Source organism: Martes martes (genome assembly GCF_963455335.1).
Source record: "Martes martes genome assembly, chromosome: 3".
Lineage (NCBI taxonomy): Eukaryota > Metazoa > Chordata > Mammalia > Carnivora > Mustelidae > Martes > Martes martes.
This window is the reverse complement of record NC_137890.1, coordinates 126,217,112-126,454,417: the sequence shown is the minus strand read 5'-3', so window position 1 is coordinate 126,454,417 and position 237,306 is coordinate 126,217,112. Positions and strand designations below refer to the sequence as shown.

Below are 237,306 nucleotides of genomic sequence, written 5' to 3'. Positions count from 1 at the left end.
AAGATTATAACTAGACTTCTCTGTTTATCTTCTCCCTAGCTCTGCAGCCGGTCTGCAGTTAGGATAAATTCAGCACAGCATTTCCTCCCCCTCTCTCCTCCCATTTTAGGTGAGAGGAGGAGGTGGCATGGGGGATAGAGAGAGATCTGGTGTGCTCGCCAGCTGGTGCTGTGCTGGGCTAAACAGAGGGAGCTGACTCTGCGCCCCCACAGTGTGGGGCCCCCTCTCTTTTATCCTTGTCCCCAGTGCCTTGGAAATCGGGGTGGTCTCAGGGGTGGGGGGACTAGGTATCCCCCCACATGGTATGATCCAAGGGTCCCCATAGGCGATGCACCCCATGCAGCGCCCCACAAACCCGGCTCAAGACATGCAGCCCCTCGTGAGGGCTGCATTTTGGGGGGACAGCCTTACTTTCAGAAGGGCCCGGTTGAAACACAGTTGTGTTGCCTGAGAACAGTACGTGTGAACAGGGCTGGTCATCAGATCGCCCAGGGCTGGGCCATGGGGCAGTTCTAAGGATGGGAGCCCGAGAGACAGATACTAGTGAGGGGGTGTATGGAGGGTGTGCAGGGGTGCGTGCTCCGCGTGTAGGGGTTGCAAAAGGCTCCTGGGTGACAAGGAGGGTTAGAATGAGTGGGGAGTGAGGGACTGGCCACTGGGAGAATCAGCAACAGGCCTCCTGACCCCACGCCTCTGTAGCACAGGGAAGAAGCTGGAAAGCGTTTGATCCAGCTCTCCTGTTAACACCTCTCACGAGAGCCTGGACCTCAGCAGCAGATGCCTCCTGGGCTGCGTGTTGGCCGTGGACATGAAGCCGGCGCTCCAGGAGCAGTTAGGAAGAACCATAGCGATTGTTTCCATTACCAGTGGTTTGCTGTAGCATTTGGTTCAAGGCCTTGTAGCTATGGAGACGAGATGCTCTGTCTCGACTTGTGTTTTGTCCTGTGCATTTTAGGAACCATACAAGGGACTGTCACCCCTGGCCTGGGGGGACAGTCCCTGGGCTTGCTTTGGAGACAGTCACTTTGAGCTGCAGGGTCTGTGCTGTGAGAACCTTAATTTGGCTTCTTGCCCCGATGGTAAAATTCTAGTTACGGGGACAGTTACTGCTCAAAAGTTTCTGCCCTGGGTCTTGCTGTGGTTTGAGCCATACTGCTTACCACAGTGAAGGTCAGGTTGGGCTTGGTTTTGCTTCCCACGTGTACTTCTGCTTCGTGGCTAAGGGGAGAAACGAAATCCGCCACCTACCACTTGACAAATGAGGGCTGGTCCCTTAGTCCTTTCGGCTCCTTCTTGGGAAGTGTGAGATTTGGTTATTCTTTGAGTCCTGAGTGGATAGAAAGGTCCCTTTCAGGAGGCCTTATTTTGGTATTTTCGTTTTGGTTTTTTGCTGTCCTCTTTTGATGAAGAATTACACACAAACGAGTATCACATTATAGGTACAGACGCATCTGCAGATATGTTCAGAGTGACCTGGTGATGGGAAGCAGATGATTTTTTTTTTCTTTATGTTCTGTGATTTCTAGGTTTCTGCATCGAGAATATCTACTCTTCAGTTAGAGGAAGAAGACAACAATTATTTGTTCGTAAAGAGAACAAATTTCTATTTTCAAATAACATGTACTATAGGATTTTTTTTCTAACATTATACGTAAAAATCTGTGCATATCTACCTGTCCACCCCTCCACCCACCCCTCCACCCATCCTTCCATCTGTATGTTTGTACAGAAACTATGTAGAATGATACTGACCAGGGCGCCTGGGTGGCTCAGTAGGTTAAAGCCTCTGCCTTCGGCTCAGGTCATGATTCCTGGGATAGAGCCCCACAGCGGGCTCTCTGCTCTGCGGGAAGCCTGCTTCCCTTCCTCTCTCTCTGCCTGTCTCTCTGTCTACTTGTGATCTCTGTCAAATAAATAAATAAAATCTTTAAAAAAAAAGTGATACTGACCGACTGTTTGTGATACTTATTTCTGATTGGTGAGATTTTCAAAAGTCTTCGTTTGTTTTCCTCTTTGTACTTACCTCCATTGCTTGAAACTGGTAATAATGAGGTGTTTTTTAAAAACAGTGCAGCCTCTCTTCTTTACTCCCGGGGTGAGCCCCAGCCACAGAACTCAAGTGAGCACTCCCAGCTGGTAAGGCCAAGTGAGATCTTGACCTTCTGCCCTGGCTCCCCTGGTCCCGTGGAGCCCGCTGGTGGCAGCCCTAGTCAGGGCAGGTGCACAGCTCGGCAGGGAGCAAAGAGGAAGCTTGCAGGTGACACCCGGGCTCTGTCTAAGCTCACAGGCAGTGGCATTCTGAGCCTTTAATGTATGTTTTATGACTGGCTCGCTGGGTCTGTATCTGCCTAGGGCTCCATGGTTCACGGCTCTAGGGGGGCAACAAGCGCCTGGGGGCTTCCCCCACCCCTGGGATTCTTACTCACGCGCCATGTCCCTCCTTCCCCTAACACCCCCGAACTGGGGTAGGGGCTCCTGTGGAAACATCTCCAAGGGCCCCCTTGGAGGTTGAAGGTTGTTACATTCAAAGATGTCTGTTGAACAGTTTTAACTCTAGTAGAAGAGGACTAGGAGGTCCTCCTTGCCTGTGAATTTGCAGAGCATTTGCTGAATGTTGCAGAGCTGGGATGCAGAAGCACTTTGTCACTTGGGGGGAAAATGAGGATGACACGGCCACCTAGGAAAACAGGTCATTCGTCAGCTGGTAGAGGTCAAGATCTATGGACACAGCGACCTAGCAATCCGGCTCCTATGCACGTGCTAGGCTTTCAGAGACGTAGAAGAACAAGCATATATATCTTCATCCTAATAGCCCCGAACTGGAAACCACACACCGTCCCTCAGCATTTATAGCACACATGCCCTAAATAAACTGAGCTGTGCGGCACACTGGGACGCCAGAGTCTGTACAGATGGGCCAACGCCCGCCTGGTGCAAGGACATGGGTGTAAGTAACACAGTCAAGTGAGGCAAATCCTAAAAGAATATGTACAGCATTATTTCATTCGTGCACAGTTCAAACTAAATCATACTTTTTAGGGCTGTGTAGGAAAGTGGTAAACATATGAAAAAAATCAAGAAAAAAACTATTAATAAATTCAGGATAGGGTTGCCCCGGGGTTGGGGGGAAGGAGAGGAGTCAGAACTGGCCTGGGTTCCAGAGTGGAAGGGGTCCTTGAGGTGCCGTTCAGTGTTCTCCCTCTTAGGGGGAGGTGGCAAGGACGTTTGCTTTATAATTATTGATTAAACCGTTCACTTACATTTCATAAGCTTCTCTGAGCATGTGCTGTTTCACAACAAAAGTGTTAAAAAGACAAAAAGCAAAAAGTAGCAGAGGGCTCTTCCAGCCTCCACATCTAGAAATGGCCTCTTCTGTTACCCATAAGCTTCCTTTATTTCAGCAACCCGAAGTAGCCTCTTTGCCCAAGTCTCTGACCAGGGTCAGAAATCAATAGGCCCTCATTTACCAAGGTCTACTATGAGCTTAGTCTGGAACCAGATCCTGGCAAGGGTCAGGGTGAGACCTGTGCTGCCCCTGAGAGGACAAATCATTGGAAATAAAGGTGGAAAACACAAGAGCAAGCTATAGACTCGTAGTACCGGGGAAGTCCTTAGGAGAAGGTGCTCTGTGAAGGGACGTGGAGAGCCAGGGAGGGTGTCCGGATGAAGGAAAGGATGTTGTGAAGGTGTGGGAAATCACGGCGTATCAAGGAGGCTGACGAGGGCCTGCCTGCTTGCCTCGATACCCAGGTCCCCAGGGGTGGCCAGTGGAAGCCAAGTATTGTGGGATTGGCAGGGTGGCTCAGGAGGGTTTGGAAGACCAGGAAGATGAGGTTTTCCCCCACCCCACCTTGTTGCTAATCTGTCAGTCAATCAGTAGATCATCACTCTGCCACCCCAGACACATTAAAGTCTAAAGAGTCAACAGAAGAGAATTGAACTAAGGAAGACCTGCAGAAAGCCTTGGAGAAACGTAGATGAGTGAGTGTGAGAGAATTAGCAAAGACTGTGATGCTCATGGCCAAGCTCCCTTGGAAAACAATCCTCAGCTGCCCCAGGAAAGCCACTGATCCTAAGTCCATGAAGGCTCACTGTGGAAAATAGCATGACGCTCCTCCAAAAATTTGAACACAGGATTGTCATGTGCTCCCGCAAGTCCACTTCTGGGCAGATACCTACAAAACCGAAACTAGGGACCCAAGCAGGTATCTGTACACCTGTGTTCACAGGAGCATTATTCACAATAGTCCAAGGTGAAAACAAGCCAAGTGTCTGTCAGCAGATGCATGGATAAATAAAATGTGGTATGTACATAAAAGCAATATTATCCAGCCTTAAAAAGGACCGGAGCATTGGTACAGGCTTCAGCGTGCATAACCCTTGAGGACATTCTACTAAACGAGATAAGGCTGTCGTGAAATGACAACGCTTGCAAGAGTCCACTTACTGAAGTACCTCACATTGGCAAATTCCTAGAGACAGAAATTGGAATGGTGGTTGCCTGGGACTGGGGGAGGCAGGGTGATAAGGAGCCATTGTTCGGTGGGTGGGCGGTTTTTGTTTGGCATGACAAAAAAGTTGTGGAAATAGTGGTGAAGGTTGCACAACCTTGTGAGTGTACTTAATGCCACAGAATTATATATTTAAGATGGTGAAAATGTTACATTTTATGTGTATTTTACCATCAGCCAGAAAAAAGTTCACAGGGGCTATTATGGATGGAATGTGTCCCCCCCAAATTCCTATGTTGAAATCCTAGCCCCACTGTAATGGCATTATGAGGTAGGACCTGTGGAAGATAATTAGGTCATGAGAACAGAGCCTTTCTGAATGGCATTAGTGCTCTATTCGGATGAGACCAGAGAACTTACTTCTTCTCTCTTCCACGTGAGGATCCAAGAAGACCATCATCTGTACACCTGGAAGCAGGTGCTGACCAGATGCCGGGTCCGTTGTCACCTCGATCCTGGACCCTCAGCCTCCAGAAGGGTGAGGAAGTAACGTTTGTTGTGTCAGCCACCCAGTCGATGGCACTTTGTTTCAGGGGTCTAAACCGGCTAAGACCGGCTCACAAAATTATTCCTGCATGTTGAACTAGAGGAGAGAGCCAGGGCTGTGGAGTCTTTTACTCAACAACAGGGAAGGTGGAAAACAACATGAAAGTTCCTCACTGAAGACCGCAGGAGAGGAAAGTGCTGTCCCTGGCCTATCTCTAGAGCTGCTCCCACTCTCCGGCATGCAACCTTGGAAACGCCCCCGGGAACCCTTAGGAACCCAGGCAGACCTTGCTGCTTCCTGAAAAGGAGCCCCGTGCCCTCCTTCCCACCGTCATGCCTAAGCAAAAGCTGAACCCCGAATTCTGTCCAAGGAGCTGTCCCCTGGAAAATTACTTTCCATAACGCTTCTTGGGATGTGGGAGCCCACCCTGGATGCGATTTGAACAAGAAAAGGAGTTTAAAAAGCGAAGGATGCTGCAGTATGTTTACATGCACACAATGGAAAATTTGCTCTTACTCAGCTTGAACAGAAAACCTCCTATCCCCATGGCAACCAGATTTCACCGTGACCATGCATCTCTGCCAGGTTACCTCCCTCCTCATTCGTCTGCCTGAGCTCTTCAACCACTCGGGGAAACACGTGGACCCCAGATGATCCCACGCCCTGCAGTCCTCCCACGGCCCCCCGGACTGCTGGCTGGGGGCTCTGTTCTCATCTGTGAGGGGCCTTCCCAGAGACCCATCTAACCTGGGGCAGCGGGGGACACTGGGGCAATGTGAGCCCGTGGCTGACTCCAGGGTTCAGAGCCCTGGGGGGAGTGGATGGAATTCAGAACCCGTCTGTGCTGCTGACCAGAAAATCCGCCCCTGGTTAATCACAAGAACCTCAGGTCCTGCTCTCAGTAGAAACTCAGGTGACAACTAGATCCTTAACGCTTTATTCCCTCGAACACAGAGTTTCCATCATCTTCGCTTGTGATCTTTCAGAACAAGGACTTCCTTCGGTGCATTTGCTGAGTGCCAATTCAGAGAGCAGTTTTGGGACGGCTGACCTGCGATGAACCCACGGTCCCCTCCCTCGGGGACCGGCTGGAGGTCTCTCTCTCCTGCAGTCACCCTCCCCTGCTGCACATACAAGGGAAGCCTTACAGAAGGACAGGAGGGTTGGTTAGAAGAGAAAGCCCACAGTTCTGATATCTCAGGGCCCCCCCGCCCCTGGCTGACCACATTCTCTTCTCTCCTGCAATACGATTTATAATCAGCAGGTTCTGCTTTTAGATTCCAGACCTGAGGACTTTCCCCCCCACAACCCTGTAGAAAGCCATGCCCGCTCCAAGAGCCGATTCAGTGTGTTTGTCCTTTGGATCGTATTGGATTGGGGGCCAGGCTTTTGGCACAAGGAAAACACACACGAAAGCAAGCAACTAGCTTTGTTGTTAGCGGACCACATGGGTTTTCTGCCCTTCACCACTTTTCCTTGCCTTTGAGCTGCTCTACAGTGTGGGGGTGGGAGGACGGGCTTCCTGACTGAGTTTCCCTGCATCTTGGGCTAAAGTTGGCCTGGGCCAGGTCTCTGCCGAGCCACCCCCAGGCTTCTCAAAGCCCCACTATCCAGCAGTGCAGGGGCCTTTGACATTCATTCCTTGTGAGAAATCCTCAGCTCCCCCTCAGAATGACCTTCTACCGAACACTTTGTCTTCCACTATCATAAAGTTGGAAAAAGAAGAAAGAACAGTGGTTCGTGGGGGTGTAGGCAAGAAAAAAAAAAAAAAAACTTTGGCATAATCCAAATTCAGCTCAGTAGACTTGGAGCGGGATGGACATTGTGGGATGAAAACCTCTGACTTCCCTCTGCAGAGAGACAGCTATGTAATCTGAGAAGCGAGCTGTGATATAGGGAGATCACATAGGGGCAGGGATGGGGGCAGGAGGAAGCAGTGTCCCGGGAGCCCAGACCCTAGCCCAAGTGTTGTTAGGTAAGGTCTGGCTTGTCTTCACTTTTTTTTTTTAAGTAAGATGAAGCTTCTTCCCCTTAGCAGCTCTGTGTTATCTTGCTCTGCCCAGCTAGAGCTATAAGGATTCAAATCTGTCTTCAGATGTTTCCTCTTAATCACTATAATTAATATTAATGGTGATTAATTTTTAATGAGGACATATCAAGGAGCATGCTGGCAAAATGTCCACGGGTAATTTGAATTTTGTGAGGGCCAATCGCCCTCTTTGCTTGGCCACCTGTTTCACAGATAATGCCTTGGCTCCTGGAATTCTCTGATAATTAATTAGTTTCTTCTCCCAGATCTGGGACAAAAGCAGGGTTTTTCCAGAGAGGAAATAGCAAGGAACTTAGGCTCCCCAACTGATGTTTCCTCCCGCCTCTGAGAGGGCTGTGAAGGGACCAGCTGGGGATTTCCTCTGCTCCTTCAGTGACGTCACCAGGAACAGGAACCGTTCTCTGGCAAGTACTCACTGAGGCTCACGCTAGGGCGTGTGCACCTGCTCCAGTGGCTTTGGGAATCCCAGGCAGGAGGGTGTCCTGACTCCTCCCGTTCTGACAAAGGGAATAGATGCCCTCCACACAGACCAGTGGATTCTAATAAACTTTTCATCACTGATCATGCAGAAATGATTCATGATGTGGAAACTCCCCTCCCCAGTGCAGCTGGTCCAGCACAGAGGCTCTGATGTGGGGGGAAGACACTTCCAGGAGGGGGACGCCTAGGTGCCTGTCACTCACCATTAGCTCCAGGGTTATACTTCATATACTTAGTACTCCTTAATTTCTCTTAAATCATTCATGCCCAAGTCAACGTTTTAAAAGCTGATGTTAAGGGGGGAAATGTTCTTAGAGGAGTTAGTAAGTTTGCAGAAAACCCAAGGCTTCCTATGCACAAGTTGCTTGTTTGCTAAATATCCTAAAATTTTATTTTTTTAATGCGAAATTTTCGGAAATGTTATTATCCTCACCTGATCGCAATTGTCATGAAGGTGGAACCGGGTATATAGGATTTCCCAAACTTACTTGACTACTGTAGAGCGCTGGGCTCTTGAAATCTCTGTTCAGCTTCCTGATATTATCTGCCTGCCTGTGATTAATGCAAAACCAAGTTCATTGGAACTCAAGGTGCTAGCAGAGCAGCTCGGCGGTAGCAGGCTCGCAGAGCTGGGGAGTCAGAGGAGGGTTTGGGGTTTGGAGGGTTTGGAGGCTGGATTCAGTGGTTATCATGTGTCTTTCAAGGTGGGAGACATATGGTAGTACAAGGCTGGTGAACACAGCAAGGATCTGGTAGGGGGTCTTGATGGGTAAGCTGCTGTCTGATAAGCTGGCTGTTTGCCCAGGTGAGCAGGCCTTTGTCTCAGGTTAACTGATCTGCAGAAACTTCTGGACCAAGCAGTCTCTGCTTCCTTGGGCAGAGGTCCCCTGGAACAAACAGCTGAGCCGTGTTGACACAAGTGGTCGCAACTCTCAGACCTTCTGGCTGGGTTCGGCTGAGGCAGGTTGTGTTGAAGTTCTCAGAACAATCTCCATTTCTTACATTTTGTGCAAAGGCTAGTCTCATCAGGTGATTCAACACAGTTCATGTTAGAGCCCATCTCCTTTTTCTGCCTTGACATCTAATTCAGGTTAAGCTATGCAATGTAGAATAATATGTGAGTAGTCAAAGGAAGGACACAGTCAGGCTGAGGTCATAAACGAGGAGGGTGGGACTCTGAAGGGAGGCAGAGGTAGCCAGCTACTGACTGTATTTTCTTATTTTTTGTAATCTCGACGCTATGGCATTTGGGGGTTTGAATCAGGAAGACTGCCCCTCTCAGGGGTAGCTAATTCCTAGAGGCAAAGGACTCCCCTGCAGGTGCACCTGTGCTGTACAAACCAACCAGCTCGAGGAGCCCACGTCCCCAGCCTCTTTTATCAGACTCTCACACATCAAGCCTGAATCCCCCGCTAATGTCACCCCAGGGCCGGGTCCCAGACAACTAGGGACGCCCCCAGAGCCTGCTGAAATTTTGCCAGTTATCCAATACCAAACTGACCCAGGGAACCTTCCCTGTCTCCACATTCCTTCCCAAGAGAACCTCTTCCGGGCCTCACTCTGCCCTCTCCCCCTCTGCAGAAACTTCTGAAGCGAGCAGTCTCAGCTTCCTCGGCAGAGGCAGGGTCATAGGGAGCCATTGTTTAATTCGAGGTTTTTGTTTGGCACGACGGGTGGTTGTGCCTCCTGTTTCTGGAGTCTGGGAGTTTAACCTTCCTACTTCGGACAATCGTGTCCATGTCCGTGAGTCTCACCATAACCTGCTTAAAACGAGTCCCGGGGACGTTTAACACGCTGACAAAAAATGGAGCTGAGTTCCTTTAGCACAACGGGGACACATGAGAATCACCTGGGGAGCCGCCTTCCAGGGCCTGCCCCCAGAGCTTTTGGTCTAATCGGCTCCCCGAGGGGCCTCCCGGGAGCATCCGGGGCAGCCAGGGTGAGAAAGACCGAGCCAGTGGTTCCCAGTAGATTCTCAGTGGTTCCCAGTGGTTCCCAAAGTGTTTTCCCCCCACGGAAACAGCAGCATCACCTGGGAGCTTGTTAGAAATGCAAACGTTGGGGCCTCACCTCAGGCCTCCCAATTCAGAAAGTGCAGGCGGGGCCTTGAGCAAGTTCTCCAGGTGATCCTGAAAGAGGCTCAGGTTTGCACTGGGTGAGGCAAGGTGGCGAGAGAGGCAGGCCTGGAGCCCTGCGGCCGGGGCTCCTCTCGATGCTGGCTCTCGGCACCCGTCTGTCGCGCCCGCTCCGAGAATCTTGCTGCAGCCTGCAGATTTTGGTAAGCTGTACCTCTGTTTTCATTTGTCCTGAGGTATTTTTTGATTTTTTTTTTAATTTCTTTGTCGATCTCTTGGTTGTGCAGTAGCGTGCGATTTAATCCCTGCATATTTGTGAATTTTCTAGTTTTCTTGTAGTTGATTTCTAGTTTTATGTCATCCTGGTGGGAGAAGAGGCTTGATATGATTTCAGTCTTTTTAAGTTTATTAGGAGTTGTTTTGTGGCCTGACATACACTCCTTCCTGGAGAAGGTTCCCCGTGCTTGAGAAGAAGGTATAGGCTGCTGGTTTTGGGGGGGATGTTCTATGCATCTGTGAAGTCCTTCTGGTTCTGTATTGTGTAAGGCTGAGGTTTCCATCCTGAGTTTTGGTCTGGATGGTGTACCCATTGGTGAAAGTGGGGTATTAAAGTCCCTGAGGATTACTGTGTCGCTGTCTCTCCCTTTAGCTTTGTTAATATTTGCTTTATACGGTTAGGTGTTCCTATGCTGTGTGCATAAATATTTACGGATGTTATATCCTCCTGTTGGATTAACCCCTTTATCATTATGCGGTGCCCTTCTTTGTCTCATATCACAGTCTGCTTGAGTCTGTTTTGTTTGATGTAAATATAGCTGCTCCAGCCTTCTCTGTCTCTCCATCTGCACAGAGTATCTTTTTTTCCATCCCTTCATTTCCAGTCTGTGTGTGTCCTTACATCTTAGGGGAGTCTCTTGTAGGCCACACAGAGGTGGCTCTGGGTTTTTTTTTGTTTTTTTTTTTAATCCGTTCAGCCACTCTGTGGCTTTTGATGGGAACTGTAGTCCTTTTACATTTAAAGTAATTGTTGATAGGTATATACTTACTGCCATTTTGTTAATTGGCTTCTGTTTTTTAAATTCCTCTCTGTTCCTTTAAATCCTCTCTCCCTTTATAATTTGAGGACTTTCTTGGTAGTCTGCTTACACTTCTTAATCTTTCTCTTTTGTATGTCTACTAAAGGTTTTTGCTTTGTGGTTACCCTGAGCTTCCATAGAACAACTTATATTTATAATAGCCTGTTTAAAGATGGTAACGACTTAATTTGGATGCACTCCAAAGCTCTACATTTTTACTCTCCCTTCCTCCACATTTTGATGTTGCCATGTTCCTAGGATCTGGGGACGGAGACTGGATGTACTTGAACTTAACCTTTGTATGCTTGAATCATCTCCTTTCTCACATAGTTTGGATACAACTTTTAAAAAGAAACAATAAATTATTGCTCAATATTATGAATTTTCTTTAGCAAAAATAAAAACTGTCTTAGGAAAATGTCCACTCATAGGAAGAGGCATCCAAATGATCAGCCCAGGCCTTGATTTTTTTTTTTTTTTCACTGACAAGCCTTGGCTTGTGCCCAAGTTGCACTCACAGACAATATCAAAGGAAACTTATGGTCTAAGATTGACCCAATGAAAACCAAGAGATTTTTATGTTTTTGGAACATCCCAGGTTTATAACATTTTACCTCTAGAAGGTCCTTTTTGCCAGTTTCCTTCAGTGAATCATTTTAATCTTTAAACATCACCTCCTCTGCTTTTTTGTGTTACCATAGTGACATGGGCAGCTAAGTAGTCGTTTCAGAACTAGAAAAACCACTCCTCGTGGCTTTGCCTGCTGATGTTACCTGCCCCAGTCATAAGTGTGACCGTATGCGAGTAACAGTAAAACCACAACACTTCCAAGTGTTAGGGAGGGCACCACAAACTAGGTCAGCAACACGGTGCGTATTTTGCTTGTGATGTTTTGTGCAATTGGGTGGGATAAACAAAAAGGAAAACGTTGTCATCGTGAAACATAACTGAAAGAGTATTAATATATCTCTTTAGCAGAGAAACGACGCAACTCAATCAGGGCTTTCCTTCCGCTATTTGGCGATGAATGAATCATAATTTTTAGCTTAACTTTTCCTTGATTTTTGGTTCCCCTATGTGAAATATCAACTGATGTGAGATGCTGGACTAGTGAAATAATTTTACTTAAAAAATATTTTAAGCATTTGCCGAGAGGCCCTGCTGCCTTTTAAAAGGTAGGAGAATGTGTTGAGAAACAAATGTTTGGAACTGTGATAAAAGTATTAATATAACCTTTATTAGTAACATTGCTAGTTGGTCTGAAGTGGGATTTGGTGTATGTGTTATGACCTAATTCCTTGACTGGACAGAACCAAGCGAAAAGAACAACTTTAATTTTTCCCTTCACTACTATTCAGTAAATGTGGAAGACTGTCAGTCTGTTTTTTTTTTTTTTTTAAAGATTTTATTTATTTATTTGACAGACACAGATCGCAAGTAGGCAGAGAGGCAGGCAGAGAGAGAGAGAGGAGGAAGCAGGCTCCCCGCTGAGCGGAGAGCCTGATGCGGGGCTTGATCCCAGGACCCTGAGATCATGACCTGAGCTGAAGGCAGAGGCTTTAACCCACTGAGCCACCCAGGCGCCCCAACTGTCAGTCTGTTTTAGATGAATGGTGACTCTGAGTTGTCAGGTTGAGACCATCTCTTTTTCCAGAAGGACCACCAACTAGGCGCAGAATTGGCCAAAATAAATGCAAAGGACTTCTAACAGCAATGCCTAGACTCGAGTGATGCAGGGAAGTCAGGGGCAAGTGGACCGATGGCAGAGGACATGACGGGGCTCCTTCGTGTTCTGTCGTCCCATTCCAGAAAAAAACTTGCCCACAGGGACAGGCAGCTGAAACCTTATGCTCTGGATGCCTCCAAATAAGCTCCTACTGAGTATGTGTGAAGTCATTTTCATATTTTCTTTTCTTATTGGTCAAATGAATGTTTACAGTCAACTTGAGAGTATTGATGGAACTGTAAGAGTATGCCTTTCCCCAAAGAAAGGCAGATACATCCATGCTGTCTTGTTTTAGCTTTCTCCCGACATCTAGCGCTGAGGCTCATAGGAAGTAAGACACTCAGTGAGAAAGGACAAAATCCAAGTTTGACTAGGCCACGATGACCCATTAAGTTCCTTGAGAACTGGAAATGATCCTGTTCCCAGGCCTAGCACAGTGCCAGGCCCACGGGGAGCAGGCAGGAAATGGGAGTGGAATGGGGAGTCCTCCAGCAGGGGAATGCCTGACTGGGCTGCATTTGGACAGAGAATGCAAGTAAAAACTCCATCTCTAAAACTTAGAGAGGCTGACAGATCCCTGGCAACGTTCTCTTCTTCTTAGCCTTCTCCTACATTCCACCATGCTGCGAGCCAGACAAGGGTCAAAACGGCCCAGATGTTCGGTGGGAGTGTGAGGTGTGATGATGAGGTATATGTGAAGACCACTATTGCTTCAGCTCAGACAAGGACGTGCCGTTCACTTAACACTAATGGACAAACGTGATTACCACACAGTTGTTACAGGCCAATCTGGTTATAAAGACCCTCAGAGAGTTCTATAAGAAGTGACTCTCCCGATGAGTAAAACATATAATCGGGAGAAGAATTTTGGGTATCCTGCTTTTCCAATGTGCATTTAAAAACCAAACCAAACCAAACCCAAAAAACCCTTTTTGCTTTTTAAATGGAATTACTAATAATAGCTAATCAGCTCTGGGGCTATAAACACTAAAATATTTTGTTGAAAATGAATAGTGTTGGAACCCTGAACTTAATTTATTCAGAGGCACTCCATTTGAGCTCATCAAGTAACCAGAAAGATTGTGATAAACATCCGTTTACCACTTACAAACATTTTCAATATCAGTTCAGTGAAGAACAACTTCCTTTGGCCAGCTGGTGTGACAAACTGGCATTAAAAACCAACAGAAAATATAGAGAAGGGAGATTGCTTTCTCAATAATTTCTTTAATACTATGTATGGAAAATTGAGAAGAAATGGACCTGACATCTGGGGCAGAGTACATACGGTGCTTGCCAAACCAGCGGATGATCATGGGGAAGCTTATGGGTCCCTCCTTCACTCCTGCAGTGGAGATCAACAGAAATTTTTGCCTCATTGTAAAAGGTCATGATTTCAGAAATCTCCCATTAGTCACAGAAGGCTACGTGTAAAAGCTTCTGGTAGTTATTAAGAGCCTCCTGAGCCAACAGGGGATTGTTTCTTCATTTCAAGGAGTGTCACCCCCACGGTCCAAGAATGCTCACAGATGATGTAGCTGTAATTTGAATCTGCTTGTCCTGAGGGGATGAACTACACATCCGGGTCTTTAAAAACATACCAACTGTGCTTGTTCACCGAGCTGGTAAACAAGGATCTGGTCTGAAGACTTGGAGGTTTATCTAAACATCTGCTGAGTGTTTACTATGATCAGGAATTGCTTCTGCTCCAGGTAGATCTCTAATTTTAGCAAGTGCCTCCCCGATTCCCCTGCGCACACACAGAAGCTGTTCCCTTCAGGTCCGTGTCTCCTATGCTGCCTTTGGTCTGACATTGAAATGGGACTCATTCATCAGGTGGCTTGGAGCCTCCACAGTTGTATTCTGAATGTCTATACAGTCCTGCCAGGGGAAGGCTGCAGTGTTACCTTGGGACCACAGAGCTTACATCTACACCTATGGAAAACAGAAATGATTTAAGTGGCATAGTGTGTGTGTGTGTGTGTGTGTGTGTGTGTGATTCTGTGGCCTTTTAAAACATGTTTGGAACCTCTTGAAGGAAGGCACAGTGTTAAATATTTCTACTACCTGGATTTTCCTGGGTAATTTTATGGAATATTTCAAGTTTCAGTAAATCAGAACAATAATAAATGAGTTTTCCCTTAGAAAAGAAAAAGTGCCTACTTGAGAATCAGCCATAGATATATATAAATATATATAGATATATTCCTTTTAGGAAAAGAACAGGGTGATTATATTCTAATAAAGCATCTTTCTCCGTAATTGGATTTCTCCTTTAAAAGGACTTTGTACAAAATGAACATTAGCCATGACACAATGTAGCCTTACCTGATCTGGGACAGACTTATGTGATCAGATTTCTCTGACAAATGTATTTCATGAGTCAAGAGCATTGATTTTCGTGTATAGTGCCTTTTAGTGGCCTCCATTTTAAAGAAGTTTCTGTGTTATACAAAACAAATCTCTGTACCCTCTTGATCCACGCTTCCCATGTTTAGCGCCATGACATTTTTCGTGGGAGACCGTGGTTGAGAAGGCCACGGTGAGGGACTAACTCTTGAACAACCGTACTTTTATGAACACATACATTAGTAGTTCTACTATCAACCTCCTACTAAAGCCTAGGGGCAAAAATAGGAAAAAATCCTCATTTCTGTCAGTTACCATTATCTTTGAGATAGTCTTCATGGTATCAAGGACTGAAGTGGTGAAAACACAAAAATGTGCATTGCGTTATTATTATTATACTTTTTAAAGCAGGATACAACTTGAGTTCTAGAAGGATGCTCATTTGACGGACCCTGGAGGGCCCTTATGCAAAGGCACATGGGTAGTTAGTGACAGTATCAGGCCCACCGCAGGCGTCCTGGCATCTGGAAGTACGTGCACCAACTCCTCTCCAGCAGTCTGAGCAGCCCCACCACAGGTGAACGCCAGCATTTCTGACAAATCAAACGTTGAAGAAATCACTCTTTTTAGTTTTTCTTCTGAAGGCTCAAGAAGGAACAACTGCCAACCCCTGCACCCCTCACCCAAAAATAGTCTAGCTTTCTGCCAAAGTATGCCAGAAGAAAAATCCAACAAACGGATATTTTATTTCTAAGCAGCTTTAAATTACTTTAGGAACTCAACACAAAACTTTACTCAGTATTAAATAAACAGCCAAATGCATTTTCCCAAATATTTTCGATCATGAGGGAAAAAAGTAAGCTATCAATATTTTTGATTTCTAAAAGCCAAATTTAATGAATTAATAAATGCATGCCAGACAAAAACACAAAATTGCAACGGGAACCCAATAATAACGTAACAGAAAATGTTCCGCATTGTACTTTTTTATTGGTGGATAATTTACTAAAGTAACAAATCTGAAAACACAGTTTGCTTTTGCTGGAAAGAAAAGACTATGTTAGCGAAGAACTAAGAGAAACCAGAAATGAAGCGTCTGAGAAAAGTTGGCGTATGTTCTAGTCTATGGCAACGCAGCAGCCGGGGGGACCGGTTCATCCATTCGTGTGCGTGTTTACAGAAGCGTCAGAAACCAATGACATAGAACCCAAAAGCGAAGTCACGACAGATCGACTCTGCGAAAACATGCTGAATTACAACCACAGACTACCCGGGACGGAGAGGCGGTGCAGGCTTGTTGTCTCCTTTGTGTGGGGTTCCCTTGCCAGAGAGGGGGCTAATCATGCAATAGCTTGAGTTTCTCTTAACATGATAAACACCCAGGGGCACTAGAACTGGAGTGCGTGTTCACTGTTTTACAAGGACGGCGGAGCGGTGCTACGGAAACAATGGAAAGTTCCTTCATTTTAACCTGGCTATCTGCCCAAACTTCTAACCAAGAAATGATGCAGCTATATGAGCCAATTAAATTACTGTAAAACATTCCTTCATCTGTAAAACATTTTTTTCCCCTGCGGACTAACGTTTAAAATAAAATGTCTTCATTTTTGATAAGCAACTCCACCACCAGTCTCTGGTATCGGATATCGTTCAGGGCGGCCATGGCGTCCAGCTCTGGAGATCTCATCAGGGTCGGGCCGAACACAATGCCAAGGTTCTCCGCGTTCATAAGGTTCTCCTTCTCGTGGAGGGTCACTCTGGAAAACAGAAGCACAGGAGTGCAGCTTCGCGTAAGCACCGGCATTCTGCACGGTGCTCGAGCGCTACAAAACCAGGCTCACGGTCAAGGCTCCCGCCCACTTACCAGCTCTTCGGCTACGCTCCTTCTATGTCCCCCTCTTCACCTCAAAGTAAATCATATCAATAAATTAAACTTCTGGTATCACCGAAGCTCCTGGCCGAGCTCACTGCTGGAGTGTGCAGGGTGTTTGCCTGTAGTGGAGGAGGGGCTGGGTCGTCTCCATTATTCTATCAGCCCTCCTTCCACTTGGCTGCCCGGTTCCCGGGATTTTTACAGAGTATCTGGGGAGGGGGGTGGCGGAGGCACAGACTGTGCTGCGGTCAGGGAGACTGAGGGAGGCTGAGTGTCCGTGTTCGCTCTCCTGCTATCTAGCAAAGGCCTGGACTAGGGCTGGAGAGCCATTCCTTTGCGTTAGTGCTAAGGACTTAATTGCATCCATATATGAAGCAAACTTGAATTTGCAAGTGAATTTGTGAGCATATTAAACACAAGTTTTAGCTCCTACTGCTTTTAAGGAGGGAAACCGTGTAAATGTTAAATGCGCCACCAGTTAAATATTCATTTCTGGGTAGCTCTTGCTGAGAGGCATACAAAATAGATGTCAAGTTCTGTCTTTTTTGTTTCTAATTGGCTTTATATTTTGAAATCCTAAAACCACTAAAACTCGATCCCATAATTTAAAACCATTTGCTTCAACTGGTAGAGAGTGAGAGCGACCGAGCAGGGAAACGAAGTTACACCACCATCAATCTACTTAAGACATTAAACCAGAAGTAGCAGGAATATTTTATTTTCTATTCCTCCCTCTACCTCTTATTTTACTCCATTTTTTATAACAGTTTTCAGTGTGGGAGACATTATGGCAATAATCTAAAATCCTGTCACCCAGGGTGAAGTGCCCATTTTGGAGCAAGAAGTAAGAAAAGCGAGCCTTCTGCAGAGTTTCTTTGCTCTTTCTTATGCTAATGCTCCTGCCCGGACAGCTACCACCTTTCCTCTCTCTGCCAGAACCCGGTTCCGGTGGCAGGACGCCAGGCGCTCTCACATATCTGCACCCACAGACCCGAACGGCCAACGCGGCCACATCCAGCCTGTGCCCGGCACAGGGAAGCCTTCCTTCTCCGCTTGCACGTGTCCGTAGTTACTCCTTCAGTGATCTGTCCTTTGTTACACCTTTGGTCTCATCTCATTCTTAACACTGGGCCGCAGCACAAGCAGCAACCTCCAGCCTGTGACTTGCCTCTTGAGATGCGCCATGAGGTACCGCAGGGTCTCGCAGTGGGCGGGGGGCAGCAGCCTCAGGGCCTCGTGCAGCGCCTCTAATTGCTCGTCCGGATCCATAATTTCTAAAACAGCAAGTCGAACACCAAGGAGAAGAACTTCAATACCTTGTATAAATGCTTCACCAAATTCTGTTCTTGCAGTGATCACCTAGGGCCGGTCCAAAATGCTTTCTTGCAGATCCTTGCCACCCCCCGCCCCGCCCCCAGCTATGGAAAGTATTTTAAGGTCCAAGTCTCCAGTTTCTGCGAGGCTTGGTTTTCGCGCGGCGATACCATTTACTCAGACTTTGGGGGACAGCCCCCACTTGCTTCACTTGAGCGCCTGAGAGTCTGGTCACTGGGGACCTTGGACACTGGGTAGATAGGCTGTCACCCCCAAAGAGTTCAGACACATGTATGCACAGAGTAAAAACTGAGACATTCAAATGAGATCATCTCACAACATTACAGACATACTGAAGGGAGGTTAATTCCTTCCAGGTCTTCTGAACATCCCAGTTCTGCCATGGTAACCCCTGCCAGAGGCTTCGTTGATATTCATGCTATTTTCTTTGTAAACCAAGAGAGGTATCATCCAGTATTTACTTCCTTGGTTGTTTTTTTTGTTTGTTTTTAATTTTTTAAAAAAGATTTTATTTATTATTTATTTGACAGAGATCACAAGTAGGCAGAGAGGCAGGCAGAGAGAGAGGAGGAAGCAGGCTCCCTGCTGAGCAGAGAGCCTGATGCGGGGCTCGATCCCAGAACCCTGAGATCATGACCTGAGCCGAAGGCAGAGGCTTAACCCACTGAGCCACCCAGGTGCCCCTACTTCCTTGGTTTTAATTTACTTTTTGTTATATAAAAAAGTCAAACCTATCCTCAGAGCACAAAAATATTCTACTACGTAGGACAACCCGGAGAATGTAAAGAGCCAGTGAAGGCAATTCTAAACGTTGGGAGTGACAGCAGGACCCCTGAAATAAATGCGGCTCTTCCGAAGGTAGAAACTTCAAAGGGAACCATCTTCATTTGGACATTTTCATGCTGTGTTGGCCAAAACCCCAGCACGTTCCTTTGAGGTCACAAATCCATAATCAGAAGCAGCAGACGTCTGTGGAATGCTGTGTTCTGAGAGCACCCTAGCACATTCCTGCTTCTCCTCAGATGTCAGGAAGATAGGGGGCCTTTGAATGTCGGGGTGCAGGGCAGGTGCAAGGGGGCCTCAAAGTGCTGAGTCTTAATCAGGAGAGCAGCCTTGAAATACTAGAAGGCCATAGCTGACCACAATGTATCATTCAAGACACAAGACTAAGAATCCTGGTTTTCTAACGTCTAAGACAAACCGACTCCATGGCCATGCATCAGAGTCAGGGTAAAGCTGACATAAAAATGAATGTGGGCGTTCCTAGCATTGGCAGTGCAGATCTGATAAATGTCAGAAATAGGAAGAGTGAAGCTTTTTAATTCAAGGAAACTTTAGGGGGGGCCCGGGTGGCTAAGTTGGTTAAGCGTCTGCCTTCAGCTCAGGTATTGGGATCGAGCCCAGCATCGGGCTCCCTGCTCGGCAGGAAGCCTGCTTCTCCCTCTCCTTCCTGCTCCTGCTCTCTCTCACTATTTCTGTATCTCTCAAATAAATATTAAAAGAAAAAAGAAACTTTAGCCATTAGGATTTCTGCCCAAATCTTACTCAGGGTTCCTGGTTCATTTCTCAGTAATAAAGGATGTATTATTTGCCATGATAACTGATACATGGTCTTTGAAACTTCGGGTCTTTAAAGAATGTCAGTTCAAAACAGCAATACCATTTCGGATACTGAAATTTAATCATTTAATTTCTAGAATTAAGAAAACTCCATTTACTATAGAAAACTATTACTTAATCTTATAATTTTTACCATGGGACTAATTAATTTGAAACTATATTGTTTTGGAAATTGAAAAAAAAGAGTAACAGTTTCCTTTTAATTTTCATGTTTAATCTTTGCAGAGAGAATCTTGAGATGGTGTGAAATTAGGGAGGGTGTTGGTGGGCTAGCAAGTAAAATTCCCTGCTCACAGAGACCTTCTTCTCTCTCGGAGGGTGACTGACAATCCACAGTGAACATGGACCTTCCAGTCTGTACTATATTAGAATGAGGCCAGTGCTTTGGAAAAGAACGGCAGGGTAAGAAACTCTGCAAGTGTGAGGGGCTATGATTTTAAATGGGGTGGTTGTCATAGACCTCAGTGAGAAACCAGGTCTTGAGCGAAGACTCTGAGGGCGTGGGGGGATGACCCACACGGAGATCTAGGGGAAGGGCTTCCAGGCAAAGGAGCAGCCGTGTAAGGATGCTGAAGGGCGAGTAGGCCTGTGATGTCTGAGGACATGTGAGAAGCCAGAGGTGGCTGTGCTGGAGTGAGCAAGAGGGGGATGGAAGGAGGTCAAAAAGGAAACAGGACACTGTTGTGTCAGGTGCTGTAGGCTATTCCAGGGACTGTAGGCTATTCTAGAGAGAAATGGGAAGGTGCTGAACAAGGACATGGTGTGACAGATGTTGCTCACAGTATCTCTCCTCTGTCTCCCATGTGGGAGACAGACTATGGAAAGGTCAAAGTAGAAACAGAACTATTCTAGTAACTATTACAAAAATCCAGGTGAGGAGGATGCCTGGACAGTGCAGTTGGTTAAGCATCTGACTCTTGGTTTCAGTTCAGGTCATGATCTCAGGGTCGTGGGATTGAGCCCCACAACAGGTTCTGTGCTCAGCGGGAAGTCTGCTTAAGATTCTCTCCCTCTCCCCCTGCCCCTCCTTCGAGGCTAGTATATGCTCTCTTGCTCTCTCTCAAATACAGAAATCTTAAAAAAAAAAAAAAAAAAAAGACCAGCTGAGGAATGACTCTAGCTTAGACCAGATGGAGGCAGTGATGGTGATGAGAAGTTGCTGGATTCTGGGTATATTTTAAAGGTAGAGTCCATGGGATTTCCTGATAAGGGATGTATGAGAAGGAGAAGAATCAAGAATGAGCTAAGTTTTGGCCATAGGTGACTGGGAGGATGGAGCCTCCATAAAGGTTACGGGAAGAGGTTTTGTGGGAAAGACCAGGGTTCTACTCAAGATGTCTATCAGACCTCCAAATGATCTCGCTGATGCTGGTGAATCTGGAGCTCACGGTGAGGCCAGACTGGAAAGAGCAACTTGGGGGCATATGATAAACCACATTTGAATATTCTGACATCAAATTGACAGAGACTCTTCCCTGGAATTAATTTTCTCCATTTTTTTCCTACTTAAAGGACTAGTAACCATATTCTTTTTAGAGAACAGAAATCTTTTGTCCTGAGAAGACCATGGCATAATTTAAGCAAAGACAAAATGGAATGTATTTAGAGATGAACAACCACCATCAGTTGTTTCGAGTATGTGAAAGGCTTGTATGCGGAAGAGGGGGATGTTAGGACCACTGCCAACGGGAGGGAGTTGAAGGCAGGTGGCTCTCTGCTGTGCACAATAGGGCCTTCTGACCGTGAAGTCTGTCCACTGGCAGCTGTCTGCTGAGAGAAGCGGCGATCTTGCAATTACTGGGTATTTAAAAAAGAATGTGTCGTAGAAGGAAGTCTTGTTAACATGACCCTTTAGAAGATCTAAGAACTCTAAGAGTCTGTGGTTCTCAATATAAAATTATGCTTATGCATTCAGCAAGTATTTACTGAGCACCTATTATGTAAGTAAGGGACTCTTGCAGGGGCTGTGGGAAAATAAACATGAGCAAGAGAACTCCCGCTTGTAAAGGGGCCAATCTAACAAGGAAGGCAAGACATGAAAGCAACCTTTCAGCGTGAAGGAAGGAGGCCATAACAGAGGTCCAGGCGAAGTATGACAGGGAGACGGAGGAGAAAGATGGCTTGGGGGCTGAGCGGAACAGAGGAGAGAAAGAGATGGCATCTGAGGAAGGTCTGGAAGGATGTGGAAATGTGAATATGGTGGGGGTAGGAAATAAGCACCTGAACCTGTATCAACATCAAGTTAAAAATTCTTTTTAAGGTATGTGCTGCCAACTCGAAGAGAGAAATAGAAATTCAAATAGAAGAAGAAAAAAGACTTAGCCAAGGTTAAGGGGTGACTCAGTGGCAGAGTTGAGGGAAAAACTTGCAAGTTCTCATCCCAGGCTTCAGGACATTCTAAGTTGTTTGGGACGAAGAACCCTGGGTTTTATTTCTGAGTTTATCTGACTCACTCAGGATTACACACTGAATCACATTTTCTAAGATCATCTGGGAGCACAGCTCTTAGAGTCCTTGGCCAGAGAAAGATTTCCACATTCAGTCCCAGCAGCACCGTTGTCGTCGTGGTCAGAAGTGCCCGAGTGCGGGCTTACAGAGTATGCCTTCGAGAGGCACCTGTCTTCCAGGCCTTTGCACCTGGTGTGGGGCGGGGAGGGGGGAGGGAGGGCAGCAATTTCTTCCCTGGAGGGGAAGGGGAGGCAGTGAGGAAAAAGGGCTTGGTAGTCTGAGACTTCCAGGTGGTTCCAGGGCACTTGCCAAGGGATTACGAAGACCTTCAAGCCCTTTGATGAGATGCCCTGGCCTCCACCACCTGTGTGTCCCTCTTCATTTCCTGTAGCCACTCCCCTCTAGCTCCCAAGCTGTGCATGTCCGCGGGAGGCTGCCTCAGCAGAGCTCAGATGGCTTTGGCAGGAGAAAGCTTTAATGTGAACTCCGAGTTTCTGTTGGCAAGAAATGCTAATAAATGCCGGAGAAACCCGAGCCTTCAAGAAGAGCCCCCCCCCCCCCCCGTTTCCTAGGGGCTGAATGAGAAAAAGGTTCAAGAGCCCCTGCAACAGGAAGGGTCGGCCAGCCCTGACCATCTTTCGGAGGACTTCCTGCCCTTCTGTCTTCCTCCCATGGGTAAGTCTTTTGCTGCTCCAGGGAGCCAGGCAGTGGGCTGAGTGGACAGAGAGGGGCTGGGACATTAGACACATGTGAGTCAGAATGCCAGGGCCTTTCCTCTACCAATAGGACCTCAGACAATTTACTTACACCCTATAATATCTCCTTCCTAAAATGCTATCCTGGCGGAGCGCCCTGCTGCCTCGGTCGGAAGGGCATGCAACTTTTGATCTCAGGGTCATGAGTTCGAGCCCCACATTGGGTGTAGAGATTACTAAACTAAACTAAAACTAAACTAAAATGAAAAAAAAAAAAGAAAAAAACAACTAAAATGAAATTGTGTCTGTCAAGTGCCTAACAGGATTCCTGGCACCTAGTACATGCTGTACAAATCTTAGCTTCTCTTGTCTCCCTTCTGTGCCTGTAAAGATAAGAGAAAGGCTGCATCTATGTGTCCAAAGATGAAACCGATGCCACCGCTAGAAGAGATGCAGACAAGGACACTATATTCCATAGACAATCAGATCAACAGCAAACACATACAATAAACACTGATATCGTATTTAAGTATTGAGCTAGGGTTTTGGTGTCAGGGAAATCACATCTCAACATAGCTGAACTTATGAGAAGGACTCTACCTTGATTTAGGACGTTTCTATTCCATGATAGGCTCTGAAGAGCTCTCTGAGGTACAACGGGGGGTTCACTGATGGGAGACGGGAGGCCTGTTCCAGATACAAACCCCGAACCCTGACAGATAGTTTGGAAGGTTAACCAAGGCAGCTGAGGTGGGCATGGGGGGATGAAGGTGAAACAGTGTGGGAGTGTGGGGGCCAAAGGCCTTGAACCTCATTAAGGAAGGCTTGGATTTTTCTTCTGCATCAATGAGGTGGTTGTGTCGAGTTCAGAACTTGGGTCAGAAGAACTGCTTTGTCCCCTGCTAATGGGGTGCCCTTGGCTTTGGCGCAGAAGCTAACTTTCAGTTTTACCTCAAAGTGACACTGGGGACAGAAACACTGTCCACTTGGGCCCTCAGTGTTGTCCTGGGGATCAGGGCAGACTGTGGACCGAGCAGCCCTTCGTGATGGACGTGTCAAGCGCTGCCCATGTTCATGGCCATGAGGCTTCTCTCTCTGGGGTGGAAACGTCTGGGCCACAAAACAGGAACCCAGAAGCTCCCGCAGACAATTTTCATGATCAGCACCAAATCCATCCCAAAATAAGAGGAGTTAAATTCCCATGGAAGAGACCTAGAGGCTTTCGGGCTCCTAACATGGACATTTGTACAAATCAGTGTAATTCTCCTGGCTGTTCTCTACAGGAAAGCTGGGCTGACCCACAAGAAATCAGGGCTCCAGGGAACTAACCACAGAAATTCTCAACAAAAGCACTGAAGGGGAAACTAAAAATGAGAACAAAGCAAGTCTGTACTTCACGAAATTTCCAAGTCAAAAAGCAAATCAGTGTTACTAAGAAAGTGATGTTATTATTTAAAGATCAAGACAACATATGGTTTTTAAGAGAGAAAAGAAAATGACAGAAATAGCTTATCTTTTCTAAAAAATGGCAATGCCAACACTTAAAATCTGTTAAAAATTCCCTTCTTTAAAAAAATGTACTGTGAATTACAGGTATGAGTTTTGCACCATAAATACAATTTGGCATATGAGCCTTTGCTTTTTCTCATTTGCATCTCAACTAGAACTTAAAAAAAAAAAACCACTTCTTGATCTAAAACCGTGTTCCTTAAAGTATGATCTACGGACCGGTGCCAGTTCACAAATTGTCTGTTAATGGTCTGTCACAGGATAAGGACAGAAATTGAAAGTAAGAATTTAGAAACTTTTATGGGATCTGATCGAGCAACTTTTATGCCTGGCTGAATCTAGTAAAATAGTTTGGTCCTGTTTTTCAATTTTATTTTTCTAGTTATTCATTTTTACTTTGTGGAGGTGTTGGTCCTTACCTAAGGAACACTGGGTTAAGCCTTACTTTGGAAAATGAGGGTTAGTCCATTACAAAGAAGCTTCTGATGGCAGAAGTCATAAATAACCAATGTTAGAGAGGAGATCAAAATTCTTGTGAGTATATTAGCCATGGAGAAAGGCAAGGGGGAAATACTTAGTACGCATTCAAGAAACTCAGGAAAAACCAGAGAAATGATTACCAGGAGGAGGCAGTCTGTGGGGTCATTCGGAATGCGTGACTTCATACTTACTGGCGGACTCGATAAACTTCGGGTAGGCGTCGTACGTGATGAGTGGGATTGGGAGATCCCTGAAGTAAAGTTTCAGCGCGCCAGTGATGATGTTGATGTCTTCATACATGTTCACAGAAATATCTGCCTTCTCCCCATCTTGGAAGGAGGTTAAAAAAACAAGAGTAAGTGTCTGAATGCAGAGCACTGTTTTCATAACGTGTTTTTGTGTACAGTCTTTAGAGATTGGCAATGCATCAGTTTTTAGTATCAAATTCTGTGTGCTGATGTATATAAATGATCAATTTTCTGTGGAAAGTGAAATCATTTTTTTTAAATTTTCTATTCTGAAGTTACTTATTTTTCCAGGTTTAATGAGGGGGGAGTATAAGAGGACAGAGGTCAACAGCAATATTTGTAAATTCCAGGAGTACCTGAGAATTCCTAGGGGAATGAGTGGGATTGCTTTCTCTTTCTTTTTTAAATAAACCTAGAGAATGTGAAAAATAACAAGAAAGTCACTCCTAACTTACAAAAGGCCACCTCTGATTCACCCTAGGCTCTGACACATGACCATGACGTTGGGATGCTGTCTAAGCCCTGGAGGTAGGCAGATAGTGAGAAGCATGAGAGTAAAATGAAACAAAACTTTAGAGTGTTGAAATAACAAGAAAAGAAGTTATACAATAGAGGAGTATTTCAGAGGAGCTGGGCCTTAAGACTCTCGAGGGAAGCTGGCCTTCCTTTACTCCCCTGCATTTAGTCACTGGTTAAAATACCTGAATTTTCATCTACAAAAGATTCAATTAGTACCTACTCTGAGCTGACCTTATCCTAGGTTTCTTTTATTCCGTTTGGCTTACAAATGATTTCTTCCCATTAAAAAGCAGCCTGTTCCCTACCCTGATATTAGAATGGCTAAAATCCAGAACCCTGACAATGAATGCTGGGAGGACAAGGAACCACAGAACTGTACATTGCCGCTGGTGGGAACACAAAAGGGTACAGCCACTTGGGGGTAGGCGGTTTCCTACAAAGCTAAACATACTCTCACCATATAATCCAGCAATCACACTCCTGGGTATTTACCCAGAAGAGCTGAAAACTACTTATGCCTCACAAAAATGTGCTCACAAATATTTATAGCCACTCTCATTCATAATTGCCAAAAAACTGGAAGCAATTGAGATGTCCTTCAATAGGCGAATAAACTGATATATCTAGACAAAGAATGTTATTGAGCAACAGCAAGAAAAGAGCTATCAAGCCATGAAAAGCAATGGGAGAACTTTAAATGCATACTGCTAAGTAAAGGAAATCAGTCGAAAAAGGCTACATACTCTATGATTCCGGCTATATACATTCTGGGAAAGGCTTAACTAGGGAGTCAGTAGAAAGAACTGTGGTTGTCAGGGGTGCAGGGGGAGAAGGGGAAGGAAGAACAGGTAAAGCACAGATGATTTTCATGGTAGTGAAAGTTCTATGTGCCACTGTAATGTGGATATATGACATTATGCATTTGCCAAACCCACAGAACTCTGTAACATAAAGAGTGAATTTCGATGTGAGCCACTCACTTTAGTTATTAAGAACGTACCCATGTTGGTTCATCAATTGTAACAAATGTACTATACTAATGCAAGATGTTAACAATGGGAAACTGGGTTGGGGGGAGCATGAGAGGAGAGGTTTTATGGGAAATCTCTGTACTTTCTGTGAAATTTTGTAAGCTAAAGCTACTGTCAACCTAGAACTGTAAACCTAAAACCACCACTACTTTTTCTTTAAAGAATCCTCTTTTAAATACAAAATGCCATGGTGTATCATACATTCACATTCAAGTGTGAATTAGATCACTGGTATGTGTCTTTCACACTTGAGTTCAAATCACGGGCTGTGGTGGTACAAATTGGGATAGATCACTTTCTGGGAGGAGAAAGCAATGTAGAATGCTTCCCTGGGGAACCCCGGGCAAGTGGGCAGGTGCTAGAGGCCCAAAGATCTGGAAAAGGGGATGGGAGAGCACAAATGGAAGGTAGAAGAATTGCAAAGGCAAGTATCCCTCTATCAACATTTTTACTCAGGAAAAAAGAAAGAAAACTGGTATTCTCTCCTGCCACATGGTTCCTGTTTCCGCCATCTATTAGTTATTTTACTATGAGAATCCACATGTCAAATATCCTGTCTCATTATGGGTTACACATCCAATTTTTGGTTTGGAAAATAAAATTACCAGCCTTATAGTTCAGTTATATGACAAGTTAAATCAAATCGAATTTAGACATTGATCTGAGAACCCTTCTACCATTCAGCTAATTCCTTCTATAGTAAGATACTGCATTCACTGCATCTTCATCCACTCTCCTTTCACTTCTTACTCTCTAAGCCATAGCACTTTTCAGGGCCTTGACAAGGACAGCCTCAGGGCTTTTGCACAGACTCTTCTCTTGCCAAGGTCTTTACATATTATACGATCAACCTCTGTTCTTCTCTGGAAAAGCCTCTTCTGATCTCCGGCATCCCCCAACCCCAACAAACTAGGTTATATTCCAAAGTTATTAATATTTTTCTTTATGGCATAAATTCAAATAAAATCAGTAACGATTCTGTGGTAGGGGCATCTAAGTCATTAGAATGGGTCTCCACTCTGTCAAATATGGTGATGGGATACATGGACGACAGGCAGTTTGGTGGGCCAACTCCAGCCTGGGAAATCTGAGATCTGTAATGACTTAGATTCTCCCAACCACCCTGCCCTATCTTCTCCATGATTTCTGGTAAATTTAACTGTTCTGTGTATATTTTTATGAACAGGGACCAGCCTTGGGTGCTCAGATACTGGTAATAGAGTTACATTTTATACAGTTTCTTCCTCACCTTGAAATGTAACACTTTAACATACTAATAAAAAGTAAAATTATAAGCTTTTAATTTGGAATAATAATCAATGACTTAGACAAGTAATATAAAAAATAACAAACTGTGCCTTCTTGGCAGAGAGCATTGTTGTCCTAAGTTAATGAACATGCTGAAGAACATACCTCTGTCAAAAGCCATCTTGACATCTTCAATTAAGTCACTAAATCCTGATACTCGATACAGTCCTTCAGAATTAAGACCTGTAAAAATAAAGCAAGGGAGCTAATTAGTTTCTTTGGAATTATGCCTTTTCTCCAAATTTTAATTTCTTCCCATACTTCAGGCTGGGGAAGTAATGTGCATGAAAGAATGATTAAATACACTTGTTCAGAAACCTCTTCACATTTTCTTCTAAAATAAAACCACTGCACTCACAGTTTTTAAACTCTGACCTACTGTTACCTGAGTATTTGTAATTTGGCTCACCACTTAGTCTAATTAGATCAAATATGTTGAGTCTTAAGGGAAATAATTCATCACCCCAATTATACCATAATTCTTTACATAACCGAAGACTAAGATAACCATATTAATAGGTCCATACCAGTGTTTCCCAAATGGGAAATAAGAATTGGGATGCAGCGCTGTTTTTGGCTTAGGTTAGTTTTAATAGAGCATTTACACCTTTGCTTCTTGGACCTAGAAAAATGTAAAAAGTGAAAAACAAATTGCTATCTACATGTCAACTTTTATAGACTAGAAGTATCATCATCCATAAAAATATTTAAGTGTATCTCCTGTAACTAGTTCAATGTACCTTAAAATCAAGCTAGTTCATTAGATGCTACATTAACTCATTTCAGGCTTTCAGATCATTGGACATCTGAAATCATTCCCCCCTAAACTTACAGAAGAAGACAACTGGATTATGCAATGAGGCACCCAGAAGGGCACGAGAACTTGCATTCATGGTGCATTACCACAACTGAACCACACCGGAAACGCCTCACCTCTAGATTCAATTTCCCTGATGCACATGTCCACCACCATTGGTCGCTTGGTGATATGGGCTTTCACGAGTGTTGTAAGGTCACAACTGTACACCTTCTTGACATGTTTCAAGTCTGGCTTACAGTCATTTGGGACCATCTTGGAACACTGCTTATGAACATTCAAACCACAATCTAAAAGAAAAATACAGAAAGGAAAAATTCATCAATGTTTTGAGCAGAGTTTTGAGCATTCTGGAGTGTTTATTTTAGCAAAAGACAGTCCATCCAGCTTCAGTGAGGCTTAAAAGGGGACTAGCTTCCAGCAGTTTCTGCAGAGTGTAAAAACATTCTTCCCATCTTTTCTTCTGGAAAATTTTGGCTTTAAGTCAGCAGATGAGAATTCTAGCTCACGCTTCATTTCTTACTTGCTGTGTGATCTCAGGAGAAATTCAACCCAGATCAAACAAAATTAATAAGTGTTTAAATGTCTACAAAATGTAATATTATACCAAAAAGGCAACTTAAAATTATCCATTTCTTCAAAGTGACATAAAAATTATATTTGATGTGGGATATAGGATTATACTTTAATATATTTGATATGAAGAGGAATTAGATCTCCAAAAGTTAAAGTATCCCAGGGTCTTCTTAAAACCATGCCACTCATATTCATATCTCTTCATAAGCCTTGATATATAGATATATAAAACAATAAATATAGTGGCTAAAAATAGCCATAGTATTATTTACTATTAGCACTGGCTTATTGATGCCAAGCACTAGTCCAAGTGCTTTACATTATTTCCATTAAGCTCACAAAACTTAATAAAATAGGTACTATTTTTCTTCTCATTTTACAAATCTGACAAAACCAAGCACATGTTAGTGATTTACCCAAAGTCATGCCCTGAGTTTGCAATGGAGCTGAGATTTAAGCCTACAGATGTTTCTAGGGTCCACGATTTTAACACCTATACCTATCACGTCTCTCCTGAAGCTTGTCCTTTGCTTTGTAATTTTACTGAGTTGTAACTTCTAAGATGCCAGAACTCAAACACCTTCTAGTTAATGTCAGGAGATATTTCATTTTCAACAAGAAGAGAGAAATGGAATTTTAGAAGGGACAGAGAAGAATTCAAATATTTTGCTCTATTAGAGTGAAGAGTGATAAACCATCACTGAATAATTTAACTAAAATAAATGTCATCTTTATGTTTCTAAAAACCTAACCCATTTGGTGTTTTTCATAAGGACTTGATGTTGACCCCTTATAAATCTGATTCAGTGATATCCAGGTCTTAATGAAACAATCTGAAAATCCTACAAGGCCACGGCCACTGCCTGTGGTCACTGGGCAAGCTTTAGTTTTGCTTGCTCTTTCAGCAAATGTTGGTGATTATCATTCTAATAATGACTTGGTAAAGCTGCAGTCTGGTTCTATAGGGCGGTAACAATAAACAGAGATGAGGAACATTTGCCAAAATTTATAAATGGAATCATTCTTTCGTTAAATATGTAGACACTGCCAACTTGCAATGTGTACGTAAGGCCCGTGTGACTCAAAGGGAGGAATTCCACTGTAACGAGCACCTCCCGTGTGCAAAGACAAGCTAGGTGCAGAGGGACACTGGGTCTTTGCATATGTGTGTAAGAGAACAGCACTGGAGAAGGCACGGCCAATGCCAACAATGCCCAATGTTATCATCACTAAAGAATAGCAGCTGCTTCTTTGAAGACAGAAATGGGCCTCCAGAGCACCGAGCTGGATCTGTATTACCGGAGGACATGGCTCGACAACATTCTGTAATACTCAGACAATGTCCAAGTGATTACATCACCCAGACCCCCAGTTCCTCTTTATATCTCTCTTAGTTACTGGTAAGATTTCTGATTCAACCCTAAGGCAAATCGATGGCAAATGTCCACTTAAAAGACCTTGTTTCCCCTGAATATTTTAATGTTTTCTATAACTTCTCTGAGTTAGAATTAGCTCTCTCATCCATTAGCTGTGCAATTTTGAGTGCCTTTCCTGTGCCTCAGTTATGTAAAATAGGAATCATAATAGTATTTATTATTATTATCTATCCATTATAGGTTCCTGTGAGACTTTAATATTAATATAGGCAATTTCTTAGGCATAGTAGGTTAGAGGTGTTTACCAGGACTATGTTGCTGTCATTATTGAGAAGAATCTTTTGAGAGGCCTTTTCTACGCGGCAGCCCAGGGTCCGTTACGTGGCATTGCCCCAATCAGCCTGCGGTCGGAAGCTAAGTGGAATTCTGGGCCAGCTCTGTTCGTCCCATGTGAATGCGACAGGACGTGGATGCCTGGGGTTATAGCTGCTTCTTCCTCTTTACTGTTCTAATACATTTCATTTACACAAAAGCGTCTCCAAATAAGTACTTAATTTTTCTTGGCTTTTACCAAATCTGAGGAGTTTTCAGCCACTCATTTTTCAAATATTTTTTTCAGCCTCTCTCCTCTTCTGGGACTCCAACAATGCAAATGTTAAATCTTTTACTATTCTGCTACAGGTCTCTGAGGCTGAGGTCACTTTTCAAAGTATATTTTCTTTCTCTTGTTTGAGAAGTTTTATTGATCTATATTCAGGTTCACCAGTTCCTTCCTCTGTCCCCTCCATTCTGCTATTGAGCCCATCTATCTGGTGAGTTTGTTGTTAATGCCATTTTCAGTTATAAAATTTCCATTTATTATTTATTTATTAAAAATTTTTAAAGAATTTATTTATTTATTTGACAGACAGAGATCATAAGTAGGCAGAGAGGCAGGCAGAGAGAGAGGAAGGGAAGCAGGTTCCCTGCTGAGCAGAGAGCCCGAGCCTGAGAGAGCCCGAGATCATGACCTGAGCCGATCATGACCTGAGCTGAAGGCAGAGGCTTTAACCCGCTGAGCCACCCAGGCACCCCTCCATTTATTTTTTGTCTTCATTTTCTATTTCATTTGTCTCCAGAGTGTTTATAATTGCTTGCTGGAGCATTATCGTGGTGACCGTTTTCCTGGTCTGATCATTCTAGCGCCTAGGTCGTTTTGGTATTGGCATCTGTTGATTCTTTTCTCATCTGAGTTGAGATTTTCCTGCTTCCCATTATGAAGTGTAATTTTGAACTGAAGCCTGGATATTTTTGAGTGTTACAAGAAGACTCTGGTTCCTACTGAACATTTCTCTTTTAGCAGACAGTTAACCTGTTGAGATTCAGAATGCGTGTCCTGGCTTGCTTTTGTAGGCCAAGGTTCAAATACCTACCGAGTTTGCAAAGCTTTTGTAACATTACTGCAGTGCTATTTTGCCCACCCTACTTGTACGGTACCCAAATAGCAGGACTATCCCACATTCTGGGGAGGGAGACAGCCACATCCTAGTTACTGCAGGGTGGGGATGGAAGCCAGGGTTTGCCCAGAAGCCTGGTTGAGAAGGAATGCCGTGCCGTGTGGAACCACAGGGTACATGTGGAAGACAGGTTAATGTCCTGTCTCAGCTGCCTCATCACTGCAGGTCAAAGTGAAGACAGGGCTCCACCCACAGACTTGGGCTGAGAGAGTGCTGCTCCTACTACGTGGCGGGATGGAAGTCCAGGTATCACCCACAGGCTCAGCCAGGAGGGGTACTGCTTCCTTCCTGCCAGGCAATGTTGAAATACAGGGCTCCACTCATTCCCAGGGGCGAGGTGCACCCTGGGGACTGCAGGGCAAGGCGAAACCAGGTTCTGCCCATACTGCGGGCGGCTGCTGCTCTGTGCCTCGTTCCCGATGCTCGCCTGGAGGACGGCAGGAAGGGCGGAAAGGGTTCGGCTGGCTACCCTTTCCCAGGGCTTTGGCTAGGAAGAGAAGGCTTTTCTTTGGATTATCTTTGGTCTGTGCTTATTGGCACTGCTGGGTTGTGGGCTTCTCCTGTGCCCAGGCTGGGGATACACGGGAAGGAGGAAAAAAGCCAATCCCAACCACCAGGCAACTTGCTGCGGGGTTCCTGGGGTCGGCCTGCCCGCTTTTCTCCACTTTCAGTCTTCTCATAGCTGATGTATAGGTTTTGTACAGGGTCTTTTGTTATTAATATTGTGAGGAATAAAATGAAACCTATTTATTCATCTCATCCAGAACCGGAAGAACTCCTCCATAGTATTTAAATGTATAAAAGTCAGCAAAGCTTCATGATTTCATACTAATGTTGATGTGTCTCATATTTGAAGTGTGTACAAAGAAGCAACAGATGCAGTTGGAAAGGGCTTTTGGTAACAGCCTATCCCAGTGCCTTTACCTTATAGAGGCAATAAAGCTCCAAGAGGCCAAATGACTTGTTCGGATTACTCAGCCAGAAAGTGGCAGAACTGAGATGTGGCCTTGGCCTCTGGATTCCCAGCCCATGCTCGTCCCACCAAGCGACGCCTGCCGCCCTTCACTAGCCGCGTATCACACAGAGTTACGGTTTCCAGCCCCGAAGAAGAATTTAGTAGTTTCAACCTCTTACTCAGTAATGTTTATTGTACCCATTGTTTGTTGAATATACTTGAGTTTAAAAGACATTGTTATATTTTACTGTTATATATATATATGTATGTATATATATATACATACATACATATATATATATATATATAAATGATTTGGCAAGGACTTTTTTTTTAATCAGTGTACTTTTATTTTTTTAAGTTTTTATTTTAATTCCAGTTAAGACAGTGTAATATGAGTTCCAGGTGTACAATATAGTGATTCAGCATTTCCATACATGACCCTGGGCTCATCACAAGTGTCCTCCCTAATCCCCATCACCTACTTCACCCATCTCTCCACCCACTTCCCCTCTGGTGACCATCAGTTTATTCTTTATTGTTAATAATCTGTTTTCTTGGTTTGTCTCTCTCTCTTTTTCCCCTTTGCTTGTTTATTTCCTAAATTACACATATGAGTGAAATCATTGGCAAGGACTTTTTTTTTTTATAAAGATTTTATTCCGTTGATACACAGAGCACAAGCAGTGAGAGAAGGAGGCAGAGACAGAGGGAGAGGGAGAAGCAGGCTCCCCACTGAGCAGGGAGCCCAACACACGGACCTCGGTCCCAGGACCCTGGGGATCATGACCCGAGCCAAAGGCAGACGTTCAATCAACTGAGCCACCCAGGCGCCCCTGGCAAGGACTTTTAAAAAGCAGTGATAGAAGCTACCCATTATAATCTTGTTTTGTCCTATTCTTTCCCTAGGTATAAATTCCATATGGAAAACCACTACAAAGCAAACCAGTAAAATTTTGACACATTATCAAAACATGTGAATAGCACTAGTGGTCTGATGTTAATGCTAACTTTTTTCCATTCAATAACTGGAGTCATCTACCACTTTAAACATTAGACTCCTAGATTATTTGCGACTCAGTGACAAGTGGGTAGAGTGATGACTGAGCTCAGATTTAGGAATTAAGGAAGAGGAAAATGTTTTCTAAACTGATCTCTTTCTTCCATTTGAATAAGAATAAACTATGTGTGGTGCCCAGGTGGCTCAGTGGGTTTGGCTTAGATCATGATCCCGGGGTCCTGGGATTGAGCCCCGCATCATCATCGGGGAGAGCCTGCTCCCCGCCCCTCTTTCTGCCTTTCTGCCTACTTGTGATCTCGGTCTGTAAAAATATTAAAAAAAAAACTATGGGACAACATATTCTACTCGAGTTTAGAAATAAATTTCAAAAGCCAAATTTTTGGCAGGATTAGCTATGAAGTCCTTCAGACGAACAAAGGATAGGGCAAAGTCATGAAAATAAGGCATCTTTATACCCTTTAGTTCACGGTGCAATATACCAGCTCTGAGTTCGCTCTGAAAATCGCTCCTGCAGGGACTAGCCATACATCATATTTCAGTTTGCCATTAAGACTTTATTTAGTTTTCATCCTTATTTATTAAAGTCATATAACTCCTCTATCGTTCCATTTCTCCCAAGGAAGCTCTACACTGTAAACAACAACAAAAGTCCGTAAAAGATCATTTCATTTGTTGCATCTCTTGGTTAGTAGGTTATTTTTATGCTACAATGAAACATTTCCCCCTCCTAATCCTTCAAGTTAATAAGCATGGACTAAACCATATGAAAGAAAAAATGAAAAAATTCAAGTCACATTTTATTCTGTCCTTTATTAATGTTTCTATTACTTAGACACTAACTTTAAGCGATTCTCAGATTTCAGAATTCCTGGCATTTGACTTCTCTAAAAAATGGATGTTTCATATCTAGAAAGCACAAAAATCTATCCTTTTTTTTTTTAAAGATTTTATTTTTATTTATTTTGACAGATAGAGATCACAAGCAGGCTCTCCATGGAACAGAGAGCCCGATGTGGGGCTCGATCCCAGGACCCTGGGATCATGACCTGAGCTGAAGGCAGAGGCTTTAACCCACTGAGCCACCCAGGCGCCCCACAAAAATCTATCTTTAGAAAAAAAATAGCTGATATTATTCACATTATATTGCTAGGATTAAAAGGTAATGTTAATGCGTGTTTTGAAAGGAAAGATAATTGTTCATTCTTTGAGTGTTCATATTTTATTCATTTTTTAAAAAGATTTTTTGTAAAGTACTCTCTATATGCCGTGTGAGGCTTGGACTCACAACTCCGAGATCAAGAGTCGCATGCTCTACCAACCAAGCCAGCCAGGTGCCCCGTGTGTGTTCATATTTTAAATAATTGAGAATCAAATTTTTATTCTAAGATGTGTCTCTTAGATATCTCCCTCCCTGAATCTCCATCCAGGGAAAATGGGAATAGCCCAATTCTCTTATGTATCAGAAGTCATTACTTTCATAAGCAAAATTATAAAGAATAATTTATTCTTTGGATATTTGTGAAAATACTGCTACACGAAACTTCTAAACAAGTCTAATCAACTTCTCAGTGGTAATTTATAAGGACAAATATAGGGGCACCTGGGTGGCTCAGTAGGTTAAGCGTGTGGCTCTTGGTTTTGGTTCAGATCATGATCTCAGGGTAGTGAGAGCGAGCCCTCTGTGGAGCTCTGTGCTTAGCACCCAGTCTGCTTCCTCTCCTTCCGTCTCCACCCGCCCCCATGCACGCACGCACGCTCTCTCTCTCCCAAATAAATGGATACGATTTTTAAAAAAAATAAAAGGACAAACATAACTTTTTAGGTCCAGTCAATCAAAGCAGTAATTAAAATAAATTACTTCCACTTCTTTTCTTCAACCTAAAAGCTAAGTCCTTGTATACTTTAAGCAATGAATACATTTTATTACTAGGAAAGAACTCCCATTCCCTGTTGCGTGTGCGCACGTGTGTGTGTATGTGTGTGTGTGATGACAGCAATGTGAATGACACACTGGAAAAACAGAGTCACTTGAATAAATAACCAAGACTAAGTTGATGTGTGATTTACAATTATTATCTGGCTTAATTCTCAGATTATTGTGGCAAGGCTGAAGTGAAAACAACTCAGGAACGCTGGTGGAATCATGGTCTTTTTGATGGGAGGGGTGTTTGGCAAGCTCAGTGATTATATAAGAACAGATTATTTTAACTTATAAGTAAGTCCCTTTCATAGAGAAAGGAAACATGGTTTGGGGAAACTCTTTTTTGTCTGAACGAGGATCCTTTGAACTCTGCTGTTACAAACTACCTGTTATGCTCATAAATATTTCAGTCTCCGCTCCCAAGCTGCCGTTCCATGCTCCCTTGCCCCGTCCTTGTAGTCTTTCAAGCAAGCTAGAGGGAGGGAGACGTTGGTAGACAAAGAGGATGTTTGGTGCCTGCTCTGGGATCTCAGGGGCAGGTGTAGGAAAGGCCGTGTCTGCACTGCCTGGCCCTCCGCTGCCCTCTTCAGCCACAGCCTGCCTCTTAGCCAGCCTAGAGCGTGTGGGTCGGAAGGGACAGCTTGCCTCTCACGAGCTGGATTCAGTCCGATTCTGGCGGTAACTCTACCAGCCTGGTGCCTGGAACACCACCCGACAATTCACATGATGTTTAACAAAAAAACCAGAGGGGGTGGGGCGATACAAAACTGATGCTTTTGGCCAATGCTCGCTGAAAAATTCCTGACACGCTCTCTTCTGCCTTGGTGGATTTCAAAAAAAGACACCAGAACAAAGCAAGCTGTCTTAGGATCAAAAGCAGATAAATATATCTCTTTTCGGATAGGCAGTTAGCCTGCCCTCTTCCTTCGGAAGTAATGTCTTAAATGTTCAGTGGCTGGTGTATTAGTTTCCCATTGCTGCTGTAACAAATTACCATGAACTCAGTGGCTTACATCGTTAGAGTTCATGTCCTAGTTTTGGGGGTCGGATGCCCCAAGGCCACAAGTTTCCCTAGGTGGATAGCAAGGTGTTAGCAGGCCTGTGCTCCTTCGGGAGGCTCGGGGCAGACAGTGTTTCTAGGCTTCCTTTTCCAGCTTCTAGAGGCTGCCCACATTCCTTAGCTCCTGGCCCACTTCCTCCCTCTGCAAAGCCAACGGCCTAGCATCTTCTCCCTTTTCTGATGTCTGCTTCTGTCCCTTTTTTTCAGACTCTGCCTCTTTCTTGTAGGGACCCCGTGACTGTGATTATCCTGGGCCCAGCCCAACCATGGAAGGTCATCTCCCCATTTCAAGACCTTAGCTTGAATCAGTCCCTTTTGCCATTAAAGGTAACATACTCACAGGTTCCAGGGATTAGAGAGTGGACTTCTTTAGGGAGACATTGTTTAACCTATCATAATTCTCTCTCTTTATATTCTTAATTCTTTGCATTCTGTTTTAAAGTGGATGGCTCAAAGGTCAGGATCAGCCACTTCAGATCTAAGAATTCGTTGTCATAGAAAACAGAACGAATTCAAATGCCAACCTTCACATTTAAAAAAAGGAGTTGACTTGTTCTTATACATTAATATGGTTCAAATCACAGAGAACAGAATGCTTTTACAGACAAGGCATAAAAATGAAAATTCTCCTCAAGGCTTTTCTTTCAATTCCTACACAATCGTGGAGACTATTAAAGCGGGGAGCTGTAGGAGGGGCCAATCACTTTCTCTTTCCTTTTCCTTCCTATTATTACTATCCTAAAAGTTCCAAAGCATTTCTTTCAAACATGATTTGGGATTGTAGCATATTGTCAAGGGTTATGCATACAAGAACCTATTCTCTGCTAACATAGCAAACTCAGAATTCTTATGGAGATGGGCTTCATATTTCAAAACTTAAGTGATACACATCATTACTCCAGTAAAAGAGAAGCTTTTAAATCATTGATAGTCACAAAGCATTCAAGAAACTGTTGCAAGTTCTTGGCTGGTCCGGCTGTGTCAAAGTTTCTAAATTTATATCTAATCCCTAATGCTGATTGAGACCAACTTTCCTTAAGCAGGTGATTTGTGCTCAGGAACAAGCACTCCCACACTGTAGATGGTCTTAACATCACTTGAGGTTACAATGTGTTCCCCTCCAGTTCAAAGGCTTACCCACAGCCTGCCTAATCTCATCCTGACTGGTAACCACCAGTTGGAAGGCTGACAAGATTATCCTCATTTATTCTCTGGGCAGAGACTTGCAATTGGGGTTGTCATCCCTCTAGGATGATGGACGAGTCAGACTGGATCTGAGCCGAGACTCTCTTTGAGATACCTCTGTGCGGTTCAAAGTCAACATGAGGGGAATTTTTATCTCTGTGTGTGACAGGGAGGTCCTTGAATGGATTTGGCTAATGATGTATGCCTGGAACCTCACCATGCCTTAGTGACGCTAAGGGAATAATAACTGAAAGAAGGACTTGGAACATTAATGTGCATTGCATATTGTACCTTGCTATTAAAAAAATGCAGTTTAGAAGTAAGAAAAATCAGACCCTAGAGATTTCTGCACATAATGGGCAATAAAAATATTCCACTAAAAATCATGGTTGTTGGTGGTTCAGACAGTTGAGTGTCTGACTCTTGATTTCAGCTCAGGTCATGGCCTAAGGGTCCTAAGATCGGGCCCTGCATCAGGCTCTGCACTTGCTGAGTTAAGAGTCTACTTGAGATTCTTTCTCCCTCTACCTGCCCTCCCCTCCCCCAAATCAGTAAAATCTTAAGAAAAAAAATCATGCTGCAGGAGACTTATGGGGAAGGTGGCAGAGTAGGAGGCTCCTAGTACACTTAATACGACGAGCACGTTGGAAGGTGCAGAACTGCTGAATCACTGTATTGTACACCTGAAACTAATATAGCACGTGCATGCTACTTCTACTGGAATTAAAATTTTTACAAGATCATGCCACTAAATAAAGATGGGTTTTTAGTGATAAACTTGACAGAATTATTACAGTTACCATTTTGAAATACTTTTAGTATACAGTTTTAAGTGCTAAGCTTCATGCTAAAAGACATGTAAGAATGTATTTTTTACTTTTACAATTTAAATAGCAGAAAGAAATGTCTATGACCAAACACTATAATTTAAACATTTATTTCTAAGCCTATGTCAGAATTTAGAGTAGTTTGAATAAATGGTCAATTCTTGGTATAGTTGTTTTATACAAAGGAATTTCACATGATGTGAATAACTTATTTTCATAAAGCATTTCAATGAATCCCAAAGTTGCTTATTTCTTTATGTGTAAACCTTCAAAGTTTCTTCAAAATGTATATCTAAAACTACTGTGGTCATATTTTATAGAAAGGATTTGACATATTCAAGATTTCAAAATGTCATAAACAAAATATTACTGACTAAGTGGTTTTTCAGAATTTGGTAACCATCTTTGAAGATAAATTCACAGATTTTTAAACTTCAGTTTGATTTTGCAAAAAAATGTAGTAAGGACAATCCAGCTTAACAAGTTATCTTTAAAATTCAGTTTCCAAGGCAACAATCATAGGTCCCTGTACACTGCTTAAAAAAATCATTTTTATAAATTTAGTTACTGTAACATCAAAGGCAAGAGTTAAATATAACTGCCTTACTTTTATCTCCTTTTATCAGACTTTCTGAACAGGCCAACTTTTCTCTTTTTAATGGACTAATACTGGATCCCTAGTCTGCTGCCCCCAAGTACAGAAGGTTAAGGGCGAATAAACTGAGTTTCCAAAGTGGCTGTCTGCAAATCTAGACTACTGCCTGTGTGTTAAGAGCAAACCGGGATCCAGCCCACTGTATGTGCATAAAAGCAAATCTCCTTATAACTTATTCCTTCTAACTTCATAACTCAATAAAGCAAAAAGGGAAGGGCTCTTACCTGCACATTTCACTCCCTGAGCAATGAGACCCCACATGAAGTTGGCACAGTATTCACACCAGTGTGGCCCTCTGAACGTATGGACCTGAAAAAGAGCAGTGAGTGACAGAGTGGCCAGAGGGGAAAACACACGGACGAAGAGATGGTTTTCTGTCAAAGTGTGGAAATACAAACCACAGTACCGAAGAGGTGTGGTGTGGCTGCCTTTTGGAAATCTTTAGCTGAGTGGAACCGACATGCGGTTAAAATTTCTTTCAGGGTACGATTTCCTCTTTGTTTTAGAAATGGTAATACATCAAACCATTATTCTGTGATTTACTTTGCAAAACAATTTCTACAGTGGTTCTCCAGCTGGTTTCCTCCAGTCGTAAGCCTCATCTCTGAGTTACACAAAGGAGAAGGAGCGATGCAGGGTATGTCTGGGTCCTGTCAGGATTCTGTCAGATGATCTACCTTCTGTGACCACAGATGGTGAAGGTGATACTTAGTGATTGGTCACAACTGAAGCAGCAAAAATGGCCAATTTCTGTTCAAAACCATTTGATACTTACGTTAGTTAAGGGAATGAATATATTTTAGAAACTGCAGAAGGGAGAGTTAATCAGAAACCCTACCTGAGTGTAGTAATTATGCATGAATCATTTCAGCCTCAAAAACATTTAACTGCATTTGATTCCTTTATCCCTAAGAAAGGAATCCCCAAAGAAAGGATTCAAATACTAAGATAGCTAGACTTTTCTGTATAGGAGAGAGAAGCCATTCTAGCTTAACTCAGATGAAAAAGTATTGGTAGAAAAGAGAGGCAAGGAATTCAAACCCCAGTATTAAAAAAAAAAAAAAAAAAGAAAAAAAATCTGGAATATTCTCATAACACTTTGAGATTTCTGAGGGAAAAATAAAATTCTGAGCAGATATTGGCTGAAAACCCACCCAGGAAAAAAAGAAAAAGGGAGAGGGAACCAGGAAGTCACTGATCTGTGTATCAAAGTACGTTTACCTGAGAAAATTTCTTATATGTATGATGTTCTCCTGCAGAAAACAGTCATATAAAGACAGTGAAAATCATAAAATGTGACGGTTTGTACTCCAATATAAGTATCTGCCAGAACAGATAATACAAATAATGAAATTCACCGCTAAGATGGTCATTTTTGCTGCTGTTCTTTTTATGTATCAAATAGGTAGATGATTTTTAAGATAATATAATTTATTCTTTCAAACTTAAGATGCTATTGAACACAAGACTTACATTGAACACAAGGCATATATTCCATTTAGAAAAACCAAGCCAGGTAAATTATGACAAACCACTGATTATAAGAGAAATCCCAATTCCAGAGACGTTAAAATGAAAAAAAAAAAAGTGTATTATTCAGATCAATGAGAAAAGGTATGTCAGAATACTAACACTGGCTAGGTAAGGCTGTCATGGATAACCTGGTGTTGGTTCCTTCCAAGTAGGTATGTGCTTACAACTCTGGTCACTGCCAAGTGAGCTTGAGTACAAAATGTGTTGATTTTGGAAAAGAAGGCCATAATCTCTTCTGTGTCTTTGATGGAAAAGCATCAGGAATGCAGACACAGATGCTTCCGGATTGTTACTGATGCTCAGTGCCTGTAACGGAAAGCATTTCCTAGAGTTTCTAAAGCAGAGCCCAAGATCAACATTCAGATAGTCTGTGATGTCTTTTTTGTTGGTCTGTGTTCCCCGGAGTGAATAAAACTGGATAAAGTAGGAAGCCTTGCTTTGCTTTGAGCAGAATGAGTGAAACAGCACTGACTTGTATTTCAAAAAGTTACATAATCATGAAATAGCTATAGAAGGATGGCATTAGTTTCAGGGAGAGTTTCTGGGATACCCACTGGCTTAGATGTTGCGAGATGTTGGACACTCCAGTATCATTTGACTTGGTGAAGTCAACAGAAATGGACTAGAAGCACAGAGGAAGTAAGTCCGTCTTGTACCTGCCAGTTATCTCATGATAAAGGATCTTAAAGTCACATTTGGGAGAGGAAAAACAGAGTAGATGATATGAAATACCTTAAAACTGGGCTCATGGCAAACAGCACTGAGTACTGGGAGGTTATGACAGAACCAAGTCCCCTCCCCACCTTCAAAACAGCAGTAGAGAGTGCGGCATCTGGGAATTCTTGGGACGTCTCTTCATATGACAAGTAGGACAAAATATGACAAAGGAAGGGTTTGAATGGTCCGCGCAGGCTGGCGCTCTGACTGAAGGATCCCATGTGAGATCAGAAAGCAATCTCTAGAAAATTGTAATTTATGTTTCCCTCTTGGATGGTGTTTTATAAAGGCATCCTGAGCCGTGTGGGGTTGCTGCTGTTGTTTTCCGTTTGTTAACACCCCTCGGAAGGGAGCTTATACAGCTCTCCAGGAAACGGTTCTAGAAAGGAGACTGAAGCACCAGAAGCTTACTAAACGTCTACTTGTATAATGGGGTTTAACTGGATTCCCTTTTGAATCTTTATCTCTATAATGCATACTTCTTAAATTTTGTTTTGTGACCCCTATGGCTTTATGACAGTGGACTCTGTCTGTAAAAATGGAACATCGTAGCCTTTTTGTCTGTTTTATTCCCCTAGATGTCATCAAAACAGAGACTTCATTCAGTAGTCATTTTTATTCATTCATGAACATTTTGAAAGTAATGACACACAAAGATAAAAAGGATCCTGGCTCAAGGAATTCACCGTAGGTTCTCCCATTAAATACAGTGTGAAAATGCTCAAGAGAAAATCCCCACAGAGTGCATGGGAAGCTGGGGGGGGGGGGATGGGCATTGTGCGGGCTTAAGATGCACCCCAAGAGGTGGGTCAGCTGGGTGACCTGTAGGGCACACTGGGGTATGTGTGTTGGAGGGGGTGCATTAGGAAAATTCCTTGACTGTTCCAAGGAAATCAAAGGTATATGGCTTGAGCCAAACAATGGGAGGTTTAGAGAATCATAAGGACGTTCAGCATGGGCACAGGTGGGGATGACCACATGGCAAGAATCAAGAGAGACAGGGTGTCTCTTTTCCATGCCTACAGATTAACTTTGCCCAATGAGCAAAGCAGGGTCACTGAGGATTTTCCAGGTGAGTGACACAGGCAGGCAAGGCTGGCAGAAGACAAATTAGGTAGGAGGCCATGTCTGGCAGGAGTCCAGGTAACAGATGGTGTGGGCTGAACTCAGGCAGCGGTGGTGGAGGAAGGGGTAAAGGAGTTACGTAGGAGGCAGAATGAACAGGCCTTGGTAACCAACAGAATCAGAGGCATAGGAGAGGGGAAGAGGGTATAAACAGGGGGAACAGAAGGGGAACAGGTTTGGAAGGGAGGAGGGTAGGGAATGGCAGACTGAAGAAAACTACTGGGAAAGAGGAGAAACTCCTGCAGTAAAGTTCCTGAAGGTGGCAAGTGCAGATAGGATCCAGGACAGAGGGATTAGCTTTGAATAAGAGAATTATTTCCCCTATTCCCTGAGTTGGGAAAAAGGAAGGAGGGGAGCGGATGGCTGTGCAGGAGTCATGGGGCCTGGAGTCTGGAAGGCTAACGGAGTTCACTGTCCAGAGTCTTTGCATTAGATGGAAGTTCAGTTGGCTGAAATGGGGGACAGGGACTGGAACTGGCCAGAAATTCAGAGAAGGGCTGCTGGACTTGAAAGCAAGTTTCTTTCCTGGATGACACTAAAGTCATACAATAAATGTCAAGCACATTTAAAAAAAAGTAATGAATACTTTGTTAAAGTGCCTTATCTAAATGTTTTATTTTATATGCAGTTTTATATAATCAGTGATGTTTATATCACATATTTTGCCAATTCAGAAAAAGGTATCTTTAAAACTCAATTGCACACATCATACAACTTTGAGCAGGACAGCTGGAGGGCTGCTCCTTCCAGCACGATGGAAACGGAGTGCTGTTCCTGCACACGAGGCCCTAGGGCCCGCACACCTGCATCTCATTCTGTTTAACAGGGATGGTTGTTTTCTGGTTACCTGTCTTAAAAATGACTAAATCAGAATGTAATGGGCATTCAAAATATAATAATTAAAAGGTCAAAAGTTGTGCCTTGGGGATTTTTTTCTGCATAGGAGGACGCTAAGAAAGAACTTGGGTGGAATGTGGGAGAAAGGAGGCGTGGAGTGGTTCTCAAGGGGTCCAGGGACTCTGCCCGAAGCCTTGCGTTGTAACAGAGGGCAACTTTTGTCTGGAACGCACTGGAACACAGGAGATGCCTTCTTAGGAATCAGCTGCTGGTCAGTGCCCGGGGTTCAGAATTACTGACCTCTTTACAACAGAAACAGCTAGTGGACAATCATTAGGGACCTTTTCCATAGGATTTTGATTCTAAATGGCTCTAGGTTTTTTATGTTTTCAAAAGTTTGTGTTTTAGTTTTCCTGTTTCTCCTTCTGCTCCAGGGCTGTCATGTCAGCTCTTTCTCCTTCTTCCTTACCCCCTTGTCCCTTTTCCCGTTCATTGATTCTTAGATGCAGATGAGGTCATCTCAGAGAACTTTGCTAACACTGGATGTAAATCAAGAACCGAGGTCATCTATATTCCTGTTGAAGGCCTTTTACAAGAAAAACACAAACTTCTGGCTTCTTGTCTGTGTTTCTTGTAGTCGAGGCTGACCGACAGTGGGGACCATGGTCTTAAGATGAATAAGGTGTTAAGTGGTGTCTTATTTTATTCTATGACCTCTGCTGATCTTTAATTAGTGTTTCTTACAATGTTTCTGCTGTTTACTCTGTGACCTTAATGACGTACGTTGGCTTTATAAGGTGGGAAACTGACCAGCACTATTTTCTTCCTTAGAGTTAACAAATCACTTGATCAATTTACCAAAAAAAAAAAAAGATCCCTTTGGGGAGGGTGTTTTGGTGAGATAATCCAAGAGCACATTCAGCTTCAGTGTATAACATTATCAGGGAGGACAAGGATGGTCCTGAGTAAAGCAACCTTATAAATTGGCCACAGGTTTTTTTCTAGGCCACCTCCAAACCTCTGGTACATCTTGACAAATGAAAGTGACAGAGTACACAGCATGAATTATACCTTCCTGAACAAAGGGCACTGCAACTAGTTTGAAGGTCCTTTTCTGTAACCAGAAAGAAGACAACTTTATTACCATGACATTTGAGATTGCTTTTCACCTGTGAACAACTCCCTTAACGTTAACATCACTGACATCACTGAGAACCGGGGACGAAAGACTGAGTTAATTACTGGATCCCAAACGTCTATCCCAGAGAAGATGCTGGTTAGAACCAGGCTGAGAACACACAGGGAGGGAAGTGAGTGGGCCACTGAGGGGCCCCCATGGCACAGCCTGAGGGTCATCTGTTTCCTGGGCACTGGCCCGGGGAAACTGAAGCTCTTCTCCACTGTGACCCTGCCCCAAACCCCGGCTTCTGGAAGAAAACCAGAACACCTTTTCACTGGGTTTCTGACATTCCCATCTTCAGTTTGAATGTCAGTAATAAAAGGAGAAGAAAAGAAATCTATGCAACAGGAAGAGGAAAAATTTCAGCCTATCTTCATTATCCCTCCCAAGCCGTAACACTCCCTCTGGAAATAAGCATGAATGCCAATAGCCAAGGCGCTGGCCTGCAAAGCCTGCTGCAAACGGAAACTATGTCGGAGGCAAGAAAAACATTTGGGGAGAGGCGCCTGGATGGCTCGGTCGGTTAAGCATTTGGCTCTTGATCTCAGCTCAGGTTTTGATCTCAGGGTTGTGAGTTCAAGCCCCATGCTGGGCTCCACACCCGGCAAGGGGCCTACTTAAACACACACACACACACACACACACACACACACACACACACACTCTTGGGGAAATGAAATTTTGCTTTGGGGTAAGAGGACTGACATTTGGGAGGCTCTGGTGAGTCATCTCTGCAGCCTGGTACTGGGTGATGAAGGGAGAGAACAGATGATCAGAATCAAAACGGAAAGCAATGTAGGTAGATAGGCAGCTGGGCAAGAAAGGCTTTTTCTCCTTTTTCCCCCATTTTTATCTTGTGGGCAACCAGAACGTACTCTTTTATGTAATCAATTTTAGTCTCACCAAGATGGCTTAACTTTGATCCAAAATATTTGAAATTTAGAATTTTGGTCTTCAGATTTTGCCACCTCAGTTAAAGTATTTTGATTTATACTATTAAGTCATGAGCAGAGAATGCATAATGTTGGCTATGATCATTAGCAAGAAATATACAAAATTGTGTGGGGGTCCCCTGCAAAAAGCAGTAGGAAACAGGTACTCAAAATAGTGTCTTTAGTATCAAGGCAATACCTTCTTGTCTTATTATTAGTTAAATCTAGTCAAAATGACTAGTGGCTTCGAAATTCTTGAAGAAAGATCTCTAACAAACAGTGAGGTTTGAGCATGGTTAAGCCCCCAGCACTGATCTCATGCTAGCCACGCCCACTCTCTCCTTGTCCTGACGGAATGGCTGTGTAAGGTAGCGCCCACAGCAGGGAAGGTGGAAGGAGTGTACCAAAAGCTTCTGGAAACGGTGCCTGGAACTGGAGGGGCATACGCATTGGCCCCGTGCAGTGCCCCCAGCAGGCAGAATGGGGCACTGCATGGAGGCATGGGACCACGGGTGAGGGGGCCCAGGTGCGAATGGCTTCTGCAGCTTGCTGCTACAGAGGATGACTGTGCAAGGGAAAGCACACAGGGGCTCTCTGAGGCAGACACTCAACCTCACAATAGTTAACACAGTCAGAAGTACCATTCTGGAGAGGATGACAAATGACAGAAAATGAATGACCTAAGGTTTCAAGAATTAGAAAACTGTTCAAAATTGAGGGAGATGCCACAAAAATCTACAAGCATACAGTGGTCAGAACATTAGTAAATGATGTCCCCCTGAATATGAAAAATAACAGTAGGAAAACGCTGGTATAGTAACTGTCAGACTATAATACTAGTCTTAATTAGGGCAATTATTAGGGCAATATAATAAGGCAGTTCTTCCACACAAAAAGGATTACAAAAGTGGTTTTTTACTGATTGGTCCCTAAAATGACACCTTAAGTAAACATGTCCAGACAAATAAGGGCTTCTTACCAGTTCCACTCATACAGTCTATTTCCCTCAATTTTATGCAGGCCTTCTTCAGAGAGTTTACGTTTCTTTGTGGCTTGCTTCATGATTCTCCTCTCCCTACCCCACCTCCCAAATGAACACTGTCTCAGGGAGGGAGAAATATCTCTAAAACTTCAGCTGAGTTAACTGCGGTGGAGACCAAGTGAGCTAACTTAGAATCACACACAACTGTCTTCATGCTCGAATACACACAGAGTTTCTTTTCATTTTTTAAAAGATTTTATTTATATTATTTGACAGATCACAAGAAGGCAGAGAGCCAGGCAGCAGGGGGGTGGGAGGAGGAGCAGGCTCCCCTCTGAGCAGAGAGCCTTATGTGGGGCTCCATCCCAAGACCCTGAGATCATGACCTGAGCTGAAGGCAGAGGCCCAACCCACTGAGCTACCCAGGCGCCCCACACAGTTTCTTGTGTCTATGTTCTGTTCTCAGCTGCCAGAGTGGCTCCTGACACACAGCCATCAATCTGAAACCTAGGAATCAGGCAGTAGTTTCAAAGTTTGTCCAAGTTTTCCAGGGATTCCATTTATTTACTTACTTTTATTAAGTTACAAGGTATAGACTGTGTAATAAATAACATAAAAATAGGAAAAAATAAATACAACCAATAATTTAAAAATACTGTTTCAAAATATGATTGTTTAAAGTATTAGAAAACCCATGATTTTAATGTTTAGACTTTTTTACGCTTCAGAAGCAAATTTCCCCCCACCCCCACCCCAGCCACAGGAGCTTTAATGAGAACTTCACCTCTAAACTGAATCATGGTTAAAGTTTAACACTGTCAAATGCATAACCTAAAACACTTCATTTTGAAAGTGTAGTTTTATTACTTGGATTAATAAGTTTGCATTTAAGTATCAGCAGTAAAAAATCAACATAGTCAATACTTCAAAATGTCAGTCTCCTAAAGTTGTATTATGAAGCTATGATAGGAAAGTGAATGACTCATCCTTGGTTGTGCAATAAAAACCACGGTACAATCCATAATCTCTACACACACATTACAGACAAGGAAACTGAATACTACAAGACAAAGAGCCCCCAGACCAACCCACATTATCTTATGATCCACAATTCCCTGAAGCCAATATTGCACTAGTATATAGTTCCACATAAACAGGTTTCAATTTCTTTGGTTTAGTTGTAATAATGTCATCCGAAGTTTACTGTTAACATACATTAAGAATGGAAGTATTTCTGTAATATGCCAGGAAAAAGGTTAGACTTCAATGCATGAGAAATTATTTTTTTTTTTAAAGATTTTATTTATTTATTTGACAGACAGAGATCACAAGTAGGCAGAGAGGCAGGCAGAGAGAGAGAGGAGGAAGCAGGCTCCCCGCTGAGCAGAGAGCCCAATGCGGGGCTCAATCCCAGGACCCTGAGATCATGACCTGAGCCGAAGGCAGAGGCTTTAACCCACTGAGCCACCCAGGCGCCCCTGCGTGAGAAATTATTAAACTATGTAGTTAAAACCCTTTTTAAAGCTCTAGTGGAAGAGATTCAGGTTTTCTCTACTTTCCTCTACTTCACTGATTGCTGCTCTTACCTTTAATATGTCCTTCCATGACCTGGTTTAATTATGTCTTTTTCAAGTTTTAGGTGGAAGCTTAACTCATTGATTTAAGACTTTCTTTCCTAAAATAAGCATTTAATGGTAAAGATTTCACCATGGCTGTATTACACAAATTTTGATATGTCGTATTTTAAAAATTCTGTTCCAAGTATTTTCTAATGTCTCTTGTGACTTCTTTAACCATGAGTTATTTAGCAGTAAGTTGTTTAATTTCTAAACATGTGGAAAATTTTTCAAGTATGTGTTATTTTGAACAGTATACGCCTTCTGTTGCTCAGTAGAACACTTCTATAAATATCGATTAGGCCAAATTGGCTGACACTATAGTTCCAATCTTCCATCTCATTATTAGTGTTCTAGTTGTCTGCTCGGTCATTGAGAAACAACTGTGGAAGTCTCCGTCTACAATTGTAGATCTGTCTCTTTCACTTTTTAGTTGTTGCTTTATGTATTTTGAACCTCTGTTATTAGGTGAATATAAATTTTAAATTATGTTTTCTTGACGAATTTTACCTTCACTTCTCTCATTAATATTCCTTGTTCTGAAAATCACTCTATTTTTCTCTGAATTATTGTCTCCATGGTAGCTTTTTCTTTTGACTTCTCTGGGTCTTTATATTTAAAGTGGGTTTCTGGGGCGCCTGGGTGGCTCAGTGGGTTAAAGCCTCTGCCTTCGGCTCAGGTCATGGTCCCAGGGTCCTGGGATCGAGCCCCACATCGGGCTCTCTGCTCAGCAGGGAGCCTGCTTCCTCCTCTCTATCTGCCTGCCTCTCTGCCTACTTGTGATCTCTGTCAAATAAATAAATAAAATCTTAAAAAAATAAAGTGGGTTTCTATGGATAGCATGTAGTTGGATCTTGCTTTTTTTAATCCAATTTGACAACTTTTGCCTTTTAGTGGAGTGTTTGGGCCACTTCCCTTTAAAGTAACTATCGATATGATTAGGTTTAAAATCTGCCATGTTGGCTTTGTTTTCTGTATAACTTTGTTTGCTCTTTTGTTCCTTTTTCTCTCTTCTTCCATACTTTTGAATAAATTGCATATTTTTTATGAATCCCTTTTGTCTCTATTAGCTTATAACTATTTTATACCACTTCATGTATAGTGTAAGACTCTTACAACACTATGCTTCCTTCACCCTGTACATTATGCTATTGTTGTCATATACTTGTATAAACTATGTAATATCACTTTTTGCTTTAGTCAGTTATCTTTAATATCACTAAAATGAAAGAAAAAAACCATCTTTTACACTTATCCATACATTTGCCATTTCTGGCATTCTTTATTCTTTTGTACAGATCTAAATTTCCATCTGGTATTATTTACCTTTTGTCTGAAGAACCTCCTTTAACATTCTTGTAGTATAGGTCTCCTGGGGATGCATTTACCCCGGTTTTCTTTGTTTAAAAAAAATATTTTATGTCTTCATTTTTGAAAGGCTTTTTTTTAGTTGTCGTTGAGTACTTTGAAGATGTCACTCTGTTGTCTTGCATAGTTTCTGATGAGAACTCTGTTGTCAGTATTTTTCATCTCTATGTAAAATGTATTCTCTTCCACTTCTCCCCCTCTGCCTTTTGAAAAACTTTCTAAAATATGTAAGTGTATCAGTGACAAAGAAAAATAATTTATTTCTTCCTTTGACATATTTTCCTTACGCTGGAATAAGCTTTATAGAGTTTTTTTAAAAGATTTTATTTATTTATTTGACAGAGAGAGTGTGTGCACAAGCAGGGGGAGCTGTAGGCAGAGGGAGAGGGAGAAGCAGGCTCCCTGCTGAGCAGAGAGCCCGATGCGGGGCTCCATCCCAGGACCTTGGGATCATGACCTGAGCTGAAGGCAGCCACTTTGACTTGACTGAGTCACCCAGGTGCCCTGAAACTTTACAGATATTAATGAAGAAAAAAGTAGTGTAAAAAATCAATTCTCTTTTAAAAAATGTACTTTGTAATTTATGAGCATGAGTGTGCACATTTAAATCCTATAAAGTCATAAAATTATAAACACTTTCTGAAGCTGAAGCTGAATACATGTTTAATTTCTAGATCTTAAATATGCCCTCTACACATTCTGATATCACAAGGGAGAGGGACAACTTCCTTCCAGGCTGAGGTAAAGTACCACTTAAGGAATATAATTTTTCTTTCCCATAACCTGGTTTTCTCCTCTCTGGCTGCTCTTACGATCTTTCTCTTCAGTACTGGTTTTTAGCAATTTGATTATGATATACCAAGGTGTTGTTTTCTTCATATTTTCCCCCCTATTTGTAGTTCACTGTACTTCTTAGATCTATGGATTTTCATCAAAATTAAAAATTTTTTGATCATTAGATCTTCAAATAATTGTACTGTCCCTGGCCCCTCACCATTGCTCCTTCTGACTCCAATTATACTTTTAAATTACACTGCTTGATAGTGTCCCCCATTGGTCACTGATGCTATGTTAATTTTTATTTATTTCTTTTAATCTTTCTGTCCTTCATTTTGGATGTTTTCTATAGTTATGTCTTCTGGCTCACAAATCTTTTCTTCTTTGATGCCTAATATGCCATTAATATTATTCAATGTATTTTTCATTCCTTTTTAAGATTTTAAAGATTTTATTTTTAATCTCTACACCCACCATGGGGCTCACAACCCTGAGATCAAGAGTCGCATGCTCCACTGACTGAGCTAGCCAGGTGCCCCCATTTCAGATATATTTTCAATCTCTAGAGATTTGACTTGGATTCTTTTTTTTTTTTTTTAAGATTTTATTTATTTATTTGACACAGAGAGAGAGAGATCACAAGTAGGCAGAGCAGTAGGCAGAGAGAGAAGGGAAAGCAAGCTCCCTGCTGAGCAGAGAGCCTGATGTGGGGCTCGATCCCAGGACCCTGAGACCATGACCTGAGCCCAAGGCAGAGGCTTAACCCACTGAGCCACCCAGGTGCCCTCGACTTGGATTCTTTCAGATGGCTTCAATTTTTTTCCTCACTGCAGCCTTCAGTCTATTGCTAATTTAGTCATGCTACTGTGACGATCCCCTGTGAGGACTTTTAAACAATGCCTCATATATTATCACATTTTTCTACACCTACTGGAGGGCAAAACTATTCTCAACCTTAAGTGAATTTCAGTAATTTTTCAGCCTAATGCTTTCCGGGGCCGGGGTGGTGGTGGTGGTGTGTGTATGTGTGTGTGTATGTGTGTGTTTATGTGTCTTTTAAGAGGTCCCTTTCATGCATATGTAGATAGGTACTTGCTCTAAGAGCCAAGAAGACCCCGATGCAGATCGCCAGAACTCTACCCACCCCGCCCCCCGGAACACTGCTCTACAAATTTTAGGTGCTTTGCCTCCTCAAACTCCAATCTCCGTATCTTTAACTCACCTAGACCACTGGGTTCTCTTTAGATTCTCCCTCCATGTGTTGTGGCCACGAAACTGCCTCCAAGCAGTAAATGAAAACAATCTGAAGACTCCTCTTATTGCATTCCTTTTTTCAGGTATCATAGTACTATACTACCTGTTCAATATCTGAGTATGGTTTTATATGTTTTTTCCTGGTCTGTTGGTTGTTTTAAGATGGGAAGGTAAGTCTAGTTGTTCCGCCATGGCTGGAAGTAGAAGTTCAGATTATATTCTTATTTCTAAACTGATCTTTCATGTGAGCTTGAACCTGGGATTTCTGGGCTTCAGTTTCTACACGTGCAAAATTAACTTCATCAGTGATTCTCAGTGTCCCTTCTAGAGGCTCAGCTTCTTCAGGATTCTTACATCATCATGTTATATCAACATGTCTCTCCCAGCAAAGTGTCACATTGACACTGTTGTGTTCAGTAGGTTGTATACTAGGATCTTAGATTTAGTGACATCATTTTGTCATTTAATGTTGTGGACATTTATTTTTTTAGCTACACAGAATAAATGTCTTCTCTTTGGGCACCAGTTCTCAATCCATATGAATTGTATGGAACTGACCCCATCCCCAGCTCCAAGAGAGAGTATATGACCTTGATCCAAGCCAATCAGTACATTCCATTCTCCTGCCTCGGGGCTGAGTTACTGGTTCAGAGATGGGCACATAAGATAATTGGGCAAATGCCTGCGGGGCCCAGACTTTTTTGTTCAGTCTCATTTTGAGCTGATTAGAATCAGAGAAGATTTAGAGATGGAGCCTCTGCAGGCCATCTTGTCAACAGAGAAAGGCTACAAATGAAGAAAGAGCTAGAAGACAGGGTTCTGGTGCCATTTTAAGCACCTTAGGCAAAGGATACCAACCACCAGCAGACTTTTCCTATGTGAGCCCATAAGCTCCCTTTTTGCCTTAGCAAGCAAGAGTTGGGCTTTCTAACACTTGCAATGGAAAGTCTTCAACTGTTCCATCAAATGGTAAGTATCAATCATGGGTTCCAAATAGTCTTTTAAAAAGACACTGAAGCAATGTCATTCAACTGTGGAGTAATGCACTATACTAGCAACGGTCAAAACAGAATCGCCTGCTTCCTAGAGACAGCCCTTCTCATTATGAACAAGTGCACTGTGCACACTCATCAGGCAGAGCCAGGAGCAGTGAGCTGGCTGTGGCACATATAAGGCTAGAGCTCCAAACAAAGGGAGTTCTAGAAAAAAGAGTGAACATAACATTTTAGGCCTGATTTGAGCAAATCCACTCACATAACTAGCCAAAACACTGTCATTTCTAACACAACAGACTGAAGGCTATCCCCTAATATGACAAGCATCCTCAGATATCCATGGCCCACAAATGAATATATTTTCAATTTTTATGTCTGCATAATACTTAAAAAATGCACCCAGCTCTATTTTTGTTCCCCAAAGAATATACAAATATTTTTTAAACGGGCAGTTGATGATGTTCCTTAGAAATGTAACATCACTGGGCTATTTCCCCTTTCCTTTCTAGCTTTCCTATTTTGTAACCAGAAGAATGTTAAGATAATTTAAGAAGAGGGGTTAAGAAACCTGAAAAGACAAAAACACTATTGGTATGGTGTTTATTAGAAAAATAATTTGTAGTGGTTTCTCAGATACCAGCAGTACTTGATAAAATATTTAAGAAAGAAAAATCAGTTTTTTGTGTTTTCTCTTTACTTAAAAAATCTTTCCTAGACCTATATTCCACTTATGCATGTATCTCTTCTCTCTGTCCCTGGGGCTCTTTGATGAAGGCAATTATATTTTTGTGTTATGTATTATTACATAAGAATAACAAAAGCTGCCTAATGATGACAGTAAGTATATGGCGATATAGGGAACTTGGCAGCATAGACAGTAACCAGGTAAGGTGTCATGACATGTACATATTCTTCAGTCGTATGCTTTCACTACCTTATTAAAGCCATGGTAAACTTCCCTCCTAAGGAAGACTTTCCTCTGAGGAATGCTGACATAGTAGATCACAAAGAAGATGAAGTAGGAGAGTACAACTTGTGAATTAAACAATGTTTAAAAATTAGAAATCTAAATTATTATATAGGTATCCTATTAGATTACAAAATAAGCAAAATAAAATTAAGACTCAATCTTTAGTTAAATCTGGAAGGTGAGAAGGGAGAGATGATACAAGTGACTACAAAAACTTGCCTTTAACATACCACTGTGTCCCAAACGTGCAAAAAACTCATCCTTGAAGGGTAGATGATTATGTGGACACACAGAGTATTAAGAGAAAAGAACTGTGGTACAGGGGACTTCTTATTGTGTGTTCTTCCTATGGGTTTAGATCCTTATCTTGTTATTGCAATGAGAGTCACACGCCAGGCTGCTTCTCTCCTTTGAGATAAAATTTGGAGATGCCAATTATTTTTAAATTGAAGAGTAACTGACATGCAATGTTGTATTAGTTTGAGGTATAAATACAGTGATTCGCTATTTGTGTATATTACAGCAGGGTCACCACATTGTCTAGTTGCCATCTGCCCCTATACACTACTGTGGCAAGGCTATTGGCAAGATTTCCTGTGTTGCACAGTTCATCCCCATGTCTTATGTATTTTTAACTGGAAGACTGTATCTCTTAACTGCCTTTGCTTATTTTGTTCATCCCTGCCACTGCTCTACCCTACAGCAATCATCGGCTTGTTCTCTGTATCTGTGCATTTATTTCAGTTCCATTTGTTCATTTGTTTTAATATGATTTTTATTTACTTTTGATGTCTGATCTCATTGTTGACTGGCCTGAGACCTAGAGGTTTCTGCCTCAGACAGGACAGCCTCTGTCTCTTGGCAATCTGTTCTTGGAGTTTTTCTTTGGCCTCCTTCATTCTCTTGGCCAAAAGCTGAGAATGTTCTGCAGCCTCTTCCTTATCTTTCTTAGTACACTGTTTCCTCGGAGCAATACGCCAACGTTTGTGTGACAGAACACACGGAGTAACAAGACATGGGATTGTGGGTGCTCTGGCTCTAGGTTTCTTAGCTTCTTTGTTTATGGGCTTTCTCACAACATACTGGCAGGCATCACCTTCTTTAGAGAGACTGGAAAAGTGGATTCGGCTGGCTCTTCTGCACCTCAGCGACACGGCACAGTAGAATCGGTGAGTTCAGGAATAGCCTTCTCCATTTTTTTTTTTTTTTTTAAAACAATGACTGAGTTGAGAACACTGAGATTGGCATTCATAATGCAACAGCGAACAGATTAGCCCTTTCTCCAGTCCTCCTCGGTTTGTAGCAGGAATGGCCCTTCCTCAGCAGCAGGTGGGCATGGCCATGGGTCAAGACACCCTCCTTCATGGGGAAGGCTTGTTTGTCATCGCCACCTCTGATTAGGATGGTGCGATCCTTCTACTGTTCACCCAGAGCACCCGCGGCAATTTCTGTGGCCCTATGCTTCTCATAAAAGGTACAGAGTTTGCGTTCATCATCCACTTCCATGCGTTTCTGGCAGCCAGTAACTAGGAAAGAAATGTTCAGCTTCACCCTAAAGCAGCCTGCTGCCTCTGAGGTGCCAGGGAAAAGAGCTGCTTTGATTTTAAATTCCACATATAATGAAATCCTATAGTATGTGTTTCTCTGTAGGTTCACCCATGTTGTTGCCAATGGCAAGATTTCATTTTTTATGCTAATATTCTATTTTACACACACACACATATCCTATCCCACACCTTCTTTAGCCATTTATCTTTTGATTGATATATATTAGGTTGCTTCCAATATCTTTGCTATGATAAATAATGCTGCAAGAATATAGGGGTGAATAGGTCTTTCTGAATTAGTGTTTTCATTTTCTTTGGATAAGTACCTAGAAGTGGAAATATTTGTATTGCATGGTGGTTCTGTTTTTAATCTTCTGAGAAAACTCCACAGTGTTTTTCAAAGTAGTCGCACCAATTTATATTCCCACCAATAGTGCATGGGGGTTCCTTCTTCTCCATGTCCTTCCCAAATCTTGTTTTTTTGTCTTATTGATTCTAGCCATTCTGACAGGTGAGGTGATACCAAATTTTCTAAAACATATCAGCAGAATGGTTATAAATGCTAGAAATAATCAATACAGTGTTAGATGTAGTTGTTTGTCAGAGGGTCTCACATTAAGATATTGGTTGGGAATAAGAATCAGAATTGATTCTGGTAAGAGAGCCCAGATGTTTAAAAGTGACAACCCTAGGGACGCCTGGGGGGGCTCAGTCAGCTGGGTGTCTGACTCTTGATTTCAGCTCAGGTCATGATTTCAGGCTCATGAGAGGGAAAGAGCCCCATGTTGGAGCTCCGTGCTGACAGCAGAGCCTGCTTGGAATTCTCTCTTTCTTTCTCCCCCTTTGCCCCTCCCCCTACTCCTGTGCATTCTCGATGTCTCTCTCTCTCTCTCTCTTAAAAAAAAAATAAAAAAAAAGTGACAACCATGTATTTTAATTTCAAGGCTGGCCTGAGGCTCTCTTGATTTGCTTTTTAATTAAATAAAATAAATAGTACACTTAATAAGTTCTGTTGATTGTCTCCTAGTGAGAAAGACAAACTTCTGAATCCCTCTAAATTTTAAAACAGCATAAGCAAAAATAGACAATTGGGACTACCTTTAATGATAAATCTTTTGCATAGCAAAGGAAACAATCAGCAGAATGGAAAGGTAACCTACCGCTGGATCATAAGGCAGTTTTATTTTTAATTTTTTGAGGAACTTCCATACTGTTTTTCATAATGGCTACATCAGCTTACATTCACAGCAACAACGTACAGGGGTTCCTCTTTCTCCACATCGTCACCAACACTGGCCATCTTTTGTCTTGTTTCTAACAGCCATTCTAACAGGTATGAGGTAATATCTCATTGTGGCTTTGATTTCCATTTCCCTGCTGATTCGTGATGTTGAGCGTCTTTCCACAGACCTATTAGCCGTTTGTTTATCTTTTGAGAAATGACTATTCTCAGGTCTTGTGCCTGTTTTTAAATCAGGCTGCTTCTGCTATTGGGCTGTATGAGTTCCTTACATATTTTGGGATACTAACCCCTTATCAGATATATGGTTTTTAAATATTTTCTTCCATTTCATAGGTTGCATTTTCATTCCATCAATTATTTTCTTTGTTGTGCAGAAGCTTTTACTTTGAAGCAATTCCACTTATTTTTGGTTTGGTTGCCTGTGTTTTTAGGGTCCTATCTGAAAAATCACTGCCCACACCAATGTTTTTCCCTTTGTTTTCTACTGTACTTTTATAGTCTCAAGTCTTATATTTAAGTCTTTAACCCATTTTGAGTTGATTGTTGTATATGATGTGAAATAAGGGATGAATTTCTTCTTCTTCTTCTTTTTTTTTTTTTTTTTGCATATAGCCAGTTTTCCCAGCATCATTTAATGAAGAAACCAGCCTGTCCTTATTTAGTGTACTTGGTGTCCTTGTTGAAGATCAGCTGACACATGGATTTATTTCTGGGCTTTCTGTTTGTTTCATTAGTCTATAGGTCTATTTTTATGCCAGTGCTATCCTGTTTTGATTACTGTAGCTTTGTTATACATTTTGAAATCAGAAAGTACTGATGCCTCCAGCTTTGTTCTTCTTGCTCAAGATTGCTTTTGGTCTTTTGTGGTTCCACGTGAATCTTAGGATTGCTTTTTCTAGTTCTGTAAAGAATGCCATTGGGATTATGCCCGGAATTGCACTGGCTCTGAAGATCACTTTGGGTAGTATGTACATTTTAGCAATATTCTTCCAATTCATAAAACATGGGTTTCTCTTGGGTTAAGTATAACATTTAAAATTCTCTAGCCCCATAAAATGGCTGCAAAGAAGTAAAAGCAACTATGTGCAAAGCTTGTGAAGTGTTTCTTTTTGGATTATGAATGGCAAGCAGTAACCTTCTCTGCACTTGAGGCATCATAACTGGTTCCTCAGCCAACGCTCCAAACCCTAAGAAGGACAGATAGGGCTGAGGCTGAGAATGTCATGATGCTGAGGGGCAGTGCAGAGGCCTGAATGGAAATGTAAGGTGAGTCTTTGTGGTCCTTCTCACCACCATTAGGGACAGAGATAAAGAGCAGAGTAGCATGTGTTCATTATTTTTGACTTCTGTAGTATCTGATAAGTACTATACTGAACAGTAACAGCAACAGTGCCTACAGGGATCTTACAGATGATCTTGTCCAATCTCCCACTTTCCCTCCATGACTGCCCTAAGGAGAGAAAAACCGCTGATCTGCGCCGAGCTTTGTTATTTTTATCTTCTCTTGCAAGTGACCCACATTAAGAATTGGGAATTTTGTCTGTGTGTCTATATACAGAGATACATATAAATATATTTGTATAACCTAGAAATATATATATGTAATATATATATTTCTCTCTATATAGATATATATAGAATGTATAATACAATATTATATATAATTTAATCTTCCATTTGAAGGAAAATATTTATTCCTTTAAAATAGCTGTCAGACACTCCATGTTCTACCCACAGGAAGAGCAATGATGTCTAATAATGAGACATTCCAGGTTGCCTTTTCCATTAGTCATACTGTATTTAACTTCTTTTATAATGTTATTAATTCAAAACAGTAGTGAAATTTCTGAGCACTTAAAACATGAACACAGATTCTCCAGTAAAATATAAGACAACAAGAAGGTATTGTTTGACTGCATTTAAAAAACTCACGTAAATTCGATTAAAAATTGTAATATTATGTGTCTTAAAATCATTGGTAGAACCTATTTTTATGTTGAAATTTCCTGTTGCAGGAGAGGTGATTTCCAAATACAAATACAACAATCACTACCACCACCACAAAGAAAGTTCCCTCCTGTCACATTGTATGCTCATTTAGTCATTCAGCAGATGTTTCTTGAACATTTGCGTTTTACTAAATATAGGGACAGGGGAAGGAAGAGTGGAGATGAGTAAAGAAGTGGGGGATGGTGGTGATGTGATGGTTGGTGGGCAAAGTACACAGGTACCCCAGTCGATGAACAGGATAGTTCACTGTTAATATAACAAGTTTTAAAAAAGTATTCCTTCATATACAGGTTATTTTAATTCTTTTTTAAAAAATAATTTCTTTTCAGCCTTTTGGCTAAGATCAAGTATAAACATAAACACTAATATCTTGTCCTCATATGGGCCTTAATAAAGTTTTAAAAGTGGAAAATGATGATTATCTTAACAAATCTAATGCTTCTCAATATACTAAAGAGAACTTTAATTTTTAAGCAGTCTCTATACCCCCTATAGGGCTCGAACTCACAACCCCGAGATCAAGAGTTGCACGCTCCAGCAACCGAGCCGGCCAGCTGTCCCGAGAGAATTATAGAGCTGTAAGGTCACTTATGGATCATGTCGTTTAACTCCACATTTCATCCTAACTCTGTTTTTATTTGCTGGTTCATTTTGTGTTTATTCTCAAATGGGAATCAAATAAGGACCACAGGTGTTGGATCTGTCTCTGTCCTTTGGAGGAAAGGAAAGACCACTCTCAGCAGGAGACCTGGCCATTTCTACCCTCCCGTTTATCGGACAGCAGCACGCCTGCTCTGCCAGGATTGGCAGGTCCACCATTATCACTTTAAACCCAGTAGGTCCCGACTCAGTAATTTTAGTAAATATTACAAAGTTCATGTTATAGTCTTATTTAATTACAGTATCAATTCACATTTCAGGATTCACTGCTTGCATATTATCTTGGCAACATTAAGGCTGTTAATAAAATGTCACATTTTTCATTTATATGCAGAATGCAAGTATCTAGACTCGAGCATGAACCAGTGGCCATTTCAAGACTACCTTAACAAAAAAGACTAAAGGCAGATTTTAAAGTATTCTCTCACTGTAATTCTTAACGTTCTTTTCTTTAAATGACTTAATTTGTGTAAGTAGCCAGGTTTCTATGGTTGTTTTCACTATATGGAATCTTGATTTTATTTTATAGAGCTATTAAATTATACTGAATGAAACACCAAATAGTTAAATCTGGAAGGAGTAAGAGACATGCAGAGGATTTCACTGTACTCTGTGGTGCATGAAAATGCAACAGCTCTTGCATAACCTCTAACTCTGCCTGGGAGCTAAGAAAGAAGCAAGCGCTTCCTTTCACCCCACAATCATGCCTGGGCTCTCAATAGCATCACGACCTCTGTACCTGGGCATGAAATAGCCTTGGTATGGATTCAGGAAAAATACCATCTGGGGTAATTTGTTATAAGGAAAATAGCCGTCACCAAGTACCTTATACCTACCAGGGGCTCAGTTCTGATGTAGAACCAGTGGCTTAAAGATCAAGCAGTCTGCCCAAGGTCATGTAAGTGCTAAGCAAGCTCCTGAGGGCCAGGGCTGGGTCTCAGTTATGATTCCATCCAGAGAACCTCAAGTGTAGGATATAAGGATATAGTCATTGCTGCTGGAGTGCCTGTGTCTTAATGTCAGAGGTGTTTTGGTTCAGTTTTTAAGTTTGCTTAAGAAATTAACCCTGTACTCTCTCTCTCTCTCTCTCTGTTGTGTTAGGACAGGAGCAGTTCTTAAAATGAGAGGTTGATCCAGAAAAGAGTTAAAATTATTTTCGCTCTAAGTTATGTTGACAAATTATAATCAGTTTTAAAGGATGTGGTACATTTGTTTTTTAAACGATCTCCCTAAGAAAGACAATTGTTGAGACAGATTTTTTTTAAATCAAATTCTTATAAATAACATTAGAAAAAATTTAAAAGGCCATGTTACATAACAGTAAATGGGAAGCCTTCCTGCTTTCATTTTTTTCTATTAAAAAAAAATAAAAAAATCAAAACACCTGTCTGCAGTTAGGCCTGGTTGATTTTTCTTCTTTTTGGATCTCAGCTTGGTGAGTACTTGCACCAAAGGTATAAGGCATTCTTGGCTTTACCTTCTGAAATGAGATCTGGCAGCTGTTCAATGCCACAGAGCAATGTTACATAACAAGGCAGTTCAAGAAGCAAAAAAGAAAACCACATTGAAATGAGGCTTTTGGGCCTGTGGATAGCAAAATCCACTTTTACCAACAGAGAAAATAATCAAGGGCAAGGCCATATGAATGATTATCATCATATAATGCTCAGAGTTCTTCCCACCATAAATCTCTGAACTGTACATACTTACATATCACAAGCGTGACCTTCTAAGTGAACATTTGTGTGGGAGAGAAGTGCTCCTGCCACAGAGTCTGAATTCTTTGGCGGGGGGCATGTTCTCTGAAGTCGACTATGACTACCCCTCCCACCTTTCTCTTTTTTATAATGCCACCCCACAGAAACATTTTTTAAATAACAAAGAATAATTTCAATGGAAGGAGTCAAATTCTGAGACTTCTGACCTTATTAGCAACTATAAAATATATGTAATAGAACTTCACTGTCTAATATGAGCTCTTCCCTGAGCATAAATACTTTTTAAAAAGTACAGCCCACTTGATTTTAATTTTTTTTAAGCTCCAGTGAAGGAAGCAGACTTCTTTTTAATGTGCCTTCTCCGTTTTTTTGTTTTTAACACAAGCATCTTTATAACAGTTTGGGTACCAAGCAAAGGGTCACAATTGGTCCCAGAGTCAGCACTTTTCTGGCTGTTCAAAATTTGCTCATTAAAGCCATGTGTTAAATTAAAATAGAAAAATTATTGGAAGATACAACACCACCACCCAAAAAAGGGGGGGGGGAGAGAATGTGCTTGTTTATGCAAATCCCTGAACAGACTTACTATTTGCTTTTGATCAATGAACTTGACTTAACACTAAAATGGCATCCCTTTTTTTTTTTTTTTAAAGATTTTATTTATTTGACAGAGAGAGACACAGTGAGAGAGGGAACACAGGCAGCTGGAGTGGGAGTGGGAGAAGTAGGCTTCCTGCCGAGCAGGAGCCCGATGTGGCGCTTGATCCCAAGACCCAGGGATCACGACCCGAGCCGAAGGCAGATGCTCAACGACTGAGCCACCCAGGTGCCCCTAAAATGGCATCCTTAATAGGTCAGTCTGTTCCTGCTGAACACAGCAGAGGGGACATCCTTAGAGATACATTTTTAAATCCCAGCCATTTCTAAACAGTATGCATAGTTTCTTGCTTGGAAACTTCAGTGGCTATTTTTCGACTGAGCATGCATGTAACTTTATACTTGGGGTCCTTCTCTTGATAAAAATCCTGTATGACCAAAAAAAAAAAAAAAAAATCCTGTATGACCAATTTGTCATGCAAGAGGAGACTGAGGCCTAGTAACTTGCATGTACTGTTCAGGTTCAAAAATGGAAGAGGTGGTTGAGACTGGATCCACATACTGAATGGTCTCAATTTCATTTAAAATCAAAGATACCAGCTGAAAGGTAAGGTCCTGAACAATATATTTAAAGAGGGAGAAAAAAATGGTATTTGCTTTACCTTGAAATATTAGCAATCTTCATACGGTCCAAACAGTTTAGAATTTATCCTTTATCCACAAATGATGTGGAGATCATAAAAATCTATTCCTCACTAAAAAAAGTAGAGCGTATTAGGGGTGTGGTGATTAGCATTTGAGTAAAATACATGCTAGTGTTAACAATCAGGACGAATTGCAAATGGGAAGCGAGAAGTACATCCTGAATGAGTATATCTGCTGAATAAATGCTGAATAAACAGAAGATCAGAGTTCCAGCCTATCCTCCTTTGAAACCATATGCCCTCCAACATTACTAAACTAAAGACAGAAAACTTGATCATGAAGTTGGGTAACTCCTGGGAAGGGACAGCGGATGTACCGGTTCGTCCACCCGCCGAGTGTAACTGGGTGTTCGTCTGCACAGCCTCCCACTGCATGCTTCCCCAGTCAGGCTGCAGAGGACCCAACTCCAAGGCCTTATATCCTGCTAGGCATGCAGGCAATTTGAACCAACACACACATCATCTTGACGAAAGATGATTAAAGTAGAGTTGGTAAAACACAGTGACACACTAATTAAACACACACACACACACACACACACACACACACACACACACACAGAAAGCAATACTCAAAAAAGTGAAGAGAGGCTGCTTAAATCTGCAGGAACAGTCCCGGGGTAGCCACCCTCCTTTCATCATGGTCAATTCATTAACAGAGGAGAAAAGACAGAAACGGGGGAAATGCAGACCATCTGCTCAATCCAGATGCAACCACGCACCCCTCTTACATCCAAAGCTTTTCACCAGAAAGGAACAGAGATAAGATCTAATCCTCTCATGAAATATCCGACAAAGGTAGTAGACATATTTGCATCACAAATAAAATAATGCCAAAATCATTATTAAATGAGACCTTTCAAATGTCAGTTCAGACTTTTACCATCGAGTGTACATTGATTAAGCAGAATACTAAATCAGCATTAGAGAAAATGGAGTTGGGTTCTATTAGCTTTAGTCAGCTATCCCTTAAATAAAACCATGCTTAAAACATCTTCATTCCTTAAATAGCAAGAACATTTTAGTCCAGTCATCGTAGTTTTAAAAAAGACAGCAAAAGAAATTCCTTTAACGCTGTATACTACAAGCAATGGGCATTTTCTCTCTTGTAAGAAAAGGTTAAAAACAAATATTCTTACCTTGAAATTGTGAACCTTTTCATATTTTGGAATTTGCTCGTTTTCTTTCAGAGTTGCTCTTCTAACAAGTGATGTCAACTGCGAATAAGCAAAGAGTTTCAGAGGTTGCCAGATTGTCACAGACGACTTTTGAGAACCCAGTTTCATTCCCAAGGCTGCTATCAATAAATCTTGCTGACGGCCCTCTGGTTTTGATTTGTGAACTGCAGCTCTGTTAGTTTTCCTACCCGACCAAGACTCTTTGGATGGCATTTTGGAATTCAGAAAAGAAATAAAACCTATATTGATCTGTCTGCCGGTGAACTCTGTTCAGCTAACAAATGAGCATTCTGCCAGCCAGCACAGAACCCTAATCTACAGAGAGCTGCAGAGAAACATCGCGGAGAGGTGGAGGAGAATGATGAAGCACTTCTTAGAAAGAGGTCGACTAACCAGAAAAATTCTTCTTTCTTCCTTTTTTTTTTTTTTTAAAGGGCTCTATATTTAAGCTTCTGAAAACTTAAGAGTCTGAACAGACATAAAGAATCGATGCTAATATACAAAACATTCAGCATCTCTCCATCCCTTTTTAAAAGCCATGCAATTTTGACATATGATACATTTCTAAAAGCTTCCTTCTCTATTCAATATGTTACTGTCCATCCTGGATGAAAGATGCCTACATACTGCCTGCAGTCAGCTTCTAGCAGCAGGCACCCTGTGGAGCCCCTAGCAGGGAGGGTGGGGAAGGAAGGGATTTGACAGGGAAGGCTTGATTACACTGGTCACCGTAAGAAAGGAGATAACCAATGAGGATCAAGCAACAGTATTTAAGTATTGTATTCCTCAACTCTGTCTCTTTTCCTCCCTCCTCTCATGTAAGATTTTCTTGCTGGCTCAAGGAAAAAATAAAAAAATCAGTGGGAAGACAATGAGGCATGAATGAGTCATGCATTATTACAAAATGGAATATTTCTTTTACCTAATAAAAGCAAAGGAAGATTAACGGGCAGCACCAGGTTTCAAAAGAATTTCCCATCACTGCCTGGTACATTATGAAAGGCTAATCTCTATCCTCCTTTGTGCATTATGGACTGAGGTTAACTAACAAAAACCCAATTTTATTTAAGATGAGCAAAAGCTGGTAAGTATTTTGATGAAAAAAAAAAAAGGCGTTTAACTGGTAGCACACTATTTTCATGCAGAACGAGCAGTGTGCATATAACACAGCTAACACCCTGCGGTGGTCAGTTTTGTCTCCCTATAAGGAGGATTTTTGTTGCGAATCTACAAGTAAATGGATCCAGTCTTTATTTTAATTATTAGTCTCAACATTCTTAATTCAAAGAGCTTGAGGCCAGCTGAGAATAATTTCTCACGCACACAGGTCATAGATGTAGCGTAACTGTGCTTGTAGAACCCATGGATATTTGTTTGCTGATATAAAAAGGGGGGAAGGGTGCAGGGTAAGAGACAAATCAGCTCCGTTTAAGAGCAATACCCATACTTTTTGCTAAACTACTATAAGAAGCTGAAGTTTTCCCATATTGGTTCCCTAAACATCTCCCCTTTGCTTCCTCATGTTATGGTAATCAAGTTTAACCCATTATGGTTCTAGTTGTTACATTGTATTTAAAGAATCAAAAATTATTTTTAAATGAATTCAGTCCATTTGCTGAGCACAATTTATCTCAGATTTCATTATCTATAGGGGTATGTGTCCAATGTGCCCAGTCTATAGGGGGTATGTGCAGATTCTAATTTAATTAGGACACGAAGTTGTTCTTAAACCATGCTAGATATTAGAAATACTGATGACTGATTTTCTAAACATCCCCCAATTTTTTTATTTACTTGAGTATATAGTCCCTTTTAAAAAAATGTCTTACTCTTTAAAAAAAAAATTCTGAGGGCATCTGGTTGGTTCAGCTGGAAGAACATGGGACTCTTGTTCTCAGGATTGTGAATTTGAGCCCCATGCTGGGTGGAGAGATTACTTTAATCTCTTAAATCTTAATTACTTAAAAAAAATAAACTTAAGAAAAAAAACACAAAAATACTTTTTCAAAAATTTTCTAATAAAAGGCAGAAGTTAATATTTACATCTATAGGTATTTCATTCCCACAAATTTATACCATTTTGTCATTACATAAGACCAAAACAAAAGTTCCTGTTCTAAGAGAAAATACAAGGGAAAGAACTTTCCTTGCCTAACCTAAGTTACTTTTTGGTTTAGACCTAGTTTGTCATGTGATGACTAAAAATACAAACGCCAAACAGCCCTTTAGTCATGTGCAACTGAAGGTGAAGTTTATCCAATTCTCAGTAGACACTAGAAAAACAGACTCCAAAGGCAAATTTAACAGTAATTTTTTTTCTCTCTACAATGTTTAACGCTCAGTGTTTACATTACTAGGTCAAAGAAAACAATCACCCATGTAACTCAAAGCAGCTTCTCCCCCCGCCCCGCCCAGTATTTCTGATCAAGGTCCTTTATTATAAACCATCCCCAGTTCTTCAGCTGTAGTAACTAAAATTCAACCAATGCATAGAAAGACTGATGGTAGAGAAAATTCACGGCTGGGCAAAAGTGCACATTTTGTCTTTGAGAGGCAAGTCTGCTGTAGACTCTGCACAGTCACTTTTCTTCCCAAATAATTTTGGTACCTAATCGAGACATACTAGATTAACTATAATTCGGGCAGCTACCCTGGGCAACAGGAGACAGAAAACAATGGCGAAGGAAGAAGTTCTTAGCTACTCTCAAAGAGCTAGGGGTTTTTTGGTCGCATGATGCCTTTAATGACTTGCAATAATGCAACTTCTGCATTAATTTTGCTGCAGCAGCTCTCAAGTCCTAAGAACTGCTAATTCTAAAGTTCAGAACTAACACCAATGTTCTGATGTTCTAGACAGATATGTACCGCTCATCCTTGTATTTATCTGGCCATATTTAGATAGCTATAGAATCTACTAATGATGGCTATCATTTATTATTACGTATCCATGTTCCAGGCACCTAGCTAAGCACTTTACATACAGAATCCCATTAAATCTGCAGAAAGATGCCCGTAAGGTGTATGTTATCCTCACTTCATAGCTGAAAGAAAAGAGGCCTACAGAAGTTAACTTCCTGCACTCCACAGCTAGTTGGTGGTAGGTAAGAGCTGGCTTTTTAAACATCATGCTTAAACATTGACATTGGAAAATGAGAAGGAATTTTGAAGTCTGAGGGTAGTTGTTTTCCTCTCTGATTCTCTTCAAGGTGGTTTCTCTAGTTATTTTTCCCTTTCAATTTCAACGAGCAGCAATAGATGGTAAAACAGAGGAAGCAATGAATAACAATGGACGGTGAGAGAAGCAGTAGTAGCTAACAACCCTAGACCTCAAGTCCAGCACCAGTATGTGCAACAGGCAGTGCAGCCTGCAAGGCTCCGTTCAGCACACCCTCCCCCAGTGGGACCTTTGAGGATCTGCACCAATTAGGTGTGGCTTTACCCATTCGGGAACCTCTGCTCCCTTCCCTTGTTCATTAATTATGAGATGTACCACATTCCACCTGATATCACAGTTCCTGTGTAGCTGTTCATATAGACTGAGTTTTACACATCTTAGTATAAACCCTGAATTTAGCACAGGAGTTTACACAAATAAAGGTCCATGAAATACCTGGGTAAGAAAACAAGACCAAATGAAGGCACCTGTTTATATTGGGGGTGATATATTATAATAATTTATTATATATTACATATATTACATATATAATAAATTATTATAATAAAAAAAGATGGGATTTGAAATCAGAGACACTTGGGTTTGAATCCTGACCTTGGGAGATTTGCTTGGTGCTGTGCTTACCTCATTTACACGCATAAACAGGGCAGTTTAAAAGAGATGATATATCAAAGGGAAGAGACTGCCTAGTAGTAAGCACCCACTAAATGGTGGTATTACCAGCAGTATTTAGTGTTTCATTTTGACTAACTCTTTGGCCATCCTTGATACTGATGGCACTTTTGTACATTCACCTAAATGAGGGTGACGAGCCTGGGAAAAGAAATGGAGAACAGGCAGAGTCTACAACCCTCTCAGTTTCTACCTCTGTCTGTACCATCCGTAATATAGAGAAGGGGACTACAAAAATGGTGTGTGTATAGCAGGAGACAGTTGTGTGAAGAATAAGAAACAGAAGGGGGAAACAGGGGACCTTGGAAGGGAACAATTTGCTGTTTTTCAAATAAAGAAATTTCTACCACTGATCTCTCTACCCTGTTTGTCTAGTAATAAAATGAATTTATGCAAAACTAGTTTCTCATTTTCACCAAGTGTAGTACGACAGGACCAGGTTGTGGGCCGGACAAAAGTGCTGATCTTAACCCTGTCTTCTACTAGCTGTGGCACGTCCTGATCAAGTTACTCATTTCTTTCAGTCTTTGTTTCCTTATGTGTATAATTGATTAAAAGTACTTACATTATAGAATTAGATGAGATAATATATGGGAAACATTTTGTATTATTCCTGGCACAGACAATAATAAATAGAAGTTTCCCTCCTTCCCTTGTATCTAAGGACTTCTATTTCCAAAATCAGGGTTAATATAGTGGGGCTGTGGGACACATAGAAGGCCCAAAGCCACTGGCCTAAGCAGTATAAGCTTCAGGTCAAGCTGTAATCAGGTGCTTTAAGGACACAACACAGGCATCACTGTTCGGCAATCCTTACCTTATCCTGTCCTGGCAATCTGAACCCTCAGGCTCAAACTCTGAATAACCCTTGTTCCGTCCACCTTCTCACCTCAAAACCTGCTTACAGGGAAGGGTCTTATCAATTTATTCATGCTAAGGTACAAATGACTGATTATACTTCCTTTTCCACAAATATCTGGTTTTTAATGTAAGACCGAAGACTTATGCCAAAGGAATAAATCTAACTATGAATGTCAGAACTCGTTAACAGTAAGAGTATTCTCTAGGAAACTGAAAGGACCTCACACAGAGAGCCACCTCCTTTGAATATCATGATGATACCACAGACTCATGAACACAATGTTCCAGTTAACTAAGTAAAGTCAACATTTCATCAGAAAAGCACCATAAAGGAATGTTCCAGCTGGCATAGCCCAGAGCTTGGAGAGATGAAGAGTAACTGGATTAACTATTGGGTAAACCTGGTTCAGGTTTAGCAAAATCCTGCAATTTCTATAAAATATTAATATTCAGATATTAAGAACACAGCTTTGATTTTTGGGGTTCAGGATGGTAACACAGGAAGGCCCGGAACTCCCCTCATCTGTGGACAAAGCACATCTACACCTATTTATAGAGGAAGCCCTCCTGAAGGACGGAGGGTTGACTTCACAGCTTCTGCACAACAAAAGCCAGACAGCATAGAGAACCTCCGACAGACAATAACAAAGGAAACTGCTACCCCTGAAACTGCAAACTGCAGTGGGAAGGAATAGTACTGAGGGGCTGTGAGCAGGCCATGGTTAAAAAAACAAGAGGGGAAATGGGTGGGGGAATGGCATAACTGGGTGACAGGTATTAAGGCGGGCAATGATGTCATGAACACCAGGTGTCACATACAGCTTATGACATCACTAAATTCTACTCCTGAAACTCATAAAAAAATTAAAAAATTAAAAAACAACTACAATATGAAAGATCCAGCCCTAGAACTCTGCCAAATGGCAGGGAGCTGCTAGAATTCTCTGAGTTGATGAGGCTGGTGAGGACCATGGTTTACGTTCCCTTCCACCTGACAGCATGGACAGGAGCACAGCTGGCCTGCCATCTCAGCAAGCCTGGAGCTGCCCACACCAACCCAAGCTGTGCCACCTAGGTGGCTCTGGCATAGGATACACCAGGCCACCCCAGTTGGTGTTTGCTCCAGCTCCAGCTGTCTTACTGAGATGACACAAGCATAAAGCACCCTGGAGCACACCAGGCCCACACCACTTCAGCTCCAGATGACTGCCGGAGCAACCCCAGTGCAGAGTGCTCTGGGACCTCCTGGATCCCACCTCCTTTAGCTCCAGCTGCCCACCAGGGCACCTCCTGTGCCGAGCACCCAGGACACCCCCAACTGCATCCATTTCAGCTGTCCTGCCAGAGCCCCCTCTGCGCATAGAGCCCCAGGACCCTCCTCTCTCCCCATCTATATGCACTTCAGCTCTGCCAGGGTGCCCTTTGCACAGAGAGCCCCAGGTCTCCCTGGCTTATAACCATTTCAGCCACAGCTGTCCTACCAGGGAGACCTTAGCATTGACAACTATGGGACGACTCACCCCGTGTCCTCTTCAGTTCTAGCCATCCCATAAGAACAGCCCGAGGACCTCCAGTACATGCCAGCCAATCACGAGACACACACAGTCTACACAGGGGATGACCATATACAAGACTATTCCTGCCAGCTTAGAAGTAGCTGTTCTGATTCATTGAAACAAACACAGAAAGGGAAGCAAAATGAGAATACAGAGAATTGTGGTCCAAATGAAAGAACAAGACAAAATACCAGAAAAAGAATTAAATGAAACAGACATAAGCAATATGCCTGATAAAAAGTTTAAGTAACAATCATAAAGATGCTCATGAATTGGAGGAAAGAGTGGAAGAACTCAGTGAGAACTTCAAAAAGAGACAAAATATTAAAAAGAATCAGAGTTGAAGAATACAATAGCTAAAATGAAAACTATACTAGATGAAATCACTAGTAGATTAGTAGAGGGAGAAGAACAGAGCAGTAATCTGAAATATGGGTTAGTGGAAAGCAACCAAGCTGAACATTAAAAAGGAAAAAAAGAATTTATAAAAAGGAGGTTAAGGGATCTCTTAGACAACATCGAGTCAAAAAACATTTGCATTATAGAGGTCCCAGAAGAAGAAGAGAGAGATGAAGGGGCAGAAAACTTACCTGAACAAATGATGACTGAAAACTTCTCTAACCTGGGGAAGGAAACCCCAGGTTCAGGAAGCAAACAGAATTCCAAACAAGATGAATCCAAGGATGTCCACACCATGACAAACAATCATTTAAATGTTTAAGATTGGGGCACCTGAGTGGCTCAGTGGGTTAAGCCTCTGCCTTCAGCTCAGGTCATGATCTCAGGGTCCTGGGATCGAGCCCCGCATCGGGGTCTCTGCTCAGCAGGAAGCCTGCTTACTCCCTCTCTCTCTGCCTGCCTCTCTGCCTACTTGTGATCCCTGTCTGTCAAATAAATAAATAAAATCTTTAAAAAAAATAAATGTTTACGATTAATGGTAAAGAGAATTTTAAAAGCAGCAAAAGACAAATAAATAGTTACATACAAGGGAACCCCATGAAGCTATCAGCTGATTTTTCAGCTGAAACTTTGCAGGCCAGAAGAGAGTGGCATGATATATTCAAAAAACTTAAAGAAAAAAAACCTACAGTCAAGAATACCCTACCCAGCAAGGTTATCATTCACAATGGAAGGAGAGGGAGAGTTTCCCACAAAAACAAAAGTTAAAGGAGTTCGTCACCACTAAACTGGCCTTATAAGAAGTGTTAAAGGAACTGCTTTAAGTGGAAAAGAAAAGGTGATAAATAAAAAAAAATTATAAATGAAAAGATGTAAAATAGGACAACATATACATAAAATATGGCAGAGGAAATAAAGTAGTTTTTAAAGAATGTGTTTGATTTAAACTTAAATGACTATCAACTTGGTATAGATTAATATATACTAAGGATGTTATATATGAACCCAGAACCCACAGTATCTACACAAAAAATAAAGAGAATGAAAGGTAAGAATAACAGTCAAGCATCAACCAAAAAGAAAGAGAGCAAGAGAAGAACAAAGAAGTACAAAAACAAACAGAAAGCAATGAATAAAATGGTAGCAAGTATTTAGCTATTAATAATTACTTTGAATGTAAATTGTCTAAATGCTCCAATCGAAAGACATAGGGTGGTGAGGGTGGTGAAGTGGATAAAGAAACAAGATCTATGTATAGGCTGCCCAGAAGATACTCACTTCAGACCCAAACACACATAGAGACTGAAAGTGAATGGAAGGAAAATGATATTTCATGCAAATGAAAGGGAAAAAAAGCTGAAGTAGCAAAATCTAGACAAAAGAGTCTTTAAAGACTGTAACAAGAGACAAGGGCATTACATAATGATAAAAGGATCAATCCAACAAGAAGATATAACAATTGTAAACATTTACGCACTCAGCATTGGAGCACCTAAACACATAGAGCAAATATTAAAAGACATAAAGGAAGAAACTGACAGTAATACAATAATAGTAGGGCAGTTTAGTACCCCAATTACATCAATGGATAGATCATCCAGGCATAAAATCAATAAGGAAACAGTGCCCTGAATAACACATTAGACCAGATGGACTTAACAGATATACACAGAACCTTCCATCCCAAAACAGTAGAATACACATTCTTTTCAGGTGCACATGGAACATTCTCCAAGACAGATCACATATTAGGCAAAAAACAAGTCTCAATAAACTTAAGAATACTGAAATCATATCATGCATCTTTTCTGACTATAAACCTATGAAACTAGAAATCAATTACAAGCAAAAAACAAAACTAGAGAAAAACCACAAACATGTAGAGGCTAAAGAACATGTTACTAAAAGACCAATGGGTCAATAAAGAAATTAAAAAAAATACATGGAGACAAATGAAAATACAAACACAATGGTCCAAAACCTTTGGGATACAGTGAAAGCAGTTCTAAGAGGGAAATTTATACTGATACAGGCCTACCTCAAGAAAAAGAAAAAACTCCAATAAACAATCTAGACTTACACCTAAAGGAAGTAGAAAAAGAAAGAACAAAGACCACAGTTAGTAGAAGAAAGGAAATAATGAAGATCAAAGCAGAAATAAATGAAATAGAACCTAAAACACAACAGAAAAGGTCAATGAAATCAAGAGCTGGGTCTTTGAAAAGATAAACAAAATTCATAAACCTTTAGGCAATCTCATCAAGAATAAAAGGGAGAAGACCCACATAAGTAAAATCAGAAAAGAAAAAGAAGAAACAACGAACATCCAAGAAATAAAAAGAATTCTAGGAGAATACTATAAAAAATTACATGCCAACAAATTGGGCAACCTAGAAGAAATGGATACATTTCTAGAAACATACAAACAAAACTGAAGCATGAAGAAATAGCAAATCTGAACAGACTAATTACTAATAATGAAAGAGAATTGGTCATCAAAAAACTCCCAACAAATTAAAGTCCAAGACCGGATGCATTCACAGGCAAATTCTACCAAACATTTAAACAAGAATTAACACCTCTTCTCCATAAGCTATTCCAAAAATTAGAAGATAAAGTTTCCAAATACATTCGTTGAGTCCAGCATTACTCTGGTACCAAAACCAGACAAAAACACCATGAAAAAAGAAAACTATAAGGCAATATCCCTGATACAAAATATCCTTTAACATAAAGGCAAAAATTCTCAACAAAATATTAGCAAACAATACTATACAATACACTAAAAGGATTGGTCACCACAATCAACTGGAATTTATTCTGGGGATGCAAGGATGATTCAATATTTGCAAATCAACCAGGATGAAACACCACATCAACAAAATGAAAGATAAAAATCACGATCCTCTTGGGCTGCCTGGGTGGCTCAGTCAGCTAAGCCTTTGGCTCAGGTCATGATCTCAGGGTCCTGAGATCCAGCCCTGCCTTGGACTTCCAGCTCAGCGGGAAGCCTGCTTTTACCTTTCCCTCTGTTGCTCTGCCTCCCAGTGCTCTGTCTTTCTCTCTTTCTCTCTCAAATAAATAAAATCTTTAAGAAAAAATCATGATCATCTCAAAAGATGCAGAAAAAGCATCTGATAAAGTATAATACCCATTCATGATTAAAAACCCTCAACAAAACAGGTCTAGAGGGAACATACCTCAATATAATAAAGGATATAAAAAACACACAGCTAACATTACACTTAGAGGTGAAAAATTGAGTTCCCCTAAGATTAGGAAAAAGACAAGGATATCCACTCTCACGCCTTTCATTCAACACTGTTGTGGAAGTCCTAGCCATAACAATCAGACAAGGAAAAGAAACAAAAGGTATCCAAATTGATAAAGAAGACACTGAACTGTCACTGTTTGCAGATGACATGATAGTTATACATAGAAAAACCTAAAGAATCCACCAAAAAGCTATTAGAAGTAACAAGTAAAGTCACAGGACACAAAATTAATATACAGAAAAAGGTTGTGTTTCCATATACTAATAATGAGGTAGTAGAAAGAGAAATTAAGAAAACAATTCCATTTATAACTGTACCAAAAAGAATAAGATAACTAGGAATAAACTTAACCAAGGAGGTGAAAAACCTATACTCTAAAAACTAAAAAACACTGATGAAAGAAATGGAGGATGACACAAACAAATGGAACAATATTCCATGCTCATGAATTGGAGAATTAATGTTGTTAAAATATCCATACAATAAAGCAATCTACAGATTCAATACAGTTCCTATCAAAATACGAAGAGTATTTTTCACAGAACTAGAACAAATAATCCTAAAATTTGTATGGAACCACAAAAGATCCCAAAAGCCAAAGCATTCTTGAGAAAGAACAATGATGGAGTTATTACAGCCCCAGAATTCAAGATATATTAAATATCTGTAGTAATCAAGAGTACGGGACTGGCACAAAAACAGACACAAATCAATGGAACAGAACAGACAGCCCAGAAATAAACCCATGCTTAGATCGCCCATTAATCTATGACACAGGAGACAAGAATATACAGTGGGGAAAAGACAGTCTCATCAATAAATGATGCTGGGAAAACTGGACAGCTACACGTAAAAGAACGGACTCTTTTCTCACACCATATATAAAGATGAACTCAAAATGGAGTAAAGTATATCTAAATGTGAGATCTGAAACCACAAAACTTAAAGAAAACATAGGCAATATCTCTTTGACATTTGACAATATCTCTTTGACATATCTCTAAGACATAAAGGCCTCAGCAACATTTTTCTAGATGTGTCTCCTCAGGCAAGGGAAACAAAAACAAAAATAAACTATTGGGATTATACCAAAATAAAGGAAACCATCAAAAAAAATAAAAAGGCAACCTACTGAATGGGAGAAGAAATTTGCAGCGGACATATATAATAAAGGGTTAGTATCCAAAATATATAAAGAATTGACAGAACTCAACACCAAAAAGCCAAATAATCTTATTAAAAATGGGCAGAGGACCTAAACAGATATTTTTCTGAAGAAGACAGATGGTCGAAAGACATGAAAAGATGTTCAACATTACTCATCATCAGGGAAATGCAAATCAAAACCACAGTGAGATATCATGATACACATGTCACAACAACTAGAGTCAAAAAGACAAGAAACAACAAATGTTGGTAAGGATGTTGAAGAAAAGGAACCCTCATGCTCTGTTGGTGGGAATGTAAAATTTTGGTGCAACTACTATGAAAAATAGTATGAAGATTACTCAAAAAATTGAAAATACCATATGATTCAGAAATTCCACTACTGGGTATTTATTCCCCAAAGTTGAAAACACTAATTAGGAAAGATACATGTACCCCTATGTTTACTGTACCATTGTTTATAGTAGCCAATATGTGGAAGCATCCATCCACAGATGAATGGAGAAAGATGTGAGATACACACACACACACACACACACACACACACACAAAATGGAGTATTACTCAGCCATAAAAAAAAGAATGAGGTCTTGCTAACTGCAACAAAATAGAGGGTATTATGTTAGGTAAAGTGAGTCAGACAGAGAAAGACAAATAACATGATTTCACTTAGATGTGGAATCTAAAAAAACAAAACAAAACAAACAAAAGCAGAATTAGACCTTACCTAGAGAACAAACTGTTGGTTGCCCAAAAGGGCGGGGATAGGCAAAATGGGTGAGGAGAAATGGTAGACACAGGCATCTTGTTATGGAATGACTAAGTCACAGGGATGAAATATACAGCATAGGGAATACAGTCAGTTTATTACCATAGTATATGTCACTGTATTATAGTGTATATATGTCACCGTAGTATAGTGACAGATGGTAGTTACAGTTGTGGTGAGCATAGCATAACATACAGAATTGGACAATTGTACAATCACTATGCTGTATACCTAATACTAATGTAACACCGTGAGTAACTAATTCAATTAAAAACAGCTTTCCTAACCCCCAATATCAAGTTGTATCATGAAGATTTGTGGATCTAAGCAAAGCTCACCCTAGATACACAGATTATTCATACCTTTTCTCCTGAATTATAATTTATAACCTAATTTTTCTCTCCATTAGAGTCAAGAATGGAATATATTGCAAGGTACTTAGTGACAATATGTCACATTACATTAACTGATAACTGCATGTTACCATACTAGGAAATGCTTCAAATAGATGATGTAGGTTAGTTGTTAAAACAATCAATAAACTAGACATTACAATTCTGACTTTATAAATGGTGAGACAGAAGCTTAAGAAGATTAAGTACCTTGCCCGAGGTCATTCGGTATGTAGGAGGAATAGAATTTGAACCCAGGTCTATGTGACTTCAAATTCCGTGTCTTTCCTCTAGAACTGTCCTGCTTCTCAAATTATCTTTTGTTAACATGCAATTCTGAAAGGCTATCATTTGAATAAATTTCTAGGTCATTTAAATTCTGATACCCTTTAGATCCCTAGATATTTTAGTATTGCTTTCATAAGAATTTAGAGTATCCACCATATTCATCACTTAATCAAAAATTTCAAATACATTTTAAGTCAAACAGTAAAAACATCTATACAGAACTTAATAAATTCCTTTAGTTATGTTAGGATAAATAACTTTTTATGTTGCACATGAAACCCTTACATTCTGCTAGGGCTCTAAATTTTTATGCTACTGGCATCAGTCACATTGTAATTCCTAACTTGGTCTTCATTACATAGCTCCTCTAGCATTAACATAATATCCATCTAAACAGATAATAAAGCACATCAGTGCACTCAGTTCAGTGTATAATAAATTTAAATTACACTAACATGGACACCATCAAATTCTGTATACTCTCAAATGTTCCCTGACAGACTCGTATGCAATAATTTTAAACACAGGACATATGAAAACATAATGCAAACAAAAAAGTACAGCCCTGTGTTCCTTATTTTTTCAAGAAACGACAGAAAAGATCAAATTTTCCAAGCAACAGTTTGGCGGGAGTGTTTTGCACTCTGCACGAAGAGCACCAGGCCCGGAGAGGGGGTGGAATGGCGCACAGCCCGGTTTCCAAGCCTGGCTCTGACTGAGAGCAGCCAACTCACGAACTTTTCGAAGTCCTCCACTAAATGAACTCTGTGACGTTCTCTGTGTTTGTAATAGAAAATCAAAGGAGAAAGGAAGGTTCCTACTCATTCAGCACACAGGGGTATAAAGACTTGGGTGGATCTACTGGGAAAGACCAGCTTGGCCATCTCCAGTTCCCCACAAGGCAGCTCTGACTAATTTACTACAGGCTTTTTTTCTGGGACCCAGTCTTGTAGGCTCAAAAACTCAAGGTGATCATATTTATTTCTCAAGAGAGAGTGACATTATAATACCAAGCTCATAAAACTGATAAGGTAAAAGCAGAATGACATGTCTAGTTTATAGTAAGGTATAAGATATAATTATCATAAACTGGGTGATCAACATTCTTTCCTTTGGTAACATACCTATACTGGAAACAAAAAAATGATTAGGATGCTGATGAGAAAGGAATCAGAGCAAGTCAAGTGGGTTAGATGAGCTGGTACTGAACGCGGAGGTGAGCCCTATCCAGCCAGGACAGCCCTGCTCATATACAAAACACTCACTGCCCAGTTAGTGGGGCTCCCTCATTATAGACCACTGCTTAGACGGACCAAGCAACTTCCACCTCTTTGAGTCTTTTTCCAGGAGTCTCTTTATGAGGTTTTGCATACTTCTGTTCAAATATCATAAATGGCTATTTTAAAGAGAGTTCCTAAACCACAGTCCCAAGTTTTCACTTACAAGTTCCTAAAGGATACTAGATTTTACCCCTGATATATTGATAACAATTTATATAATAGGTGCTTTGGAAAAATAAAATAAATGGAAGATGTTTTCTTACCCTGAGTTATGTAATGACAAAGTAATATATATATTTAATATACATAAAATAACCCATTACACATTCTAGTCTAACACCTTCCAATATTCAGCCACTGGCAACGACCGGTTGGATGCTGCTGATCATAACAATATTCTTTTCTGGTTGTTCTTAATGAAAAGCTCAAATTGGCCTCCATGGGAAATTCTCAGTTTTTCCACCTCAATGAATTTTTCCTAATGTAGGAAAGGTTATCATTGATTTCTTGATTTTTGTTTTACCCATATTTTTGGTATATTATCTGCAAGACTTAAAGAAACACTGTTATTATTCAATAACAACACAGATGAAATTAGAGGAGCACAAACACCTTACAAACAACCACAGCAAAACTCTTGAATCGCAGACATTTCACATTTACAGAAAGCTTTTAGTTACATATTTGAAAATTACAACTAAAATGCCAACTCAGACCTATATAATGAGGAGTATTTTCAGATTTTAAATTGCCATGTGAGGTTATTTCAAACTATTGCAGTCCAGTAAACATTTCACAATCAACAGCTTATCACAATAAAAATTTAGTTTTCTTCTTCCTCCAGTGACTTTCACGGACTAGGCTGGGATGAAGTCCTTGTGTTTTGGTTACTTTAAAAAGGACATGTACCAACTTACTTAAACTTAAGGTACAAAAAGCTTATTTCCTTTATGTATAGTCCAATTAAAATATTCTAATTATAATTTATTTTACTATTTCAAAGCGTCAATAAAGTTAAATTCTGACACATGGTATGAGGTATATTTGTGAACATATACCATTCAAACATAACTATTTTGAAAACCTGTTTTTGTTATCTGAACATGGCAAGAGTGGCCTGAAGGCAAAAAACTTAACTTTCCTAACAATTACCCTGAGAAGAATTGTAAGCATGAGCGTAATTCATAGATGTGTTCATTGTTCACCTCAGTGCTAGACATTAACGTGTTTTCTTGTAATGACACTGCCATGTGGCATGTTTTACATCAAGATAATGATGTTTTAAAAAAAGTAAAAATAGCCTCTTTCTGGGCACTTGCTAAAATCAACCTTTTATATCATGTCTATAGTATTTCACTTTCTGAAATTCTTACTAGTTCAAAGGATCCTAATGAAATTAAGAGAACTTTAACAAACTCTAACTTACAAAAGATAAGATTCTTCTATATATACATATACATACACACACACATACGCATATATATCTTATGTATTCTTTTTTTTTTTTTTAAAGATTTTATTTACTCGAGAGAGAGAGAACATGCACATGGGTGAGGGCAAGGGGCAGAGGGGGAAGAAGGCTCCCCACTGAGCAGACAGGCCGATGTGGTACTTGATCTCAGGAGCCTGGGATCACGACCTGAGCCAAAGACAGATGATTAACCGAATGGGCCACCCAAGTGCCCCATGTTTTATGTATCCTTATCCATCTCTATATATTCATACACACACATGTATATGTATATGTATATGTATATGTATATGTATATGTATATGTATATGTATATGTATGTAGTGTCCCATATGGAGCTGGACATCTGAAGAGTAATTTAAGGTACGGGGACCAGGCCCAGAAGTGACTAGTACATTAGTCAATAAGACAGAAAGACTGCAACCAACTTCCTGCGAGGTGGAAGAAGAAAAGATTAAAGGAGAATTTAACCTCCATCTTTCAGTGACATTTTCTTGTACTGGGAGGGATCTACCCTGCTGCTTTCCACCTCCACAAAGGATAGGTTAATGGAGGATGATTTAAGGAGCAAGCAAAGATCTTAGGTTGAGAAGGTCAAATGTTATTTAAGGCTCTCTGGCTAGCTTGAGCTAGAGCTCTACTACCTTTCCCACTAAAATGTCCCCAAGAGTAACCAATAGTGAACAGGGACATGCAGGGACCCAGGGGTGGCTCTCTAAGGTCCCCCAATAGCATACCCATAAAAAAATGTTTTCAATCAATTACTACTGGGCCAAAAGTGATGGTTTAGGAAGATGTGTCGTATTTCTCCTGAGGCTTAGCATGTCCCTGCCTTGTAGCAGGAAGCACACAAGCTAGTTTCAGGAGAGCAGGCCTGGGTGACTGAGGGAGGTCCAGGCAGATCCCTGGTTCTAGGGCCATGTCACATAGCACAAAGTTATCTGTGAGGTAACTGGCTTCATGATCTTGTCCTAGTCTTACTTTACAAGAACTTTCATTACTGTATTCTTCTGCGTATTTTGATTAAAAAAAAAATTCCAAGTCTGGCTTTTAGGCTGTCCCCCGCTCAGTAACACTTACACAGAGCTTTAGGTTCTACAAAGTGCTTTGTCACATAAACCACTGCATTGTATCCAATCCTGTTCTTCAGAAGGAAAATTCTATGATGCTAAGGTATTTGCAGATAATCAGTAAGCAAAGGAGCCATGATGGAAACCAAGCCCTCCTGACTTCACACTCTATTCTCTCTCTAATCCACTCTGCTTCCCTGACACCAGGGATATGATCACTTAACATGGCATGAGAATGCCTCTCACCTTAGGAAGGCCCAGGTTTACAAAGACCCAGAACCAAGAGCAAGGAGAAGTATTTACACCTTAAAATGACCACCCCCAGTTCAGTTCTAAGCCTGACGAGTGGTTTATAGAGAAGTATGGTCAGCCTTGGTGATTCATTTCTAGCAATTAAAAGCCGTCTTTATTATTTAGATGGTGGTGAGTAAAGTTTTATGTTGCTTTTAATTAGATATATGCAGACCATTTGACAAATGTCTATCGGGGCTTCAAGGAGAGTTATGGAGCAGCTTGCTTTTTTTTGTTTGTTTTTATATTTGTTTTTGCACTGGCTTTTTGTGTTCCTTAGATAAAAACAAATCAACAAAACCACCCTCCAAACCAATGGATTGAGAGATTAGTCTCTTGAGCAACTAACTAAGCTGTCTTTAGAAAGAGGTAATTAAGCTTTCCATTAAAATTCACCAAAAAGACATACATAATTTACAAGGTGGAAAGCCATTTCAAGCTCATGGGTAAACAATTAACTAAGTCTTATATTGATAAGAAAGATTCCAAACTGGCCAAAGCAGTGATTACACAATTAGGTACATTTTATCTTTAAAAGAATATAATCTAAAAAATTAAGAATTTGGGACATGTGGTCTGAGAAAGTATAAACACTTCATAGGGCCCACTAATTCATTAAAAGAAAATATAGAAATGGCCAAATTATATAAGTACAATACAAAGTTCTAAATAGCTTTCATTCAAAAAATATTTTATTGAATATCTATGTTCTAGGCATTAGTGAAACTGGTGAATACTGGAAAATAGAGCCCTAGCTATTTTTGCAAGGACCTGGTATTAAACAAATAAATACATACTTAATGAATCAATTATAACTGGGATAAGTACTAGATGGATAATGGATTTATTCCATCATGTTTTAATCCCGATGACCACATTCTCTAACAAAAACTGAATTTATTTATGAAATCTATGCCCATGTCCTCCTTCCAAGCTGCTTCCTCTTCTACCAATCCTTCTGAGACTCTCTCAGGGGACTTCTACACATCTCTACGTCCCAGATCTCTTTCTTCTCCCAATCTGGGAGTGTCTTCACGAGCCTCTAACACTGAAACCACAGGGCAGTTTGGTGACCACCTCATACAGTCCTTTGATCAGAAATAATGCAAGCAGGGAGCTGCTGTTTATAAACATTCCTCCTTGGGGCACCTAGGTGGCTCAGTCAGTTAAGTGACTACCCCTGGCTCAGGTCATGATCTCAGGGTTCTGGGGTCGGGCCCTGCATGGGGCTCGCAGCTCAGCGGGGCGTTCACTTCTCCCTTTGCCTTTCCCCCTGCTTGTGCTCGCTCCCGCTAATAAATAAAATCTTTAAAAAAAAAAAATTCCTCCTCAATCTTCCTAATAATTCCATCCATAAAGAGTTCATTTAAAAAGTTTTTTTACGATTTTAGTTATTCATTTTAGATATGTATAGAGAGATAGCAAGTGGAAGAGTAGAGGGCAGAGGGGGAGGGAATGGGACAAGCCAACTCCACACTGAGCATGAGCCAAACACATAGCTTGATCTCATGACCCTGAGATCATGACCTGAGCCAATATTAAGAGTCTCACACTCAACCAAGTGAGCCACCTAGGTGCCCCTAAAACGGAAGTTCAGTGTTATCTACAGTTACATAGTTAAAAGCTTGGCTCCTGAGTAAAGACTATCCATAAAAGTTCTCTGCTCCACTTACTATAGTTATGGGACCTTGTCGGGGGTAAGTTCCAGTTTCTTCATGTGTAAAACTGAAATGATAACAGTACCTACCTCATAGCATTGTTGGGAGGATGAGATGAAATAATGTATGTGGAATGTAGGGAATGTGTGTAAAGCATGCATTTTTAGTACCTAGCATAGAGAGCTCTCCCAGACTAGGTGTCGGTGACGATGCTGGTACCATTATCATCGTTGGCATCAGGCTTATCACCTAACAGTGCTTGGACTAAAGTAGGGGCTAAATGTTGAAAGAATGAAAATAAAAAAATCAATGATGAAAGAAGGAGTAGAAAAGTTCATGGCACAGTTTTAAGACTCACTGAATTCTTCGGACTCATAAACGAATGCTTGTCTGGATGACTCTAGCCTCCTGCCCTTGAGATACTGTCAGAGCATATTTGATACAAGGAAAATGGCTATTTTCTTATAATGATCATGCCTTAAAATATCTTTTATCATGGGTTTTAAAAAAGTAACAGTTGGCCAGGGGTGCAAAGAAGAAGGGCAATTTAAATACTGTTTCCTCATTTGACAGCCAAAATGTATGCAAATATGAACTGAAAACATGTTAGGAAATTTGTGACAACATAGGTATCTTAGCAACACAGCTGACTAAAGAATGAGACTGAATTAAAAACATGTGTTGTGTTAAGAGAACAGGTGCTACCTGAAACATAAAGGAAGCTCAGGATTCATGACCTGCAGTTTTCAATCCTAACGATGGTTGAAGCATTGTGTTTAAATGAATATGGAGGACCAAACAACTATTACTGGAGGAACAGGGCAAAGTGCAATGGAATTTTTGATGAATAAACCCCCTCTGTAATGATGTTAGAAAGAAAAGGGAATTTGCACAGTATCTACCATTAGTAAGTTTCGTTTAAAGTTCGATTATTTTTTTCCCAAGAACTCAAACCCACAACTTGTTATAAAACTGCAAGATGAAACTATTTTCAAATGTATGTCTTAATAAGGAAGACATTAAAATAAGAAGTATGATGTTTAAAAAAATAACTTGCCTAAAATATCTCCTCCTGCAGGATCAGCTGTAGATTTTTTTTTTTTCTCTTTGGATGCTTTTGTTACATTTTTTCACTGTTAGAAATACCAAACCATGTCATCAGTTGAATAATATTTCCTTGCTTCCATTTTTTAAAGAACCCAGTCTTTGAAATCCTAAGTATAGCATTTAATGCATTATTTTCTACCAATGGTTCTACTTTTAACGAACAATAAAGAGCATGTTAAATTACTGATTGTGGGTCACATATTTAGACTTTTTTCCTCCTAACTCTGTCTCCTCTGTTGTTTCTGCTGTAGATTAGATTAAGTTTAGAGTTTTACACCTCCACATTTTAAAAAACTCTTCAACAGAGAGTTAGTGTCATTCAAAATGATGTAAAAGGTATGTGGGTTCCTGGTAAGGATGGTTTTCTTGAGGAAAAGTATTGTTTGAGCTGCAAGCTGAGGTTGTTGCTTTTTCCATGGAATAACATTTTTAACTTGGAAGAATAATTAATATAAATATTAGTTATTTTGACTTGGCATTTTCTCAAAAATGAACAAAGTGAGCCAGCCACATCAAGAAAAACAACGGACTCTCAAAAAAATTCAAAATTTGAAGTGAGAAAAAAAAAAAAAAAGAATTTTGGAAATTTTGTATCTGTCACCTTGAACATACAAGCTGCTTCCCGCCACTTAAATAAGTTTTCTGATGAGATCAATGGTGATATTAACAAACGCAATTTTTTGATATTGTATAAAGAAATGTGTCAATGTTTAGATCTGCAGAACTCAGTGAACCGATTATTTTCCAAATGACCAAAGCACGATACTACAGAATCATGCATAGTTGGAAGATCCATTCAGAGTTCACAACAGATCCATGGATTTTAGTGTACCAGAGGAAGAAATGCTTACTGTGAAGGTTTTAGCTAATACCACTGCAAGTTAACCTTTAAGAAACTGCCACTTATCCAGGTATAATATACACAGACACACATCTGTGAGTGTGGCATATATATACACCACTTATTCAGTTGTGCATGCACACACATACACACACACACACACACACACACAGAGGCACATAAATATATACACATACTGGAATATTATTCAGCCATAAAAAAGAGTAAAATCTTGCTATTTGCAACAACATGGATGGACCTGGAAGGTATTATGCTAAGTGAAATAAGTCAGAGAAAGACAAATACCATATGATTTCACTTATATTTGGAATCTGAAGAAAAAAAAGTAAGTGAACAAATGAAACAGAAATAGATTCATAAATACAGAGAACTGGTGGTTGTCAGAGGGTAACAGAGTGGAGAGCTGGACGAAATAGGTGAGAGGAATTCAGAGGTACAAACTTCCATTTACTAAAAATATAAGTCAAAGTACAGCACTGGGAATACAGTCAATAATATTGCAATAATTTTGTATAGTAAAAGATGGTGACTAGACTTTTCATGGTGATCATTTTGTAATGTAAATAAATGTATTACTATATTGTGCTTGAAATGAATATTATTGTATGTTAACTATACTTCAATAAGAAAAGACATTACCATTTATGTAGTTTTGGTGATATACCAAAGACAAATATCCACAAATACCTGAAAAGGCTATTCAAATACTCCTTATTTTCCCAAATGCACATTATTTGTATGAGGTCAGATTCTCCTCATAATGCTTGTACTAAAATAACATATCACCACATGGTTCGCCTGGGTGGTGCAATGGGTTAGGAATCTGACTCTTGGTTTTGGCTCAGCTAGTGATCTCAGGGCCCTGGCATCGAGCCCCGCATTGGGCTCCGCACTCCTTAACTTTCTCTCTCTCTCTCTCTCTCTCTGCCACTGACCATGACCTCTTGCTCTCTCTCTCAAAATAAATAAGCAATTCTTTTTTTAAAAAGTAACATATCACCACAGCTTGAATCCAGAAGCATCTGAGAATCCAATAGTTTCCTCAGTATTAAGACAACAAAGAGATTAAGAGAAATGTAAAAAATACCACTCTTCTAAGTAAATTTAATAAAATATGATTATCTTAATAATAATGCCATTACATTAACATGTAATGGGCTTACTCTTTTTTAAATGAATTACTAGACGTTTAAAAAAATCTGTTTTAATTTCCAATATAGTAAATGTCAATAGGTATGGCCCAAATTGTTGAGGTTTTCAACAATTTTCAAAGTGTAAAGATCTCCTCAGTCCAAAATGCTTGAGAAGCACTAAACTAATCCATTACTTATAATCCTTACTGTGCAACAGGATCTCACACACACACACACACACACTATATATTCAGTCGCAATCTCTTTTTTGCTCTCTCTCATATATAGAAAGATACGTAAATTGGGGCACCCGGGTGACTGTCGGTTAAGCATCCAACTCTTCATTTCGACTCAGGTAATGATCTCAGGGTTGTGGGATTGAGCCCTGAATTGGGTTCCATGCTCAGTGGGGAGTCTGCTTGTCCCTCTCCCTCCCTCTCTGTCTTTCCCCCTAGCCCCGCCTCCTGCTCACACATACTCTTTCTCTTTCTCAAATAAATAAATAAAATCTAAAAAAAAAGAAAAAAGAAAAAGAAAGACATGTATATTAATGGGTGTCTGGACCCTGTATTGAATCTAATGAATCAAAATTTCTGCAGCCATCTCTATTTTATATAAAGTTTCATTTGTGAGTACTTTGATCTGATTTGATTCTGATCAAAAACTGTTTATGACTGCATATTTTAGAACTTCCCAAGTTTATTTTATATTAATTTTTTTACTTTCTTCATTACTTTATTTCTCAAAAATGTTATCATTAGTAATAATATCCTTAATTTTTTCTTTCCATAGTAATGAATGTTAATCCTTATTTATTGTTACTGGTTCCCCTGCTTCTGAGATACCACAGAAAATGATACCATTGTCAAACTGTGTTAAAAAGACAAGATGGTTTTTGTTTGTTTCATTTTTCTTTTATGTTTGCTTCTAAATTATAATAAACTCTCTATAGTTTTATGTATAGTCCCTAGGGTATTGGTTTGAAAAACACTTCAGCGGCCTTCACAATCTTATTTATTTAGGAGGTGACTGTCAACTCAGAGGTCTGTTGTCAGTTTCAAAGAGCTAAGTAAGCTTCAACTTTGACAAGGAAATGCTAATAAGCACTTTGAAGACTGAAATGATGAAAACCTGAAGATGTCAAAGTGAATTCAAGTCAACTGCTGAAAATAAAAATGTATGCTGACTTTTCTTAAATATAATAAATGCAACATGCTTATCATAAATCTTAGTTGCAAGTATATTTCATTAGTACACAAATAAGCTATGTTAATCATTTAATTTGATTCAATCATAAAAACTTTAACGAAATTTACAGAGTCCATTCTATTAAGTGTATTTCTTTACACGTTGAATTATTGACAGTTTTGCACATTTATGTATAATTTACACTATCATGTAAGTATAAAATCTTTCTTACTTATTTTTGTTGTTGTGCCTATGAAAGGAACAAGACTATTTGGATTTGTACATTTTTGTGGTGAAGATAAAGAAAGGAGGGTAGCGTTTGACACAGAGAACTAAACTACCACATAGGGAACAACACATTTCGTTTTTTATACAAAAAACTCAATAGTTCTAGGTTTTCTTGTACTATAAATGGGAAGCTTTTAATTCTTTTAACATTTGATAAGTTTATTAAAAAAAAAAAAGCTGAACCTAAGCATTGCAGTTCTAGTGTGACAAGCCTCAGTGGGTGCAAGGACCCATCTGAAGCTTCAGCTGCCTTTGGGCAGCCACCAAGGTGTCTTAACTTCTTCCTTTTTGAATAACCCAATTACTCAAAAAATTGCGCTCTATTTAGTTTCATCTCTATGATGATACCAAGGGGCATTTGGTGGAAGGGGTCTGGTTGTCCTTTGTAATTTCATTGTTAAAAATAAAGTATGCACTATTAGGACACACCCCTAGAGGGCTGCCTGGGTGGCTCAGTTGGTTAAGTGACTGCCTTTAGCTCAGGTCATGATCTTGCAGTCCCAGGATCAATTCCCACATTGGGGTCCCTGCTCAGCAGGGAGTCTGCTTCTCCCTCTGACCCTCCCCCCGATGCTCTCTCATTCTCTGTCAAATAAATAAAATCTTAAAACACACACACACACACACCCCTAGAATCCCTTGATAACTCTCCATAAACCTATCATCCCCAAAGATAGCCATGTTATCATAATACCTACCCTCAAAAGGATTGCTGAAAAGATTAAAGCAGATAATCTGGTGAAGTACTCAGCACACTTTCTGACGCATTGAGGCTCAATAAATGTTAGTTATTTCTATTATTATTTTTAGTTTTACAACACTCAGACATGTTAATTGGGAAGCTAGAAGAGACCTTCAATTTTCTGAGGCCACAGGGAAATATGTCACTGGCTCAAAGACTTAACAATCCTAGTTAGCATCAGAGCCAGGCCTGTACTTAAACCGGCATGTTTTCAGCGCCTTCCTCTTAGAATAATAAGTTCTCAGAAGTATAGAATCTTAAGTCTGAAAAATCTCTTGAGGGTTAACAAAGAGAACTTACAGGTTGTGAATCATGACAGCTAAAAGGGACCTGAATATCATCTATGAGGTTGAGTTCTTCAACTCAGACCTGTGCTTCAGGTGACATCATTAAAGTCATAAGACAAGCAGACAATCTATCCCAGGGGGATGCCCAATTAAAAAAAAAAATGTTTTGGGTGTGTGCTAGAATGGCTGGATAAATAAGAGATAACATGATAATCAAAGCTCCTTTTGACACACTTGTTTTTGAGAAGGAAAGGTAGATCTTTCCGGAAAACAAATCTCAAAAAATAAGGAATTAAAGAAAGAAATAGCATAAAGAGAACACTTGAACCATAAGCTGTGGAGTGCTCCAAAGCTATGATCAAACACTAGCATACATGGCTACAGAAAATCTTCTGAGTCTTAACACCAGATCAAATGTTAAAGAGCTATTACTATTTAGGTTCTGTTTAAAAAAATTTTTTTTACCTTCAAAGTTTAGAATATTTTTGTAAGAAACCAAAAGTGAAAAATAAAAACATTTGTTTAGACTCCAATATCACTATGAACTAAAAAAATAGATATGGAAAAAATTACCCCCTCCTTGGTAACAATAAATGCTGCTTCCAAATAAAAGCATTTGTCACATTCACTAATTAGACAAAGGCATTTTAGGGTCTTTATCTATAAGGGACAAAGAGATTTCACTATCCAAACTGAAGTAAGTGGTAATTAGAATGTTATGTACACAAGATATCAAAATAGTTCTGGCTTAAATAATAGTTTTAGCTAAGACCACCCTCCCCCACCACCGCCAGTGCACGCTGCAGATATAAATTATGGAAATCCTTTCCCCTCAAAATGCTTCATCAATTTATAACTAGGTAACGCTTAAGAGTAGACAAGCTTGGCTGTGATCACATGTGAAGTTAATGTGCAACTCTCTATATTCAACAAACGCAGAAATAGGGTTCTCTCACATGAAAGTCTTATACATTTTAAAGATAGAGATTATGCCAAGAAAAAACTATGCTTTTAAGTTGTCCCCCAAATTAATTAACTTATAAATTTAAATTTTTGGTTAATTATCATTATTTCTGAAGGAATACTGATTTTTAGAGCCTTAAATATTCTGGAAAAAAAATTTTTATTTGAAAGGGTAAAGCCATTTATCAAGAATAAACAAAATTCTAAATTTAGAAAGTCTACTAAAATGACTCATATAATCTAAATTATGCTAATCTGAATAAGCAAAGGAAACATTTTTACTTAATGTTTTTGAAAAAAGATTACTTAAAGAAGACTTATTATAAAAGCAATGGTTATCAGTCACTTAAGAACAAAATTTCTAGGCAAAAAGAGTTTTTCTATCTGTACCCTCATCTCACCATCATTTAAAATCATGAAGATAATTTTTTTAAAAGATTTTATTTATTTATTTGAGAGAGACGGAGAGAGAGCACAAGTGGGGTGAAGGTTGGGGGGGAGAAGCAAACTCCGGGCTGGGCAGGGAACCTGATGCACGACTTGACCCCAGGACTCTAGGATCACGACCTGAGCCAAGCGAGGGCAGATGCTTAATGACCGAGCCACCCAGGCACCCCAAATCATGAGGCTAATCTTTAAGTTTCTTTTTAATATTGTTGGTGTACAAGACAGAAAATTAGCTTCATGAGAAGATCCATGGTTGTCTTATTCTAGTCACAGTAGCCCAAATCAGTTACTCAATAAATATTTATAAAATGAATGAATGAAAAAATATATTAAGGGATTGGCTAAATAACTGTTGTATATAAACACAATGGAATGTTATGTAGCTATCTAAAACAAATGAGCAGAAATACATTTATTCACATGAAACGATTTTTCCTAACAATAAAGCAAATTACAAGGCAGTTCATACAGAAGAAACATAATTTCTCTTTCCTTTCTTTTTTTCACTCTCTCTCACACAGACAGACAGACACACACACATACACACACAAGTTATAGAAGGATAAACAGCAGGATATTATTGGTTATGTTATCCCTCAATAGTGGGATTTGGTGTGATTTTAACACTCCTCTATTTTTTCAATGTTTTATTATTTTTGTAGGAAATGAACAGGAATTACTTGTATAATGAAAACATAAAAGTTTAAAATAACCTGTGCATAGGAGAACTAGAAGGAAATCCATTAAAATGTTAACACAGTTGTGGATAGTGAAGCTATGGGTAATCTTTTTTTTTAGTTCCTATTTTTCAAGTTTTTTATAAAGAACATGTATTTCTGTAAGACTAGGGGAAAAAAAACTCTCCTAAACTGATTCACTACATATATCATCACAATTCCTTTCTTAAATTTAAGAATGGTTTTAGGGGGCACCTGGGTAGCTCAGTTGATTAAGCGTCTGCCTTCAGCTTAGGTTGTGATCCCAGGGTCCTGGGATCGAGCCCTGTACCAGGCTCCCTGCTCATTGGGAAACTGCTTCTCCCTCTCGCTCTGTGCCCCCCCCCACTTCATGCCTCTCTCAATTCGCTCTCTCAAATGATAAAATCTTTAAAAAAAAAAAAAGAGTAGTTTCAGGTAACATGATTGGACTTGTTCACATAGACATAACGCAGCAGAAGAGTCAGTGTAAATAAAACATTTCAATTTTCTACTGTTTTCAGACTCTGGTACTCTCCTCTCTCCACAATTATACCCAGTCCTCCCAGGCTTAAGAAGCACTAGACCTCCCTACACTGTTGGTGGGAATGCAAGCTGATGCAGCCACTCTGGAAGATAGTAGGGAGGTTCCTCAAAAAGTTTAAAATAGAGCTACCCTATGACCCAGCAATCACACTACTGAGTATTTACCCTAAAGATACAAATGTAGTGATCTGAAGGGGCACGTGCACCCAAATGTTTATAGCAGCAATGTCCACAACAGCCAAACTATGGAAAGAACCTAGATGTCCATCAACAGATGAATGGATAAAGAAGATGTGGTATACAGATGCAAAGGAATACTATGCAGACATTAAAAAACTGAAATCTTCCCATTTGCAACAACGTGGATGGAACTAGAGGGTATTATGCTGAGCAAAATAAGTCAATCAGAGAAAGACAATTATCATATGATCTCTCTGATATGAGGAATTTGAGAGGCAGGCTGGTGGGTCATGGCGGGTAGGAGGGAAAAAAAATGAAACAAAATGGGACCGGGGAGGAAGACAAACCATAAGAGACTCTTTTTTTTTTTTTTTTTAAAGATTTTTATTTATTTATTTGACAGACAGAGATCACAAGTAGGCAGAGAGGCAGGCAGAGAGAGGAGGAAGCAGGCTCCCCGCTGAGCAGAGAGCCCGATGCGGGGCTCGATCCCAGGACCCTGGGATCATTACCTGAGCTGAAGGCAGAGGCTTTAACCCACTGAGCCACCCAGGCGCCCCCCATAAGAGACTCTTAATCTCAAGAAACAAACTGAAGGTTGCTGGGGGTGGGGGGTAGGGATAGGGTGGCTGGGTGATGGACACTGGGGAGGGTACGTGCTATGGTGAGTGCTGTGAATTGTGTAAGACTGATGATTCACAGACCTGTACCCCTGGGGCAAATAATACATTATATGTTAATAAATTTAAAGAAAATTAAAAAATAAAAAACACTAGACCTCCACAAGGTGGCCAAAACCCATGTGGAATTCCAACAGGGTCACAAGAAAGAAGTTTTTGAGCTCCTGAGACCTGTTTGGCTTAGCGACAGTTCCAGATCACTGGAGAGCCTACTCTAATTAAACTGCATTGAAAATTATTACTAAATTTCATATGCAAATGGTTAAAACTATTTTTAAGAAATTAGAGTGAAGCCCAGGCTCTGCATCTAGTAGCATTCCCCTCATTCACTCATATACCAATAGTTTGGTCTGAGGAAGACAGGAGACTACTCAAAACAATTTCTCCAGGAATTTATACAACCCACAGTCCACACATGGGAGCTTGTTATACAAGACAGTATCAGTCTTCGGCTGGGACTGGGCAGAGAACTCTAGTCTACAGGATTCTCAAGTGGGTTGTACCTGCAAGCTTTTAAGGATCATAGGGAGAGATATCCAAATGTTTAAGTGGTCTCAATAAAATTGGGGCAAAAAAATGTTTTAGTGGTATTCCACAGGGAATTCTGAAATCATACCACTCTACAAACAAAGCCTTTTCCTTCTGGGTAGACGGAAAGGAGGAAAGCAGAAATGGTAGTTTTTCTCACCGTGATACTTGGTTCTGCGTGGTACAGTTCACATCCAGAGAGTTGACACCCGCCAACTGTGACTGTGACTAACATCTGCCATGGGACCTACTCCAGAGAAGAATGGCCAAGAGACAGCCAGTGATTAAATGACGGCTGGCTGAGTGCTTCTGGCTCAGGTACAAGATTGGGCAGAGCAGATCTTCTTCCATAAGAATCCTCTCTCATTGTGGACCCACATTTATTGCCGTCCTTATTATTGGTTAAAAAGCGAAAAGCTCAGGCGCCTGGGTGGCTCAGTGGGTTAAAGCCTCTGCCTTCAGCTCAGGTCATGATCCCAGGGTCCTGGGATCAAGCCCCACATCAGGATCTCTGCTCAGCAGGGAGCCTGCTTCCTCCTCTCTCTCTGCCTACTTGTGATCTCTGTCAAATAAGTAAATAAAATCTTAAAAAAAAAAAAAAAGGTGAAAAGCCCATGACAGGATTGAAACTGTCAACAAGTGATAGTGCCCTGCAATCAGTACTACACCTCAATAATTCTTGTGTTGCCCATATTTCCCTAAAATAATATGACTTGAGAAATTTTACACCTAAAATTAAGATAAGAAAGGTAGGTATTTAAATAAGAAGATGTATTTATAAGAGACAAAATGAAGCAAAAAAAAATACTGTAAATGTGGAACACTGAAACATTAAATAGAATGCCACCTGTCACAGCAACACTCAAAAAAACTATCTTGTCGGGATAGAAATCTAATCCGTGGTTGTCCTGGGACTGGGGGGTGGGGGTGCAATTTTCTGCAAAGAGACACTAGGGAATTTTATGGAGTAATGAAATGTGCTATATTTGATTGCAGTGGTTACACAGGTGTGTATATTTGTCAAAGCTTATCAAACTATACATGTAACTGCATTTTACTGTATATGAATTATACCTCCATAAAGTTGACTTATAAAACATTCTTGGAAAATGAGCCTATAAAGAGATAGGGCTTGCTAATTTGCAGAGTTTCCCCATCACAAGGAAAAACAGAACTTTCTCAAGGGATAGGAGAACTACAGTTTTTTGGTTTTTTTTCTTTTTTTCCTATAAACTTGGACAGCAGCCCAAGATCATTCTAAAGTTATTAAGCGAACTATACCCACAACAGGCTCTCCTTCTGTTGAGTGGGTGAAAGAAAGAAAGGTGCAAATGTCTTAAGATGCTGCTACAAAATCTGCAGCTTGTATAGAAGCGTTGCTTTTAAAGGAAATTCTATACTAAAGGTAACTATCAAACACTGCTAGGAAATAAGTACAAACTTACTGTGAAGTGTCTTAGAAATTATCAAAGATAACCCTCATACACTCTTGGTAGGAATGCAAACTGGTGGAGCCACTGTGGAAAACAGTGATTCCTCAGAAAATTAATAACAGAATTACTATATGATCTGGTAACTACACTACTGGGTATTTACCCAAACAATATGAGAACACCAATTTGAAAAGATATGTACCCCTATCTTCACTGCAGCATTATTTACAATAGCCAAATCATGGAAGCAGCCCAAATATTCATTGATGGATGAATAAAATGTGTTATACATACATACATACATACATATATATATATATATAAAACAAAACATTATACATATATACATACATACATATATATGTAATAGCATAACAGCTATGAAAAAGAATGAAATCTTGCCATTTGCAACAACATGGAGAGACCTAGAGGACAAAATCCTAAGTGAAATAAGTCATTCAGGGAAAGATAAATACCTTATGACTTCACTCATGTGGAATTTAAGAAACAAATGAATAAAGAAAAAAAGACAAACCAAAAAACAATAGAGAAACTATCTCTTAACTATAGACAACAAACAGATGTTTACCAGAGGAGAGGTGGGGGTAGGTAGTGAAAAAGGAAAAGGGGATTAAGGGTACACTTATCTTTTTGTGTGAGAGAGAGGGAGAGCGAGAGTCTCGGGAGCTAGTGAGCATGTGAGTGGGGAGAAGCAGAGGAAGAAGGAGAAACTCTTAAACAGGATCCATGCTCAGCACGGAGTCCAACTCAGAGCTTGATCTCAAGACCCTGGATCATGACATGAGCAGAAATCAAGAGTCAGATGCGTAACTGAGTCACCCAGGTGTCCCAAGGGTAGACTTATCTTGATGAGCACTGAGTAATGTATAGAATTGTTGAATCACTACACTGTACACCCAAAATTAATATAACACTATATGTTAACTATACTGGAATTAAAATTTTTTAAAAAATGGGGCACCTGAGTGGCTCAGTGGGTTAAGCCGCTGCCTTTGGCTCAGGTCATGATCTCAGGGTCCTGGGATAGAGCACATCAGGCTCTTTGCTCAGCTGGGAGCCTGCTTCTCTCTCTCTCTCTGCCTGCCTCTCTGCCTATTTGTGATCTTTCTCTGTCAAATCAATAAATAAAATCTTTAAAAAAAAGATTAAAAAAACAAATAAATTAAATTAAATTAAAAAAGAAAAAGCTTCCTAAAACAGAAAAAAAAATAAATTATCAAAGATAATGTTTAAGTTGTAAAATTTAGGTCATCAGCAAGCCTACAGCATTTAGTGAATTTTCACTGAATGGTTTTAGAAGCTAGGGAAAGAGAAGATAACAAAACTGATTCATTTGAGTTACTGAACAAAACAATGAACTAATATAGCAGCACACTTTTAAGGAGACCTAAATAAGGGCATGATAAGTTCCCATTACAGATGTCTAGAATTTCTTACTGAATGAATCTATTTTTGCAATATAATGCCCAGGTTTGAGCATTTCTAACCATGTGTAGTTACTCAGAGGGGACCCAAGAAGAGGTAAGAACGAACTAACTTACAAGGCTGTATGAAAACAATTAAGTTCTCATAACTTGAGCAAGTTAAGGCTCAGGGCATGACTCTGATTTGCCAGTCTCTGAGAGGTCTAAACGTCAGAGAAAGAGGAATGACCTCAAATATAAAGGAAAATAACATCTAAATATATGATATATATTTAAAAATATATAAAATTTTAAGTAAAAAGCCAAAAGCATAATGAACATTACAAATCCAAATCATTTAGCATGAGGTCTAATATAAGGATTTGTTGAAACCGGACAGTTTTGTTTTAGAATTGCCCATGGAATTGGTGTGTGGACAATATGGGAAAGCCAGATTATTGCTTGATCATCTCAACTTGTTTTGGACCCCAGGATGCTATTACTCCTAAAGCCACGAGAGCCGATTTGTTTCATGAAGTTAAATGGATGGGCCACCAATGATTATTTCCCCACCAAAATGCTCAAGACTCTGAAAAAGCAATTGTGAAAGAATTTCTTATAGCTTCCTTTTCCAACCCTCAAGCCAGTAATTGAAGATTTTGTTTGTTTAATTGGCTCATATACACAAATCTTCCCAAACTGCAGCTGGCTTGGTAAATTACAACTTGGTCTTCTGTTGGCCTGGTTTTTGGACCTGAGGAATTGATGTTTATCTTCCATTTTCATCTTTCCATCTGGTTTTCCCTAATGGCTTTCAGTAACTAATCCTTTTTGTGGGTGATAGGATGGAAGAGCAGATGAGATTCGTGCAAAAAATTTCCTGGGCCCCCTTTGAGTTTTCTTTAATCATTATGAGATTCTCTGGTGGGGTCTAGATTGTCCCCAACACATAATTGGTAACTATGAGTTTGGGGAGATGCCACTCTATCCTTGATTTCTTTGCACATATCCCTGAAGAGGTGCATCTAGCCACCACCTTTCACAAACCATTTCATGTCACAAAGACAACTTTTCTGTTACCTCAGATGCTTTGTGGAATTAGGAACATTCTAAGGATTCTGAGGTCTTTTTTTTTTTTTTTTTAAAGATTTTATTTGTTTATTTGACAGACAGAGATCACAAGTAGGCAGAGAGGCAGGCAGAGGAGAGGGAAGCAGTCTCCCTGCTGAGCAGAGAGCCCGATGCGGGACTCGATCCCAGGACCCTGAGATCATGACCTGAGCCGAAGGCAGAGGCTTAACCCACTGAGCCACCCAGGTGCCTGGATTCTGAGGTCTTAAAGGAAAAAATGTAGAGTAGGAAATCAACTTGAATTACACTATTTTCCTTTCTCAGTCTCAGGACATTATATTAGGGCCTTGGATTTGGCTGAATTCATAAAATGTACTAATTTGTTTGGTCATCTGGTTAGTCAACAGCTATGTATATAAAATCCAAGGTGCCAAATCAGAGGTGAACCAATACTAGGGGACTTTCGTCTTGAAACTGGGGTGGAATAACAGAATGTCATGTTGATCTCTGATCCACAATTCTGAAAAATTAGTATGCTTGTCAACAAAAGTGTTTTCTGTCATCTGCTGGGCTATTAGAGAAGCAAACTCAAATCTGGGTGAATCCAACTTAGTACGAACTAATCTGTGACACCATACAGACTATATAGGCAGGTTGCCTCCTACTAGCAATATCCCTAAATAAGGCAAAAACAATAAAAATATTAATATGGAAGTTCTCTGAGGCAGGGCTTACATCTTGTCCATCTTTTATCTCTTCCAGAGCCTAGCCTGTTTTCTTACAAACAGGAGGTATGGAATAAATGTTGAGTTAAATGCAATTAATTTTGATAGATGTTAGTTCATGGAGATGGAAGAAAAAATGGCGACATTTCTGCAATGTTTTTTTAAAAAAGATTTTATTTATTTGAGAGAAAGAGAGAGAGAGAGAGAGTACAAGCAGGGCAGACGGAGAGAGGGAAGCAAATCCTGCTGAGCCGGGAGCCCGATGTGGGGCTCGATCCCAGAGCCTGGGATCCTGACCAGAGCAGAAGGCAGACATTTAACTGACTGAGCCACCCAGGTGCCCTGCAATGCTTTTAACTTGTTTATGTTCCAAGATAACTCCTGAGTAACAAAAAAAGTTAATTGATACAGACAGCTCATGGAAGACTATTAGAAAATGAAGTGTGAAGATGTTAAGGCAAAGGAAGGAGAGGGCTTGCCTAGCTGGAGTTAAGGGAATTGTTAGAAGTCAAGGGAAATCTGAGAGATGCTAATGGGCTCCCATGGGATGCACATTCAATAAAAGTTCACTGGCAGGCAAAGACTCTGGAACCTTTACTTGTCTTACATTCAGGGAAAAGTAGAGTTAAAATATTGGTCAATACTAAAGTACAAATAACCACAGAAAAATAACATTTTAGCCTTAAAATTCCTTGGGACATTATTGGGCAAAGACACATGCCTCCTGATTAGACACAATTAGAGGTGTCACAGCGTTACTAAAAGAGAAGTGCCACTCTTGGATGAAGGAATTAGGAGCCACCAGCTGTCATCCTGCAAACCTGGAGAGCACTTCAAGCAATGAGAACACGCATCTTGAAGAGAAATCTGAACATGTTGTTCCCAGTATGGGCTGGGAGAGCAGTACTCAGACCCACGAATAGGCATCTGGTTGGCAATCGCTCTGATCACAAAGGGCAGTAATGTATCACATACAAAGAAGACCACTTTATAAAATTTCATGAATACTCATAACCACCAATGTAATGGAATCCACTGTCCTCATTTTAGAGACTGAGATGAATTGGGACCCAGGGAGATCTAGGGCTTGCTCAAGATGACACAGACTAATATATACTAATATACTATGTAGGATTTTTTTATTTTTTTAAATTTTTTTTCTAATTCTCTTTTTTTTTTTAAAGATTTTATTTATTTATTTGACAGAGAGAGATCACAAGTAGGCAGAGAGGCAGGCAGAGAGAGAGAGAGGGAAGCAGGCTCCCTGCTGAGCAGAGAGCCTGATGTGGGACTCGATCCCAGGATCCTGAGATCATGACCTGAGCCGAAGGCAGCGGCTTAACCCACTGAGCCACCCAGGCGCCCCTGTAGGATTTTTTTTAACTCTACTTTTTTTTTTTTTTTAAAGATTTCTTTATTTAAGCAAGAGAGGGAGCGTGCAGGGGGTTGGAGAAGAGGGAGAGAGAAATCCAAGCAGATTCTGTGCTGAGCTCAATCCCATGGCCCTGCGTTCACAACCTGACGCTCAACCCACTGCGCCACCCAGGCGCCCCATAACTCTACTTGATTCTTTAGAAGGATATTTACCAAGGACAAACTCAGGATTAGATGTTCAGCAGGGCAACTGCCGTCTTCCTCATAAATTGCTAAATTGGCTTTTTGATACAAATAGGTGACCCTGGGCACATGTGGCATCTCTCCAAGGGCCTGTTCATCCCTGGAATGACCAGTCCTAACCTTGAATGAGCCACAGGAGAAACGTGAGCGTGTAAATTTGCCTAGAGGAGAGAGGGACAGATGTGGATACAGGCAGCGCTAGGAAGGAGATGAACAGGAGCAGCAGAGGTTCGGGAGGAATAAGGAAGGGGGCGGAAAGGACAGGTCTTAAAAAGTGGGAAAGCACAAAATCAAGAAATCAAACAGTTTTCTGGAGACTGCTTCATGCTACCCACTCCTCTGGTATTGCTGCTTTTGTCATGATTAAATTTAAGTATGGCTTCCCTGCTGATTTCTACATTGAGATTATATGGACACAAATAGCTTACTGTATATCTAAGTATACCTGAAGCAAAGTAAAAACATTTAGAAGAGTTGCTTTGTGGGAGAATAAGACAATTAGTAGATTGGAACAACTGTGCCCCATTCAGCATTCCCAGGGACATACAATCCCATCACTTTATGGAGGTACCCAAAGAATTCCAATAATTACGGTGGTTCTTTGGCAGGGCCCTGATTACATTTCGACTTCAAATTTCACAAGGCTTTTCAATACATACACAATGTGGTGATCCCCAAAAAAGTCTTTAAAAAGTAGAATTTAAGCGTGAAAGAAATTCCTTAAGAATAAATTAATATGACAGTATGCCAAGCATCACATCCATCCCAAACTTACAGGGGAACAAAAAAACTACACATGCACGCACGTGCGCGTGCGCGCGCGCACACACACACACACACACACACACACACACAGAGGTTATTTGGCCTGGTGCAGTTCCATAAAACCAATAAATGGATTCTGCATACCCTTGCCATCACAGGTCATTCTGACACGTGAGAAAATTTCGGGGCTTAGAAGATTAAATCCAAGTAAAGAGGTTCTGGCAAGATTCAGAATTCTGATTCAGTACAGTTTCTGAAATGCAAATTATATATTTGACAGTTTATATTATTAACAGTATGAGGCATTTTTTATAGCATGGCTTTGGAGAATTTTAAAATTACATTAATAATAAGTAAAAATCATCATAAAAATTGTTGCATTCAGCTGTTCGTTCAGTATCTGTTGAAGCGAATATACTGTATTTACTACTTGGAGAAAGAAACTATTCAAATATAGTTCCAAGATAAATTTTTAAAAAGCCACTAATAAAAGCTGGGCTTATGGCCAGTGTGGATGCTAAAGTTAAGCCATTTTAGAAGAGAAGAAGTTTGGCTTTTCAACATGCTACAACTTCATGATTAAATTTCTCTCAATGTTTTTTGAAAAAAAAATTTAAGTTTCTTATAGATATTTCAAGCTGGAGCAGCAACTTAAACAGTTAATGAAAAAATGACATGGATGTCACTTGAAAAAATTTCCCCCTCACAACAGGCCTTGAAATTTCTGAGGGACAGCTCAGGATTCACTTACTGCAGCAACAACTTTATGGCCATAAAACCATCCTGACAACCTTCCACAAAGCACAGATGCTCAATTTACACCTTAAGGACTGGGAAAAAAAATACACATAGAATTCTTATCCTTCAGTTTTAGAACAACCGAAGGCCTTAAGAGATTATCTGGTCTAGAATTTCCCCAAGTGGATTTCATGAAACGTGATTTTCCTAAATAATTTTCTAAGTAGTGGTGGGGTGATCCAGATGAGTTTGGGAACACTCTTGGAGAGTCATAATACATAATAGGTTATTAGCGAAACTCGGAAGCCCAAAGAAAAGAAATAGGTAAGTTTAAAAAAAAAAAGACTTGGTTTTTTAATCAAACCTATTTGAGCACAGAGCCCTTTTTGCGGCAGGCATTTATAATGAAACTCTTATAAAATTATACTGTCTTATAGAAAACCCCTTATCTGTGAAGAATCTGAAGTCCAGAAAGGCTAGGGGATTGCACCGAAAAGATACGATTAGTTGGTGGATAAGCTGAAAACAGAGCTCCTGTTTTAGGACCCATTTCTAGTGCTATTTCTAGTACCATGTTCTCTCTCTCGTACAACACCTACACTCCCTGAAGCATCACAGACTATAACAAGAGCCACATCTTGAGACTATCTAGTCCAAAGCCCTCTTATTAAAGGTGGGGAAATACAGTCTCAGAGAAGTAAAACAGTCTGTCCAAAGTGACCCATGAAATCAATTCCTGTAGGAGAACTGGAAGCCAGCTCTTAATTCCAACACCGGGCACCTTTCCATGGCAGCATACTAACTCCTGCAACATCAACGCTTTTTGTCTCTGAGGAAAAGGCAAACCCCTCACGGACAAGAGGGGCTTTAGCTCTTCAGGACCCAATAAAATATTTACTAAACCATACTTGTGGCAAGAGATATTTTAAATCAATTAAACATGATTGTCTTTACTTACAAATGTCATCAACTGTGACAGGGAATCAATGTGTCAAGCTCTTGAACAGGTCATCATCCCTGTCCTGTTGGATGACACCTATAAATAAAATAAATCTATTTTTGAGTGAGTAGATTTTAAGCCAACTAGACTTAAGATGCATGCAGTTTAAAACAAAGAGTAATTTTTAAAGTGATTCATAATTATGTACTGCTGGCAAGAACTAGTTTCCAGGCCTAGCTCTTTCACTCTATGTGGCTATCACTGGTCATCAGCACAAGACAGTCCGGGCAACGTAACATGGGTTGTTGCCAGAACACATGGGGACTCATGGATCCTAGAGCTGAAAGGGTCCTCCAGGCATTAGCTGCCTCAGTGTCTTTCCTTTGTGAATGCTATTTGCTCATTGTAGGAGGGACAACCAAGACCTTAAGTGGTTAAATGACTAGCCCCATGGGGAACAGCTGAAGTCTCTTAATGTTACAAAGTATATCCAGAACGCATTAGCAAAGGTTATCATTAGGCTGATCAACTCTAAAAAACCCACATGCACACATTGTAAAAATATTTCACAAATGTTGACTTAGAATATTCTATCACAGCTGCGTAAAATATATTTTCAGTGTTAGAGATATTTAAATACAACCATTACTGAAAAAGGCCGTGAATGGAAAATAACCAAAAGTGAGAAAATGGGAATTAGAGAGTGAAAAGAACAATATTAGATACAGCACAGCTTTTAGGATTCTAAATGCTGGTTACTTCCAAAAAAGATCTGGGTTCCTAACAAATGTGAATATATGAAAACCATTTTCTACAATCTCTAATTTCAAATGTTGGTTTCTCTGTAGCCACAAAGTGTCACTTTGAGTTAGACTGGCCAAAAACTAAAATTGAGGCTAGACGAGAACATTTTAGATTCCCATACTCTACCTAAGTACTTTAAGACAACTGGGAAGTATTTTAGGATACCACCTTGAGGTAATATGGCTGTTAAAATAACATCACCACCAAACTGGAGTGCTTACTATGCGCCAACCACTGTTTGATTATTTCACTCGTATTATCTCCTTCAATCAATTCTCACAACAACTTAATTATTACTACAATTTTGCAAAGAAGAATATCAAAGCATAGAAAAATTAAGTGACATGAAGTAGTTCACGCAATGGGTAAAATGGCAGAATTTGCATACAAATCTATTTGGTGACATAATCCAAGCTCAAATCGCCATGTTAACACTGCATTTCTTTAACATGGCAACTGGAGAGTCTCAAAAATATAAGAATGGATTAATGCAATTCCAATTAGAATACATAAAATTCTCCCACCTACATCCCACACAATATAAAACATCAGGAAACTCTCTCACTCTTTTTCTTGGGGATAAGGAAGCAGCTAGGAATAATTTTCAAAGTAAAATAATATTTATGCCAAGGAACTGAAACTTACTGTTAACTTTAAATATATTACAAGATATGCCAAATGAAAAACTTAAATTGTCTTTTAAAATTGAAATAAATCCTTCTGATTCAATTACTTCTTAAGAGTCCAGAAGGATGGACTGATTCTCGAAACAGTATAATAGTTATTGATAGACTGAATTTAATCCTAGGTTTTTTAAAGTATGGATATATATCATTTTGCTAAAGAACAGAACTATGTATAAAGGGAACGAAAAAGAAGTTTTGATAATTATGCAACCTCCTCAACTTCTCGTGTAATACAGCTGTCTTTTCTGGATCACAGTTATTCTTCTGACTCAAAGCCCTCAACTTTTTTTTTTTTTATCAGGGGACATTTTTTTCAACATAGTTTTGAAGCCATGAAACTGATGAAATAAGAAGTAATATGGAACACAAACATAGACCTGATATAACTGAACAAGAATTAGATATATGCAAAGTTCAGCACCACCAAAACCAGACAGTAGGGAAAATGCACATCTTTTTCAAAGCTCTGGGGAGCCAGCCTCTTCTGGCGGTCATGGCTTGTTCATACAGACCCCGAACGGAAGAAGATCAAGTGTGGTTTCATGGTAGCTTACCCTTTTCTCTGACACCCCATCCTGGCCTGTAGAATCTCTCTCATCATGTGTCTCTTTCAGGACTGGCATATGTTTTTGGTATGCTGGCTCTCTGTTTAAGGTTGTGTATCCTATGTGCTCATAAATTGGGTTTATCGTCATCTTGGCAATGTATTCTGCTGCCTTGGTTTCAATATAGAGAGTAATCAATCCATCAGTCACCAGATCGTGGATGGACTCAAAGCGCTTCTCCCCAACGAAGTGCTTTCCATCGTAGTACAGCCTGAAGTTTCTGGTTTGACTTCCAAATCTGCCTCAATGAAATGGGAAAGATGTTTTTAAGAAAAGTAAGCAAGTGAATTCTTTCTGAAAAAAAAAAAAAAAAAAAAAAGAAAAAAAGAACAAAAAAACCCCACTATTGCTTTGTTTGTGTGTGTCTTCTTTGTTAAATAAACTGTGGCTATATCTCTATGAATCGTCTGGAATATAGAAAATAAAACACTTGCACACAAAGAATGAATTTGCAACAACTAGGGATAACTAGCCAGAAGCATGTCTCCTCTAGAAGGAAAAAAAATGTTCTTGTTTATCTTTTTAAACCACTTCATATCCTATTAAAACACTTCTTTATTCAATTGGTCATTTCCATCACAGATGAAATTTCCATATTAACATGTTCTCAAGTTGATCAATAAAAATATTCAACATACTATAGATCCCAGTGTTTGTTTCTTTCAATGGGAAAGCTCCACTCAGGGCTCAGCTAGGTACAATGCCAGTAACCATTTAAAGTAGAATGGATTCCAGACCCTGAGCCATACAGTAGGGCAGGAGGACAATTCTGTAAGACTGATGATTCACAGACCTGTATCCCTGAAGCAAATACATTATATGTTAATAAAAAAGAAAGAAACATACTTTTGTGATTTCTAGTCACGGGTCAATCACTTGCTCTTCCCTATTATGTAGTCATTTTTCTGTGTCTCTTTTTTGAGTCTAAGCAAGAAATATTTGAAGTATATATAGGGCACAGAAGTCATAAACTGTTGGACTCTAGAAATTCTGTTCTCAGTTTTGGGTCATGTTTTGGTGACATACTTTAAAAAGTGGAGAATAATGGTTTAGTTTTATGATAATTTCAGTATTTTGTTTCCTGACTTTATGAAAGCTGATGCCACAAGGCACCAAGAGCCAGTATTATGGTCTCCCAAAGGCAGTCCCAAGTGAGCATAATTAAAAACTGAACAAATCAGAAAGAGTATATTTAATTTCATCGTTTAAAACACACAGAAGGGGCGCCTGGGTGGCTTAGTGGGTTAAGGCCTCTGCCTTTGGCTCAGGTCATGATCTTGGGGTCCTGGGATCGAGCCCCGCACTGGGCTCTCTACTCGGCAAGGAGCCTGCTTCCCCCCCTCTCTCTGCCTGCCTCTCTGCCTACTTGCTATCTCTCTTTGTCAAGTAAATAAATAAAATCTTAAAAAAAAAAAAAACCCACACAGAACAACAACAAAAACAGAACAGAGGTGAACTAAAATACTAAAATAATACCCTGTTTAATACTAAAATAAAGTGCTTAATTAGGACTGCAACCCTATGTAACAATATTATTCTGGTATTGGTTATATTCCAGAAGGACAGGACTTAGCAACTTAAGAATCTACTTTTAATGTATCCTTAAAAAAGGAAACGTTTTTTATAATGGTCTGAGGTATCTTTGTTTCTGTAGTTCAAATTGAATTTTAACAATTATTTAATCTAGAACCCAACATTCTATCCATGATGGTCCTTCTACTAAAATAAAATTTATCCACTTTTGGTTCTTTAAAAGCAATTATATTTTGATTTATACTGAAGTGAATGATCCATATAATTCCAATTTCCCATTCTCCATTTTACTAAAATGTTACAGACATATTTTTCCTGAGAAAACTTTCACTATAAGTCTAAAAAATTAGAAGGTAAAATTTCTACACCAAAATTAAATATGAAAGTTTTTTTTCAGTTTAATATGCTGCTTTTATAATTTCTTTTTTGCTACATACTATCTGGTTTTGCAAAATGAATATGGAAAGCCACTTTATAATTTCTTGAAGATTCTTACAACAATAATCATTCATAATACTATTTAACACGAAGTCCTTTTATATTTCAATTGTATTCAGGGTCATTTCAATGAAAGATTAGACCATTTTACTCCTTCAGAGGTTTATGATTTTACAGTGCATATGACAAACTAAAGACTACGCAAGCAGTGGTGGCAGGCATTTGTCACTCGAATTTCTTCTAAAATCTGAGCAGGATGGGACTGTCTGGCAGAAGGGAAGATGGCAGGCTTCGCCTCACTTGGGTTGGGATGGTTAGACCGATAGAGCAGAGTTTAAGGGGCTTCACAAGGGGCCTATTCCTAACCCAGCCAAGGAGAGGATTTCCTGGCTACCTCTAGGTAGTGGGCAAAAAAGACTAAGTCAGTTTGTCCTTTTCTCTTATCATAGCAACTTCAAGAGATCCTACGCACAATTCGCAATTCCTCCTGAGCCTGCACTTCAACTCCGGGCTTCCAGTCCAATCAAACTTCAAGTCTTAAGGGAGGTGATCAGATAATGAAGATAACTCATAATAAGTTGATTGAAAACTTGACCTCAAAGGACAAGAAGATGAATTTCCATTTTGGAATTGTGACTGACTTTCTAAGAAAGCTGCATTATTTTTACTACTGGAACTGCACGCTTTGTCTACCCTGTACCTCATTTCACTTTGGAAGTTACATAAAGACAGCATCACAGCACAGACCGACAGAGTCCTCTTCTCTCCTGTGATTTGAAAGGCATGATAGAAAATCTTTGAGGAGGATGAGGAATGGATGTGTTTCTTCAACAGAAAAAGAGCCATAAAAGGAGAGATGAGAAATCTAAGGGCAAAGAAAGAATCCGTCCTTGTAAAAATTTATCACTTACAGATTGTCATTTATGCAACATTTAACAACACACCCAAGAACTCTGATAAATATTAGGTGGTTCATAATAAAGTTCCTGTTCCCTTGATTACCTTAATAGGAAATAGATATACATAAAAACGAGTCAATACAAACACAAGATGAAACGCTGAATTTTATTTATTTAAGAGTCTATTTTATTATTATTTTTTAAAAGTAAACTCCACCCTCAAACTCATGACCCCAAGACCAAGAGTCACAGGTTCTACCAATTAAGCCAGGCAGGCGCCCCAAAATGCTGAATTTTAAAGAGTTCATCTTTAGTTTGATTTCTAAAAAATGATCATAAAAATGTGTATAGCCTTGGTCTTATATGGAAGAGTTACATCTCTGTGGAGTGATTCATGAAAGCAAGGGAATCCAACATCTCTCTCACACCATGAAAACGAAGGTGCTCACTGCTTAGAAGGTCTCAGAGCTACAGCTTACGTCCAAGTACAAAAGCACCTTTGCATCTTGAAACAGGGTTTGACCCGGAAAGGCAAATGTGGGGCCCTGTGTTTTTAATAGAAAACCTTAGGTTTTGGGATCAGACAAAATAAGTTTAAATCCTGGGACTGCCACATTTTAGCTGAGTCTTCAGATTCTGCCTCTAGAGAACAGGAATAGCATCACCTTTCTCCAACACATGGCTGTGAGGATTACACAAGCATATTTAAGTGAAAGCTAAGTACACCCAGGTTCAATGAATGGTGGGTAGTTCCCTTTCTCCTTCCCTGTTAGGCCTCTGCAGGGAATGACGGATCATGTATCAAACACTGACGTAAAAGAGAAGAGAGAATGACTATGCATTGGAGGGGGCTGAATAACTAACTGCAAATACAAATGACTTGTCCAGGACCATCTTTGCGCTGCCTGATTTCACAGTCAACACAAGGCAAGGACGAGCGCTCTGTGAATTTCTTCTATGTCCCTGAATAAGCTTATATCACCTGGCTGAACAGAGTGGAACTACAGCAGAAAGCAAAGAGGGGAAGAAGGGAGAAGCAATGAGTCTTTGCACGGTGGCCTGTGAGTCAGGTCTCTGAATTCAAAGGCGAAAGGTCAGTCAACGCAGCCATACTGAAGGCAGGACATGTGAAACGGATCTGGTGATATGGGCTGAATTCCACACTATTGGACAGTGATTTGTAAAAACTGTTAAAACTAAACCATTTTCCTCCATTTTTACAGGAAAATCTTCCTTTTCCTCTTTTCTTATATTTATTACTTGCATCTGCCCTTGCTTTTTTATAGCTGTTCCCTCTTTGGTGAACATGTTTGAAGCTGTATAGGACCAACTCTTAGACCTAGTTAGAGTTCAACAAAATTCACTTTTTTCAAAGTGGTACTGTAGTTAACAAAGAGAAAAGAGAGACTGGGATAATCTGCTTTGAACTGCTACTGTTGTAGCAGATAATTACCACTTTCTAGAAATGTCTTTTTCTCCAGTGATTTCAGGTTTGGGTTTTCATGTTTTAAAAAGCTGTTTAATGCTATGCCCAGTTGTATTCAGATGAATTTCAAAATATATAATTCCAACATCTAGCTTTAAAGCAATGAACAAAACCCTTAATAGCATCCTTTGTATTTTTTTTTTAGAAGTAAATTGTACTCAAAAAATTCAGTCTAGAGGTACAAAGTGATGAAAATATATATAAGGAATAGCCTTTGGGATTTTACTTTACTTCTTCTAAAACCAAGAATTAGTTCTGAGTTGAGGTCAAAGTATTTGAAAATATCTCTTCAAAGGAAAGCTCCAAGCTAACAGATGTTTTCTCTTAACAAAGAAACATACACAACACACTTGTCTAAGTTAACAATAAAATGTTAGAACTATTTCCAGAAACCAACATGTAAGAACAATTTTATTTGTCATAAATACATATCTGTGTTTTGTTTACTGAAGTCAGAGAAGCTAATCTAATGATGAAATACAAGAATCTCATAAATTTAATCGTAAATACACCCTTGAAAGGAACATTAAAAGAGAGACAAGAATTTGATGAGGCATTGAGTTAAATACTAAAAACTGAAAGGCTTAGAAAGAGAGAACATAGCCACATACAATTTAAAAATATTTTTTCTATTGGACACCTTTGTCAGGATACTACAGTTGTCTATGTGGTCCTATAGTTTTGGATGGTGGAATGGGAGAAAAGAATTAAAATACATGACCTTGTGAATATATTCCCTTGGCACAGTAAATCGTCTTCAGTGAACAAGGCAAGCCAATGTGCCCATCTAATCCTCCAAAGGCAGTACCAGTCAGGCTCTGGAAGGTGGAACTGATAGACGAGAACAAGCTGAAGGTCTGCTTAAGAAGCAGTGAGTTATTTCCCCCACCGTCTCCAATCCTGTCTCCAGTGCCACCCCTTCCCCCACACTGGTGGAAGACCTAAGTCTTGTTTTCTGGATAGAGTGAAACAAGGACATTGTGAACTGAGGGACACCAGACAAGAGTTGAAGGGAGAGGTGCTATCCTGAAAATTAAGTGCAAGTTTTACATGTTGAAGACTGAATCCCCGGGCTTTCTTTGCTGCCGGAGTCTCAAAAGGCTTGCACTTTTCACGAGAGGAGACTGGAAGATTCTGCTCTGGGAAATCTGATCCGCCCAACTGAAAAGACTTAAGAATAGAAACATCACCCTCTGCTTGGCTGCTTTCCTTCAAGCTCTCAGAACTACCAGTCAGCTTTTTAGTGCCAAGTAAACTTAAATGCGAACAGTTAGCCAAGGACCACCTGACATCTGAGGAAAGACTGTCTCAGGAAGAACAAAGATAGATAAACAGAATGAGAGAAAATTGAAGGAGAAACACTAGGATGCTATGGAAGAGGAATAAATATAGAATGCATAGAAAAAATGAAGACAGCACAGATGAGGACTTCAAAGGAAGAAATGAAAGATGAAGTTGAGAAAATTTTCAAGAAGAGCAGTAAGATGGAAAATGGAGAAAAGAAATAAGACAGATGATCAATCCAAGAAGTCCAACATCTAAATAATAAGAGTTCTAAAAACAGAGACAGAGGAAATAGAAGCGGAAAAAGTCCAAAAGGGTAATTTAAATCATCTAAGTTGAAGGATACAAGTCTATACAATGGACAATTAAAATGGGCTCACACCCAGAAGGTAAACATGAGAAGGTATTTAGTGAGTCCAGCAAATGCAAATTAAATCTTCAGAATGGTAAAACCTAACAAGTCTGACCATACCATGTACCAGCAAGGATACAGAGCACCTAATATAACCAGCACCTGGCATACTGCTTAACGAAAGGGTTTTATATTATCTAGTACAGTTGAATATATGCATTCCCTATGACACAGCAATCCTATTCCTAGATAATGTCCTAGACAATATGATTATACGGACTAGGAGGCACATACATATGCACACTCACACCCTAACAGTAATGTTCTTAAATGCCTAAAACTAAAACCTACATATCCCCAGTAAAACAGAAAAAAATGTAGTACACATACTGTGATGGTTAATTCTATATGCCAGCTTGATGGATGTTTTCAGATGAGATTAACTTTTAAGTCAATGCACTTTGCATAAAGAGAATAATCTCCGCAATTAGGTGGGCTCATCCAGTCAGTTCAAGGCCTGAATAGAACAATAGGTTGGCCTCGCTGAGCAAGAGGGGATTCTCCAGAAGACTGCCTTTGATTTACCTGCAACACTGATCCTCCTATGTCTCTGGCCTATCAAGCCACAGTGCAGATTCAGACTTGCCAGTCCCCATAACCACGTAACACAATGGCTTCTGATAAATCTCCTCCTCTCTGTATGTGTATAGACACACACATCCTGTTTGCTCTGTTTCTTTGGAGAACCTTGATTAATAATGAAATACTATATAGGAAGGAAAACAAACAGATACATGCAAGAACATGGATGAATTTTACAAATACAATGGTGGGAAAAAAGAACAAGTCACAGAAGAATACACACAATATGGTCTGATTATATAAAGTCCACAGTCAAGCAAAATTCAAATTAATTATACAAAAATACATATACACAGGTGGTAAGACTATAAAGGAAAACACGAAAGAGATAACTATAAAGTAACTGCAGTCATTAACTCTTGTGTAGAAGTGGGGGATAATGACAAGCAAGAGAAATACAGGGAATTTCTGGACCACCATGAATGTATCTTGATGTGGCAGGGATTATCAGATTTACACATATTTATGTGTAATCAATTTTTAAATTGTATTTGAATTTTACACACTTTCCCATATGTTTTATTGTATAATAAATTTGTTTTAGAAAATATAGCATCTAAATGACAGTCAAAGATTTAATCTAGAAGAAAAAGCCATCAGAAAGAGATTCCTTCTAAGTGCTTTACACTACAGAACTTAAGAATATAAATTTAAAGATTTTTTAAATTTTATTTTAGAAAGAAAGTGTGTGCATGAGTGGGGGAAGGGACAGAGGGAGAGACTCTCAAGCTCATTGTGCTGAGTGCGGTGCCCAGATTGGGCCCTGATCTCATGACCCTGAGATCATGACCTAAGCCAGGGTTCTGGGATAGAGCCCCGAATGGGGCTCTCTGCTCAGCAGGGAGCCTGCTTCCCTTCCTCTCTCTCTCTGCCTGCCTCTCTGCCTACTTAGGATCTCTGTCAAATAAATAAATAAAATCTTTAAAAAGTCTGTTTAAAATAAAAAGAAATTTAATAACCGAATTCAATGATGAGTTTTTAAAAGAATGAGGTGAGATTACAGAGCTAAGAAAAAAAAATTGAGTACCGATATAATTACTACAAATCTAATAAATAACTAGAAATGACAGGAAATAGGGTCAATAGGACTGAAAGGCAAATCAATGGTGTGGAGATAAGGGCTCAAATAATCAAATGCATGGCTAAGGAAAAATAAAAGGGGCAATCAGTTGCAATGTACCTGGTAAACACAGAAGACTAAGATAATCCAACATAAAAATTGTGCCTCAACTTGAGATGCCAACACATGGAACAGAAAAATTATTCAGAAATAGAATTTGGGCAATGCTCCAGCAAGGGAAAAAGGAACTGAGTCTCAAGACTGAGAGAACACACTGTTTCATGGACGAGCTTATAAAAAAACTATTAACATTAAAACAAATCCTGGTTTAAGTTACTAAATTTGAAGAATAAACAAAGAATTTTTCAGATAACCAGGCAGGAAACTGTCACTTTCATATAAGGGGTGGAACGCAAGATTGTTCTCAGACTTCTCGACACTCACAATAAATGCCAAGAGACAGCGGATTACCATCAAGTGTTGAGGGTAAGAAGAAAATACACTGAGGATATTCTATCCAAACAAGCTGTTGTTTAAATTAAAGACAACAGAGACACATTCCTGTTATAAAGTTATAGCTCCCCAAGTCTTTAGAAGCCAATGAATGATGATTTCAGGTTTCTGGTGCCCCATTTTTTTTTTTTTTAATAAAAGCAATACTGCACTTAGCAGCAGCAATTTAACATTTTAGAATACTGAAGCCTTTAGGAAATGCCTAGAATCTTACTTAAGCTAATAAATGACCATTCTTTACAAAAGAACTATAGTTATTAAAATTTCACTTCCATGAAATGCCATGACTCTTTCTTGATCATGTGCTGGTGAGTGTATCTTTAGGATACAATTCACAGAACTGTTGTGATGAAACCCAATTCGAGTGAAAGCCTCGTGAGTGGAACCAGTCTTGATGACCTGTTCCATTACACTGAACAGTCTTCATAAAGCCCAAAACGATCAAGCCTTAAAGGTGTCTTAAATTCAGGGAACAGCTTATTCACTGGTAAAATCTCTTTTGTTAACAATTTTAATAAGAGTACCTTGTATCTTGGAATTTATAAAATCTCTCCTATTCATGCCTTCTTCCCATACTTACTCATTCTCGCCAACCCCTAACTCATAGCCTTCCTCATTTCTATCATGATCTCTTAAACAACAATGGTTATACGGAATGTCAAGAATAAGTTAATGGATGTCAGAGTCAAAAACATGAACAAATAAAAACTCACTGCTATATTGTACTTGTAACACAGTCACTAATACTGTTTAATCTGATCGGTGATTCAGCAAGGTTAGGAAAGATCATTTATTTGAGCAAGTATGTGTCAATGTCATTCCAAAAAAGGTATTTTGTGTCATCATAAAAACACACTTTATATTTCAGTGTACTGTTCAATTTAACAGCTAACTAAACTATAATAAAAGATTTTAAAAATGAGAATATGTTAAGATAATAAAATGCATATGGCCCAATCAAACCTATATGGAAGAAGACAGGATGGCTCAATTTTCTGAACTATAATGCCTGGCAGAGCTATTAATAATATGTTTTGGTGAACTTTACCTATAGCTACTGGCTCATCTACCAATCATGAAGTAAAACTGTATGTTGAATGAGTGAACCACAATAATTCTGTCTTCTCTTATTTTACAGGAGTGTTAAGTCTGAAAGATGAGACTCTGAAGAGGAAAGAGACCTTTCCTCCTTTGTGATGATCTTTGTTACTGCTTATTGGAAATCCAGGCCCCCAGCCTCCACCTGATCATCAGATTCAGAATCTGCATTGGCAACAAGATCCTGGGGTAATTCCTATGGGGCCGGAAGTCTGGAAAACACTAGTCTAATTCAACCTCCTCACATTATTAGTGAAGCAAATTCCTAAACAGTAAAATAAAGAGGCCAACAAAAACAACCCCAAAGCTCCAAACAATACAAAACTAAAAAATAAATAAATAAAATTCAAACCGCTGTTTAAAATAAAATGGTTCTTTTTCTGCATTAGTACCAGTTGCTTTTTAGTCTCTCTGGAAAGCCTCCTAGCCCAACATGAGTCCAAGTGTACTGTGCTCCCCAGTATTTCTGAGCACTGCCAGATTAGCAGGTCCCCAACCAAACTAATCCATCCCGTCATCTCTTCAGAAAACCACTCCTTCTCCAACATCCCTTAATGGAACAGCCACCCACACAGTCAACCCTGATGAAACTTTCATAATTATCTGGGATTCTTCAATCTCCCTCTACATTTAAACTTGTATTGATTGATCTTTCTGAATCTATGCAGACTCTGCCCATTCTGCCTAGAGCCATGAGCGTTTGTTCCGAGAAAGATCTCATCACACTATTTTTCCTTTTGAAAATTGTTAATGGTTCATTACTGCCTATAAGAAAAAGTCCACGCTTTAGCAAGTCCTAGGCCCTTGAGAATCAGTTATTAGTTTTACTTTGAAAGCAAAGGAGATTGGCATAGTGCTGGCACATAGTAGACCCTAACTAAGTGGCTGCTGAACAGAATTAGTAAAGGGTCCATTAATACTTCCCCCTAAGTTGGCCAGCTGAATGTAACAACAACAACAACAACAACAAAAATCCCCAAAATAAAAAATAACTGCTCCAAAAAAGACATGTAACATAGAATTGCCCAAATATAAGCAGATTACTAATTTTGTGATAATTATTGCGATAAAGTGCTTGTCATGTATAGAGCTCTAATGTTTTCTATATTGATAACTGAGAGTAAATAAATGAAAAAATAACTTCTCACGCAGTGAACCAATTATAATGATTTCTCCTACCTTGTTTTCATTTTACTATCAGGGAAACGATAGTATCTCTAGCCAATAAATAAGTGGATGTGCTTACTTACAGAAAAGTATTAAAGACACATTTTAATGTTTTTAAAACAAGAATAGGTCCAGAAACAATCAGTATATTAGTATAATTAACAACAGATTTGGCTTCTTCAAGAGCTGGTAATTAGTCCCACTAAGAGCTTACTAAAATCTTGTTTCCATGAGTCTACTAGTTCAGGATAAAAAGTCACACTATGATAGAAGTTTACAAGAGCATGGAGTTCTATATGTGTGTGTGTGCTTGTATACGTACACATAAGCACATAAACACACACACCCACATGTTCATATGTAGGTTGTTTGTTTTTTTTTTTAAGATTTGATTTATTTATTTGACAGAGATCACAGTAGGCAGAGAGGCAGGCAGAGAGGGGGAAGCAGGTTCCCTGAGCAGAGAGCCTGATGCGGGGCTCGATCCCAGGACCCTGAGATCATGACCTGAGCCAAAGGCAGAGGCTTAACCCACTGAGCCACCCAGGCGCCCCTTATATATAGGTTTTACAGATTCCTACTATTTCTCTCTCTCTTTTTTTTTTTAAGATTTTATTTATTTATTTGACAGACAGATCACAAGTAGGCAGAGAGGCAGGCAGAGAGAGAAGGGAGGAAGCAGGCTCCCTGCTGAGCAGAGAGCCCGATGCGGGGCTCGATCCCAGGACGCTGGGATCATGACCTGAGCCGAAGGCAGTGGCTTTAACCCACTGAGCCACCCAGGCGCCCCAAAGATAGGATTTATTAATATTTTATATAAAATTACATTTAACAGACTCTAGTGGGGATTACTGACCATTCCTTTGCAATCAACACATGGGCTCCGTGGCAGGTACGTAGCCACTCAAGGACATTTCCCCTGATTTCCAGCCTTCTGGCTGTGTGTTAGAGACATGAGGTTGCCAACAATCTGACTTCCAGACGAGTAGGATGTTACCGCAGCACAGGTAAGCCTAAATTTGACTAAATATAAACCTTTAAGTTTATTACCTGGTGGTGATTAAGAATCAGAAATTACTAAATAAAATGGATCATAAAAATGCCTCACTCTAAAAAATCAATTTATTCATATATAATTTATATACAAGAAACCACATCCATTTGAAGTGTGCATTTCAATGTGCAGATTTATACAGATTCAGAACATTTCCAACATCCCCAAAGTATCCTCATGTCCTTTTGTAGCCTCTCCTTTTTTCCCTTGTCCTATTCAACCACTTACCTCTTTCTTGAGCTATAATTTTCTACTATTTTATGTAAATGGAATCATACAGCATATATTCTTTTTGTGTTTGGATGTCTCAGTTTTTCTAAACCATCACTTTTAAACTAATGGATACTGTTCTCATTGGACTTTAACTGCAACTAGACCAGGACTTCAGGCTGCAGAAGAGCAATAAATGAAATCTATAATTGCTTTCTTGTTTCTAGGGTTGTTCTTAAATAGCCAATTACATCTAATTAAGATATAAACATCAAATATAATTAACCTGTTAGTTGGAAACAAAGAATTATCAACATAGCCCTGGTTGTAAATCATTGACTTTTAATGGCTAATAAGCAAAAGGCTTAAAATGTAAGAGAGAGCGCGCACACATATACACACAAATGGGGGCAGGGGCAGAGGGAGAAAGTGTCTTAAGCAGCCTCCGCATGGAGCCCTACTCGGGACTCAGTATCATGACCCTGAGATCACAACCTGAGCAGAAACCAAGAGCTGCACATTTAACCAACCGTACCAACCAAGCACCCCTTTTTATGTTCATTTTCACAATACTGTTTAATATTTTTTGAGTGTTTTGTGCTAGGCATTATGCATGCCTTCTCCCAAATAATCCTTCCAATAGTATGAGGTATTATTACATCCTCATTTTATTGATAAGGAAACTGAGACTTAAGGGAGGTAAGTAATTTGCCCAAAGTTTTACAGAAAATGCTGGAACCAGAGTCTGAATATATCTAGAACAGTCTGACTGTAAAGGCACGTTCTGAACCACAGATCATATATACTGATTTAAAATCACAGGGTCAAAAAGATCATCAGAAGCCCAATAATTGGATTTTCTTTTAGAGCGACATGGCAAAAGAATCACAAATATGTATCCAGTTAAGAGGTCCTTAGATAAGAGCAGTAAAGAGAATGAAAAATGGTTCTTTAGTTCCTACTTATAAAAAGAACTGTATCACGGGCAGGCAATCTGATAATTCTCCAATGCAATTTTATTAAATAAGCCAGTATATCGGGTTGCCTGAGTGGCTCAGTTGGTTGACTGTCTGCCTTTGGCTCAGGTCATGGTCCCAGGGTCCTGGGATGGAGCCCCACATTGGGCTCTCTGCTCGGCAGGAGGCCTGCTTTTTTCCCTTTCCCTCTGCCTCCGCCTGCCACTCCCCCTGCTTATGATCTGTCAAATAAAATCTTAATAAAATATTAAAATAATAATAGTAGAAAAATAAGCCAGTATACACCAAGCAGTGCAGGAGGTTCAAGGAAACCAAGAAGACTTAGTTCCTGCCCTGGAGGATGTCAATTCATTTGTAAAGAAGACAGACATGTAAATAGATTATAACTGTAGGTGGTAACTTGTTTTTAGCTATACTCTGGGAACATGTGAAGAGCTTTTCCCAAAATAAATGAATAACCATGTGATCAACAGTACCAGGCATAAATGTATTCCGTAGAAACTCAAATATTGTCTTGCACATTAGGTACCATCCCTAAAAATAAAAAGACCTGAGTCATGAATAGATTTCTAAGTGATCCTAAAAACCTGGCAGCAAACATCTAATGGAACTCTTAAGACAAATTCTGAGGGGCACCTGGGTGGCTCAGTCCATTCAGCTTAGGTCATGATCCCAGGGTCCTGAGATCCAGCCCCGCATTGAGTTCCCTGCTCAGTGGGGATCCTGCTTCCCCTCCCTCTGCTGTTCCCCCTGCCTGCGCTCTCTGACTCACTCACTCACTCTCTCTCTCTCTGTCAAATAAATAAATAAATAAAATCTTTTAAAAAATAAAGGAAAGAAAGAAAGAAAATTTTTGAAAGACCTAGCAGGATGCGTCAATCTGTAGCCTGGAAAATGACCACAATTGAGAACAAGAGCAGGGCCAAAAGCTAACACAACTGCCTGAAATGAGCAGATGAGGAGCAGAAGGACGGAGAAACACTCACTCAGAACAATGACAAGAGCCATAGGGCAGCTATTTTAGCCTAAGAACATCATGAGATATTCACAGGCGATCTGTTACTAGCCTTAGGGAGGATAGGACGATTCAAGGGGGTAGGGATGAAATGAGAAACCAGAAGAAACATTCAGTATATACTTAATCAGGGTAATGTATAGAAAAGACAGATAAGAGCAAGATGGATGAAAAGGAAGTCCCAGCCCCCCTTCCTCCACAGAACCACTGAATTAACAACATACAGACAAAAATTCTGTTACGAAAACTCCAGAACCCATTTAAGAACCTGCAGTACCGCCAGCAAGTGCAAAGCCCAGGAAAGCCTCACTGGAACAGGTGAGAAGGGCCATTTCATGTTGTCTATGACTGCCCCTTCCCCAAGACAACAGTTTCAGCCTGGCTTGTGGCTGCTCCCCTAAGGGTGGGTGTGGAGGGAAAAGAGTGGAACATTCCGGGGGTTTGGAGGGCTGCCCAAGGGACTGGTTACTATCTCGTGTGATTCAAGTGCTAAGGTGACTGGCATGGTCTGGATGCTCGGAGGGTTCCGAAAGCAAGGGAGAACAGGAGCAGCTTGCCACAGCATCCGAGAGCCTGCAGGGCCACAGATGGGCTGGCATGGCTTATAGCAATTGGGAGAAGGTGCCCAACTTGTTGCTTCTCTCTCAGAAGGGAGAAGGGGCATATATCCAATGTTCTGGCTTTTCAGCGAGTTTCCCAAGGGAATGGTATCTATCTTGCCTGATTTGGGAAGCTTCTGGGGAGCCAGGATGCTTCAGATGCCTGGAGGCTAGTGAGAACAAGGAGAACAGGGCAGCCTGCTCCTATGGCTCCCAAGAACCTGCAGTGCCATAGACAGATACCAGATGGTACAAAAGACTACAAGGTCCTGACAACAAAACTGAAAACCTCTTTAACTGAAAAATCATGTATACAGCCTTGAGAAGTCACACACCTTCCCCTCCAAAGGTGTCAGAGGCCTCCAAAATCTATACTTGTGCTGACTGGTGAAGTCGTCCTGTGTATGAAGCAGTCCATAAAGACTGGAAGAAGTGGGTGCATTTACAAATGCAAAAAACTCAGGAAAAAAAAACAAAAACAAAAACCACATAAAGAACAAGTGAAACATGTTTCAATCAATGGAACAAAATAAATTCCCAGAAACCAACCCCAAGGAACAGAGTTCTAGTAATTACATGACAAAGAATATAAATAATTTTCTTAAAGAGCTCAATGATCTTAAAGAGAACACAGTTAGACAATTAAATGTAATAAAATCAGTAAAATGATGCATGAACAAAATGAGGATATCAACAGAGACACAGAAACCCTTAAAAACCACCAAACAGATTTTGGAGCTAAAGAATAATTAGAAAAATTTGGTCAACTAATATTCAACAAGGGATCTAAGAATACCCAGTGGAGGAAAGGGCAGTCTTTTTAACAAATGATGCTGGGAAAACTAGAGAAATACATGCAGAACAATGAAATTGGAGCCCCATCTCATACAACTAATAAAAGTTAACTCAAAATGGATCAGACACTTGAACATAAGAACTAATACCATAAACTCCTAGGAAAAAAACACAGGGAAGAAGCTCATTGATACTAGTCTTGGCAATGACTTTTCAGACATGACACCAAATGCATAAACCACAAAAGCAAAAATGACAATGGGACTACATCAAATTCAAAAGCTTCTGTACAGCAAAAGAAACAATCAACAGAATAAAAAGACAACCTACAGGAGAAAATTTTTCCAAACCACCTATCGAATAAGGGGTTAATATCCAAAATATATAAAGAACTCATAAAACTTAACAGCAACAACAAAAAACCACCCCAAACAATCCAACTTAAAAATGAGCAGAGAACTAAAAAGACGTATTTCCAAAGAAGACATCAAAATGGCCAACAGACAGATGAAAAGATGTTCAATATCACTAACCATCAGAGAAATGGAAAAAACCACGATGAAGTATCACTTGGCTGCCATCAAGCAGACAAGAGACAACAGGTACTGGTGAGACTGTGGTGAAAAGGGAACTCTTATACACTGGTTGTGAGAATGTAAATGGTCCAACCACTACAGAAAACAATACAGAGGTTCCTCAAAGATTAAAAATAGATCTACTGGGGCACCTGGGTGGCTCAGTGGATTAGGGCCTCTGCCTTCAGCTGTCAAATAAATAAATAAAATCTTTAAAAAAAAAAAAACAAAAAACAAAAAACAAACAAAAAAAATAGATCTACTATACAATCCAGCAATTCAGCTTCTGGATATATACTCAAAGGAAATGAAAACAGGATGTTAATGGGATACATGCTCTTTCATGTTGATCACAGCATTATTCACAGTAGCCCAAATATGGAAACAACCCAAATGCCCATCAATGGATACATGGATAAAAAAGATGTGGTACACGTACAGGACGGAATATTATTTAGCCACAAGAAAGGAGGATATCCTGACATTTGTGACAACATGGACAAACCTCAAGCACATTGCACTAAGTGAGATAAATCAGAGAAAGACAAATGCTGTATGATATCATTTATATGCAGAATCTAAAAAATTCAAACCTGTAAAAAACAGAGTAACATAGTGGTTACCAGGAGATAAAGAGCAAGGGGTAAGACCGTGTTTAAGGATACGATTTGTAATGAGTAGCAAATAAGTCACAGAGATCTACTGCACTGTATTGTCCTGATGTAATGTGATAAATATCACTATCATGGCAATTATATTGTAATATATAAATTTAACAAAGTAATTCACTATACACCTTAAATTTACACAATGTTACATGTCAAATTTATTCAATTCCAAAAAAGGTTCAGCGTCAGACTTGATCAAGCAGAAGAGTCAGCAAAATTGAAGATGGTCATTTGAAATTATTGAGACAGAGGAACAAAGACAAAAAGAATGAAGAAAAGTGAAACTTCTAAAAGACTTACGGTAGATCATCAAATGGACCAAGATATGCATTACACGGGTCAGAAGGAGAAAAGGACAAAGAGCTTACCTGAATAAACAATGACTGAAAATGGTGCAAATCAGAGAAAGGAAATGGATATTCAAATTGAAGAAATTCAAAGAACTCCAACCAGGATGAACCTTAAAGAGGTTCATGCCAAGACACATTATAATCCAAGTGTCAAAAGTCAAAGACAGACTATTAAAAGCAGCACAAGAAAAAAAGCTCGTCATGTACATGAGAGCTTCCATGATCCTCTCCATGGCTTTCTCAGCAGAAACCTTACAGGCCAGTGGGAGTTGCATGATATATTCAAATCGCTGGAAGAAAAAAAGAAAATACTGCCACTAAGAATATTATATCTGGTAAAAATGTCCCTCAAAAATGAAGGAAATAGGGGTGCCTGAGTGGCTCAGTGGGTTAAAGCCTCTGCCTTCGGCTCAGGTCATGATCCCAGGGTCCTGGGATCGAGCCCTACATTGGGCTCTCTGCTCAGCAGGGAGCCTGCTTCCTCCTCTCTCTCTCTGCCTGCCTCTCTGCCTACTTGTGATCTCTCTCACTCTCTGTCAAATAAATAAATAAAATCTTTAAAAAAAAAATGAAGGAAATAAACAAAAGCTTTATCTTTCCCAGCTACACTAAAGCTGGGGGAGTTCACCGTCACTGGACCTGTTCTAAATAATAAGTGCTAGAGACCACAAGTTGAAGCAGGAGGACACCGGACAGCAGCATGAAAGCATGTACACACGTGGAGCTTGCTGGTAGATGTGACTACAGAGACAGCTACAGAATGCTGTAACCCCGCAACAGTAATGCGTACAGCACTATTCTGATACAGAACTTAAAAGACAAAAGCATAAAAATAATTATGACACTGTGTTAATGGATATGCAACATGTAAATATGTAATTTGTGAAATCAGTAACGTCAGTGGAGGTGATAGGATATAACAGAGCTTTCGTATACAACTGAAGTTAAGTTTAATCAGCTTTATGTTATAACTATAAGATGTTTCATGGAAGCCTCATGGTCACCACAAGAACCCAAACACATAAAAGACAATGGAAAAGGAGGGGCGCCCGGGTGGCTCAGTGGTGAAGCGTCTGCCTTCAGCTCAGGTCAGGATCAAAAGGTCCTGGAATCAAGCCCCATCATCGTGCTCCCTGCTCAGCAGGAAGCCTGCATCTCCCTCTCCCTCTGTCTGCTGCTTCCCCAACTTGTGCTCTCTCTCTCCCTGTCAAATAAGTAAATAAAATCTTCAAAAAAAAAAAAGAAAATGAAAAAGGAATCAAAGCATGTCTACACAAAAACATCAATGAAACAAAGGCAGCAAGAGAAAAAGAGAGACAAAACTGTTGTAAGACAGAGAAAACAATTAACATGGCAACAGTTAAGTCCTTCCCTATCACTAATTGCTTGAAATATAAATGGATTAAACTCCCCAATCAAAAGACAATGAGTGCTAAAAGACACTTTACATAAGGTGAAAATGAAAGGATGGAAAAAGATTTTCTATCCAAATAGTAATCTGAAGAACAAGTTGACCATACTTCTATCAGACAGACTTTAAGTCAAAAATGGCCATGGGGTGCCTGGGTGGCTCAATGGGTTAAGCCTCTGCCTTTGGCTTAGGTCATGATCTCAGGGTCCTGGGATCCAGTGAGGAAGCAGGCACCCGCCGAGCAGAGATAGAGAGACAGATCTCTGTCAAATAAATAAAATATTTTTTAAAAAATGGCCACAAGAAACAAAGTCATTACGTAATGATAAGAGTCAATTCACCAGTAAGATATAACAATTATAAGTATATATGTTCCTAATACCAGAGCACCCAAATGTATGAAACCAACATTCACAGAATTGAAGGGAGAAACAGACAGTAACACCATGTTAGTAAAAGATTTCAATGGATAAAACAACCAGATAGCAGTAAGGAAAGGGAGCACCTGAACAACACTACAGACCAAAAGGACCTAACAGACATATACAGAACACCCACTCAACAGAAGCAGAATACATGTTCTTCTCAAACAAATAGAGAATATTCTCCAGGATATATTACATGTTAGTGCACAAAAGAAATCTTGACAAATTTAAGAAGATGGAATCATACCAAGTATTTTTTCCAATCACAGTGGAAAGAAACTAGAAGTTAACAGCAGTAGGAAAATAAGAAATTTCACAAATATTTAGAAATGAAACAACCTACTCTTGAATAACCAATGGGTCAAAGAAGAAATCACAAAGGAAATTAAAAAGTATTTTGAAATAAATAAAAACAAAAACACAAAGTATTAAGAGGGAAGTTTGTAGTAATAAACACCTACACTGAAAAAGAAGATCTCAAATCGACAACCTGACTTTATACCTCCAAGAACTAGGGGGAAAAAAAAAACCCAAACTAAAATCAAAGTTAATAAAAGGAAGGAAGTGAAGACTAAAACAAAGATAAACAAATTTAAAACAACTGAAAAACAACCAGTGAAACTAAGAGTTGGTTTTTTGAAAATATCAACAAAATAAATGAGCAGTAACCACACTAAAGACAGATATATAGGCAAATGGAACAGAATGAAGAGCCCAGAAATAAACCCTCATGTATGTCGAATGATCTTTGACAAGGGTGTCACAATGGAGCAAGGATAGTCTTTTCAACAAATGGTGCTGGAAAAACTGGATATCCACATGCAAAAGAATGAAGATGGACATTTATCTTATACCATCATATACACAAAATGGATTAAAGATTAATGTAAGACCTGAAACTATAAAACTCCTGAAGAAAATATAGTGGAAAGCTTCATACAGTGGAACAGGCAATGATTTCTTGGGTTTAACACCAAAAACACAGGTAACAAAAACAAAGAGAGACAAAGGGGACTATATCAAATTTAAAAACTTTTTTTTTTTAAGATTTTATTTATTTATGGCAGAGAGAGATAGTGAGATAGGAAACATAAGCAGGGGAAGCTGGAGAGGGGTGAAGCAGGCTTCCTGCTAATAAGCAGGGAGCCCGATATGGGGCTGGATCTCAGGACCCCGGGATCATGACCTGACCCGAAGGCAGCCGCTTAATGACTGAGCCACCCAGGTGCCCCATCAAACTTAAAAACTTCTGCACAGCAAAGGAAACAAAAGAGTGAAGGCAACCAATGGAAGGGGAGAAAATATCTGCAAACTGCTTATCAAATAAGGGGTAAATATCCAGAATATAAAAAGAACCCATAGAGCACAATTCAAAAAATAATAACCTGATTAAACAAAGGGCTTCAATAAATAGTTCTCCAAAGAATATATGCAAATGGCCAACAAGCATATGAAAAGATGCTTGACTTTAGTAATCAGCGAGATACAAATCAAAACCACAATGAAGTATCACCTTATACCTGTTAGGATGGCCACTATCAGTAAAATAAAATGACAAGTGTTGATGAGGATACGGAGAAATTGGAACCCTTGTGCGATGTTGGTGGGACTGTATATGGTGCAACCACTACGCAAAACAGTCTGGAGGTTCCTCGAGAAATTAAAAATACAACTACCACTTGACCCAGCAATCCCACTTTGGAGTATATATTCAAAAGAACTGAAAACAGACTTCCAAGAGATATTTGCATACCCATGAACACTATAGCATTATTCACAATAGGCAAGATGTGAAGGCCACCTCAAGGTCCATCAAAGGATGAATGGATTAAAAAAAAAATCTGAGCCAAATACAAAAAGGCAAATACTGCATAATTTTACTTACAGGAAGTATTTAAAATAATCAAACTCATAGAGACAGAAAGGAGATTGGTGGTTGCCAGCAGCAGGGGGATGGGGAGAAAGGGAGAGTCACCGTTAATCAGGTACAAAGTTCTGTCACGCAATATGAGAGTTTAGAGATCTGATATACAACAATGTGCACAAAGTAAGCAATAACCTAATCTTAATACTTGAAAATTAAGAGGGTTAAAAAAATACATGTATGTGTATATAAATGTAAGTCAGGAAAATGAGGGTATAGATTAGGAGTACCAAAAAGACAATCCATTGAGACAAATTAATAACTATTCTTTCCCAAGTAAATCTAAATATAGTTCTTCATACAAGACAATGGAAGTTATTATTCTTAATCTATATATTGTACATGTGGCTATTTGAAAACACTCATCCCTATCCAGGACAGAGGAGGTTTCTGAAATCTGAAAGATTCTACTGTAATTAGTAAGTGTATATGAAAAGTTTCCATTTTCCCCTCTGAGCAACTCATAGAAATTGTTTATTTTTATTGACAGTGGAAAGCTGAAGGTGTTATGTTTTGGCTAGAAATGAATGTGACTGAAATCTTGATATTGAAACATTTCTGGTGCAAGGGAAAGATGAAAGGCTTTACCAATTAATTAAAAACAACACCTATACTAGACTCTAAAGACACATCCGTGGGGTGCCTGGGTGGCTCAGTGGGTTAAAGCCTCTGCCTTTGGCTCAGGTCGTGATCTCAGGGTCCTGGGATGGAGCCCCACATCGGGCTCTCTGCTCAGCAGGGAGCCTGCTTCCCTTCCTCACTCTGCCTGCCTCTCTGCCTACTTGTGATCTCTGTCAAATAAATAAATAAAATCTTTTTTTTTTTTTTAAAGATTTTTATTTATTTGACAGAGAGATCACAAGTAGGCAGAGAGGCAGGCAGAGAGAGAGGGGGAAGCAGGCTCCCCGTTGAGCAGAGAGCCCGATGTGGGGCTCGATCCCAGGACCCTGAGATCATGACCTGAGCCGAAGGCAGAGGCTTAAACCACTGAGCCACCCAGGTGCCCCTAAATAAATAAAATCTTAAAAAAAAAAAATAAAAGAGGTATTTCCAAACACTTATAAAAAAAATAATAAAATAAAGACACATCCATGAATGTTTACATGACATTTATAGAGTCCTTAACTATTTTGGGGCTTCACTATTTTTTACACATATAAGTTGGAAAATTAAAAATTAAGTTAAAAATTAAAAAGTCACTAAAGCCAAATCTAAAATGAAAAAAAAAAAAACCCCAACCATACTCCATTATATATGATTTTTAAATTGATTAATTACTGATTAATTAATTAATGTCTGCCTGCCCCAGGAGAGTATAAAGAATCTGGTTTATATTCCTGAGACAGAACTGGATACTGCTACAGAACTCACTAACTTCCCTCTGTATTGAAAATAACAAAGATTAAGTTTATAAAAGAAAAAACCACAAAACTTTCTTCACATCTTCATCTGTGTTCTCTTCCCTCTTCCCAATCATAAGTACATACTTGATTTCCTTCTGTTTTCAAGACATATTGTCACCAACTTATCATCTCTTTCTAAACACTGTTGGAAGGTGACATTTGGTTGGGGCAGGGAGGGCAGTTTAATTAGGGAGGTGCAGGAATTTAACATTTATCTACTTTTAACATCACTGTACCTAATTCTGTTTATCAATAAATTTTCAAAACTCATATTTGTTGGTCAGCTGTCAGGCTCAACTAGTTAAATTTTAATGTAGATCACCAATCACATATATAATATCACATAATGGTATAAATCATACTTTATCTATGCTATAAATGTCATATCAACATTCAAATCATATATACCTTAATAAAATGGTTTATAAGTAAATCTGAAAATATAGGAGAGGGAAAAGGAAGGAAAGAAAGACATTTTCTTTTCCCATTTTCTATCAATATATTCTGCCGAATTCTAAAATTGGTGTGTTATGAAATTCTGAAATCTGTGATCTGGCAAAATCTGACTACACAAAGTTGGATAATTATTTAGAACTTTGTGCTTATTCAAAGAATCTTTCTTACTCAAAATGGATATTCCAATTTCTGAAATCCACTGAAGTTTGGAGAATGGAAAGATAGTTTTTCTCGGAATAACCACTTTGTATACTTACTGAATTTTTATTATTTTTTACATTATAATCTGAGAGAACACGCATTTGTTCTTTTGTATTTGGGCAGGGCAGAAGTGTACTATTGAAACAACTGGCAGGATAAATGATGGAAGACTGATATTTGTCTTAGGATCATGATAAATTATCTTTAAACAAAGAAATCTGTGTGTGTGCCTGGAAGGGGTTGTGGGGTTGCTAGTGTGTGTATATGTGTATGAGATTCATATATATATATATATATATATATATATATATATATGAATGAATTTTTTACAGACATTTACAGACATTTCTAAGATATGTTAGTTCTATTGGCAGGAGAACTAAAAAAAATTTAGAACACTCCAAAGTTCAGCTCCATGAAATAAAAAATATTTCTCCTCTCCCACAGTACTTCATAAAATCAATGAAATGTTTCACTGACCTATCCAGTGACTATCTAGAAATGTTATGTACTTCTATTTTGGAAAGAAAAAATCCCACAAAACTTGATTAGAAACACACACACACACACACACACACACACACACACACACACACAAACGTAACTACAGTGGAACTGAATCCTTACTAGATGAGATAGCTCTGGCAACCTAGAGAGAACAGGCTCCTCTGAACCCATCACAAAATATTCTCTTCTGGAACTATCAACAAAAGGAGAGGTGTAGTGAAGCAGGTGGGTGTGGTGGGGGGGGTGTGGAGGGAAAGAAAACCCAGCTTTTACTATTTTTCAAAAGGGACAACCTGCCTCTAAGACAAAATCTGACCAAAAACTCATCTTACACTTCTGCATCAGAGACTGATAGTCTTCCAGTATCTTCCTCCACAATAGGCCCTTTGACCTTCAGGTGTGAACCTGGCCTTGCTTTCAGGAGCAACTAATGAGAATTAAGGGAAAATGGCACGAATCTTCACCCCTTCTGCCTTATCAGCTGGAATGTGGATGTGAAGTCTGGTGCCACCATGAGATAAACCGGGAAGCCTCACACAGGAAAGCAACAGGATGGAACTCGTCTGGTTCTCTCACCTTGTTCGAAAGGGCCACACCAGCCTTGAAATGCCTCCAGATTTCTTGAATGTCGGAGAAAAAGAACCATCTATTTTGTATAAGGAACTGTCACTTCTTATTCAGTTACTTAACACTCAAACCTGATCCCAAGTCTCACTCATTCCCCACCGCACAGAACAGTCTACGTTTGTTTCTGTTACTTGGGGATTCTCTCATTTGAGGTTATGTTTTCCTGAGCATAATATAAATTTTTTTTCTTTTTCTTTTTTTTAAAAGATTTTTATTTATTTATTTGACACAGAGAGAGAGATCACAAGTAGGCAGAGAGAAAAGGGGAAGCAGGCCCCCCGCCAAGCAGAGAGCCCGATGCAGGGCTCGATCCCAGAATCCTGAGACCATGACCCGAGCCAAAGGCAGAGGCCCAACCCTCTGAGCCACCCAGGCGCCCCTATAAATTTTTTTAAAAAGGTAATACTATGAACAACTTTGTTCCAACAGCTGCCACTAGTGAGCCTTATCTAAGAATTCTACAAAAGTAACAAAATAAGAGCTAAAATAACCTGTAAACAGGAAGTCCTTAAAATATTTTCTGCTACCTGAGCATTACCACCCCAAAATATGCTTTCTCTTGTCTGTTAGAGTAATATAGTAAAAAGTAACCGCATAATAATTCATTTTGCTGGGGACTGAACTTGCTTGTTCAATTCCCAGAAATTCCAGGGGAGTCAGAGCTTTAAGCTTCTTGGCTTGCCAGTGCGACAGGCTCCTTTGCCTCCTAGGCTCCCACACTGTGTGTGACTGTCATTCTCTCATTTCTTTCTAAATGTGCATTTTAAGCCAATAGGATTGATTATTTTATTCATTCATTCACTCATTTATTTTATTTATTTATTTATTTTTGAGGAGGGGGTGGTACTTAAACTCATGACCCTGAGACAAGACCTGAGCTGAGATCAAGAGTCGAACCACCCAGGCACCTTGGTTCTTTCTGAATGAAAACGTGTTAAAGGAGGCCTAGCAGCAGAAGAATTTTGGTAACTGAAAAGGTAGGCCCACAGGACAAAAAAGTCATGGTACACAAATTAGAAAGGCAAATTAGTGTCATGGTATGGATGAATTTTCAAATCAGTGATAATGGTTTTAAAATCACTGATAAAAATAATAGAAATTATATTTGAACAACAAAAGCAAAGTGAAAGTAAAAACATTAACGTCTTTTAAATATCTTTTCCTTGTGGCCATGACCCAGTATATGTGTCAACTCTAGAATGCATAACGAGGTCAAAAATTAGCCAAATGTAGTAGCAGTTACATAGAGAGCAGTCTACACAGGTTCCAGCAATATAGCTCACTGACCAAATCCAGGCCACTACCTGTTTTTGTATGGCTAATAAGCTAAAATTGGGTTTTACATTTTTTAAATGGTTACGTTTTATATAAGTACCTACACAACAAAATACTCTCAATTGGCCTGCAAAGACTTTAATATTTAGTACTCGATCCTAAATTGCCAGTGCTTGATCTACACGATTAATCATGTCTTTCTGACTAATACTTAAGGACAAGACAAATAAATTTAAATTTGAGAAACTTGTGAAGCTACACAGTACTATAGTACTGTGGTATATATACTGACTATAGTCAGTATGATATTAAGAATAATCCCCACAGGGGCGCCTGTGTGGCTTAGTCCATTAAGCATCCAACTCAAGATTTCAGCTCAGATTGTGATATCATGGGTTGTGGGATGGAGCCCTGTGGCGGGTTCCGCCCTCAGTGGGGAGTCTGCTAGAGATTCTCTCTCACCCTCTCCCTCCATTTGTATGGTCTTTCCCTCTCAGGTAAATCAATCAATCAATCAATCAATCTTTAACAACAACAACAAAAAAAGTCTTTTCCACAGTTGGAAAAGAAAGGCCTACTTAGAATTTGAACCACTGGTTAACAATTGGCAAATAATTTACTTAGAATTATATCTTATGATACTCAGAGAGATGTTAATAAGTGTTATTTGTGGTCAAAAATTAGGAAAATACTTACAGAAAGTTGAACAAAGTATTGTTTTGTATGTGTATGTGTGTGTTCATTTTGCTTTACTCTAAGACTTCTCAGAGCCTTAAAAAAATCTCCTAGGCAGGGCTATGGTATACACCAGTTCCTAAATTTATTTTACTTTACTTCTCTGATACCTATTAATATCTCAAATAAAGTATAGATACAATATAGTTTGGGAAATATTTACTTCATATGATATCAAAATAAATTAGCTGGAGATTAAAAAATTTAAATATACAAGACACATCATAAAATCTAGAAGGGAACCAATTTAAAGAGATTTAACAAATCTCTTGCACAGTTAGTACTCTCTTGGCTAAAGAAAAATGGAGTAAGTCATTAAGAAAAAGATTCACTGAAAATGTGATCATGAAAAAATAAAGTATTTTTAAGTCAAAACCAACAAAAAAAGAGAAAGTATGCACAATAAATACGATAAACAGTTGCATATATAATGCATTAAAAAATTTATAGGACAATGGACATGAACAGTTAACTAAGAGAAAATATAACAAGTAACTTGTTTATGTGCCTGCACTAGGGACCCCTTTTGACTGTTTTTCCTACTGAGACAAACAAAAAAATTCGAACTAGGGTGATACGACAGCCTAACTTAAAACTTGGTCCACTTGCCCATGGCTCTTAGGATAAAAAGCAAACTCCTTAACATGTCCGACAGGAAGTGAACTGGGCAGCCTTATGCCTTTTTACTCTCCAGCTTCCTCTCTGCCTCCCACTCCGCCCGGCCCCCAGCCACAGAACCACGGTGTAGGACACTCTTTCTCCCAGGACATTCTCTCCCCATCATCCCACTCATTTATATCAGTTCACTTGCACATAGCCTTCAGTTCTGACTTTCAGTTCAGACTCTACTTTCTCAGAAGAGCCTTCTTCTACTGTGATTCCGTGGACTTAGATCAGATTCTCCTTTCAATAGTCTTGGCACCCTGCCCTTTCCCTTCACAGAGCTCACCTCCGGTTTTAATGATAAGAGTGTGGGACAACTGCATTAAAGTTGAATCGTCTGACTACCTGATAGACTCCACAAGACCAGGGACCATGACTGTTTTGTTCATCTTTGTACCCCCAGCACTCAGAAGAGTATCATAACAATTTTTAAAAAACAAAGCAACAACAAAAAATACTTCTGAAAAAGGATAAAGATGCTATTTATTTTTAGGACAGTGAGACTATGGGTAATACTTTTCTTTTCCTACTTTTCTGCATTTTACATTTATTTTCTATGATGCATGTTAACAAAAAACAGAAGTTTATGATGGACCCGTATCTAAATAAGTAAATACAGTAAGTGAAAATCAGACTTTTTAAAAAATTGAGGTGGTGAAACTTGATCTTATGCAGAATTAATTCAAAGAGAAAACTTAGCACATATTTATTGAAAAGGAAAATGTTCCTGATGTAGAGGTAACTGAAAAAATATACCATAAAATAGTGTACTTGAAATGAAACCATTTTATGGTTATATAAGCCATATAACCATTATATGATTATTTTATGATTTATGAAACCTTGGCAAGTACTAGAATTTCATACACTACAACCTTTAAATGTGATGATCTCTGGGTAGTGAAACTAAAAGGTCTTTTTTTTCTACAAGGTCATTTGCTTTTCTACATTTTTTTTTTAAAGATTTTGTTTATTTATTTGACAGATAGAGATCACAAGCAGGCAGAGAGACAGGCAGAGAGAAAGGAGGAAGCAGGCTCCCCGCCGAGCAGAGAGCCCTACATGGGGCTTGATCCCAGGACCCTGGGATCATGACCTGAGCCGAAGGCAGAAGCTTTAACCCACTGAGCCACCCAGGTGCCCCTGCTTTTCTACATTTTTAATGTTTTCTGTTTGTATACATGTTAGGAAAAAACTAATCTCTTTTTTCGCATTTACATTTTGGTTCAATTTGCAGCCCATTTTTAGGAATACATCTATTTTTTTCAAGTAAGAAATGCCTTACATTAAACTACCTACCTACTTCTTACAGTATCATATCGATTATTTTCTATAGTTTGTTTTATTAAAGCATACTTGACCCGAAGGTACTTCACATAAACTTGATTATATACCAATCTTTTTAACAAGTTCATGGCACTGATAATATGGTATTACAAATTATCAATATCAATTTTCCGATACTGCAAGCCTTCTAGATTCTATCGTTGTCATGTGAGTCATCACCTAACCTTACATCCATAAAACTTCCCCAAAAGTCATCATAATCTTAACTAAGAGAAGCCAAAAACATTTCTGAAAAATTATTCTGCAGAACATTATTTTCCACTTATTCCAAACAGCACAAGGTTTGCAGGAAATGAAATGAAACCATGGTAACCAACTAAACCTATCATGAGCTATCAGATCAAAAGAACACATAGTACATAACACGTCAACGCCTACCACCAGCATAATCTTTCCCCGGTTCTTTTTGACCCTTCTCCCTATACATGAAAAAAGCCTTCAACCAGTTTTTATCTTTTAAAAATGTGAAAGCCCCTTTACCAGTATCTACTGTAATTCTCTGACTTTATCCAGGAACTCTGGCTGAGTTTACCTTTAAGAGTCAACCTCATGCTCTGAGATTCAATTAAGAATTCCTGTAGGGTTTTTTTTTTCCCCCAATTATTAGCAAATTACATTTTTTACTTCAATGAATTTTATAATTTTTTTAATACAGGAGCAATAGTTTCTTCATACTAAATCTTCAGCACTGTAAAGATAAAAACATATTCTCACAGGAATTTCTTCCTTAATAGAATCTTACCAGCATTCCAAACTCAAAGACACAGTAAATTAAATCATAACTGCACATAATACAGAAGAGCCCCATTTTGTCCTCTTGCCCATTCTGTCACCAATCATCAATCCCCATCCTAGGAACTGAAGCTAAATCCACAGAATCTAGCTCAACATGTTCTTAAACTACCAACCATCAGCTAAAATGAAATAAACAACGTATTGATGGCTTTTATAAGGCATTAATTGTTTATTATGTAACTATTTAGCCAGAGAGACAATAGGGCAAGCCTCCATAAAGACTAAAGATTATCTTTACTGCTATGGTTAGCCACTCTCTAACAGTGATCACTTAATATAAAATATTTTTTCTTTTATATAAAAATATATATGTAATGTGCCACAAAATAAAATGCAAACATGCCATAAAAATAAGTATATTTTATGCACAACAAATTTCTGAATGGATAGACACCTAATTGTGAATGACATTGTTTCTAAGAAGTGGAACTAGAAGAAGTATGTGGTAGAAAAGAAAGGTTATTTGACATTATTTGGAAAAAAAATTTAACCACATCCTCATGTTGATTTCATAATCGTAATAGATGTAGTAAATTACATAATTGCAGATATGATTATTTTTATAGATGACTATTGTTTTTCTTTATCCAAGCTGACTAAAAATTATTTTTATAAGTACAAATGATCACCAAATGATTTTATCATGATATTTTAGTTTAAATAATTAAACTTATACATACTTGATTTTGCTTTTCTCTTTTTGGGGGGGCGGGGGTGAAAAGTTAACCCTTAAGGATTAGTTAGAGTAAGTCTTATCCTAAAAGTCTTTAGAGAGGGCTGGTAGGCTTTATAAAAATGATAATGTGTTAACTTAAAAGTCTTTATTAAAAAATTCAAAAGCTAAGAGTTTACTTTTCTGCCACACTCCTTGTCCACTTAGAGAAGTGCTGCATGATTTATTGTTGTTTTGGATATTCTTTTTAACAAGTTATATCCTCTATTTTTTTTTAAGATTTTATTTATTTATTTGACAGAGAGAGAGATCACAAGTAGGCAGAGAGGCAGGCAGAGAGAGAGGGGGAAAGAGGCTCCCTGCCAAGCAGAGAGCCCAATGCAGGGCTCGATCCCAGGACCCTGAGATCATGACATGAGCTGAAGGCAGAGGCCTTAACCCACTGAGCCACCCAGGCGCCCCTTTATCCTCTATTTCTTAGCTTTTTGTTCTTTAGCAAGTTAACCCTTGGATTCCTTAACTATAAAATGCAGAAAATACAGTATATACCACATGGGCTTATTTCATAGATCAAGCTCAGTTTTCCAACCTGTATGCCCTGAAAAGAGGTTGCAGGTTAAAAGATACCAAAAGTGTCCAGCCTTTTTAAAGACCAGGAAGGTATGATGCAGGTGAAGTCCTTGGGCTGGTCACATTGGGTCACACTGAGGTAAATACAGTACATTTACTTTACTGTACCATAGAACATCATAATTTTCAGTGGGTGCCACAATATGAAAAAGTATTGGAAAATACTTAAAGATAATGCACATAAAGTATTTACCATAGTGTCTGCCTGACTCAGGAAATATTCAGTAAATGCTAACTCTTACTATATTTATAAAACTGTTAAGTCCATTAGTAAGATATTTATGTATGCCAAATCATTCACAGGAAAGGAGGCACATTATCAACACATTCTGGGGCAGTATCTGTTACCAAGAAACAGATCTTAAATTAAGAGAACCTGGTAGGCTTTCCACTGCACCTTAGAGTAGTTACGTAAGTCAGATTCCAGTTTCCCTTTACAAAGCAGATAATCAGAGTGAGAGTTGCCTCTCTCGCATCAAAGTTCCTGTCAATACGCCCTAAAATGTACTTGAAATTCAACTCCATCCTCAATGCTCTGTGGGATTTGCCTTATGTTGTGCCTTAAGAATACAAAAACCAAAAATATCTTGAAATCAGCTTTTTTTATTTCTCTATCTTGGTTTTAAATCCACTGCAATGTATGCATACTTTCGAGATGGAACTGAAGCTTAAACAGACAGTATATGAGTGAATATAATACCATAAAAATACGACAAATGTAGTACCATTCAAGAGTGCACATCAAAACCACAGTGCGGTACCACTTTACCCCCACTAGGGCATCACACCTACTGTTTTTCATTTTTTAAAAAAGATTTTATTTATTTATTCGACAGACAGAAATCACAAGTAGGCAGAGAGGCAGGCAGAGGGAGGAGGAAGCAGGCTCCCTGCCGAGCAGAGAGCCCAGTGCGGGGCTGGATCCCAGGACCCTGGAATCATGACCTGAGCCAAAGACAGAGGCTTTAATCCACTGAGCCACCCAGGCGCCCCACACCTACTGTTTAAATCAAAGACATAATAACAAGTGTTGGCAAGGACTGGAGAAATTGGAACCCTCATACATCACTGGTGGGACTGTAAAATGGTAAAACTACTTTGGAAAAAAATTTGGCAGTTCTTCAAAATGTTAAACCTAGAGCCACAATATGATCCAGCAATTTCACTCCTAGGTGTGTACCCAAGAGAAATGAAAACATATGTCTACACAATGACTTGTACAGAGCATTATCCATACTAGCATATTTATAGCAATGTTATTCATAATAGCCCCAAAGTGGAAACAACTCAAATGTTTATGAACTGATGAGTGGGGAAACAAAAGGAAGTATATATCTATACATCAAGGTATTATTCAAATATTATACATTAATAAAAAGGAATAAAATAGTGATACATGTGACAACACAGATGAACCCTGAAAACATGCCAAGGGAAAGAAGTAAAAAAACCCCCACATATTATATATGATTCAATTTTTATGAAATGTCTTTGAGGTATGAATCTATAGAGACAAAAACATGCCAATGGTTCCCCGAGGCTGGAAGGGTTGGGAATAAGAGAGAAGTAACTATAGATGGGTATGGAGGTTTTTTTTAGGGTGATTAAATGTTCTAAAATTGATTATGTTGCATAACTTTGTGACTGCCTCAAAACCTACTGAACTGTACAATTTAAATGGGTGAATTCGTATGTTAATTATAATTTTTAAAAAAATGTTTTTAAAGAGTAAGATAAAATAACATGCAAAAGGCAAGCTTGTGAATAAAGTTGGGGGGAAAAGTTGGAATTTTGTAATATATAGAAACTAAGTGGTTGCTATTGGTTGAAGTTACAGAATATTCTGGACAAGAGGGAAATCTTTTTCAGTCCAAGGGGGAAAAAAATTAAAATCCCAGGAAACAGGAAGAAAACAAATCAGTTAGTCAATGAGCCCTTAACTTTTTTTCTCTATCTAATACTTCAGCAAGAAGTCTTTTAGGCTTGTTTAACAAGAAAGGGGTGTGAAAGGGATGCCGGTGTGGCTCAGTCGCTTAAGCGTCCTTGTCTTGGGTCATGATGGGGGGGAGGGGATGGTCCTGGGACCAATTCCTGCAAATTCCTGCATTGGCTCCTTGCTCAGCAGGGCACTTGCTTCTCCCTCTGCCTGGCATTCCCCCTGCTTATGCACACTCACTCTTTCTCTCTCTCAAACAAATAACTAAATAAAGTCTTTAAAAACAGGGGGTTTGTGAAAAAGAGAAAAAAAGTGGGGAAGGCATCTGAACTTAGCAAACAGAAGAAATCTGGTAGATTTTTTTCCCCTTCTTACCCCTCCTCTGCCTCCAGCATTTAATTCTAATTTGTTGACTGAAAATGAGAAATATATCAAAGGCTCTTATACTCAACCTATATATAGTTAAAGTTTTCTCTCCCTGTAGACAGTTCACTTGAAAAGCCATTAAGCAGAATGCTTGGTGACACTGGAGTCCAGAAATACAGAAAGTGAGTAAATCAAATGTTTAATGGAATATCTCTCAAAGAGTGCTCCACAGAGAGATTTCATGAAGAGGGTCTCATAATCAAATGAGTTTGGGAAAGGCAGTATGGTTTTTAAATAATACCCACAGGCTCTGAGAACTACGGTAGGAAAGAAGTCCAACCAATTATATTTAATGGCAGGACACTCATGGGGTTCCTCAAATTCACCTCTCTACTACAGATAATGCTGCCAATGTTGGCCAAGAATCCCCTGTTCCACAGACCCTGAACTCGAGAACACTGTCCTCTCTGACTTCCCTTTCTATTGCCCCCAACACTGACCAATGCTTCTCCTAACCAATTATTTAAATAAGTTGATACATTCCATTGAGAGTTAAATCCTCAGAATTTTGGAAGTTATTACCTTCCATTTGACCCAAGGTTGCAAATTAGTTTCTTTGATTCTTCCCAAAATGAAAATCACACTACTGAATTTTTTGTGTGTGATTATAAAAATGATACACATGCGCTGTAAAAAAAAAAAAATCAGGCAACTCATAAAGATTCTTTTAGACATTTCTTTGCTTACATAGATACCCAATAGATACATAATCTTACCTTAGTAGTATAATACTGTACATACTATACTACATAATGAATTTTATTTTTCAAATTAACACGGACCAATATATATTTCAAAATTTATTGAAGAAGATATATTTTTTTAATTTTTTAAAAAAATTTTTATTTAAGTAATCTCTACCCCTGAATGTGAACTTATGACCCCAAGATCAAGAGTTGCATGCTCTTTGAATGGAGTCAGCCAGGTGCCCCAATAAGGTCTATTTTTAAAAATACATATAATAAATACATCTAAACATATTCACAATATGCTTTCTCAATCTTTAAATTCTCATTTGTTCTCCATTATCTAAAATTTTCCTAGGGGCGCCTGGGTGGCTCAGAGGGTTAAGCCTCTGCCTTCAGCTCAGGTCACGATCTCAGGGTCCTGGGATCGAGCCCAGCATTGGGCTCTCTGCTCAGCGGGGAGCCTGCTTCTCCCTCTCTCTGCCTACTTGTGATTTCTGTCAAACAAATAAATAAAATCTTTTAAAAAATAAATAAATAAAATAAAATTTTCCTAAATAATTCTTATCTTAGTGGTCAGCACAAAACTAACAGGAAAGTGCTAAGCACTATGGGTATAAAGCATTCTCTGGAATATCCAGACACAGAATTTAGGGATTATCAAGACTCTTGCACATACGTCATCTTGCTCTTCTCCCAATTTAGAGAAGCTAAAATGAGTCAGACTCAAAAGAAATGTCTTTGGAATTGCCAAATCTGTAGTTAACATTTCTCCTTATCATGAGCCCTTAAAATCTATTAAGAAACCCTTTTAAAGGTTATTTTTCAGTAGCCAAAGGAAAACCACCTACTAAATTAATTACCTAAATAATTCTGGTAAAACTTAGGTTCCACTAAGTTTTCTGCTCATTATTCTTTCTGCTTTCACAATGATCCTTCCAAATTACAAATGTAATCATCACCCCCTTCTATCAAAAGTTTTCAGTGACTCCCATTTCCTACAGATAAAGTCCAAATTCTTAAGGATTAAATACCAGGTTTTCCTGGCACTCTGACTGCCAACACTTCCTGTACCCCCAAGCCCCAGCAGCCTGCCATGCACCGAATGTTCCACTCTGCTCTATATCTTCCTGCCTTGGCTGTTTTTTCCCCAAATGCTTGTTTTCAACACACTCTATTCTTCTACCTGGCACACCTCTAGTCTACCTTTAAGAGTCAACTTAAATGTCTTCTTTCTTGACCCAAGTTGATAGTACCGTCAAAACACCGAAACTCAAAAAACACTACTATTTTTGATGAGGCAGTTATCTGAGAGATTATTTTAATTACCCAATTTAACAGTGAAGACCAAGCTCCTGACTTCAACAAAAGCCATGGACACATTTATGACACACTGAGATAAATATTTTAAGATATATAATTGGGTTTTCCAATCATCTTTAAAATATTGAATTACTTTAAAGTCAGTTTGGGAAATATTTTAAGTCAAGTTTTGAAAAAAATTATAGGCAAAAGAACATCAAAACAGAATTTACAAAGCTCTAGCCTCATATACAACTTTCTTTGGAGGTAATACCAGATTCTCTCACTTATTTACCAAAGCTAAAATTGGATATACTACTTTAATCAGAGATTGATCAGGACTAAAAGATTTGAATAATTATACCACAGATGTATCCTCGCTGTCAAACAAGGAAACTAATGAATACCCACTATGTTATATACTATGTGCCTGGTATCCATTTTCTCTCCTCACTCAACCGGCTTCCTTCTTTAAAACAGGAAAAGAAAACTAGATTTTGTTTGTTTGTCCAGATTCCCTCTCAAGCCTTACCTTCCAGAAGAAATTGATCCCATCTCCCAGCTCTAGAACCATGTGCTGGTTAGATAAGCAATCAATCAGTACATGCATTTCCTTGCAGACTGATATTGGCTCAGAGGTGGGAAAGGGAAAGCTGCGGAGGCCTGGTCCACTTGAAGGGAAGGAGCCATGAGAAAGGAGAGGTTCCCTTGTACTCTACGGCCAGGCATAAAGAAGGAAGCATACAACTCTGATTGCCCTTGGCAGCCACTTTCTGACTACAAGAAAAGCCACTCTTAGACCAGAGCTGATGCTGTGAGCGGCCATGAATAGAAATGAGGTAACAAGTTCTTGATAACATCACTAGGGCACTGATCACCCATGTTACTGCATTTCCAAATTTCTCATTAGGTATTTCCTTAAGTAATTTATTGTTTGAGCCAACAGAGTTTGCCTGTTTTAGATATTAGATAATACTTGCAGTTGAACGAATCTCAATTGATAGAGAATTTGATTCTTTTAGAAAGGCTGCTGCTGGGATGCCTGGGTGGCTCAGTCTGTTGTTAAGCGGCTACCTTCTGCTTGGGTCATGATCCCAGAGTCCTGGGATTGAGCCCCACATTGGGCTCCTGGCTCAGTGGGAAGCCTGCTTCTCCCTCTGTCTGCCACTCTGCCTGACTGCCACTCTGCCTGCCTGTGCTCGCTCGCTTGCTCTCTCTCTCTCTGACAAATAAATAAAATCTTTTAAAAAAATAAATAATAAAAAAGGTTGCCACTAACTACAGACTTTTAAAAGGTCTCTTTTGCAAACTAATGGGATTATAATCCCCCTTTACACATAAGAATCTAAAGCTCAAAAAGGTTAAATATATATAATAAGATTAGGCAACTCGAACTCATGTTTGTCAGACTCTAAGCTACTACAGCTATTTCCAAAGTTCTACAGTGAGAACAGGTAATTGAAATTATATTTTGTGACAGATGTTTTAAAATCTCAATTCCTGATTCTCTCTGAACTTCTTCTCTTTTTTTTTAAAGATTTTATTTATTTATTTGACAGACAGAAATCACAAGTAGGCAGAGAGGCAGGCAGAGAGAGAGGGAGAAACAGATTCCCTGCTGAGCAGAGAGCCCGATGTGGGGCTCGACCCCAGGACCCTGGGATCATGACCTGAGCCAAAGGCAAAGGCTTTAACCCACTAAGCCACCCAGGCGCCCCTGACCTTCTTCTCTTTCAACCTATATGTTTACTGAAAGTTCTCCTGTTTAGGTCAGTAAATGTTTCTTCTTTCAGGGATACCTGGTTGGTGCAGTTAGTTAAGCATCTGAATCTTGGTTTCAGCTCAGGTCCTGATCTCAGGGTTTTGAGATCGAGCCCCCCCATCGGGCTCCATATTCAGCAAGGAGTCTGCTTAGGATTCTCCCTCTGCCCCTCCCTCTGCTTGCTCGTGTGCTTGCGCACGCTCTCTCTCTCTCTCTCAAATAAATAAATAAATCTTTAAAAAAATGTTTCTTCTTTCAGCTTTCTTTTCTAGTTTTAGTAAAATGCATACTTACATTTTTCTTGTCAGTAAAAATGAACAAATTAAGCAAATCAGGCCACTGAGAAAAAGGGATATCTTTATATCAAAGGGAACCAGTGTTATCAAAGAGCACAATACATCAAAGTAATGTACAACTTTAGTCCTGACACCATATTAAATGTGCAACATCAATATAAAGAGGTATTTTAATATTTCCAAGGAAATTCTTGGATGGAATCTAAGCAAGTATGCCCCACATTAAATGAATGGCTTAGGAAAACAATAGTGAAATCCTAGAGTTGAGCTATGATTCCACCTATTAGCACACTAAAGACAGAAAAAGTAAACAGTTCTTGAAGATCAGAATGTTATTAACACATTTGTTCAGACAGTAAAGGTCTTTTTTGCATTCATATCAATTTCATGAAAATTTCAGATAAACATAGTGAAAAAACTAGTTTTGAATGCGTTGTGATTAGACCTACATGCAGAAACTGGTTAGACTCTTATCAGGTATAGCAGTGGCAATGAGAAAATAGATAGCAAATATCTAAAAGATCATTTCATATGAACACTAATATTAGCTTTTCACTGGTCTTTTCACCTTATTTCACTATTTCCAAGAATTCATGGTGCAGTACTTATGTAACTCTATCAGATATTTACAGTGAACAATTGTTTTAATAGGTCATTATTCAAGAAAATACAGGAAAAGATGGAGAATTTCACCAGAGAATTAGAATCGAAAAAAAGAAAGAAAGAGAGGAAGAAAATTCTGTACCTAAGGAACACAAAATATGAAACTAGGAACTCAGTGGATTGGTTTAACAGCAGGTCAAAAATAGTAGAATACAGGACTAGTGAATGGAAAGATGGGTCAATAGAAAATGTTCAAACTAAAGTTCAGAGAGATAAAAGTCGGAAAGTTAGTCCAGAGGGAAAAAAATTTAGAAAAGTAAGAAAATAATTTATTCTGAATAAACCTGTAGCAGAGAAATACTAATGGAGTTTTTCAAGCTAAGGGAAGATAATTCCAAGAAAATGCAAAATTATAGGAAAAAATGAAGAACAATGAAGGGGTTAATATAGGAGTAAATAGAGACAAATACTGACTTTTCTGTTTAAACGATAACAATTAGGTATTGCGGTTTATGGTATATGGAAATAAAACATCTAAAAATAACAAGATAAAAGGTAGGAGGGAGGGAAATGGAAATTAGAATATTCTAAGATTCTAACATTATTAGGAAAATGATAGAAACAATCATTTATATTAAATATAAATGAGCCAAGGCCACATGTTTTAACCTCTAGTTTAAGCATTAAAAGAAGAGTAGAAGAATGTGTAACTCAAGTTAAGTGGGAGGAAAGAATGCAATAAAAAATTGACTTGTAGGGGTGCCTGGGTGGCTCAGTCGGTAAGCATCTGTCTTCCGATTGGGTCATGATCCCAGAGTCGTGGGATCAAGCCCCACATCGGGCTCCATGTTTGGCAGGAAGCCTGCTTACCTCTCCCACTTCTCGTGCTCTCACTGTCTCTCTCTCAGTCAAATAAATAAATAAAATCTTTAAAAAAAAAATTGACTTGTAAAATAAGTCAACAAAGAAAAAGAAGCATAAAACAGGAGAGTTACATAGAAAATAAGATAGTATTTAAATCAAAATATATCAGCAATTACATTAAATGTAAATGGATTCTATATTTTTAGCTGAAATTAAAAACTTGAAACATCATAAACAGAAATAAAGGACAAGTCACAAACCTGAAGGAGACAATTCAATATGTATATAACCAAATGATGAGTAGTCAGAATAAATGACTTTTATGAATCAACAAGAAAACGCCAGGGTAAGGAATCTGAATGCAAATTTCACAGAAGAAAAAATGTGAATAGTAAATAAATACAAAAAGATGCTCAACCTCACTTGGAATCAGAGACATTCAAATTAATCAGCAGACACCATCAGCCTGCCATAATATCTGACAGTATTAAGTGAAAACAATAGGAATTCTTATACAGTGTTGTGGAATAAACTGTGCAACTACTTTGGAAAAAATTACTCATTATCTAATAAAGCAAAAGCAGCACTTTACATCTAAGTAAATATTCTAGAGAAAATCATAATATATACCAGGAGATATTTACAAGCTTATTATACATGGCAGGACTCTTTTTAACAGCACCAAACTAGAAACCACCCACATGTCCATCAATAATAGGATGGATAAATAAATCATAGTATATTTATTTAGTGGGTATATAACAGTGTAAATAAATGAATTATAGCCATGTTCTAAAATAAGGAAAAAATCTCAGGAATATAATGTGGAATGAAAAAAAACTGAAGAATACATTCTACACGTTCTATTTATTTAAAGCTCAAAAATGAACAAATCAAAACAATGCATTACGTAGGGATACAAACACATGTTATAAGCTAGCAAAGAAAAGTGAGAGAATGATAATCAGGATAGGTTAGCCAGTGTGAGGGACAGGAGGAAGAAGGAAGGATTGGGGCAGGTATATATAGTACAAATGAGACTCCAAAGGCAATAGCTGTTTTTTAAAATACAGGTTGGGCACATAAGAGTTATAGTAACATGTTATTTAATAATTTTTAAATAACTATAATATAAATATAATTTTTATATTTCTTGTAAGTATTCCTTTGTATGTTCTAAACATTTAATAAAAAGTATATATTTTATATGACAATATATAACATGCACTAGTCCTACCCTTTGTCATTCTATATGACACTGAACCTAATTTCTTTCTTCTAGTGAGAATGGTATTTTTAAAAAATCAGTTCTAAACTATGAAAATCATAAAAAATGTTTTCAAAACCAAACTCCTTAGATTATCTTAGTTTTTTTTATAACTGATAGTTACAATATATCATTAAACTACAACTAATCCAAATGTTGTCAATATCAATACACAGAAAGTCCCAAAGTCACTGACTACTTCATGCTTCCTGAGGTATAATCTAGTGCTTGGGCCAGCATTTTATCTTCAACTACACATTCCAACCATGTGGATGCCTGTCCATAGACTTTCATTGTATAAAAAACTTTCTTTGAGCAACAATCATTTTTCTTGAACCGAGGAGTCAATATGAGCAAAGGCAAAGCCAGAAAAACCTGGCCTGAAATTGAGGCTGAGGTCGGGTATGGGAGAAGATGGTGCTCAAGAGAAAACTAAGATGTTAACTACAGATGACCTCCCATGCTCAAATGCAACTTAGGTTTTTTTTTAAAAATTAACATGAAAAAAATATTTGCTATAGGATGTAGTGTCTGATACGATGCGAGGTGAAGGCCTCTAAATGCGGCAGTGCCAGGGCCTACAAACACCTTAAAATAGAACTAAGAGGAAAAAGAAGAGTAAGGTCTTGGTTTCAGTCGTGTGGACTGACTAAATGATAGTGTCATCAGCTAATAAAGGGAATATAGATGTTACAGCATATTTGGGAGGAAAACTGGTAAGTTCAGTCTTGGACATCATGAGGCTGAGGTGCCAATGGAGCAAGCTGACTCCAGGGACTTGTTGTTTTTAACTATAGGGCCTGGGGTTACCAGAGTAAACGCATAATGAACATTAACAGCCAAAAATTATGAAACTGCCTCCCCCAAATGGGTCAGGCATTATGTTGAAAACAAAACAAACTGATGTGAATTGGGAGAATTTTCAGTTGAAATGGGGAATATCAGATATATCAATACAACTTCTTTTCATTTTCTCCTTAACACTTCCCTGCCACACACCTAGTTCAAAACAAGGAAGATCATATTTCAGCATATAAATTCCTCACAGTGTATATTCACAAATCCCCTACTCCCACTACAGCCTGTTACTTGTTACTATTTCTTTTCCTTGTACAATTTTATGGTCATTTTCAATAACAAAAGGAAGGCTGCATGTTTCCTCCAGGTATATGAATTAAAAACATTCCCATCAATCTCATGTTCATATATTCTCCAATTTCTACTGTCAGATTTCCTGCACTGAAGTGGATGGGAAGTAATTATAAAATTACAGTGTAGGAATATGGTCACTGTATCCCTACAGTCCCTGCAGGTGGGAAGGAGGAAGAGCTTGGGAACTCTGGGTCCTACTTCTCTCCACACTAAACCACTGGCCCTAGGGTGTTCCCTGATATCACTCAGTGAAAAGTGAGTGACAGCCACACTAGAAGATGAGTGGCATTATGGTATGATGGAGTGCCTGAACCTTGCAACGAGGTGACACTGAGCTCAAATTCAGTTTTGTAACTTACTGTGTGATCTCGGAGGGATTTAGGGCAGAAGGTAATGAAGGGGAAAGGAAGAGAGTGTTGTGCAGATATCTGTCTCTCCCTCACCCCACTTCCTTCTTCGTTATTCTGGCCCATAAGTCTTCACATGTACACTCGTTTACCCCAGACACAGAGAAGACCAGACTATTTGGAAATGGGGTGTTGCAGAATCCTAAAATTACAAAATGTTTGGCATAAAAAGAGGAAAAAACCGACTTGAGGGAGTTCTGTGATTTACACCAAATCTGTCTTTAGTTTATTTGGTGGTAAAATGAGTATCTGAATTCCCAGCCCAGATTTTTTCCCCTATATACCATAATTTAAACCTGAAAAACAATATAATCAAATAACTGAAGGGGGATTTACACTTTTTAATTTGCCATAAAAAGCAAATTTCCATGCCTGCAACAAGCTTTATTCTCCAAGTACACAACTGATTCAGAATTCATTAGAAAACAGTACTGGGTTATATCATTCTTTTTGTCAAGAAGATTAAGTCTTCTGGGTGGCTCAGTGGGTTAAAGCCTCTGCCTTTGGCTCAGGTCATGATCTCAGGGTCCTGGGATGGAGCCCCGCATCGTGCTCTCTGCTCAGCGGGGAGCCTGCTTCCCTTACTCTCTCTCTCTCTCTCTGCCTGCCTCTCTGCCTACTTGTGATCTCTGTCAAATAAATAAAATCTTAAAAAAAAAAAAATAAAAAAAGAAGATTAAGTCTTGTGGAAAGGACTAAGAGCAGTCCCTGCTCACCCAAATAGGCACAGGTGACTGGAGAAGGGGTTCGACCTGGTCATACTGGGGCAACAACATCATCTTTCTGTTCTCTCATTGTGGCTACCAAAAGAAACTGCCACGCCTTTGGCCTCCATCTTAGGAAGTTTCCACACTTAAGTCTTTTCCAAAGATGAATAAATACACAAAGACAATGGATAATTATCTCAAGCCTTCGGAGAGGGAGCAATGGAGAGTGACTAAGAACACAGACTGTGAAGCCAGATTATCTGCATTCAAATATCAGCTATACGAATTATTAAATGTATGACCTTGGCCAAGTAACTCAACCTCTAGGTCCTCAGTTTCCCTCTCTGTTAAGCAGAGATAGTAAGAGTACATCCATCCTTGAGTTGCTGAGAAGATTAAATAAGGTCAGGGCTTGGCATGAAGGAAGCCCAATGGATAAGCATGCTGTTGTATTACTGCTCTGTTATTATTGCAGGGCTAATGGAAATATTTGTTTTCTGGGCACTGTACTAGAAGCTAGGAACAGCCAAAATACTAGGCAAAGTTCAGTTGACAGGGAAAAGCCAAAAGCTCCCAGGAAAAGCTGCTTCCATCAAAAGCCAACCTAAGAGAAATGATATTGGCTTTAATCTTATGAGTTACAAAGATCTTTTCTCTTAGTTTCTTTCCTTATTCAAGAAATAGATGGGAGCTAACACAGCAGGACAGATGGGAGAGAATGGGTAAGATGAAATAGAAGAAAGCAGCTACAATAAAAATGCTTTAAAAGTTTTTCAATTCTTAATTACTGAGTGCTACCATTCATGAGGAATTTTTAAGGGTCTCAAAGCTATTAAAATGGTAATTAGGTCCCAAGAAAACAAGAACCAATTCAATTACATGCTGGATGCTTTTAAAATTTAAAGCCCTCCATTAAGAGGGTTTTAAATGAAGCACAGTTCTAATTACAGGTCCATGACCAACCTTAAAGCCAAAGTGTAGGTTCCCGGCTGACGCTGGCTCTCACGAATCAGGTAACTCCCCTCAGCCACACTCAAGAGCTGGTCTGCTTCTTCTCGGGAGATCATGCCGTGAAACCTAAGAAAAAAGTCAATTCAGAAACTGAATGCTTTCCACCTTTTTCAGTAAAGCAAGATAAAACAAAACCCTCTACCCCCTCCTGTTGTTTTCTAGACAAAGTACTGCCATATAATTGAAGGGGAACAGTTGGGTTTAACTCTGCCTGTGTTTCTCTGGGCCTGGCCCCTGGCCAGCTTCTCTGTGGTAACAAGAACCACACCGAAGTAGCTTCCCAATCCATTTAACAATTGTGAAATCAAAATTCACATCCATCTAAGGGAAGATCAACCACCTCTCTCAAGAGGACAATTCCCTTCTTATGTAGCTGTCTGACCATATGGACGTACTAAAAAATATACAGCAATGTGTCCCCTTTCCTTCCTTCACACTAGTGGCGCGGCTCCAGAATTCTGGCTCACAGTCTAAGCTGGCAATTTTCCAGGACCCTGGGTTGCCCTTAATTGGCATGATTGCCCAATAATGTGCATAATCTGCATCACTGGATACTCAAGCCAAAAGCAAACAATAGTAATAACTTGCTTTCAGTCCCTGCTAAAACCCTATTTTTGATTAACAGGAAAAAGGATGAAGAAGAAAAAAACATAAAACATTCTCTACACAGACAGCAGATTCATCTATAGCATTTTGACATGAAACACTGAAAAAGAAAAAAAAATGTCAGTGGTGACTGATGATTACTATTAAAAAGAGAAAACCACCTTATATCTGTATGGTGATTTACAAAGAACTTATACATACATTATGTTCTTTCAGTAATTCAAGGATAACTGAACTGAGGGACAGCTCAAGGAAAACTTTGTGGTTTTTACTGGCGTGAAAAAACAGCAGTCACTTGATTTTGGAATGATAGATTTAAAAGGCCCCAAAGTGGCACCATAATAATTTAAGGACTTTACTAGGGAGCAAGTGGCAAGTTTTTGGAGTGTTTCCTCATGAGGATAGTTCAGTCTTTCTCAATGAAAGTCTTAAAACAGTTCATGGTACGTATGTCCAAATCATGACAATCAGAGCATCTAGGTTCAAAATGGACTCTGAGAATTTCTTATCTCCATATATTTCTCAATAATGAGTTCGGAACCAGATCCATCAGACTCTGCCGGAGGCAAGAAGACAATAACCTACCACTGGCGGTAACGCATATGATTAGATTAGCATATTGGCATCCTATTTTAAGTTTACATGACATCAGTTAGTAAAGTTAGTAAAATTAAATATTTATTTATTTTTAAAAACTCTACTAATTTAGAAGAAAATCACATTCAAGGATATACAACCTTTGGAACAGAACTTGACAAGGATATTTAAAGCACTATAAAACTGTTCATACCATTTGAACCAAAATTTTTATCCCAGTTAAAAAGCTTTATGCACCGAGTTGTCTCTGATGGTATTATTTTTAATAATACAGCTTAGAAGCAAACTAAATGCCCAAAGCAGCAAAGTGACTAAATAATGGTACAACCATAAGAAACATCAGTGGCTCCCTGCCAACTCTTAAGTGTCCATGTTCTAGTCACAAAAGTCTTGGAAACTTAAAGAGAATTTTTAAAAATTTAAAATACTTGCTATATATGTCATTGTGTACCTGATATGATCCTAAGTCTTGAAAAACAAATGATTTTATTCAAGGAATGATGGGATTATAGGTGATTTTTATTCTTTTTTCCAAAGGGCTTTATTTCTTTAATAACCAGAAAAATGAAGCATTTAAAAAATTTTTACAACATTCTTCATAAAATAGAAAAATGTTCATTATTAAGTGGAAAAATTCGGTCTATAAAATTGTAATATCTCAATTTTGTAAAACCATTAGGAAAATAGATTTTCAAAAGGTAATACTTCAGATTGTTAATACTAGCTATTGCTGCAGAGCATAAATTTACTTATAGAAAATCTAGAAAATAAAGTGTAAAAATACAACGAACCACTCCTACCCTGCTATATGTACCTACGTGAATATATATTGATATGCTTAGTATATACATATACACACAAATACACACATTTTCCTCATACATGTCTAGGATTATTTATTCATATGAATTGCATCTTTCTTTTAACATCATTCCACATATACATTTTTCCATGCTATTTTCTTCTCTATACTTGTCTTTATTTTCCGTATTTTCACCAATAGAATAACTATATTTGTTGTTGGTTTTTTAAGATTTAATTTATTTATTTCACAGACAGAGATCACAAGTAGGCAGAGAGGCAGGCAGAGAGAGAGGAAGAGAAGCAGGTCCCCGCTGAGCGGAGAGCCCGATGAGGGGCTCGATCCCAGGACCCTGGAATCATGACCTGAGCTGAAGGCAGAGGCTTTAACCCACTGAGCCACCCAGGTGCCCCAGAATAACTATATTTGTAATCAGAAAAATAATTTAACTCCTTCAAACTTGAATACCTCTTTCATCTTGCTTATATTTTTAGCAATGCATCCATTTACCTGTCTCTCTTACATATTCCAATCTATAAAATGTTTTGTCGTAATCCATACTTACTCTCTTCCATAATACTTTGGTCTGTTTTCTACCTATTTGGGAAGAAAAAAAAGATATTTGTGAAAATGCAAATGTTCAGAACCTAACTCAACATTTTGTATATGTGGCAAATTAAGGCTTATATTGAGATAAAGAATTAGAATAAAATTCGAAAAATCAGAGTCTGGAGTCCCAAATCTATCAGCAGTTATCAGCAATTGTGCCATTCGAACTTGTCACTTCATCTCTCACATCTATTTCTTATCTAAAAAGGGCTGTGTATGTAAAAGAGTTGGATTAAATTTGATCTTTCATTTCTAGGATTTTATGAATCTGATAAAATATTTACATCACTTAATCCAAAAAGTAAAGTACAACATCAATCTCCTAGTGCCACAATTGTGTCAGAACAGACTGTGGCTTTCTCACCCTTCCCCTTCCTTCCTGTTACTCCACATTTCCCATCCCATTCGCACCTCCGTTTAATCTTGCCCTTTTCCCCTCCCATCAGCTCTTCCCTCATCAGTTTATCCCTCTCCTCCTCCCTGAATTCCATGCATTCCACTGCAGGTGTACTGGCTGTGGCTAAAGAAAGACCCTGCAGAAAAGAGTCTAAGGAATCCGCACTGAGGTAGACTGAAAGAGAGTATCTGGCCCATTCATTTAAGAAACATTTACTGAATGCCGACGGTGTGATATGCACTGTCCTTTGTAGAAGGGGACATATCGCTGTAATAAGACAAAAACTATCATTACTCTTTTGAAACTTAGAAACAGACAAGAAGTTTCAAGGAAAAAATTGGGAAAACAGAAAGTAGTAATAAATGCTATAATAAAAATAAGAATGGGTAATGTAAAAGGATGGGCTAATGAGGTATTAAGCTGGGCGGTCAGGAAAGGCCTCTGTGAGAAGGAGACATTTTAATACTGTTCTGAATGACCTGAATAGACATTTTTCAAGAAGACATGCAGATGGCAAACAGACACACAAAAAGATGCGTGACATCACTAATTATCAGGGAAATGTAAATCAGAACCACAATAAGATTTATCACCTTATACCTGTCAGAATGGCTAGACTAAGAAACACAAGAAACAACAAGTTTTGGTGAAGATGTGGAGAAAAAGGAGCCCTCGTGCACTGTTGGTGGGAATGCAAAGTGGTGTAGCCACTGCAGGAAACAGTATGGAGGGTCCTCAAAAAATTAAAAACAGAGGGGTACCTGGCTGGCCCAGTCAGTAGAGCACATGACTCTTGATCTTGGTTGGGGTCGTGAGTTCAAGCCCCATGTTGGGTGTAGAGCTTACTTTAAAAAAAAATTAAAAATAGAAATACCATAAGATCCAGTAATTCCCTACCAGGTATTTACCCGAAGAAAATGAAAAACACTAATTCGAAAAGATATTTGCACCCCTATGTTTATTGCAGTGTTATATTTATAATAGCCAAATTATAGAGGGAGTCCACATGTCCACTGATTGATGAATAGATAAAAAAGATAAGGATAAAGGATAAAGAAAATGAGGATAAAGATGTTTGCATACCCCCCCCACACACAGGACTACTACTCAGCCATAAAAATGAACGAGACCTTGACATTTGCAATTACATGGAGATATTAGGCAACGTGAAATAAGTTGGATAGAGAAAGACAAATACCGTATGATTTCACTTATAAGTGGGATCTAAAAAACAAAATGAACAGACTATTAAAATACAGAGAACAAATTCCTGGTTGCCAAGGAGGAAGAGGGAGGGGATGTGTGAAGTAGATAAAGGGGATTAAGAGGTACAAAATTCTAGTTATAAAATAAGTCACGGAGATAAAAAGTACAGTATAGAGAATATAGTCAATAATGCAGCAATAACGTTGTACAGTGACAGATGGTGACTATACCTATGGTGGTGAGCACTGAGTAACCTATAGACTTGTTGAATCAATATGCTGTATACCTGAACTAATGTAACAATGTATATCAATTATACATCAATAATTTAAAAATTAAAAATAAAATTACAACAGATTCTAAAATATTTTAAATTAATAAAAATTTTAAAATGAAAATAAATATATTTACACCAATATATACCAATAGGGGACTAAGTAAGCTGATTTACAGTAAATGCAGTTTGGAAGAATGATGTAGATCTACAGGGACTAACATGAAGAAATCACCAAAACAAACCACTCAATACAAACGTAAGTTATGGAATAATTATGCAGTATGACACCAATCAGGAAAAGCCCATGTACACTGATACTTTAATATATATTTATAGACTAGAGCAATATCTGGAAAAATATACACCAAATTCAAATGGTTTCCTTCCAGGAAGGTTGGGGAGAACTGAACTAATGGGCCCAATGGGAAGGCAAAAGAGAGACTTCAGTATTATCTGTAATAGAATTTTTTAAATAAAGAATGCATTAATGTATTGCTGATATAACCTTAAAAAAACAGAAATTGAGATTAACTTTTGTGTAATTTAATATTAGAGTCTCAAACACATTAGGATATATTCCCCTCAACGGGGTCCCTCAAATCATAAGATCTTTGCAGGTGGCTGAAGGTAAAAGCACTTTATCAAGCCTATGGGGAGTGAAGCAAAAGGAAAGTTCTTGAATACACTCTACTCAATGATGACAATTCTAGACCAGTACAAAGAAGTGGTGTGGCTGAGATCCTGGTGGCCTTAAATGGTGCAGCAGTCCAACAGTGTTAAAACCCAAGACAATAAGATTAGGCGAAAGTCCTGCATTAAATACAGTGCACAACACGCTTCCACCGACTGCCTAAGCAGTCATCTTCATAACACAACTGATTAGGTCTTACACTGCTGAGTAATTATTTTGTTTTACCCAAAAGAATTTTGAATTAAAAGATATTAGGTAAACATTGGATGCCTAATACAGTACTGTTATAATCATCAATAAGTCCAAGATAAACTGACAAATCAATTGCCTCCTTTCTGCTTTTCTATAATGGAAATATCAAATAAAACAATCTTTTTAAATTTTTTAAGGCTTTTATTTATTTATTTGACAGAGGGAGACACAGAGAGAGAGGGAACACAAGCAGGAGGAGGTAGAGAGAGAGAAGCAACAGGGAGCCTGACTTGGGGCTCCATCCCAGGACTCTGGGATCATGACTTGAGCCCAAGACAGATGCTTAACCAACCAAGGTACCCAGGCACCCCAAAATAAAACAAGTTTAAACTAACTCTTTTTTTTCTCTTTTACCTAGATAGTGAAGGAGATCAGAATATGCCACTTCAGCATAAGGATTATTTTGAGCTGAATGCAATTAAGAAACCCCAAACACAGAAGGAACAATGAGGCCTCCCTCTTTCACCTCAAAGCCAGCATAAATTTCCCTTTGTAAAGGTGTCCCCTCCCATAACAGAGAGAGAAGAACACAATGACTCCAGGGACAATTCTTATCAACTGAGATGGCTGGAGCCTGCATAATACACATTACCAAACCCCTTACTTACTGAACAGTTCCTAATCACCTTTCCACAACTCACCCTAACCCTTCTGAGGCCCAAACCCCTTTTGCTCTGACTGGGCTCTTCAGCACACTTTATTAGTCTTTGTTAAAGTGGTATGTAAGCAACTGGATGAAACTGCCACTTTGAGGTTTTCATTTATCTGCTGTGGGCCCCTCCTCCCCTGTATGCATATGAAATAGACCTTTTCTACTGTTAATCTCTCTTTGGTCAGTTCAATTTGCAGGCCCCAGACACTGAACCGAAGAGGATAAAGAAGTTTTTCCTTCCCTACAATAGCATTTAGATTTTTGCTGATGTGTCAGATACCATTACTTAAGTAGTGATCTGCAATAGACTTTTCAAACTCCTAGGACAACATTACTCTGACATATTATCAAACAAAAAAGGGTTAGTAATATAAACAATGATTATTAATGATTCCAATTAATTTACTTGCAAATACATCCACCTGGGAATTTAAATGTTACATGGAATAATAAAAAATGTATTTGTGCTTATATAAACATGTATGTACTTGTTTCTAAGTTTTAAAAAATAAAAATAAAGTTCAAAACAAAACAGACTAAGCTAAAGTCAATATGACTAAGTGAGAAGGGATTTTAAATTAGTACTTATGTTGAATAATATGCTTTAGCTTTCTCTACTTTTCTGTGTTTAATAGTTAACATTTTTTCCATGATACCATATCATGGGTAGGAAAAATGGAAAATGAGGGGAATAATACAGATTCCAACTAGAAATAAAAGGTGCTGTAGTTTGGTTGCTACAATGTAGGTCATGCCAGCAGAGAAAGAACTAAGTCAATCATTACTGAATATTACATTAAGTGCACAGTAAACACAGGAATTCAATAAGTAGTAGATACCATTTTATAATACTTTAAATATCAATGGAATTTGTTAACATTTACTGTAGTTTTGTAACTAACAAAATATTTTTTACTGTTATTTTTAACAGTGTTATAAATTATTTTCTTCATACATAAAACAACTTAATCAAATTCACCAACCACACTCTTTTAATTAAAGAAGTCTTATTTTGTATCATTTTCTACAAAAACAAGAAGAGCTTGTTTAAAATATAAGTTTCTTGCTCTGCAAAGGAAATCTGAAAACAGCAGGGATAAACAATAAAAGGATTATAAATGTTAATTCCTTTCCCTCCTCACACACAATGTTATAGATTCAGTTCTCAGATTGTTATTTTTTTATTGTTTCATGGCTATAGTTCAGAACAGTTGTTTCCCCCCACCACCAAATTTTTCTAATTTAAATTCAAATTTAAGGAATATATATTTCTAGAGGCAATGCCACTAGAACAATGAAGCAGAACATTCAGGAAATTTCCAAAATGCTTAATATTGCTCTTTTCCAACAGTGGTATTGACTTGGTAAGAAGTCACACGAATTCTCTCTTTCTTGTTCCCATTAAAAAAACAGGACTTGGAGCTAGGTACTTTGAAACCTAGTCTGAAGTCTATATGAGTCTTATAAAAGTTAGGGTATATACACATGAAATTGTAAGAAATAACAGAGCCCTGGACAGTCTTTTTTTTCCAGGCAGCAGTCTAGAATATGTACATAAAAGCACACAAAAGAACAAATATTTTCAAGTGTCAAGATTTTGTTTTGCATTGTTTTTCAAAGTGGCTCAGTTTGGAGGCATGGAACAAGGAAAAGGGGGAAAATGCACATCGGTATTTGCTTCCTACAGCAGTAGATTCTGAATTAAACACTAGCAAGTTACTCAGTACTTACCTCTAGCTTTGGATCTATTTTCGTTTCCTGTTTTAGAGTTAGGGAGGAGGAGAGCGAGAGGGTAGAAAGAAGAGGAGTTTTACAACTGCTCAAAGACAATGGAAGACTGGAATTGGATAACCAGAAAGGAGGTGCTACTCTCCTACACGTAGACAATGCAGCTTTCCACGGAAGCACAAATTTTTACACCACATTTTCTAAATTACTAGGTTTTTTTCTCACTGCATTTTACACCATAGAAAATATCAACATGGATAACAGTTGAGCTTCAACAAGTCAAAAAAACTTAAAAAAACTTCAAAACAACAACAGAAAAACCAAAAACAGAGCAGAGCCGGCACATGGAAGAGTAAGTACTCATCAAAGAGCTACACAGCGGGAAATGACTTGCAGGGAAGAGGTGACAAAAAAGAGATCAGAAATGTTATGAACTTAAAAAGATTGTTTAATTTTTTATCCCCCTTAAAAGTAAGGTAAACTTCTAGCTACCTGCTTTCCTCCTCAATTCTGTAGCCTTCTTGATATTTAGATCAAAGTTACAAGTGCTAAGAATGCAACTTGTTTTCCACTATATTTTAGGCTTACCCAAGAAAACCACTAACCTTCAGCATGCCAAATAGGCTAGCTCTCTATTACTGTCAGATTTCACAAATTCAATAAAGAATATGTATTTACAGGGATGCCTGGGTGGCTCAGTCATTACTTATCTGCCTTCTGCTCAGGTCATGATCCTGAGGTCCTAGAATCAAGTCCCATATCGGGTTCTCCCTGCTCAGCGGGATGCCTGCTTCTCCCTCTCCCTCTGCTTCTCCCCCAACTCATTTTTCTCACTCATTCTGCGCTCTCTTTCTCTCTAATAAATAAATAATCTTTTAAAAAAAAAGCATATGTATTTATGGAGGGTTTTTTAAAGCTTTGTAATTACTACCTAGTGACTTGCTAAAAACCAGTTCAGTTTCTTGATATCAGTTATTTTTTCTTTGTATTCACTATTCTTTGTATTTACTATTTTCCCACTTTAGATTCAAGTAACTTTTAAGTTGTAAGAATAAAGATGTAGAAACCACCAATCTGTTTATGTAACTGGTTAAGGGGTCCCTTTTAGAATTGTAGTTTGATCTCCAATTTTATAAATATACTTCTACATTAAGGTATAGATTTTGACATCAAAGCATACCTTACTACCCACAACTGCTTACTGAACACTGAATTTTAAACAAGAGCAAAAGATGACCCATAAAGGGGGGGGGCACATTTCAAAAGTAAAATAAGACAAAAACAGACTTTTGAATGATAGGCTGAATTTAAAATAAATAGTTGGTTTTAATAATTCAATGTTATTACTCAGCATTCATAAAAAAACACTTTCTAGCTGAAAAGTACATAATAAGTGTTAAGTAAGAGATTGTCACATCTAAGAGATCTCTGAGCAGGATAATCTTTATTTTTATAGAATCAAAACTGAGCTATAGGCTGTCAGCATAAAGCAGCAATCAGCAGTGAAGCTATGATTTCAATTAAGGTATTTTCCTCTCACTTCTGAAATAAACTCTTCTACTCCCACCTAGCAAAATATGTCCTCTAAAATAAAGTAAACATAAATGCTTTAAACCTCCCTTTCACTCAATTAACAAGTCTTTATTTAAGCACCTTACTTAATGTGTCAAGCACTGTTCAAGGCACCTGGGACATACTGATGAACAAAACAGATCAAGATCCTACCCTCATGGAGCTTGTATTCAAGGAGGGGAAGATCACAATAAACATAAAAAATAAGTAAACTATATGTTATAGAATGTTACAAAATTAAAAGTGTTATAAAAACAAAGTAGAATTAATTAAGAATTGTAAATGCTGGGGGGGGTGATAAAATATAATTTTAAATACAGTGGTCAGGATGGGCCTCTTGAGAAGGGAAGACTTGAGAGACTGGAAGGATATGAAGAAGTAGCCATTTGGATATTAGAGAGAACATTCCAGAAAGAGGAGTTGGTGCAATGGCTTGGAGAAAGGAGCACAGCTAGAATGTATGAAAAACAAGAAGGATGGTACGGTCAAAGCAGGATATGGGGAGAGAAGGAGAGGAGATAAGCACAGAAAACTAAAGTGATGGGGAGATTACGTAGGGCCTTGAAAGTCCTTGTAAGGACTTGGTTTTTACTCTGGGTAACGGGGAGCCAATGCACAGTTCTGAGTAGAAGAGTGACCAGATCTGACTAAAATTTTAAAAAGAACATTCGGGAGACAACAGACTACCAGGGAAATATCAGTTAAGAACTATTTCAGTTACACAGCTGAGAGATTACTGAATGTTGGGGTAGAATAATTTACTATGACAAATTGATTTAAATATATACTAACTGGACATAACAGGAGTTTATGTCTTGCTTGTATAACATCCCCGGATAAGTATTCAGGTCAGGAAGACAATTGTCCTACATCTAGACAGCTTCCATCTTTTAGCTCTGCCCCGTCTTTTCGAGGTCCCCTGTTTTTATCTGAATCCAAGCAGGAAGGAACATAATATGGAGGAACTTAGATGGGAAGTTTTAATGGGTCCAGCATTCAAGTTCACTTCTATTCCACAAGAGAAAACCATCATATGGACATAACTATATAAATGAAGATGGGGAAATTATACTAACCAGGTTTCTCAAAAAAGGAAGAATGGATTTGGGTGGGTATCTAGCAGTTCCCACAGTTCATACCCAAACGGTAGCCATGGAAATAGCAAGAAGTGGTAGGATTGTTAACATATTGTGCACATATTCTGAAAATAGACCCTGTATGATTTCCTGATGAATTAATCATGGGATGGTGAGAGAAAAAAAAGAAAAAAAAAAAAAAGACCCAAGTATGATGCATGGTTTTTGATCTAGCAACTGGAAGGAACTGCCATTAACCGACATGTGGAAACCTTTTTTTGGTAAGAGCAGGTTTGGGGAGGAAGATAAATGTCAGTTTCTTTGAATGTGTTATATTTGAGATGGCATCAAGGGAGGACACAGAGTAAGCAATTGATTACATGGTCTGGAATCTGAGCAAAGAGGACTGGACTGGAAATACAAGTTGTATTAAAACCTGAAACTGGCAACATTGTCGGGGAATAAATATAAGCAGAGAAGACATGAAGATCAAGCACTGAGCCCTGGAGCATCTGAACATCGAGGTCAGAGAGAAGAGGAACCAGCAAAGGGGCTGTGAAGGCAGGAGAAAGACCAAAAGACGGCAATGTCCTAGAAATGAAGTGAGGAAAGTGTATCACGGTGCGAGTCATCCTCTGTGCCCAGTGCTGCTGAGAGGCTAAGCAGAAAAACCGACCATGAGATCGAGCAAGGTGGAAGTCATGGGTAACAGTCTGGCAGAAGCAGGTTTAAGAGAAAATAGGAGGAGCAGGGCTGGAAAGAGCAAGCACTGACAGTACGTTCAAGTGTGTTCTACAAAGGGGAACGAAGAAATTGGGCAAGGCCTGATAAAGTAGGGTCAAGACAATTTTTTAAGATGGGAGAAATAATAGGATGTCTGTGGGCTGATGGAAAAAGAGAAAACTGTTGATGATTAAGGAGACTGAGGAACTGCTAGGATTAGGTCCTTAAGTAGACGAGAGGAAAACAGGGGTAGTGGAGAGCTGGCCGCGATCTATGGTAACAGGCAAGAACGCAGAATACGGGGCCCCGAATGCTAAAGGCTGAGGCAATGCGGCACTGCAAGTTTGTGGGAAGTTCTCTTCTAATTGCTTCAATCAGGATTAAAGTAGGATATAAATTATGAGCTGAGAAGGAGGTGAGGAGTAAGGTAGTAAAGGTTTGAGGGAAAGCACAGTATGCCCACGGGGGAACAGTAAGCACCAACTCGAGGTTCATAAATTTAACGTGAACCCTGTTCAGTACTTCATTTTCTCCAGCCATACTCGGTTTCTTGGGAGTACATGCGAAGTACGCAAGAGCGGATTTAAACAGGGCTGTGGTTTTGCCAAGCCAGTATGACATCAGAGAAGATCATGAGAGGGAAGCGGACTGGTTCATCCACAGCTACTAGACCTCCCTCTCTCAGTCATCCCCATGACTATCTAACTCACTCAAGTTCTGTGAATTCTTCCGCTTTGCGTTTTCCCATTTCCTGCCCCCATTGGTTATTCTCAGAAACAGTTTATATGCCTTCAGCACTCTTCACTAGGATTACCGCAATTCCTCCTAAACCACTCCTCTTGTCTCTAAAGATTTTATTTATTTATTTGACAGAGATCACAAGTAGGCAGAGGCAGACGGAGAGAGAGAGGAGGAAGCAGGCTCCCTGCTGAGCAGAGAGCCTGATGCGGGGGTCGATCCCAGGACCCTGGAATAATGACCTGAGCCGAAGGCAGAGGCTTTAACCCACTGAGCCACTCAGGCACCCCAAGTCCTCTTGTCTCTAAAATCTCCATCTCCCATCTCCCTTTCCAGTCCATCTTCCACACTGCAGACAGAATGTGCTTTCTATGCCTAAATCTGATCCCATTAACACTTTCCCTTCCCATAGCTATCAGGATAAAGTCCAAATGTCCACGCTTAGAGCACAGAAGTTTTTATTAGTGATGCCTACTTAGCTCTGGGGCTGCATCTGCCATGCGCCCACAAGTGCTCCCACAGGTACTCTGCGCTTGCCCCGGGGAACTGCCACGTGTAACGAGGGAACTGCCGCCACATCTGCTATAATGCCGGATTCACCACTCCCTCCACCACCTAGAAAGGAAGATCCTCGAGCAGAAGGGACTTGCTTTATTTGCCTCGAATCCTGAGGACTTGGCAGGTAGAAAACCCTCAGAGAATACTGACTCAACAAATACACACAGGCCACAGAAAGGACTGGAGCCTAAGGGCTACCGACACTAATACACGTTTTGGTAAACCATATAATAAGAGTGTTATTTTGCCAAATAAGTTGCACAACAATATTCATTCATTCATTCATTCATTCAATAAAGATTTAAGAGTTTTTATTGTATACAAGTTATCATAGCCAGGTGCTGAATAAAATCTACTGGGGTGAGACAGTAAGTAAAGAAATGATTACAGGGGTGCTTGGGTGGCTCAGTGGGTTAAGCCTCTGCCTTTGGCTCAGGTCATGATCTCGGGGTCCTGGGATTGAGACCCACATTGGGCTCTCTGCTTAGCGGGAAGCCTGCTTCCCTCTCTCTCTACCTGCCTCTCTGCCTACTTGTGATCTCTGTCAAATATATAAATAAAATAAAATCATTAAAAAAAAGAAAGAAATGATTACAGTCAATGTCCTACTTCTATGACCAGACTTGAAGAGAGACTTTAAGTTTTAAAACATGTGCTAGCAAAATGTATATCAAATATACATCTAACTGGTGCTGTGACTAGAATTAGAATACAGCATGAAAGGTGTAACTTTCTCTGTATTTCTCGTTGCATTAACAGCACTGAACTTGAGTTTGGTGCGTTCTGTCCAGCCTCAGTCTGCTTTCCCCGTTTACCCTAGAAAAACACAACTGTGGTTGTTATAACAATAAGAAGCTTCCTCAAAAATGTTATCCAGCTCCCTGCAACATTAGCTCCAAAAACATTTCACAGAGAGCAGAGATTTGGTTTTATGCATTTAAAAATCATAACTACATTCCCACTATTTGGCTGCCAGAAAAAAAAAGTGTATCTTTTTTTTTTAAAGATTTTTATTTATTTATTTGATAGATAGATATCACAAGTAGGCAGAGAAGCAGGCAGAGAGAGAGAGAGGAGGAAGCAAGCTCCCTGCTTGAGCAGAGAGCCCAATGCGGGGCTCAATCCCAAGACCCTCAGATCACGACCTGAGCCGAAGGCAGAGGCTTTAACCCACTGAGCCACCCAGGCGCCCCAAAAGTATATCCATTTTAAGGCTCTATGTTTAAGGGTGCTCAAATATGAAACTAGTTTGATTTATACTATATTAGTATGAATCAACTAAAGATATGGAAGCTCTTTGATATCTCTAAATACATATACTGTATATCTATGTAATTTAAACCTGTGTCTGTCTCCCTATGTACACACATATGCATACACACACACATACATATACATTTATTTGAATTCAACCAGGTAGTTGACATAAAATAACAAAATCACTTTTTACATAATTGAAAATCACATAAGTATACATTTTATATTTATTATAAACTATATTTCATTGAATTGCATATTTATGCATTCCCTTATTGACCCAGAGTTGTATACACAAATATATGTACCATTACTTTATAGGTGATAAGGGATTTCCAAGGTAATTCTGATTATGTAAGACTTCGACTTGTGTGCTAAATTCAGAATAACTCCACCATAAGATAAAACTGCACTGTGACAACATTACTAAGAATCATTTTCAAGCTTTTACGCATTTGCTTAGTCTCTAAGGCATGCATAAAGTACTTAGTTGTGGACCTGGACATCTTTCCCTTTAAAAAGATTTATTTTCATATTTAAATTTCAAAATGTTCTCCTAAAAATAGCCTTTAATAATAATAAAAAAAATGTTCTGGGGGAGACTGGGTGGCTCAGCTGTTAAGCGGCTGCCTTCAGGTCAGGAGCCCAGGGTTCTGGGATCGAGCACTCCCCCCACCCCTGCATTGGGCTTCCTGCTCGGTGGGAAGCCTGCTTCTCCCTCTCCCACTCCTCACACCTGTGTTCCCTCTCTCTCTGTGTCTCTCTCTGTCAAATAAATAAATAAAATCTTTTAAAAAAATGTTCTGTATTTTAACATTCACAATGGCAATTGGTAAGATCTCCTGAAATAAAAAAAAAAAAGGGTATTAGTTACTGTTGTATTTTCTGTCAAATTATGTTACTTCTTACTATTAGATATATTGTTTTAGAGTTTTGTCTTCAATAATTTACAATTTAATGGTTGAATAATTCAGGTTTTAAAATAAGGTGCTGCACATCTTGCTCTCATGTATGCTAACAGAAATTCAGCTGAGAAAGAGCAGGACATGGAGTTCATCACTGGAACTAAGGGCTTAGATCATGAGAGAAGGTCATCAGACATGGCTGGGTAAATAAATATATATTCCCTCTGGGTGTGCATAATTCCCCAGCCTCTGCATTTCTAATCTGCGATATATTGTTACGGGGTTAGAAGAAAAAGGCGTGGAAATGTGCACGTCCCCATGAACAGGGTCAGCTCTCCATTTCTTACAACTGTAGTAGAGAAATGTCCTTCAAGACAATGTCATTGGACCATTTTTATAATTACAATTGGCACCCCCAGAAATTACTAACCTTTGTTTAAAAGAGCCATCAGTTTATCTACTGCATTAACTTTTCTTTTTCTCTCCATGTTTCAGTGGTAATTAAATCCTGTTGCCATTTCCCCCTTAAACACAGTGGCCACTTAGCGCTTAATGTCCCAAATCCAATTCCTCAGTTAAATACTTGAGGTTAAACAGCAACTGGTTACTCAGTACGGTTTTATTTTTAGTGCTCATCACTCCCAAGAACCTTTAATTCTCCCAAGCCAGCTATTTATCATTTAATCAAGACTAAGACTGAAACTTTCTTTATTCAATAAGTTTATTCTGATTAATGCTTTACTTTCATTTTAAAATTTAAATTTACTTTCATTTAAAATTATTTTCACTTTAAATAGATATCTAAGTTATTTGATTGTTTTACAGGAATTCCATGAGACTGAATATTGATCAAAATAAGCAGATTAGCAGCATTAGTGACAGAAACACTCTCAATATCTATATTTATAAACTTAGTCATTAGACCAATATTGAATAGGGATGTCATTTCTTTAAAATGAGACCATTTCCCGCTCTTCATTAATCACCCTTCGGTTATGACCAGATAAAAATAGAAAGACATTATTGAGTATTACAGAGATTGGTCAAATACAGAAACAAGCTGTTATAACTACTAATTTGCTAATTAAATATACATCCTTCTGCATGCATAATTAATCTTTACTAAGCTGTCAAAGTTGAGTAGCTAATAGATTATTAGTTTTGAACAACACGAGAGGGTGGTTACAATGGGATAGGAGAGCCAGTCCACAATAAACCTTTCTGTCCATAGAGCAGCATTCCGTGCCCACCAACTTGCCCTTAGAACAGGATTACTAATTTCTTATGAAAGAAAATAATTTAAATAAGAAAATCTCAGTTGTATACCCTTTGTTTCCCGGTCCTTCTATGCCTTCCTTTAACCAACAGTATTGCATACGACACTCTTGTTTTTTAGTGGATGGCACTATTCAGTCAACCACATCATAAAACTAAACCAAGAAAATTATTTTCAGAGACTCTAAGAGCCAGCCAATCTCTAGGATCCCATGTTTGAATCACAGTGATTCACCAGAAGCCTATAGACTTGGGCCCCAACAGCTTAGCCCTTTTAAGAATTAGCTTCAATGATGTGTTCCTCCTTAATGTTATGCCAGCTGCTGTGAGAAAGGACCCTAAGTCTACTTTCACATGGGCTGTGAAACTACAGTTGGTCAATATAACATCAATAAATGCACTTCATATAAGAAGCCACATGATTTTTTGAAAAGAATTTAGCTCAGGTAAAAATTGGATCTTATTAGCCTTTCTGGTCCTCAAGGGTTATGTACTTTATTCCCGTGGTTCCCTTTTCACACAACGTTACTGATCCTCAATCAGCACTGCAATCAAATGATGTCATTTTTTCTTTTCTACCTGCCTTAACTTTCCTTTTTTTATTCCTTTTATTACGTCTTCATTTGTGTGGCCTCAAATTCTTTTGAGAAAAGCAAGTATAGATATTTCTCAATAAAGATAACTGTGTTACTAGTACTTCCATACTTTTCACAGAACTACGGTCCAAATCTCACTTTCTGTTAAAAGTTTAAAAAGTTGTGTCTGAAAAAAAAGTTATGTCTGGTCAGAGTATGAAACAAAATGAAACGTTTTTTTAAACAGCATTTTAAAAAAAATTCCCACTACATATAAAATTATTTCATCATCCTTGATCCTGGCACAGTAGCAATAAAATGCAACCATTACACACTATATCCTCATTCCATACATACATACGTGCAGACTGGATATCTACAAATACTTAAACTGCAATAGGACATTTAAAGACAATCTCATGAAATCCCCAACTAGTTTGATAAATTTATACTTTTTATGTCTCTGTACTCTCAGAGCTATTCAGTGTTTTTTAGCCAGTTTCCCAATAACATCTATTTCAACATATTTTGAACAATGGAGAAGCAATTCTTTTAAATAGTATATCATCCAAGAAAGTTATTATGATTCCACATTACCTAATATATAGTTCTTATTCAAATTTATCTAATTACACCCAAACTATGTAGCTTGAAAGAGAGACAGACAAAGAGAGAGAGAGATCTCGATCTCTAGGACCCTATTAAGGTACCCGTGCTGCATCTGGGGAGCATTTAGTTTCCTTCATTTTAGAATGGTCCCACCACAGTTATTTCTTTTATGAAAATGACATTTGCAGGACAGATGTCTTATAGAATGTACACATTTTGGTTGTGTCTGATTCATACTTCATAAAAAGACAGAAGTTAAGAATTTTGGCAGAAATACCGCATAGATGGTGCTGTGCGTGCCTCATTACATCACTTCCGGAGACACATCAGTTTGACCCATTACAGGTAAGGCTAAATTTGATCACATGGATAAAGGTGTGACTGCCAGATCTCTCCACTATGAAAACATATCTTTCTCTTTCCAATTCATAAAAAAACTGGTAGGGCGATACCTTGAGACCATGTAAATATCCTCCTCATCTACAATCTTTCACTCAGTGGTTTTAATGTCGAATGATGATCCTTGCCTGACTCAATTACAGGCACAAAGCATTATCACTCTACATGTTTAGCCACCTTTCTGCTGTAAAGGACAACTTTACATTCTGTCCCTTTCCCCCATTTTTTCTTTACACTGAGGTAGGGTTTTTTGGTTAAGTATCATTATGGACTAACATTATCTTTTCATTCAATGTGTTATAATTCATTACTATTTTTCTTTTTGATATCAAATTATCCCAAATCTAGCCTGTGAGAACCCTTCATTCAAGTGGGCTGCTAGATCTTTTGACATGCCCCCATCCATTTCTGAGCTCTTCTTTCTGATTTAAAATGTTCTAGGATCTCACTGCCTGCCCCATGTTCCAGAATCAGGAATTTCTCCAAGGAGAATTGGCTCCTTTCAGTAGGAAATACTATTTGGAAATCAAACTTTGGGCACTGAGTATTTTCATTCTTACTAGGGCATCACTGCTTCTAAAGCCTTTCCATGGACTGAGACAGAAAATGAATTTTTACAAATCTGTGAAGTCATATTTATACCTCCAATTCAAATTCAAAACCATGCTGCACTTCTCAATTTCCTTCTACTCCATATTTATATCCCCTCAAAACACTGGTTCCCCAAAATCCAATATAGTTACTCATTTATTCTGTCCTATATTATACACAAAATAATTTCAGAATTACTACACAAGTACCACTAATGACAACAAATGGCTAAGTATAAATATCTCTTTGTAGGTTATGATTCTTAGAATACTTCCCCTCCAAGTCTGTACAGTCAAAATATTTATAAGCTACTTAAATTAATTTGGGGGTATGTTATGAATTTGTTAGGGTCATTTATTTCTATTTGTATTCAAGTTTAGGATTTGCTTTTTTATCATTTTTTACTTAATTTTGTTCTTTGAATATGTGAAATAGTTGCATAATCCAAAAGTCACAACTAAATAAAAACATATCCTCCCAGCCTTATCCTCCCCAAACTGCCCCCCAAAGCACTCCTTATAGATAATTATTTCATTGGTTTCTGGCTTAACTCTTCCTATGTTTCTCTTTTGCAAAAATAAGCCTTATTTTTTTTCCCTTCTTTATTACCAAAAATGGACCATAATTAGCATAGAGGCATACCTCATTTTATTGCGCTTCACTTACTGCACTTCACAGATATTGTGTTGTGGTTTGGTTTTTTTTAACAATTGTAGGTTTCTGGCAACCCTGCAACAAACAAGGCTATTTGTGCCATTTTTTCCAACAGCATTTGTTCACTTTGTGTCTCTGTGTCACAACTTGGTAATTCTCACAATATTCAAACTTTTTCACTGTGATGATCTGTGATCAGTGATCTTCAATGTCACTACGGTTAACTGTTTTGGAGCACCACAAACTGTACCCATATAAGACAGCAAACTTAATTGTGACATATTCTGTATTCAGACTCCTCCACCAACGGGACATTCCTCCATCTCCCTCCTATTCCCCCCAGATCTATTCCCTGAAACACGACGATATTGAAATTAGGTCAACTAATAACCCTACAGTGGCCTCTTAAGTGTTCAAGGGAAAGAGTCACATATCTCTCTTTTTAAATCAAAAGTCAGAAATGATTAAGCTTAGTGAGGAAGGCATGTCAAAAGTAGAGACAGGCCAAAAGCTAGACCTCTTGTACCAGTTAGCCAAGCTGTGAAAGCAAAGGAAAAATTCTTGAAAGAAATTCAAAGGACAATAGAAGTGGTGGGGGGGACTGAATTGGAAGAAATCAGAGAGGGAAACAAACCATATGAGACTCCTGACTCCAAGAAACAAACTGAGGGTTGTAGAAAGGGAGGTGGGTTGGGGGATGGGGTAACTGGGTGACAGGCATTAAAGTGGGCACATGCTAGGATGGGTGCTGGGTGATACACTCAACTAATGAATGACATTATATCAAAAACTAACGATGTACTGTACCTTGGCTAACTGAATTTAAATTAAAAAATGATAATAATAGTAAAGTTTGTGCCATGTATATTTTGCCACAATAAAAAGAATTAGAATCATGTTAAAAAAAAGTGCTACTCCAGTGAACACATGAATGATAAGAAAGCAAAACAACCTTATTGCTGATAATGGAGAAAGTTTTAGTGGTCTGGATAAAAGATCAAACCAGCTACAACATTCCCTTAAGCCAAAGCCTAATTCAGGGCAAGGCCCTAGCTCTCAAGTCTCTGAAGGCTGAGAGAGGTAAGGAGGCTGCAGAAGACAAGCTGGAAGCTAGCAGAGGCTGGTTCGTGAGGTTTAAAGAAAGAAGCCGTCTCCACAGCATCAAGGTGTAAGGGGAAGCAGCAGGTGCCGACGTAGAAGCTGCAGCCAGTTCTCCAGAAGGATCTAGCCAGGATCATTAATGAAGGTGGCTACACTAAACAAAAAAACGTAGATCAAACAGACTTGTATTAAAAGAAGATGCCATCTAGGACTTTCGGAGCTAGAGAGAAGTCAATGCCTGGTTTCAAAGCTTCAAAAAACAAGCTGATTCTTGTTAAGAGCTAATGCAGCTGGTAACTTTAAGTTAAAGCCAATGCTCATTGGCCACTCCAAAAATCCTAGGGCGCTTAAGAATTATACTCAATCAGGGCGCCTGGGTGGCTCAGTGGGTTAAAGCCTCTGCCTTTGGCTCAGGTCGTGATCCCAGGGTCCTGGGATCGAGCCCCACATTGGGCTCTCTGCTCAGCAGGGAGCCTGCTTCCCCCTCTCTCTCTCTCTCTCTCTCTGCCTGCCTGTCTGCCTACTTGTGATCTCTCTGTCAAATAAATAAAGAAAATATATATATATAAAAAAAGAATTATGCTCAATCTATCCTGCCTGTGTTCTATAAATGGAACCATAAAGTCTGGATGACAGGACATTGGTTTACAACTTGAATTACTGGATATTTTAAGTGCACTGTTGAGACCTACTGCTCGGAAAAAAAAGATTCCTTTCAAAATATGACTGCTCAGTGACAATGCACTGAGTCACCCAAGAGCCCTGATGGAGAGGTGCCATGGGACTGATGATGTTCTCATGCCGGCTAACACAGCATCTCTTCTGCAGCCCATGGATCAAGAAGCAATTCTGACTTTCAAGTCTTATTATTTAAGAAATACATTTCATAGGTTATAGCTGCCATGGATAGGGATTGCTCTGATGGACAACTGAAAACCTTCAGGAAAGGAAACACCATTCTAGATGTCACTAAAAATAGTCATGATTCATAAGAGCTCAAAATAACAACATTAAATACAGGAGTTTGGAAGAAGTGGATTCCAACCCTCACGGATGACTCTGAGGGGGTTCAAGCCTTCAGTGGAGGAAGCACTCCCGCTGTGGTGGAAACAGCAAGAGAACTCGAAGTGGAACCCGAAGATGTGACAGCACTGCAGCGATCTCATGCTGCCGCCTGAGCAGATAAGGAGTTGACTCTTACGAATGAACAAAGTAAAGTGGTTTCTTGAAACGGAATCTACTCCCGATAAAGAGGCTGTGAAGACTGTGGAAATGACGACAAAGGATTTAGAGTATTACATAAACCTAGTTGGCAGAGAGGCAGCAGGGTTTGAGAGGACTGACCCCCAATTTCGAAAGAAGTTCTGCTGTGAGTAAAATGCTATCGAACAGCATCGCATGCTGCCAAGAAACTGTTCATGAAAGGAAGAGTCCACCAGTGTGGCAAATTTCACCGTTGTCTTATGTTAAGACATTGCTACAGCCACCCGCACCTCCAGCAACCAGCTCCCCGATCGGGCACAGCCTTCAGCACTGAGGCATGGACATCCACCAGCAAAGAGATTCACCACTCACTGAAAGCTCCCATGACAGCATTTGCAGCAATGAAGTATTTTTAAATCAAGGCATGTACGTTGTGTTTTTGGACATAATGCTATCACATGCTTAATAGACTACAGTGTAGTGTGAACATAATTTTATACGCACTAGAAAACAAAGAAACTCCTTTGACTCTCTTTATTGCAGTGGGTCTAACCCAAATTATTGAATTATCTATATATATCTCTCTCTATATATATTTTTTCTATATATATTTTCTATCGGGGTATCATTCCAGATCAACTCATGGAAATCTTCCTTATTCTCCTTAATATCCCAGTTTATTTGATCAGTGTCCTATGGACAGAGTTTAGGTGTTTTCTAATATTGTGCTGTTACAAGTAATCCTATAATAAACAATTTTGGGCATATGTAATTCCCTATTTGTACAAGAAATCCATGAGGGTAAACCACCAGAACTTGGACTGGAAGGTAAATGCAGGCCCAGTCTTGTGAGCTGTCATAAAACCCTCCTAAGATCCTAGCACTTCACATTCGTACCGGCCATATATGAGCGTGTTTTTTTCTTCACAGACGTACTAGCTAAGCATATTTGAATCTTTTGAACTTCTGCCAATTTGAAAAGGTGACAGTGGTCGCTCTGTGTATTTTAATTTGCATTTCTCTTATTGCTCATGAAGCTGAATATCATCTCACATATTTTAATAAGTCATATCTTTTTTGGTGAACTGTGTCTTCTGTGCATTTTTAAAACCACAATTTAAATCTTTTCTTAATGGAAAAGTTACTTCAATAATGCCTTCAAAAAAAAAATAATGCCTTCAAACTTGGTTTCAAAAAGAATAAAAAATGAAAATTGGAAGAATATATGACTTGACTGAGAAGAACACTAAATATCATTTGAAACTATACTGTCCCACTCCACACCGTGTTCTGAATAGTCCATTAAAAAATGGGAGTTGAATGTTAAGAAAAATGCATTCAAGTACAATTTCTTGGCCCTAACAAACATAACTGGCTAACCCCACAAATAACCCTGCCGCTGAGGAAGGTCAAAGTTCAGGAAACAGGCACCGGAGAGACATTTTGTTGTAACAGTTTTGTCACACCCACCTCGTTAGTACAGGTAATTCTTCGAGGATGAGGGGCTTCCTGTTGCAACTGATACACTGTAAAGACAGAGAGTAAATCATTCCATATGAGCTCATAGAAATCGTCCTTATTCTTCTAAGCGTTTGAGTTTATTCAATTAGTCTCCTATGGACAAACATTCAGGTTTTTTCTAATATTCTGCTATACAAATAATCCTAAATGTCCCTTTTGTAGAAAGTTTGACTATATTAGGAATCACAAATCGGCTGCTTTTTTACATTCCCAAGAAAACTGTGGTACAGTCCTATTTGCTATTAAATTAAAATTTGTTAAGAGCAATGCAAAGAAAGCAAAACAATCTAAACTTAATGAAAGCCCAAAAGCAAGCATAAATAGAAAAATCAAAATCCATACAAATGTCTTTTTACCTCATAACAAATCAGTACTGGGTATTTGGCTGTGTTCTCCATAATCTGGTCTTTTATTTTCTCCAATTCTTGGTGGATGTATTGCATAAATCATGTCTCTCATATAAGCCAATAATGGTTATATATTCTTAAAGCACATTATTACATGTCAAACTTGAAACTAAAATTAGGATTTATGTTAGAAGTAACAGATGTGCTGCTTTTCTCCCCTATTTATACTGCAAACGTCTATCTTCAAGGATAATCTCCCCTAAAAACAAAATTTCTGAGCCAAATTTACCACCGTTTCTTCCACTAGAGCAAGTACAGCACAAGATAGAATTCAGGTACTTAAGGAACTTTGTTAACTACTGAGGAGGGTAATTTTTAGAGTACCTGAAAATGAATCCATGAAAATTATACCAGTACTATGATATTCTACCCTCACTTCAGGCTTTCTGATTTGTAATGAAGAAATAAAGAACAGAAAGTGATAGTCATCAGAGAGAGTATGCTTATGTTTATCTAAGTTTATCTCTTGGAGGTATTTTTTTTCTTCTATTTCTACATACATAATCACATATAATTGAATGTAAGTTAATAATGTACTTAAATACTTTTGGTGACATTTTGTCACCATAACATCAAACTAACCAGCCTTCTGCAATTGTCAGATAATGAATGACTTAAATTTCAATTGGACAGGGGCCCCTGGGTGGCTCAGTCATTAAGCATCTGACTTTAGCTCAGGTTGTGGTCCCAGGGTCTTGGGATCCTGCCCTCATCTGGCTCCCTGCTCAGGGGGAAGCCTGCTTCTCCCTCTCCCACTCCCCCTGCTTGTGTTTCCTCTCTCGCTGTGTGTCTATCAAATAAATAAATAAAATCGATTTTTAAAAAAATTTCAGTTGGACAGGGCCTCCTGGATGGCTCAGTCAGTTAAGCATCTGCCTTCAGCTCAGGTTGTGGTCCCAGGTCCTGAGATCAAGCCCCACATGGGACTCCCTGCTTAGCGGGAAACCTGCTTCTTCCTCTCTCTCTCTGCCTGTTGCTCTGCCTGCTTGTACTTTCTATCTCTCTGTCAAATAAATAAAAAAATCTTTAAAAAAAATTTCAACTGGACATCATTATATAGGCTCCACTTCTGTTATTTTTTATATTTATCATAGGGACATATGGAAATACACTTAATTATACTATACATATATACACACATATATAATTAGACTATATACATGTATATATGTATGTATATACACAAAATATACACGAAGCACATATCAGACACACTTCACTGTTCTGTATTGCTTTGTCAAGGGAATATATACTATGGCAGTTAAGAATCTTAAATCTTGAAACAGATCACCTGGGGCTTAAACACTGGAGCTTTGCCACCAACCCTGCATACTTTACCTCGGTTTCCCTCATTTGTAAAATGGAGATAATAATAGTTTCTACTTCACAGATTACTGAAAGAATTAAATAAATTATTATATGTGGGAGATGTAAAATAGTTGCTAACACCTAGAAAACACTCAATAAAGATTATTAATATACACAGGTGACCGATATAATACATACAATTATTTACATTAATATTTGGTTGCTAGGATATTTCTTGAATTCACCACCAAAACCACGGAAATGTTGTAATTTAAAAGGTACCAAGACGACATAGCTTTCCTACTTAAAAACCAAAAAACAAACAAACAAACAAAACCCACTCCCTCATAATGTATGAAATTCTACAGATAGAAATGAATTCCTTTGTCTTTTCCTCCTTGTTGCAAAAATGCCTGACATTTCATATATTAAAAATAGTTTTAGATATCCATATTTTATTGTGAAAGTCGATTTTTCAAAAATATTCCTGTGAATACATTGTTAAAGATAGAGATGATATGGAAGGAATAGTTCAGAGCTCTTGGAGAATGTTAGAAAGAGCAGAGGCCAAGTCTGTCCAGTTCTGAGACTGACAAAACACACACAGCACCCAGACACACCCAGATAAATCTCCATCCTCCTAACAGAAGCCAACACATGATTTGCACAAAGGGAGGATTCTTCAGGTCCACTCCTCCATATGGCTAACTAGTCCATGTGAAAAGTCAATGCACATTTCCACTCTTAGTAATCCTCAAAAGATCAGTTTTTCTTTATCAAGAAAATGCTTGGGAAAGTACCGTCACCTATGGAGACTCAATTATGAGAACTGAATGGTAGTCAAGAAGGACATCAGAAATTACGAGAGAATATAAAACATCGATTTTGATTCAAAGCACAAATACTGAAGTATATGGTTATCGCCACTTATGGATTTACCCATTCACTAAGCACACATTAAGATGAGCCAATTTGAAAAAAAAGGAGTGATAATATCCTCACATGAGAATTGTAGCTTTTGTTTTAATCAGCATTTCAAAGGATAAAGCTGAGCTTCATGGAGAGGAGTAATTTTTACACAAATGTTTCCTCATTTGCGACCAATGGTTGGTTTACCTTTAAGACCCATTTTTAACAACTAACATAGAAGGGGAACCTCAGCTATTGTAGAACTGAATGTAACATATGAATTCAAGGAATACCTATCAGAAAGACCATTGAAAAGGTCACCGTAATAAAGACTAATTTAGGCTCTTCTCAATTTAGAATTCTTGGTTAATTTAAACTGGAACTCAGGTGAAATTTAAATTGCACAATCATTAAGTGATTCACCAAAAATTAATTGCTGAATTCAAGATGAGAAGACATATGATTAGAGTACTTAACATTTTTCAATTGCCTTAGAAATGTCAATGCTTATATTGTCATTAGTGAATTTCTCAGTACCCGGAGACAGTAACAAAATTGTTAATTAAGTTCAGCAATCACAAATAGGTATCTTGAGGTCAAAATAGGCTCACATGTTTGGTTTGCTGTTTTCTAAATTTAAACTTGTTTTTTTTCTTTGTTTGTTTTTAAAGATTTTATTTATGTATTTGTCAGAGAGAGAAACAGACAGCACAAGGAAAGGGAGCGGCAGAAAGAGGGAGGGAGAAGCAAGCTTCCCGCTGAACAGGGAGTTGAATGCGGGACTCAATCCCAGGACCCTGGTACCATGACCTGAGCCGAAGGTAGACACTTAACCAACTGAGCCACCCAGGTGCCCTAAATTTGTTTTTAACATTTAAAAATTAAGAGATTTAACAGTAACAACAAAGGTAAAAGAGAACTCCACTTCCAAAAAATCAGAAAATGTGACAACATCCGAGCAAGTGCTTGATAAAGGGGAGCTCATTATGACCCACCCTCTGAAAACAGGGCATCCATGCTCCACTTCCCCTCTGGGCCACTTGGCTCACTCACCTCATTTATTACAGGCTAGGGCCCTGGTTTAAGTCAAGCAATTTGTATCAAAAAGCAACAGAACTGGGGCGCCTGGGTGGCTCAGTCAGTTAAGGGTCTGATTCTTTTTTTTTTTTTTTTTTTTTTTTTTTTTTAAAGATTTTATTTATTTATTTGACAGACAGAGATCGCAAGTAGGCAGAGAGGCAGGCAGAGAGAAAGGAGGAAGCAGGCTCCCCGCTGAGCAGAGAGCCCGATGCGGGGCTCGATCCCAGGACCCTGGGATCATGACCTGAGCTGAAGGCAGAGGCTTTAACCCACTGAGCCACCCAGGCGCCCCTAAGGGTCTGATTCTTGATCTCCACTCAGTTCATGATCTCAGGGCTATGAGATCCAGCCCTGCACGGGGACTCTGCTGGAGGATTCTTCCTCTCTGCCTCTCCCTCTGCTCGTGCTCTCTAAATAAATAAATAAAATCTTTTTTAAAAAGGCAATAAAACTATATTTATTTAAAAAGAGTCCTGGGGCACCTGGGTGGCTCAGTCCTTAAGCATCCGTCTTCGGCTCAGGTCATGATCCTGGGGTCCTGGGATCGAGTCCCAGAGGGGCCCCTGCTCAGTGGAAGCCTGCTCTTCCCTCTCCCACTCCTCCTGCTTGTGTTCCCTCTCTCGCTGTCAAATAAATAAATAAAATCTTATTTAAAAAAAAAAAGAGTCCTCAACTTAGGCATCTTGCTGGTTTTATTTTCCTACTGGTTCATATTTTTAAGCTTATAGAATTACGTTGGGTGGAGCTCAGGCATTGAGATTACTAAAAGAAACTATAAAATTCAGTAGCAGAATTGTCATCAAAACAAAAAATGCCATTTTAAAAAACATGGTAGCTACTCTAAGACATTTAGAGATACAGAAAATACAGATTACCTATGCATTTAGTGCTCAATATTCTTCAAGGGGAAAAAAAATCACAGGCTTCACAGATGCTCTTACACAAAAAAATGTGCAAGGTACAAGTCAGAGCAAAGGGAACAAAGGTAAATTGAAAACTGGAAAATGCAGACAAGAATCTTAACCAGGCTTCTGGCCAATGAGAGAATAGATAAAATCTCTAAGAAGTAAAGAACATTAGTCATTTTTATACATTCTTTGAACTATATTCCCCAGAAATAAAAAGGCACCAGCAGGGATGAGGGAAAAAGCCTCTATGGCAATATTTTTAGAGACTGTTCATATTTTACTTACTATAATTAGCCCAAAGTAGCAACCTATTAAATTAAAGCTATCTGTTGTTCTGGGAACATAAAACCAAGAATCTGAATCGCTGCTCCTTCAGTCAGCAAATTCCAGCAACGTACCGATACCAAATTGAGGATAACTCAACGTTTACAAAGATGTTAAAAATGGATATTTAAAGTACAGGTTTCTTAGGTTGCTTATCCAACTTTATAGATAAACAAAACCTTCCAGTACTGGTGTCTGCAATAGTGCATTCATGGATTTCTTTTTAAAGCTACTCTGATTATATGAATCCTCTTTCCACTTTTTAAAAATCTGAAATATTGGGGCGCCTGGGTGGCTCAGTGGGTTAAGCCTCTGCCTCCGGCTCAGGGCATGATCCCAGGGGCATGATCCCAGGATCCTGGGATCGAGCCCCCATTGGGCTCTCTGCTCAGCGGGGAGCCTGCTTCCTCCTTCTCTCTCTGTCTGCCTCTCTGCCTACTTGTGATCTCTGTCAAATAAATAAATAAAATCTTAAAAAAAAAATCTGAAATATCTTTTACCTGAAGAAATAATATTCTCTGGGGAGAACGGAAGGGAAAATAAAGGACTAAGAACCTAGACTCTTTGGAAACAATTTTTATTCTAATGCAAAGTTTAAAGAGCAATATAGAATTCAAATTCAAATGCCTCTCTTTTGTATTTGGGAAAGCAATTCCTATAAAAAACAAACAGACTCAAAAACCCTCTTTTCTTTTGCCTCTTTTCACCCACTCATTCTATCAAGATAGCCTACTGACTTATCACTTATACAGTACTTTCTCATACAAAGAATTAGGATTTGAGAATAATTACACTGCTTGAATTCTTAGTTAGCTTCTCTTGGCACTAGTTTTTATCAGCCACTGAAAACAAGTGGCTGGAATTCCACGCAAACTCAGAGGGATGAGATGCGTTCTAGACATGCAAACCATAGACACACCTTATGGAAACACTCCTGTTTTCCCGCAATTATTTCTGGGCTATTCTCAAATCCTACTGTAGATTAATTTTTCAATAATGGGTATAAAATGAAATGAATTTTCCTATCTAATGATCTTATTATTTCTCTATCACTTATAAAGCACTATAAACCACCCAATTTAAAATTATTTGTATACTTACAGTAAGATTTCCAAACAGGAGGTCTATATTCATCTGTATCTGGAAGAATAAACGCAAAATTAACATTATTGAATATTTATATTTAATTGCATATATTTAATATAATTAAATTAAGCTATATCAGCATATATTTAAACATATATTTAATATATATTTGTTGAGGTCTATGTGTCCTAGGCATTGTGTTAGACTCTAAAGGGCATTCACAGGTTTTTTAGTCTTGGTCCTTACTTTCTTGGAGTACAGTTTCACAAAGATGTTCAAAGAAAGTTACTGTATTTATCCAACTGGTTATCACATAACACCACCAAGGTTAATTTTTGCAACTCATTTCTGACAGTCACTAATAGTCAATAAAGTCTTTGCATCTTCGGGCATAACCCCGTAACAATTTCACTGAAAGATCCCTTAAATCACTGGAACTTTTCTTTTTCAGTAATACTGACCAGGTAACCCTTAATCCTCGGAGATGTACTTCCCCCATCACATTTGGGGGATTCCAGTATAAATGATTTTATTAACACCAGGAGAGAAGAGCAGCAAGGTACTTCTTCACTCATCGTGGACAACTGCAACCAAGAAATGAGAAACATTCCATTGGAAGACAGTGCATCCAGGGACCCACAAAGGTCATGAGGTGAACATCTGCTCTTCAGTCCATCTCCCCTCACTCTGCCTGAATGAGGACTTAGGAGTGTAAAGAGGTGGAAAGAGATGGAAATACAAACACATGATGGAGAGAGGGGGAATTAGAAAAAGGAGAGGCAGCAGTGTGGCCTGGCATCTCATCAGTAAAGCGCAGCTCAGTATTAATTCTGTTGGTCTGAAGCTCTGCCTGCAAGACTACGTAGCTAAATTGGCAGACATAGCAACGTGGAAATCTGTGGCCAGCTACGTCACCTGGCTCTGCTGGTACCCGATATAAACCCATTAAGGAGTCAGGTCCAAAAGATCCTGGTCTCCAAGGAGGCAAGAAAATTCCTGGAAAGTTTATCGTGAAGGCTGGATCTAGCATACGCAGGTTAAGTAAAAATGATAATAGACTCATCATTCCCCTCAGTCTTTAAAATACTGACACTTCACTAATAAACCACACAAATATTTGGAGCCAGAGGGCTACAGCAAGACTACTAATGATAGGCATAAGAACACAAAAAAGGAAATTCTAAGCCATGTAGAAATTGCTTGGCACTCAGAAGGAGTGCTCAAATATGTTTTTTAATGAACAGATAAAAGATTACATGAATAAATGAGTAACGAAGTAACACAACAAAATACAGTTGGCTCTCATTATTTGTCCTAGTTATATTCTACAGAGGCCACCTTGAACACCACATAAGTGAACGCTGAACAATTGCTCCTAGCAGAAAACACAAGATTAGGTTCCTGTATGCCTCTGGTCACAACATTCTCTTCAGCCCATCAATACATAACCTTGTTTTATTTGTGCTTCTGTTTAAAGACACCTTATTTAATAAACATTGTGATTCATTAATACTGAACTCATGGCCAACAGCACTTTAACTCCTGACTCAGGGAAGCTCATCTGACACTTGTATCTTTCTCTGTAAGATACATCACAGCCTTCTTGAGCTTAGCAACCCCAGACATCACTATGTGTGGGGGCCATTTTAAACAGAGAGAGGACAAGAGAAGCTCCACGTTTTATACTTCTTCTAGACCCTACCTTATGTGCTTCTTCCCTTGATTTCAATTTGCACTTTCTCTGTAATAAATCATGACTATATTAACAGTGATCACTGAGTTCTAGGAGTCCTTTCAGTGAACTATCAAGCCTGAGGGGAGTTTGAGGGAACCCCCTCCAACTTGCAGTTGGTGTCAGAATTCAGGGAAGCCTTTGGGACTGTGCCCTCTAACTGTGTAGTTGGCTCTATTCTTACAAACCCTGTGCAAAGACTGTACCGAAGCAGTAAGAGCCTTCTGTAGAGTCCTTTAACTTTGGAGAAGGTGAGAAAGAGGCTAATTCTCAAAATCCTGCCCCTGGGGAATTGTGTATCTAGTCCCAAATAGGGCTTTCTTCGGGAGCATCAACTTTTACTTAAAGCTGTGTGACTTTAGGAAATTTACTACCTCTCTGAATCTTACTATCTATGGAGTAACATCATTGTCTAAAATGGGAACAGTAACAACACAGGTTTGTTGTGAGGTCCAAACCAGGTGTCATACATAGAGCACCCTGCACTTAGGAGACTTTTAGTAAATGAGCTCCCTCGCCTGCCCTCACCAAAAGTGAATTTAAAAACTCAGTGATGTTACCATATTAGCTTCAGGCCATTGTCAATGATTTCAGCTGTGCATTTTCTTCTTATTTGTTCTTCCCTATATACCTACTGTATTACAGAAGACACAATTCAAGATGCTACAGATCACAACTTTGTGGCCAAATAAAATGAGCATTTAACAAGTAACCAAGAACTAGTGGGAGGAAAGTTTGTTGTTTCCCGTAATATTTAAACAATTCTAATGATTAGTGACTTTTAAGAGTCAAGTTTGGGTTTTAGAAGTCTTTTCCTAGCAATCTATTTTTTGGTGATGGGAGTGCAGACTGGCCCGACCTCTCTGGAGTGCAATTAGCAACACAAGACCAAAGCCTTTAGAAGTGTTTAATAGGTACCTGTTGCTGCAGAGCTCAAATAAGATGCTCTTTAAAAGAAAACACTTAAAAATTATGACAATCTTTCTTATTTTAAGGCTGGCAATCTTAGGTCACCTTGGTCTTTTTGTTGACAAAGTTAGGCAATGGGTAAGCACCACTGTCCTCAGAACTCAGGCTTAAGGAGCCCATGGAGGGGACATGGCTGGATGGTTTAGAAAAACATGCCCCAGCCTCTTGGTGAGCAGCATCAGTTGCTACAGTTGGGGAGAATGATTTGTCAGGATCCTACATTCTTCTGGAAAGGAAGAAACAATACCCCACTCTTTGATTCCTCAGACTCAAAGTTAAGGAGTTCTGTTATTGAAGAATCATAGCTCACACCAAATCCACTGGCAAGAAAAGACGAGGACACTCCTGAAATAAAATGAACTTGGAAATGGATTAACTGAAAGTGATGATGAAGAGCCACCCAAAAGGCTTATGGGCTTATTCTGACCCAGCATGGGGCTGATGAGAGAAGTGTCCTCAACCTCCCCAGCACTGAATCGCTGATGGTAAGAACATGAACTAACGAACCACCATCTGGACCTCCAAGTGGGGTCACTACTGTGACGTGGGCCAAGTCAGACCAGAAAGAGCATCCTAGCAGCAGTTAGGCAAGCAACTATCAACAAACAATATGGTTTTTTATTTTTATCTGGTCTTTAACACTGACAGAAAGTGATAAGGAAGACAGATGGTATATTATTATAGTGCACCTCTCTTTCTGGCCTTTGGAAGAGGATGGGACCACTGCAGGACTGAGTAAGACTACTGGGGCTCAAACTTGCAGGAGGGGGAGGCTGCTTAAAGAGGAAGACACTGAACTTCCTACTACCTGGGGCGCTGATTAACCACCACCACCACCAACCACCACCACCATGACTACCATCACCACCACCACCATGACTACCATCACCACCACCACCACCATGACTACCATCACCACCATCGCCACCACCACCACAGGAGCATATTTGGCCCCTAAATTTATATAAAAAGTCATGCTGGTTCCTTCTGTGTACCTTCTGACCCAGCAGTTCTGTTCTCTTTCTAGGAATTGATTGTAAAACAATTAAGGATATTTAGAAAATCGCAATATAAAAGAATATCACTGTAATATTACTTCTTTTTTTAAAGATTTTGTTTATTCTTTTAGAAAGAAATAGAGTACAAGTGGAGGGAGGGGCAGAGGGAAAGGCAGAGAATCCCAAGCTGACTGCGCTGAGGGCAGATCCTGACATGGGGCTCGATCTCCTGATCCTGAGATCATGACTTAAGCCAAAATCAAAAGTCATCCTTTGATGAACCGCACCACCCAAAAGTAGTGATATTACTTTTAAGACTAAAAAACTGGGGGGCACAGTCTGTTAAGCCTTAAACTGTTGGTTTTGGCTTAGGTTGTGATCTCAGGGTCATAGGATTGAGCCTCGCATTGGGCCACTTGGCACAGAGTCTGCTTGAGAGTCTCTCTTCTCTCCCTTTGCCCCTCCTGCTCATGCTCACTCTCTCTCTCTCTCTAAAAATAAATGAATAGGGGCGCCTGGGTGGCTCAGTGGGTTAAAGCCTCTGCCTTCAGCTCAGGTCATGATCCCAGGGTCCTGGGATCGAGCCCCGCATCGGACTCTCTGCTCAGTGGGGAGCCTGCTTCCTCCTCTCTCTCTGCCTGCCTCTCTGCCTACTTGTGATCTCTGTCTGTCAAATAAATAAATAAATTCTTTAAAAAAAAAAAAACAAAATAAAATAAAAACAAAAATAAAAATAAATGAATAAATCTTAAAAAAAGGCTAAAAAACTGTATGTATTCAACCTAAACACCCAACAACTAAAAACCAATATGATCAATTATTACATATTCCAGTTTGAAGACAACTTTTCTACATCAAAAGGACTTCATCTCGTAATCCATTAAAAGTCTGTTCTCTTTTAAATATTTTACATCTTTTAAACCAGTGGTTCTCAAGCTTTTGGTTTCAAAAATCTGAATTCTAAAGAGCTTTTAATATCTACTGATATTAACCATATTACAAATTAAAATTGACACATTTTAATTTATTTTCATTTGTTTTTTTAAAAGATTTTATTTATTTATTTGACAGAGGAGATCACAAGTAGGCAGAGAGGCAGGCAGAGAGAGAGGAGGAAGCATGCTCCCCGCAGAGCAGAGAGCCCAACATTGGGCTCGATCCCAGGATGCTGGCATCATGACCTGAGCCGAAGACAGAGGCTTTAATCCACTGAGCCACCCAGGTGTCCCTATTTTCATTTGTTTTAACAAATTTTTATATGTTAATTCGTTAAATTGTTATTTGTTCATTTGTTAAATAATATAAATATTATATTTTAATACTTTTATAAAAGATAACTTTATTTTCAAAACAAGAAACTTGTTTTACATTTTGCAAATATCTTTAATGTCTGCTTTAATTGAAGACAGATTCTCATATCTGCCTCTGTGTTTAATATATTGTGATATCACTTGCCATGTATCTTCTGGAAGATTCAACTAGATACTTGTGAGAGAATGAGAGTAAATAAGGCAAATAATGTTGTCTTCTTACTCTGTTTTGACTTTTAGAAACTCAGAAAAAACTTGGGGACCCCCAGAGGTTCCCCAAACACACTTTGAGAATAACTATTTTAAACCATGATTTCTTTGGCATATCTAGGATATAGGGTATGGTGGGCTAAGATACATTTCATCTAATAGAGAAATACAAAAGTTAACAAGAGAAAAGAGAAGAAATGATGTGGTCTTTTAGCAGTCTACAGTCCTTTCAGCTTGTTCAAAGGAAGTTATGGGCCAATAAGTACCAAATGTCTGTGATCTGCCTACAGCTGAAAGTTTTAAGGGCTCCCCTCACCTTGTTTTGATTCTGTCAGAAAAACCATCTACGCCAAGCATATAAACACGAGAGACTTCCATCACTATAGCACGACCGAGAATGACAGCCAGACAACCTATGAACCCAGGACAGCTCACCTTAAAACCATCTTTAAAAACCCAGGGACAGCTGCTTAAAATAACCTTAGCATGATATGAATGAGTGTTTAAATCAGGTACCTACCTACAAAATCCATTAAAGGATTTTCTTTCTTGTCTGTGTCAGTAATACTTGTGTATCTACTCAAAAGATAATTTTATTTAAAAAAAAAGTTATGTTGGCATACTCATGTTAAAATAATCAGAAAGTTTCATTCATTCAATAAATATGTACTAAACATTTCTATGGGTAAAAATGTCAGTTACGAGGTGGGTCCAGATGTAATTTATGCCCTCAAGGGAAGTAAGGAAAATAAATTAGTATTATTATACAAACAAGGTAATATAATATAAGTAATATACAAGAGTATAATAAGAACAGTACAGAATACTCTTTAACATAATAGGAGTTTTACAAACCATCATTTGGTCAAAATGACTGGCAAGACCAGGTCCCCAGTATTTGCTGAACTAATGAAAGAATAGAAGGAAAGATGGGATCACTTTTACTTTTTTTTTTTTTTTTAAAGATTTTATCTATTCATTTGACGGAGAGAGCGGGAGCACAAGCAGGCAGAGGAGCAGGCAGACGGAGATGCAGGCTCCCCGCGGAGCAGGGAGCCCTGTGTGGGGCTGGATTCCAGGACCCTGGGATCATGACCTGAGCTGAAGGCAGAGGTTTAATTGACTGAGCCACCCAGGTACCCCAAGGAGGAGTCATTTTTAGCCAGAGTGCCAAAAAAGAAAAAACAGAGGTGGTATCCTGTGATGAAGGCTTTGAAAGACAGATGATTTTTAAAGTCAAGGGGCTGAGGGAAGGAGACTGGAAGTAAAAGGGAGAACAGCATTCTGAACAAAGGAACACAGTGAGTAAAGACACAGAAACAAGAGAGTTCAGGAAGTGTTTGAGGAACTACAAATAATGCAGACTGGTTGAAATAAAAGACACGTTGAGGAAAGCTTGAGACTCGGGCACTGGAGGGATCCTGGGCTAAATTGTCCAGGAAGCATCTATAAGTAATGACATGTGTTTTCTTCTGCTGGGTCCTTACTTCCCACTAAATACTCTGATGTCTACAGAGAGAGGGGTACTGTAGCCAGGCCCAGACCAATTCTCATGAGTTGGAGAAAACAAGCCAAGCAGCAGGAAGGCCAAAGGTAGAAGAAACAGCCAAGAAATCAGATGGGGCAAAGACTTGGAGGATGTGGAGAGTAACGAGCCCAGAAATCACAGGTGGCGGGCAAGGTCTGAGAAGGCAGATTACGGTGCACTGTCTAAGCAAGTGGGATAGTAAAAAGACAGGGACTGTTGGAGACGTTCTCCTCGGTGACTGTAAGCAAAATCTAAACAAATAAATGCAGGAAAACAAGGGAAAAAAGAGACCTGTAAACTGTATGGAAAATGAAGACCAAGTTGATTAGTATGTACAGTTTGATTGCACTTTTAGAAATGAAAGAAAAGATGTTTGTGTGTGTATATATGGGGGCAGAGGGCCAAAGAGAGAGAATATGAAAGATCTAGAATAGCATACACTCATTCAAATAACAGCTGTGATCTCTAGATCAGCCTTTCTCATCCAGGGTCCTCATCCAACCCACAGAGCACAGAAAATGCTGTGAGGGACTATTTTCTCACTTCTCCCATGGATGGGTATCTCTCTAGAAGCACAGAGAGAAGTTAACTTATTATACACAGTGGATGCCCTAGGCCATTGGGCATTATGTTTTTCCCAGAACCAGGATGGTGACTTTACTTGTCTTATATGTCTATACGGCTTTTTAAAAATTATACAATGAATATGTTACATTTGTACTAAGGAGGAAAGAAAACTACTAAAAACAAAAAGCAAAAGTTAACTATCTGTAAGAACAGGAAACGGGGTAACTGATTCAGAGAAAAGTCCCATTTGACAAACTCCACAGGCTAATTTTTTGAGTGGCTCTTGAAATGAATAAACTACCTGAGAAATCAGATTCCCAGTCTGAGAGGCCTGGAAATCAGAGACAAGGTTTGTGGCAACTTTACACATCATAAGGCACCATCCTCCTAAAAAGTCTTTGAATTCCCCTCAGAATCTCTATGCAGGTCTTCATTTATCTCCTCTCCCTGTTCTAATTGAATCTGCGGAACGGCAGACATTCATTAAGGAAAAGAGAACAGTTTCATAATGAAGTTTTCTTTTACTTTTGGTTAGCTGCTAAAATTGTGAGTCAAGGAGATCTTACTTTTACATATTTTATCATGTCTATGAAAAATTATTCCAACTTTTTTTCTCGCTTTTCAAAACTCAAAGGTTCAGATTTAAAGCAAATTCTAGTGTTAAACTTGCTTTTGCCTATAATTTTCATCTGTGCTGCCTTTTTTCTCTAAATATGAGTATTTTCAGGACATTTACTTTTTTTCTTTAATATTAAAAATTTCAAAATGCTCATCTGTATCTTTATGCAATGATTTCAATATCTTGGTGAAATATACCTAGGATAGTATCTTTGATAAGCTATATTATAACTCACAATATTAGGGCTATTTGTGAGGTACTCAAAGTGTTCATTTATTGATTGACAAGATTAAATTTATTTATAAACACCCTAGTATTCTTCATTTTTATATTACACCCAAATCATCGTGTAATTGAGTAAATCTCTGTGCTGTCTCCATTTGGATCCTATTTACACCCCGCATATCTACGGATGTTGTTGAAAATGACTGACTTTCGGGGTGCCTGGGAGGCTCAGTGGGTTAAGCCTCTGCCTCCGGCTCAGGTCATGATCCCAGGGTCCTGGGATCGAGCCCCGCATCGGGCTCTCTGCTTGGTGGGGAGCCTGCTTCCTCCTCTCTCTCTGCCTGCCTCTCTGCCTACTTGTGATCTCCATCTGTCAAATAAATAAAATCTTAAAAAAAAAAAAAAAGAAAAAGAAAATTACTGACTTTAGAAAACAAAACAAAACAAAAAATTTCATTCTTTTTATCACATAGTTTGTGTATCATTATATAGTTATATGAATTCTTTGGTTTAGAACAACATTCTTCTGGTTAAGTTTAAATCTGCTTAGCTTTTTAGTTTAAAAAATAAACAGTTCACTGTAGAACAGACTAGAATGTTAAATTTAAGATGTTTATTGTTTCAAGACTCAAACCAAAAATGCTTTTGCAATTTTTTAATGATAAGATGGCTTTTTCTCAAATAGGACTATGTTGCATTTGAAATGAGGTTTAGACTAATGAGGCATGAACCCTCAAAAACTGTGATTAATGTTTTAAAGCGCATTTGTTTCAGACTGCCTTCGGTTTGAAAATTAACAATTTTGATTTCTGTAAAAAGAATGACATTTATTGACAAGAAAAAGAGCTTTTCTTCCCTTCAAATGAAGACTCACCTTTCAGCCAACTGGCAGGAGATTCCCTGTCCTGCTTTAATCAGAAAATGAAAGGCATTAATGACATGTTGCTATTCTGTTTCTGTACCAGTTTTTGGCATAATAAATAATGAGATGCTTGTGATCACAAAACTCTATTTTACTATAAAGTGATCTTTTTAAAAGAACAAGGGCATAAAATTCACAATAAATAACAAATAATTCTATTGTTAATATTTGAGAGACTCACAAAAGAAAACAATGAAACTTCCTACTCTAAAAGAAATACATTTTGGGGGGAAATATAATTAAATAAAAGAAAAATATTTCTTGGAGTACAAAAATCCAGAGTAAAAATTAAAAGGCTCATAATAACGTGAGCAATTTTAAACAAAAGAGGAAACAAATAAAAAAGTGCTTCACTATGTTTCTAGGTATCTCATATCCTGACTAAAACTTCTTTCCTTGAAAATGTTTCAAAACATGGGAAGTAAGCACTTCGGCTAAGATAATTAAAATTCACTCTGCAAAGTCATGGCCAAATCAGGTCAGTTAAATTCACCCTTAGAAGAAAAGTCATTTAAAACTGTTCCAAGTTGAAAACTGATGTGTCATGATATAGTTCTGACAGAAATAAACTATTTTAAGACCAAAGATAATTGTTTTTAATTCTTCAGAGAATAATAACCCAGAACCACTAATACACGGAAGAAAATTTCTGACTACAACTACAGTGTTCACATGTGACTTCACCAAAGATCTCCAAAAACAAACATTTTATCAATGCAGTGTTCATCTCTTCACCATGGACCCAGAGCTTGGGCCAACAAAGCCTCCTGAATGAAATGTGAACCAAACTTGGAAACCCTCTCCTTTTTAAAACTCAAGTTTGGCCTTTTATTAAAGACCTAAGCAATGTTTCCTCTAACCAGCTTGGCAGACCTCGCAAACAGACTACACAAAGTCTGCTGACTCAAACTTTTCACTATACGCTAAGAAACAAAAAGCTATACACAGGAACTGGGTCGTTCAACTCAAGTCAAAGATAAGGGTTGTCATTTTCCAACCTACTATTCCTTCTTCTAGATGGCAAGTCCTAGCTCTCTAAGGTTTTCTCTTTAAAGAATCTGATCATTTCTGATACTGTTTACCCTAGTATGTTGGCACATTCACAGAAAAGTCCTCAGATAGGCCTACTTAACCACAAGGTTTTTAACAAGAGAAGTTCAAGAGGAAATTTAACTCCTGCCAAGCCTCCCAATAACATCTAAACATTCTCAAATGGCTTTCATTTGGATTTACTAGGTAAGTATAAAAATCTACCTCTAATATCATGACACATTTCCTAACCCTTTACCACAAAAAACAGAATACATAAAACTCAACAGCAAAAAAAAAAAAAAAGTATATCCTTCTACTTGATTTTTCTATAGCTCACACTTCTAAAATCAGACTGCAATGAGTTAACTCTTCATGAAGCCCTTGTAATTCATCTTACCATGTGGTATAGACATTTCACTACACACACAAAAAGAATATACCTGATTAACACTTTTCCAAATCCAACAACTTAGACTTTTAACCATCCAGGGCACTTGAAGTTACAGATATTAAAAATGTAATCACATGAACACTCTCGGGATAATTTTTGCTTTTTATAAATATAAGTTCTGGAAAATAACCAACTAAAACTCTACTTTTAGTAGGTAGCTTCCTAAATAGTGATATAAGAATCATAACTCTCTTGTCTCAAATGCACTCATTTCCTTCAGTAGAAACAGTGTACAGTTGACCCTTGAACTGCGCAGGTCCATGCATATGTGGATTGTTTTTTTATAAATGCAGTAGAGTATTGTAAATGTATTTTCTCTTATGATTTTCTCAATGACATCTTATTTTCTCTAGTTTACTGTCTTGTAAGAATATATAATACATATAATATACAAAATATTTGTTAGTTGACTATATTATTAGTAAGGCTTTGTAGCTAAGTTTTGGAGGAATCAAAAGTTACACTCAAGGATGCCTGGGTGGCTCAGTCAGTTAAGCGTCTGCCTTCAGTTCAGGTCATGATCCCAGGGTCCTGGGGTCAAACCCCGCATCGGGCTATCTGCTTGGCAGGAAGTCTGCTTCTCCCTCTCCCTCTGCTCCTCCCCCTGCTTGTGCTCTCCTTCTATCTGTCAAATAAATAAATAAAATCTTTAAAAAAGTCACACTCAGATTATCAACAAGGGAGGGGGGCACCCCTATCCCTGCAACGTCTAAGAGTCCACTGTATATCCTCCTTGTTCTTTTCTTACGGGAAAAGTTGCAAACAGTATTTTTCCCTTGTTGTTATTCATCCTTTGAGACAACTATTTCTAACCCACACATTTCCCATAAACCAACATAGTTTTGCAGCAAAGGAATCTATCACCATATTCTCAGGCTTAGGAGTTGCCCTAGAAAGTGTTTATTAAAATGTGCATTATTGGGGGGGGCACCTGGGTGGCTCAGTTGGTTCAGCATCTGCCTTTGGCTCAGGTCATGATCCCAGGATCCTGGGATCGAGCCCCACATTAGGCTGTCTGCTCAGTGGGGAGAGCCTGCTTCTCTCTCTCCCTCTGTCTCTGTCTCCCTCTGTGCCCCCTCTCCCTTTCCCTCCATCTCCCTCTCCGTCTGCCCCCTCTCCCTCTGCCTGTCGCTCCCGTGCTATGTGAGCTCTGTCAAATAAATAAAATCTTAAAAAAATAAATAAAAATAAAATGTGCATTTTTTTTGGACACAGGTTCATACAGTAGTTAGCATTCCCCAATGATGAACGTCAACACGTCAGTCTGCTAGCAGGCACTAAAAGAGCCGGCTCTCAAAGTCTGGCCGTACATCAGTGTTTTCAAGCTTCATCAAGAGGACAGGTACTCAGAACAGAGGATACATTAACCCTTCAATGAAGCCCTATGGGGAAAAGAGAGAGAATGCTTCCATTATTCATACTTTAACATCACAGATAACTGAGATGGGAAAAGATCACAACATATCTCATCTTATCACTGATAACTTCCTAACGCACTTCTCTTAAACTGGGCTTCTCTGGAGAAAGCAATCAGTCACTTAAAAAAAAAAAAGTGGATTGCAAAGAACAGAGAGAAGTTTGCTTTAGATTACAAGATGTGGAGCCAAATGTGGGAATAAGGCAGCTCAAAGCTATGGGAAAGAAAGCTGAGTGAGATATGGAAGTAATACTGTGTTAGCCACAAATGAGCAGAATGGATCACTCTGAGCGCGTGCTAACCATCCCACAGTATAATAAAATGCTCAGCATGTTTTAATTAAATGTGTTCCGACTTCACACATGATGGTAGAGCAAAAAACTCTTTGGAAATGAGAACTTGGGTTCCAAATTGGTAGGTACCTATTTTTCTTCCTTTGAGAGCAGGTCCCAGGCTATGAAAGCTCTCTCTGGTCGGCAGCTGCATCCAATGAGGCCTAAAAGGAATATGTGCTGGCCTTATTCGTCTTAAAAGTTCCTGCAGTGTGGGCAGACGAAGAACTACTGAAAGTGTAACAGCAACAAAGGCTCACCTTTTCTCAATTCTCAAATCCAAATGCTCTGAAAAGTGAGTGTTTTTATAACTCATTTGGCAACACACACTGGTCTGACCTGAACCTAAAAGTATTTTCATAATTCCTTATAAATCATTTGATGGCAAAGAAAGCCTCACCTGAATGGATATAAAAATATTTAGGTTTCTTACTTACTCCATTGAGTGTGACTGCTCATTTGTTTCATTGCAGAAATATCCATGTGTGACTATAGAGTGTGCTCTTAGACAATGCTGGGGTGTTGTAAAATAGACTACATATGTATGAAATGTATTGCCTTTCTAAAATCTGAAAGATTGTACATTCTAATGCATACCTGTAACCAGAGGGTTAGGGTAAGGCATTACAGATCCACCGGGGTCATTAATATTTACAGCTGACCATGTGAATGCACACATCAGAACATGACACTGATCTGCTAGATTTTCTCCAACAGCTTCCTGTGTCACTCAGACTAAAAGCCCAACTCTTTACAACAGCCTACAAGACTGCTGCTCAAAGAGAACCACAATATTGGCGTCAGCTGGTCGTCTGTTAGAAATGCAGAACTGTAGGACCCGATTCCCTTCTGTGAATCAGAAACCGCACTGTCACAAGCCCCCTGGCTGATGCACACGTTGTGATGCGGAAGCACGAATCCTAGGGGATCCTAGATCCAAGATCCTAGAGGACCTGTCCTTATCTTGCAGGGTTCACCCCCTACTTCTCTCCCCTCACCCACTCCTCTCCAGTCTCTAGTTCCCTTGCCATGTATCAAACATATAAGAAACACTTCCAGCTGGCTACTCCCTCGGACTGACATGTTCTCCCTGCAGGCATCTCTCCTGACTTGCTCCTCACCTGTGTCAGTTCTTTACTCAGAAGTCATCTTCTAAGTGAGGCCTTCTCTGTCACCCCATCTAAAATGTTCAAAATCCCCTGACAATTCATATTCTTCGTTTTCATGAGTTGTCATAGTTTTTCCTTTTAATACCTATCACTATCTAAAATATGAACATTTTACCAAATTATGTTGGGTTTTGTTCGTCTCTTCCCATTAAATGTAAGCTTCAGAGGCCAAAATTCTTCTCTGTTTCTTACACTGCTTGGAACAGCAATTCTCAGGTTGGTCTGTGGACCCCTATGGATCACTCAGACTCTTTCAGGGGAAGCCCAAGACCAAAACTATTTTCATATTTATACTGAGAAGTTAGTTGCTTTTCTCACTACCAGTGCAAAATCTGTGGTGGGTAAAACCAGTGAGCTTCAGCACCCAACCATACAGGGCCACCAAACGGTACTAGCTGTCACTGTATTCTTCACCACCACACATGCTCATGGCTTAAAAACAAAAGCACTTTCATTTAAAAATGCCCTTGATGAAGCAGTTTAAAAAGCATTAATTTTATTAAATCTTGACCCTTTAGTATGTGTCTTTTTAATAGTCTGAGTGATAAAACGGGAAGTGTGCATAAGGCGTATCTACAGTATGATGCTATCTTGGGAAAAAATATGTGCGATCACTCAAGCCATGAGCTGAACTAGGTGCAATCTTCATAAACATTGTCTCCCTGGGAAGAATGACTGACAAACTATGGCTATTCAGACTTGGATAGCTGGTAGATATTTTCCTGAAAATGAACAAAGTTACCTTATCACTTCAAGGACAATAACTGACAATATTTCTTGTGAGCCATAAATCCAAGCTTTCGAGTGAACATTAGAATTCGGAGAAAACTGTAGCCACTGTCATGAGCTTGACACTTTGTTAATATTTAAAGACTTTTCTGATAAGATTGATACTAAAGACTGTAATTTATTAATACTCTGTATAGTGTAATGTGCTAACATCTGTAGGATCTGTATAACTCAGTGAGCTAATATTTTTGAAATGACAAAGGCATTATAGTACAAAATTGTGCATGGGCCAAAGAGCCAGTCAAAGTACAAGGTAGGCCAATGAATTTTAATGTAATAGCATGAAATGTTCACTGATACAGTTTCAGAGTCTACATTGCAACTGACCTTGAAAAAATACCACTTGTCAAGTTTTAGTGTAGTATCAAAGAATAATCACAACTATTTTAAAGGATTACCAAAATACCTCCCTCTTTTCCAACTATACACTTAATAAGGCTAGATTTTCTCCATACACTCCAATCAAAATAATACATAACAACAAATGAGTGCAGATAAGAGCTTTCCTCTTTTAAGTTAGGCATTAAAGAGTTTGTAAAATGTAAAAGAATGCTACTCTTCTCCTTTAAAAAGTTATTTTCATAAAATACGTTATTTATGTTAACAGTAACAGGTTTATTATCAGGTTTAAATAAACTGATAATTTTTTTCTCAATTTTATTTTCAAATACAGTAAACAGCAATACATTTAACACACATAAACAAATGCTTTTTAGGTTCCTCAATAATAATAAGAGGGTAAATGGTCCCTGAGATTAAAAAGCTTGAGAACCACTGGCCTAGACAGTAACTACTAGATAATGTAAATTTTGTTGCACTGAACCCTTACAATGTGCTCGGCGCCTGTAAAAATGTTTTGACACTTATTTTGCTTATGCCTCAAAAACAACTTCATAAAGTATTGTTACTATCACCATTTTATAGTAAGAAAACCAGTACGTGAGAGAGATGAGGGCATTTGCTTAAAGTCGCAAGTGGTAGGTAGAGCCAGCACATGAGCTGGGATTATCTGACTCTGGACCGTATGCTCCTAGCCACTACCGTCACTATTATAAACTTCTGCTATGTTAAAAACAAAACCAACAGTGCAAAGCCAAGTGACTGCACTTAAAAACATCAAGACCAGGAGCCAAAAAAAAAAAAAGCGAAATGCACTGGGGATTGAAGAGAAACAATCTAAGGAGGTTCCTGTGGGCAGAAGAAAAGCCAGGACAATTTCTCAGAGGCAGAAGGTAAATGTTTCAGTTGTAGCCTACAAGGGCACAACAGCTATCACAAGCTGAGGAATGAACAATAAAAATGCTGAGATGTCTATTTAGCTTCAAGACCAGCTTCCAAGGGTAATAAATCGCTTATGGTCAGATTCATTTCCGACGCATTAAAGTCCTTTTACGCTGCGGGTTTCCCTGCAGCTCAAGCTTGAGTATAACCTTCTGTGAAATGTTAAAGTTGTTCTTTGGTTGCCACATCCAAAGAGAGTTTCCATCTATCAACTTTGGTTTCCATCTATCACAGAGAGTTAAATCGGGGCTCTTGGCTGGCTTGGTAGGTAGAGCCTGGGACTCTTGCTCTCAGAGTTGTAGGTTCAAGACCCGTGTTTGGTGTGGAGATTAATTAAAAATAAAATCTTTAAAAAAAAAAGTTAAATCTGTCAACACCAAGAAGTGCCTCCTTTTAGGCCTACAGTTGGGTGATATTCTAAGTTCCATTATGTTGACTGGATTAGTGACAAAAAGGGCACCTAATGTCTGTTTTATGGAGGTGTCCAATAAGGTCAAGAACAGTAATTCTTTTCCAGCTTCGAATTTTCCGAAGGTAAAACTTCTACTAGGATATGCAGATATACTTTCTACAAGCTTGAAATTAATACTTCCTGTAATATTTAAACCATGAATCACTTTTGCTAGGGATGATTAAAAAATGAGTGATCTAGGATTGGGGAGGAAAACAGAAGATGAAGTGGGTGGTGGTACAGCAGTAGTCACGGTTGAGCACTACAACATTCAGACCAATAGTGGGAGTCAGAACAAAGAAAACAAGAGTGAAAGCTTGGGCCTGTTCTCCTCGCACCATTGCAAAGAAGGTTGTAAAGTCATGTCAGAATGTTCATCTATGTGTTAACATGTTCAGTGTTGAGACCGTGAGGAATTAAGCTATAGAGCCCAATCAGAGAGAAGGTTTGGAAAATTTTGACTTGGCTATGCACATGCAAGACCTGACATAAAAAAGGAGAACCTCTTAGTATGCACAATATGTACAACAATGGGAAAAAATGAACTTGCAAGCAAATTCTCAACATTTTGGGAGGTCCTGAAACATTCCTAGGATGAGTATAATAATAACTGATATTCTCTCTCTCTAGTCTTCTATCTTCATTTTATTTCAGTGATTATAAAAAGAACATTAAGAGGGCTTCCACAGCTTCACAGGTGATCTAGGACTATCCTAACACTAGAACCCTTCAGTTCCTCAGTCACAAATTCTTGTACGTGGGACCATCAGACTTAAAGTCTAAGGTCAGAAAGAGAATACTGGAAAACAGTGATTATGCTCACTGGTATTTTCCATAGTTGTGTGGGATGCTGTCCAATGATCATGCCTCCTTCTACCACAGCCTGTGCTTCAACATATGGTATGCAGAACTGTAGTGATTCAACATTTTGCTGGATCATAAAACAGAAAATATGTATATGAAACACAGTTATTAGTATCTTAGATTCCACAGAGCAATGTGGTCTTGCGAGCAATGTGGTCTTAATGCATGACAGCAATGGCCAACTTAGGCTGCTCAAAGCCGGGTCCCAAAACACAGTTTTCTTAGGAAGGGCAGAAACCAGGAGTAGAAGCTGACAATATATGCACCAGTGTCTGGAAAATTGATGATTGAAACAAAGTTGCAGGATATTCCTCTAAAATATCTGGAATATTCTAAAGAACAGGATGGCTGTGCTCTTCACCCTTGGGTAGTCAGGAAGAAGTAGAGTTGGTATGCTATCTGCCAGACAGGTGTTAAATTTCAGAAGGAAAAATGAGGACCTGCCTCACTGTGCTACTAGCTTTGGCAGTACTGGTTACAAGTGTGGGCTCTAGGTGCTTGGAAACCTGCCTCTTCTACTAGTACTTTCGAATTATGGGTCTCACCCTGGGTGGATGAATACTAGCTGTTATTATTAGCAATAAATTTGTAACCTGATTCCTGAGGTAACTGATAGTAAAGAAATTTCTAGGGGAAGAAATGTGGATGTCACGAGTAAGATTTTTGTAGATGGTCTTCAAAACATGTAAGATGCTGTAACGGAAGCCACCACACAACAGCATTCCTTTCTGTCCCTCTGCAACCAGCATTTCCAAAGCTACTGAGCATCTTCTGTAGCATAAGTAGCAAAGAGTTTAATACAAAGTGACTCTCTGACTTGAAGTCCAAGTTGTCTAATTCAGTTCCAGCCAACATTTATCTGGTAAGATTTCAACCCCCATGCACATGACAACTATATACATGACAATATATGACATATACGCCAATATACGTGTACATAATGACGATAATATCCAAGTATACAAAATCAAGCATGGGGCACAGTGGAAAACCAGGTTAAAAGTGTACAGAGAAATGTATGAGTTAAAGCAGTCAATGGGATCCCTTATACAAGCACAACTAGAACTCAGGGAATTCCTACCAGCTCTGATGGGAAGTGAGGACTGCGACCATGTAAACTGAATACCTGTAAGTCTCTCAAGGTACCATACTTTAACTGTCCTTATGTAAAAGTTCCTCAGAAAGTTGAAAATAGAGCTACCCTATAACCCAGCAATCGCTCTACTGGGTATTTACCCTAAAGATACAAATGTAGAGATCTGAAAGGGCACCTGGACCCCAATGTTTATAGCAGCAATGTCCACAACAGCCAAACAATGGAAAGAACCTAGATGTCCATCAACAGATGAATGGATAAAGAAGATACGGTATATATATACAATGGAATACTATGCAGCCATCAAAAGAAATGAAATCTTGCCATTTGCAACAACGTGGATGGAACTAGAGGGTATTATGCTGAGCGAAATAAGTCAATCAGAGAAAGACAATTATCATATGATCTCCCTGATATGAGGAATCTGAGAGGCAGAGTGGGGGGTTGTAGGGGATAGGAAGGAAAAATGAAACAAGTTGGGATTGGGAGGGAGACAAACCATGAGACTCTTAATCTCACAAAACTAACTGAAGGTTGCTGATGGGGGCGGTATGTAGAGGATGGTTGGGTTATGGACATTGGGGAGGGTATGTGCTGTGGTGAGTGCTGTGACATGTGTCAGCCTGACAATTCACAGACCTGTACCCCTGGGGCAAATAATACATTATATGTTAATAAAAATAATTAATTTTTAAAAATCATTTGTTTTTTCTCCTCACTTCTCCCTCGGGACTCAGAAAGAATATTGTGCCAATGCCCAACACACTTCATACATGAAATGTTACAGCCCAATAGCTTTACTAAAATGAAAAACTAAATAATTCATTTTAAAAATACCTAGGGGCGCCTGGGTGGCTCAGTTGTTAAGTGTCTGCCTTCAGCTCAGGTCATGATCCCAGGGTCCTGGATCGAGCCCTGCATCAGGCTCCATGCTCATCAGGGAAACCTGCTTCTCCCTCTCCCATCACCCCCTGCTTAAAAAATAAATAATAAATAAATAAATAAATCTAAATAGAGTCTTACTCTGTTTAACCCCAGACCTGATGCAGCTTTCTAATAAGCAATATTATTTGTTACTCAAAAAGCAGACTGCATGATTTATGTCATGGGGTTGTGAACAAGCATTTCGTTTGAAATACTTTCTGCAGGCTTTACTGCACTGACACTGTTAGAATGCCCTCAAGGATGCTGAATACCACGAATTGGAAAAGAAAAGGTCATTGTCACTGAAAAATGAAAAAAGACTTATCTGATTCAAACCAACATCAAGCACAGAGAAATGACAGCAGTGGAAAAACATTTTCATGTGCCTTTATCAGTCTGCAAGGGAAAATTATTTATCTCTAATAAGACTTAAAATTCTTGTAATATATTATAACAAAATAAATGAATTTTTATAGTTCACAAATGACAAATCAAATTCTTTTCTCATAATTCTAAAATATTTGGTGTACCTTTGAAAGTCAACACAAATATGCTATTAGTAAATGTTTTCTCAACAATGAAATGTTCAAAAACAAAGGTAAAGTAATATAATTTTATTCATATCAGTAATACACATGTGACTAGATTTTTTCATGCATTTTTACATATATATATGCATGCACATACACATGAAACAAACAATTTCAGAAAATTTGAGTTCTCAGTATAAAAAAATGTGCCTGTAATTTTAAGGAAAATTCTCTTGATTTTCTATGTAAGCAAGTCATAAAAAAATGGTAAAAATGACAGGTAACATAGTAAGACAGGCCAACCTGCCCACTAGGCATTAACTATTCTAACAAACCTGCATCATAGATAAGGAAGATAATTTCTGCATTTTACTGGTAAATGTAGTATTTTCTGAAAGCACAAGAAGTTCTAAGAAAACTCCTGGTGGCAAACAAAAGCATATTATTAACCTCACCATTTTATTCCTCTACTGCTCAGCAGCAAAATGCTGATAGAATCAGAAGCAAGCTAAATTAATAACTGAAAATATTTATGTTTCTAGTATAAATACAAGTCTTTCCACTAAAAGAAAAGGGTGGGGAGGCAGAGGAAATGGTTCTTTTTTCATATATTTGAGAACCCGTTATCATTTCTGTGAATTTTTTCTCAATTTTTCTTTTAGTTTGAAAATATCCAAGACTACAAAAAATTGAAAGAATAGTACATTCTTTGGTGCATCTTTCATCTAAATTCATTAATTGCTAACCATTTGCCCATTTGTTACTTCCTCCCCCTTCTCCCCAAAACAATTTCAGAATAGTAAAACTTCACTGATAAATAGTCCAGCATGGGGGCACCTGGGTGGCTCAGTGGGTTAAAGCCTCTGCCTTCGACTCGGGTCATGACCCCAGGATCCTGGGATCAAGCCCCACGGCGGGCTCTCTGCTCAGCAGGGAGCCTGCTTCCTCCTCTCTCTCTGCCTACCTCTCTGACTACTTGTGATCTCTGTCAAATAAATAAATAAAATCTTAAAAAAAAAAAAAAGTCCAGCATGTATATTCTGAAAATAAAAACATTCTCGTACACACACACACACACACAAAACAGTGTTCTCACACCCAAGAAATTAACCCTCTCTAAGCTAGGAAAAACAACCATCACTATTTATCTGATCCATGACACTTTTTAATTTTTGTATATGTAAGTCAATTTACTGATTCAAGACTAAAAGGATAGTGGGAAACAACATATTAGAAATTTAATGAAAATTTAATCATGCAAACCCAAATTTTATTCCATATTTTTCTGTTTTGAACACACCTCAAACAGACATCACTGTTGAATGCAACTAACTGCTCACCAACAGCCATTCAAGAACCTACATATCCATGTTATAAATACAGAGACCTGGTCTCAAGTACATCTCTAACAGAATTTGGCTTATCATTGCACTGGTTCTTTTTCTCACACTTGCACTGTCAAAATGCAGTGTTTCATATTCTAAGAACATCTTCTTAGTGTTCTAGCTTATAACTATTTCTGGTTTTTCTTGCACTTTTATCTTCAACACATAACACTTTTGAAAATTCAGATGGCTTATAATTTTGTCAAAGAGAGGAGAGTCATCTACTTTGTTCCATAACTGCAATACTTTTTAGATTTATAAAAACTAATTAAAATGACCACTCCAATAAATCTGTCATCTCTACATCATCTATTTCCTTCCCATCACTTCTGCACAACACCTATCTTAGGCATTTGTCTACTTAAGAACTCTATCAGGTATATATTGGTAAACAAGCCTCAGGAAAGATGAAAAAATAATGTCTACTGTCCTATTAGCAAAATGGGATGGGCCAGATTCTTGCTACAAAATATGACGCAATGAAATTCTTCCTGTTGAATGACTACATGGATACAAATATCTTATTTCCTTTTTCCTCAGACACATACTGGTCATCATGATTCTTGAATTTGAAAAAATTCACCTAATTGTTGGCAATTTTTTTCTATAAGGAACCAGGAAAGGAGCCAAATATTTCCAGCTTTGCAAGCCAAACCACCTCTGTCTCAACTATGTAACTCTGCCTGTAGAGTGGGAAATTACCCCTAGACAATATGTAAACAAATGGGCATGGCTTTCCCAATAAAAATTTACTTATGAAAGCAAATGGTAAGCTGCCTTGCTGACCCTGGATATCATCACTTGATAATATATATTCTGAGATTTCTACTGTATGATAAATTTAACCATTATTATTATAGTTTAGAGTACTGTTACCTGTTCATCTTCCTTCCAATTTATCTATTGTGAAATGTCTTCCTCTGTCAAAATATTTTCCTTTGCCATTATGGACAGGAAATAAAAAGTTCTAAATTCTAATTGTGTTCAGTGAAGTGTATTCAATGAAATTGTTTTTTTTTTTTAGGGGGATTTACACATTCTTTATTGTAGGTGGGCACAAAATGAGAAAGTCATTGGGGTGTATTCAATGAAATTTTAACAAAACACAACTACAAAGATAATGTCTCCAAGCTTCTTTTGTACCTTCCTAGAAGATGATGCAATACTTTGGACAGCAAAGTAAGAAAACTGGACAATGACAAAATAGTGAGCATTTATTCCACAACCACAGTGCTCTTCTGTTTTCTTATTATTTTAGGTCTTTTTTTTATAGCATAATTGAGAATAACTGATAAGTAAAGATGAAATAATTCCTAAAATGATAGAGTGGCAACATGTTTCAAGATGCAGGAAAAACAAGATCATAAAAATCCCTTAATGTGTCTGAGATTTATAAAGAAACCCTACATGGTAATTGCAAGATATTATTCTATTTTTTTTAAAGGTAAAATTTCCTTTGTTCTTTAGAAAGCCCCTGGCAAAGAGTTAGATCTTCTCAAAAAAGAAACTCAAAAATTAATATTGAATAAAAAGGACCCTGGTGGCATATCAAGATTTAAATATACTATTAAATTTACAGGGGGAAAAAAGTCCTTTTTTTGTTTTTTTGATACAAGATCCAAACAAGGTTCACCCATTGCTCTTCGTTGCCATGTGTTCTCAGCACTCTTTAGGCAAGAACATTTCTTGCTCTCTACCTTTTTAAAGAACCTTTCATGACACTTGAAAAAAACTATACCACTTGTCTTGTAAACTGTCCACAGTCTGTATTTCTGTGATCATTTCCCTATGACTCAGAGCAGGACCTGTTACCTAATTTCCAAATCCCTTGCTCAGAAAGTATTGAGAATTTCAAGATGGCAATGGCAGGGCATTAAACTGAAAGCAAAGTTCTTCTGAGCGCAGGGCCACGTGTGACGGCACGGGTCCTCCACACCCACGAGGGCAGCCAGGATCCCACGAGGGCAGCCAGGATCCAGGGTAAGCATTTCTGCAAGCCTGTTACTGCAGAGATGGTGATTCGCTCTTCCCACAGCAACACATCAGGAGATACAGCCATTTTGTAAATATTAATTCCAGGCTTCAACTACATGTCTAATCAGTTCTAGTTAACATTACTTCTGGTTTGTTTGTTTTTTTTTTAACACGGACATTTGTCAAAATGCAGTAACGATTGATTCCAGATTTCAATAACAGCTGATAAAATTCTAGCTTGTGTGAAATGTAGTCAATGATACACAATAATTTTAAATTGTTCCCAGCATACTATCTCTTACCCTTCCCTACTGACTGGAATAATAATAAATTCATAAAATACAATAAAATGGTTTCAAAATACCCTGGAAATCAAAATGATAGCCAAACCTTTAGTGACTCAAAAGAAGAAAATCTGCATCACTTTCTATCAGATAAAATCTCATTCCTCTACCCATCAAACACGTAGCAAGGATGAGACCTAGGGCTAAATTAGAAAGGAATGTGACTAGAAAACAGTCCTATACTTGAGAATTCTATAGTTAAGGGCTGAAAAAAAGATATTAAATAATCACAATGCAGTGTGAGAAATGTTACCATAGAGTTGCTAATGGATACCAGGAGAGCCAGTTTCAAGCCCAGACTCTGCCATTTACTAAATGTTATGAACACTCAGTATATTTTTCAGAGAATTCAGTGGGCTTATAATGAAAGAGGAAGAGATTTGGGAACAAAAATATGAGAGGTATTATCATTATCAACCATAAAAACTTGTTCGTTTTTTAAGATTGTATTTATTTATTGGAGAGAGAGAGAATGAGTGAAGGGAGGGGCAGAGGGAGAAGCAGACTCCCCAGAGGGAGAAGCAGACTCCCCACGGAGCAGAGAGACCAATACAGGACCTGATCCCAGGACCCTGAGGACCATCATCTGAGCCAAAGGCAGATGCTTAACTGACTGAGGCACTCAGGTGCCCCAAGAACTTGTTCTTGATACACAGAATAATTATTTCATTTGATGAAATACTCATGAGCAATGGGAAGTGTTCTAGACAACAGGCTAAGTATTTATTTTAAAAAAAGGCAAGACCAACCTAATGTCACCCAGGCTAAAATCACAGTCCTCTCCGTTCTTCTTTCTCTACAGTTAGCCCAGGAAACATGCCTACTGGCAGGCTCTGGTCACCTGTATCTCATGAGGTACAAAGCAATATTTAGGCTGTACACAGGGTTAAAAAGGCACCTTTTTTAAAAAGTAATTTTATGCCAAGGTTTATAATTTTGGAATTTTTGTATTCCCGGAGGTTTCTTCCTCTTCTCTGGGGAAAAGGGAGGTTACACAAGCCCTAAGAATGGAAATGCTTCCTGTACAAAAACATAACTGGGACCACCAGCACTTTTATGTTATTATATTATTCTTGCTGTCAAGTGTAAGTGAACCATGAAAGCTAGTGCTCTGAGGAAAAGACAGGCTGGTAACACTGACCAACACCACCTCTGCTATGTTCAGTACACCAAGGGAGCAGGAGGACCCAACAGCAAGATTTAGAAGAAAAAAAAAAAAAAAAGCTTTCACCCTAGGAATCCACATTTGTTTTGTTGGCTTATTTACTTGAAACAAACAAACCCTCACGAACATCAGTGCAATGCCCTGCTGCTACTGCACGCGATCAGGTTTACAGACCCTGCGTGTAGTCCCACTTCTCCAGCAGTTTGAGTTCCTAGAACAGAAAAATACCTGAAGCTCTGTTTCTGCTGGTGAAACTTTACAGTATTTATTATGATTTGAGGACTGTTTTCAAATAGGAGCATGATTTTTTTTTTTTAAACCGGGCATAATTATGCTTCCACCGCATTTGGAAGTACAAAGGAAATTCAGATGAGATACAGACCTGGTTTTTAATGGTGATTAGGAAGCTATGTTTTTCCTCAACCACATCTAATAAAACAGCCAGAGTTTGCAGTCATCTAAAAGGCATAAGATGTACTAAGAAAATGATTTTTTTAAATAGACACATTATTGTGAACAAATGAACCTGAACCTTCATATTTTTTATATACTGACACTCCTTGACTTAAGATGGTTCTGCTTACAACTTTTCAACTTAATGATCATGGGAAAGCAATATGCATTCAGTAGAACCATACTTTCAGTTTTGAATTTGGATCTTTTCCTGGCCAGCCAGCGATCACGAAGGGCAGAGAATCAATATGCCTACAGCCATTCTGTTTCTCACTTTCCGTACAGGATTCAATGAAGTTCAGGAGATACTCAATGCTTTATCATAAAACAGGCTTTGTCTTACTTAGAGGATTCTACCTCACTGGAAGTGAATCTAAGTGTTCTGAACACATTTAAGGTTAAGTAAGTGAGGTGTACTAAATGAATTGTCAACCTTGGCTATTTTCAACTTGTGATGGGTTTACTGGGAACATAATCTCATCGTAAGTTGAGGAAGATCTGGATAAGAAATATAGCAACTATCACAGGTGATTTGCAATCATGTAAATTTGGAAGGAAAAACCACAAAGATATTTTGCAACTAACCAGTAAATAAATGCATTTTAGCAAGGAACAATAAAGTAAGAAGCTCGACCTCAAGCTAATCTGCCTATTTTTAAACTACTCAAAGTTTCCATAAAGGTCAGTTTAAAAATCATTTTGAATGTAGAATTTGGCCAAATTTTGTTTAGGCTAAAGTTGAATCCACATGTGGCAAAAGGAGAAAACCAAATTAGAGAAAGGTGCCCTCATCAAATGATATCCTTTGATATCCTTTAATGTGCTCAACTATCAGCTGACTGAGGAAGCTCATCTGGCTCTCTAACTTCAAGTTGGAAAAGAATTTTAATAATTTGGTCTTTGTTCATTTACTTATAATAATAACATCTACGTAGACATGTCACTTTGCAAAGTGCTTGATGACAGAGCAAGAGTTTTGAGATCAACTGAAAAATTTGTGGGCATCTATCCAGATATTGGGCTGAAAAGGACAGACAACACTAGATGGTTGTCAGCAGTAAGGCCACCCACCGCCCCAGAAGCCGTCGTACCTTTCACACAGCCATAATCTTTGTCACCGAAAGTATTCCCTTAATAATTATTTTTGAGAGAACAAAAGATGTTAACTTATGAATAAGTGACTTTCAGTTTTCCATACAACAAAGCAGTTCAGCTTCTCAGATGATGCATCATGGAAACTCTAAGTAAAGGACAAAAACAATGCCCAAGCTACTCAGCATCCCTCCCGAGGACTGCCTGAACACCCCATACAAAGCAATAGTCTGAACACCCCATACAAAGCAATAAAAAAATAAAAAATTCATCCCATTTGAACACATGTATATGAATCTGAACACTCTTTCATTCAATGCAGTTATCCAAAAGGGACAATGCATCACCATTTTGTCTCTTAACTAAGGAAAGCAATAGTAAATACTTCTTTTCTAATATGGAAGAACATTCAAAATGGATAAATTAAGGAGAACATGAAAAGTCCCTAATTTTTATTTGACAGAGAGAGATCACAAGTAGGCAGAGAGGCAGGCAGAGAGAGAGGAAGAAGCACGCTCCCCACTGAGCAGAGAGCCCGATGTGGGGCTCAATCCCAGGACCCTGAGATCATGACCGAAGGTAGAGGCCTAACCCACTGAGCCACCCAAGTGCCCCCCAAAAGTCCCTAATTTTTAAGATAACATTTAGCTAGAAGAAATATCATGCTTATAGTTATATCAGTTTATGACACAGAAAGGTCCGCCAGCATTCTCTAGTCCCACATATGTATTCTCCTCTGCCCTTAGTGGCAAGCATGAAAACAAGTGTAAGGTTATGTTCCTTGTTGTGCATCACTTTTCCTGTAGGCAACAGCACATACCTTCGCCTGTTACTGCGATCTCTCAGGAGTTTAAAATAGTTTTATACCAGGAAATTCTGTCTTAAATTATCACTAAACAAGTATTTTAAGAATACAATGTTCTCTTACATATACACATCCCCTCCCATGAGATTCAGAAGCGTTTTCCTTGGTTGAAGTGTATTCAACTAAAGACTTCAATATAAAAAAGCATCTCATCACCACCACCAGAAAGAGGCGGAAAAAAAAAACAAACTTTAAAAAATGTAGGCAAAGCCAGCCTCTACTGTTAGATGTCAGGAAAGTGATAAACTCTGGGGAGGCTGGACGAGTCAAGTCAGACTGAGAGGAGCTGGAGGGTGGGGAGGGGTGTCTACCTAGGATGTTTAGTAATGTTCATTTCTTGACCAGAGCACTAGTTACATGGGTGTGTTCATTTTGTGGTAAATGATCAAGCTCAGGACTTCCGTATTTCACTTATTTGTTTACTTGTGTATTTTATTTAAACATGCCTATGTATTTTGCATTTTTCTGTCTATATGTTACACTTTAAAAATGAAAAAAAAAATTCCTTGAGGAATAAATAAATACCGCTCCTCACAATTCCACTGTGCTTCCTATAACATCAGTAGTTCTAATTATCAAGTCTGAGGAAGGTGCAATAATTATCTCAAATAGAGCTTGTTATATGCCAAAAAATCTCAGGGAGGTAAATTGAGCACTCCACAGTTTAAGGAAAGAAGAAGAAATAACTAAAATGTATCTAAGTCTAAATCCAACTTTAGAACTCATGCATTCAGAAGAAACTAGGCAATCAGGTGACCAGCTGACAATTACATACATGTCTACAATTTCTGAAAACGATGGAAAAGACCCACAAAGAACATATTTCAGCTTAAGCTATTTAAATTTCTTCTGTTCTCAAACATGTACTAGGACTCTAAAGACAGAAGAAAAGAATTCTACTGGGTTTTTTTTTTCATTTTCAGAAATTTTTTAGAATTCTAGGGAAAAAAAAAACCTGATATTTTTTAAAAAACCCAACAGGCCCAAAATGGAGTTGCTTGTGCTAAGTCCACGTCACCAAATTGAGGCTTTATGCCCAACATAACTGCAGTTTCAACCTTCCCACAGAATATCTTGATGGGTTATGAGTCCGGAATTTCCTGGTCAGCACAAGTGAGGTAACCCATCTGAGAGTCCCTATGTCCCCCAGAGAGGTAACCTTGCCCAAAACAATCCTCTTTTTTTTCTCCATTTATGACTTCCTGTTCCTATCCCTTTCTGCCTTTAATAATCTTCCCTCTCCTGCAGCCCTTTGGCGCTCCTTCGTATTTGCTAGATGGGATACTGATTCATGAATCTTTGAATAAAACCAAGTAGGTCTTCAAACTTACTCAGCTGAATTTTGTTTTCTTAACACCGGAAAGGGGCACATTTGAAAGTGCAATTTTCATTTTATCCATGGAAAATCAAAGCACTTTAAAAATAAAATCTTGAGATCTCAGGATTCAAAGATGCCAGCGGATGAATGAATCAGCACTGTGCGCTGGGGGTTCATCTGCTTCTCTATTACATTGCTCTGACCCATGTTTCTCAAGAAGTTCCTTTGCTTGGAGACTAAGTGAGCTTAAATTCAATGCTCACATAAATTCAATGAAAATTATTGACTTTAAAGAGATGGTGTTTTATAAGCCCATTTAAAGCAGACCCCGTGCCAAACAGCATGATGGAAATGATGGCAATAAGAAACTGAACACTACACCCTTGATAGAGAAAAGGGCAAGCTAACAAAGGAGCGGGTTCAGTGTGCAGCCTACCCACAGAACGTATTTATTATGCAAGCTGAGCAGCCAGCACATACAGTAATTGCTTAAAAAAAGAAAACTTTAGTGATTTTTTCTTCATATATAATAGATTCCTTCTTCCCAAACCTTCCTAAGAATGGTGAAAGAAATGACTACTTTCACAACCATCTAAAATATTTGGTTTTAAGCTTCAATTTAATTTTCAAAAAGTATGACTTCATTTTCAACAGAAAGTTCCTTTTATTGTTCTTATTCCATAATACCCCTTGGACTTTATTGCTTGCTCACTTTTACCATGAGACTGAGAAAAATCAGGCCTATGGAATGCCATAGTCCTAAACCTAATTAGCTCTAAATTTTACTGGATATACTTTCCTATCTTATTCTTTTATGAATATAGCTCTTTTCATTGAAATTATGATCAGGATTTCAGAAAACAATAAAAACATATAAAACTTCCCTTAGCAATCTCAACATAATTTCACTATCATTCCCTTCTCTAACAACGATGTTAAAGTGAACAGTAGTCATGTAAAACAGTGTTAATTAAATGCTAAATATACATGGGTAAAAAGGAAGCCTTATGTAATCCATATTATGATTGGGTGGATTCCTGTTGCCCTTCATTACTGTTCTACTTATTAAATCTCATTCTTTATTAGAAATTCTAAACTATATTCCAAGTATACCTCCCTGATTTGAAACAAACAACAGAAAAATTATTTTAGAACAATTACTAATGGCCAGGTCCTTATAAATGTCAGTATTTTAAATGTTTAGGGGCTACACATAAAAACTACATCTTATTAACCATATATGCTCTTTTTTTTTTTGAAGACTTTATTTATTTATTTGAGAGAGAGAGAGCACAAGAGAGGAGGGAAAAAGGGAGAAGCAGGCTCTCTGCTGAGCAGGGAACCCGAGGCAGGGCTTGATCCCAGGACCCTGGGATTAGGACCTAAGCCTAAGGTAGACATGAAACCAACTGAGCCACCCAGGAACCCCAATCATGTATGTTCTTTAAAAATAAGTGTTCAAAGGCAAATGGAATGAATGAAGACAGTCCTATGTATTACACAGATCCCAGTGTTTTCGAAATAGCCTTAAAATCTTCAACAAAGACTTTTAACTGCTGTAATATAAATGAACACCTTTCAAAATGTTAAACTGAAACTCATCAATTTTGGAGTCAAGCTTTCTGTAAACCTAAACTCTAACATTAAATAGTTAGATGTTCCTTCCTATTATTACTGCCGAATTTCCTCAAGCTAAGGAAAAACAGAGGAAACAGGCTGGCAAGCGCCATCTCGTGGGCTTCCTAGGAAACATTTTTACTATATTCATCAGTACAGTTCCAGAAGCAAATTTTTATACTTATTCAATACAATATTCTCTATATTCAAAATGTTACTTTAATTTAAATCAAAGTATTAATACCAATTAACTGGGGTCCAAATACCAATTAACTGTAATAAAGTGTGTTTGTAGACTTGGAGTAAGAGCTTTCTTCTAAAGCACTTGATATACTGAAAGCCAAACCATCATATTTTATCTTTACAACATCCTCAGGAGTTAAGGCTGCAGAGATATATTATACAATAATGAGGCTTGGGAATCTATATACCAAAGGAATTATAAAAGCATCCAGACAATAGAGACATTAGAATGAGTTTTCTCATTTTGTAATGTAGCCAAGTCATAGAACAGTGCCTCACAAAATACAGGCCTTTTGTTGTTAATAAAGGCTAAATCAAAAAAGTTAGCAGGAATTCGAAAATTCAGTGGAACTAATAAATCTACTGTGCGTGTGTGTGCACGCATGTACGTGTGCCTTATAAGTAAAAGTTTACCAATCAAGTTAGGAGTTGAGGTTCATAGTATAAGGAAAAAAAAAAAGACAAATAGGAAAGGAAATGCCCCCAAAGTCATGTTTACATGATTCTCTTTAGACTTTAGAAATAGTATGATTATTATATTATTGATGAAGAAATATTAATATTCTACATTTCCAAGGAGTGTGGAGTTGCCTCACCACAAGCCCACAGATGTGTTTTCTTTGTCACCCAGTGTTTTTTTTTTTTTTTTTTTAAGGCCCAAATGAAATACCAACATTTAAAATTAGGAAATTCCTCAATATCTCCTCTTGTCTGCTACCTATGCCCACTGCAGGTATCTTGAGTTGTAGGCCTTGGTTTACATTTTTTCCTACATTTACATTTTTTCTTTCTGGCTTCCTTCATTTTTCCTTCAGGATTTTTCCTGGTACTCTTTTGGGGGGGGGGGCGGTACATAATGACATCCAAGCTCATGTTATGGAGCAATGCTATCTGCTTAAGGACTCTCCCCCAGTTTTCTAGGTGAAAAGTGCTTAATTCCAGTTCTGCTGTTGTTTGATGAGGCAGCTATGCCTGGAGGTCTGCAGATTATTCTTTTTTTTTTTTTTTTTTAAAGATAGATTTATTTATTTATTTATTTATTTGACAGAGAAAGAGATCACAAGTAGGCAGAGAGGCAGGCAGAGAGATAGGGGGAAGCAGGCTCCCCACTAAGCAGAGAGCCCGATGCGGGGCTCGATCCCAGGAGCCTGGGATCATGACCTGAGCTGAAGGCAGAGGCTTAACCCACTGAGCCACCCAGGCACCCCTATTCATCTTTTTTTTTTTTTTTTTAACAAAGCTCTGAGATGCAAAGCTTTGAGAGAGTTTTCTGCTTTGCAAAGGGAAACCCAAGCCTACTAGTGGTAGGAAGAACTAGGGAGATCTGTGTTATGGTTCGACATTTTCTTTATGGGAGGGGGAAAAGACTAAATACTTGGGGAAGACAGGGGAGAACATTACTTTGGTAAAGTATGGGTTGATTTAAGATTTGATAGCATTTTTAATTTTTATAGCCTCCCACATCTGCTTTAATAAAATTAGCCCACAGCATACCATTTTGCTAGTGTTGCTAATGATTTTTTTTCTTATTCGAGTTCTTTAAGTGATTTTTTTTATAACGTAACCACTATAATATATTTAGTTGCCTTGTTGCAATATGCTAGATAATATTTCCATAGAGGCTTTCTCAGGGGCTGTGAATCTTTTTATAATAAGGCACTGGAAAATAAAATGTGAAGCTTATTAAACTTCCTCTCTGGTTTGAATTCTTTAGAAAAAAGAAAGTATGTAAAGTGATAATACACTGTTAAATATACCAGTTCATACAAGTTTTGTGGGGGTTTTTGGTAATTGGGAAAAATTTGAGATTTTTTTAATTATGAAAAGTCTGAGATAGATGTAACCTAAGAAAATAAATTTGAAATATAAGACATGAGAGTTTAAAGTGACAGACTTCATTCACATCAATTTATATTACCATTTCTAAGTCCGCGTTAAAATAAAAGTTTTTAAAAAGTGCTACTTGATGGTATTTATTATTAAAAGCGGCTGCATTTTCTCAATTAAAAAAATTTAGATGAAACTCATCTACTATAAATTCTTAGTCTCTTAATCTAGGAATTGTTACTTAAATGCAATTTAATTATATTTCCATAAGACTTCTGTTTAAATTTTAAAATAAATGTCAACTTATAAAAAATTATACCTTGCCATCTAATAATAGCAGCTGAAAATATATAGTAAGCAACATATTAAAACTGTATGCTTATTTTAAATGTAATTTTACTAGTGAAAAAACTACCTTGGAACATTCTAATATTAATATACTTACCGTACTTTAATTTTCCTTCTTCCCTTGGTAACATAAAATAGCTTATTATAAGCTGAAAATATTGGATATTTTCTATTGAGACTTTCATTAACTTTTGATTAAGTCAAAATTATTTCTAAAAATTGTTTTCTAATTTTGAAATGCCTGTTTTCCTAATGTCAATTATTATACTTGAAAAACAAGATGAAAGGAATAAAGTTTTGATTAGAAGAGTGGAATTGAGCTGAATAAGGTTTCGCCCCAAAAGAATAAGTCCTGAGAACTGTGTGTCGTCTCTGCTCCCTCCTTTCCATCGAGAGAGAGAGAGAGAGAGAGAGAGAGAGAGAGAGAAGGCAGGGAGGGAGGAATTGAGGGACCGTAAGAGAGAGAGAGCAAGAGCTCCCCTGTCTGGAGAGACCGAGAACAGCAGGGGAGGGGGTGGCACAGGAAAGAGGCTTGGGCCCCTCCAGAGAACTGCAGAGCCATCTGTCTGAAAAATGCAGGATGACAGGCCTCTGAGTATTCTTCAAGTCTCTCTATTGTTAGCGATCTCTGATTCCTTCTTTCTATTACTGTATTATTAATCCTTCTTTTTCCTTTTTCTTGGTCCTTTGAAATAATTTATCCTTTTAATTTCGACTAAAGAGTGAATGGACAAGCTGAGAATAATTTGTCATTCAAGGAAATTAACTCAAAGTGTCTGGTCAACTTCTAAATACTGTGATGAACTAAAAAAAAATGACTTGTTTTTGTGGCTCTTATGTTGAACTGCATATTTTGGAAATATATATAATGAGCATCCTTAACAACATCCAAACCTAAGAATATTAACAAATGCTATCCAAAGCATTAAATAGGCAGTATTATCAAAAACAACTTCTGGGAGTGGCAAAGTCAATTTTGTCCACTTTTTTTTCACAATTAAATAAAATATTATTAGCAATATGTGAAATGTACCATAAACCACGGACTTCATCTTTCTTTTTGGGTTTCAGCACATTCTAAAAAACACTCACTCACATGAGCTTTTTTAATCCACTGCTTTGTGCCTTCTGTCCAGCAACTTAAAGACACTTCATGTGCCATTCTGTAAACAGAGGACTAATATGCAGATGTGCTATGAACCTAGCTAACCTACCAAGGTCTAAGGGAGGCTGGAACAAAGAAGGGCATCCCTTCACCACCTCCTTGCTAAGAGCCTGAAAATATCTAAATGAACAGAGAAGAGATATCAAACCAGAGGTACCCAACATTCCCCTCACATTTAGTGGTCTGTCCAGGAGGAAGTTTGGTTTCCAGGTGATACTGGACACCCAGCAACACTAAAAGGACCAACAACGAACTTTAAAAAGCCCTGTGTTTGCAGACCCTGTTTAGTGTTCCTTCTCCTCTGCTTTGAAAGTTGGAAGAAGAATGAAGAGACTTTTTTTTTTTTTTTGGTACAGAATGTAAAGCAGTATAAATCCAACCAGAATTTCACTAAAAACTTTTCAAAAAAGTTAGGCTGACAAAAGCAACCAATCCCTAAGCAAATGATATGTCCTGCCCTTGACAAGCAACAATATTGCAGAAATATACGCATATTTCTTCCTTTAAAGACTGAAGATAATTAGACAACAAAAACAATAAGAGAGATTTTGAGATATGTTTACTACTGCTAACTTGATTGGCATGTTGTAAAGTTATAGGAAAAATTAATGAGTGCTCTATGTTTCTATCCTGGAATTGTTAAACTCCAGAGGGACCAGGGCACCTCGCTGGCTTAGTCCATAGAACAGGCGACTCTTGATCTCTACCCAGACAGTAGCTTCAAGCCCCACGGTGGGTGTAGAGAGAACTTAAAAATAAACTCTAAAAGAATTAAAAGTTAACTACAGAAGTACCATGGTTTAAGAACTATTTTATTCACTTAATTATTTCTTGAGCACCTGCTACATGTGAAGCACTATGCTAAGCACTGTGAGTACAAAGTAAGAAAGAATGGATTTTACCTTACATACACCAGCAGCCTAGAAAGATAGAAGGATACGTAACTACTATGAAAGGAACACACTGGCAAATGTCACAGGAGATCTGCAGATAAAATGATAAGGAATTCCTGGGGCACCTGGGTGGCTCAGTGGGTTAAAGCCTCTGCCTTTGGCTCAGGTCATGATCTCAGGGTCCTGGGATCGAGCCCCGCATTGGGTTGTCTGCTCAGCTGGGAGCCTGCTTCCCCCTCTCTCTCTGCCTGCCTCTCTGCCTACTTGTGATCTCTCTGTCAAATAAATAAATATAATCTTAAAAAAAAAAAAGATAAGGAATTCAGAAGACCACGGATTCCTTTGGAATGGGTGGCAGCAGGAAGGGGGTCCCAACTGCAGTACTGAAGGAAGGACAGAGCAAGCACTGGAAATACAGACGAGGGAAGAGACGTGGAAGACAGACCAAAGCAGAATGGGCACAAGCTGGCAGCTGACTGGGTACGGAGGTGAGGGAGGAAGGACAGAAGAAGGAAAGCTAAGGCTCTGGCACCGGGAATGTGCCGTCTGGAGCGCACAAGAGATTTGGAGGCGGGGTGCCAGGAGACTTGGGAATCACCCACCCAGAGCGCACGGTTGAAGCCTGAAGACTCCGTAGTGAGAAAGGGAGGCCAGTTCTTGCAAAGCAGACATTTCAGGAGGCAAACAGAGGAAACTGAGGAAGAGTGAAAGGGAAGAAAAGGAGTAGCAGGAGAACACAGTGTCTTAAAGGACAACAGAAAAAGTTCTCAAGAAGAAAGAGGTAGTCAAAATCATGAAGAGTTCAGAAAGATCAAAGATGAGGACTGAGGGGAAGCCACGGATTACTGGCTGCTCACTGATAAAACCACTTCGGGCCAGACAGAAGCTGAACATGAGGCGGCAGCTGTGACAGGAGGCTCTCCTTGACCAAACCTGAGTCAGGCTCCTCCAAGCCCTCTTCTTGACTAGCCTCAGCCTTGTGCCCAGGCCTCACCAGGCCTGCAAAGCCTGAGCTTTGACATCTGCTGTGACATTTGAGCAAGACATCTGCTAACTCAGTTGAGAGAGAATCCTTGTCCCTTTGATATCTGATCAAATTCCTCGCCCCTGATCTCTGATATCTCATCACCCTCGTCTACCCTCCCTGAGAATCCTGTTGGGTCAGTATAGCAAGAATTCCCCCTGCCTTGTCTCCTCTTAGGCGTTTTCCAACCCCTGACACCCTTGGAACCTGCTCCTCGGCTACAAATCCTCCCCTGTTCTCAGATTCAGGGGTAAGGCCCATCTCTCGACACCTATCTCGATAGTCCTGAGTCTTCCTTGTTCTTTAAACAAGTGTCAGAAATTGCTGTGCCTTCAGAGTTGCCCACATTTCTTTTCACCAGGGTCGAATGCCATTCCCAAACACCGAACTATTACAACCAAACACCAGCTGAGAAGCAATGGTGTAGACAGGGCTAAGGAGGAAGCAGCCGTGCGGGAAGAGGCGGTGGGGCATAAAGAATGTTCTTTCCATAACACTCTGCTGAAGGGTGGAGCGCTAACACTTGTGCTGGGTCCCACAGTCGAGGAAAGGCTTCCTCACACTGACTAGGAGAGCACGGCTGTAATGTAAGGGAGCCGATACAGGGGAGAGGAGGAAACTAACGAGACAAGACAGAGAAAAGCGAATTCCTATGTTTATTGTTTTCAATCCTCTTCATTATGCTTTTTTGTAAACCACCTCATTTCTTTCTGGAACAATGAGAGGTGTTCATAAATGACAAATAAAATTTTCCTTTTATCCATTTAAAAATATGAATGTTTGGACTGTTGTTTGTATCTACTCTTCTAACAAACATATGACAATTAATAGGAATGCTTATGTAGGATGCAATTTATTATTATGGGAGAAAGATTATGTTTTCATTTTCAGACCTTTCTAAAAAGTTAAGTTAGCCATTTTCATATTGAATTCCTATTCAGTTTGATTATGTTCCCTACCGTGAGGGTAAACCGTGAACAAACCAAGCTAATTTATGTGCAATTCCTTTGTACTATTGAAATGAAAAGGAACAATAGTTTAATGAAGTGGAATTTGTTATCTAATTATGCCAAATAATTCAGAAACATCTGCCGATGGTTAGTAATAATATAGTTAAACCTCAAAGAATCTGCTCCCAGAGAGATTTCCATTTTACTCAAGCCCTTGTGAGCTTCCACTTGGGAAATCCATACCAGAGTATGGAACCACGGGATGACATAATGGCACTTTTACACGGTTTAAAAAAAAAAATTAGCAAATGAACAAAGAAACGAACAGTAGAGGGTGTGTATCACATGGATTTAGGACTTAAAATTAACTCCCAAAGAAACGAACAGCAGAGGGTGCATATCATATGAATTTAGGCATTAAAATTAACTCCCCAGTTTAAGACACACAACAGACTACTGTAATATGCAACATTCATTTGAGCATTTATTGAGTAGCTGGGCTGCATCAGACACTGTGGAGGTTAAGGATACAAACAAGAAATCCATAGCTTTCGTGTTAGGGAACTTCATCCAAAAGGGAAGACAAGAAAAGACATCCACTAACCACAGTATCACCACTAAAACAGAGGTGTTTGGGGTACAATGGATGCAGAAAAGGTGTAAAACAAAGGTGTAAAGGTGTAAAACAAAGGAAGACTACTTAGAAGAGACTATTCTAGTGAGTTCTGCAAGATGTGCAGAGGTGAGTGAGCACAAAGAAGAGCTTGGGAAATGACTGCTAAAGGCACACTGAGTGTAGTGCCTTCCGGAAACATCAAGTGGTTCAGTACGGCTGAAGCACAGCCTCTGAGGAGAAGACAGTAAGAGACGAGGCCAGACATATAAGCAGGAGTCCTATCCTAAAAGCCTTATTTGCAAACTGGGGAATTTGGACTTAATCTTAATGGTGATGGGCTGGAGGAGTAAGAAACTCCTAGTCTAACTGTTCGACTAACCAAATTCTAAGAGGCAAGTTTAAATTCCCAAGTATGGACTCTAACCTATTAAGAATAATCCAAAACAATAAAGGAAGAAAAAAAGATAAATGAAAGTAAATGTTCCAACTGATTCAAGGTGGGGCACCTGGGTGGCTCAGTTGGTTAAGTGTCCAGCTCTTCACTTAGGCTCAGGTCCTGATCTCAGGGTGATGGGATCAAGCCCCGCATTAGGCTCTGCACTCAGCAGGGAGTCTGCTTGAGATTCTCTTTCCCTCTTCCTCCAAAAAAATTTAATATTTAAAAAAAATAAATAAACTGACTCAAGGTTTTTCACAGGATAAGTATACAGATGAAGGCCATCATTATATACTTATTCCTCTTTCATTCACTTATTCGCTCAGTAAACCTGGACTGAGTACCTATGACATACCAAACACTGAGCTTACAGGCCTTATTATATATATTTTTAAAGATTTTATTTGTTTATTTGAGAGAGAGAGAGAGTACAAGAGAGAAAGAGAGCAAGCACAAGGCAGAGGGTGAGGGAGAAGCAAGCTCCCCGCTAAACAGGGAGCCGGATGCGGGACTCTATCCCATGACCCTGGGATCATGACCTGAGCTGAAGGCAGCCACTTCACCCACTGAGCCACCCAGGTGCTCCATCCCTTAATATATTTCAAGCCCTAAGAGGGCAGGCGCTAGATCTGATTGTGGTCTGGATTACCACCCAAAGAAGCAGCACTGTTTACTGGTCAGTATATTTCACATTTCAGAGTACAGTAGGAAGTATCAATTGTCCAGCACTACTGGAAGTCTATCCGGTATTTTTTTTAAAGATTTTATTTCTTTAAGAGGGAGGGAGAGAGAGAGAGAGAGCAGAAAGAGCACATATGCAAGTGGGCTCGCACACAAGTAGGGGAAAGGGCAGAAGGAGAGGGAGAAGCAGACTCCCCACTGAGCAGGGAGCCCAACATGGGGCTTGATCCCACAACCCTGAGATCATGACTTGAGCCAAAGGCAGACACTTAACCGACTGAGCCGCCAGGGACCCCAAAGTCTATCTGGTATTCAATGTATAACCCTGAACTAGGTCTCTACCAGAGCATCCTCAGACAAATACTAAAATGGCATGTGCCATATATTTAACCACACACATAAGTAGTAATAGCGCAGAACCACTTTCTCATGTGGGTCAACAGACTTGTGAAAACAACTGCTGCGGTGCCTGGGAGGCTCAGTTGATTAAGCATCTGCCGTCAGCTCAGGTCACGATCCCGGTGTCCTGGGACAGAGCCCCACATCGGGCTCCCTACTCAGAGGGAAGCCTGCTTCTCCCTCTGCCCCTCACCCCACTCATGCTCTCTCTCTCCAACAATAAAATCTTTTAAAAAAAGAAAGAAAGAAAACAATTGCTATCTTGGATCTTTGTTAATATCAACAATAACAATATCAGTGACAATATTAGCTACTATGTATCTTCACCACTGTATTAGGAACCTTACACATATGATCTCATCTACTTCTGCACAGATGGAAGAAGGGAATTAATAGCCCATGTTTATATATAAGGAAAATGAGACTAGAACATATAGCAGACACTTGGCAGAGAAAGGATTAAACATAGCCCTTGTACACCAAAATCTAAGCTCTTTCCTCTACACTACACACTCTTGTCCTCCACAAGCTTCCCATCTCACAGAGTAAAATCTGATCCTTTCCATGGTTTATAAGGCCCTACATAACCTGTGACCCCAACACTCCTCCGTTCCCCGGGACCTCTCGGTCCCCTCTCCCACCACTTTCCCCTGGCTTACTCTGCTCTAGCCACGTTGCCCTTCTTTCTGTTCCTCAAAACTGTCAAGCACATCCCCACCTCGGAGCCTGTTTCATGAGGCGATGCCCCCACTTCACAGGACTCATTCCCTCATGTTCTTCACGTCTCTCCTCAAAATCCACCTCAACTCTGAAGCCTTCCCTGACCACGCTGCCACGTCACTAGCCCAACCTCCTCACCCTGCTTTATACTTCTTCATAGCACTAGCCACTGGGCACACTATACTTTTTTTTAAAGATTTATTTATTTTAGAGAGAGAGGAAAAGAGACTGTGCATGCATGGGCGTGCAAGAGGGGCAGAGGGAGAAGGAAAGGGAGAATCTCGAGCCGACTCCATGCTGAGCGTGAGTCGATGCGGGGCTCCAGGTCGTGACCCCGAGATCACGACCTGAGCCGAAACCTAGAGTCAGATGCTTAACCAACTGCACCACCCAGGCGCCCCACACCGTACATTTTTTATTGTCTGTCTCCCTCCACTGCAAACATAAGTTCCTTGAGGACAGGAACTAAGACATACCTGGCACATTTTAGGTCCTCAATTCATTGAACAGATGAGTAAACAAATCACAAAATACAACCCATCCCAAACCTCAGAGCTATCCTCAGAAAAAGTAGGAAACACCTCCTGTTCCTGCTTCCTTCTCTCACCCTATGGTACTATCCATTCCTGCCCAAATCCCAAATACCCAGGGCTTTTACACTGTTCTTCTTATCACTCCAGCCCCCTTCAGGTCTTCTCAGTAATGTCTCATGCTCTACATAAAAACTGCCACTTCGGGGCACCTGGGTAGCTCAGTGGGTTAAGCCTCTGCTTTCAGCTCAGGTCATGATCCCAAGGTCCTGGGATCAAGCCCCGCATCGGGCTCTCTGCTCAGCAGGGAGCCTGCTTCCCCCTCTCTCTCTGCCTGCCTCTTTGCCTACTTGTGATCTCTCTCTCTCTTTCTCTCTGTGTCAAATAAATAAATAAATAAATCTTTAAAAAAAAAAAAAAACAGAAACAAAAACAAAAACACGCCACTTTCTTTTCTCTTACAGTGCAGTTCCCTCAGTCAAAATGCTTGCTCTGTCTACTCGAAGATCTTCAGTCCATAAATTAAAATCACTCTCTTGCTATGTGAAGATATCTGTTATCTACCATGTTATTGCTCATAGGTAACATGCTAAGTATCCATGCTTTAATTATAGTATAATAGTATTAAATTCATTTACTATGCAAGGTCTGCAGGGGAAATACTTCAGTCAGGCAGATATTTACATATTTACACCACTTACCTGCTGGGCTCAGGCCCTGATCTCAGGGACATGAGTTCAAGACCAACAGCGGGCTCTGTGCTCAGTGCCAAGTCAGCTTGGGTTTCTCTCTCCCTCCGTCCCTCCCCACCCCACCAGCATGCACATGCGGGAGCACACACTAATAAATAAACAGGCCTCTAAAAAAAAAAGAGACTAGCAGTTTAAAGAAAAGGAACAGCTCAGTTTTTGAAACATCAGGTCTGTGGGTCATGAAAATCTATTCATGCAGAGATACTTTTCTTGGACTACATCTTTTCTTCTAACTTGTTTTACATCAGGAAATAGACATGATCCAATGAAATCCGAAGGTTTAAAAGTCAGAGTGGGGGGCGCCTGGGTGGCTCAGTGGGTTAAAGCCTCTGCCTTCGGGGCACCTGGGTGGCTCAGTGGGTTAAAGCCTCTGCCTTCGGCTCGGGTCATGATCCCAGGGTCCTGGGATCGAGCCCCGCATCGGGCTCTCCACTCCGTGGAGAGCCTGCTTTCTCCTCTCTCTCTGCCTGCCTCTCTGTCTACTTGTGATCTCTGTCTGTCAAGTGAATAAAAAAAAATCTTAAAAAAAAAAAAAAAAAAAGCCTCTGCCTTCAGCTCCGGTCATGATCCCAGGGTCCTGGGAGCGAGCCCCACATCGGGCTCTCTGCTCAGTGGGGAGCCTGCTTCACCCTCTCTCTCTCTGCCTACTTGTGATCTCTGTCAAATAAATAAATAAAATCTTTTAAAAAAAAAATTCAGTTAAAAAAGTCAGAGTGGAAAGGGAAAGGACAACCTTCAGTGCAGCTAGAGGAAACACAATGAGGTGGCCCCCTGCCAGGCTACTAAGCAGCTGGCCACACTGGGGGGTGGAGGAAGAGGTGGGGCACCTGACTCATCTTCCCTTCTCCCCCACAAATTCAACTGTCTGCATTCTTTCCAAGAAGTGCTTACTTTTCTAAATTTAAAACAACTATTCAAAACAGGCAAGGACATTTCTAGTTATTGATTTTTTTATTTTGTTTTTGTTTCTTGGAGAAAAAAAAGAAACAAAAATTTTCTAAAAATGTAAAAAGTTCTAAAAGATTCCTGGATATAAAACCATTACTTTAAAAATAGTAATTTCTGTTTTTTACAGTTTAAGTGAAGTAAATCTTTCTTCTATTCAATCTGGTCATCCCCACTCCAAGTAATTTTTAAATTAATTACAGCTTGATTGAGATAGAATTCACACACCATAAAATTCAGCCTTTTAACATATACAAGGGGGTGGTTTTTAATATATTCACAAAGTATTCATTATGGTTTTTAGAAATAGAGACAAATAAAGAAAGTATATTTATAACTATTTTATGAGACTTTTTTTCCCCAATACCACTTTTCAGTGTAGAATACAGTCACACCATTCTGCTTCTTAGTGTCTCCCTATTTTTCTTTCTTTCTTTCTTTTTTAAGAGAGAATCTTAAGCAGAATCCACACCCAGCATGGAGTCTGATGCAGGGCTGATCCCAGGACCCTGAGATCATGACCTGAGCTGAAATCAAGAGTCAGTCACTTAACAACTAAGCCACCCAGACACCCCTCCCTATTTTGTGTTTTAAAGGTAGTAGGATTATGTTAATAAATAAAAATCAAAGCTTATGGGAATCATTTTCTCTGTAAGAATGACTTATGACTGGTATGGCTGAGCTCAACGCCTTGTCCTGAGTTGGATTTGCACAGAAAGTTCAGTGACTTCATTTAGTTTATATATGCCAGACAAATAATAAAGTGTTTTTAAAGGTGCTGTTACTGATACTTTATATAAGACTGAGAAAACATCAATTACCCATATCAAAGGATATTATTATTACTAGAGGGACTTTGAGAAAAGCTACACAAACCCCAGCCTGGCAAGGAAATCCCTGTTATGGCTGCTCAAGATGACAGCAAACTTAATTCTTAGGTTAATCCAATCTGATGAAAAATGTATAACTTCTACTAATGTCATTCCTTCAAAACTATTATTAGATGGCATACAAAGCGTGATCAAACAGTATTTTTCTGCCTATTTTTCTTACGATTGTTTTAGATTAGTCTAAAACATATATTCTCATTGAAGGTAATATTGCCTTCAAGTGAGCAAAAATTAGCTTATGGTGGTCAAAAGCCTTACTCTTTTTGTGCATAAAGCAGATATACACACTGTGTAAAAAGACAGACAGTGTATCTGTTATTAAAGTTTCATGGGGAAAACAAGAAAAAATGCCTAGGGGCTCCGGGGTGGCTCAGTGGGTTAAAACCTCTGCCTTCAGCTCAGGTCATGATCCCAGGGTCCTGGGATCAAGCCCCGCATTGGGCTCTCTGCTCAGCAGGGAGCCTGCTTCCCCTCTCTCTCTGTCTGCCTCTCTGCCTACTTGTGATCTCTGTCTCTGTCGAATAAATAAATAAAATCTTAAAAAAGAAAGAAAGAAAAAATGCCTAGGGGCATCTGTGTCATGCAGTCTTTTAAGCTAAGCATCTGACTTTGGCTCAGGTCTTGACCTGAGGGTCCTGGGATCAAGCCCCTGGGGCAGGCTCCCAGCTCAGCCAGGACTCTGCTTCCTTTCTCCCTCTCCCTCTGCCCCACCCCTACTCGTCCTCTATGTGTAAGTGTATCTCTTGCTCTCTCAAATGAATCAATTTTTAAAATCTTAAAAAAAAAAAAAAATGCCTAAAAGTCTTATGAAGAGTGATTTTTTTAAAAGGTAGACAAATCCAGATATAAAGAAACTGAAACTCTTATTGACAAATGTGTCAAATTTTTATAATTATGCATATCACTCTATCTTCAAAGATTAGGATGCTAGTAGGATTGTTACTTGCAGGGACAGATGTCACTAGAAAGACTGCATCACCAATATCTTTTCCACTGTACACAGATGGTAACTATCAGAGTTATAGCAACTATAATTCTTTTATCTGTCTTACATAGCACTAAATCTCCACACATTGAAAGAAAAATTTTAAAGTTGAAATAATAGGGGCGCCTGGGTGGCTCAGTGGGTTAAGCCTCTGCCTTCGGCTCAGGTCATGATTCCAGGGTCCTGGGATCGAGCCCCGTATCGGGCTCTCTGCTCAGCAGGGAGCCTGCTTTCCCCTCTCTCTCTGCCTGCCTCTCTGCCTACTTGTGATCTCTGTCAAATAAATAAATAAAATCTCGGGGCGCCTGGGTGGCTCAGTGGGTTAAGCCTCTGCCTTCGGCTCAGGTCATGATCCCAGCGTCCTGGGATCGAGCCCCGCATGGGGCTCTCTGCTCAGCAGGGAGCCTGTTTCCTCCTCTCTCTGCCTGTCTCTCTGCCTACTTGTGATCTCTGTCTGTCCAATAAATAAATAAAATCTTTTAAAAAATAAATAAATAAATAAATAAATAAAATCTTTAAAAAAAAAACCACCACATTTAGCAGGTTTAAAAAAAAAAAGTTGAAATAATAAGTTTTTCAATTAGCAATAATCGCACCTTGGATAAACCTCATTGGCTACGATACTGCCACTGCGCAAAGCTGAAATAATAAGTTTTTTATACAGGTGCACAAGTATTTAAATGCACAAGTATTTAAATAAGGATGGTGATTTTAATGACAGCTGAAAAGATGAAACATTCTAAGAAAAGTAGCTGTGTTCTCACCACTGGACCACCCTGCTGCTTATTAGGTAAGTCCCTCTCATATTCTTTGATGAGTAACATCTGAAAAATAAAAATGTGAGCAGAGACCGTATTCAAGTGGAGTTTCCTATAAAATGGCTTTTGGTCAAATAAGTCATACTGAAAATGCAGCTGATTTGTCTTTTTAAAAACAAATTTTAGAGGCACTTGGCTGGCTCAGTCGGTAGAGCATGCAACTCATGATCTCGGGGCTGCGAGTTCAAGCCCCATCGTGGGTGCAGAGATAACTTTAAGAAAGAAAGGAAAAAAAAACAAATTTTAATGTCAAGACAGTAATGGGAAATCAGAAGTTTTCCTAACTGCATTACAGAGAATGCACCATTACCATTTAACTGCTCCAAAGGATCTCTCTAAAGATGCCCAAAGGTGCATCAGGCAGTGGCGTAATGAAAAGGTTTCCATGGCATCCTAGCTATGAGATCACAGATCAATGGCAGTGATGATAGTGACTGGTAAATGAAAGGAAAAAGCAAAAAAGGGAGAGGGGCCATGCCAGAGCTAGTTCTACCCCGACAGAGAAGAGAGTTACTCAGGGTTCAGCCGGCCCAGCTGGATAGTAACTGAGTTCCCAGTCTCAGCATTTGTCTGAGCTGTAAACCACAGCCCTATTTAGCTATAAATGACAGACATTCCTGCCAAAGGATAACCTGGCAGGATGCTTTTTCATCCAGCTCTGTCAAATAGGGTTTTATTGGTATGGCCACTCAGGGTTCTGTTAGGTACACGAGCTAAAAAGTCCTAAATTAGATGACTCGAGAATTTCCTTCTAGCCCGGCAGTTATTAGAGAACATGTGCTTCTTTTCCAGGGAAGTTCTAACAAGTCCTATTGGAAATAAGTAATTAGGTACATACACTATAGTTCTGGAATGTAAGCTCTAAGGAGACAGGGACCATGTCTCTTGCACACTGCTACAGATGTATGTTGAACAGATGAGCAAGGTGAGTGAGCAGAGCATGAACTACATTTGGATAATTTTTAGGATTTGAGGATTTAAAAATTATTCGTATTGATGCAGATGACTGAAAAGTATATTCATCTACAACGTTGAGAAAAAAGCTGGCAAAGTCCTGACCCTTCAAAAATGTGCATTTTCAACTCCCAAATGGGACTATAAAATCAGGAAGGTTTGGGGTCTAGTTCTTCTGTCACAGATAAACAGAAATTTGCATTAAAAATATATTTTTAAGTAGCAAAGGTGAATAATGGTGAAGATAAGAGTTTCACTCTTCAGCTTAAGTTGACAAATATTTTGAGTTGCTATACTGTACTTTGGTGACAAAAAGTTAAACGTATATCAATGTGAAATTGTACTGAGTAATTTCAGAGGCTCTCATTTTTTTTAAATGAAGCTCACTTTCACCAATGTCCTATAAAAAGAACATTCTTTACAATGATAAAAACAAAGCCTAGATGGAAGTGTAAAACATGTAGGGGGAGAAAAAAGAACGTAGGGGTGTCTGGGTAGTTCGTTCAGTTGAGCACCCACTTCCTGACTGCAGCTCTGGTCATGATCTCAAGGGTTGTGAGATCGAGCCCCGAGTTGGCCTCCACACTGCGCGTGGAGCCTGCTTAGGATTCTCTCTCTGCCCTTATCTTCCCCTACCCACACTTGCGCTCTCTCTCTAAATTAAATTAAATTAAAATTTTAAAAACCTAGACTCTATTGCAGGCTGCTATGCACAGAACTGTGTTCTCCAATAAATTCCTTTGTTGAAGCCCTAACCCACAACATGATGGTATCTGTGGAGATGAGGCCTTTGAAGGGAAATTAGGTTAGATGACATTGTGAGGGTGGGATTCTCATGATGAGATCAGTGGTAGTAAGGAGACCAAAGACCTAGGTCTCCCATCTCTCCACCACCGCAGGATACAGCAAAAAGATGGATGTCCGCAAACCAGAAAGAGGTCATTTCAGCAGGAAATGAATCTGCTGGCTTGCTGGTCTTAGAATTCCCAGCCTCCAAAACTTCAGGAAATAGATGTCTGTTGTGTAAGCCACTCAGTTTATGGTATTTCCACTACAGGAGTTCAAGTAGATTTAAGATACTAACCTTACCAACTAACACACCCACACCACACCACACAAGATACTAACCTTACCAACTAACACACCAACACAAGGTAGGGTCCTAGCACTGGTTGCCTTGGGAAGGCTTTGGGAGAAACTCTATTGAGCTCTGACTTTGATGACTGTTCAGTTAGGTTCATCCAGTTTCTTGTATTCCGATCTTCTCTTCATTACCATCTCACAGAATTTTATCTCACTGCTCCTCTGCTCTAAGTTGGTTATTAAGAGGAAATATAAAGGGATATGAGGTACTTCTGATTAAACTAGTTAAAAAGTAGTACAGTTCGGGCGCCTGGGTGGCTCAGTCAGTTAAGCATGACTCTTGATTTTCGCTCAGGTCACGATCTCAGGGTTGTGAGATCGAGTCCCGTGTGGGGCTCCATGCTCAGCAGACAATCTGCTTGAGATTCCCTCTCGCCCTTTGCTCCCTCCTTCCCCTGTTGTGCGCATGTACTCTCTCTCAAATAATAAATAAATAAATCTTTTTTTTTTTTTTTAAAGGTCATATGGTTGACTCTTGAAAAAACAGATTTGAACTGCATGGGTGTACTTATACGCGGATCTTTCTCAATAAAACCAGTACACTACTTATAAATGTATTTTTTCTTCCTTATGACTTAACATTTTTCACTAGTTTATTGTAAGAATACAGTGTATAATACATATAACATAAAAAATACGTGGTAATCAACTGTTTATACCATTGGTAAGTCTTCTGATCAACAGCAGGTTATTTGGTTTTTGGGGAGTGAAAAGTTAACACAGATTTTGGACTACATAGGGGATCAGCACCCTTAATCCTCATGTTGTTGATGGGTCAACTGTTACATCTAAAATAAAATCCATTTTTTCTAACCGTTGGGGACTGCTCTTAATATATACAAAGGCCATTTTGAATTGGGCAAATTTGAGCAATCTCATATTGATCTTTAATACAACGGTTCTCAAACTTGAGGATGACAGAATCACAGGGGAATTCCTTTAAAATCCCCTTTGCATAGAACTGCAGAATCTGTGGATCTAGGGGCAAAGGAATATTTACTTTGAACAAAGAGGACTGATGGGAGGTGTTCAACGACAGCTACTGCTCTATCATGACCGAAAAATAGCCTCTGCACACAGGTGTACTTTCCTTTAGAACAGGGAAATATTCTTAAAAATTGTAACCAAATTGGATTTTGTAAATTACATTCTATTTTCCTACAAGTTGACTTAAAAATTTGAAGACACTTTATTCATTCTGAGGGATGGGAGTGGTTTCTTTTATCTTCATCTAGAGGTCAAATCCATGCCCTTCCTTTCCTCATCTCTACTTCAGTAAAGATGTAATAATTTAGGAATCCTTTTAAAAGTACCTTATTCCCTACTCTGCTTCTCTCCAATTTATTTGTTGATTCACTGAGAATGTCAACATTCAAGAAGTGGCTGATTCATGAACCTTACCTTTGAAAACAAACCTGGAAATTCAGACTCTCTCCTTAGAACAGAAAATGAACTTACTACAAAAAACTAGTTTAAGGGGAAATTTTCCTGGGGAAATATTAGTGCTATGTATTAGCTACTACAGTATAAGAAATGCTTCTTCCAAAGAAAACACCAACTAAGTCTTCCACCATTTTTAAATTTTGTACAAAAAAAAAGTCCACACTTAAGAAAAAATGCTCTACTAAATGATGCAGATTAAACATAAGGTACTGCAAAGCAATGGTGAGATTTTTATTTCTTTCAGAGAAAGATGAAACATTTTTAAAGCACCTATGAAGAACCAACACCAAATGTCATTTCTAATACTGTGGGTGTTCCAGCAAAATAAACATACCCCAGACTGCAGACTGGCAAATTGTGTTCTAGGCTCAGTTTTGCCACAAAAGGGCCATGCGACCTTGGAAAATAACCTCCCTGCATCTGAATTTAATTTACAAAATAAGATGACTAAATAAATGTAACTCTTTGATTCCATATTAATTCATTCTAACTTATATGAAAAAGCATTTGTGGTATGTGATGCCTGTAACTTGCTTGATCAAATGAAGCAATTAAAACATAACTGGAAACTTGATACTGTGAGTAACTTACTAAGACCGTCCTTGTAGCTATCAGTTTCCTACCAGTACATACCATACTACTTTGAACATCTAAATTTTCACAAACTGGGTTTTCTTAAAGGGAGGTACATGTGTACTATAGTCCTCTTTGGCAATAGGAAACACGGTATCTTTTCTGTCCTTCTTCCCAACCTATTGTCATTACAGACTGGGGGGGGGGGGACCTTGAGTCTTAAAGGCTGAAACAATAGTGTTGCAGTAATTACATCACAGAAATAACATTTCTTTCCTAAAATACTCAAAGTTATTCTCCCGAGATCACTTATCTTCCAGGAACCAACTTTCTTCTGTCTGCTCTCGTATTTGTTAGAGCAAACATTTTCCATTTTAACAAATATTCAGTTCACCACTTATTTTGTTTCCAACGAAATACACCGTCTCCAAAAAATCCGCCCCAAAATCCAACAAGACTCAACACATGCATTTGGCAATTCCGGGGAGGTGGGGATGCACAGACATCTTGTACAAAATAAATAAACTTTCCAGAATCTTTATTTACTGACTGGAGAAACATAGATTTGGAAACAACCAGCTAACTTCGCTCACAAGTTGGCATCTTAAAGAATCCTCCGTTTACAAAACACCCCGGACCTCACAGACTCCCAACCCAGAATTGGCCAGGGAGCACACGCCCATCGGCCCTGCCTGGAGAGGAAACAATGGGAGAGGCGCGAGGGACCGAGCCCGGCGCCCCAGACGCCCCAGCTCCCCCGCTCCGGCCCGCGCCCGATACCGCGCGCTACGACCCCTCCCCTGGCGCCCGGGGCTCCCGTCCCCGGGGCGCGGCCCACCTGCAGGGGCGCGGGCAAAGGGCTGTACTTACCAAACAGGGTCAGGGCCATTGTAAAGGCGTTCGCCAGCTGCTCGCCGCCGCCCGCCGGTCCACGCGCTCCTCCCAGGCCGGCCGGAGATCACCGCATCGGCCCGAAGCGCTCTCACCTCGAAGGGAGCGGGCAGTCGGAGGGGCGTGGTGCGGCGCGGGCGCGCGGGGAGGCTGCAGGCCGGGGCTGCAGGGGGCCGCTGCAAGAAAAAGTTATTTATGCGTTATTGTCAGGCGCACCCGCACCGGGGGAGACCCGCTAGCCCTAGGCGAGCCGACACTTGTCGCTGCCATCTGCGCACTACGCGGAGCGCGCGCGCGGGCGGCGGTACCTGCGAGGCGGGAGGCTTGGCCGCGGCGCAGTGGCAGGCGGAGAGGCGGCGCCGCAGTGGCGGCGGCGGCGGCGGCGGCGGCGGCGGCGGCGGGGAGAGGAGCAGCCTCGCGGGGCCCCCGGCGGGGCGCGCTCACTCCGCATCCCGCGGCCTCGCAGACGCCATCTTGCGATAGCGTCTCCCACTGGATCTGCCCCTGCTCCTCTTCGTGCCTCCTGCCTCGGGCGCAGGAGCCCCGTGCGTTCCCATAGCAACGGGCGCGCGCGGGGGTCGGGGGCGCGCGCCCCTCCTGCCCCGGGCGGGGAGGAGCCGCCCCAGCCGCCGGGGAGACGGCCTCCGGGAGCCCGGCGGGGGCGGGGCTGGTGTGCGTTTTCGCTGAAATCCCTGGGATTTTTCTTGAATGGGATTTGAGGAGGCGCGGAGAGGAGAAAAACTGAGCTGTTACTCGAAAGAGGAAGAGTCACAGGAGGATGCTCCATGAATCCAAGACCCCAAGCAGGGTCACCCGGGGATCGGGTTCGTTTGAGGATAAATCTCTCGCCCGGGGCCCTCGGGGTTAACGGAGAGTCCGGAGCCGGTGACCTGAAGCTACGGGACTCGGAAAGGGAGCCTGGAGTCGAGCAGAGACCCTGACTCTTGGCTTCCTTTCCTCTTGGACTTGGGAGCCGCTGGGAGTACGGATCAGACTGTCATATCTGAGGAATCAGGAGTCGTTAGGATTACCTAAAATAATTTGATACAAGGCCAATGCTTAAACCTAATTTTCTTCCTTTTACTTTACACCTCTTTGATATTGTCTCGGGAAAAATCAGCGTTTCACACTGTTTGGCACTTCTATACCACAAAAGATTGCTCCCCTGAGCTTTTTGCATTTATCTGATAATCACTGGCAACATCCTTCTTTCTGTGATGTTCCCTGCTCACCTCTGTCTTTGCCTTAATTAACGAAAAGCCATAGAACGCCTCGAGATTATCAGCCAAAAGATGTTCTTGAAAAGCTCGGTTATGATGTTTGTGTCGTTTTCATTTAATGTATTCAAAAATTCAATATTGTCTAGTTGCCATGTTCCCTCTGTAAAAAAAAAAAAAAAAAGAAAGAAAGAAAGAAAGAAAGAAAAGAAAAGAAAAAAAATCCCCCTTTTTCTTCTTTCCCTTAGGCATTGGATACTGTTGCAGCATCTAATCATGTAGATTTTCTCTTTGGTTCTCATGTCTTCCTACGTGCATCTTTCCTCTTACAGTTCCTCAGATTCCCTAATGTCATTTTCTGCTTCTCTCTAATTTTCAACTAATTCTTTTTAGAATATTATATAAATATACTCTACTTATTATATCTTGAGGATCAAATCGTTACATAAATGAAAATTACTACTACAAATAGAGCCACAGTTAATTTATCATTTCACATCAGGCTCTAACATCAGAAGAAAAAGAAAAGCCAGTTGGAAGGAGGAGCCAAGCCTTTTGTTTCATGTCAGTTAACTCAAGAAAAAAGAAATAGTAGAATAATTCAACATGAACAAGCAAATATGTAAGATGCTGTATGCTTGAAATTTTCCAATGTACTAAAATGATTCTCCTTTAGCTACTGATATCAAAATAAATCTTGAAATGCCCACAATTTTAAATCTTCAATGAAAAGGACTCTTGATTTTGAGCGGCCTTTCTGCTCATGAAAAATTACAAACACACAGCTCATGAAGATAAATGAGATACTCCAGAAGGCTTTGTGGGACAGATTTTATAACCATGTAGATTGCTGCTGATCTGTTCAGCAATCAGATAAATCAGAAACTAAAGACAACATTTACTGCCTCAACCAGTGATTTTCAACCTTTTTTGGAACTTAATTTCCCTTTAGGTCTCTGATGAAAATACTGTCCCCCTTCCTGGGAAATGCGTAAGTGCATACATACACTCCCCAAAATTGTTTCCCAGAATTCCAGGGGGATTATGGCCTATTCAGGGACGCAGAGATCTTTTGTAATCTTGGAAAGTTTTACATTTAAAATTAAAATTTTTCATCTTTCACCTGGAAGCATGGAATTTTGAACAGGAAGGTACCAAACTCCACTAACTTAAAGAAATTGAGGGCTCAGTGGTCAAAAGATTTTCCCAAATGTGTACACCTTTTAGCGGCAGAACTAACAGGAGAATCTAAGGCATCTGGTGTTCTCCCTGACCACCTCCTCAACTCTCCATCCCCCACCAATTTAGAGGATACATGGTTTGAATTTAAAAAGAAAAATCTGTTTGGTATTAGAAGCAGAGTGGCATGGGGAGTATTTTGTCCTCGGTCATTTTGCATGTTTGGGTCTTCTCGCAGTTTGGGAGTTTGAATTTTTCTCAAAGCGTCTTTATTCACATGCTCTTCAATTCAGAACTATGTGTCCAATCGGGTTGAGAGAAAAAGTGCTTTTCTCTTCTCTTTGTGAAACTCTCTAAGGTACCAGAGCGTCAGTATTTTGCTAGTACACCTCAGTTTCCTGGTAATACTCTCTGCCCCCCTGGGGACTTATCTTGCGCCTGTGAGGGAAATTAACAATCCTGTGGGCAGACTCACACTCCCATTATATAACTAAGCTTTGGTTAACAGACCAGCTTTGTACTGCTAGTTGTGGCTGCACACAGCTGAATCTTAGTGATAGACCCAGCTTAGGCTCAGGTGGGGACATTTCTCTCCTCCCCTTCCTCTTCTCTGTACAAGTCTGGGCACACACACACACCCCTTCCAAGAGAGGTTTTTAGGTTACTATATGAAACAATATGACTCAATGTTACTATGTTTCCCTTTTTAAACATATAGCTTTCCACAGGTGAATCAACTGACTTCCTAATAACAAAATGCTTTCTTTATTTACTTGATTGAAGCGCTATGTCTTGAAAATAATGCTCATTTTTCTAATATTGTATTATCTAATGAGGAATACAGAGTGTTGCTTTTCTCACCTATCTGGAAATAAAGCAATAGACTTTCAGCCACAGATTCAATGTAAGGAAGGGCGTTAACCACTTGGGGATGATTATTATGGGTGGTATCTTAGATTGTTTATTTAAAAGGGCAAAGAATGAGTTGGCTTTTAAAACATTTATGTTTTCATTCAAACATTTAATTTTGTGCTTAACAAAAAAGCACCTAGAATGGCAGGATTTGTTTGCTCTGTTACTTACGTTAGATTTTTAGATGAATGTTTAACTCTTTCTGGTTCTTCCTCATTATAAAATGAAGGGACGGAATGGAGCTAAGTTATATCTAATGTCCTTTTTAGGCTTAGCTGTCATTATGCGATATTTTAAAGTATTTAAATTAACTGGATTATGGATAAAACAGAAGATATTTTTATTTGAATATTCAATATACCATTTATCTACGTGTTCAGTATATTTAAGGTACTGGTATATCTGGTAAGTATAAGAGTCATAGGTTACATTTTCATAAAGTAAAGAAGTCATATTTTATTAAAATACTGATACTGTATTGAGTGCCTGGGTGGCTCAGATGGTTAAGCATTTGCCTTCAGTTCAGGTCATGATATCCAGGTCCTGGGATGGGCTCCCTGCTCAGCGGGGAGTCTGTTTCTCCCTCTTCCTCTGCCCGCCCCCCGCCCCCCACCGCTTGTACCTATGCTCATGCTCTCTCTCAAAGAATAAATAAAATCTTTTAAAAAATATATCAATACTGTGATTTCATCTGCAGTATGTTGCTAATATTATTATCATATTCTCTTTCTCAGGATTTAACAGGATTAAAATTAAAAGTATGCACTGAACAATCCATGTCAAATTTACTGTAACAGTTTCTCATTTTAATGTAAGTGTTGTGGACTAAACAGAATTTAGGCAGCCCTTTAAAATTCTTTTCTACATTTTAGACTAATGACATATTGCAAGTGTTTTGGGTTTTCTTTTTGTTACTCATTTAGCTTTGTTCCCACTGGTAAACATTGATTTGTTCCTCAGTTTTGAATGAAGCAGAAATTAATGAGGCAGTTTCTGCTTCACCATAACAAGTTGAAATTATAGCACTTTATCATGTCAACACAGCTTTAAACACTAGGAATACCAGTGCTATTAGCACTGTTCCCAAAATAGTGCCGAAGTTTGCTGTTGAAGAAAAACTCACAGAGCATATTTCTGGTAATGTGATAGAAACATTTTTTATTCCTCAGTTATACTGATTAAGGTTTAAATTATTTATTTAAAATAATCACAATCTATGACATTCTCTCTATCCTATATTTATGTTACTGGTCAGAGTATTGATTGCCATAGTGTGAATGTGCATAGAGTGGATTTAGTCTGTTTTTAATAATGTTGAATAATAATGTTAATAATAATAATAATAGTGATAATAATAATAATGTTTAATAATGTTCCCAATAATGTTTTCTTTAATGTTTTTAATAATGTTTTAGTAGTGTTTCCCCAAATCCAGATGAGTCCTCCACTTTTATCTTTCTGAAGATAAAGTAATCTTTATCCTTCTGAATTAATATCTTACCTAATATTTGCATGGCATTTCATGACTTATAAATAGCACTTTCATAGGGCAAAGGCATATACATACAAGTAATAGAAGCAGTATTGGCTTTGAATGTGAAGATTTAGATGACAAAACTATTCAAGAAGGAAAAATTCATGTCATAAATGATAAATCGGGCCTTTCAGCTTCAATAATTCAAAGTAATGTTTAGGAGAGTTAGTTGTATTCTACTGACCACCAGAGGGTGCCTAAATTAAATCCATGGGAACAACTGTGGATCTTAGAAAGGAAGTAAAATTTGAAAAATACGTAAGAATCCTTAAGAATTGAAAATTTTCTCAGTTCCCCTGCAGTGTTTCTTATGAAGTAGCACAAAATAATCCCACCAAAATTATGCTAAAAGGAGAGGTGGCTTTTGGCTCATTAGACACAGATTCAGGGGAATTGTAAATCACTGAGCAGTGTTTGTTCAGTCCTCATTATATTACTTCCAAAGTAAAATGAAAGTGTTTGTAGAAGGGCTGGTGTGTGTATGTGTGTGTGTGTTGGTATGAAGGGAAGGGAAGCTGGAATTCAAAAGCAGACCATAGAGGTCTTCTATCCCTGACCTAAGGTAATGGATTTCTTGTTCATGCTCAGCTTGAAGAGGAAATTTTAGTCCATTAGGTGATCGGACCATAGGTATTACTATGAGCCCTAGGTTTGAATCTTCTAAATGCCACAGGTCCTAGTTTTTTTTAACTTAGTGATAGGATTTTCTTGAAATGTCAAAATGACCACTGGTCAGAAGTAACCAAGGAAAAAGAAAGGGTATAAGAGGTCTGTTTTCAATACATGTTTAAGAGAATACTTATTTCCTGGTAAATAGTGTAGTATAGCAGATCTTTTGGAAATTTTTACAGGCTTAAAAGCAAATACATTTTCAAGTGCACATTAGCTAAACGTACCGCAATTATGGCAGCCCTCAAGTAAAAGTTTTTGTCTGAACTATAATCATATTATAGTACTTTAAGCCAGCATTTCCATTTGTGTGTGTTTTTCTGAGGTCACCAGGCATATCTAATGCACAGTGCAAGCTAAATGTCTATTTGACTTGAGCAGTTGGATTTCTGCCAGATTTTGTTTTCAAGAGGGTATAAGGAGATTTGGCTGCAAATCAAATCTCCCTAATATGGCCATGGTTCTTCTGGTTAATGTGGGTGTCCACAATAAGATGACTTATTCAAGTTGATTACATTGTGAGTTATAAATCAGCTAAATAGCTATGAACTCTGAGTGAGAATTACACAATCTCTAATTAAATAACAGAGCTAAAAAAGAGAGAAGTGTATTTCCATGATTAAAATCACAATCTGGGCTCAGATCTTGTCTACTCCTGTGATGGATTTTTCATAAAGCTCTTTTGTATACTTTTGTGAAATAGAACTTATATCAGACATTTAAGACAATGCACCAGTTGGAATCCATCCATCCTTCACTCATTCACTCAACAAATATTTACTAAGGACCTATGATATATCAGGCATGACGCTAGAATCTAGCAAAGGAGTCAAAGATGACCCAAACATGTATTCAGATCTTTAAAAATTTGCAGTCCTTTGAGATAATCCTTATAGATGGGACAATGGATAGACCATAAGAGGGATACAGATTAAATATTGTGGAAGTTCAGAGCAGAGAAAAATTATTTCCTGCTGATAAAATGGATGACAGTTTCGTGAAGGATGAAGCTATGCTTTGAGGTACGGGCAGAAATGAGGCAAACAGAATAGAGAAAGGGAGAAGTAGGGCTTAGGTAAGAGAAAAGAACATGACAAAACTCTAGGGGAGAGAGGTGGGAAATTATGACAGAAGAATTGCAGGCAGGACAATTTGGCTGTAGCAAGGACTTCCAGGAGGAGAGGTTAGACATATAAATCAGGGACATATATAGAAAGCCAACCTGTTGCCTCAAAACTTATTACGTTATCTGAATCCTGCAGGTTTTCTACAAGTACTTGAGGTAACTGGGAATTTGGATTCATTATGCAAAAGTCTGGTCTCAAAATTTTTAAGATATATTTTCCAGTAACAAATTTTTTACCACCCACCAATATATGAAAATATATGAATATACGTACACACATAGACACACACACACACACACAAAGCTCTATTGTTGTAAGCTAATAATCAAGGCACAGTATACACTTCAGGTGAAGTTTATCATTAATAATGTAAATCCACATTTTAAAGTCTCCCTGATAATTTCTGAATTTTTAGTCAACTTCTAGTCAGAACTTATTATAACATCATTATTTTACTTCACAACCTGACTGACAAAGAGCTTGCCCCAAGTATAGGAGTCATGTCACTGCCATTTCTTCTCCTGTTACTTGTGTTTGTATTATTAGTATGATTTTCAATGCAGGATTTCTTTGAAAGGATTTTTTTTTAAGATTTTATTTATTTATTTGACAGAGAGATCACAAGTAGGCAGAGCAGCAGGCAGAGAGAGAGGGAGAATCAGTTTCCCGCTGAGCAGAGATCCTGATGCAGGGATCGATCCCAAGGACCCTGAGATCATGACCTGAGCCGAAGGCAGAGGCTTAACCCACTGAGCCACCCAGGGTCCCCTGAAAGGATCTTTTAAAGGCATCTCTTCATTTGGTAAGATTCAGTTTAGTTAAAAAGCATATACTATAACCCATAAATCCAACTAACATGGGCATGTAAATTACAGTAAGTTGCAATGAGCCAAATGGGAAGAGATGAGTCAACGGCACTGTCAACCCCACCCCAGCGTGAAACTCCCCCAGGATAACTCATACATAATGTATGTGATGCGGGATTTTCCAACATACAAAGTGAGTGAGCAAATCTCTGTCAATCTGTACATAAAATACTAATAAAGCTTAATTTTCTCCTCACTTATAAAAATAACTAATAACTATACCTAGAAGTCCTACTTCTTCTTTCCATAAGACAATGAAAGTCTTGGGGGTAGGTACACTCTACTTTGGAGGTTGCTGGTATGGACAGGAAACCAGGGAAAATACTTGTGAAGTAGTATGGCCAGGGCTGACCTTCTGAAAGGTGAATCTGATTATCTGTGTGTAGAGAGGTGGAAGGGAGAAAAACAATTACAGTGGCTCTTACTTCAAGCCCTACCCACCTATTATTGCAATTGTTCCCAAGGTCTGAACTTTGAGAGAGCCTAGCCTTTAAACAGTTGCAGGAAACGTCATCCAACACTTCTGATATCCTGGGGGAAATGAGGCAACTTTTAGAGAATTAGGAATAAAGAAGACTAGCCATAAAGAGAAGAAAGGCCGAGCACTACAGTAGGATGTTCTACAACTCAGAAACCAGGCATGATGATAGAAGTTTTCTGAACATTTTGTTTCCTCTAAATACTGAGTGGAAACAGCCCATAAAACACATAGCTTATAAAACACTGCATTTAATTGAACCTGGGGGTGAGAGTGGAAAGTTGTTATCTGCTACCTCCCTAGACTTCTCCAATGCCACAGTGCATCTTGAGAAACACTGGTCAGAAGGATCTGACTTCAGGGGCACCTGGGTGGCTCAGTTGGTTAAACGTCCAACTCTTGATTTTGGCTCAAGTCGTGATATCAGAGCCATGAGATCGAGCCCGCATCAGGCTCTGTGCTCAGCGCAGAGTCTGCTTGGGATCCTCTCTTTCTCTCTCTCCCCCACCTCCCCCTGCTTGCATGCTCTCTCTCTCTTTCTCTCTCTCTCCAAAATAAATAAATTTTTAAAATCTTAAAAAAAAATAAAGGAAGATCTGGCTTCAAATGTTGGCTTCACCTCTTAGTATTTATGTGACTGGAGGTAGATTTAAATCTTTTAGGACTTCAGTTTCTCCTCTGCAAAATAGAGGTACTTGCTCTATCACTTGGTTTGCAACGTTTTGATTGCAATTGACAGAAAACTTCATTCAAATTGGCTTAAACAAACGAAGGAAATTTACTGGCCCTGACATGGACAAACCCAGAGTCAGGATGAGTTTCAGGGAAGACTGATCCAACAGTGCAAAAAATGTCCCCAAAGACCTAGTCTCTCTGTTCCTAGTCTTTATATAACGCAGAGTCCCCAGTTCATAGCATCTCCCAGAATCTCCCCTGTGGTAGCAAAACGGCTCCAGAGATTCTAGGCATTACAGAGTTCTACCTCTCCATCCAAGGGAAGAGAGTCCTGGAATCTCTCACTCTCGTTGGCTTGAGTTGGAATAGGTGCCCATGCATGAATCATTGCTGTGGCCAGGGAGAAGGGGTGAGTGCAGGCCAATCACGGGCTACCCCGAACCTGAGTGCATTAACCCTTCCAAACCTCATGGCTGAGGTGAATCCCTTAAAGGAAACCCAGTACAGAGCTTGGAGGAGAGAGAAGGGGCTGGGCAGGAGGTTCACACATGTCTGCCTTTTAGGGTCATTCTGAGGATTAAATAAAGCTCTAAGGGGACAAGTAATAAATAATGGTTTTTTTTCCTCTCTCTATAAGGATTATCTTCCTCAATATTCAGCAAAAGCCCAATTTTCTCTAAAAGCACCCGAGTCTTGTGCCAATAAGACCTCTCCTTCCTAAGCCATCTTCTCCCACATTTAAAAGCAATGCCCAACTTTTGAACCTCATATATACTTGCTCTCCACACTATCTGGGTGGCATCACTGATATAACCTGTGTGGGGGAAACATTGTAATCAATTATTTTGCAAAATGTGCTTGTCTATTACACAGTGCCAACTAAACTGTTGGATTTTTTTTTCATTAAAACAGCCATCTGTTGTGTCATCAATTTCCCTGCCTTAAAATAATTTAAATCTCTTTCAAAATATAGAATTGATTCAACAACATCAGGAAAATTGTTTTCTATATGTTTTAGGATTTCCAGCTGAGCCTCAACTGGGATTCCAAGTCTGGTCATATGTGATGAATCAGTAGGCTTTATATTTGTAGAAACAACATTGAGGGGTGGGTAAGTACCCATTTATGTTAATAATTGGCTAAAAACGATAGAGCTAATCATAAGACAAATCTACTCCAGGACCCCAAATGGTCTACAGTTACATTCCGAGCAAGAATTTGTCTGGCAAGGGCACCTGAGTGGCTCAGTGGGTTAAAGCCTCTGCCTTCGGCTCAGGTCATGATCCCAGGGTCGTGGGATCAAGCCCCGCATCGGGCTGCTTCCCTCTCTCTCTCTCTCTGCCTGCCTCTCTGCCTACTTGTGATCTCTGTCTGTCAAATAAATAAATAAATAAATAAACTCTTAAAAAAAAAAAAAAAGGATCTGTCTGGCAAAGTAACTAAAAAGGAGCTGTAGTCTTTATTCACATTTCTCAAAGAACATTATAGGGTATCCACCTTTTCCCACCCAGGAACACTTCCTGAAATCCCCTTTCCTCTTTTTTCATCATACCCTGGAACTGTTTTGGAGCAGAGCACTCTCAAGTCTCCGAAACTGTCTCCCAGGCCTCAGTCTAGGACCTCCCTACATTCTCCCTCATCCCTATTCCCTTTGTGCAGACTGGTCTCTCTGCTTCTGTTTACTCTCCTTAACCTTCGCCTGGACCTAAATTCCTCACTATTCGGAAGATCCAGGAACTGGCCCAGCAAGCAAGAATCTTGCTCCCTGTCCCCCTGCCTCTCCACGCTAGTCTTTCTCTATCCGTTCACCTTGATTCTGAATCACACACACACACACACACACACACACACCAAAAAAAGCTGAGAAATCTGGCCTTTCATTAGAAAGAGAGATGGTGAGAAAGATGGCCAAGACAAAACTCATTAGAATTTAGCTTAAAATCAGTGCAGGCAGCTAACTGTGTGAAATGATTTGCATACATTTTCTCATTTGAACCTCACAGCAACCTTATGGGGGAAAGGGGAATCTTAGGGTCTAGGATTTCCACCTCAGAGCTCAGATGCTTGGTTAACTAGAGCACACCACCGTTCTCTATAAAAAGGTCTAGTAGCCACAGATACATTTTGATCATTAACATATTCATATACATTAGTACAGTTTGCTTTTTGAGGATCCTTTATTATAAAAGTTAGCCTAATACCATAAACAAATATTTTGCTGTTTAAAAAATTGAGTTTAGAGTTGATGTTCCAGTTTTAATCCAGTTTAGGAATTACACATGTTTTCATTTATTGATGATGATAACATGCCAGGAGCTCAGATATACAAAGAGACATAGTCCAATTAATAAAGCAAACCACGTGTATATTTGAAACACCTATTATGAACTCAATGTTTTGCAAAGGGCTTTGATAGAAATTTTTCATATATGTTTTGGACAGACCAAATGAAAGAAACACCATATAACTGGAGGGGTTTTAATTTTTTAAATGCTGGGAGAGGGCTAGCCTGCCCTGAAATCTCTCTGAGTGATGGTGACCGGTGAGAGGCAGCCGGCTCAGCAGTAGAGAGAAGAAGGGGAAGAAGGAAAGGGCCCCCACAAGGCCCAGATGTTGCTCACCCCGGAAATACAAGCAGTCAAAAGAGAATGGGTTCCGGAGCAGATGAGTGTCAGGGTGAAATTTATTTAACTGGCAAGTAAGATTTCAAATTTTTAATCCGAGGTAGAGTAAATAACCCCCTGTTGAGTGTTTACTGTATCCATGAGTGACCTCATCAATGCTCCTTATTTTCTGGGTTAGTCCGATTCCTAGGCTTTAAAAATGTTTTAAGCGCCTAGTACTTCTGGAGCTGCGAAGGGAAACCAGCTGTCTTAGGGTATGTCTTCCTGTGTTTCCTGTGTTTCTTCTGAACAACAATACGAAGTGGAGAAAGATAGCCTCCGGAGACAGACGGGGTGAAGTAGGGCACGAGTCCTAACAAAAAGGAGAAAACACCCAGAATGTGAAACAGCTCTCCTGTCCGGTCTTCACTCAGCATGGACATGCCTGTTCCCCTACCCCTTCCAGCCCTGGCGTATTAGTGCATTTCGTTTGTCCCTGAAAATTGAAGTAAAGTCTCTTTTTAATCTTAAAAGCCTTTTTTTTTCTCCTCCTCCCCAGTTATGATGGGAAACATTAGGCTTTCACCCTTCAGCATGCATTTTTATCCCATTACTTAATGGAATGAAACAGCTAATTCATTTCTCCAGCATTTTTTTTTTTTTAATAGCACAGTCTCTTTCAGGGAAGAACTGGCGTTTGCCTGTCTTCCAGTAATTGGGGTCAGACCCAGGCATCTCTCAGAGTGAGAAAGTTAGGCTTGACAGCATCCACATTCTGTAGTCTTTTCCAATCCCCGGACCCCACCCCCACCCTGGCCCTTAAAGCCCCACCCTTCTTTTCCCTCCCCTAAAACTGGAGTTAGGAGTGTCATGTAACTGAAAATATTTAGTGCTAGTTCTTCCTTACGGCCTCTTTTTAGTTTTCAAGCTTGTGCGGAGACCATGGCAGTAGAGGGATATGCTAATAGGGATGCTTGGTTAAAACAAACACAACTGTCCAAACAAGCAAAACGTGTAATGATATTGTCCACCTGAAATTCCCCAATCATTTAAACTGAAATTCTCCATGAAGCCACCCACCCAGAAGTAACCAATCCTTTTAATTCCCAGAGAACTCCGTTCTTCAAGTCCAGCTATGGGTCTCAATACATTTTACATTTTATTATAGTTGTCTGAGTGTGTATATACACCGACATATAATATATATATTTGTGAATAACACACACACACACAACACACACACTTTCAACCTACTGGATCCTTAGCTGATTAAGAGTAGGGTTCTGTTGTGTTTTTCCTTTTTCAAAGATTATATTTATTTGTGAGAGAGAGAGAGAGTGAGAGACAAGAAGACTCTGCGCTGAATGTGGAACTAAACTCGGGGCTCAATCTCACGACCCTGATATCATGACCTGAGCTGAAACCAAGAGTCAAACGCTTAACCAGTAGAGCCACGCAGGCGCCCTGTGTTTTCCTTTATATTTTGCTGCGCACAGATACTCAGCAAACACAGCTGAATACATTCATGTAAATATAAAAGCTAATATAGTGATTCCGAATAGGCTGTCTGTGTCCTGGACCTCCTGGGGGGCAGCGTGCTAGGATATTGATAACATTCTCATCAATGGTTTACATTCTGGCAAAAGCAAACAGAAGGTGTTTTGTTTAAAGTTGGTGCTTACGTGACAGAGGATTAAGGAGTGAGGAGATGTAAGAAGGTTAATTATAAGTGCCGAGTGTTTGGCTTTTCCATGCTCAGTTTGTTTACAGTTCAGTGGAATAAGCTTTGCAAAGTCAAGCCAGATTGTTTTTTCATCCCAGTTCCTAGAAAATCTTACTTTATATGAATAGTCTTCCTATACCCTATGACTAGTGGCCATTTTTATCCAAAGGACCAGAGATGGGTACCTACTTCTTCTTTTTAAAAAATATTTTCTTTTTTTTTTAAATATTGTTTTTAAATTTGTTTATTTGAGAGAGAGAACATGGTGGAACATAGGGAGAGGGATAAGCAGACTCTGCCCTGAGTGTGGAGCCTGATGTGGGGCTCAGTCTCAGGACCCTGAGATCATGACCTGAGCCGAAATCAAGAGTCAGACACTTAACTGACTGAACACACCCAGGCACCCCCCAAAACTATTTTCAATTACAAAAATATTATTTCTCTACATATAAGAGTTACAAAGATAGCCACGCAAAAAGAAAAAGAGGAAAGGGAAACCATTGTTAATTCCACCACCACCACTAAAAAGTAACCACTGTTTACATTTCAGTTTATATTCTTCAAGACTTTTTTCCCAACTCTATAGATATGGCACATGCCGGCATGGATTTGTCCATTTTCCTGCCTCCTCGAGTCCAGATGGTTAAAACATCTTTTTTTTTTTTTTTTTAAGATTTTATTTATTTGAGAGAGAGAGAGAGAGAGAGCATGAAAGGGGTGAGGGGCAGAGGGAGAAGCTGGCTCCCTGATGAGCAGAGGGCCTGATGTGGGACTTGATCCTGGGACTCCAGGATCCTGACCTGAGCCGAAGGCAGTTGCTTAACCAACTGAGCCACCCAGGTGCCCCCGTTACAACATCTTTGTACTGTGTGCCTTACCCCTCCACTGTGTCGTTGGTAGGTCAGTGAATGGACACCGACCCTAGCAGGCCCATTCTGAGTTACCCGCTCCCTGAGGATGAAGCTGTAATGTTTAAATTGGGGGCTGCTGGAAACAATCTTTGACCATGTGCAATAAGGAACAGAAAACAGTCCGGAGTGAAAGAGATACATCGAAAACAATGAAGATGAGAGAGAGCCCTGTGGGCATCCAAGTGTCTGATTCCAGTCATTCGAAGGCTTGGAAGAATGAAAACTTTCCCTAAGTTCTGTAGGTAGAGTGAGTGCTGCTGGGTACTGGTACTGTCCAGATCCTCCCTCCAGGATGGAGGTAGCCGTTCTCCCAGATGCCAGGAATGTCTATTGCTGATGGCTCCCAGCTGAGTCAGTTCCCAGGCCTTTCCCTTGGGCTGAAGGTGTTGCTTGGACCAAGGTCACATATCCTCTGCAAGGGCAACCTGCATCCAAAGATTGTTTGATACGTGGGTGTTAAAGCCTGGCTCCTTACCTCAATATGGGACAACTCTAGAGCTCCCCGTGCCACTGACTACAGCAAGGATCACTATGGATCACAGTTCGGTTTTGCACTCTGCCCAGTCCTCCTTTACTCACTCGCTTTCAAGTACTGACTCCAAGAGCACTGCCCACTAAGCTTTCTGCATGCAAATCTGAGTCTCTGACTGTTTCCTGGGGAGCCTCCCCTAAGCGGGTGGGGGTGGCAGAGATGTCTAAATGTCCCACATGATGCATTCTCCCTTTCTTTCTTTGTAATATGGCTAATAACGTAATAAATCCTTTGTAATAAATCACTTCACAATTATTACTTAAACTAGCCCGAGCAGCTTCTTGTTTTTTTGTAATCAAAAAGGTCCTTTTTTTTTTTTTTTAAATTTTAGTTATTTATTTGGGAGAGAGAGAGAGAGAGAGCACGAGTTGGGTGAGGGGCAGAGGAAGAAGCAGACTTCCCACTGAACAGGGAGCTCAATGCTGGGCTCCATCCCAGGACCCTGGGATGATGACCTGAGCTAAAGGCAGGCGCTTAACTGACTGAGCCACCCAGGTGACCCCCTCAAAAATGCTCTAATACAGTATTTCCTTATGAGAACTTTCTAGAAGTAAAATTAATGTTCTACAAGAGATAGACAGCTTTTAAGAATTTTGATCCCTATTGCCACAATTATCCTTCAGAAACACCCCACCAGGGGGGTGGCTCAGTGGGTTAAGCCCCTGCCTTCGGCTAGTTCATGGTCTCAGGGTCCTAGGATCGAGCCCCTCATCAGGCTCTCTGCTCAGCGGGGAGCCTGTTTGCCCCTCTCTCTCTGCCTGTCTCTCTGCTTACCCGTGAATCTCTCTTTCCT

General features: G+C 39.3%; 1 protein-coding gene and 1 pseudogene across 3 annotated transcripts; both read right to left on the bottom strand.

Annotated features, from left to right (window-relative positions):
• Window positions 1-15,628: 15,628 nt before the first annotated feature.
• Window positions 15,629-222,658, bottom strand: CHN1 (chimerin 1). Of its 2 annotated transcripts, XM_080798958.1 has the most exons (14): window positions 222,396-222,658; window positions 222,067-222,263; window positions 173,248-173,286; window positions 167,160-167,215; window positions 147,207-147,238; window positions 144,589-144,702; window positions 102,380-102,668; window positions 63,614-63,691; window positions 39,934-40,018; window positions 28,754-28,927; window positions 27,926-28,003; window positions 24,906-25,043; window positions 17,796-17,901; window positions 15,629-16,511 (listed from the first exon to the last, which is right to left on the bottom strand). In XM_080798958.1, exons 2-14 carry the CDS (start codon window positions 222,083-222,085, stop codon window positions 16,340-16,342), a joined length of 1,380 nt encoding a protein of 459 aa, XP_080655084.1. In that variant the 5' UTR covers window positions 222,086-222,263; window positions 222,396-222,658; the 3' UTR covers window positions 15,629-16,339. The 2 variants fall into 2 exon arrangements, with proteins under 2 accessions (XP_080655084.1, XP_080655085.1); XM_080798959.1 differs by lacking the exons at window positions 102,380-102,668; window positions 144,589-144,702; window positions 147,207-147,238; ... (2 more) ...; window positions 222,067-222,263; window positions 222,396-222,658 and adding an exon at window positions 100,354-100,431.
• LOC308339813 (small ribosomal subunit protein eS6-like) lies at window positions 54,775-56,842 on the bottom strand (annotated as a pseudogene). The gene is made up of 2 exons: window positions 56,783-56,842; window positions 54,775-55,639 (listed from the first exon to the last, which is right to left on the bottom strand). The product of its transcript is annotated as a small ribosomal subunit protein eS6-like (transcript).
• Window positions 222,659-237,306: the final 14,648 nt, after the last annotated feature.

What these genes read in the sequence shown, in the direction of transcription:
- CHN1 (XM_080798958.1), bottom strand. An exon ending in CCAAAGTATTATGGAAGAGA is followed by an intron (nt 144,703 to 147,206) that starts GTAAGTATGGAT and finishes CTTTTTTCTTAG; the next exon opens with GTTTCACGGCATGATCTCCC. An exon ending in TCAGGGAGTGAAATGTGCAG is followed by an intron (nt 28,928 to 39,933) that starts GTAAGAGCCCTT and finishes TTTTTCTTTTAG; the next exon opens with ATTGTGGTTTGAATGTTCAT.